General features: G+C 36.0%; 19 protein-coding genes, 5 long non-coding RNA genes and 1 pseudogene across 46 annotated transcripts; 16 read left to right on the forward strand and 9 right to left on the reverse strand.

Moving 5' to 3' along the window:
- Nucleotides 1-15,985: 15,985 nt before the first annotated feature.
- Nucleotides 15,986-20,170, reverse strand: LOC112273622 (COBRA-like protein 4). 6 transcript variants are annotated; one of them, XM_024502591.3, is made up of 8 exons: nt 20,059-20,170; nt 19,285-19,451; nt 18,634-18,781; nt 18,430-18,512; nt 17,848-18,307; nt 17,462-17,657; nt 16,974-17,257; nt 15,986-16,761 (listed from the first exon to the last, which is right to left on the reverse strand). In XM_024502591.3, the coding sequence occupies exons 3-8, from the start codon at nt 18,698-18,700 to the stop codon at nt 16,481-16,483; spliced, it is 1,371 nt and encodes a 456-aa protein (XP_024358359.1). In that variant the 5' UTR covers nt 18,701-18,781; nt 19,285-19,451; nt 20,059-20,170; the 3' UTR covers nt 15,986-16,480. The 6 variants fall into 6 exon arrangements, with proteins under 6 accessions (XP_024358359.1, XP_090101102.1, XP_024358358.1 ...); XM_090244976.1 differs by having other exon boundaries at nt 19,047-19,451; XM_024502590.3 differs by lacking the exon at nt 20,059-20,170 and adding an exon at nt 19,652-19,792.
- Nucleotides 20,171-28,418: 8,248 nt separating this feature from the next.
- LOC112273312 (dolichyl-diphosphooligosaccharide--protein glycosyltransferase subunit 1A) lies at nt 28,419-31,032 on the forward strand. Its single transcript, XM_024501935.3, has 2 exons — nt 28,419-28,633; nt 28,974-31,032. The coding sequence occupies exons 1-2, from the start codon at nt 28,535-28,537 to the stop codon at nt 30,753-30,755; spliced, it is 1,881 nt and encodes a 626-aa protein (XP_024357703.1). The 5' UTR covers nt 28,419-28,534; the 3' UTR covers nt 30,756-31,032.
- Nucleotides 31,033-32,616: 1,584 nt separating this feature from the next.
- LOC112273311 (xanthine dehydrogenase 1) lies at nt 32,617-38,843 on the reverse strand. Of its 2 annotated transcripts, none has more exons than XM_024501933.3 (9): nt 38,417-38,843; nt 37,931-38,151; nt 37,574-37,673; nt 35,703-37,380; nt 34,781-35,587; nt 34,143-34,649; nt 33,749-34,045; nt 33,207-33,617; nt 32,617-33,078 (listed from the first exon to the last, which is right to left on the reverse strand). In XM_024501933.3, the coding sequence occupies exons 2-9, from the start codon at nt 38,076-38,078 to the stop codon at nt 32,836-32,838; spliced, it is 4,191 nt and encodes a 1,396-aa protein (XP_024357701.1). In that variant the 5' UTR covers nt 38,079-38,151; nt 38,417-38,843; the 3' UTR covers nt 32,617-32,835. The 2 variants fall into 2 exon arrangements, with proteins under 2 accessions (XP_024357701.1, XP_090101095.1); XM_090244969.1 differs by having other exon boundaries at nt 37,931-38,289.
- A 21,276-nt stretch (nt 38,844-60,119) lies between these two features.
- On the forward strand, nt 60,120-62,864 carry LOC112273070 (mogroside I-E synthase). Its single transcript, XM_024501421.3, has 5 exons — nt 60,120-61,009; nt 61,186-61,449; nt 61,561-61,876; nt 61,981-62,170; nt 62,337-62,864. The coding sequence occupies exons 1-5, from the start codon at nt 60,506-60,508 to the stop codon at nt 62,692-62,694; spliced, it is 1,632 nt and encodes a 543-aa protein (XP_024357189.1). The 5' UTR covers nt 60,120-60,505; the 3' UTR covers nt 62,695-62,864.
- A 145-nt stretch (nt 62,865-63,009) lies between these two features.
- LOC112273071 (sugar transport protein 7-like) lies at nt 63,010-66,457 on the forward strand (annotated as a pseudogene). Its single transcript, XR_016498854.1, has 2 exons — nt 63,010-64,391; nt 64,638-66,457. The product of XR_016498854.1 is annotated as a sugar transport protein 7-like (transcript).
- A 1,222-nt stretch (nt 66,458-67,679) lies between these two features.
- Nucleotides 67,680-70,099, forward strand: LOC112273133 (putative plastid-lipid-associated protein 2, chloroplastic). 2 transcript variants are annotated; one of them, XM_024501578.3, is made up of 5 exons: nt 67,680-68,290; nt 68,521-68,589; nt 68,769-69,113; nt 69,203-69,398; nt 69,521-70,099. In XM_024501578.3, the coding sequence occupies exons 1-5, from the start codon at nt 68,058-68,060 to the stop codon at nt 69,866-69,868; spliced, it is 1,191 nt and encodes a 396-aa protein (XP_024357346.1). In that variant the 5' UTR covers nt 67,680-68,057; the 3' UTR covers nt 69,869-70,099. The 2 variants fall into 2 exon arrangements, with proteins under 2 accessions (XP_024357346.1, XP_024357347.1); XM_024501579.3 differs by lacking the exon at nt 68,521-68,589 and having other exon boundaries at nt 67,681-68,290.
- Nucleotides 70,100-78,430: 8,331 nt separating this feature from the next.
- On the reverse strand, nt 78,431-82,790 carry LOC112273404 (uncharacterized). 2 transcript variants are annotated; one of them, XM_073529527.2, is made up of 7 exons: nt 82,188-82,790; nt 81,540-81,877; nt 79,890-81,358; nt 79,513-79,746; nt 79,154-79,294; nt 78,940-79,016; nt 78,431-78,814 (listed from the first exon to the last, which is right to left on the reverse strand). In XM_073529527.2, the coding sequence occupies exons 1-6, from the start codon at nt 82,247-82,249 to the stop codon at nt 78,948-78,950; spliced, it is 2,313 nt and encodes a 770-aa protein (XP_073385628.1). In that variant the 5' UTR covers nt 82,250-82,790; the 3' UTR covers nt 78,431-78,814; nt 78,940-78,947. The 2 variants fall into 2 exon arrangements, with proteins under 2 accessions (XP_073385628.1, XP_024357901.1); XM_024502133.3 differs by having other exon boundaries at nt 81,540-81,855; nt 82,188-82,788.
- Nucleotides 82,791-82,947: 157 nt separating this feature from the next.
- Nucleotides 82,948-88,504, forward strand: LOC141044623 (uncharacterized). 2 transcript variants are annotated; one of them, XR_016498806.1, is made up of 4 exons: nt 82,948-84,149; nt 84,461-84,583; nt 84,834-84,897; nt 85,031-88,504. It is a non-coding gene; the product is annotated as an uncharacterized LOC141044623 (long non-coding RNA). The 2 variants fall into 2 exon arrangements; XR_016498805.1 differs by having other exon boundaries at nt 84,834-88,504.
- Nucleotides 88,505-106,077: 17,573 nt separating this feature from the next.
- On the forward strand, nt 106,078-116,402 carry LOC112273254 (regulator of nonsense transcripts 1 homolog). The gene is made up of 25 exons (XM_024501764.3): nt 106,078-106,887; nt 107,782-108,033; nt 108,337-108,507; nt 108,708-108,758; nt 109,127-109,219; nt 109,383-109,478; nt 109,587-109,637; nt 109,810-109,928; nt 110,111-110,219; nt 110,538-110,660; nt 110,815-110,886; nt 110,982-111,053; nt 111,188-111,254; nt 111,417-111,559; nt 111,730-111,801; nt 111,921-112,049; nt 112,233-112,388; nt 112,569-112,682; nt 112,913-113,011; nt 113,127-113,204; nt 113,383-113,517; nt 113,730-113,958; nt 114,078-114,718; nt 114,856-114,969; nt 115,105-116,402. Exons 1-25 carry the CDS (start codon nt 106,213-106,215, stop codon nt 115,192-115,194), a joined length of 3,951 nt encoding a protein of 1,316 aa, XP_024357532.1. The 5' UTR covers nt 106,078-106,212; the 3' UTR covers nt 115,195-116,402.
- Nucleotides 116,403-121,696: 5,294 nt separating this feature from the next.
- Nucleotides 121,697-123,540, reverse strand: LOC112273072 (FHA domain-containing protein FHA2). The gene has a single exon (XM_024501422.3). The coding sequence runs from the start codon at nt 123,114-123,116 to the stop codon at nt 122,181-122,183; it is 936 nt and encodes a 311-aa protein (XP_024357190.1). The 5' UTR covers nt 123,117-123,540; the 3' UTR covers nt 121,697-122,180.
- A 15,716-nt stretch (nt 123,541-139,256) lies between these two features.
- LOC112273046 (uncharacterized) lies at nt 139,257-140,826 on the forward strand. Of its 2 annotated transcripts, none has more exons than XM_073529169.2 (2): nt 139,257-139,449; nt 139,928-140,826. In XM_073529169.2, the coding sequence occupies exon 2, from the start codon at nt 139,962-139,964 to the stop codon at nt 140,352-140,354; it is 393 nt and encodes a 130-aa protein (XP_073385270.1). In that variant the 5' UTR covers nt 139,257-139,449; nt 139,928-139,961; the 3' UTR covers nt 140,355-140,826. The 2 variants fall into 2 exon arrangements, with proteins under 2 accessions (XP_073385270.1, XP_073385271.1); XM_073529170.2 differs by having other exon boundaries at nt 139,257-139,347.
- A 3,980-nt stretch (nt 140,827-144,806) lies between these two features.
- Nucleotides 144,807-149,541, forward strand: LOC112273476 (coatomer subunit delta-1). Its single transcript, XM_024502324.2, has 11 exons — nt 144,807-145,123; nt 145,305-145,344; nt 145,996-146,219; nt 146,473-146,715; nt 147,002-147,170; nt 147,299-147,597; nt 147,740-147,923; nt 148,251-148,404; nt 148,526-148,588; nt 148,704-148,800; nt 148,917-149,541. Exons 1-11 carry the CDS (start codon nt 145,121-145,123, stop codon nt 149,004-149,006), a joined length of 1,566 nt encoding a protein of 521 aa, XP_024358092.1. The 5' UTR covers nt 144,807-145,120; the 3' UTR covers nt 149,007-149,541.
- A 14,819-nt stretch (nt 149,542-164,360) lies between these two features.
- Nucleotides 164,361-168,831, forward strand: LOC112273518 (uncharacterized). The gene is made up of 8 exons (XM_024502411.3): nt 164,361-164,965; nt 166,044-166,188; nt 166,649-166,817; nt 166,960-167,230; nt 167,403-167,668; nt 167,870-168,079; nt 168,220-168,328; nt 168,576-168,831. Exons 1-8 carry the CDS (start codon nt 164,815-164,817, stop codon nt 168,638-168,640), a joined length of 1,386 nt encoding a protein of 461 aa, XP_024358179.1. The 5' UTR covers nt 164,361-164,814; the 3' UTR covers nt 168,641-168,831.
- A 7,462-nt stretch (nt 168,832-176,293) lies between these two features.
- Nucleotides 176,294-179,264, reverse strand: LOC112273642 (uncharacterized). 5 transcript variants are annotated; one of them, XM_073529592.2, is made up of 4 exons: nt 179,156-179,264; nt 177,497-178,980; nt 176,741-177,192; nt 176,294-176,573 (listed from the first exon to the last, which is right to left on the reverse strand). In XM_073529592.2, exons 2-4 carry the CDS (start codon nt 178,379-178,381, stop codon nt 176,537-176,539), a joined length of 1,374 nt encoding a protein of 457 aa, XP_073385693.1. In that variant the 5' UTR covers nt 178,382-178,980; nt 179,156-179,264; the 3' UTR covers nt 176,294-176,536. The 5 variants fall into 5 exon arrangements, with proteins under 5 accessions (XP_073385693.1, XP_073385696.1, XP_073385695.1 ...); XM_073529595.2 differs by having other exon boundaries at nt 177,497-177,624; nt 177,784-179,248; XM_073529594.2 differs by having other exon boundaries at nt 177,497-178,364; nt 179,156-179,239.
- Nucleotides 179,265-201,843: 22,579 nt separating this feature from the next.
- LOC141044567 (uncharacterized) lies at nt 201,844-203,169 on the reverse strand. The gene is made up of 2 exons (XR_012216166.2): nt 202,825-203,169; nt 201,844-202,619 (listed from the first exon to the last, which is right to left on the reverse strand). It is a non-coding gene; the product is annotated as an uncharacterized LOC141044567 (long non-coding RNA).
- A 67-nt stretch (nt 203,170-203,236) lies between these two features.
- Nucleotides 203,237-205,293, forward strand: LOC141044568 (uncharacterized). The gene is made up of 3 exons (XR_012216168.2): nt 203,237-203,605; nt 203,781-203,836; nt 204,285-205,293. It is a non-coding gene; the product is annotated as an uncharacterized LOC141044568 (long non-coding RNA).
- Nucleotides 205,294-205,940: 647 nt separating this feature from the next.
- LOC112273331 (uncharacterized) lies at nt 205,941-213,168 on the forward strand. Of its 3 annotated transcripts, none has more exons than XM_024501972.3 (6): nt 205,941-207,184; nt 207,322-210,944; nt 211,279-211,429; nt 211,804-211,866; nt 212,077-212,172; nt 212,712-213,168. In XM_024501972.3, exons 1-6 carry the CDS (start codon nt 207,179-207,181, stop codon nt 212,760-212,762), a joined length of 3,990 nt encoding a protein of 1,329 aa, XP_024357740.1. In that variant the 5' UTR covers nt 205,941-207,178; the 3' UTR covers nt 212,763-213,168. The 3 variants fall into 3 exon arrangements, with proteins under 3 accessions (XP_024357740.1, XP_073385583.1, XP_024357741.1); XM_073529482.2 differs by having other exon boundaries at nt 205,941-206,481; nt 207,185-210,944; XM_024501973.3 differs by having other exon boundaries at nt 205,941-206,481.
- Nucleotides 213,169-213,495: 327 nt separating this feature from the next.
- Nucleotides 213,496-214,044, reverse strand: LOC149987297 (uncharacterized). Its single transcript, XR_016498844.1, has 2 exons — nt 213,914-214,044; nt 213,496-213,599 (listed from the first exon to the last, which is right to left on the reverse strand). It is a non-coding gene; the product is annotated as an uncharacterized LOC149987297 (long non-coding RNA).
- A 4,691-nt stretch (nt 214,045-218,735) lies between these two features.
- On the forward strand, nt 218,736-221,474 carry LOC112273419 (U-box domain-containing protein 1). The gene has a single exon (XM_024502176.3). The coding sequence runs from the start codon at nt 219,199-219,201 to the stop codon at nt 221,296-221,298; it is 2,100 nt and encodes a 699-aa protein (XP_024357944.1). The 5' UTR covers nt 218,736-219,198; the 3' UTR covers nt 221,299-221,474.
- Nucleotides 221,475-227,237: 5,763 nt separating this feature from the next.
- Nucleotides 227,238-231,309, forward strand: LOC112273627 (uncharacterized). Of its 2 annotated transcripts, none has more exons than XM_024502597.3 (9): nt 227,238-227,723; nt 228,233-228,328; nt 228,672-228,737; nt 228,894-228,960; nt 229,135-229,235; nt 229,485-229,529; nt 229,876-230,376; nt 230,512-230,614; nt 230,885-231,309. In XM_024502597.3, the coding sequence occupies exons 1-9, from the start codon at nt 227,661-227,663 to the stop codon at nt 230,965-230,967; spliced, it is 1,125 nt and encodes a 374-aa protein (XP_024358365.1). In that variant the 5' UTR covers nt 227,238-227,660; the 3' UTR covers nt 230,968-231,309. The 2 variants fall into 2 exon arrangements, with proteins under 2 accessions (XP_024358365.1, XP_090101608.1); XM_090245482.1 differs by having other exon boundaries at nt 227,251-227,723; nt 229,876-229,983.
- Nucleotides 231,310-233,110: 1,801 nt separating this feature from the next.
- LOC112273626 (26S proteasome non-ATPase regulatory subunit 1 homolog A) lies at nt 233,111-236,964 on the reverse strand. Its single transcript, XM_024502596.3, has one exon. The coding sequence runs from the start codon at nt 236,641-236,643 to the stop codon at nt 233,545-233,547; it is 3,099 nt and encodes a 1,032-aa protein (XP_024358364.1). The 5' UTR covers nt 236,644-236,964; the 3' UTR covers nt 233,111-233,544.
- A 1,823-nt stretch (nt 236,965-238,787) lies between these two features.
- On the reverse strand, nt 238,788-247,753 carry LOC112273452 (ATPase family AAA domain-containing protein At1g05910). Of its 3 annotated transcripts, none has more exons than XM_024502263.3 (16): nt 247,299-247,753; nt 246,961-247,014; nt 246,346-246,462; nt 245,552-245,795; nt 245,084-245,305; nt 244,264-244,527; nt 243,829-244,144; nt 243,218-243,685; nt 242,560-242,908; nt 242,205-242,393; nt 241,636-241,775; nt 241,163-241,408; nt 240,763-240,949; nt 240,492-240,557; nt 239,996-240,236; nt 238,788-239,826 (listed from the first exon to the last, which is right to left on the reverse strand). In XM_024502263.3, exons 1-16 carry the CDS (start codon nt 247,542-247,544, stop codon nt 239,324-239,326), a joined length of 3,852 nt encoding a protein of 1,283 aa, XP_024358031.1. In that variant the 5' UTR covers nt 247,545-247,753; the 3' UTR covers nt 238,788-239,323. The 3 variants fall into 3 exon arrangements, with proteins under 3 accessions (XP_024358031.1, XP_024358034.1, XP_024358032.1); XM_024502266.3 differs by having other exon boundaries at nt 246,961-247,088; nt 247,299-247,647; XM_024502264.3 differs by lacking the exon at nt 246,961-247,014 and having other exon boundaries at nt 247,299-247,705.
- Nucleotides 247,754-249,173: 1,420 nt separating this feature from the next.
- On the forward strand, nt 249,174-252,723 carry LOC112273172 (uncharacterized). 2 transcript variants are annotated; one of them, XR_002966936.3, is made up of 3 exons: nt 249,174-249,392; nt 249,654-250,478; nt 250,757-252,723. It is a non-coding gene; the product is annotated as an uncharacterized LOC112273172 (long non-coding RNA). The 2 variants fall into 2 exon arrangements; XR_016499020.1 differs by having other exon boundaries at nt 249,182-249,392; nt 249,654-249,769.
- Nucleotides 252,724-253,258: 535 nt separating this feature from the next.
- On the forward strand, nt 253,259-258,026 carry LOC112273014 (gamma-tubulin complex component 3). Its single transcript, XM_024501315.3, has 5 exons — nt 253,259-254,817; nt 254,972-255,821; nt 255,947-256,303; nt 256,503-257,273; nt 257,453-258,026. The coding sequence occupies exons 1-5, from the start codon at nt 254,400-254,402 to the stop codon at nt 257,793-257,795; spliced, it is 2,739 nt and encodes a 912-aa protein (XP_024357083.1). The 5' UTR covers nt 253,259-254,399; the 3' UTR covers nt 257,796-258,026.
- A 2,286-nt stretch (nt 258,027-260,312) lies between these two features.
- LOC112273015 (2-oxoglutarate and iron-dependent oxygenase domain-containing protein ICU11) lies at nt 260,313-263,973 on the forward strand. 2 transcript variants are annotated; one of them, XM_024501316.3, is made up of 8 exons: nt 260,313-261,011; nt 261,565-261,606; nt 261,719-261,895; nt 262,172-262,322; nt 262,441-262,527; nt 262,807-262,931; nt 263,085-263,203; nt 263,389-263,973. In XM_024501316.3, the coding sequence occupies exons 1-8, from the start codon at nt 260,673-260,675 to the stop codon at nt 263,510-263,512; spliced, it is 1,164 nt and encodes a 387-aa protein (XP_024357084.1). In that variant the 5' UTR covers nt 260,313-260,672; the 3' UTR covers nt 263,513-263,973. The 2 variants fall into 2 exon arrangements, with proteins under 2 accessions (XP_024357084.1, XP_024357085.1); XM_024501317.3 differs by having other exon boundaries at nt 263,085-263,169.
- The last annotated feature ends 24,385 nt before the right edge of the window (nt 263,974-288,358 follow it).

Below are 288,358 nucleotides of genomic sequence, written 5' to 3' on the forward strand. Positions count from 1 at the left end.
GAGGCCTTCATAACTTCCTTTGAATAAAACATTTGAAACACCATCAGGAGTTATTCCTACCTCTAGTAAAATCATCAAACATCGAGAGTCCTTTCCAAGGTCGTGATATCAAATGTGTTGTATCTCGCCATCTATTCGAGGAAGAACATGTCGTTCTTGAAGATCTTCATTTCAATTACATCATCTTGAAGGTTGTGATAATCATAATGTCTCATCCGACAGGTCAGCAAATGAAGGCTCTTGAGTCGAATCCGCTGGTTGTTGGTTTTCCATTTTTTGAGTGTCACAACTACAAAGAAGCTACAAATAAGGATTGAAAGTAGAATTTTATCTTTCCTAGATTTTATTTCTTTTATAAGAAAGGTTTTCATCTTGATTTTGATGGATGTCGTCAATGAAAAGCTTCCATCACTTTTGCTACATTTGCAAGATTCTTTACTGGCTCCCATGTATATTTACTAATATCATATCTATGCCAATGGACAAGATATTTTAATTTATTTCAGCGCCGCCTTGAATCTAAAACTTCTTCCACTTCAAACTCTTCATTAATGTCTACTTCTATAGGAGGAGGTGGAGCTTGTCTTTTTCTTGATATGTCCACTATCTTGTATGATTCAATAAGAGACACGTAGAATATTGGATGGATTTTTATTAACTCCAGTAGATGTAAACGATATGCAACTAGATTGATTTGTGCAAAAATAAAAAATGGTTCAAGCCTTCGATAGTCCAATTTGTCACAAGGACAAGTGGTCTTGATATTGCGATGAAGTAACCATACCTTATCATTCATGTGGAATGGTGGTTGTTCCTTTTGATAGACATCCGTATTGACTTTTTGTTATTCTTGAGTTTCTTTTAACTGCGCCTTCATCATTGCATGTACCTCTGACAAATAAATTGCCAAATCTTTCGCAGCAGGATTATCAACTTTTAAAAAGTTAAAAGTATGAAGTCATAGATGATAACCATAATTAACAAAAAAAAAGGTGTTTGTTTTGTAGAAGAATGTACTGTGTTATTATAAGCAACTCTACCAATGGCAAAAGAGTTGTCCAATCATTTTACTAATAGTTAATGATACATCTTAAATACTGCTCCAAAAATTGATTAACACCCTCTGTTTGTCCATCAGTTTCAGAATGGAATGTCGAAGATAGTTTTATATCCACTTTTAGAATCTTGAAAAGAGTTCGCCAAAATCTTGATACAAATTGAGTTCCCTATTTGATACAAAGATTAAAAGATCCATGATGAAATCCATAGAAATAGAAGATCATGGTTGTTCTGGAATGAGTAATGGCTGAAGAAGTCCGTAAGGTCGATGACGAGGAGTTTTTAATCTTGAGCAAAGATCACAAGATTATACAAAATCTTTGATTGCTTTCTACATTTGTGGCCACCAAAAGTCCGTGGATATTAATTCCAAAGTTTTATTGTACCCAAAATGTCCTGTTGCTGAAAAGTCATGACGAGCTTGAAGAACACATAATTGAGATTCACCTTCTGGAACATATAGGCATTCCTCAAAATATAGTAGATTCTTCTTGAATTCAAACTTGGAAGTATTATGAGACTTTGAAGGATTTTTCTTCATATCACGAATAAGAGGATCAAAAGACATACTTAACTGAACTTGCTTAATAAAAGTTGAATCAACAGTTAGTGTTGATTTCATTGCTCGAAGATGAAGATGCTATGGCTTCAAGAGAATTATTTGTTGTTGATCAAAAGCAGCATCTCCTTCTTTTGGTGCAAGATAAGATCATCTAGAGAGTACATCTGACAAACCTTGTTGTTTTCCTAATCCATAAGTGATCTTGAATTCGAATCTTGACAAAGACATATTTCAATGGGCTTAGCAACGATTCAAAATACGTGCTGACATAAAATATTTAAGGTTCTTGTGATCCGTATATCTTGTAATTGGGCTAGAAGGACCTTCTAGATAATGGCACCATTCTTAAAACGAATCGACCATTTCAAGAAGTTCTTTGACGTGGATCTCGTAGTTGATCTCGGCTGCTGAAAATTTTTTGGAATGAAAAGCTATTAGGTGAAGTTTATTATTTGTTTCCATTTGTGACAATACGACACCCAAAGCAAATTTTGATGTGTCTGTTTCCATAAAAAATGGCTTAGAAAAAGCGACGCAATACAAGATTGATGCAAAAACAAAGGCTGTCTTCAAAGCTTCGAATGCTACTTCTTCTTCTTGATTCCATTGAAGTTTATCTTTGTAAGTCAAACGTGTAAGTGGAGCTTCAACTTGAGAGAAGTCTTTGATGAAGATCCGATAATAGTTGGCAAATCCCAAAAAACATTGGACATCTCTTACCGTTTTTGGAATCTTACAATCCATAATAGTTTGAACTTTCTTAGGATCTATGATAAGTCTATCATTTGAAATGATGTATCCTAAGAAGTCGACTTGTGTAGTATGAAATACATACTTTTCTATCTTGGCATAGAGTCCTGCATCTCTTAGTTTTTGTAATACTTGGCGAACATGAAGTTCATATTCTTCTGGGTTCTTAGAATAGATTAAGATATCATCTAGATAACTGATAACAAAATCATCTAAAAATCTTGAAAGACATCATTCAATAGATGTTGAAATGCTACTAGTGCATTTGTAAGTCCAAAAAGCATGACGTTGTATTCCAAATGTCCATACCTTATTCGAAACGCAGTCTTCTATTCATCTCTTACTTTGATGCTTACCAAATTGTATGCTCCCCGTAGATCTATTTTTGTATAGATCTTAGTTTGATTCAACTTATCAAGAAGTCTAGATATCAAAGGTAGTGGATATCTATTTTTTATAGTGATTTTGTTGAGTTCTTAATAATCAACACATATTTGCAATGATCCATCTTTTTTCTTCACAAATAAAATTCGAGCTCTTGCTGGAGATTTGGAATGGTGTATGAAGTTCTTAGCCAAATTCTCTTCAATATACTCCTTGAGTTCATCCAACTCATTTTGAGATAAATTGTAGATTGGTCCAAATGATGGTTGTGCTCTTTCTTGAAAGTCAATTGAACAATCATAGGAACGATGTTCTAGAAGAGTATCCACATTCTTTTTCTCAAATATATCTTAAAAATCTTGATATTGGCTTCAAATGCCACTTGAAGTCTTTCCACCAATAGAAACAGGTGTGGCATAAATGACACAAGGTGATCCTTCTTCTGCAACATGTAAGAAAGTACTTGCACCCACAAATATAGGTTTAATTATACTAGACTTATGACTTTCTACTTGATTAACTATACTCTTAGTTATACTTTTAGAAAAATCAAGACTACGAGAAGTTTAATCTATTTTAGGGTTATATTTTTCTAGCCATGATAAACCTAAAATGACTCGATTAGAGAGAGATCTAATGATATTAAATATTATAAAGCTACTATGACCATTAGTTGCTATTTTTTTAGGAAGGATTTTATGAGTAACATCTCTTGAAGACAACAGACGACCATCTATGACTTCTACATGAACATGTTTAGTTTTCTTTACTAAAAACATACTATAACTTTTAGCAAATTTTTCATCTAAGAAACATGTTGAGGCTCTTGAATCTAGTAAGGCAGAGGCTTTGAGATGTTTAGGTCCTAGAATAATATTTATCGAAAAACATAGAGAGGATTCTGAGGAGAGGATAGGACCTTCACTAGGCATTGTACAAGGTTCCAACCGCATGGTCTCTATTGTAGTTGGACAAATTCATTTTTCGACATACTATCTTCTTTGATCACCGTACTCCTCATTTTATGGTTGCGTCATTTTTTTGGACAATATTGAGCATTGTGCTTAGGTTCTCCATAATATAAGCACAATCCTTCTTGACGATGACAAGTCTTTTCTTGCTTAGTAAGAAGTTTGAAACGTACTGCATCAATTTGCATATCCTCTCTTTTCGAATGTATGTATTAAAGAGTTGTTGGTGTTGCCATTGAATTATAATAACATTGAGGTTTACTTATATGATTCTTAGATCGGAATTCAAAAAGGCGATTGTCGCACTTCACAACAAAGTCAATTGCTTGAATCAATGTTTGAGGATCAGGTAAGTTGAGCATTAATTTTTTTAACTCATATTGTAATCAGTAGAGAAATTGGCTAATAAGTGCAGCATCATTTCACTTAATATCAGTTGCAAGTTATCAAAATTGTAAAGCATACAACGTTACTTATCAATCACATTGTCATAAAATATGGATCTTATTAGTTGCAATACGAATTGCATTATGTTTTACATACATGGATTGAAACTTCGCCAGAAAAGCCTCTAGATTATCCAATATTGGATCTCGTCATTGTCATGATGTAACACGGATAACAAGTGAAAGGGTGAAAAAAAAAATATCATGTTTGAGGATCTCACTTCAAAAATATTGTAGCAAATTATCTTGGAAAAATAAATATTAGTCAAAAGGTAGAAAAATTAAAGGTGCTAATGTAGCCTTTTTACAAATTATGCTTCTATTTACTTTTGTAGGCCATAAATAAGATAAAATAAGGTAGATTAGAAAAATAAAGGATATATGCATATGTAGGGAGGAGTTAGGAGTGCAAATTAGTAAAAATTACCTCAAAGAGATGAAAGTTGATACCCGAAGAGGACCAGTTATGAACCTGGGTCGAAATCAGATCCAAAGGTACAAAACCATGCTCTAATGGCGATTCAAGGACTCTTTGGCAGATCAGAGAGTGGGGTTTGATAGAAGATTGGATAGGGTTTCTATAGGTGTTGGTTTTGGATGATTTGGATCTGTATTGACTTTTTAATAGCTTTGCAAAATCAAGGTTTGTTTCGGATGACTTGGGTTTTATGAAATAAAAAAGAGATTACGTTTTGGATGATTTCAAGAGTTTTTTAATAGATCTATAAGTGAAATTTTTTTTGTTTATGGTTATAGTTGTGTTTAATATGTGTTGTAAATTTGAGCTTGATCTAACGGTTGAATTGAGGGATATTGAGGTTTAAGTGGGTCATGGTCTCAAAAAGTAGAATTTTAGGTCCAGTGCGGGTTTTCGAGATTTCTTGCAATCTATTGATTGAATTGGAGTGAAACTTACGTGAGAGGATATAAGACTTGTTTTTCTGTGCGTATAAGAATTTTAAGATCAATCAAAAGGTGAAAAAGAGAGATATTAGCTCTAGAAGATTGGCATTAAGATTGGAGAAGGAGGCCGACCAATATCCAAGCACATTTTTGAGAATATCGTCAATTTCGTAACTTCGATTCTTATCAAATTTTTTGTACGTATTTTTAACTTATTCTTCTAGAAGTATGCAAAATTTTAATTAAGATCAATGGTTTATTCATTAGTTATTGATGTTTAAATCTGTTGTAGGAATTATTAAGGTTTGGTTTAGGGTTTGGTTAGGATTTGGTTTGAGGTTTAGGATTTGGATTAGGGTTTGATTTAGGATTTAGGGTTTGGATTAGGGATTGGTTTAGGATTTAGTATTTGGATTAGGATTTGATTAGGAATTAAGGTTTGATTAGGATTTGATTTAAGGTTTAAGATTTGATTTAGGATTTAGGGTTTGGATTAGGATTTGATTTAGGGTTTAGGATTTGGATAGGGTTTGGTTTAGAATTTAGGGTTTGGATTAGGATTTGATTAGGAATTAAGGTTTAATTAGGATTTGATTTAGGGTTTAAGATTTGATTTAGGATTTAGGATTTGGATTAGGATTTGGTTTAGGGTTTAGGATTTGGATAGGGTTTGGTTTAGGATTTAGGGTTTGGATTAAGATTTGGTTTAGGGTTTGGATTAGGATTTGCTTAGGAATTAAGGTTTGATTAGGATTTGATTTAGGATTTAGGATTTATTTAGGATTTGATTAAGGTTGGATTAAGATTAAGATTTGGTTAGAATTTAAGGTTCTATTAGATTTTTGTTGGGGTTTGACTAAGTTTTCTTTAATATTCTTTTATATTTCTTTAGGATTTCTTTGTGTTTCTTTTATAACTTCAATAAAATTTGATTGAGCTTGCTTAATGTTTGATTATGATTGTTCACGTTTAATTATAAATTCTCTATAATCCTATTTGGATTGTTAGGACCTTTTGTTGCAATTTTCTTTTATCTTCCACAGCCAAGTGCTCGGTGCATTCTTAAGAAAGACTTCACGTAATACGACATTGTTCGAAAAAAGATGAAAACTATGATAGTATTGAACCTGAAAGAAGCATATCAATGAATCGAACTTGCGATCCTGGAGTTGGATAGCTTTGGGGTTGAAGTTCAATCAGAAGTTGCACTTGATTGATAAATCCTCGAAACTTGGATCTGATGCCATCAAACTTCTCGGGTAGAGCAATTCTTCGTTCTCTAACATTAGAAGGGTGTTCCACCATAGGAGAAGGGACATGATTTGGTGTAGATGTTGAAGCAGCTTCAATCATTTCTATATCTTCACTTCTTACCAATCTTATTGCTCCTTGTGGTGGTAAATTGAGTTGATGCATCGCAAGTATTAATTCCCTCAATTGCTCTTATATTTATATCATTGCACTCTTCATTTTAGCAAGTTCTGCCATGATAACACTTAGAAAAGAGAAGATGTCTAATATCGCTTAAGTCAAATAAAAGAGAGAACTTGAGAACAAAGAAAATACTAAGGACAATATCAATTTAGAAGAGGGTAATCCACAACTTCTAATATGTTTGTGTCTTATCAAGAAAAAAAGGTAATCCACTCTTAATTAAGAATAGACAAAGCTCTGATACTATAAGTGTACTCTTCTCAATCTATCAAAGATAAGAACATGATAAAGACAAATAAACAAGTAAGACTTCTCTCATAAAAAGATGAAAAAATAGAAATAACTTGATATATATATATATATATATATATATATATATATTTTGGCGCCACTGTTGGAGAGTGATAATAGCTTTGAGTGTTAGGAATTAATTACCAAACATGTAAGAAAATTGGCAATGGAAGATGATTTCAGTAGTATTTGAAGCAAGATTATGATTAATAAGAACAAGAGCATTGCACCGAGGAAAATAAATCAGTTGAGAGAAAGACAAAGAAGAGTGCAAGGAAGAAACTTGCTTAGAGAGGAGCAAGAATGTAATCTTAAAAGGAAACATCGACAGAATTAGATTAAACCATGGTTGCAAGCTTGTCGGTGCATCCAAATATATCAAGAACTGGACAGACTATTAATTCTGCAGTCGTATGTACCATTAAAAAAACTGCCAAGAACACTTGCAAGAAATTTTGTTAACATTCCAGTGGAAATCTTGAGGCTGTTAACTAAAAGAGAAGGAAGCGTAGAAGAACTTGGTACTCCATTGGGTATTTTTTCAGTAGGGGGTACCACTGAAACAAGCAATAGTGGCTCTTTAGATTGACACAAATTGGTCGCCAATAAAGATAACTATATTATATTTCAAAATCCAACATTTTTACCTGCAATTCAACCAATAAAACTAATTGCAGAAAATAACAGTAAATCAAGGAGCACTGAGAGCTTGAAAATTAGAATAAGAAAAAGCAGAGATTATTTTAAAATGGAGTTTAGCGGAACAAGAAATTCAATGGCGTCATGAGGACCAGCCGTTCCGATTGCAGTACAAATGGATGTAGTAGGCAATCGTACGACTAGTGTCGTGCCACTACCTACTTTTTGGAGATTTTCGGGTGTGGATCCCAATCAATATTTGTCTCAGTTTCTTACAGCATGTGTAGCTAATAATGGCAGAAGTGAAGATATTTGATTGCGATGGTTGCCAGCAACCTTAAAAGACACGGCATTTGAATGGTACAACTGCCAACCAGTGTGTCAATTTTTGAATTGGGAAGCATTAAAGAATGCATTTTTATCTCATTTTTGGCCAATTGGTTTTGAAGATCGCCTTCGAGAGAGATTAATGAATAGCAAAATGATCTTAAGGGAGGCGGTGGAATCGTACTATGGCCGAGTGGTTGATATACTTAGTAAGTGGCCGAATCACCAAATATTAGAGGCATTTATCTTATCTATATTAATCAATGGTTTGCACCCATGAGAGCTAAAAATGTTTGTAAAGGAAGCTCAACCCATTACGGTGGCTACGTCCCTTAATAGAGCCAAGGTTTGGAAGAAATGCCATTATGATCAGTTTTTAATTGTGGGAGCCATGATGATTCCAGTTCAAGGTAGATATCAATGATTCTTGGAATGAATCAGTGGGTAGTTATCCACGGATGTTAGAAACAGGGGCCAATTCCAATACGAATATTCAGGGGCCAGTTAATGTCACCCCATTGCAAGCTATACCACCGAACATGACAACAGCATATGCTCCATATTTTTCATATCAACAATAAGCATTAAGTATGGCAGAGATACCAATAATGCCAGCCCTAAAAGATTCCAATGAAATCTTGTTATTGAATTTGATGAAGAAAATGGAGGAAATAGTCGTCAATATAGCCAAAGATAACGAGAAGAGGCAAAAGCCTACTAATACTAGGACCAAGGTAGACTTTATTGTCACTATTTATAAATGATTTATAATTGATGAATTGGTGTTTATCATCTATTAGGTGATAGGTGGCACTAGTATCAATGAGTCATTGTGAATCTTTGATAATTCGAGCCTTAAGTAATTTCTTTAAGAAAAAAACATGTATGATATAAATATAGGCATAAAAAATAGTAGGTAGTTTTTCTACTTGTTCTTACTTCTATGCATGTTTGTTCTTGTTGTTGTTATGATTTATTTTTGTTGAATTTGTAGCAACTCGTATTTTATTTTTAAAACAATCAAAACTCTAATGTCCTATTTTCTTGCAATGTAGACAAGGAATTATAGGTTTATTTTGAAGTTTTGAAAGCTTATGGTCTTTTGAAGTGGATTTATAAAATTGCTATTTCTTCTTTCTTTTGCATCCTACAAAGAAAGCATATAAATCAGAAGAACCTTTTATGGTTATTTTTTCTTATAAGAAAAATCAAATAAGTTTAGAGAGTGTTATTGTCCTTGTTGTGCAAAGAATTTGTATCACAATGTTATATTCAGATGGCATGGACCTCATGAAAGTAAAGAGATTTATTTGAAGAGAGATGATAATTCCTACAAAATTAAATTATTGAAGTAGATTTTTGAAGTTGTATATATATTGAGTTACCGATTCTCTAAGTTTCATCTTTTGGATGATGAATTTTTCTTATAGATAGACTTAAGCAACTATGTCACTAGCAGAGTATGTATTTTCAAGGACTAGCTATGCTTCATTGGCTATCTTGGATGCTTCAACATAAGAAAAAATTAATTCTTTTATACAATTCCAAACTGTTTTTAAAGCAACATGAACCTTTCTTTTCTATATAAAGATTTTAATTTGATTTATTGGTAGTAAAATTGATGTTGCATTCACTTCTTAAATTGGTGTTGGTTGTATTTTTTTTTTAAACTACATTATATAAGTTTTCTATTTTAAACTTCATTTGAATCTTTTTCTTCCAAATAGAGTACTATAAGCTATCAAACTTAGGCCACTTTTTGGTAGCAAGGCTACTTAAAGCCATGTTTCTTTGAAGATAAAAAAAGAAGATTTGTTGATGCTTCAACTTTCTATTTAGAACGTCTTCTATAAAGCCTCTTTTTTATCTTTGATTTTAGTATTTACTTAAGTTTTTATCATGAAACTTTTCTAAAGCTTTCCTCTAATACTATATTAGAAGTAAGTAAATTGAAAATTCTGATAGATAAAATATAAATTTCTTATTATTTTAAAATATGTGTACATCGATTTTTATCTTATTAAGGAAGGAGCAACTTATTAGGTTGTGTCTCCTTAATAGGATGCAATATTTTAGTCAATTTTTTTGTTATGTTTGATTACTTGTGTGATTTTTTCCAACATGACTTTCATGTTTGTAATATACATACTTCTTTATTTCTTCATATTGATAATTTGTTGATTTCAATTCAAAGCTATATAGAACTAGTTCAAAAATAATACAGTCAGACATAGTTTCAAAAGGTGATTTGATCATGTGTATAAATTTTTTCTTCTTTCAATAAAATTGTGTATAAGTTTGTACTAATATGGTATTAGAGTTAAAGAGAGGTTGTTGATCTGAGAGAATTTTGGAGTAAACACTACTCCTCTTCAAAGATTATTCATGCTTTATAGTAATGTTATAAGAAACAACTATAATCCTAGTTGGAAAAAAAGAGAAGATCCAAGTTATGTGAGAAAGAGAAGGAATGCTTAGAAATCTAGAGAAAGGGATTTCTATTGAATTGAATATTAATCTTGAGAAACAATATAAAAGAGAAATGGCTTTAATTGCAGTGAACAAAAGTATCTCTATAAGAAAAGTAAATAAATTGTTACAAAAGAAGAATTATAGTAGAAAAATGAGAGGTCTTTTGAGGAAGATGAAAATATAGAAGATTACAAAAAATAAGATAGTACTACTACAGTTTCTAGCTATAATTGGAACTCAAAGATAAAAGAATAAAATTAAGTTAGTCGATAATAAAAAAATTGACTTTTGATGCCATTTTAAGCTTAGTTAAATATGACATAATATATGATATTGCAAAATTTGACAATCTTACAAATGCATGAGAAGTTGAGATATAATTTTGAATCTAGTGATTCTTCAAAGACTCTTTTTATTTCTGCTCAAATTCACTATCTATAAAAATAAAAGAAGACGCCTCCATAAACGAGTATATCTAACATACAAAAGAACTTAGAATATAAATATATATATATATATATATATATATATATATATGAGTAGAATGGAAGAATAAGTATTAGATAGGATTATGTTTCAAATCATGAAACAAGGTTTATAAAGGAGCTTTGAAAGTGCGGTCACAACCTTTTGTAATATGGATGTTATTCTTACATTTAATAGGCTTTGTGTAAAGTTAAAAATTGAGGCTTATAATATCAAATAGAGATCTCAATATTTGGAAGAAGAAGAAGAAATTGAAGCCTTGTTTGAAGGACTTAAAAAAAATGAAAATTCATAAGAAAGAACATTCAAAGGATAAGGGCAAAGATCTTGAGGCCGTGGATTAGGAACAAATCAAGTAAGTTCAAAGCACTAATTTGTTTTACTAATTTTTTTTATTATTGCTATGATAAGCATGGTTACATTGTAAGAAATTACTCTAATAGTAATTTTAGAGTCCAAAACAATATCTATATTTTACAGCAAGTCTACGATAAATAAAACAAAAAGCTAGATGATCTTAAAGCTTTTTTGGAAGAAATTACAAAACCAATAGATGAGTAAAACTGGTTTTTTGATTTTGGAGCATCAACACACATGATAAAAAAAGAATGACATAAAAATAAAAATGAATATTTATTTTGGTCAAATTAAGGGCATAAGAAGGAAATAATATTATATTTAGAATAAAGATTCATCTATTGTACAAACTCAAGATAGAAAAAATATCTTTTCTAAAAGTTCTATATATCTTGTTTATTTATCAAATGCTTAATCACAATTAGAGCATTAATAAATAAAAGAGAAATTGTGATCTTTGCAAAATATGAGTATTGATTGCTTGACTATATATATATATATATATATATATATATATATATATATAAATTTAGGAGTATATGGTCTAATTTTTAGATTATATTAGTTTACATTTTAACACAAAGATAATATTATAATTATAAGTAAAAGAACTAGATTGTGGCATGAGCAATTTAGTCATTTTTATTTTAGAAGTTTGATTTATTTGTCAAAGGCTAAAATAATAACAAGATTACTACTTACTTATAATTATCATGAGATATGTGAAAATTGTTTACTTTGTATACGATCTAAAGAAAGATTTTTAATAGAATTCTTTTCAAGAACAGAGAAAATTCTTAAGTTCATTCATAGTAATCTTATGGAATTTTTTTTATATCTTTTTAGGTAGATCAAGGTTTATTATGTTATTAATTAAGGTTTATTATGTTATTAATTGAGGTTTATTATGTTATTAATTAAGGTTTACTATGTAATTGATTAATTATTTTTTAAGAAAAAATTGTCTTATTCTTAAAAATAAAATCAGAGGCATTTCTAAGATTTAAGATCTTCAAAGAGAGAGAAATAATGCAAAATGTTAAGATATAGGGAAAAAATAAAGATAGAGTTTTTCTCAAAAAAGTTTTCAAAATATTTTGAAGCAATTAGAATCAAAAATTAAAAAAAAAAAAAAAAAAAAAAAAAAAAAACTACTTAGGCAAGTATATTTCAACAAAATAGAATAATGTATATATATATATATCTATATATATATATATATATATATATATTATAAAAAATTATAATTAGTCTCATATATGCATGCATTGCACTCAAATATTTGTGGATTGAGCTTGCAAATACAGCAACTTACTTAATTAACAAAAAATCAACATATGAAAATAAATGAATTATACCAAAATAGAAGTTTTTAAGTAAACAACCAGATGTAATCTTCTTTAGAACATGATGTTGTTTATCTTTCTTGTACATTTTAAAAATTGAAAAGAGTCGTTAAGATAACAAAACTACCAAAGGCCTATTTGGAGGCTATGACTCAAAAACAAAAGGTTATGAGGTGTAATTACTAGACAAGAAAAAAATTGTGATTAGCTAAGACATTACTTTTGATGAAGACAAAGTTGGTCTTTAACATATTATAAAATTGGAAGCAATTGATAGTAAAGGAATTATTCTGATTTCAAAAGTTTGATAGATAAAATACAAAATATCATGCATGACTAGAAAGCTTGTCACTTAAAAAAAGTCCACATAATAACTTTATGCAACAAACAATAGAAAGTCAAGAACAAGTGGAACAACTTAAAGAATGAAAAGAGAAAAATTAGCCTTACATGGTTGATCAATCTTTGGCAAAGTTTAGATGTTCTAAATAACAAAGACTTCTTATACTAAAACTTAAGGATTTTTATTCATACTTGGTCAAGATAGATAATAATAAGCTACCAAGCTTTATTAAAGCTAGTAAGTGCAAGGATTAATTGAAGCTATATAGTAGGAGATAAATTTAATCAATAAAAATAAGACCTACAAATATGTAGACTTGCCATAAAGAAAGGTTGTTATAATAGCCAAGTGAATATATTGAACCAAAAAGAACTCATTAGAAAACATACAAAAATTAAAGATTAGAATAGTAGCACAAAGATTTGTAGAAATGTTAAGAATTTATTTTTATAATAAATTTGTTCCTGTGGCTCACAAGTCAATAATTAAAACTATGTTACTTTAGCAACAAATTAAAGCTAAAAGATATTATAAGTAGATATAAAAAATTAATTTTTAAATATTTTTTTAAGCTAAAATTTTCATGCAAATACCTCAAGGTTTTTAAACCTTTAAAAATAGAAAAAAATTTATATATTAAAAAGAGAGCTTTATTTTTTTTCAAGCTACTTAAGTTCCATATTAAATAATAGATAAATGTCTAAAGGACTTAAACTTTTAAAAAAGTAAGAATAATTTGAATATGTATCTCCTTATACAAGATGGATAAGATGTGATTATATTCGTTTATATTCACAACCTACTAATTACAAAATATAATCTTAATAAGATTGCATGAATTAAAAAAGAATTGATGAAATTATTTTAAATGATTCATCTAGGATTAATATAACTCTATCTAGGAGTAAAGATATTACAAGCAAAAAAAAGATATTGGTTACATCAAAACTAGTACATATTCCAAATTTTTAAGAGATTTCAAATATAATATTGTATTTATATTAAAAATTCAATATGTTCAAGATTGATATTAAAAAAAACTATGGATTTTTCATATAATAAAAAAATATTACATCAAAAGATGGTTGGATGCTTAATATAGGCAAAAAATAAAATATTTGGTATTTTATTTGTTATTGGAAATATTACCATATTTTGTGTAAAATCTCAAGAAATATATTTGAAGATTGTAAACACTTTAATTCTCACATCTTAAAAAATTTAGATCATTTTATCGTTGCTTTTGGATTTGAACTATTCCTATTCTTTTAATATTTTTTTTAATGATTATCCTTATTCTTGCAAGTTTTCAAAGTTAAATTTAATGTTGAGATCTAGATTAATGTTACATGTTAATTACTTTGTTGAAATTGATCACTTTGTCAAAATTGATTACTATGTCAAAATTGATTACTTTGTCAAAATTGATTACTTTGTCAAAATTGATTACTTTGTAGAAGTCAAATACTTTATTGATGTTAAAATACTTTATTAAGATCAATTATTCTATCAAGGTCACTTATTATGTTGAAGACAAGAACTCTTCTTTAACAATTTAATTTAAAACTTATCTAAATTATTTTATTTTGATTCTTCTCATACTAAGTTTTTTCTTAATTTTTTTATACAAGAAATGTAGTGTTTTTTAATAATTATTTTTAGTAATTATTTTTTAGAAAACAATTATTAAGAATTTAGATTTTTAGATAATAATCTTAGATTAACAAGGTATACAACATGTCTTCTAAAAGAAACAATAAACCTTGGTTTATGTATCAAGTTGGTTAATAATCTGGTACTACATGCAATAACCAATTTATCAATAATAATAAATAAATAAATAAATAAATCTAGTATTACATTGCTTTATTTGAGAAACTCAAGATGTAAGTCATTGTGAGGTACACTTTATTCTAATTGTATCTTTGCAAGTTGACTTAATTACTGAGCCTCTCAATCAAATATGAAAGAAAAAATTGATATCACAACACTACCTTTCTTTGATATTTAATCTTTTGGAAATCTTTGAGCTTCCTCTAGGATTTAATTTTTTTTGTAGATAGCACTTTTATTTTACAAAACTTGTTTTGCACAATCATGCCAACATGTATAAATTCTTATATTCCTACCTATATAGACTGCGTAATACTTACTTGAAGTAGATAATGCAAAAGTAAAAAGAAAAAATATCATTCTTGAAGTTTTAGATTTTCAAAAATTAGGGGTTGTTGAAATCTCAATTGAAAATAACATCTCTTCTTTTTATAAAATTGTAATGAGCTTTACTATAAATCTTGCCAAAATAAAAATTAGTTTTTAAAATTAAATTAAGTTAGGATTTATATATATATATATATATATATATATATATATAAATATATTCATTGACAAACTTATAAAGAAGTATTTTATAATAATATTTTATAATCATATATTACCTAATAAATCAATAATAAAATATTTCTAGCAAACTATATAAAATAACATATTAAGTAATGGTTTTAATATTAAATAAATGAAATTTAATTAGAAAACAATTAAATTAAATTATCTTAATATTGAATAAAAATTAAGTATTTTATTATTAGAAATTATTTATTTCATTATTAGCTCACAATTTCTTTATTTTTGTTCTACGATAAAGATCTTAAAGATCTCTCATGTATTAACACGTTAAAACGTTTCTTCAGAAACATAATTGCTTCCAACACGAGCGGCTTTGTACAGTTGTTTCGAAGGATTTAGGCCATTTATGAGGTTGGCCAACATAATCAATGGACACAAGAGCACAGTTCTTACAGACGTCATTCTATTTACAGCTTGCAATCCTAAATTTGAACAGCCTGTATAACACAAAAACATTTTGTGTATCTAACACACGTGCATATAACATCTTTGTGCACATTAACATAATAAACGTTAAAAAATAGAGCTGAGCAGCTGTACATCTGATTAAACCTGTTTTCTAACAAAGGAAGACATTCTCACACAGATAGTTATATATAGTGGATCTTTTGAATGTGTACTTATTATGAACCACAGAAGCATTATGGAATGATAAGATTAGATTTAACAAACAGATGTGACGAGTTCTAAAAGCCAGATGCGTGAGCGCCTCCTTAGGCATGACGAACACACACTCACTACATTGACGCCAGTCAGATACAGTGAGGGACCCAACAGCGGGAGTGGGTGCATTCAGCTCGAAAGCAACATTCTGCAAGCAACTCTTCTTCAAAAAATTGAGTTTGTCAAGTTTGATCACGATAATGAGAAAAGCGAAAAGGAAGGGGAAAACAAAACAAAACTGGACGTGATGCACTCCACACGCCCTATGGGCAGTGGATTTACAGGAGATGACTAGAAACAAACACTGCTCTGAGATTGTCCACAAACCAGACTAAACCCAAAAAGGTCGGCACTGCCTCGTCAAGACCTGCACTTCTACTTCTCTCTATCTCCTAAAATTTCTAATTCCAAAGTAAAATGTAACCCAAGGGAGTCGAAGCTTTTATGCGTCCTTATTGGTTGAAATGCGCCTTTGTCTCATCCAGCGCAAGTCTATTGATGGATATATGTGGCAAATGAGGGCTTAATTCGGGTGGACGCACTGATCAGTCTTGATCAGTAGCTCGACTATCCCAAAGGTGGTGCCCACTCCACCAGAACTCAGTCCCAATGACCAGCAAAGTTTGCAACTGGGAACATGTCTAAATGAGCAAGGCTACTGCGAACAAGACTAGAAGAGCAATGGTTGTGGTTGCTGCCCTTAAAGTTGAGCTGCTACTTGGTAAAGTCGGGTAATGATCTGCATGTGGAAGTACGCAGTGGTCGCCGTTGAACAGGACATGGCTAGGGAACCCCCAACCGTTGGCTAGTGTGAAAGCCGAATCTTTCCGAAACAAGATTTCGGATTGCACATTCCCACTTGGTCCAGCTTGCATGAGCATGTCATTGTAATACTTGACTCCCCAAAAGATGGCCGTGTCGTCTGCCGAAGGTGACAACCAACAGAGCATCAGTAATCTTGGAGCACTTTGTGATAAGGAAATCTGACTATCTCTTTCCTTGTCGTTTCTCAGTACTTGTCCTATTTTCCGTCGGCAGGGAATAGGAAATGAACTCTTCTAAGCCCAGTCTTATCTCCTGCTCAGAACTATGAAATCTTTTCGTTCTTCCACAGAGTGAATCACATGTACTTACTTGTAGGTCCGTACGCTGTCAGCGGTTTGTAGCTGAAGCTGAAAGATTCGGTGAAGTTTTTGAAATTGGGATGTCGAGCCACCAGATTCCAGAGCGTGTAATTCCTAGAAATGTCACGGTTCGTGATAGTGATCTTCACCCTCCAGTATTCCTGATAGTTGAGCTTAATATGCCAGTGGATCTTGACTGGACACATATCATTTGTGCAATAAAGCATATCTGGTTGTTGCTGAAGGTTGTTGTTCTTCGTGCTATTGAGTGTCAGAGGAAGGTGTGGGTCAAATCTGGTATTAACAAAAAAAAAAAAAAAAAAAAAAAAAACATTTCAGTATGAACGGCCGCCAACTAGCGTACAACTTCGTGATCGAAATGCAAGGTCATCAGTAAATGCTCATCTTTCACATTCTGGATATCGAACCTTGCTTGCTTTCAATTGCAATTTGTCTCCTGAGACACCTAGACAGACGAGAACTGAGTCAGAAACAAACCGATTTATGCACCGCTGATTATTGGTATCCGCTCCATTGGTGGTGATAATCGGCGTTGTGTTGTTCGTAGGACAGTCACAAGCGCACTTCTCACATGGCACAATTGTTTCATTGTAAAAGGCTGAGAAAGACACACAGCAAGTTGCTGCTTTGTGCGCCAATTGCTCAGTATACGAACATTTCACCGTCCAGGTCACTGTTGACATTCAAGTAGCTGCTTTGTAAGCGATGACTTTTGTATCACTAGTTGTTGTATCCAATCAAGCAAGTGGTTCTAACAATTCAAACAACTGTTTGCGTGATATAGCTCATGACACAGATTTTTTTTATCGGTGCTCGGAACTGTGCTTTGGAAACAATCATGTTGAAATGCTTGAGGTACTTACTGAAGGCTTCCGTAATTCGTCTTCCACTGGGAGACAAGAATTTAGTCTTGGGCACAACTTTGGCACTGCTGCAAGTATATCCTGGGCCTGGGGTCATAATAGTGAAGTTTTGCGGTAACTTGATTGTGGTGTTTTTATTACCAGTATTGCCAACAATGACCTGGAATGATGCGACCGAGGTTTTGGGATCTTGCATGTAGGACGACAACACACCCCCTCTACAGCAATTCGCAGTTTGCTGGTTGTACGGAACGCCGGGAAGTAGGTCAATCACCTCTGGGGTTCTTTTGCAGCAATGGGGCAAATTTCCAGTGAACTTTGAGCAATCACCTTGCTCTCTTGTCTCAGCACCAACCATGTTCCATATTACCTCTTTCTTGGTGGCCCATGTCCATCCCATTATCCAGCCAGGAGCCTGGATATGCCGATACAGCTGCCAGTTGGACATGGTCACGATAGCCTGCATCGTGTCCTCGTCAAGTAAGTCAAAAGATATCTTACTGTAGAGCAAATCAAACACCATTGAACTTTGAAGCAAGGAAAGAAAGGTACAAGGAGAGGCTGGAGATTGTGAGGTTATACCCGGTACCCGTCTCCTGTCCACTCAACAACATCCCATTTGATGGTGATGTTTCCCTCAGGATCAATTGGATCATATCCTGCATCTGCAACAGTTGAAAGATAGATGTTATTACAACATACGAACTCCGAAAATACGCTCACAATACGCGACAGATTCGAAGGAAGAAGCCAGATGCTACCGTAGAATGCAAACAAGATGCTCACCGGCATGTTGGAGGGTCGCGAGGAAGACGAAAGCCACTGCTAAGCAGTGTGCTTTCGAAATCATCATTTCCCTCGGCGACAGAACCGGCAGAAGCGCTCGATGGCAAGAATGACGTCAGAATGCAAGAGTTTGATTATCCAGATAAACCTACCATGGCCAATTGCATTTTGTCAGATTGCCTACAAGCTTTGATTATCAACATCTCGTTGGGGTGTATAAGGTCCGACGCACCGACAACATACCAAGTGAAAATTACAATTCTAATCCCTTATTATTAGTGAAGATGATACTTGACTGTCCACTCTCCTTTCTCACTGCTGAGATCAGAAAACAGTAGGATTGTCAAAACCAGGGCATTGCCATTATTACAGCAATACTTGATGCGTGTAACAAGCATCATGTCCAAAACAACCTGAGGCATCAAATGGGTCCTCCAAGTGCCGGTAAAACAGATCAAACGAAACAGTTTTGGGGCAGTCACTTGACGGCGAAATGCTTTTGAAATAGGGAAACTTAATCATCACACATCCTCTCAGCGTCAGGATGTACTGGCTGCCTTCAGGCGAAGCACAGCATCATGGAGCGGCACACCTACGAATCATTCTCTAAAAGCTGGTTTTCTGCAGAAACTTTGATACTGCCTAGCTTACCACTACAAGTATCGCTTAGCACTGATCGGCAGCCATCCTCCTGGGACGTGGAGGTCTTCACCAGTTCTTATAAAAAGCTAAGTGTGAAGTTATTTTTCCATGGAGAGGATGATGCCACTCTAACAAAACTTCAAGTGATGGCCACCACCATAGAACGCCTTATTCACCTGCACGAAGAAAATCAACCATCCCTCATTAGAGACATAAATGGCTATCCTGTACGGACCACAGCCATAGAAATGGGATAGCCTTCTGCATATCCCTGAGAAGCCCAACTCCGAGAGGCAGCAAAACTGAGGAACCACCTGCTGATGCGCGCAGGCGGCGAAATGCAACACTGCACTCGTGCCGACTTCGCACTAGCTACCTTCCGTCTGGAGACACGGTTGGGTGTGTCCGGGTCACAAAAACGGGCGAATCCAGCTCTGTATCGATCCCAAATGCGGTCACCCAATATGACGGTTTCACCACCAGCGGACCAAAACCTCCTGACAGCACACAACGGTCCCTCAGTGACGACTCCCCATTCCGAATCGCAGCAGCTAGCGGTTTCCAACGCTCCACCAGTAACCCACACCAACAATGGTCGTTGCAATGCTTCTCCTCGCCTCGAGATACCGCCTCTCGTACTCCTTCTTTCACCTCCTAATGCAGCGTAACATGCAGCAGGGGAGAAGTACTCAATAGCTCACAGAGCTGTGAGAGAACAAACAGCTGGTCGAGAGAAACAGAGAGGCGAAGGAAGGAAAGAAGGCAAGGAAGTTCTGGCATCACCGTTTGCCACCCTAGGCCTCCACGCTGCTCCCCTTGAGACTCCTTGAAGCTCCTGATGCTGCAGCTTTCCAACAATCAATGCTGACAAAGTACATCACCCCCTCTTGAATAATATCATGTAGGTCATTGTAGACTGTTCAATCAAATGCATCTTCACTTATTGTTCTCATACAGATACATTCGTGGCCCTATGAGAGAAAAAAATATATATCATTCAGTCCCCAGAAAGGAGACTTCTTTACCTTCTTTTTTATTCTGTTTTTGTTGTTGTTGTTGTTTTAAAACAAACAGCCCTTTTGCAACTGTAAGGAAGCGTATGTTTCAGCACCCAATCTGTCTAGGCCTCGTGGATGCTATGAACAGAACACACCTAACTTATAAACTATGCCATCAAGGGAGGCCATGTAGCATATCAGTACAGGATTAGTCAGCAAAAATATCAATGCTGTACCAGGCTGTGAGCTGTGAGTACAATGGTATATATCTGTCCCTCTCTAGGAGTGTCTCCAGCCATACAAATTGCTGTTGCTCCTCCTTTGCTGCAAAATCAGACGGAGATTATTCTACCAAAACTATACAGCAGACTTTTGGTCAGAATATACAACCTGTTTGTGGGTTACTAAGGGCGATCTAAATCATACCACCATTGCCCTGATTTCCTACAACGCATTGCAAAATACAGGAAAATTTCATATATTTAAATTTGAAAAAATAAACTGAATTAATGCACCTTCCTGATATCACGAACGAAACCAGATGATTCTCTAGTATCCTGATTTAATTCCACTGAGTGCCTGGATTTGTCAGGATCTTTCAAAGGTCTCTGGATCTCAGTAAACTTTAAGTTCTTATTTTTCTATTGCAAAAAGGTTGGCATGGGATTTGTGGGTGGTTGTGAGCTGCTCAGGAGAAGCAATCTCTCTCACTCTCATCAAAAAGCGTTGCAATTATAAACCAAGGTAGGCAGTGTGGGATCCAGGCATGAACAATAATTTTGTTCCAACTTCTTTCATCCAGAATTTTCCTGCTGGGTTACAGAATGTTGTTGGAGAGGAGGGTGTAGTGGTAGAAGACTAGTTGTAGCAGCAGTTGTAGAGTAGTATTCACCCAAAGGCTTTGAAGGGGAGTAGAGGTTTGATGTGGGTCCCATTCCATTCCATTCGACTCTAGTGGCTTTTTCCCCGTCTGCTATTTTTTTTCCTTTCTTATGGAGGGCTTTCAACTTGTTCTGACAGCCTTCAATTATGCAGGGCCCACAATGAGTGAGAAGCTCGTACCGCATGACTTTGATGGCAGTGCCCAAGCCCAAGTCCGAGCCTTACATTTCCCTGCCTCCGTGCCCTGCATAATTGAATGTGGGGTTTGGACAGGCCTGTAAACTATCTCGCAGTCACTGCCCCTACACTAACCCTCTTTCGTATGTTTGTTTTTAAAACAAGAAAAAAACTAACTAAAGCATTAAAATAAAACTAGTACCCATTTAGTTTCGAAGTCTAGTATAAAGCTGCGGTTCTCAAAATGACCAACACAACTAATTATGTGACGCGTTATAATCGTGCACATCATCGTTACTTGTGAATGTGAGAATGATGTCTATTAACGTAACAACACAGAGACGTTGATGCATCGATAGAATGAACATGAAATGCCCGACTTTACTTGAGAAAAAGCGCTAAACTGCTAGCGGAAGCAAGATTGTGATGAAGTGACAATGTGTGTGAGTGTGTTGGCTAGGCTCACTGCAAAGTGCTTTTGTTGGAAAGCGTAGGTCGTCTTCTCCCTCCACAACATTCGCAGCTAGGTTAAAGAGGCGAGTCTATGAATGTGGAATATTCTACCACGAACAACATGTTTGTGACAGCAATCTCTCGCCGGAAATTGCCAAGGCGTCCACATCGACGGTAAGCTCCGATGTACCGGCCGAATAGTTACCCCTCATGGCTGAGTTCTGGCAGCTTCTACATTCAAGATCTTAGACTTACATCCCGATGGATGCAGCTTTCGAGGAGCTTGGCTTTTCTTCAAAACCCACCTCTTCTCACAGTTTCTCACAGTTTCTCACAGTTTCCTATGATGACTATAGTCGCAACAAACAACCCATAATGCGATTTCTACACTAGTCGGGAGGATTAATGTCTCACTCAACGGAAGAGGCCCTCCAGATAAAAAAGACTTCAGATAAAATATGTGACAATAGAAGTCTTTCGGTGTCGTTGGACGAACAACCGTCTTATTCGTTCGTTGTATTGAGAGAAATTGTATGACGGATAGGAACGTTCTAAGTATATTTGTGTGCGAAGGCAGGGAATCTTCGCTGATAATGGTTTCGTTCAACGGAAACTGGGATTTAGGAGCACAGACCGTCTCGGTTCGTCGAATTTCGAGGAATTGTGGATTCTGCATGACGCGTTGAGGGAAGTGATTCTGAGTTGTAGTTCATAGACTTTACGGCACCGATCGAGCTCATGAAATTGAGCTCCGACGGTTTTTACATATTTCACGAGTTAGAAGAAGGCTTGGTCACGAGGAGGTACCGATTGCAATGGTTGAGAGCTCTTGATGTTCTATCGAATTACGATTTTTGGTACACGCCTGAGTACTAAAAACAAGTATTCTGGATGATGGAGGGACAGGCGCGCGGATAGCGTACTGCCATTGTCAGGTCTCTGGAGAATCTGCACCTTCCTGTTCTTGAAATGATCGCGAATACAAAATCTCAGCTGCCAGACGTTGAAAGTTGGATGCGAGTGGAGGTCAAACACTCTGCGCGCAAGGCGACTGCACATTAGAGAACAATGCTCATGAACACCATGTGTTCATAGAGACTTAATCTGACAAGGTTGGGATCAGCGTTATCTGCGGGGAAAGGGGACCAATCTAGGTGTTAATTATATGCAGTTCTAGTCTCGTTCTTGCATTGTCATTGAATCCCTCTAGCGAAACCACGCATTTTTTGAGGAAGAGTTTCTACTTGCGACACTCAAGGTGCTCAACGCTATTTAATGCTCTCCATTTATATTAACAACTAGAAGATCGATGAGTGCCAATTTGTACACCTGGCCAGATTGCTGAGCAAATGCTATCAAAAGATCTACACAGCTGCAGGCATCTCTGAGTTTCATTTCAACACAGCTTCTTCAGATTACCACGAGAGATCAAACTCGAAAGGCCTACATGCTCGAACTGGCACATCCATTGCCATCTTTGCAGAAGCCCTCCTCACAGTAAGGCTCTGCAATCTTCGCCGTTTCCTGAGCACCTGTTCAAGAAATGCATGTGTTTCTGCAAAGATCGGGAACAAATATGCAATCAAAAACCCGAAAGAGATCGTCGTCATTACTTGGTTACAAATCCAGACACAGAGTTGAGGCAAAAGTGCACACACAGTTGATGCACGGTTTGATCCGAAAGTCTCTTTACTCCATGAACTATTTCACATCCATACTCATGACGATCAATTGACGTTCACCATGTGCCGAGACCTGATTGTGGACCAAACTGCAAGTCTTTTACCTACGACAACCCTTCGATAATCTCCACTTTGTTTGCAGGTAACCATACAAGTCCAGAAGTCTGTGTAGGATTGTCAGTTACCGAACAAACGCAAAAGACGGTGCTGTAGTTGCACAGGGAATGCGATCAACCTGTTGTGGTGCTTTTCAAGTTGAAAATCGATGCATGTTCGGAGACCAAGGTCTGTCTTCGAACAATGTGTGGGAATAGAGAAATACTTCTCAGTCGTAGGTAAGCATGCTATTCGTGCTCTTTACAAACAGCATATTATGTTGGAGAGATTAGAAAACAGTATGGTCCTTTGAATATCTTCATTAGTGGGTTTTATAAGAGGGTTTCAAACATGGCCTTTTCAGGTGATATTTTACCCTTGATGCAAGTTCAGAGTATCCAGTGATATTTTGAAATATTACTTGATATTTCACCAAATCACTTGATATTTCATCAAATCACCCACCTTGCAAGGCGGGTGATTTCGAAATCAAAACATCAAAAGATAGGGGGGTCAAATATCAAAAACCGCATCAATCACCTCAACTCTTTGACTCCATACTAGGGAGCAATAAAGTTTGAATCAGGGAGTTAATAAAGTTTGAATAGTGATGTTTTGGATTTGATATTTCTAGTGGTCCTAGAAATATCAAATATTGTATCCCAATTGTTTGGTTTTGCAAAGTGCCATGCTTGAAACCCTCTATTAATTCCCATAACAACTCAAAATACATTTATAGTATATGTGTTGCAAAATTGCAAGGTAGGTCTTGCCAAGTAGCTATGGAGGGTTGATATTATGTAAGTAACTTAGATTTATGTACCAATAGAACAAGATCTGTGGCATTTGTTTGTGTTAGGCTTTTAATTACAATAAACCCTTTGCATAACTCAATTAGATTATTTAAATGATTCAGGAATTGCATCCATTTTAAAGTTAATTAAGCAATTCTTAACCTTTACTTCTTCATGTTTAAGCAACCAAACAAAGTATGTGGTATGTTTAATGTTAATTTGATATGAATGTTTATAAAATTGTGGATTCTTTATAGTAAGGACTTCATTTAATATTGTGTATTTTTTGTGATATACAAGTATAACACATATTTATTCGTTAATACACATCCCTGAATGATAACTTGCACATTAGTATTCAACAAGGATTTTTTTTATATAATTAACACATCAATTAATATAAATTTAATAACATATTTTGCTAATTAACATGTGCAAATCAAATAACTTGAAACATTAAATTTCAAAGAAGAGATGTTAAAAAAATTATAATTATTTTTTATTCTGAAATAATATTACTATTGTGATTTTAAAAAAAATCGTCATATGAATTTGAATTGATTTTTTTTTATTTTTAAAAATTACATTCTTTGGAACAATAAATATGAGTTTGAATATTTTTAATTTGAATTATGGCCATATCAAAGCTTCCAATGCAATGCAACAATCGACATAATAGTATTAATTTAAATTACAAAATAAATATAAAAATACTAATGAATTAATATAAAAATATAGATAGTCAAATCAGTCATAATATTAATATATATATATATATATATATACACACACACACACACACACACATATATATATATATATATATATATATATACTTACATACATACATACATACATGTTTATACATCTATTTAGTACAAAAAGGTGTAAATTATATCAGAAATAATCATCTCTTATATGATTTATTTTTGCAATCTATAAAATATATATTTTTTGATTTTTTTGATAAACTATGTATATATATATATATATATATATATATATACATATATATAAACTAAATTTACAAGATTAAAGAAGAAATTAATTTCTATTATTGTGATAAATATTCGAATTAAAAATAGAAAGTGATATAATCATAGGTTACTATAAGAAAGTTTTGAAAATAAACTTGTTTTGATAAAATATTTTCTAACAATTATTTCCTGATTTTATATAATATTTTACTGTGGTATATTTATAAAAAAAAACTATAAGTTAAAAATACAATACAAAAGTGAGAATATTTAACTTAGGACAACATTTACTTGGTCATTTTTACTTAGAGACTAAGAAAAAATGAAACTCCACTTTTAAAGAATTATTATTATTATTATTATTATATAATTTTATTTTTTACTAAATTTAAAAGATTTATATTGATAGATATACTTTTAATAAAATCTAAGGAAAAAAATCTAAGGTATTAATAATACCTTATGGAATTTACAAAAATGACTTGCCCATGTATTTATAATTCTTAATATTTTGTGTACAATTTTGTGTACACAATACATATATTTCTTTTTCTCTCTCTTTCTTCTTTACGTCTAAATTTTAAATTATATAAAATATTTGTTTATTAATAAATTTCATGGTGAGTTTAAAATTCTCCAAAAGTCTTAATTTTGCTATGTTTTAGAATAAATATTTTAGAAAGATTATATGCTTTTGCACATAATTTAAAACATAGCAAAAGCACATAATCTTTCACAATGAAACAATTTGTCCTAATGACTTTCACCTTGTGTTTAAACACCAGAGAAGTTTCTTCTGCTTGCTTTTGCTTGCTCGCTCGCTGCTTCTCCTGTTGTGTGTGTGTGTGTGTGTGTGTGTTGAGATTACTTGCATGTGTTGTTGTTTTGTATGGATTATTTGCATGTGTTGTTGTTGTTTTGTATGGATTATTTGCATGTGTTGTTGTTGTTGTTGTGTGTTGAGATTACAAGCATGTGTCATTGTTGTTGATGCGTAAGTGTTAGCGTTACTTGCATGCGCTTACAAAAGCCTTGAGCAAGCTTTTCTCATGCTGAGGTTGGACTGTGCAGCGCTAAACACCTTCGTTGTTTCTGTTCACTGGGTTGTGGGATGGTGTGCTGCTATTTGACAAGTGCAAGCTCAGCTGGGTTCCCTTTCTGGTGCTGTAGACGCATTCTGAAGGCCCACACAATGTTTTCGCGCACATTTCAAGTTGTGGGGGGCTATGGTTTTTCTAGGGTTTTGGAATGTCTATTCTAACAATGGCGCATTCGGAGTCCAGTATTCGCATCCAATAGATCCGATTCTTTCTCCTGGTGCAAGAGCCTTCATTTGCTGGAGTTGTCTGAGGTTTGAGCAACGTCATACTGGCATTCTTCTGTTGTCCTTTGCTGCTTCTTTATTTTGATTTTGATGTTTGCAACTTGGTTTTGGTTTTGCAATTTTTGAAACAGTTGGGGCTTAAAACATGTTAAGGTCAATCCGTTCGTGGAAAACTCTGTTCGATTTATTGTATCACAATCATTCCCTCATGTGTCATTGTTCTTGAGAATTTTACTAAATCCCATAAGAGAGGCTAAAGGAAATACTCACGAGCACTCTATATTAGCATGAAGTTTGTGATTTTGCATATTACATTGTGCCAATGTTTTTTTTTGCGTTTGACGCGAAAATTCTCGGTGAATTTTCTAGTATGGTGGATGTTGCTGATTGTTTGCTGTTCATCTCATTACGGGTGAGATAATGTATGTATATTTTTCTAATTTTATTTTCTGGCATCCAGTGGTCAATGCTCGTTGTGATGTACTAAACAAAAAAAAATTAAATGGAGGATTCCATGCGAAGGAGCACTAGGGTTTATCCTGGACGTCGCAAAATCCAACCTGTTGCGTTGATGAAACGACCAAGTCGGTGCTTATCTCCTGCTCTTTAGTCATCAATAGTATCAGTGTTTATAAGTTAACGTCGAGTTTTCTTTGCTCAAATCTGTTCCTGATGGAGGACCCAAAACCAGAAAGCATTGAACCTTGGATCCTACAAAGCATTCTAACTTCTTAAATAATCAAAGCTTCAAGGACATTCAAGGATTATGAGAGTAGGTCTATAATTCAACAATGATATGGATTTCTTAAGCTGCGTTTTCAAGCAAAGCTAGAACTTCTGCCTGAAGCTTCACTGGAAACTTGTTTCACGACACTTTTCTTCGTATCGAGAGACATGCATTGAGTTTAAAACTCTCAGCCCAAAACGATACATATCCCTGGTATGCAAAAAAATTCAAGGAAATACACATTTTTAACTAAACAAAGTTGCTCCAAGTAAGGTCTTCTTGAGGCTGAGTTAAAGTTCAGCAAAGAGGGGCCGTTCTGGTGACATACATATTGCCATCTCCTTTACAAACGTCGTAGTGTAGAAGCACGACTACCTGTATGATAAATTCTGTTTATATTCGCCAAAGAAAACCCAGTTTTCACATTCTACCAACCGCCCATCAGATATTCTCTCTGTAGGAAGCTTTGCACCCTACATCTTCATGACGGCATACGATCGATTCACGCTAGCTTGCGAACTCCTTCAACCCTTCAATCAACAAACACCCCACATTGTACGAACCTCCTGTAATTACTATAACAAACACGTTACTAAGGAAATTTCTACACATGCATCAAGAGCACAGCGGCAGCAGCGATGGGAGGCAAAGTCCATTAGAAGCCACTTCATCGAGATAGCACTTCATGACGCTTGTTCATCGTGTGCAGAGGGAGATCTACAACTGGGTCCTGGCGGTTGCGCAACGAGGATAAAATGTATGAATCGCGCTACAAGGGCCAGATAAACATGCGTCGCAAAACCAAACTCCTCCAGTTCGGCCTAGGTGGAGCAGCACCCATCGATATATCATTCATCTATTTTCCAGGCTTTAACATCCACAACTGCACCACATGTACCAGCGTTTTCATTCATTCACTGCCTGTTTTCTTCCGCTGTAGCAACGTGAGACTTGACCCTACTGCCGAGTCTGCTGCGTTCAGGGAGGCCTGGTTTCCTCAACCCTCTGGAAGCTCACACTTGGAGTTTTGCTTTGGAGCTCTCTCGGTGGTGGTGCGTCTTTCTTCGGTCCCCTTTGGTCCTCGTGCTTGCGGATGTAGCTGCAGGCCGCTCGCGAAGGGGGTCGTCGCCGTTACTGCCGCTGCTCGCCATGGCTCGAGCCATGGCTCTGTCTCTCCTGCTTCTCGTCGCCTGCTTCAACCTCGCTTCTGCTGCCGACAGTCTCACTGTTGTCCGAGCTGATCGTAAGGTGCGCTTCGTTTGGTACTAGTCCCTCAATGTGGGGATGTTTTACTCTCTGAGTATGGATCTGGGGATTTTTAGGGGTGTTGGTTGGAGAGATCGGGTGTCTTTGGTGGTGGTAGAGGGAGCTCGTGTTGTGTCGTCGCTGACGATCTTTAGGGCGATTTAGGGTTGTGGTATTGTATTCGGATTTTGTTTTAGGGTTTTTTGGGGGTATGTTTGCAGCACCAGCGGGTTTAGTGATCGGTGAACTATTTTTTTGTCTCAATGTTGAGTTGTAACCATCGATTGGTATTGACGTGGGTGAGTGTATTGGTGGGGGTGATATTTTGTGTTGGGGTTTGCAGGTTGATCTGTTGACGCAGGTTGTTAGAGTCTCTACTGCATGGAAGGTGCAGAACAATGGAGCAGAGCCGGTGAGAGAAGTGAAGTTGGCATTGACTTCAGAGCAGGCGGAGAGAGTGGCGTTTATGGAGGTTGTTATCAAGGAAACAAAGGGTAAAGGAAAGAATGCCGCTGTTGGTCTTTTATTACCGGTGATTCGTTACTCTCAAGAAGGTTCCGTGATTGTCTACACCCTTGCTTTGCCTAGGGAAATCAAGGAAGGAGAAATTGCGACTTTCGAGAGCTACGTGGCTCTCACACACCAATTGAAGCCTTTCCCTGAAGAGATTACACAGTCCGACTCTCAGCTTGTGAAGTATCATGATACGGCATACATCCTGTCACCGTACCCTGTCAAGGTGCAAACAACCATGTTTAAACTTTCTAGTTCCAGACTCGAGTCCTTTACTAAGGTGAATCCAACTAAAGTAGCCGACACAGAGGTTCGTTATGGACCATACGAGGACGTAGAAGCTTTGGAAAGGAAGCCGATCACCCTTCATTTTGAGAATAACCAGCCTTTTGCAGTGGTGGAGGAGCTGGTGAGGGAAATTGAAATCTCACATTGGGGTAATGTTTACATCACGGAGAATTACAACAAGCTTGCTCACCAGGGAGCTCGTCTTAAAGGTGGCTTCTCCAGGTTCGAGTATCAGGCGAGACCTGGTGCGAGTGGGGTATCAGCCTTCCGGCACCTACTTGCTAAGCTTCCTGTGCACGCCAATTCTGTGTACTATCGGGATGAGATTGGCAACATTTCGACGTCTCATTTGAGATCTGACTTTCGAAGGACGGAGCTGGAGCTCGAACCTCGATATCCTCTTTTCGGTGGCTGGAAAGTCCCCTTCACACTGGGATACAGCGTTCCTCTCCAAGATTTGGTGTTCAAGGCTGCTGATGGTTCTCGGTACCTTAACATCAGCTTTGGCAGCCCATTTGGCAACATTGTGGTAGACAAGCTGATTCTCAAGGTTGTACTCCCGGAAGGATCGTATGACGTTTCTGCAACCGTTCCTTTCCCAGAAGGATCGTTTGAGCAGAGGCAAGAGAAGAAGTTCTCGTACTTGGACACGGTCGGAAGGACAGTCCATGTGATCGTGAAGAAAAACTCTGTTATGGAGCATCAATTCAAGAATGTTCTGGTTCATTATAGGTTTAATCCATTGGGCATGCTGGTCGAGCCTCTGATGCTGGTGCTGGCTTTCTTTGCGTTTTTTGCCTCCTGCATTGCTTACACCCACTTTGACTTCACCTTGTCCAAGTCAACTTCGGCGTATTTAGCCCAGGTACAGCGCGACCAGGTTATCGATGTAATTTCAAAGCTGCAGAAGGTGTTGGGGATTCGCCAGACAGCAGAAGAGCGCCTGGAGGCATCGTTGAAGGACGTTCTACGCACAGGGGACATTACTGCTTGTAAAGCTGACCGTAAGAACGCAGATGCGGTCTGGAAGAGTACGTCCAAAGATCTTAAGGCACTCTTGGATACCCTCCAGTCAACCATGAAGACTGTACCTGGCAAGCCTTCCACGACGAAACCTTCCGTTATTGTGACTAAGGTGGAAACCTTGTTGCTGAAAGAGAAGGAGATGGTTGAGAAGTTGCAGCAGAAGCAAACGTTTATTGTGGATGCTTACGAGCGGAAATTGAGTGGTAAAGAAATCGATGCCCGCATCGCTCCTGTCCAGGAAAAGTTGGAAAGCCTGAGGCAGGAAGTGTCTAATCTGCGCTCTTCATTAGAGGACTAGCGTGATAGATCTTTGCGTAGCAGAGGGACCCCTTTTGATGATGTTGGAAAACAGGAGGTCAAGAGTGGCTGTAGCACTTTCCGGGACTGAAAAAAAAAAAGCTTCTTGAGCTACCCTGTTGAACGAGGTTTAGTTAGCAAGGACCGATTAGGTTAAGACATCAAATAGTAAAGTCGAGCAGTGCCACTGAAATACACTGAAATATGGAGTCTTGTAACTCAGCTCTCTGTTCCTGGCTCTTACTTATAAAATATGTAAATGCTGGCTTTTGCTGCTCCTTCTTGGATGACTAAATGTGGAATGCTTTACACCCAATGTTCGAACAACTACAGTACACCCTTGGAATATGGAACTCTTTTGATAAATGTACTGGTTTCACTGTTTTGACATTTAGTTTTACTTTCATCGAACTTGTTGCGAAGTTGGTGCCGCGCCATCAGTGTATCTGCGGACTATCGTCTTGGGAACGAAGTGCTCTGGTAACTTGAAATTGCCCCAAGCAGTTGCAGGTATCATCACCTTCACACAGACGAGCATAAAACTTAAAAAGTTAGGCGAAGTAGTTGCGACATCCCGTTTTAGCTTCCCTGCCAGGATAGATTTCAGGTCTGAACGTCACCATCAAATCTGGCAGGGTGGGATTATTGATTGTCTCAAGGCCAGCAGTTACAATCATCTCCGCATGTCTAATGATCAGAAGTCTTTCCTTTCTCACTGCGTACTTTTCAGTCATTCATTGTTACTACAAATCCTTCGTCACTAGTACATACAGCCACCAAGATCTGGCCCTGAATGTAACATTTAAATCTGGGCATGCTGCGCATGAGTTCAATTTAATCTCTCCCCTCTGCTTCAGTAGGTGACATGCAGGACTCTAACCAACACTCGCGATATTACTTAGACAGACAGAATATATATAGATAAAAGTAAATAATTGAAAAAAAAGTATACTTTTTTATTTAGCGTTGACAAAAAAAAAGTTACTAACATGTAATCATGATGATATTTCTTAATATTTATTAAATATATTAAAAATTTATACAAATTTTATTTTTTAAAAAATTATATTATATATATAAATAATAAAATTATATATTTATTACTTGTATATCCGCGTTCTTCCTCATCTGCGAATACAATTCCAGATTCAAGTGTGAATACTCTAGGTACGCTGTTGAATGACATGCGTCATCTACTGAATCTGCGTTTCGCTCCTTTGAGCAGCTGTGTCTGATGGTCTTGCTTGCAAATTTCGCGGGCGAGATTGACGAGCTTAAATATTCTTTCACATCCTTTTCATGGGTTTTCGGAAGCAGAATCGATTTTCAAGGACACGAATTGGCTATTCATTCGGTGTGAATAATTTTCTGCAGCTGCCAGGTGATCTCTACCTCTATCTGCATACTATTATTGAAGAGGTGTGTCATTACCATCCTCTCTACATTCTTTGCCAACTAGTGTTCAATGGTGATGGTTATGCTCAGAATGGATGACATTCATGATTGGATAACATTTGGGTAACAATAAGGTTACCAATTCTATCAAATTCAGATCACTGAAGAAACCAATCATTCATGATTCAAAAAAAGGACGAATGGAATCTGCAGTCAGGATTCTATCACAGCTTTACTTAAAGACCTAATTTGCAACATTCGATCCCTAACTTCAACTCTCGGCAATAAAATGGAAACATTTCTAGATACATGTGAAGCAAATACCGCATTGTGATAATCCAATGGTACCGTTCAACCATTCATCAGTAGAGAAGATCTCAGCGATTAACATGATTGCTTCCAAAACCTTAAACACCCACAAATACACACACAAACACACAAATACAGCACAACTTCGGAGTAGAGGGTTCCAAAAAACAAAACCAATCATATATTCAATTTAGCATCCAGCACCACAATGCAGGGTGTGGTTTGTTTTCTTTTTTCTTCCCGTTCTCAAAAGGAAGTAGATCTCCTGACAAGCATTAATTTACATGAAAGGGACGGTTGCTCATCCTGGTTTCGTGATCTACAGTGGGGGTGCCATGAGGGCTATGAATTCTCCGGGTGCTTGGTTTTTCCAAGCATTACACGCTGAGCTTCGGTCGAATGTCTGGTCCAGCGAAGGGCTTCGTGAACTCATCAGCACACGCCATGCGGATCCGCTCGGGCGTGGCCGGTGTGTCCAGCACAAACCATCCATTGTGCCCACTGTCTTTCCTTGCTGCCTTGATAGCGTCCTTGATAGCAAACAGGGCAGACGTTGCTAGGAATAGAGGTGGCTCGCCTACAGCCTTGGAAGAATGAATCGCCTTAGAATTCGGCGCATCCTAAACAGATTTGTACAGCAGGAAAAAGAATTCAGTACCCTTTTCTATCCAGAATCCCCAGATCCTAAAATTGGCTTACGAACGCAAATTAGACTTTAAAAAAAATCTGAAAAAGTGTGATCTTTTACCTTCAAGAGGGAAACCCTGAAGTCGATAGGAATGTCGTTCACGGTAGGCAGTTTATATGTGCCAGGACCTTGCGTGAAGAGATGACCTGGTCTAACCCAAGGATGAGCAGAGTCACCCCATTTGAGCTCCTCCAAGATTGCCCACCCGAGGCCTTGCACATAACCCCCTTCCACTTGGCCGATGTCGATTGCGGGATTTAGAGAATGTCCCAAGTCCATGACGATATCTACTCGTGGCAAGTGGAAATCTCCTGTTAGGGTATCGATTTCAGCCACAGCGAAAGCTGCTCCAAATGTGAAATAGCTGAAGGGCCTTCCCTTGCCGGTGTCCCAGTCCATACCAATGTCGGGTGTGATGTAGAATCCGTGTGCTGATAGATCGATCCGCTCCAAATAGCACGCTGTCACCAACTGCAAGACGGACATAATTCAAACACGACGATCAATTGCATTATTTTTTTGCATTCAAACTGAACCCACTGATTTATAATGATTAAAGTTCATAATGTCCCGAGAAGGAAAATAGAGCTGCGAAACCATACCTCGGCAAACGAGGAATAGTTGTTCTTAGAACTCAGCTCGCTCATACGGGCCGTGATCTGCTTGCAAGCATCAAGCACAGCTCCTCCATACATGTCCGCACTTGCGGAAGCAGCAGTAGGGGAGGAATTCGGAACCTTATCTGTGGCAGTTTCGGATACAAATACATCCTTCAGAGGGATACCAAACTCAGACGCTGCAATTTGAGCCATCTTTGTGTGAAGTCCCTGGCCCATTTCCACACCTCCGTGTGTGACCAGCACCGTTCCGTCAGTGTAAACTTGCACAAGAGCTCCAGCCTACATCCAGAATATCACAGAGTTAAGGAATGCGATGTGAGAGAATTGATCGACAAGAAGTTTCAAGGTTGGCTGAAGAGGATCATTAAGGAGTTACCTGATTGAGGAACTTCGTCGTGAATGAAATACCGAACTTCGTAGGCACCATGGCCAAGCCCCGCTTCTTCCAGCGATGTTGCGCGTTGAAACTTTCTACTTCTGCTAGTCGCTTCTCAAACTCGCAAGATTTCTTCAACTCCGCCCACGCATGCCGATGCCGTGAGGCTTCCAGTATTTGCCCATAGTGCAACTCATCCCCATCTTGTTGAAAATTGAGTTCCCGTATTTCTTCAGGACGCCGTCCCACTTCACTGGCAATTCGTTCGATCCAATTCTCAACAATGAGCATGCCTTGTGGACCTCCAAAGCCTCGAAACGCGGTGTTGCTGGATTGGTTGGTGAAGCAAACCCTCCCTCGCACTCGCATGTCCTTGATGCTGTACACATTGTCGGAGTGGAACATCGCCCTCTCCAGAACCGAACCTGAAAGATCCAAAGAATTACCGCCATTGTTGTATATGTCGACATCAAGAGCCAAAATCTTGCCCTCCTTCGTGAACACAACCTGCATTTGCAACATCGAGAACAAAACACATCAGCACCTAATCCACCACGGCCAAACCTTGCTAAATTGAAGAAGCCACCTAACACAAAATTGTATACCACAGAATGAACCGTGGATACAGTATCTCTAACCTTGTATTTTCCCATAAAAGCATGCCGTTGGCCAGTAATCGCCATGTCCGTGTCTCTGTCGAGAGTGATCCTCACTGGTCTTTGCAACAAGTAGGCTGGAACTGAAGCAGCCGCAGCTATGAAGGCAGACCGTGTCTCCTTGCCTCCAAATCCACCGCCTATGCGCTTCAACTTACACACCACCTTGTGCTGAGGAATGCCGAGAACGTGAGCGACATATCTCTGATGTTTCTGAGGGGCTTGGGTTGAGGAAAGTAGGTGAACTTCATTGCCAGCATCGGTTGTCCAAACAAGAGTGCTGTTAGGCTCCAAGTAGAAATGCTCTTGACCTCCCATGCGCACTTCGCCTTCGACTGCAAGAACATCATCAGAGCCTCTTGCATTTTCAAAGAACGCATCGACATTTCCCATTTCTAGAACACGCTCTGATCCAGGATGGAACTTCTGAGCAGCCACAGCAGCATCCAAATCCAACAGAGTTGGCAGGTCTTCGTAAACAATCTTGATTTTCCGAGCTGCGTCTTTTGCGTTTTCGTGAGTGTCCGCAACGACTATGCCTATCACCTGGCCCACACAAGTCACAGTCGTCGTCGCAAACAGCTCTTCGTCATGAACTATGGCGCCAATGTCATTAGCCCCAGGTAGGTCTTTGGCTGAGAAAAAACCTTCAAACCCTGCTTGGTTCTCCGCCTCGGAGGCATCAATTGATACGATCCGTGCGTGAGGGCGGGTGCTCAAGACTAACGCAGCGTGCAGGCCGTTTGGTGGCATGGCTATGTCATCGACATATTCCGCCTCCCCTGTCACCTGAATCACAAACATTTACCATCAATTCTACTCTAACATTTCTAGGTGCAACTCCTAAAATAAGAAACGAAGACGCTTAAAAGATAGAGCCAAAACCCGAAACATCGAAACTTACCTGGAGGTTTGCAGACTGGTGCTGGAAAGGCAAGCCCACTGCAGTTCCATTTGGTAAAGTCTGGAAAACTTGAATGCCATGGGAAGGCTCCCGTTCATACGGAGTCACCGCCGACCTGTAACTCTCCGGAAGCCCATGGCTGAAATTTGCGTGTGCCTCCAGCTTATAATTTGTGAACAAGAAGAACTTGAAGAAGAAGCTGGAGATTAACGAACGCCGAAATTGAACCATCCCACCTGGTGCGTTATCAGCCATGTGAATTTCCTGTTCAAGGAGACCAAGGGCCTGGTCTAGAGTCTCACGGCTCCATGGCTTTCCTCTCAGGAACTCCTGCGTCCTCTTCGCAACTGCAACCATAGCGGCCACTCCACCATACGCCAGACACGAGTCTTGAACAATCCAAGCTCCATCAGACTCGGCAAGGCTGACACGAATTCCTGCATTGACAAGAGCGATATCGTCGTCCCGGCGATGTGCTTGCTTAAATTCTTTCACATATTCAAATGGCCGTGTGAATGGCATAAAAACACTGATGAGGATTTCATTTTCTTTCAAATCGACTTTGCGGTAACCAAGGAAGAAATCCTTAGCAGGAACTTGTCGTGGAGAAGCACCGTATCCAGCTACAGTGAAGATTGTCCCAGTAGCGATCCATAAGGGGTTCAAATCCGAAATTGGACTAGCAGTGACGATGTTCCCGCCTATGGAAGAGACGTTCCTAATTTGAGCACCAGCAAACCACCGGAGCTGCTCGATGATAGCCTTGCAACCCGATGTCTCGTCCTCATTCCGCGTTTTCACAATCTCGGAGAAAGTCTCGAAGATGTTGGTAAGCGTCACAGATGAGCCAATCTCCACGCCACTATCAATAACCTTAATAGTGGAAAGTTCCGGCACATGTGTAGTCGCAATCAGAACAGGATACTGTAGATTTTTGAACCGAACCTCAATGCCAACCTCCGTGTTGCCACCGACCATCTTGGCACTGGGATACTCCTTTTTCAAGGCTAGCAAATGCGACAACGAAGTTGGACGATACCATTTCAAGCCCAGTCTACCACGTAGAACAAGGGGTTGAGGTTTTCTTTCCTTCAGCTTCGACGGAAAGATTGGCTCCGCTCGTGGCACTTCAACGTTATCCTTCACACCTGTGTTGTTCTCCAAAACCGTTCCGTTGCTCTCTCTTTCTTGCTTCTCCTCCGTCAACGATTTATGGTCGGTGGCGGCACCGTTTCCTAATTCACCCTTGGAAGGCGTTTTCCCACAATCACAAGGCTTCCCTGTGGATGGGCAAACAAACTCACTGCCGGTACTCTTGTTTGTGGGTACACCGCCAGCAGCTGCAATCGCCTCGTTCGTGTACAGGGAAGTCTCTGATTTGGCAAAGACACGAAAGGCGTCGAGAATAGGACGGTAACCGGTGCATCTGCAGAGATTTCCTGCCAAACACTCCTCGATCTCGGCTTGCGTTGGCTTGTCCTTCTTCGTTCGGAGAAGAGAGTACATAGACATGACAAATCCGGGCGTGCAGAAACCGCACTGGGAGCCGTGTGCACTTGCAAGGGCTTCCTGCACTGGATGCAATCCCAACCGACGGTTTCCGATGCCTTCCACAGTGATCACATGCATCCCTTCCACGGAATAGATGGGCGCCAAACATGCATTGATTGCGCGATTCCTATGATACATCACAGGTACATCAGTCGTGTTTCAGGATAAAGTTTTCAAAACATGGAGCTGAACGGACATGACAAGAAATTCCGAAGACGATGGCATGAATCAATGTAACTGCAGCGACCACACTGACAGCCTCGGGAATTGGATTACACCAAGATGTTAGAGCTGTGATTCGTATGGTTAAGGAGCCTTACACAATGGATCCAGTGCTGGTATCGTAATGCGACAGCATTACAGTGCATGCACCACACCCACCCTCGCCGCAACCAAGCTTGGTTCCCGTGAGACCAATTCCTGGGCAAAAACCCATACAACTGTAAGAAACTAATTCATCCTCAAAATTAAACGCAGCGGCAATTCGTCTATCACGGACGGTTAGAAGCTACACTACAATTTTCCTCGGTTCATCGAATAAGAGCACATTAATGTTGACTAATTTCGGTTTCAGACAATTGAAGGTCGAATTTTAGGTCCCCAAATGGACAAGCCACAATTTCAAACAGGAACCAAAGGGGAGCATCAATTCACGGAAGAGGAGACAAGACAAGTACCTCGAAGGTATTCGAGAAGAGTTTGGTGGGCGATATTCGGCGGCAAAACATAACGCTTTCCATTAACATACAAAAGGATGTCCTCCTCTTTAGCATATTCTACGGGAGCCACAGCAACTCCAAGGCTGGGTGCGTCTAGAGACCCCATCCTCGCTCAACACACTTACAATTACATCCACGCCACGCACTTCCTAAATCCCTCTGCTGATCGCAGCTTCTGTCTGTCTCCAAATCAGGCCCTCGTCAGCTCCAGAACCTCAATTCAGCCCCGAATTCACAATCCCAAATCCTAATCACCGCCAATACAACTTCCACTGCGACGCACGAGTCCACTCCTTAATCTCCTAAAAACTCCCACCCTGCCAAACCCTCAAAATTCAACGACCCAATCTCCACGTCCCAGCACCAAACTAACGATCAACAACACACAGCACAAAACAACAACAACAACAACAACAACAAATAAACGGCCCCACTTGTACTCACTCGAGCCACGAAAATCTACGCCCACGAGGTATGCACAATTTCTCCGTCTCTCGCGTTGCCTAAGATATACCACAAGGCCGAGTGCTATGAGCGAGTAGTGATCCGCTCGATGCAGCACCTAGAATAGAATCCCGGGAACAACCGCAGACGAGCGAATTGAGGCGGTCAGTAGGAGATGATTTCCGAACCCAGCTTCTTCTTCGTCTTCCCCGATCCGATGCCCTCTCAATATTCCCTTCGGATGATCGATCGCCCACAGTTGAGCGTGGGGTCGCCCCTGACAACACTACCCCACTGTGTACTAACGTTACTGTCCTCTATCCCACTGCGAATCCTGGTCATGCAGATGCTAAAATTCAATCCTATCTCTGCTTCACGCTCATCCGCTTCGCTTTCCTCGGCTCGGCTTGCCCTGTCGAAGCAGTCTTCCGGATCGTATCAATCGCCTGGCACGATGAATTCGCCGCTTCGTTCCCATCGCGGCACCACGTGCCGCGGCAAATCCAAACGTGCCTCGCGTTCAGTGCCTGGCGCGGCCCAACGTTGATGAATGAAACCTTGAGGATGAAAAACTGATTTTTTTCCCGTTCGTCCGATGTTCTATGCGTTCGAAAGCCACCTCGGCGGGAAGCGGATGACGTGGCGTTTAGTATTTGGAATCGGCATACGTGGCTTGCCATTTTGTGTTGGCTTTTCATTGCGTTTTGTTGAAGTTGTAAATTTAAAAAAGAATAATTAATAACCCTGTAAAAAGGTATGATTGTCAATAAACAAACGATTAATTATTACAAATGTCATTAAATATAGGGGAGGATGAGTGGGTTGATTTAGTAAAAACTTGGGTCTATTTAACATTCCCCTAAATAAATAAATAAATAAATATATATATATATATATATATATATATTAATTTGCCAAACATAATATTATTTTTAAAAAATGGTGTTTGTTTTATTTATATGTAATTAAAGTAATAATAAACATATTGTATATCGAGCATTGTATACTAATGTATGGGATTTATTTTGGAGAAATTTTTACTTGTATATTGATTAAACATATTTATTTGTGTATTAAATTTTTTTTAATACAAAAACCTGTAAAATATATACGTTGTATGTTTTTAGTATTTCATGAACTAGAGTTCAATCTTGCATGTAATGTAACAATCATACTGAATCTTTATGCACATTATTCAATTTGAATTCATTGTAATGTCAGTTGGAATTCATTCAACTCTTATATAAAATGAATAACAATATCAACTATCTATAAATGAAAACCATCAAATATTTATTTTTATATTTATTAAAAAATACAAAAAATCGTGTAAAATATTAATAGACTTATTCAATAGATTCTTTCATATTTGTATATACTTAACCTTCTAAGTGTAAATTCAGTTAAAAGAAAATAAAATATAAAACCTAAAGAATATTATTTACAAGAAGTTCATTGTATGAATCAATGATGATAAGAGAAAAGAAATATTAATATTATAATTGATTTTTGAAGCGTTAAGCTTTATTAGTTCTAATTTTTTTTTAACCATATATTACTATGGAAAGTTAAATAGCTTTTGGAGGAAAAATATTATGCATATCGAACACAGAAATATGAGTTTACACAATAACATGCAAGAAGGAATATATGTCCATGTATACCGGGTACAATATAACTAGATGCTATGATATTTCTAATTTATGTAAGTCCTACATCAGTTAAAAAATTTACTAGTTGATTTGTTAGTCCTTTTTTCTTTCTATTTGGTATAACTTTATTACTTTGTTTCAGCTTCAGAGTAAATATTTAAAATTATTGTATATATATTTTAATTTCTTTTAAAAAGAAATCACTATTTTAGAATACACAATCACTATAATTATGAGTCCAATGAAATCAAGAGTTTCAGTCACAGAATTGTTTATGTTCTTTTTGGCTTGATATATATATACATATATATATCAAGTAGAATTTAAATTCGTAGTTTTATATTTTTTGTAATAAAATAATGATACATATATATATATATATATATATATACATTTTTAACCACCCTAAAACTTATGAAACTATATCTTATACAATGGTTATTTATATCAAATAAACAAGTAATCTTTCAAATTAAATTAAAGTAATTATTAAAAGGCTAATTTGCTTCTACTCTAATACAATAAGTATAGGATGGATTAAATTATGAGGTAGAGACATGTTGAACATACAACTGTAAAACATGATTGTATTAATATATAATGTAATTTAATATTTATTTTTATAACACATGAGAAAAACTATTCATTTATGAAGAGGTTAGTATAATTCTCACTCTTAATATGTTATAAATAACTAATATACTAAATATTCTATTTTATTTTTTTGGAAAAGAAAAGACCATTCTTTTCAGTTGACAACAATCAATATATTTTTTTATTTACAAAATCAAAGAACAATTTGTTTTATTGTAACCCTTAATATATGTTGTTTTATGACATAAATAGTACTATGATTTGTCAATCTCATCACCTTTATCTAGTTTAACATAATTTTTATCTCTTTATCCATTTTCAAGTTTGTATAACTATTCATTAATCAAATTTATACAATTAAAGATACTATTATTTGATTTTTGCAATTTTTTTTAGAAAGAGCAATAAACAACTCAGTTACACTTATTTCATTTGCTCTTGCAGCAGAGAAGATCTTGCTAGAAATGTAGATCAACATTTGATGAATAGCTAGTTGATAAATCTGATAAATTGTTGATAATATTGAACTCTCATCCCTTTCTTCATATAGAATAACTATGAAAAATATTTAATTGTTGTATTGATTATTCACACAAAGCTATTTATTTCAATACAAAAGCAGTAGAGTAACGCTTTTCCTTTAACTGAAGTAAACATCTTTTTTTTGTGACAAAGAGAAAGAATACTGTGAATGCAACCTTAGTGAAAAGATGAAACAAGGATGTAAGTATTGAAGATCAGCAAGTTCTTACTTAGTTACTACCATATAAAGATTAATCATAATAAATTGTTAATAGTCAAAAGACACCAAAGGATTAAAAGAAGTTACTATGGCGGCGGCTAGGGTTTTAAGGTGGCGGCTAGGTTAAGATGAATCTAGATCTAGATCTAGATTGAAAGGATGAAGGTGACTTTGGATGAAGTCTATGTACTTGGGATGTAAACTCCACCTATAAATAAAGGGTGTTGGAAGTAAGAGATATCTTTCTCCATACTTCTTTTAGAGTACAATCCTTGCTGATGCTAAGTGTTTGTAGCTTTTAGACTTCTTTTCTTCAATAGATTATGGGCCCACTCACATTTGCTTGAGTGTTTTTTGAAGTTCTTTGAAGTGGTTTTGTAAGTGTGGAGTAGATCAAGTTGTTATTGTTGATATTAGGTTTTAGAAGAACCTAACTTTTAGATTAAGATCTAGATCTAGATCTTGGTTTGTTCTTACTTGTGCTTAAGAGTATTTTGGTGTTGGTGTTTTGTTTCTTCACCTAAAGAAAAAGTTTGCATTGTGCTATTGCTGAGATAGATCCTTGGTGATCTAACTCTATAATTTCATATCCTAAAGCTGCTGATTGTCCTTAAAAGGCGTCTTATGGTGTATAGAGGTGATTTGTGAGCATTAGAGAGATATTAGAGTGGCAAATCAGATTTGAGACACTTAGATAAGTCATCAAACTTGTGAGAAGTCTTAGAAGTGAAGTTGAGAGTGTTTTTGAGAGTAAAAACACTAATTTATTCACAAAGAAGGATTTTGTGATTCTAAGGCAGCAAAATCTTTTTGCTGATTTTGATAGCATTATGACTTCTTCTTACAATCCTTTTTGATACAACTCTTCCTTAGACATGGCTTCAAGTGAGGGTGAAGGATTGAGAGTTATTGAGAAGTTTAGAGGTGAGAATTTCTACCATTGGAAGGTAAAAATGGAGCTTTTGTTGGCATCTTTGGATCTTTGGGATATTGTAGATGAAAGTGAAGAGGCTCTAAGAAAAGATGCTGGTATGAAGGAGAAGAAGGAGTTCAAACATCGTGAAAAGAAGGCTTTTGGATTGATTGCAACCAATATGGATGAAGCCAACTTCTCCCACATTATCTCTTGTAAAGGACCAGCGGAAGCATAGAAGACTCTTTGCAACATCTATGAGAGCAAGAACTTATCCAACATCATCTATACAAGGAGGAAGTTCTTCACTTGCAAGATGGAAGAAGGTGAAGACCTTATGGCTCATGTCAATAAGGTAAAGGCTCTTGCAAACCAACTAGCAATTGTTGACAAGCCTTTAGAAGAAAGTGATATTGTCGTGACCTTGCTAATGAATCTTCCCAAATCCTACAACTACCTTATTATAGCATTGGAGTCCATCAAGCTAAAAGAGCTTACAATGGACTATGTGATGACAAGACTTTTCCATGAAGTAACCAATAAGAAAGAAAATGAGCCCCAAAGTGAAGATTCAATACTCTACTCACGTCAACGCAAGGACAACTATCTAAATCAGCAAGATAATGTCAAATCTTGCTTCATTTGTGCCAAAGTAGGCCATTTTGCTCGAAATTACTACAAAGGCAAAAAGATAGAGAAGGAGAATGCAAATAGTATATAAGATGAATTTAGAGAATAAGATTATGCATTCATGGCAAGAAATGGGATCTCTATGGTTGCCATGTTAAGATGGATTGTGGATTCAGGTTATTCCAAGCATATGACATCTTATAAGTATTCATTAGACACTTATGAGGCTATTCCAATATCAAACAAGGTGTTGGCGGATAGTAGTACATGTGAAGCCATTGGAATTGGCTCTATTATGGTGGAGGTGGTTGTGAATGGACAAACCAATAGGATCAAATTCAAAAACGTCCTTCATGTGCCTAAAATGAAGCAAAACCTACTTTCACTGAGTAAACTTGTAATGGAAGGTTTTAAAGTTCAATTTGACATGAATGGATGTTTTGTAAGAATATTGAACGGAGACAAGGTCTTTAAAGGCTTGAAATAGGAAAATTTGTACTACCTCATTTATAAGAAGGTGAATGGAGTAGAGGTAGCCGCATTTGCTTAGTTTACATCAAACTAAGACAAGTTGAATATATGGCATTGTCACCTTGGCCATTTGAATGTGAAGAGTATGAGAGAGCTCAAGACTATAGTAAGTGGCTTAGATCTTTGCAATAGAAGCCAAAATGTAAAATAACTTGCATGTGAACGATGGATACAAGGCAAACAACAAAGGGCCTCATTTCCAAGGAGTGTAGCAACACGTGCTACCAAGTTGCTAGAGATTATCCATTCGGATGTATGTGGACCTATGAAGAACATAAGTATTGGAGGATCAAGGTAATTTTTCACTTTCATTGATGATTATTCAAGAAAGATTTGAATCTACATTTTTAAAGCCAAGAGTAAATACTTTTGGAGGTTTGAGGAGTTTAAAGTACTTGTTGAGAAACAAAATGAATGCAAGATCAAGGTACTTCGTACGGATAATGGAGGTGAGTGCATGTCTAAGTAATTTGATGTTTATTTGAAGAATGAAGGAATTGCTAGAAAAACCACAACTCCATATACTCCACAACAAAATGGTCTTGCTGAAAGGACAAATCAAACCATTGTAGAGGTGGCAAGGAGTATGCTTCATGCTCAAAACCTTGGCTATGAGTTTTGGGTAGAAGTTGTGGTGAATGCAATGTATACAAAATATAGGTGTCCAACAAGTGATCTTGCATCAATGACACCACAAGAAGCTTGAAGTGGGAGACAACCTTGCATTTTTCATATGAGAACCTTTGATTGCATTGCATATGCAAAAACACCAGATTGTATGAGGTCCAAACTTGATGCAAAAGGTATAAAGTCTGTGTTTCTTGGTTATTGTGAAGGTACTAAGACATATAGGCTAATGTGCTTGAAAACTAAGAAAATCATCAAAAGTCGTGATGTTGAATTTTTGGAGCACAAGAACGCTTGTGAGCACTTGGAGATGTGTCCAAATGAGAGTAATGGTGTGTTTGTGGATACATCTTTGAATTCAGTAGAGAAACAAAAAGATGAAGATAATGAAGATAAAAAGCCAAAGAAGGTTGAAAAGATGAAGGCTCTTATAATTGATAGGACCAGCAATGAAAGAAATGAAGATATTGAAGATTAGGATGATGATAATGATGAAGAGTAGCAACCATTAACTGAGAAATGACAAGATTTAAGAATTGGAAAAGAACAAGAAGTGCAACAAGGTGAATATTTTTCTAGAAGTCAAAGGAGATATCATTTGAGAAAAAGAAGGCAACATGAAGAATGGTGGAAGAATCACATCTTTCTTCAAGTAAGTGAAGAACATACAAATCTTGCTCTTCTTGCTGATCTATTAACTTTGTATGATGCTATAAAGTATGAAGATGCAATCAAGTGGGAGAAGGCTATGGAAGAAGAATATCAATCTCTTATGGACAATGATATATAGGAATTGACACCTCTTCCAACAAATCAATCTAGTGTTGGTTGTAAGTGGGTGTTTAGGACTAAAAGAGATGCAATGGATGTAGTGGTAAGGCACAATGCAAGATTAGTTGCCAAAGGATACTCACAAGTTGTTGGAATTGATTTCAATGAGACTTATGCACCCATTACCAAATTCACCACCATTAGGACCATTGTAGCAATTGAGGCAGCAATAGATTTGGAAATACACCAAATGGATGTGAAGATGGCCTCTTTGAATGGAGAATTGCAAGAAGACATCTACATGGATTAACCTCAAGGATTTGTACAATAAGACAAAGAACAACTTGTGTGCAAATTGAAGAAATCCTTGTATGGATTGAAACAATCACCAAAGGCATGGTACCAACAAATTGGCATCTTCTTTGTCAATGAAGAATTTGTGAGGAGTGAGGCTGATCATTCACTGTATGTGATACAATCTAGAGAGTTCTTGCTGATTGCAATCCTTTATGTTGATAATTTGATCATCTTGGCTAATAATATGAAAAAGATGGATTTGATGAAAGCCAAATTAGAAAAAGAATATGCAATGAGTGATTTGGAAGACTTGCAATACTCCTTGGGAGTGGAATTTGTAAGAGATCGTGGTAACAAGACCATTACAATGAGCCAAACTAAGTACATTGAAGAAGTGTTGAAATGATTCAACATGGAGGAGTGCAAGCCCATTTGAACACCCTTGGAGGCAAATTTGAAGTTGATGAAGGTCATGGATGAGGAGTTTACACAAGTTGAAGGTGAGATACAAAGTTATCCAAACAAGGTAGTAGTAGGCTCATTCATATATGCAATGGTAGCCACAAGAGTGGATCTTGCATATGCGGTGAGTGTTGTAAGCCAACACATGTCTAAGGCTGGACCAATGCATTGGACAATAGTAAAGAGGATGTTGAGGTACTTAAAAGGTACAAAAGACTTCAAATTGTGCCTTGGTGGTAAGAACATTGATTTGCAAGGCTATTATAATGCGGATTGGGCTGGAGATGCAAATGATAGAAGATCCACAATGGGATATGTCTTCTTTATTGGAGTAGGAGCCATTTCATGGAATTGTAAGAGACAACCTACCATTGCAAGATCAATGATGGAGGTAGAGTACATGACAGTAAGTCATTGTGCAATGGAGGCATGTTGGATAAGGCAACTCTTAGAAGACATTGGACTAGTGCAATTAGAAATAACTCTAATTAAGTATGACAATCAATGATGTCTTGTATTTGTTAAGAATCCAAAATACCACTCAAGGACAAAGTACATTGATATTCAACATCATTTCATATGAGAAAATATTGAAGATGGAATAATAGGTATGAAGTATTGTTCTACAAATGACATGCTGGCTGATGTGCTTACAAAGGCATTAGTGAACGATAGTGTCAAGGACAAAGACTCGATGAGGAAAAATATACACCAAAAGGCTATCTCGATATAATAAGTCAAAATATAAACAAGTAGGTATATTAAAAGGAAACTGGAATGGCTATTGCCACAAGACAAGAAACTAAAGACTCTTGAACCTGGACTAGAAGCAAGAAAGGAGTTGACAAGAGTGAAGAAGCCTTCACTCTTGTCTCTATATATACTATCTAACTAGGGGCTACGTGGCGACGTTCTATAGGACCTCCAATATGTGTTGACTTTGTAGGACACATGCCTTGACTTACAAGGCAAGTTTTTCTACGTGTGGGCCACATAGTTAGCTTGATCTTCAAGCTAACAACATGTGTGGTACATGGCCAACTTGTTGACCACGTTTCTAATCCAAAAAGTCAATTAAAGACACCTATGAAGTCAAAGCAGCGTCTAGGAAGTTTCTAGGAAGCTTTTATATTAAATATTATATAATTAACTTACTTTTATTTACTTTTACTTACTTCTACCTATTTCTATATGTAATTATTAGCTTACATGATTATGGCCGTGACATTACCCCCCCTTCTAGAGACGAGTTCCACGACGAGCGGTCATCATATGTTGAAGAAATCTATGATGCCACGAATTATATTCGCCACATACTCTGATCTCTGTTCTCTTCGAAGATGATTGATAGGGCCTCTCAACCATCGGTAGTGTCCCATATCAGGGCGGGAAGACCACCCAGTTATTTGATCATTATTGAGGCCTTCATAACTTCCTTCGAATAGAATATTTGGAACACGATCAGGAGTTGTTCCTACCTCTAGCAAAATCACCAAACATCGGGAGTCCCTTCCCAAATCGTGATACCAAACGCATTGTATCTCACCATCTGTTCGAGGAAGAACATGTTGTTCTTGAAGATCTTCATCTCGATTGCGTCGTCTTGAAGGTTGTGACAATCGTAATGTCTCGTCCGGCAGGTCAGCAAACGAAGGTTCTTGAGTTGAATCTGCTGGTTGTTGGCTCTCCATCTAATTAGCGTCACAAATGCAAAGAAGTTACAAACAAGGATAGGAAATTGAATGTTATCTTGCCTCAATCTTGTCTCTTTTATAAGAGAGATTTTCATCTTGGTTTTGATGGATGTCGTTGATGAAAAACTTTGACTTTAGTTGATGCATTTGCTAGATTCCTGGATGGCTCCCATGTGCGTTCACTAATATCATATCCGCGCCAATGAACAAGATATTCCAGCTTATTTCGGCGCCGCCTTGAATCTAATATCTCTTCCACCTCAAATTCTTCATTATTATCTACTTCTATAGGAGGCGGTGGCATTTGTCTTCTTCCTTGTATATCCACTGTCTTATATGGTTCAAGAAGAGATACGTGGAATACAGGATGGATCTTCATTGACTCTGGTAGATGTAACCGATATGCAACTAGGTTGATCTGTTCAGAAGCAGAAAAGGGGCCAAGCCTACGATAGTCCAACTTGTCACAAGGTCGAGTAGTCTTGATATTGCGACGAAGTAGCCATACCTTATCACCGACGTTGATCTGTGGTTGCTCCTTACGATATAGATCTGCGTTTATCTTTTATCGTTCTTGAGCTTCCTTCAATTGTGTCTTCATTATTGCATGTAACTCTGACAACCGATTTGCCATATCTTCTGCTGCAGGATTATCAACTTTTGAAAAATCAAAAGTATCAAGTCGTGGATGATAGCCATAATTGGCAAAGAAAGGTGTTTGTTGCATGGAAGAATGTACCGTATTATTATAAGCAAACTCTGCCAATGGCAGAAGGGTTGTCCAATCATCTTGTTGGTAGTTGATAGTACACCTTAAATATTGCTCCAAGACTTGGTTTACGCGCTCTGTTTGTCCATCAGTTTGAAGATGAAAAGCCGAAGATAGTTTTATGTCCACTTTTAAAATCTTGAAAAGGGTCCTCCAAAATCTTGACACAAATTGAGTTCCCCTATCCGATATGATATCTTTAGGTAATCCATGATAGCGATAGATATTATCAATGAAAAGCTTAGCTGTTTCTTCACCTGTGATAGATTTTGTACATGGCACAAAATGTGCCATCTTGGTGAAACGATCTACTATCACAAATATAGAATCATAAGATCTTGAGCTTGGAAGATCTGTGATGAAATCCATAGAAACAGAAGACCATGGTTGTTCTGGTATAGGTAATGGCTGAAGAAGTCCGTAAGGTCGATGACGAGGAATTTTTGATCTTGAACAAATATCACATGATTGTACAAAGTCTTTGACTGACTTCCACATTTGTGGCCACCAAAAATCTCTTGATATGAGTTCCAAAGTCTTATTATATCCAAAGTGCCCTGCTGCTGGAAATTCATGACGTGCTTGAAGAACACGTAAACGTGCTTCTCCTTCTGGAACATATAGGCGTCCTTCAAAATATAATAGATTATTCTTGAACTCAAACTTAGAAGGATCATGAGACTTGGAAGAATTATTCTCGATATCATAAACAAGAGGGTCTGAGGACATACTGGACTGGATTTGCTTGAGAAAAGTTGAATCAACAGTCAATGTTGATTTCATTGCTCGGAGATGAAATTGCTCCGGTTTCAAGAGGACCGTTCTTTGTTGCTCAAAAGCTGCATCTCCTTCTTTTGGTGCAAAATAAGAACGTCTAGATAGGGCATTGGATAAACCTTGTTGTTTTCCTGGCCGATAAGTGATAATGAACTCGAATCTTGACAAAGACATACTCCAACGAGCTTGACGACGATTCAACACGCGTGCTGATAAGAAATACTCGAGGTTCTTGTGATCTGTATACACAGTGACTGGATTAGAAGTGCCTTCTAGATAATGACACCATTCTTGAAAGGAATCCACGATCGCAAGAAGTTCTTTATCGTGGATCTCATAATTGATCTCGGCTGCTGAGAATTTTCTTGAATGAAAAGCTATCGGATGGAGTTTGTCATCTGTTCCCATTTGTGATAAAACTGCACCCAAGGCAAAATCTGATGCATCTGTTTCCATAAAAAATGCCTTGGAAAAGTCAACATGATATAAGACTGGTGCAGAGACAAACGATGTCTTTAAGGCTTCAAATGCTGCTTCCGCTTCTTGATTCCATTGAAATTTATCTTTACTAGTCAAGCGTGTAAGTGGAGCTGCAACTCGTGAGAAATCTTTGATGAAGATCCGATAGTAATTGGCAAATCCCAAGAAACATTGAACATCTCTTACTGTCCTTGGAATCTTCCAATCCACGATTGTTTGGACTTTCTTAGAATCCATCATGAGACCATCATTTGAAATGATGTATCCTAAAAAGTCAACTTGAGTAGTGTGAAATACACACTTTTCCATCTTGGCGTACAATCCTGCATCTCTAAGTTTTTGTAATACTTGACGAACATGTATTTCATGTTCTTCGACGTTCTTGGAATAGATCAGGATATCGTCTAGATAGCAGACGACAAAATTGTCTAAGAATTCACGAAATACATCATTCATGAGATGTTGAAAAGCAGCTGGTGCATTCGTGAGTCCAAAGGGCATGACATTATATTCGAAATATCCATACCTGGTTCGAAACGCAGTCTTCCATTCATCTCCTTCTTTGATCCGTACTAGATTATATGCTCCTCTTAGATCTATTTTTGTATAGATCTTAGCTTGATTCAACTGGTCAAGGAGTCTTGATATCAAAGGTAATGGATACCTGTTCTTGATTGTGATCTTGTTGAGTCCTCGATAATCAACACACATTCGTAAAGATCCATCTTTTTTCTTTACGAATAGAATTGGAGCTCCTGCTGGAGATTTTGAATGGCGTATGAAATTCTTCGCTAAATTCTCGTCAATATATGTCTTGAGTTCAGCCATCTCATCTTGCGATAAACTGTAAATTGGTCCAAATGGTGGCTGAGTTCCTTCCTTGAGGTCGATTGAACAATCATATGGACGATGCTCAAGAAGAATATCTGCATTCTTTTTCTCAAAAACGTCTTGATACTCCTGATATTGACTTGGAATGCCACTTGAAGTCTTTACGTTTTCAGAAATAGATGCAACATAAATAGCAAAAGTTGATCCTTCTTTTGCTGCGTGTATAAATGCTTTTGCACCTATCAGTACGGGTTTTACTGTACTAGACTTATAATTTTTTACTTGGTTCGTAGAACTATTAATAACGCTTTTGGAAAAGTCAAGTTTACGCGAATTCCAATCTATTCGAGGGTTATATTTTTCTAGCCAGGATAAACCTAAAATAACTGGATTGGACGGGGATTTAATTATGTTAAAAGCTATGTAGCTATCATGACCGTCTACTGTTACTTTTATAGGATGAGTTTCATGAGTGACATCTCCAGAAGACAAGGGACGACCATCTATGACTTCTACATGTACTGGTTTAGGTTTCTGTACAAAAGGTATTTTACGACTTTTAACAAATTGTTCATCTAAAAAACATGCTGAGGCTCCCGAATCTAATAAAGCAGAGGCTTTGTAATTCTTAGGTCTTAAATATAAGTCTATTATAAAACAAGGAGAGGGTTCTGAGGAGAGGATAGGACCTTCATTAGGAATTGTACAAGGTTCCAGTTGCACGGTCCCTATTGTAGCTGGACGAATCCGTTTTCCGACATGTTGTCTTCTTTGACCGTCGTACCCCTCATTTTATAGTTGCGTCGTTTCTTTGGACAATGTTGAGCAGTGTGCTTAGGTTCTCCGCAATATAAACATAATCCTTCTTGACGACGATGAATCTTTTCTTGCTCAGTTAGAGGTTTAAAACGTACCGCGTCAATTTGCATGTCTTCTACTTCCGAATGTACGTTTGGCAAAGATGTTGATGTTGCCATTGAGTAATAACTTTGAGGTTCCCGTGAATGATTCTCAGATCGAAATTCAAAAAGTCGATTATCACATTTTACCGCAAAATCAATTGCTTGACTCAAAGTTTGAGGATCAGGTAAGTTGAGCATCAATTTCTTTACTTCGTATTGCAATCCATAAAGAAATTGACTGATGAGTGCAGCATCATCCCACTTGATGTCAATTACAAGTTGTCGAAATTGTAAAGCATATACTGTTACTGAGCGATTTCCTTGTCGCAGAATTCGGATCTTATTTGTTGCAACACGAGTTGCATCGTGTTCACCATACATAGATCGAAACTCCGCCAAAAAAGCTTCCAAATTGTCCAATATTGGATTTCGTTGTTCAAGAAAAGATGAAAACCACGATAATGCAGAACCAGAAAGTAGAGTGCCAATAAACCTGACTTGTGATCCTGGAGTTGGATAGCTTTGCGGTTGAAGTTCAATTGCCAATTGTACTTGATTGATGAACCCTCGAAACTTTGATCTCGTACCATCAAATTTCTCGGGTAAGGCAATTTTTGGTTCTCTAGTGCTTACAGGGTGTTGTACAATTGGAGAAGGAACGTGATTTGTTGTAGATGTTGAAGCAGCTCCGATCATCTCTATATCTCCACTTTCTTCTATTCTTGTTCTTTCCTGTGTTGGTGAATTGAGTTGATGCATCGCAAGCATTAACTCCCTCATTTGTTCTTGCATTTGTGCCATTGCACTCTTCATTTCAACAAGCTCTGCCATAATGACACTAAGAAGAAAAATTTGTTTGATATTGCTCAAGACAAAAGAAAAGAAAGACTTGATAACAAAGAAGATACTAAGAACAATATCACTTTAGAAGTGGGTAATCCGCAAACTTCTAATACGCTTATGTCTTGTCAAGAGAAAGGGGTAATCCACTCTTACTCAAGAAAAAACAAAGCTCTGATATTGTAAGTGTACTCTTGTCAATCTGTCAAGGACAAAGACTCGATGAGGAAAAATATACACCAAAAGGCTATCTCGATATAATAAGTCAAAATATAAACAAGTAGGTATATTAAAAGGAAACTGGAATGGCTATTGCCACAAGACAAGAAACTAAAGACTCTTGAACCTGGACTAGAAGCAAGAAAGGAGTTGACAAGAGTGAAGAAGCCTTCACTCTTGTCTCTATATATACTATCTAACTAGGGGCTACGTGGTGACGTTCTATAGGACCTCCAATATGTGTTGACTTTGTAGGACACATGCCTTGACTTACAAGGCAAGTTTTTCTACGTGTGGCCCACATAGTTAGCTTGATCTTCAAGCTAACAACATGTGTGGCACATGGCCAACTTGTTGACCACGTTTCTAATCCAAAAAGTCAATTAAAGACACCTATGAAGTCAAAGCAGCGTCTAGGAAGTTTCTAGGAAGCTTCTATATTAAATATTATATAATTAACTTACTTTTATTTACTTTTACTTACTTCTACCTATTTCTATATGTAATTATTAGCTTACATGATTATGGCCGTGACAGATAGACATCATAACTTGATTCTGAGATTAGGATTAAAAGCCTTTTGAAAATTAGCAAAGTGAGAGTGTTGAAGATCAACAAGTTCTTATTTAGTTACCACCATATAAAGATTAAGCATAGAAAGTTTCTAATAGTCAAAAAGTACCAAAGAATTAAAAGAAGTTACTATGGTAGCCGCTAGGATTTTAAGGTGGCGGCTAAATTAAAATGAATCTAGATCTAGATCTAGATTGAAAGGATGAAGGTGATTTTGGATGAAGTCTATGTACTTGGGATGTAAATTCCACCTATAAGTAAAAAGTGTTGGAAGTAAGAAATATCTTTCTCTACACTTCTCTTAGAGTATAATTCTTGTTGATTCTAAGTGTTTGTAGCTTTTAGACTTTTTTTCTTCAATAATAAGAACACAACTCTCGGTTCAAGAAAAAAAAAATTGCTCTTGATAATCCAAACAAGTAGTTAATCAAATACATATAAACGGCAATGGCTTAATCAAGAAAGAATAATGAAATACCATCCCGAAGCACCATGGCAGGGTAATGTGTCAAAGCAGAGCTAATCTTCTTGGTCTAGGCTGTAGGTTCATCTCCAAGCCCTCCCAAATCTTGGCAAGGCTCAAGTGAGCTCTTAGCGCATCTGGACTGGTCTTTGATGACTCTCGATTCTCATCTACAGACTAATCCCAGTCGACAACCACAATTCTCCGCGGCAACAGATTCCTTCAAGCATTCCAATATATAGTGGATTTTCTTGAGCACTCAGCGACAAGCACACGTCTCTCAAGCAGACTACTACTTAATCTCACTTTAATCGCCATTTAATCACAAGCAATTTTCTATCAATTTGACACTCTTCCATGGACTCAAAACATCAACAAACTAAACTTCGACACTACAAAATTACAACTATCGCTTCATATTGTCCGTTTGAATGGCACCCACACAATGTGGCTACCATAAAATCTATTTCACACTACCAGATAATGGCCAAAATGAGGAAGACTCATAGGCCAATAAGTTTGTACCAACTAGGCTACTTTACCAACTAGGCTATCTAATCATGTCAATTGGCCTGTTCAACATGTTCACACTAGAATGTGGTTTTTCTTGACTTTTGGTCCGTGTTGGCATGGAGGTGGCTTAGTTGGCGCATGTGATGTAGCATTCATAGATAGAGGCTTTTACTTTTACTTCTATTTTATATTTTTCCTTCTTTTCTTGAGTATGCAGTTATAGTTCTAATTAAACTTTCTAAATATATACAATTTTAGGATTTGCATGCATATGAATATTGATTGCATATGGTTGTACTTTGATTCAAATTCATAGTTATGTTTGGGATATACTTTGAACAATGTTATTTTGAATGCCTTGTTCCAATTTAATGTCCAAGGATTCACTTTTCACTACAACCTCCTCTTCTTTCACTAGCTCACCTTACATATTGGAATTCAAACTGATTTATTTATTGGTTTATGTGGGTTTATTTTTACTTTTTCCTAAAATAAAAAAATAGTATTGTATGTTTAGAACAGTTATTCTTTACAGCCTTCTCTCCAATACTTTCTCATCCATTTCATTATGTACTTCAGAGTTCTTCTAAGATGATGACTATAAGATATTTTATTAATAAAATATGTAAATAAAAATATATAATTTTATTTATTGATAGTAAGTCATTTTACAATTACCTTTTATTACTTCCAATACCATTGTTCTTGAGACTTCTTTACAATAAAAAAAATCACACTTTAGTTAATTGATTCACACTATAGAAATAAATATGTTTACATCATTGTTAGATGTTTCTCCAGAAATAAAACTTAAATAATATCATGGAAAACATATGATTTTTAAGAAATAAACCATTGTGTTGTCTCATTAACTTTTGTTTTAACACGTTTATAAACTGGACTGTAGTTTACAGCCCTACTAAACCATTGTGTTGTCTCATTAACTTTTGTTTTAACACGTTTATAAACTGGACTGTAGTTTACAGCCCTACTAAACCATTTGCTGCTCTACCCCTTTTTCTGACCACTGTTCACAAAACACAACACAAAGGATCAACGGAGAAAACTAGACCCAAAACTAAGAGTGAGAACAATGTTACAGATAAACTGAAGTGGAAGGAGCTGCAAAGCTGTGGAAGCAAAGCAAAAGAAGCGGAACAATTCCTTCTGGATTGCTTGCTCCCTTTTGTGGGCTCTTTCAGGTGGCTGTGGGTGTTATAGTACCAAGTGATTGAAGCATGTGTTTTCGAAGAGTCCGTTGCAACCCTTGGCCCTCAAAGGGGATCCGCCTCTCACCATGTGTCGCTCTAGATCTGAGCGAAGCGTGTTTTCATACTCCAAAACCTGGACCCATTGCAATCTGCCTCTGACAACAAGAGTTTCGAATGCTTCCCTTTCACCCTCTCATCACTGTTCTGGAACCCACTTCACCCCATGGTGCAGGCTTGTCATGGTATCCATTTGTGTCGGTCCTGTCCGTCTGATTGATCCTGTCACCGGTTGCTGTTGTGAGATTCATCCCGGATCTGATGAGCTCGCGAACTGATGATCCATGCCATGTCGCCGCGGTTTCTGCTCAGCAGCGACTTAACCTCGGTTGCTCTTTCGTTTCCGGAGATTGATTCGGCGAGCAGATTGCATTACATGGTGCGGGTCAAACTTCTCCGATCTTCTCACTTGATTTGTTGACAGAACTCTAATGTGATGGAGCTGAATTTTAATCAGCTGCGAGAGTGCGATGCACCCTGATCGACTGTGGCGAGAGTGAGAGGAACGTAAGAAGAAAGTTATCCTTCGATCAGTACGGTGAGATTCAAAATGCCGAACGATATGACGGACTACCGAACGATGTTTGCGAGCAAGAACAGAAACCACTGTCGAGAGAAAAGGGAGTACTGTGGCTTGTCGTCACAAAGCACGCAGCAAGGTGGCACGGCGGATATGTACTCCATGCGACACAACTCTAGATGCGTGTGCCTGTGCCCCACGCGGCCCTTGTTCAGCTCGCTATGGCCTCTGTATAACCAACCCGACGCCGTGTGGCCCAAGTGGCATCACCACCGCCTCTTGGCCCTATCAGGAAACTACAACCCCTTGGAGCGACTGTGGAAATCTTTCGAGCTTTTGGAATACAAGCCAGCGACGAAGACGTGGGTAATAGTCACGAGGATGCCGGACAAGTTCGTGAGCGCCATGTTCCAGGTGAAGTCCTTCGACGCGATCTTCGCTGCGTCGCACCAGAGCCGAATTTTCATCAAGAGGGTGGGCGATGGACACATCAACGGCGCAGTGTATGACCTCGACAACGACACCTGGGGCACTCAGTGGATCGTGCCGATTGATGCCATGGCTTGGTTCCGGGGAATCTACCCCATTCAGGAGCTGTGTGTGCCGTGCGAGAAGTATATGACCCAGTGTCACACTTGTCTGGCACCGGAGAAGCGAACCGGGAAGAGGATCTACATCCCACCAGCCTAGTGTGAGTACGATCTGATCGACCGCACCAGATTAATCTCAGAAACCAAAACTGGACCTGCACCGATGACCTCAAACCTTGCGATTCGTCCCAGTTATGGATCTGGAGGAAGCCAAATCTAACGCTATAATCCACATGATTTGGAACAATGATAAGACTTTGGGCACGTTTTCTTCTATATTTAGCAGCATGGGAATAGCGGGTCTGAAAGCAAGTCCCCATTTTGCAGATGGCGTCGTGTTGAAGAGAACTAGAGACTGCCGTTTTGAATAGCAATACGTGTTCGAGGAGTGCAAGTTTGTGGGGAAATACTAAACTTGCAGATAGGGACCTTCTTGTTTGAGACCATCTCAATTCTCCATTGCCATGGATTTCTACAATTCTGACAATTGTCACGTGCAATAGCTGTTATTAAAGCTAAAAACACAAGAGTACTTGTTGTATCGGTTACGATTTAAATGCCAGTTTTGTTTACGTGGCTTTGTCTATTATTTTCTGTGTGTGTGTGTGCATCTGCATATATGTATATTTAGATTAAAGTTTTAGGTGTTTCAGTATATTAATGTTATTTTTACTTTTTCTTCCCTTCACTGTCCCGAATGTACAGTAATCATAATTTTGGCTCTTCATTTTTTTAATATGTTTTTTTAATATTTCAAAATTTAAATACTTTGGTGTAAAATGATAGTACTTTTAATAAAATTCTTTTTTCTTTTGGTGTATTTATGATTCACATAGTTTCTGCACACAGATGTGTTTGCAGAAAAACTGTGTATGACAGTTACTGATTGCTTCTAATTTTATAATCAACTGTATAAGAACATGGTTAAGGAGTTAGAAACATTAATTTTGTTCCACCACTTGAATTTATCTGGAATATTTTGAGAATATTGCTTGCTGTGAATTATTTGAATTTTATTTATTTCACTAAATTTCATTTGGTCAAATTATCTAAAAATTTACCGAATTAACTAATATTTAATGCATTTCAGAGAACTCTAATTCATGTGAACATTATTGTCTATGTTTAAAGCCTAATCATTTTAAAGTATTAAGAGACTTAATTTTTTGAATAAGAGCATGGATAATGTTTCCAAAAAATTTCAACATTGAAATAAAAGGAAAGAGGTGTTAAAATATAAATAAATAATATATATATATATATATATATATATATAGTATCATAATAATTTTAGACTTTAAATTGAATGTAAAATTCTTATTTCATTTTATAATTTTTTATACAAGACTATGAATCTTTTTCTATTGTTTATTACTCCAAAAAAATAGATGATACATTTCTATAGCTTACGTATATGTTTAAATACTATAAGTATCTAAGCATGCTTAAACTACTTGATTTACAAATAAAAACATTATTGAAAAATTATTCATTCTTTTATTCATATATAAACATTTATTGATAATAGGTATTTATATTTATATTTTTACTAAAAAATTGATCGAGTATCTAATTATTTATTGTAAGTATAAAAATTAAAATAATACCGAATATTATCAATGATATTTCAACAATATATATCTGAAATTTGATTTTTTTTTTTTCATCAAATTTAAAGATGGGTTTATAATAGATCTTCTTATAAACTTCTTCATTTACATTTTTTAACTTCATTTATTTTTTATATAATTGAATTAGATTCCAATGCATTGATTTGACAAAAAAAAGAAAAGTAACAAACTACTATCTAGGAGATTTTATTTAATCTATGCTTATAGATGAGATAAAATACTATATTGGTAATTCAATATTTTGTGAATACTTCAATTAAGTATTGAGTTACTCTTGCCAAGAAAAGTAGAGCAACTAAAAACACAAAGGAAGTTAAGAAAAAAAACATATTAAGGTTGAGATATAAAATAGTCTCTATGCAAGGTAATCTTAAATATAAGATATTATATTTGAGTTTAAAGTCAAGTTTAGTTTCTTTTCCATATAATATAATTATTGAGCTTTTTGTACTTCCTTTATCAATATAAAAGTCATATTAGAAATATATTTGATTAAGAATTTGGATAATCTATTTTATATTTTTTTATCATATATATCTATATATATATATATATATATATATATTATAATTATCAATTTTGTGTTTTTAATTCTAGTGTCATTACTATAATCTAATATTTGTTATCTTAAATTTATATAACACTAGTCAATTAGAATTTGGTTTTGCAATTATAATTCTATTTAGTTCTTGTGATTTGATATTTATTGTCTTGAATCTAAACAACAATAATTGAATAGAAGTTGATATTCCACAATCTCATATTAGATTCATTAGAGCTATATATACAATAGTAACACTTGATTAAGAAATTTTGTGCCATTGTTTTTTTACTTTTATGTGAGATTTATGGATGGTGCAATGATAGTGGATAACATTTTGGTCTTGGTGGATGTTACTCTAATGCCTACATGTTTATATTAAATAAGAATTTGTTTAATTTTTTTTTGTGAATATTAATATGAAAAAGTGTATTTCATAAGTGATTAGGTCAATATATTAATTTATGTGCATAGATTGATAAAGTTGATTAGTACAATTTTATATTTTTTAAACATGGCTTAATTTCTTAAATGTATTATAGAGTTTTTGTGCTCTTTTAAAAGAATTATTTATAATTTTTTATTTATTATTATAAAAAGATATTTTATTATTAATATATAAAGTATGATTTTTATTATTTATAAGATTGTTATATGAGAATTTGTGCAATAGGATTGTTGCAACATGCAATAGATTGTTGCAACAACGTATACATAAGCATAGTTGGGAATATCTAAAATTTTAATCATCAAAGAAATAGCTACCAATATCCAAAAATTGTTGTCATTGCACTAAAAGGTTCTACATGGATTGATAATTAATGGTACTAGTATAAACTTTGATGCTATTTGAAGCTTTGCATCTACAAAGTACTTGAAGAAATCATAAATCTTTGTACACCATGACAAATTTGCACTTGCTTAGGAACACAACAAAACGTGGGTCTAGAAGTAAAAGATTTGTTATAATTTGGTGATTGAATAGTGTTTCTATCACCACAAGTTGCTTTAACTTTAATTCATGCTCACATGCTCATTGCTTGTATGAATATGGATGAGATCCAATTTTAAAGAAGGTGTTGTTTAAGTACAACAAGACTTTCTTAGTGATCGACCCTCATTGCTCCATCTCTTATTCTAAGTTGTTGTTATGTTGAGTAAATTCATTGGACTTGTAATGACATTCTTATCACAAGCTTAATAATGAAGCAACAAAAATATTTATTTGGTTTTATATTTTTCTAGGTATTACCTTTTTGGAATAAGAAGTAAGATAGAAGAACTAGTAAGTGTTGCAATTGATATTGAGAAGATTGTGGGACAAAATCTAAACTTGTGTTGGAAGCAATGCCAAGGATGTAGGACATGTTACACAAGTTTAGACTAGAAGACCATGAGACACCTCAAACAAGTATTATATATAAAGTTAATTTAAAATAATTCAAATACAATATTGAAAAACTGCTTATTGTGTAACATCATTGTAACTTGTATTAATATATATATGTAGATATATATATACTCCAAAATCTCAATAACAATATCATGATTTAGAAGCATAGAATTGCATCAGTACAATAAAACTTATTCTGTAAAGAACAAATCCTTTGATAGAATACATAACCTTAGATAACAATATTTAAAACATTTGCAGAATCAGAATTAGGAAAACACTTGAAGAATCACAATTCCATACACTTGTTGTTAGATATCAATCTAGTTAGGTGAAATATTTGTCCTACAAATCTAAGTTGACATCAGGCAGTCTGAAGAATGAGAAACACAGTTTCAAAGCCAACGTTTCAACGGCGACGTCAGCTTTTCCGTCACCCCTGCGACATGTTTTCGTGGTCAAGGGGTTTTAACGCGGCGGAGTCGAGCCATCATCTCGAGTCCTGTAGTACTGAAGCTGGAGGAGAGAGCCAGGCTTTTGCGATTCGCGATACTGATTTTCAACTCCGATTGCAACCGCATTGTGGCGTCATCAGTCTAAACCAGAAAAAGGGCAATTACTAGTTTCGTGGTTGCTGCACGTTCCGTGTCTAGCACGCTGCAGTGCAGGACCTCAGGACATTTTTCCCAGGTCGAGGATATATAGAGCGCACACTTGCAATCGAGGTATTGGTCGAGTTGGTGGAAATGATTCGTCTCGCCATTCCTTGACAAGGAATAACTTCAGCTTCAGTGTAAGTTAACTGGGTGCATCTTGCTCGTTTGTTAGACTCGCGAGATTTGGTGGACGACTGAAGTCGACGGACCATGGAGTCATCGATTGTCGACTGGACTGGTGTGCCGCATGTCGTTTTGATACCGTGGTTCGGAGCTGGGCATACCATCCCGTTCTTGGAAATTGCTCGACGATTGGCAGCTGAGGGAATCGTCATTACCTTAGTGACCACAGACAGGCATGTCGTAGAGGTGCGGAGTTTAGTCGGATCGATGGATTTGACTTCTCAAGGATTACCTCTGAGGCTTCTAGGGTTGAGGGACAACATGGCGCATCTCTCCCATTATGAGTGGATGGAAAAGGAGAGGGAGGACCCCGAGGCGCAGCTCAATGTGGTGAAGCTCTTGCAAGAGCTCATCGTCGATGTTGGGTCACCAGATTCAATGAAACTGCGAAATGTGCAACCTGCAGCTCCTCCCGTCTGTGTCTTGCACGACTTGTTTGTTCCATGGGCTCAACTTGCGGCGGAAAATCTTAAGATTGAAAAGCATATGTTCTATTCATCCTCAGCAAGTGCAATGTCATGTGCATTACAAGTAAGCTTTGTTCTGTGCCGTCTCTTCTCCAGATTAAAAATGTTGAAATGTTCAATGTTACTGGCTTGAATTTGTCACTATAGAAGCAATTTCCAACTGCCAGTTAAGCAATTGAGGCTGCGAGATTTTAGACTTTAGATCTGTGGTGATTATGTTTGTCGTGCACCTGTTTGCAGACGCGCCGCCTATATCAAGAAGGGCGTATACCAATCACTCGAGAAATGCGCAACATGGTTTTCACAGATATTCCTGGTCTCCCACCAATTCCCGCATTAGATCTATTTAGCTCGTTTATGGATCCCGTCATGTACAAATGGATGAGTCGTCATTACTTCGCGTGTCAAAACGCAGACGTGGTTCTGATCAACACTTACTATGACCTAGAGAAACCCGTACTTGATGCCTTGCGCAATGAAGTCATTGCAGCTCCAGATGCACAGGTATTCAGTCCAACCGATGACCTTATGTGCGGTGGACACATTCTCGTTTCTGATTGTTTCGTTTGCTGAAAGAGCCTCAAAAATGTGTTCTGAGGAACACCAGGTGTGCAGATTAAATTTATCTACGACATAGGGCCGTTGCTTCCAGAGTCTTATGTCAGGAGGGACAGAGATGATGACATTCTGCAGCAAGGTTCGGAGGAGACGGATCCATGTATCTTGTGGCTGAACACGCGACCTCCTTCTTCAGTTATCTACGTTTCCTTTGGAAGTATGCAAACCAATTCACCTCCACAGCTGCTGGAAATGGCTCTGGGATTAGAAGCAAGTGGCAGCTCTTTTCTGTGGCTAGTTCGGCCTCCGGACTCACCCGGAATGACAGCAGCTTTGGGAGGTCCATGCTCCATCACAGAGTTCCTTCCATCGGGTAATTCTCTAAATCTCTCGATTGTTTTCATAGAAGAGCAGTGCCAACATCTCACTACTGAATCACAGAAATTGGTCTTACTCTCCTGTGGTGTGGGGTTACAGGGTTTGAGGACCACGTGAAAGAAAGAGGAATGTGCTACTCTGGATGGGCGCAGCAGATGCGGATTCTGAAGCATCCGGCGATAGGAGGATTCTTTAGTCACTGTGGATGGAATTCTACTCTTGAGGCTGTATGCGCTGGAGTTCCGATACTGGGATGGCCGTTCAAAGCAGAGCAACACCTCAACTGCAGGTTAGTCTTCCATGTCACAACGAAACCATTGGTATTTTGCGGACATGCTAACTTGTTATTAATGTGCTTCTGCATCAAAAATTGTAGAATTGGATTGTGCATCCTTTGAGAATGTTAGCAAAAGTCGCAATCTCGCATGTTGTGCCTAAACTTGGACGATTTCCAGAATCTTAGTGGACACGCTGAGAGTAGCCATTGAGGTGGAGGGAAACCCCCACACGAAGGAAGAGCTCGAAAGTGAGAAGGTAAGGCTGGATCGATTTGTCTCGAAAGAGGAGATTGAGAAGAAGGTAAGGAATCTAATGCAAGAGGAGAAAGGGCAATTAATTCGAGAAAACATGCAGAGACTTAGAATCAAGTCTCGTGAAGTGCTGTCACAAGGAGGCTGCTCACGACAAAGTTTTGAAGCTTATCTTCGTCTCCTTCGCGGAAAAAGAGACAATTTCTTAGCAAGTCGGCCTAACCAGCAACTTCATCGAGTTCATTTGAATACTCCGTGTACAGCTAATAGACAATTTCGATAGCTTTAGAAATCGAAGGTAATCAGTAATGTGCGCAAATTGAGTTTACATGGCTCATTCAATGGCTGTTGTCCAAATTCTTTTGTACAAGTTGCCAGCGCTTCACACTTGAAAGCGCAGCATTATCATCACATGGACTGAATTTAGACTGTTTCCAGCCACCCTTATCAGAATTGAAGGAACCATCACAGGGAAAAGCAAACCAAAGCAAGTTCGGAATTCCATTTCATAAGGTGGACCACAACAAATTCTCCCGATTTTAAGCTATAACCTTAAGATTCTCCTACTCAGTCAGCACAAGTTACCAGGATTGCGTCTCTTGAAATTCATGAAACACAGTATGAATAATGAAAACGTAAATATATTCATGGTTGAACCCTTCTGAGTAGATGAAAAAACTTCCTCAACATTAATTTCCTTCGACATGCGGTTCTCATGAGGATGGCTGGAATCAGCAACTCTAAATACGCAATTTCGACCCTCATGCTCCTGTCGCTCTCATGAGAACCTCATGTCGAATTCGTCGAATTTGCAGAGTTAACCTGTAGCTCAGAGCAGCACCTTTATAAACGATCTATAATTATTAAATCTCAAATCATATAGCATTTTTATAAATTGTATTAACGGTAGTACAATAGCGTTTCTTTGGATCTTCGTGCTTGTTTGACTAGAAAAAAAACTTACAATGTGTTGGTATGTAAGAAAAGAACCTAAAATATTTTCGAGTTTTTATATTGTGATATGGAGTCATACAATTTAAAACCAATCAAATAATTTTTACGAACGCTTCATAGTTTGAGCATTCTAATTATCTACAAATGCGGATAGTAAGATGTGACCGCAGCAGAAAGTTAGATGGGGTGCAGCTTAAAAGTCCAGGATCAATTTTCTTTTTATTGCCGGATGAGACGAGAACTACTGTTCTATTGTACTACCGCAGAGCGGATAACAGGGACCGACTGATTGGATGGGGCCATGTGATCCTAAACTGAGTTGGAACTGATTCAGCACAGCGAGGTGTTAGGACGCGAAGAAGCTGCGATCTTTGCAGCGCTGACAATGATCGACTGCGGTAGGATTTTAATGTTTCGTGCGTGAATTTCTTTTTGAATGAGCTGGAGCGCCGAGTGAAACTCGAAACCACCTGCTTGTACACCAAGCGGCGCAAGCAGACAGCGAGGTTTCTGGGATTCGTACCTGTGAATCCCACTAGCGAGGCCAAGCACTAGCTCATGTTCCGTAGGCAGATTCCTCACTATAAGATCCTAGGATTTGTTTCCAGAAAGCCACCAGTACTTCAGTGGTCCACTGCTCTTGAGCACACTCCAGACTTACTCCGAACGTCAGTTGCCCACCTGCAGCGAAGGGGCTTCTCTTTGGCGGAGCCTTCTCTGCCGACCTGTAGTTTCTCATTGCATTGGCTCTCTACACTTCAGGAGTCCATCTCTTGAGTACGTGAACTTGTTGTAAGCCGGAGCTTTAGATTTTGGATCCAGGTGATAGATTCCAGTCCACCAGCTGAAGGTAATTCAGCAGCTTGAAGGGATAGTGCTGAGTCGAGATGGCGGGCGGCGGCGTGGTGAGTAGTGGTGGCTCGAAAGGGGCACAGTATGAGGGAAAGACCACAGTGTATGTTATTCAGGCCCGCATCGTTGCAGCCAGAGGCGGTCTCCTTTTCGAATATGACATCGGAATCTCAGGTATGAGTTTAGTATACAGAATTAGAATATAGCGCTGCGTGCATTGTTGAGGTTTGCGATGGTATGCTTCGAAATCAATACACTGCAAATTTGGCGCTCAAGGCCATTGTTGTCATTGGGCTTCGGATAGCTGGAAAGGAAATGAGCTCATATGGAATTCGTATTCATATTAACCAGGCTGTCGTCGTCTCCTTGACATTGTAAATCTGTAAGAGACTCGCTGACGGCCATAATTTATTTTCGCAGGGGGTGTCACTGCCATGGACGACTTCCTAATAAAGTTTTTCCCCCACGTCTACCACAATAAGCACTCACGCGAGTTGCACGAGAGCCATTACTGCAAGTATGACGACTCCGGTTTGCAGCTCTACACTTCGTCGTTATACCTTGCTGGACTGGTGGCGACATTCTTAGCCTCTTTCGCTACACGCTTGGGAGGACGGAAGTTGAGTATGTTCTTGGCCGGTATAGCTTTCTTGGTAGGATAAAAACTAGATCACTCTGATTCCTTCACAGAATTCAACGTCATCCAAGGCATTAAAATGATGAACAATAACGAGCATGTTTGAATTTTGCAGTCTGCTCCTTTGTCCGAGATGACGCCTGCTAGGCTTAGAGGAGCTCTCAACATAATGTTCCAGCTTGCAGCGACCGTCGGAATCCTCACTGCAAACCTCATCAAATACGGTCTGACAAAATGCACCCCAACAGATGGCGCGTGTACTTGGGCTGGCTGCTGTCCCTGCGACCCTTCTCACTCTCGGAGGCATCTTTTGCCCTGAAACTCCAAACAGCTTGATCGAGCGCGGCAAGCGCGAGCAGGGACGCCAAATCCTCACCAAAATTCGTGCCACACAAAGTCAATGCCGAGTACGAGGATATGGTGGAGGCCTCTGAGATCGCTCAGAGGGTGGAGCACCCGATGCCCAACATCCTGCAGAAGAGGAACCGATCTCAGCTGGTGATGGCCATTGCCATTCCATTCTTTCAGCAAGTGACAGGTATCATGTTCTACACTCCGGTGCTCTTCAACACCATTGGGTTCGGTCAGGACGCGTCCCTGTACTCAGCCGTCACTACTGGCGCCGTCAACGTAGTAGCCACTTTCGTCTCGCTCGGAGTAGTCGACCGATGGGGCTGTCGCGTGCTGTTCTTGGAGGGAGGAGTTCAGATGACCATCAGTCAGGTCATAATCGCCATCATCCTGGCACTCAAGTTCGAAGGCACTACCGAGCTTCCCGAGGGTGAGGCCGTGGGCTTTGTCATCCTCATCTGCATCTACGTCTCTACGTTCGCCTGGTCGTGGGGCCCTCTCAGGTGGTTGGTGCCCAGTGAGATCTTCCCCATCGAGACTCGCTCCGCTGAAATGTCTATCACTGTCGGTGTCAACCTCATCTAGACCTTCATCATCGCTCAGATCTTCCTCACCATCCTGTGCCACTTCGAGCACGGCATCTTCCTCTTCTTCGCCGGGTGGGTGGTGATCATGACCATCTTCATTGTCCTCGACTTGCCTGAGACTAAGAGATTGCCTATTGAGGAGATGATCGACGTGTGGCGCCGACACTGGTTGTGGAAGTGCATCATGCCCAACGACCCCCCCATCCACGATGAGAAGCCCAAGATGACCCAATAGAGTTTTTGAAGTGTTTAGGTTTTTTAATCGCATATTCGCATTCTGTCAAAGTTTAAGCATGGATAGCCTCGAACAGAGAAAAAGGTAAATTTTCGAGGGCAAAAGGTACACGATTGATGCAACAAACCAGTTTTCAGACTATTGCTTTAACCGAGACAGTCAATTTGCAATTGACTGAGCAGCAAGAATGTGGTATGAATGGTGATCGATCTCCACCTGGGATGTCTGCCACCATCTGCCACCTCCATTGCCGCAGCCTTCGAAGTTAGGGCGGTAGTTTGTGAGAGGCTATCTATATTCCAGTTATGAAGTGTTAAGTAGCTTGGTCTTGCAGCAGGATTGTTGTCTCGTTCAGAGTCAATATCTGTAAACTATGTCGTAATCTGTACTCGCGGTTCAAGCATTTAAATAAAAGAAGTTTCTGCTCTGATGCAACAGTTAAGTTGAAACTGAAGCAATGTGTAATGCGTACTTTGTTAACAGATATGGGTTGAAATATGGTGTGTTGATATCTGGTGGCACAGAGCTCTGATTGATGTTGCATGTCTTAAGTGATGACATGCAGCGGAAGTATTAGGTCTGGCGCAGAATTTGTAATTTGGTAGAAGGATTTGAAAGACCCTGCTACTTCGTTAAGTTCCAACTGCTTTAATATGGTTCACAAATATTTGAATTTATTTAGAAATCAATTTTGAGAACGATCAGTGTGATCCGTAATCAGAAAGGAACTCTTCCTTCACTTGTCTGTACTGATAAACAGAACATTAAACACAGCATTGTTTTGATACGCACCAAACTTCAGTTCCAGCACACTGGCACCAGCTCCAGATAGGGAGATATTTCCCCATCCAATGCTTCCTACTGCAAGTCGGTCTATTTGAAGCAGATGACCTGATTGACAACTGTTGGATTCCATCTAAAATTACAGCCATCCACAATTGGAATCGGTTGCCAATAGGCCTCCCAGATCACAGAGGGCTTAAGGTTAGTTAATGGATCGAGGTCATTTATGAGTGAACCTTACAACAATCTTGTCCCACGTATCCTCACTATCATCGGCCAGGCTGAGGTAAGTAGCTGGCTCCCACGGGAAGTCCGAACTGCTGTTTGTTGTGAACCTGGACGTGGCATCCTGAGGAAGCTGTATGCAGAATATCAGAGAATGGTCTCTGCCCAGCCACGTCTAAGAGCACTTCAATATGCTTCCGATTTATATAGCAATCGGCTTCAATCATGGAGACCTAATCATTAACTAAATTACAATCAGGAACGGCCAATCTTTCTTAAAGAATCACGTTGGAAGGATAGCCTCCGATAATCAGATAGCAAAGTATAGTGGATCCAACCGGAGGAAGTATTCTATGAGTAACCTAAACAACGTCAAATATCGCATCATACCCATATTCCAATATTGTTCAGCAGATCGTGGATTTGGGTTCAATGAAGAGGTTGCATTATCGAATACAGCTTTGACGTTTGACTTGCTAAACCATCCTGTGACCAACCCAAACAACCCTGCGTACAATCACTTTGTAGCTAATTTAGTCTATAGCAGCACACCATTGAGTACATACGCTCTGTTCAACGCAGCACCACCAATCTGCAACTAACGCCTTCATGAAAATCGTACCATTGCCTTGGAAAAGATCATATTAAGAAGACTTGGCAGTCTGTAGCTTACTGCTCTTGCAAACAGTTCACACGAACAAGTGAGGCCATGAGAAGTATTCAAGCTTGGAGAAAAATTACGTTGGAGCATAAGAAGAGAATCTGAGTTTGCTTGCGTCCACTGAATGAAGTGCTTCGCAACGGTCGCTGCTGAGGGCATATATTCATTGCAGGTTTTGTTTTCCGAATGCGGCATTAAACCCTGCAGTTTGCTGGATGAGTCAGAGTTTGACACGTGACTAGAGTAAGTCTTCTTAATATGATAGAGTTTGCTGGATGAGTCAGAGTTTGACGCGGTTTCCAAGGTTTGAGATCGGAGCGGAAAACCTCTCCACCCGTGTCAATCGTGTACTATCGTGACGATGGGTTCTTTGGCAACTGGCTCGGTGAGTGTTTTGGCTTTGCAAAAAGCGAAACAGTCTTCCCGATATGTGGAAATGCAGACTGCAGTTTCAGCAGGTGTGACGATAGTGAGAAATTCCAAGTTTGGCATCAACCTCCCACGCTTGACAGCAAACGGGTTATCACCCTCTACCTCACTTAGAATGTCCAGGAGGAGACGATCCCCTGCCGTCTACTCGAAGGACAAGGAAGAGTACGTGTTTTGATCCATTTTTGGAATACATTTATTCAAATGTTGAACTGTTCACTGAAAAAAAGAACTTCACACCATCGCTATAGAAATTTAGAAAAAAGAAAATGTTGATTGTTGATCTTATAGTAAATTGTATGTTGAGTAAAATGAGTTTTCGCTAGGAACATGAGCCTCATGATACAAGATCATAGTGCGCTGTGGTAACTTCCACACACACCGATGGCATGTAGGAAAGATGAGTACTTCCAGAATGTCTTGAACCTTCTGTGGGAGCAATTTTCACGACCCGAGAAAGTACGGTGGGTGCGAACTAAACTAAATTAACGAGAAAGTTCGTATCACGTCCAAATGTAGAAGCTCAGAATTGGAAGTTAGAGTATAGCTGAACTTTGCTCTGCGAAAGGCTACAACAATCTGCACAAAACGATGTATTTGATGCGGATGCTTATCAATGTTTCTGACTTGGAGGCAAGTGCAGTAAAGTCGAACGTGAGGATACAACTGAACCCCCTGCCAGTGACGACAACCAAGATGCTGATGACAAGAACGATGAGGAACAAAAAAGCTTCGACGCTGGGGACGAGGAGGAGGGTCATCAAAACGAAGAGCACGGAGAGGAGATAGTGGCAGACCACGACAACCATCAACGGGATGACTTGAAAAAGAGTCTAGCGAACGCGGTGTACGGTACCAATTGGGGGATGAATGCCACTCGAGAGACGCATGCTGCAATTGCCGACATCATCACGCAGCTGGAGGCAGTCAATCCAACCCCGGCACCAACAGAAAATCTCGAAACCATTAATGGAAAATGGATCATGGCGTATGTACCATTTACGACACACTTTCCCCTGATGTGATTTTTCAGCATGTTGAGAGCTCATAACATGGTTAAACCATCCCTACCCGCAGGTACACGTCGGTAGAGGAGTTTCTTCCTTTTATCGCTGCAAAATACCTACCATTGGTGAACATCACCGAGATCGCTCAAGACATCGACGCAGACTCCCTTACTATAGATAACACCGTCTCTTTCACGGGCCCTTACATGAAGACAACGTTCACCAAGTGCGCTTCATTCGATGTGCGCAGTCCAAAGCGTCTCCAGGTACTCAGTTCATTCCTATCCCTCACACCGCACCGACTACACCGACATCGCTGCTGGAAGCAGTCGCCCACAAAACAACTGTGGGATACATATCAACTTGATCGAGGTGGGTGTTTCTGCAGATGATGTATGAGGAGAGCTTCATCGCCACGTCCCAGGTAGACGAGGAGGTTGTCGACAACGGCCCCGAGATGACGGATTTCATGGGTCACAAGATCAATCTCCGGGGCTTAAAATCCCTGCTGCAGCCGATCGAAGACGTGACCAAGCAGGTGACGAAACAAGCCGCGTCGCATCCACCGCTCCGGATCCCATACCCAGCGAACACCGTGCAAAGCTGGCAGGTGATCACGTACGTCGACGATTGCGTGCGCATTGCGCGCGTCGCGGGTGGCGGCGTCTTCGCACTCGTCAAGCCAGGATCTGCCATCGCCGAGCTCCTCGCATCGACAACTCCGCCGCACCTTTGAAACCAACGCTCATCGTCCGAACTCCAACGATTATAGTTTGAGATAAACGCTTATTATTGCCTAATAAACACTTACTATGTTTCTTAAACCACGTGTAGCATTCATACTGTGGAGGTTCCGTTGGAGCTCTATAGACTTGGGGTACCTATAATCTCACAAAATTAAACAAGCTTGAATTGGAATAACTGTGAGATTTTCAATAGAGTATTGCCTATTAGATTTTTGAAGGTATTGTTTTGGTCACAAGTGCTTTCGAAGTTGAATTGGGTTTTGAATGTTTTCATGAAGTATTCTGGGGTCATAGAGGTCTCAGTAGATTTCATATTTTGTGGCCATTAATAATACATGGTTATTGTAAGTCTTGAATGTAAAGCTATATGTGGATTTAATTATGTGATTAAATAAGATTCTTTTGGAAGTATATCAATCTCAAAGTCACTTTGACAATAACTCTATAGTAATTAGTATAGGTTTATGTAATCATAACAAAAATTAAAAAATACACAGTTTAGTCAACATTTTTCTTCATTAAAAATAAAATTTGTGACTTTATGGTCATGATTTTCTTTTGTAACTATATATATATACTCTTTCAAATATAAAGTTATTTATTTTATTTAATACTACAAATTTATATAAATAATATTAAAACATAAAAAGATAACTAAATATTCTAACATATACAACCACATAATTGGTTATCTAAATATTACTGAAAAATATTATCAATTTAATTAAAATATATAATTCTCTAACTATTTTAAATAAAAATATTAATAAAATAGAATAGAAATGCTAGATCTATATTTAATCAGTTATTTTTTATTAAATAATAGACATTATCATTAACTAGGATTGATTAGGAATTCAAACTATTTTTTTTAATGTACAGACAATAGTAAAGAATGGTTTTAACTATTCTTTATAATTATTTAAATATTATATTATTTATATGGTTTGCATATGACAACGTTGGTGTCACTTGTAGGCTTTTTGCAACATGTTTTCTTACAATGCACAATTTCCTACAATTACCACACTTGTGAGTTTGCTTGACCATCTCAAAGATGTTTTTATCCCGTTGAGTCAAATTCAAGGTGTGAAAAGGTGTGAAATGACAAGGAAGTAGTAGATGAGGGAAGGCAAGGTCATGGATTACAAGACCATGTAGTAAATTTGGATATAAATAGTAAAAAATGTAGGTGGAAATAACAACATCCTTATATGAATATATTATTTATACATCTGCTAAAAAAATTCTTAATTGATATTTTTACGTGTTGATACATGATATGGATATGTGCAATTAAAAATCCAACCTAACTATTTAAATTTAAAATAAGAATCTTAAAAATAAAACTTAAAGCTACTTAATTCTACTTTAAAATGAGAATTATGATAAGATAATTGATAATTATATTACATAAATAAAATAAAATAACTTAATTATACATAACATGTTAAATAAAGAATTAATACCAAATACAAAAAACTAATTTAAAATTAGATATTTAAAATAATTTATTTTAGGATATAATTAAAGACCTACATTTTAATTAAATAAAAAAGAATGGTTTTACTACTTAGAGATGAAATATTGTTCATGATTCATAGAATTCATTAACTGCATTCAAAGAAAGTAGAAATGGAATTTGTAGCAAATGCCATTAAATAAAATTTAAATTTTGTGACTATTGAATCACTAAAAAATATTGCAACTTCTTATAAAATTCGTCTTTTAGAAAAAACCAATAATATCATAGACATTTATAATTTTAAATATTTTTTAAGTATAAAATGTAAGAAATAGAACAGATTATAATAAAGTTATACTTTTTTATTACGAAATTATTTTTAAAAAATATTTTAAAAAATCTTTAAAAAACATAAATATAAAAAAATTAATAAAATATCCAACTAAAAGTAGAAAAAATATTTTTTATTTTATTTTTAAAATAATAATATTATTAAAAAATATATTTATTTATATATATTAATTTAAAATAAAAAATAATAGATAAAATATACATTTTATTTCTAATTGTGTTTTTAAATTATATTAAAAAAAATTATACATATAATAAATTAATTTAATTGATTGCAAGATATTTCAAATTTTATCTATATATATATATATATATATATATACATACATACATAATATTTATATAGTTTTTAAGGGTAATTATATAGTTTTTTTCTATATAAAATCTAAGTCTAAAATACATATAGTAAAATTCTAATTTTTTATTTATTTGATAAGACGTTTATGTATCAACTTTAAAAAGAATAATTTAATACAAAGATTAGAGGTTTAATTAGAAATGTCAAAGCATTCTATTACGATGTATTTTTTTGTATATATATGAAATAATCTTAAGTTGATTCTAGAAGTTGTACTTTATGATTATTAGAAGAAATTTAACCCAAGCAAAGGTCTTCTCTTTTGCATGTTGAAACACTTGCTACTAGTAAAATTTAGTACTACTAAATACTTTTTTTATATCTTTTTCGAAACTTTTTTGCTCTTCATTTGCAACACACCTTCTTCTTCCAACTCCAATATGCTCTCTTTCTCATTCTCTTTGTTCCAACTCTGACATGCTCTCATGTCTACCTTTGTTGCTTACCAACTATGATTTGATAAAAACTCTCTAGATGCTAAATTAGTTTTAGAATAAAAAAATTATTGCATATATGGTAGTGGATTATGAGTCAAAGTAACTCTATTCCTAATAAATTATCGCTCTCAAGCTCAAATAGTATGAAACTCTACCAACCAAGCTCTTGATTAAGGATAAGTAAGGTAAACAAAGATGTGGTGATTGCAAAGAACAACATGTTATAGGATAAGACAGCAAAGTTGGAAAGGATTGCCATATGGAAAGCATAAGAAATTATTTCTTAACTTCAAGGTTTAGTACTTGAATAGCACAAAGTGTACCAAGAAAAATTTGAAACTTAAGGCCAATTATTTATTAAATATTTTGACCAAGAGTACATTATTTATTATATGGTGACTAAAAAAATTAATGATATTTTACTTCCATTCAGTGAATTGATGTCTTTGTATGATATTGATTTTTTGATTTATATGAATGTAATATTACTACCCTTATTTGCATGTGTATAACAATAATAACATCTTTGATGCTTTAAAGGCATATATCTTCTTAGCATGATATAAAGTATATATCTATAAGTTTGAAAGAAAAAAAATTATTAATGTTGATAAGAAAACACATTTCAAAATGCTTCATCATATTGAATTTTGATTCAAGTCAATTGCTTAATCAATTAATATATATATATATATATATATATAATCTTTATAATGTAGTAAAATAATAATCACTTATTTCTATCATCTCAATCATCAATCATTAAAATAAATAATATTACAAATAATCAATTAAAAAACTTACAATTGCATGTGCAAAGTCTTTTAGATAGCCTTGGATCCAAGTTGAGAACTTGATAGTAGAACAGCCAACATATTGTCATTGTATCAATTCTTGTATAAGAGTAATCTAAAAACTTAATAATTTGAGCCTTAGCACTTTAAACACCATCTCCTTTGAAGGTCAGCAATGAGCCCACATCAAGTCTCTTAAATATCCAATGTCCAAAGATATCTTTGTGGTTACATGCAATGGCCGTTTGTATAATATTCTTTGGCTTCATATTTCTCCTTCTAATCCAACCTAAATACATGTTTTGTTGAAGTTTCTATGCATAAATCTATATTCAAGTTGCATGAACTTTTCTTGATAATCCTAACAATAACTTATAAGCATATAGAAACAACATCCATCATACTTTCTTTCTTTCCTATACAATAATCACAATAATAAGTGATTGCTTAAATATTCACTAATAATTACTTTAAAATTAATATATTGATATTCTTTGCAAAAAATCATATTATTTGGAACAACAAAAACCTTGTAGTTTCACATCTACCTTCTACTATGAAAAAAAAAAGTTTATTGTGTATAATTGTGCTACAAATCAAACTAAAATTGTGTCTCTTTTCTACCAAGTTTTCAAAAAAATATTATATTACAACACAAATCAATTATGGTAGAGTATGGCTGAAAATAGGGCAACCAAAATGAAGAGCTACTTGATCAAAATTGGGTGCAAAAAAAAAATAAAAAGAAAAAAAAGTCACCATCTGAGATCCACTCTTTTCATATAATTATGTATTAATCCAACTAGGAACAAACACCAAAAAGATATGTATTTAAAATAGATGTAACTATGTGCTTAAACTATGTTAATCATTCTAAGCTTAATAGTCAACATAATTAGAGAATATTAGCTTTTAATGAGTACAAAAAATCTTCTTTTTAATAAAGGATTGTTCAATGTTCATATGAATTCCAAAAATTATGAAGCAAGTGGCCATGGATAGGATTTGGATTGGCTAATTAGCTTATACTAACTACACATATTTCATATCCTATAAGAAGTAGGTATAGAGAAAAAATAATCCAAACAATACACATCTACCTTATAGTATATTATAATCAAATGACAAAGTTGCAAATTTGAACCTTGAAACTCCTCAACTCAAATTTGTAGATCAAGTTGAGCAAAATACAAGAATACTAACAATATGGCTGAAAATAGGGCAACCAAAATAAAGAACTACTTGATCAATTTCAGAGAAGATAGATATTAAAGCTAATTTAGACCAAAAAATATCTACCCTAGTATGAGTCAATACGTATCTAAGGATCTTACTAATATTTCAGCTTGAATGTGGGCTTATCCAATGTGAACCATCTAGAGTTTTACTTACAAATCCACACAACAAGAACATCTCTAATGAGAAATAAACCCCTATTGTTCATATTCACAAAAACTTGCACAAATTAGAATTGACTTCACAAATTCCTCCGCTTCAAAAGAATCATACCAAATATCAAAATACCTAGTTCCACCTCTTCTAAGAACAAGCTTTAATGTCCAAGCTTGCCCCCACGGGCCATGATAAGAATAAGCATCTATGGTAAGAAGAAGAAAGATGGTACAATTAATGTTAATGGGTATGAAATTATATCAAGATTGTTACTTAACAACTATATTTTAAATCAAATTGATGATTATTTTAATATATTAAAAGATGCATAATATTATTTATTTATTTATAGTTATTTAGTTTATATTCTAAAAAAATTACAGAGACATACATAAAAAATAAATTAAAATAAATTAATGATATAAAAAAATATGAATTGTATGAATTTTTTGTATTGTCATTTGAGTTTTACCAGACAACATAAATATTTTCAAGGTTTAGAATTATCTTTGTAAGACAAGAAATTATTCAATAAAGCAAATAAACAAAATATAAATATCTACATTAACCAATTTGAAGGTTTTTTTAATTTAAAACTATGAAATTTCATGCGAATCTCTTTGAGGAATAACTAAATCTTAATACAGACATAACAAACATGAATAAACAAAGCTTTAAATAATGTGTATTTTAAAACATATGATAACATGCAGGGACATCAAATTTTAAAAAATATTAGAAACAAGAATAGAATAAAACCAATCACAGCATAGATGCAACCAACCAACTTAAATTTTAATCATAAATTCAATTTATTTTTTAAAATATTCAGTGATAAAGATTTGTATTAAAAATTTGTAACACAAACATCAACAAGTGGTGGCTATAAGTGGTTTCAAATCCTGCGTCGGAATGAACAGAAACAGCACGAAGATGGATGAATGAACTTATGGATGGATGCCGATTGGAATGTGTGACCGCCACCACCACCTGTAGATAGAGTTTGGAAGGAATGCCCACGGGAACCCATACCCGTCCCAGCTGCCAATCCGACGTGGCCTGTCGAGTTCAACGAGTGGCCACGGACACTTTAGAGACACACACACGTGACCGTGACGTCTAGCGCTCTGAATCCAGCGACGACGGGTCCTGGCCGACGGAATTCACTTTTGTGCTTTTGTGCAAATTTTGCAATTGCCCTTGGCGGTGGACAACCAATCTGCTTTGCTGTTGGGTATTTAGTCTGATTGCGGACTTCGCCGTTTCATTTGGTGGGTCTCAAATCGCTGCGTGGGTTTGGGGTTGTTTTAGGGATTTTGTAGGAATTCGGAAGGATGGAGATATTGTGAATGAGCTCGTGCGCGGGGGATAGCGGTGGGATCGTGTCAGTTGTAAGTGGAGAAGGATTAAGTTGTTGTTGTTGTGGTGGTGGTGGTGGGTTTGGTGGACATGGGTGTGCTTCCGAGTGTTGTTGGTGCGTCGTGCAGTCGCGGCGCAGGGATGCTTTCTTTGCATTCTGCAGTGAGAGGGGAGGATTGGAACAGGAAGTGTGTGGTGAGCGTGTGGCAGAGGAAAGGTAGTGCTTCATGTAACAGTAATCAAGGATTGAGGAGGATATGGAGGGATGGTTGTGTGAGGAGGAACCTGCGTGTGTGTAGCAATAGCAATGGCAATGGAGAGAATGAATTGCGCAATGGTGATGTTAGTGGCGACGCTGAGAAGGAGAGTGAAGAGGAGAGGATTGGAAAGGAGGAGGAGAAAGATAGCAATAGCGCAAGCAATTCAGGTCGCGTGGTTGTGGAAGTTTCTCCCGCTGTGCTGAAGCAGATGGAAAGGGTTGCTAAGAAGTCAGCTTTGGAACAGAATAATGGGCTCAGCGTGACAGGCATGATGGACATGCTGGAAGATGCCATCAAGTCTGGTGCTGATCAGGTGCGCGGCAAGGATTCGAATGGCGGGTTGAGTCTGATTGAGCAGAATTTAAAGAAGCGGCGAGAAATGTTCAAAGCGCAAGGGCAATTGGATGGCGCTGACAGTGAAAAACCTCCCATCTCGCTCTCCTTTGACGTGGACGCCCGAAATGACGAGAACCGCTTCGACGGCGCGTACTTTGCTCGTCTTGAGGAGCTGGGGGAGGAAACCCTAGAGATGAACACATTAGACGACTTCTACCCTGCTTTCGTCATTCTCATTACAGATGCGTTGTTAGAGCTCGGAGATTTGATGAAAATGCTGGGTGACGGAGAATTTTTCTCCACGCAAGCTATGTTGCGGGCTTCCCGTATTCCAGTGCAGAAGACAGCGTCTGCTTTGAAAGGGTTCCCGGAGGACAGCCAGCTTCGAACATCGCTTGAGAATATTTTGGTTAATGTTCAAGCTTTGTCCTTCTACATATCCTCTTTGTTTGCTGGTCCGGATGGAGTAATTTTGAATCCTGATGAAAGCTTGGCCACCGAAGCAGATTTGTTATACAATATGTATTATAAGTACAAGCACAAGGAGACCTTAACCGTGCCCCTTGATGAGAAGGAGCTCGTCGAGCAGGTTTTGAGTCAACACGGCTTTACTACAGTAGCGAAGGCAGTGCGATGTCGGCAGGGGCTTATCTTCTCCGGCAATTGGTCCAAAACCCCAGCTCTTGCACGTCTGGAGATGCAGAAAACTTTGGATGCAAAATTTGAGGGACTTGTAGCAATTATTCTAGATAAAGTACCGGGGACGACGGAGAATGGCGTCATTATTGCGCACAGATACGAGCTTCTATCATTTACTTTGGCAGAGAAGGGGGACTTTGTGCTTGCGGGCACTCTTCTGTTTGGAGTCTTGGTTGGAAGCTTGCAATTTGATCCTGCAGATGTGGGCATCGATCAAGTATACTTGCAGGGATGGATTGTCGCACTCGGATTGTTTGCGGTGATTGCCGGGGGATGGTTGGCGAGGAAGGCAGTGGCTACGTTGTACAAAGTATCCCACATGGTTAGGTTACCATTCTCATTGCCAGTTCCACATCAGGGTGCTTTTGGAACAGCTGTGTATTACAAGGGATGTTTGCCAGATCGCACTTCCCTGTTGGATCTGTCATTGTCTTCTGCTTTCGCCTCCTTGGCAATCTCTGGAGCTCTCATGGGCGCTAGTTATACTTCCTGGGCATCATCAAATTCATCAGGAGTGGTTGGTTTTGATGGGTTGTTATTGGTGCCGGAGCATTTGTTCTCGTATTCTCAGCTTTTCTCATGGCTAATTCACAATCTGTCGGTTGCGACTATTTCTGGCGAATTTGGAGAGGATTTGAATTTGGTCCTCAACCCTTTAGCATTAGCTGGCGTGCTCGGTCTTCATTCCACAGCCTTGGGATTGCTTCCTGTGGGTATCTTCGACGGCGGCCGCATTGTGACTGGAATTTTCGGTAGAGATGCCCAGCATATAGTGACGACAGTCACATTTATTCTGGTGGCTGTAGCGTTGGCAGTGAAGGAGCCGTGGTTGGCGTTTGCATGGATTGTCAGTACAACTCCAGTTTTGATTGACGATTGGTTCCAGATTGATGAAGCTACACAACCGAGTCTACTACGGAAGGTTGTTGGTCTGGGCATGGTGTTGGGCGCTGTCGGTGCATTTGTACCTACATTAGTATAGGTGTGTAGAGTTAAGTAGGGGAGTTAAATCACGCAATTGGGAGCACTTTTCTACACTTCGTACGAAGTTAGCAATTTGAGAGAAAATGTGCATATCCAACAGGTCAAATGCGATGGACATAATTAACCAGAGAATTGAGTAAATCAATCCCCAACCTCGGGATTGGAGGTTTTCATATGAATTGCTCATTAAATGTGGAGATGGAACAATGCACATGTCATAGCATAGTCCAACATTGCCCACAGATGATCACTGCAACAATACCTACCATCATTTCGAAACTTCAGTTTCTACTTGATGCTGTGAACAACTCGGCCATCAACTTTACTTTAAATTCGGTGTTGTTGGATGTATTTCTAACGAATCGGAACCGTATCAAATAAACTAGGTACTATGTACATATGTACTCTCCTTGCCTGGGGACATAAACTACTGCTGCCGGTTACTTTTCACCTAATTTCCTCTACATTCCTTGCGCAAAACTGGGTTCTGAAATTCATCACCTGCAATGGGGATCAGGTTGAAATATTGTTTATACTCACAATACTTCACGCAATCCTCCACGGTGCAAGATCTAATCAGAGCCATTCAGAAAAAAGAAATACTGTCAATGTGAAGTGCACGATACCTTAAAGTTCAGAATGTCATGTTCCAGCATTTGTGTGTTCGTGTATCCGAATCCTTCAACGCTTCAATCTGCCTAACCTGTAAAAATTGTATGTTCACGAGTGACTAGTGAGTCATTGCACAGTAGCAGGAAAGCGTTGTTTGATTGATACGATGCAGGACTGAACTCGTCAGAGAATAGAGTTCTTGAGGCTGTGGGTTGATGGGCAGTTTACCCTCTCTTTCACGGTAGCCCGTAGTTTCCGCCAACTCATTTCTTCGGGACGAACTTGACCTGTGCCCGCTTTAGCGATGCCTTGCACATTCTCATTGGACGAATTCATGGAGAGGTCTCTCAAAACTTCATATTTATTACCCTGCAGCAAGTGGAGACGGACATTATCAGAGGGTATTGTGTATCATGAACGATAATATGAGTCACATTAGAGGACTGTAGTAAGCCTGTATACATAGTTAGAACGACGAATCTTCATCCATTAAATCCACCCAAAGAGGAATTTACCATTTGAATCCATTCAAAAAGAATTGAAAATGTGAGAAGTAGCGTCTCGACTAGCACTCCTAACGAGCCTACCTTCTTTTTCTCCCTACCGAGACCGATTATCTTTCTTGAAACCTCGCTCTGATTTTCCTTGTCCGATACTCCCGATATTGATTCGCCTGGGGTGCGGACTTTCTTAGCACCCGGTGCGTCGCCCTTGGACACGATATCCAAGTCCTCACAGACAATGAATTCCTTTTCTGAGTCCATCATGGGCTTTGGCGTTAATCTTGGCTTCTTCGCACTGGGCAAATCCCTGTCGACTACCTGTGCAGGATACGGGAAAAAGGGGCAAAGTGAGACAAAATTCCGAAATTTTCTTCAAATTGCTACGTTGACGGAAGCACACTGTTGGAAATTAAACAATAGACCATCTTTTCCAGTGGGAAGGAATGAAATTCACATCGTACCGTCTTTGCAATAAGCGCCTTCGTAGTAGGGGTTTTGAATCCATCAACCGCGGAAGGATCCTCCATGATTGAAGAGCACTTGGGTTCCCAATAGCCTTCTCGCACTTTCCTCTCAGCGTCGGAACTCCAAGTTGCCAGTTTTTCCAGTATGGAGGTGGCTTTCGCCAGAGTGGAGTCTATTTTGTTTCGGATTTTCGTTAACGGAGTTACTGTCTCCCCGAAATTTGAGGTGGAATTGGTCTGCATTGTTGTCATTGGAGTTGCAGGAATCTGGGCACTACGCTCAGGGCCTGACATGGGCATATCTGTAACTGCAGCAACTACGCCCTTCATTGCTGCGACAGTGGGAAAAAACTTATCCTCTTCCTTATCGAACAGCTCATGAGAGAATCTCTGGACTTCATCAGATATAAATATATCAGAATCACTCTGCACTCTATTCAAGCAGGTCCGAAGCTCACCATGGCTACGGCCCGATACTTTCATTCTCCTCTCACAACGGCTTGCTGCAAGGTCGAAACCATCTAAATCGGGTCCCAGATCGTGACCCTGAAGAAGATGACGCTCCGGGTGCTCCTCTAATACTTCCACGCTACTATTCAAACCGCCACTTGCACCCTCACGAATGCAGGGGAGAAGCGGACGATCGTGTACTGGTGTAGTACTGTTATGTAGAAGTTCGGGTGAAAGTAATGAAGCGTTGAAACTACTACGCTCTGATGGTACCCATCGAGTGGCACAATTCGAGATCCCAACCGGTTCCGAGTCGATTAGCGAGTCAGCAAACCCCTCACAATTATTTTCAGAATTTCGGCATAATCCAAAGAGCTCTTTGTGCCGAGCCATGTCCTTGAATTCGAATCCTGTTTTTTGAGGACTCAGGGGGGTAATTTCCTGTCTCGGGGCCGGAGATATAACTTGCTCCTCTTCCACGGTTACACTCCTTAGAGATCCAAACAGTTCTTTGTGAAGGGCTGGATTCTTAAATTCAATTTCAGCGTAGGAGACTTCAATGGTCTCTGTGTCGGGTTCAGGTTGGGGCTCTGGTCCCCCCGGTACACTTTTGTTTATCTCGGCCTCGTCAGCGAAAGCCACCCTCTTGTCCCTTGATGGTTGCTTCGCTCCACCAGCCAATTTAGGCAACGGGAGTGTGGCCTCTTCTTCGTGCGAGGATATCCTAGAACTGAGCCTAGACTTCATTTTCATGGCTCTTCTACTGGTGGAGTTCAACGGCGTAATTTCGGGTACTTGAGACTCTGAAGATTTAGGCGTAGAAGGAAAATCAGAGAAAGAGACAGCTGGAAGAGCATCTCGGCTCCTTCTAATCTTAATGGCTGCTGCCTCTGTCGATCGCTTCCTCGGCGTGGATGCCCGTGCCTTGGGACTGCTCGCTGCCGTTATTGATTTCCCGAATTTGCCATGGGTGGCTGCAGGCGCTGCTTTTCCGAGTCTTTCCTGAAATGCGGCAGCTGCAAATCCACCCCAATATTGAAGCTAGTGCAGGATCTATGCGGTTAATGTGTGTCCGCTAGTCTTCTGAGGTGAGCCAAAGTCACTCACCCACGTAACCTAAGATAATCCAATTGAATATGAGGAAAAAAAACAATAGTAATTATAGTAACTATAATAATAAATAAGTCACAATAGTACCTCGTGTGAAAGCAGGGACAACTGTGATCTTTGATTTCTCCTCGACTAGAGTCTGCAGAGGTCTTTCAGATCTCTTAATTCCTCGCTTTAAGGGCGTTGTAGTGGATCGGAGAAATTTGGCTTCGATTTTGTCATCCGTAAGTACTGTCTCAGCGATCTTCACAGGCGAGATCTTTGACTTGCCATTCAAAGCGAACGACGCCAATGATGCCTCGGGCAATCCTGTTTTTTTCTCCACTTTAAACTTCATAGGAGTACTCTTTGAAACTCCTAGAGAGCTTGTGCCTGATGACGCTTTGGATTTCCCATTCTCAGCCTGCCGATTCAAAACCAACGCACTGCCGCTCTCAACATCGACACACTCAAAAGGTCAACCAAAAGTGACTGTAGGAAACAGCCAATTGACAGATGAAATGTGATCCATTCTCCTAGGGAATGATCAAGTTCTAAAAATTCTAGCCATGGATCTCCGAATACATCAAGGTTTCTGGTTTCGAATACAGAATTTTGGTTGAAACGAAACATACTTCCATTCGCCTCAACAGTTAACAGACCCTTCATAATCATCGGTAATGAGATCTCTAGTGGCATTCTACCACGAATTCAAATCACAAACACACCCAACCCAAGGAATATATCTAAACTTACAAGTATACACGCGGAGAGAGCGTCCGCCATGGAGACATTGGTCTTGTTCGCAGGGACACCATACTGCTTGCACAGCACTTGAAGCTCACGACGGGGCAGGCTGTAGAGTCGCAGCGTTGCCTCCGCTTTAAGCCTTCTAAACGATGACATGTCTTATCAGAGACCGAGAGGTCAATCAGGATACAAAACACCCACTCTCTCCAACCCAAGCCAATTTGTCCGCTTCCAACATCCACACTGCTCCTCACTCAAAATTCCAAGACTCTCACCAAATTCTCACCACTCTCTCCACACATCACAAATCGGAATTCACACACCCTGCTCAAACCTCCACCGAAACTCATCACCAACCAAACCTGCTCACGCAAACAACTACCACGAACGAAATACTACAACATTGCGCAATCCCGAAACCATCACCAAGAAACCGCATCGACACGACGTCTGAAGTGTGAGGGCGCAGATCCGCGAACGATATAAGGCAAATTCTACGTCGGAGCTTCAGAAAGAGTGCGAAAAATAAGCGGAAATGCGACAAAAACAAGATCGGAAGGTAACGGTCAGGTACAATAACGAAATTCAGACAGTCAGCGGCCAGAGGCGAATTGGCAAGTGATCGCATCCGTGGAAACAGAGGCAGGGACTGACTCCGTGTGCATCGCCGACGCGGACCCCCGAGAGCAGAAACCAAGGCGACGAGGCGCGAGGCGAGGCGCGAGGCTGCGGATTTGAATCACGGATGAATGAATGTGTTCATGACTTATGGATGTACAGCGACTAGATTTGGACGTGCGTGTGGCCATTGCCACACACCGTGGATGATTCCGCCCCATCTCCGTCCATGTAGATGAATGTCATCCTCTGTACTGTTTATCGTTCGCTGTTTATCATCCGTTTTGGCTTTGCCATTTAAACTGGGAATTTGAATATTAAGGGGGGTTCTTTAAAGGTCTTTGACGTTATTTTTTATTCGTTATAAGTATATTATTAAAAAAAAAGTTCTAATTCTTCATTGTGTTCACATTACTTTACTCATAAAGTTATTGGGTTGTTTAGGGTTTTGTGAGTTTGTTAACTTGAATGATGGTAAGATTGATTTTTTTTTTCAAATTCTTTTCATGGCCTTCCCTATTTTTCAATGTCCATGCAAACCATACATAGTGTGTTGATTTAGGAGGGTGAAAAATGAGGTAACAATTTTTTAGCATCTACTTGTGGTATTGTTAATTTTTATTTTCTTCCATTTTAGGCTCTTTCTTTTTCTTACATTTTTTAAATTATTTTATTAATATTTTCATTGAAAAAAAAGAGAAAATTCTGCAGATCAAGTACCAATAATAAGAAATAGTTATCCAAGATATGCATATCACCCAAATTCATTCCATTTGCACGCTCCTGAAGAATGCCCAAAATGAATACATAAATAAACATGAATCAATGAAATTTGATTATTCAATATGTTATGAGATTCTAAAAGACGTCGGAATATTTGAGTACAAGTCTCAAAAATAAAATTTAAAAAGCAAACTTATTTTAGATAGTTTAATCAATAAATAGTCCATGACATTTTTATACCTGCATTTAATGATTCACAAGTTGAATTGTTTTTCAAGTTGGCTAATATTTCTATCTTGAATAAAAACATATTCTCATGGTGTGAATTGACAATTAAAAATTTATTGATGATGTGTTCATGATAAATAATATTTTCATGCAATTTAATCAACCTTAAGAAGATGAGCATCTATTAATTTTTGTTCAATTCAACATTCTTCATTAAATCAATCAATAAACTCTTGCTCAAGATGTTCATAATGAAAGTGATGGTTATAAATGAAGAGTCAATGATTTTAGGTTTATTCCTCCTAATTCGTTTCATAAAGTAATTGTTTTTATATGTTTGATAGATCACCGTGAATATATCTCCACAACAGAAGTAACAATCTTATGGATTTTTAATTTGTGAGATTTTTGAAACTGAATCTTGGTTTGATATGACTCAAAATCACAATCATGCAGTTTATGTTATTTTGTGGAAATTTCCATTTTACACTTTAATTTTTTTTTAATAGATAAGTAGTTGATTTTGTAACATTTTGAAGTGCATCCACATGACATCAGGTTCTACATTTAAATAATAAATAAATAAATTCAACTGTGATGATCTAAACCATTAATTTAAAACAATTCAAATCCTTATATATATATATATATATATATATATAATCATTGTTATTATTATCATCTTTTGATGTGGGGCAATAAGGGAACAGAATAAAGACAAGGCGAACATATTTCCAATCTTCCAAAATTCAAATCTTAGTGTATTTAAGTTATATATATGCCACATTTCTTTAATTTCACACAATACTGGTATATTTAAATGATGTTTTTAGGTAATTTATTCTGAACTATGTTTTCATGTTTAAAACGTGTTACAAAAAATGTCATTTTATACAAATAATGTAAATTTTAAATACACTTTTTGCATTATGATTCCATATTGGTTATTGGCTATACATATGATACAACTAAGTTTATTTATTATATGGGTTTTATTTGGATTAATATAATCATCAGAAAATCAAACATTGAGATAAATAAACTCATTGCTATTGTTTTAATCGCTTTTACTGCTATTCTAAGGTTTTTTATTTACCACAAGAAGATTTCCTTTCAAGTAAAAGCAAATCTTTATCAGCTTAAATAGGTAAGTCATAGAAGTGAATCATAACATTATTTAATTATTATTATGCAACTTCGAATTTGGGTTTTCTGTATTGAGGTGCACACTATTGTACTTGTATTAAACATCATTCTAATTTCAGTGCTAACTTCTACAGTACCCAATAATTTAAGAAAAAGAAAACTTCATCTTATCTCTTTGCGTAGTATTTCAAAATCATTTTATTATTATTATTTTTAAAAATTTCTACGTGGGGAGTTACAAATAAAGACCAGTTAAAATTTTGAATGAGTCGTTACAAATTCGTAATGAAACTACATTTAATGTGCAAAAACTAAAGAAAAAATAAATTTGAAAAACAGAAGAAATATTATCAATTAAATTTACAACACAATAATCAAGTTCATTGTTAGACAAACGCTTTGTAACTTTTTATGTTTTTTTAACTGTGGATTGTAAAGTCTTTGGTTAGAAAAGCCCATAAATATAAATCATTCTTCATAATGTGGCAACTAGAATTTGGAAGAAATTTTTATGGAGAAAAATACTTAAAAGCAAAAAACTATAGACTCAATTTAAAAGATAAAAACTCTATTGCTTGGATTTTTTCATGTTAATCAAATTTGATAAAAATTAATTGGATATAATATACAATAAAAAATCTAAAATCCTATTTTAAGTCTGAAAATATTTTTTGCAATCTTAGTAAAATTTTGAGCTAAGAATGTAGAAGACAAAATGAAAGTAACACGAACAAAACAATTTAGCTCCAATGAATATCAAATATGTATTTAAAAAATTTGAAAGTATTTGATTTTTTTGAAGGTTGCCTAAAGCTTTCAACTTTTCTTTTAAGTTATAAAGCCCATGTTGCTTCAATCCTTTTGGTGGACATATATATATATATATATATATATATATATATGCACAATTAAGACTTTTGAAAGCAAAATTTACACTGTTGGGTTTTATTAACATTCGAACTTTTTTGGATCTATTAATAATTTTCACTGGAGGTGTTTTTGATTAACATGAATGACTTTGAGTTAAACATTGAAATCAAAATAATTGCTCCTGAAAATAAGGTCATGATATCATTCCAAAAGATATAAATTATTCCTGTTCAGTTGTGGTGCAAAGAGAAATTGGCTTTAGTTTTAAATTAAAATTAAAATATTAAATATTAAATTTTTATAAAGGAACTTGGATTATTTTATTTTGTTATTATTGTTGTTATTTTTGTTATTTTTTTATTATTATTCTTTATAAAAATAATAATGTATTCAGAAAGTTTAATGTCAAATTTATTGTGGTTTATTGATACTTTTTTCTTCTGGTAATTATTAATGTTCTTGAAGAACAGCTTCATCTAAGAATAGTAATATAACATTACTTAACTCATCATAGTGCTATACATTATATATAAAAAACCTAAAAATGTTACATTTAAAATAGGTCAAATTTTTCTGAAAAACGAAAACAAAACAAAACAAATTGCATACTTTGATACATGAGACTTAAGTTTTAGAATTATATTCACTAAAAAAAGATGGATTAAACAATTTGAATGCAAACACTGATTTTGCAAATTATGTTATAAGTTTTGAAAAACATGTATGATCAATGGTTGTGCGAACTTGCCATGATTTTGTTTCTCTTAAAATATTTTTAGCTTAATAGGAAAAATGTTATTGATCTTAAATAAAACATGCATAACCAAAAACATGCACAACTTTGTATTATTTTATTCATTCATATAATACACACATAAGAACAAATCCATACCAACATAGAACTATTTTATGTCTTTTATTAGTTTATATGTTTTTGAAATTTTGTATCAATTTTGGAGAATCAATCTAATTAGAGAATTGTTTAAATTTTTATCAATAAATGACTTATTTATTTTAATTGTCAAAAGAAATATGAGTAAGACATCTAAGACCAAATTTGGATAAAAATGAAGTATAATTATAATTACTATTTATATATTAAGATTGCTCAAGGAAACAAATGGTGGCTCTCGTTCAATGCATGTTTCTATCTTTGTTTTCATCAAAAGACTTCACATTATATGGAATTCATAGGCCTTTAACGAAATTGAGATATTGATTAATTTTATATTTTGGAATGCTAAATTACTATTTTTAGATGTTAATGCATTCTATTGATATGTTTTGTATACCGCCTCTTAGATTTCGGGCATTCTTTTGCATTCTTCTTCTCAAGTGATGAGTGAATGGAAGAGCACGTGGTGGTAGTTATGCGTTGCAGGTACATAGAGAGTTCTATACAATAGTATTGAGATGTTGCATCTGACTAGTTAGTTGGTTGGATGTCATCATGTGTGATCATGTAGCAAAGCACTAAAGCAAATGGTCATAGTGTGTTGCTAGATGGTTCAAAGCTAGGTCAAAAAAAGATCCATCACAATTCCTCACTTTGAATGCTTAATGATCCTAAAACTAGTGTTGCTAAGAATAGGAAATGATTGTGGTTGGACTTAAAGAGTTAATATTTCATGAGCATAGATTTTTTAGATAAAAATTCGTTAAATTTTAGGTAAGAGCAATACTTATTTATATATTGATTTTTACTGAATTTAAAGGTGCAAGAATATTATAAGGAATTACCATTGCAAATTGCATCTTTTCTTGCTTCATGATTACTAATGGCATGTATATTTTTGAATTTAGAAAAACAAAATTGCATCGTGAATTGCCACTAATGAAAAGATAAATTGGCAAACAATGTAAGCTATGTGTTTCCTTTGAATTGATGTGATTTAAATTAAATTGATTCAATTTGCTTCAAATTGATGTGCTTTGAATTGATGTAATCAATGGCATGAACAACAAGAATGTACATGGCATGCCAATGCTGTAGTGAGTAAATTATTTGAATATACTTAATTTAAGTCATAACAAGTTATATACAATGGTACTATTGATGTGCTAGCATGGTAGGAGTCTTGATTTGTTCAACTAAATATTTTGAATACATGTATTGAATTATAAGCATATGAACAATATTTTGAATTATAAGTATTATTGAATTATATTTTTGTATGTTTCTAGAGTTAATGAGTTTCTATCCATCGCCTTTGTCAATGACAGATCCATGATAAAGAAGCAGTGGATGTGGAGTCTACAATAGTATTAAATACTTTGTTGTTAATGCCATGAATTAGCAAGAGCTAAATTCCACAACATGGTTTGGATTCTATTCATACATCTAATCTCAATGATTGGTGTTTGAAGTTTTCAACTTTGTAGTTGCCTCTATTCTGATCAATATTTAATCTTTTCTTCTCAAGTAGCATGATTTGGTGTTATTATATTATAATTGTAGCAATTGTAATAGCTAGGATGGAGAATCAAGTTTCTACTTTGTATATATATCCAACTACTTCAAATCTTTTCTATCAAAAATTATATACAATACGACATGAAAAGTTTGACAAATTAGAAAGAGTAAAAAAAAATCTCACATACTTTACCTCTATCTACAAAGCAATAAAAAACACATTTGGTAATGCAATGGAAGCCAATAGTATATAAAAACAAAGTTGAATGAGTTTTATTACAAAAACAATTCTTTCACTTTATTATGATTAATGTTGAGTTTCATTATAGGTTAGATATTTTAGACCGTCTTGCTCGAAAAGAAGAAAATGAATTCATTTGCAATGTCCATATAACAATAAAAGTTTATTTACTCGAGCCACATCAAATTTATTTTTATTTATATTAAAATTATACTTTATAAATGACAAGTTACTAGTAATAGAAAGGTAAATTAAATTACAAAGCCTATTGGGAGGAAAATTCAAACAATTTAATACTTTGAAGTATAAGCATGAACACTAAAAAGAAGAAATTACAATTTTTTGCAAGCCTTCTGTAAAAGAATCTTAAATAAAAGAATTTTTTGCTTGACTTTTTTGATTCTATACAGCATGCATTTCACATCCTTTCACTATCATCTATCTCTTTTCAATAACAAAAGTGAGGATATCATTGTTAAATATGTATTTATATAAGAATTTTATAAAAATAAAGTTATTTTATTATTTTATAGTTTTATATGAATGATTTTTTTTATCTTTATAGTTATATTTATAGTTTTTTTTAGTTTTCATATTATATTTCATACTACATCTTCATTATAAATAAAATTCTTGAGCAATAAAGTTTTATTGGAATTTTAGAAGTATTGTCAATTACAATAAGAATTGTTGTACAAAAATTAAATTATAGGGATTTCATTTCTTCTTCTTATATGAGATTTTTTTATATTCAACTTTATATATATATATATATATATATATATATATATATAGTATATAAATAAAAAATAAATAATGATATATTTTTTAATAAATATGATTTAGTATATAAAGAATTAGACAATTGTTATTATTTTTATTCATTTTAATTTACAAAATATAATATTTTGAAAACATTGAGTTTTTATTGTAACAAGTAGTTTTAAAAATATATGTAATTATAATTAGTAAGCATGTATAGATATAAAATATTTTTTGTTAAAGCACTGTGGCATTATAATTTGACTAATTAAGGTATACGCGCTCATTTTTATTTTACAAGTATTATGTAATTTTAGTTGAATAACAAGGCTTTATTGGAATTTTATGGAGGTATAATTTAGACGTGTATAAGCTTACTCCAATTGTCTTGTGGAACTTGTGCCATTGTGAACGATCCAATTTTAATAATGAATCAAAAAACAATTACTCAATGACAGTGTTGGGAATATGAAAGAGTACAAAGAGAACTCAAAACAATTAGAAGTGCTAAAGCCACATGTGTCATTGTGAATAGTCCAACTTTAACTATGAATTAGATAGCAATTGTTCAACAACAATAGGAAATGTGAAAGAACACAAAGACAAGCTGAAATAATTACAAGTTCTAAGGCCATACATAATTTAAAGAAGATGAATGTTTTGTGTCTTCATTGTAATGCATTGCATTGATTTAATGAAAATTTAGTTAGGTTACAAAAGAAGTTGCTATTATTTGGACAATGTTATTATTAAAGAAAAGTTTTCCTACCATCTCTATCTTCTTTGATATTATTTTTGAGATGCTTATTTGAAGATCATAATGAAAGAGTAAGAGAGTTCCAAGAAACTATCCATTAGTATAATACTGCACATGTGTTTATAATATTAGGTACAAATATTGATGAATTTATACTTTAAAGAAATGCTCCATATAGTTTTAGAATAAATAGAAAGTTGTGCCATTTAGCATGAACATTGTTATTTCTCAAGGACATGAATCTCGAAGAAAGAGAATCTTCAATACACTCTTCTATCACTGAAGAGAACTAGAAAGTCACTCAAAAGGTGATGTAATATTAACTAGAATGACTATTATTAGAAACAAGAAGACTAGAAAGTCTTGAAACAAGACTAAGACTAGAAAGGCATTTACAAGAGTGAAGAGGGCTTTATTCTTACTTCCATATATACTATCTAACTAAGTGCTACGTGACAATGTTCTATAGGACCTCCAATATGTGTTGACTTTGCTAGCCACATGTCTTATCTTGCAAGGCAAGTTATCTATGTATGCACCATGTAGTTGGCTTGTTCCTCAAGCTATTACACAGAGATAACTTGTTCCACAAGCTATCCATATATGATTAGCTTTTTGGCCAAGTTTCTAACCTACGAACACATCTAAAGTCAAAATCGCATCTATGAAGCTTCTAGGAAGCTATTCTAGAAGACTTTATGAAATTATTCTATATTTACCTACTTCTACTTAATCATATAAATAACTATTGAGATAAATGTATATATCCATGACATTACCTCCTCTTTCCCCCTCTTCTAGAGACGAGTTCTACGAGGAGTGATCTTTATATGTTGAAGAAGTCTCAGATGCGACGAATTGTATTTGCTATATACTCTGATCTTTGCTCTCTTCAAAGATGGTTGATAGGTCCTCTCAACCATCTATATAGTCCCATATGAAGGCGAGAAGACCACCATGTTATTTGATCATTCTTAAGGCCTTTATAACTTCCTTCAAATAAAACATTTAGAACACCATCAAGAGTTGTTCCTACCTCTAATAAAATCACTAAACATCAGAATTCTCTTCCAAGGTCGTGATACCAAATACGTTTTATCTCGCCATCTATTCGAGGAAGAACATGTCATTCTTGAGGATCTTCATCTCGATTCCGTTGTCGTGTTGTAACACGAGTATACAGTGAAAATAAAAAGAAAGGGGAATTTTATTAATATTCAGTTACCTCGAATATTGGGAGCATCAACCAACTCCAGTACAAATACTGAGTGGTCAGGTTCAGTCACTCCGTTACAGTCAGCCGGGGCATACTGAAATGCTCCATTCGATTCCAATAACGGGAGTCAGCAGGAAGAGAAGGACCAATTCACACGACGGGTTCGAGGAGCCAATTGGATCCAATTTCGATAATCCAATCCGGGTCCTCTTATCCAATATGAGACTTGAATTGGCCGGTCAATCTAATGCAGTCTAATTACGGGAAATCCAGGTCTTACTACGGTTCTTAGCCAATCTGACGCGAGGACCAATTTGACCCAATTACGGGAACATCCAGGTTACTACGGGCATCTTTCCCAATATAGGACCTGAATTGGTCGAGCGACTCAATGTGGTCCCGATTATGGGGTTCGATTCTGTTTCAGGCTGTCCTGTTCTCTGTGCCGTTTCAGGGAACATTGTTTTCGGTAAATGGATTTCTTAAAGGTAAAAACGGAGGAGAAAGCTTGACGGCGAGAGCCAATTTCGGATCCAAGCTTGAGGTGGGAGCCAATTTCGGATCTAAGACGGAAGATTGAAGAAATTCAGAGGATAAGGTTAGGGGGGGATATAGTTTTGAGGGGGGAAGGTTTTTTTTCGGGGGAATCGGGGAGAGCGAGTTTTCAAGCTTTTGCAAGGTGACTAGTTCGGTTTTTCATTGGAGGTTTTCGGAAGATCAGGGGAATTAGAGAGAGGAGCTTCATGCTTCGGGTCGGGGAAGGAAAGACATAGAATTTGGATTTTTCTTCTTCGTAGAGTTTTGGGACGACTGAGGCAATCGCTGCTGAAGTCAGTGTTGTAATGGTGAATCGGGATTTTTAAATGAAGTGGGTTTGAATACTCTTGACTGTTTTGTAAAATCGAGTTACGTCTGTGATTGAAGGATTAAAGGGGTGTCTATAGGATTGAGTATGTGGAGTGAATGAAATTTATTGGGTTAATCTAACAGGACAGTCAGTGGATACAAGATCGTAAGTACAAAGGGGTATTGAAGATTAATAGTTTGGGTTGTTCGAGGTTCTCTGTAACGTCTAGAGACCTACCGGCTGGGGCAAATAAAGGACTTTGACAAGCAGTCGAAGGGCATCAGTAAAGATATACGATGTATTCTTGCACTCGTTTATATGGGTATGGAAGAAATTATACGAGGAATGCGAAATCTTCAAATCAAATTGGCAAGACTTGAAGAGAATACTTCTATAAACAATTCGAAGAATGTTTCAAAACAAGGATATGTACAAAGATGCATTTGGTGTGATGATGCTTCACACACTAGAAAAGATTGCAATGAATTTAATAATATGATACGGCAGGGAATTATTTGCTGGAAAGATGGGAAGATAGCATTGAAAGATAGGGAGGATCTTCTTCAAACCAATTTTGGCAAGGGAGGAATGAGAGCATTGGTTCAAGATTACTTAAAAGAGCATGAAACAGTAGTACGAGAAAGTGCAAGTTATGGTGCTAGAGTAGCTGATGAAATTGGTGGAAGTACGGAAACTAGTGAGTTTTGGACTTCTGCCGTTTCTACAATGCAAGAAGGGAAATTACCTCGAGAAGCGTTATTGAGAACTACAGCTACAATACGAGGAAGAACAGGTTGGGAGGATCCTGTTGAGTCTCTTTCAGTTCATGCATATATTGCTAAGAGCCAACATGAAGCTTTGATGGAAGAAAAAAGACGAGGAAATTTTGATGATACTAGAAAAGAAAATTCTTTTAAGAGGCAAACTCGAGGAGACAAGGCTCGGAAGGCAGCTTCACAAGATTTACCTGTAAAGGATACCTCAGCATCATTGGGAGAAAAAACAACGGAGACAAAAGATAAGGGCAAATCAATTGCTTATAAGCTACTTTCTGATATTGAAGCGGCAACAAATTTGAAAGGGGTGTTGGAAGAACGTATATTAAATGCTAAGGTGAAATTCACATTGAAAGAAGTCTTGGGAATTGCAAAGAAGGAGTTTCATGATGTTATCATTGACAGCATTAAGCGAAAGAGGCAATTAATGAGCGAAACTGGAATGAGTCATGCTATTGATGCAAGAATATGTAGAGATGAAGAAGAGGTTGATATTGGTTACAAGCAACCAACAAATGAAAAGAATGGGTATAATCAGCGAGTACGTTTCAAAGATTCTAGTCACAAGGAAATGGAAACTTTGAGCCATTATACTCGAAAGCATTGGACAAGGGCAACTACTGAGGTATTGGTGAAGGTAGGAGATATAGAAGAACCAATAGTTGCTTTGGTGGACCATGGTTCTGAAATAAATCTCATGTCTAAAGATCTTTATAAGAAGCAAAAATAGCCAATTGATATGGAACATGGATGGGCAATACGAGCAGCTAATAACACACGAGGCGAATTATATGGAGCTTGTCCAGATGTCAAAATTCGGATTGGAGATGTTGCGACGGAGCAACATTTCTTCGTTCAAGATACAACGTCTTATCCGTTGATTTTAGGACAACCTTATATCACGGCAACACGGATGGAAACAAAAGTACTTGACGATGGTTCTGCTTATGCAAGGGTACAGAGCGAAGATGGGAGGAAAGCTGTACAATTTTAATAGTACCTCCTAACCATGAACGGAATCGAGATAGGTTGAGGGAGAAAGAATTGCCAAAGACTGTTGAAGGATTTAAGGATTTTGGGGAGGTACCACTGTAAAGCGAGATTATGGAGGTACAAAAGAGGAGGTACTCTCGCGAGATGAAGGTGCCTTTGATGCGAGTTTTATTGGTATATTGGAGAATGGAAATATTATGTATAAGAAAGTTGATGATTTTAAAAGAAAAGAAAGAAAAAGATTATATGATATTGAAGGACAGTTACGCAAGATAGGTACATTGCAAGATGATGAGAGGATTTTGGGTGTTTATGAAGAAAATGGGCTGGAAGATTCATTGGAATTGATTACATCTATTGGGTTAGGGGATAATGATAAGATTGTTGAGATTCATTCGAGAGAGGTTTATACCATGCTTGAATCTTTTCAAGCACCAGAAGTCACAGTAGAGACGAGATATAAAACGGCAGATAAGAAGGTAAAGCCTGTTGCCGGACCATTACCAGAGGATTCTAAAGAACAAATGGGAGAAGCATCAAAAGAAGCAAGTTTAAGAGATCCAATGAGTATTGGACATCAGTTTACTGAAGAGACTTTTGAAGAATTGAAGATTGGTTCTGATGGTTCTTTATTGCCGGAGGAAATTACTTGCTTCAAAAAGATGTTGGCTAAACAAGGTAGATCGTTTGCCTTCGAATCTCATGAAATTGGGTATGTGGATCCAAATATTATAACACCTATGGTTATCTTCACTGTACCGCATGTACCTTGGAATCTAAGACCGATTCCAGTACCGAGGGCACATTTACCTAAATTGGTGGAACTATTGAAAATATAAAGATGAAAATATTAGAACCTTCATTTGCGCCGTATTCTAGTCGATGGTTTACGGTACCTAAGAAGAATGGGTCACTACGGTTTATTCAAGATATGCAGCCGGTGAATGCTGTAACTGTCAGGAATGCAGGAATTGGACCTATTGTGGATGAATTTGCTGAGGCGTTTGCTGGAAGGGCGATCTATTCAATGGGTGATTTGTATTGAGGTTATGATCAATTTCAACTTACCGAAGGAAGTAGAGATATGACAACGATGAGGACACCGCTTGGATTGGTTAGAATGTGCACTCTTCCTCAAGGCGCGACCAACTCGGTTGCGCATATGATGAATGGGATGAATAAGGTATTGAGAGATTTTATTCCGGAAAAGACTATGCCTTTTCTGGATGATGTTCCTATAAAAGGGTGCAGAGAAGGAGACAAGGATGAAACTTTAGATACGAGGGGGTGTCGCATATATGTTGTTGATCATATACAAGATTGTGAAAAGATTTTAACTCGGTTTGGAGAAGTTCATCTTACATTATCGGGTATGAAGTCCGTATTTGGAGTGCGAGAGGTTGTAATTGTTGGACATTTATGCGGATCTTACGGAAGAAAACCAGATCCGACTAAAGTTGATGCAATTGGAAGGATGAAAGAGGATTGTGGTTCTTTAACAAAGGTTCGCAGGTTTTTGGGTGCATGTGTATTTTATCGAATCTGGATCCCTCATTTTGCTCACATAGCGGATCCATTATATGAACTGTTACGCAAGGGTTATCGATTTGAATGGGAAGAAAGGCATATTCAGGCAATGCAAAGATTGAAGAAATTATTGATGTCACCTCCAATATTGAGGAAGGTTGATTATAAGTGTAATAGACCAGTGATTCTTACTGTAGACGCTAGTCCAATTACCGTTGGATGGGCGGTGGGTCAAGATGATTCGAATGGGAGTAGATTTGCAGTTCGATTTGGGGCTAAAGTTTTAAGTATTCGTCAGCGTGCATATTCGCAAGTGAAAAGAGAACTTTGGGGAGTCGTTTCGGCTATGAAAGCTGAAAAGGACTATTTGATTGGGACAGTAGTAGTAATTGAAACAGATTGCTTGCCATTGCTTGGAATGATTATTAATTGTTCAACGCCAGATATTGCAATGTTGAGATGGATTGCTTATATTAAGTCACTAAATCCAGAATTTAAGCATATCATTGGAAAGGGCAATTTAGTAGCAGACATGCTATCTCGAGCAAGATACGAGAGGGAGGACGAAATGGTTGAAGACATTGATGATGTCGGATTGAAATTCTATTCAATATCAAATCTCAACAACGAAGACAAGCTATTTCTTGAAGAATCTTATGAAGGAGAATTATTGGATATTGGTCATTATTTGAATACCTTGTCTAAGCAGGGGAATTGGTCTACAGAAAAATTCAAATAAATAAGAAAAAAAGCATATGGATTTTTACTTCGAGATGGATTCTTATGGAAGAGATCGAAGAAAGGAATTGGGATGCCACAACGAGTGATAGGCAAAAGGGAAGAAAAACTAAAATTATTAAAGGAGTTTCATGATAGTTTATGGGTAGGGCATAGAGGAATCTGGGCTACTTTTGCTAAACTCAAGGAACGATATTGGTGGAAAAATATGTATCGAGATGTGCTCTCATTTGTAGAGTCATGTGAAATCTGTCAATCGTATTCTAATATCCGACATCGAGATGGTCTTCATCCTACGTATCCTCTGGCTATTCATTTTAAATGAGTTGTTGATTTGGTTATTATGCCGGTTGGGTTATGGCAGATGAGATATTTGGTTTTAGCTCGTGAAGATTTATCAAATCTAGTAGAAGGAAGAGCATTGAGGACAAAATCTACAGAGGGGATTTGTAGGTTTTTGCTCGAAGATGTCATTTGCCGTTACGGGTGCGTAGGAAAAATCACTGCAGATCGTGGAGAATTAAATGCACAAGAAGCTCGTAAGTTCTTTGAAAAATGTGGAGTTAAACTATCACTGACTACTGCTTATAATCCGGAAGGGAATGCAAAAAGCGAACGCGGTCACCCGCCGATTGTGAAAGCATTGGTTAAAGCTTGTAATGGGAAAGTTAAACAGTGGCCACGGCTTTTGTCATTTGCATTATGGGCTCATCGAACAACACATAGTTCGGTGACAGGATATATGCCAGTAGAACTTATGACAGGTCAAAAACCAATTATGTCGATTGAAGAAAAGGTACTTACTTGGAGTATGCTACCATGGGAAGATGGATTGATAAGAGAAGAACTTCTTGCTATTAGGATTCGACAATTGGAGCAAAGAACGGAAGATGTCCAGATAGCATTGGAAAGGTTAAAAAGAGCAAGGTTACAAAACAAGGCACGATTCGATAAGCAACATCGATTGAGACCAAAAGCAATCGAGGAAGGTGACTGGGTACTTGTTTATGACAATAGTCTGGATAATCAACATAGTACTTTGCGGAAATTTTCAAAACGTTGGTTTGGACCATATGTTATAACAACTGTTCATGATAATGCGACTTATTCATTACGGGAGTTAGATGGTACAAAATTAAAAATACCAATTGCAGGGAAGCGAGTAAAAATATTTAAATGAAGACACGCAGAGATGAATATGGAAGACCTTAAAGAAGGTATAGAGATTCCGCAGCAAGAAGATGAAAGTGATATGGATAATGAAGGTGACGAAGACGAACTGGACAAAGACGTAGGGGATATATTCTGAATCAAATAGCAATTGGGTAAATTGGTACATACCGGAGGATGCACAGGTTCAGAGGGGGTGGATGTCGTGTTGTAACACGAGTATACAGTGAAAATAAAAAGAAAGGGGAATTTTATTAATATTCAGTTACCTCAAATATTGGGAGCATCAACCAACTCCAGTACAAATACTGAGTGGTCAGGTTCAGTCACTCCGTTACAGTCAGCCGGGGCATACTGAAATGCTCCATTCGATTCGAATAACGGGAGTCAGCAGGAAGAGAAGGACCAATTCACACGACGGGTTCGAGCAGCCAATTGGATCCAATTTCGATAATCCAATCCGGGTCCTCTTATCCAATATGAGACCTGAATTGGCCGGTCAACCCAATGCAGTCTAATTATGGGAAATCCAGGTCTTACTACGGGTCTTAGCCAATCTGACGCGAGGACCAATTTGACCCAATTACGTGAACATCCAGGTTACTACGGGCATCTTTCCCATTATAGGACCTGAATTGGTCGGGCGACTCAATGTGGTCCCGATTATGGAGTTCGATTCTGTTTCAGGCTGTCCTGTTCTCTGTGCCGTTTCAGGGAACATTGTTTTCGGTAAATGGATTTCTTAAAGGTAAAAACGGAGGAGAAAGCTTGACGGCGAGAGCCAATTTCGGATCCAAGCTTGAGGTGGGAGCCAATTCCGGATCTAAGACGGAAGATTGAAGAAATTCAGAGGATAAGGTTAGGGGGGGATATAGTTTTGAGGGGGGAAGGTTTTTTTTCGGGGGAATCGGGGGGAGCGAGTTTTCAAGCTTTTGCAAGGTAACTAGTTCAGTTTTTCATTGGAGGTTTTTGGAAGATCAGGGGAATTAGAGAGAGGAGCTTCATGCTTCGGGTCGGGGAAGGAAAGACATAGAATTTGGATTTTTCTTCTTCGTAGAGTTTTGGACGACTGAGGCAATCGCTGCTGAAGTCAGTGTTGTAATGGTGAATCGGGATTTTTAAATGAAGTGGGTTTGAATACTCTTGACTGTTTTGTAAAATCGAGTTACGTCTATGATTGAAGGATTAAAGGGGTGTCTATAGGATTGAGTATGCGGAGTGAATGAAATTTATTGGGTTAATCTAACAGGACAGTCAGTGGATACAAGATCGTAAGTATAAAGGGGTATTGAAGATTAATAGTTTGGGTTGTTCGGGGTTCTCTGTAACGTCTAGAGACCTACCAGCTGGGGCAAAAAAAGGACTTCGACAAGCAGTCGAAGGGCATCAGTAAAGATTTAAGGTGTATTCTTGCAGTCGTTTATATTCCAGCAGTAAAAACTGATAGACTGCTTGACTATCGGCGAATCTCCATACTACCTTCTACAGCCAGACGCCAGGCACGTTCTTGAGCAGGAAAGCACGTAATACGACACCGTCGTCTTGAAGGTTGTGACAATCACAATGTCTCGTCTAGTAAGTCCGCAAATAGAAGCTCTTGAGTTGAATCTACTAGTTGTTGGTATTCCATCTCATCACAAATACACAAAAGCTACAATGAAAGATAGAAGATAGAATATAATTTTCCTTTCATCTTGTTTCTTTTATAACAAAGGTTTGTTATTTTTCATCTCAGTTTTGATGGATGTCGTTTATGAAAGACTTCAACTTTCTTTGTAGCATTTGCAAGATTTTTTGATGGCTCCTATGTCCGTTCACTAATATCATATCCGTACTAATGAACAAGATATTCCAACCTATTTTGGCGCTACCTTGAATCTAAGACTTCTTCTACCTCAAATTCTTGGTTATTATCTACTTCTATTGGAAGAGGTGGCATTTATCTTCTTCCCAAGATATTTACTATTTTTAATGGCTCCAAAAGAGACACGTGAAATTCAGGGTAGATCTTCAGACTCTAGTAGATGTAATCGATAGGTAACAAAATTGATTTATTCACAAATGAGAAAAGTGTCCGAGCCTACGATACTCTAATTTATCACAAGAACAAGTAGTCTTGACATTACGACAAAGTAACCATATCTAGTTGTCCATATTATATTGTGGTTGCTCCTTACGATAGGCATCTTTGTTGGTCTTTTGTCATTCTTGAGCTTCCTTTAATTGTATCTTCATTGTTGTATGTAGCTCTAACAAGCAATTTGCTAAATCTTCTACCACAAGATTATCAACTTTTGAAAAGTCAAAATTATCAAGATGTGGATGATAACCATAATTGGCAGAGAAAGGTGTTTGTTGAGTGGAAGAATGTATCGAATTATTATATGTAAACTTTGCCAATGGTAAAAGAGTTGTTCAATCATCTTGATGATAGTTGATGGTATATTTCAAATATTGCTCCAAAACTTGATTTACCCATTCTATTTGTCCATCAGTTTAAGGATGAAAAGCTGAAGAAAGTTTTATATCCACTTTTAGAATCTTGAATAGAATTCTTTAAAATCTTGATACAAATTGAGTCCCCCTATCTGATATAATATCCTTTGGCAATCCATGATAGAGATAGATATTGTTAATGAAAAGCTTAGCTTTTTCTTCACCTATGATAGATTTTGTATATGATACAAAATGTGCCATCTTGGTAAAACGATCTACTATCACAAATATAGAGTCATAAGAACCTGAGATTAGAAGATCCATGATGAAATCCATAGAAACAGAAGACCATGGTTGTTCTGGAATAGGTAACGGCTGAAGAAGTCCGTAAGGTCGATGACAAGGAGTTTTTGATCTTGAGCAAATATCACAAGATTGTACAAAATCTTTGAGTGCCTTCCACATTTGCGGCCACCAAAAATCCCTGGATATTAGTTCCAAAGTTTTATTATATCCAAAGTGTCATGTTGTTAGAAAGTCATGACGAGCTTGAAGAATACGTAATCAAGCTTCACCTTCTGGAACATATAGGTGTCTTTCGAAATATAATAGATTATTCTTAAATTCAAACTTGGAAGTATCATGGGACTTAGAAGAAGTATCCTTAATATCCTGAACAAGAAGATCAGAGGACATACTTGATTGAATTTGCTTCACAAATATTGAATCAACAATCAATGTTGATTTCATAGCTCGAAGATGAAAATCCTCGGGCTTCAAGAAAATTGATCTTTATTGATCAAAAGATGCATCTCTTTCTTTTGGTTCAAGACAAGAACATCTAGAAAAAGCATCCGATAGACCTTGTTGTTTTTTGGATCGAAAAGTGATCTTGAATTGAATCTAGATAAAGACATGCTCCAACGGGCTTCACGACGATTCAAGACACGTGTTGACATGAAGTACTTGAGGTTCTTATGGTCTATATACATGGTAACTAGACTTGAGGTGCCTTCTAGATAATGACGCCATTCTTCAAATGAATCCAAAATTGCAAGGAGCTCTTTATCATAGATCTCATAATTAATCTTCACTGCTAAAAATTTCCTCGAATAGAAAGCTATTGGATGGAGTTTGTCATTTGTTGCCATTTGTGACAATATGACATCTATAGCAAAATTTGACGCGTCTGTTTCCATAAAAAATGACTTGGAGAAGTCAACAGAATATAAGATTGGTGCAAAAATAAATTTCTTCTTTAAAGCATGAAATGATGCTTCTGCTTCTTTATTCCACTTAAGTTTGTCTTTACAAGTCAAATGTATAAGTGGAGCTGCAACTTGAAAAAAATTCTTGATGAAGATTCGATAGTAATTAGCAAAGCCCAAAAAGCATTGCACATCTCGTAGTATTCTTGGAATCTTCTATGCTATGATAGTTTGAACCTTCTTGGGATCCATCATAAGGCCTTCATTGGAAATGATGTACCCTAAAAAGCCAACTTCGGTAGTGTAGAATACACATTTTTCTAACTTGGCATATAATCTTGCATCTCTAAGTTTCTATAACTCATGACAAACATAAAGCTCATGTTCTTCTATGTTTTTAGAGTAGATTAGAATGTCGTCTAAATAGCAAACAATAAAATCATCTAAAAATTTACAAAAAATATCATTCATAAGATGTTGAAAAGTGGCCGGTGCATTCGTAAATCCAAAAGGCATGACGTTATATTCAAAATGTCCATACCTAGTTTGAAAAGCAATCTTCCATTTATCTCCTTTTTTGATACGAACTAAGTTGTATGCTCCTCATATATCTATTTTGGTATAGATCTATGCTTGATTGAGTTGGTCAAGAAGTCTTAAAATCAAAGGCAAAGGCTATCTATTTTTGATGGTGATCCTCTTGAATCCTCGATAATCTACACACATTTGTAGAGATCTGTCTTTCTTCTTCACAAATAAGATAAGAGCTCCGATTGGAGTTTTAAAATGGCGTATGAAGTTCTTTGCCAAATTCTCATCAATGTACTCCTTTAACACAGCCAACTCATTCTGCGATGAGCTATAGATTGGTCCAAATGGTGGTTGAGCTTCTTCTTACAGATCAATTGAACAATCATAAGATCGATGCTCGGGGAGAATATTTACATTATCCTTTTCAAAAACATCTTGGAATTCTTGATATTGATTAGGAATACTACTCGATGTTGTTTCACCATTAGAAATGGATGTAGCATATATAGCAAAAGATGATTCTTTTTATGTAGCATACATGAAAGCATTTGCACCTACTAGCAAAGATTTGGACATATTGAACTTACATACTTCTACTTTACTAATGCAATCTTGGATTATACTATCAAGAAAGTTAAGGTTACAAGAAAACTAATCTATTTGAGGGTTATATTTTTTAGCCATGATAATCTTAAAATAACCGAATTAGAAGGAGATTTTATTATATTAAATACTACTATGTTGTTATGATCTTTAATTGCTACATCTAAAGGAATAGTTTTATGGACAACATTTCCAGAAGACAATGAACAATCATCTACGATTTCTACATGTATGGATTTAACTTTCTTTAATAAAGGTATTTTTTTTGATTTTTGGCAAAATCTTCATCTAAAAAACATACTGAGCTCTTGAATCTAACAAGGCAAAGACTTTGTGATTATTAGTTCCTAAATATACTTCTATTATAAAACAAGGTGATAGGCCTGAGGAGAGGATATGACCTTTATTAGATGTTGCACATGATTCTAGCCGCACGGTCCCTATTGTAGCTAGAGAAACTTGTTTTCTAACACATTATCTTCTTTGGTAATTGTGCTCCTCATTTTGTAATTACATTGCTTTTTTGGACAATGTTGAATAGTGTGCTTAGCTTCTCTACAATATAAACACAATCCCTCTTGGCAATGTCGAGTCTTTTCTTGCTTCGTGAGAGATTTAAAATGTATCATATCAATTTATAATGGATGCGGCTTTGATGAATATGTTTCAAAAAACTTGTGAGTTACTGCCATTACTTGATTTGATCCTCTCCAACTAAATCTTTGTTCTTGATACCTTTCAAATAAATAATTATCGCATGTAATGGCTTGAGTAATAAATTGTTTCAAAGATTCTACTTTTGTCATTGTTAATAACAAATCTTTGATACTATCCTTCAATCCATATCAAAATTGGTTGATAAGTACTTTGTCATTCCAGTCCATGTTGCAAACAAGGTTTTGGAATTTAGCAACATACATAGTGGCTGATCGTGATCCTTACCGTAAAGATAAAAGCTTAGTCTCTGCTACTCATTCTTGATGACTTTCTCCAAATTTGGCCATAAACACTTCTAGGAATGAATTCAAATTATAAAGGAGTTGTGAATCTTTTTCTATTAAAGATGTAAATTAAAAGAGAGCACTTTGTGATAGTAGTGCACCTATGAATCCAACTTGGATAAATCCATCTGTATATTGGAAAGGATACAACCTTAGATAAAGCTTGAATTGTTGCAAAAATCCTCAAAATTTTGATCTGGTTCCATCAAACTTCATAGGCATACTTATCATTGTCCCTCTCATACTTGTAGAAGCAAAACTCCTTAGATTTTATTGTGACGTTGATCTACTTGCTTCTTTCAACTGCACAACTTTCTGTTATAGACTCTGAACTTCTTCCATAGGCATAGGCATAGTACTTCCATGATTCATGTTGAAAATACGTGAGATTTCTATTCTTAGAGTGGTGATAAGCTCATGAAGATCTGCTACAGTTGCAAATCTATTCTCACTTCCATTGAGAGTAGCATCCATAATCTTTCCTTCCATAGACAACTCAAACAAATTCATAAGTTAAATTAGAAGAGGGTAATCCGCAACCTCTAAAAACAAATCCCACAAAGAGAGGTTATCCACTTTCTTTAAGAAAAAGATCAGTGTTAGAAAACAAGATTTTTTATTTAAAGGTGGATAGTCTACAAGCTTCAAAATATAATAATAGAAGTGGAGTAATCCACTCACTTCTAGAACAAGATACAAAAAATATGTTAGCACTCTTGTCAAACTATCAAGGACATGAATCTCGAAAGTAGAAAATCATCAATAAACTCTTCTATCACTGAAGAGAACTAGAAAGTCACTCAAAACGTGATGTAATATTAACTAGAATGGCTATTATCAAAAAAAAGAAAACTAGAAAGTCTTGAAACAAGACTAAGACTAGAAAGGCATTGATAAGAGTGAAGAAGGCTTCATTCTTGCTTCCATATATACTATCTAATTAAGTGCTACGTGGCGATGTCCTATAGGACCTCCAACATGTGTTGACTTTGCTAACCACATGTCTTATCTTGCAACGCAAGTTATCTATGTATGCGCCATGTAATTGGTTTGTTCCTCAAGCTATTACACAGAGATAACTTGTTCCACAAGCTATCCATATATGATTAGCTTTTTGGCCAAGTTTCTAACCTACGAACACATCTAAAGTCAAAACCGCGTCTATAAAGCTTTTAGGAAGCTTTTTTAGAAGACTATGAAATTATTCTATATTTACCTACTTCTACTTAATTATATAGGTAACTATTGAGGTAAATATATATGTCCGTGATAAGAAATTGAGTTCTTGAAGTAAGAATTTTTAGAAGAAAATTTGCTAGAAACTTAGTGTTTCTTCCACGGATTTCATTAACTTCTATAATAAAAGTACTTTCATTTATTGTAAAGAAGAAATAATTTCCAATCCATCTCACATGTGCAATAACAATAAATAAATTTCAAGGATAATCGATGAAGCATATTACTTTGAATCTACAATAACCTATTTTTTCCCATAGTCAATTTTATAACACTCTCTCGATGCACTTCCTCCCATTCTATTAAGGTTCTTCTTTCTAGAAATGACAATTTAAATTCTATATTAAATATTATTTTTTTAGAAGTTTTAATTAAATAAATATCTATTTTATATTTGAATTAACTTATTTTATGAAATATAATACATCTTTAAATAACTTAACATATTTTAATGATTTTTTAATACTTTTTTATATTTTCACAAGTAATTCCTTGAACTAAATTAACTACTTTTATTGTATATTAATTGTGACAATGGCATGGGTTTTCTTATCCTATTTCATACTTGAAAGCTCCATTATGTATTTTATTTCTTTCTTTTTGTATTGTATTGTATTTGGATTTGAAAACTATTCTTCGGCTCATATTTGAGTCACACTTTTTGTGACAACAACATGGATTTATTTAGTTAACAATTAACATTGTTGTGTTGATAGACTTTTTAAGTAACATTTTTTTAAGTTAAAAAATAACATTTGGTAGTTTTGATTGATGAAACATTTATTTAGATTATGTATTTAAGTGTCTTTTCAAACTAAATAATTATAATATTTTTTGAGCATTAATTTAGTTTTGTGTCCATTATCATTGAGTGAAGTACAAAAAAAGTTTCTTTTTTCTTGCCCAGTATCACCTACATATTGAACCCCAAACCCTAAATCAAAAGAAAATCCACAACCCCCAATCAAAAAACAAGCGCCAGCACGATGGCATCAATCTTTGTAAAGCTTTTTGGGCTTCCCCAAGGTCAACTTAAAGATCCAATGTTACAATTTCTCGACGCCTACAATGGAAAGTATATTGTAGAAGACGTGCACAGGATGTGCGTAGCGTTTAAAACATCAGAAGAGAACACCTATGTCTACTTCTTCCCAACAATACCTACAGACTACAAGCTGATATCTTCGTTGACAACTATTACTCCCAATGGCTCCAGCGTCGTATTCTCAACCAACGAATCTTGTATTGTTGAAGAGGCAGTGTTCTGCTTTCCCTGTGATGATGCTGATGATGCTGTACAATATCTTGGTCTAAGCTGTAACAAGAGCAAGCACTACAGCACAAAAAAAGAAAAAAACGAAAGTAAAAGTAAGACCGAGACGATGAAATACCGACGATAAAACCAAGAACGAACGTCGTCATTCATCACTTAAATCATCCAAGAGGACACGAGAAGGCGTATAGGGGCAGAGGCAACAAACAGCAGGCGGGGAACTTTGACCCCGCAACGGATGGCGTTCCCAACAATCGTTCCGAACACTCGTTCACGGAACGGGATCACAGCAGTGAGGGAAATGACTGGCTGGGTGCCACACTGCTCTGTTCCCACGAGCAGCAGCAGCACGCGTGGACCCAGATCCATCCCAGAGCGCGGTGTGAATAGGCCCCCAGAGGAGGTCGGGCAATGGAAGAGGCCTCTTCTTTTCTTTTTCTTTCTCTCTTGCTCTCTCTCACCTGCTCTGGAAGGAAGGGTAGGGGAAGGAAGTCACAACAAGCTCAAGGGAGAGAGAGAAGGAGAGAAGGGAGAGAGAGAGGGAGAGGAGGGGGGGTTGAGAGTTCGACGAAGGGGGTTGGTGTTCCATTAGCATCCATAACATATTTTACTTGTTGGCTCTCGATAGTAGTAGTAGTCGAGGGAGAGAGGGGGAGAGAGAGCTCCACAGCCAAATCTCCATGAGCTCCAAACCCTAGAGGAGCGCCTCTCCAACGCCATGGCCGGCCAGCAGCAGCAGGCGTCGTCGTTGTTCGAGGCGGCTCTGCAGCAACAACAACAACACCAACAACAACAGCATCATCATCAGCACCAGATACACCAGCAGCACATGCAGCAATTGCAACAGCAACACGCGGATGCGTACACGTTTTTGGAATTGAACACGCAGGGGGATGACTACGAGTTCCCTGGGTTTACGGCGGAGTCCCTGAGTAGCCAAGGACCGCCCCGGGGAAGCGTGGGATTAGGAGGAGGAGGAGTAGGAGGAGGAGGGTTAGGAGGAGTCGGTGTGAGGGCGGAGACGGCGGGTGAGGATTTGGTCGGGGGGCTCGGGAGTCCAATTAGTGTAGGCGATGGAAGGGATTTGGTTAGCGGGAGTGCAGGGGACTTGATCGGATTGAGTGGATTGGGAGGTGGCGAGGACGGGAAGATTGGAGGCGGGCATGTGAGTGGCGTGGCTGGTTTGACCTCAGGGATTAGTGAGCTGAATTTTGAAGACCCAGGGGATGAGGATAGCCTCGACTACTCGAAGCGACACCTGCCGGAGCACGCGTGCAAGTACTGTGGGATTCATAATCCGGCCTGCATCATGCGCTGCAACGTGCCTACGTGCCGGAAGTGGTTTTGCAACTCTCGGGGCAATACGTCTGGGTCGCATATCGTGAATCATCTGGTGATTTTTTTGGGACCTTTCGTGGTGTTAAATTCTGCGGAGTGGTGGTTGTGCATCGAGTTAGGGTTTAGCTTCACGACGTGAGATATATGGTTTCTAGTTCTGTTTCTTTTGTATCTAGGAGAGGGTTATGGATGGTTGACATGTGAATGAAATTTCGGATGTTAGGTTATTATTATTTTTTTTTTTCCCAAGAATTTGTCAACTGAGGATTTATTCGGGGGGTAGGTGTTTGGTTATGGACATGTTATTTGGGCACGGTTTTGAAGTCCTATTGTAGAATGTTGTGGAGTTTTCATTACGATTGGCCATGGGAGAGAATTGTATATGTTTTTCTAAGATTCATTATTGCCTTATTTGCACTTAATCATAGATAATTATCCATGATTTTCAAGCTCGATGTATTTAGGGTTAGGAGGTGGTTACTGTTGTTGTAAAGATGAGGGACGTGGAGGTTCTGGTCCAAGATGTATGCGTTTGGCACTGGGATTGAAACATATATTTGTGCCCGTACATAATATTTTCAGGCAAGCGATTTCACGTGAAAACGAGGAAACATTACGTGGGATTTGTCATTGTAGTTCTGAACGCCTGGCTATGGACAGTATGAAATGTGGGCGTGATAGTATTTGAGATAAGCGTTGCTTTCATTACAGATGTCTTAACGTCAGAGTCGTTTATTACGGGCATTATTTCGAGATTCAGTCCTGTGAGGGGTATGTCGTTACGCCAAAGTCTCTATCATCACGTCTGTGTGATTTTGGGAGTACCTTTTTGAATGCTCGAGAGTATTGTTCAACACATCAGCACATTTGGACCGGATATCGCATTTAGGGAAGTTTTAGTAGTCGACATGTAAGGAAATTGACTTTTTCTGTCAACTTTTGTTTTCAGGTCCGCTCCAAACACAAAGAAGTTTGCTTGCACAGGGATAGTCCGTTGGGAGAAACGATCCTGGAATGTTATAATTGCGGGTGCCGCAATGTTTTCTTGTTAGGATTTATCCCTGCGAAGTCCGAAAGCGTTGTGGTACTTCTTTGCCGAGAGCCCTGTTTGAGCGTAAATGGCTTGAAGGATATGAACTGGGATCTCAGCCAATGGCTGCCACTCATCAATGACCGTTGTTTCCTGGATTGGTTAGTCAAGGTATGATTCCTGGGAGTTTATAGTTTCAATGTTTGAAGCTCTATACTATTGCTTTCTCTTTTTGTACTTAAATATCTAGGGCATATGGTTCTGATAAGTGTTTAGTGCAAAAGAGTTTTGATTCTCATTCTTCTCTCGCAATTATTTTCTTCTCTGACGATTCCATGGAGACTATCAAAGTGGGATGGTGGGAGACTCGCAGTTTGTGGAAGTGCTCTGATTTCGCTCATGTGCCTTCTGAAACTTTCCCACTTTCAGGCTGTCATTTTTAGTCTGTATTTTAAGCAAACGTATTGCCAACAGGTTCCATCAGAGCAAGAACAGTTGAGAGCACGACAAATCAGCGCTCAGCAAATTAACAAGGTGGAAGAACTTTGGAAGACAAATCCTGATGCTACTCTAGAAGATCTTGAGAAGCCTGGTGTCGATGATGAACCTCAACCTGTGGCATTGAAGTACGAAGATGCTTATCAGGTTAGCGGATGGTTCGTTTTGTTTCGCTCAATTCCCATTGTAACGTGAAATTCATTTACTGTTAGCATTTAGTGAATCAGAAATGTAAGGGTTTATGTGTTGTGCCTGTTTCTTTACGTATGGAAAGTATATTATCAGTTCTTCTAATTGAAAACTTTTTTGATTTTTGATTTTTGATTTTTTCCAATTTTCTTGAGCAGTATCAAAATGTTTTTGGTCCACTCGTGAAGCTGGAGGCCGACTACGATAAGGTACGGCTAGTATCCTTCAAATCAAATTTTGGCTCGTCTCATGTTCATGGAAGATTTCATATGATCTTGGGTTCCATTGCTAGTTACTATCTTATTGGTAGATTTTGCACTACATGCAAATCTTTGTAACATCTCTAGCTGTCATAAAAAAGGTTGGAAAAATCTAGCTCGACATTGGAAGTATTCTATCCAGGAATCAATATTTATCAGCGATTTGATGTACCTGCTTTAGATCCCGACGGACAGGACATTGAGGCCAGTTAAGCTTAGCGTTATTGATTCTGACGTCTAATACTTCTGTAGTTGGCCGAAAGCGAATTGCTGTCCTTCCCCTTTCTAAAACGGAAGCTTTCATGTATGGGTTGCAGATGATGAAAGAGTCTCAAAGCAAAGACAACATCACAGTGCGGTGGGATGTAGGTCTCAACAAGAAGAGAATTGCCTATTTTGTCTTCCCCAAGGTTTGTATCGTAATTTACCCAAGAAGTTTACCTTCGTAGTCACTTTTTAATTAATCACTTAATTAATTAATTAATTAACAATATTATTGTTTTGAACTATTGTCATCATGTTAATTGTTCTGCCATCGAACTCAAGTGGCATTGGTTATGGTGAATTATGTAGGAGGATAATGAACTGCGGTTGGTTCCTGGAGATGAATTGCGTCTACGTTATCCTGGTGATGGAACACATTCAGGATGGCAATCCGTGGGCCATGTGGTATGCTACATTGTGGAGCCTTGTGGAGTTTGAATAATCTGCATACTATTGCGCTGCATTATTTTAATGTTTTTGATATTCGTTCTTATTCTTATTTGCTTTTTGCAGATCAAACTCACGGCTCAAGAGGAGGTGGCTCTTGAGTTGCGCGCTAACCAGGTAGAGCTGCATTTGTTCTAATACATGTTTAGCCATGTGTGTTCATGTTAATGAGGACGATTGTCAATGTGCATTGGCTCCCATCTGCATTAGTATGTTTACCCTAAGTGTTTTTTCAGTAAATTGATGAACTCTATGCACTAACTGAGCGGATGTTAACTGGTCATTGCAGGGCGTACCTATTGACGTGAATCATAACTTCAGTGTTGATTTTGTATGGAAAAGTACGAGTTTTGATCGGATGCAGGTGGCGATGAAGACATTCGCTGTTGATGAGACAAGTGTTAGTGGGTAAGCATTGTTAAGGCTCGTGATGAAGATTTTTCGGTTTCGTGAGTGCAATGTAAATATGCTCTATGTTGGTTAGCATTTCCTCAACCCTGTTCCAACTCTGAGTAATTTTTTGAAACTTGAATCAGGAGTTTCCCTTTTATGTCTATTTAATGTATTCATTTATTATTCTCTCTCCACAGATATATCTATCATCGTCTACTTGGACATGAAGTTGAAATGCAAACTGTTCGGAACACGCTGCCTCGGCGATTTGGAGCTCCAGGATTACCGGAACTTAATGCCTCACAGGTTTGACTGAATCACTTTATTTCTGTAAAACAGTTTTTTTTTATGTAGATGCAACCCATGTTTCAGATTTGCATTAATCATAATGGAGTGGCTTTTTTGTAACTAATAGCTACATTTAAACACCTATTATCCCTTACTCATTTGATCTGTCTCAAAAGACTTTGTAACATGACATAGGTTTAGTCTCTACAGCACATCTCAATGGCCAGTACAACCTTGTATTTAACGATGGAGGGTCACAGGAGTACTATTCTAAGTGTGATTGATTGTGGTGGCTTTAGTTATTATTAAATATTGGATGACTTTGATGGTGAACAGGTGTATGCTGTGAAAAGCGTGTTACAAAAGCCGGTTAGTTTGATTCAGGGTCCCCCAGGCACTGGAAAGACAGTGACATCAGCGGCCATTGTATATCACTTAGCGAAACAGGGTCAAGGACAGGTGATTTCTATAATAATGAAAGTTTACCGTTCTTCACGACTAGTCACGTGTTCAAACTAGGGAAGATGTTTCAATTTTTTGTTTGTCACCTTTATTTTTTTGTTTGTTTTTTTCAGGAGTAGTATGTCTTATCTATGTGGTTTGTACTATACAGGTTCTGGTTTGTGCTCCCAGTAATGTTGCTGTGGATCAACTTGCAGAAAAGATTAGTGCAACAGGTCTCAAGGTAATTGTTATTTTTCTTTTTCTTTTTTTCTCTACAAATTCACTTGAAAGAATGGTTGATTTACCTTGTGAACTTATATGCTCATATTTTTCCAGGTTGTAAGATTATGCGCAAAGTCGAGAGAGGCTGTTAGCTCTCCTGTGGAGCATCTAACACTTCATTACCAAGTAATATATTCAGCTCACCTTTCTTGGCTTTTATAAATTGCTTGATGTTTTTTGGGTTTTAGGTTTGTTAACGATGATTCTATTTTCTAAGTTCGTGTAGGTTAACTTTTGACGTGATTTGGACGGTTACATAGGTACGGCACTTGGACACCACGGACAAAAGTGAACTACACAAATTGCAGCTTTTGAAGGATGAACTTGGTAATTACATTTCATTTTTCTGAGTCGAGATGTTTTAACTTATTTAACTTCATATGTTTTGAATTTTTGATTTACGTGTAGTATACTTCTGTGGTTTTGTGACTTTTGTCAATTTAACTGGATCTGTAGCAAACTAATCACTAAACTGTTTCTATTGTGCAGGTGAATTGTCGAGTTCAGATGAGAAGAAATACAAATCTTTGAAGCGGGCAACTGAAAGAGAGATCTCGCAAAGTGCTGATGTGATTTGTTGCACGTGTGTGGGAGCGGGTGATCCCCGTCTTGCAAACTTTCGTTTCCGTCAGGTGTGCATTCCATCTTTTTTTAATGTATTAATAATGAAGTGCCTTAGACGTACGTAAACTGATTTCCTTTTCAAATTTTAAAGGTGCAGGGGTTTGCAGAAGGTTTTGTTACACATTAATACAGCTGCTTACTGCTTTTTGAAATTAGACTTTCCATTTATCTGTTGCAGGTTTTAGTAGACGAATCGACACAGGCAACGGAGCCTGAGTGCCTGATTCCGCTCGTGCTTGGAGCTAAGCAAGTGAGTTTATCCCGCACTTCTTCTTGTTCTCCCTGTGGCGGTTGATGTTTGAGATACACGAACCGTGAACCTGTAGCCTTTCTAACTCTCAATTGCCGATCGTGATCGGATGCTTGCAGTTGGTTCTGGTTGGAGATCATTGTCAGCTAGGCCCTGTTATCATGTGCAAGAAAGCTGCCCGTGCTGGGCTTGCTCAATCTCTGTTTGAGCGCCTTGTTCTACTTGGAGTGAAGCCTATCCGTCTACAGGTGATTCTTTTTGTGTGGTTGCTTGAACTCAGGTTTTATTTTCGTGACAGATTTTCCGAAAATGTCTTTCTGATAGGCCTCAGGAAAGTAGCACATTTGGGTAACATAGTCGAATTTGAATAAGTTGATTGATGTATTTTCATATTAACGTCCCAGAGCTTATTGATGGCTCTGCTTTTACAGGTCCAATATCGGATGCATCCAAGTTTATCCGAGTTTCCATCTAACAGTTTTTATGAAGGAACTCTTCAAAATGGAGTCACTACAAGCGACAGGCTGCTGTCTCAAATCGATTTTCCCTGGCCTGTTCCTAACAGACCCATGTTTTTTTATGTTCAGGTAATTAGACAAAACATGGTTTTGTTTAGTCAAGATGTAGCATACTGGTTTTTGTTATTATTACTTGCTTAATACTTTGTTAACCTTATGGTATCTTTAGTTGTGTTTCATTTTCTGCTCTCTGATCATTCCGGGACCCGAAGCTTAGTAATACTTATAAATGTTGTTGTTGCTATCCAGATGGGGCAAGAAGAGATTAGTGCAAGTGGTACTTCATACCTGAACAGAGGAGAAGCTGGGAACGTCGAGAAGATTGTTACTACCTTCTTGAAGAGCGGAGTAGTCCCAGCTCAGGTTTATTATTACTTGACACTGTATAATCAACTGTTAAATTGGTTTTCGTGGCAGTCTGTGGCGATTAAACTTCTAAAATTTTGTGCTTATGAACTGATTTGTATTGCGTTATAGAGGAGGGTTTGTCGATCTTGTTGTGTAGGAGCCTTTTGATATTTGGTAAATGGTGTTTGATATTTAACCTGTGAGTTTCCTACAAATGTGTATCTTAACTTTTCATGATTGAACAGATTGGTGTGATCACCCCTTATGAAGGGCAGCGTGCATACATTGTTAACAATATGGCTAGGAATGGCTCTTTGCGTCAACAGTTATACAAGGAGATAGAGGTATGTTCCTTGGGAAATATTCTGTCGTGATAATTATGTGCTTTTTAGTATCTACGTTGTTTTCCACAATATGAATTAATGATGAAGTAAATGATGATGTGTCCGTGGTTTTCAGGTTGCAAGTGTAGACTCCTTCCAGGGTCGAGAGAAGGATTTCATCATTGTTTCTTGCGTCAGGAGTAATGAACATCAGGTAAGACTAGTTATTCAGCAGGTTGTGACAACTGTATGTTTCATGCTAGGTAAGCAAGTCATGCTCAGTATTTTGTGTACCTTACTGATTCCTGACATCCTGAGCATATGAGCTTGACTTGTTCTTACTTTGATTGGTACTATTATAAGCTGAGATATTTTGTGCAATGGTGTTTCAGGGGATTGGTTTTCTCAATGATCCTCGAAGATTGAATGTTGCTCTAACACGAGCTCGTTTTGGAATTGTGATTTTGGGCAATCCCAAAGTTCTTAGTAAGCAGCCTTTATGGAATACTCTGTTGACTCATTACAAGGTAAGGATTTGTCATGTTCAAACTCTCCTTGTTCGTTTGTTTTTTTAGTTCTTTGTTCATACGTGTGCGCGACGACGACGAGTCATAGTCAATACAGTGCTGCATTTATGAATTAGACTAGAGTGGAAATATTTTGTTTAATTTCAGTAGGATCTTCAAGGTATGAATACTAGTTCAAATCTGATTCGATATTGGTTTCTTTTTGATACCAGGAGCATGAAGTGTTGGTGGAAGGTTCATTGAATAACTTGAAGCAGAGCATGGTTCAGTTCCAGAAGCCTAAGAAGGTCTACAATGACCGTCGTGTGTACCCTGGAGGAGGTGCACCTGCCTTGGGTCCTGGAGAGGGTTTTGTTCCGGCTGCCACTACAAGTGCAGCAACTGGGGCCGCTGCGAACGATCGCCGAAATGGACGAGCTCGGGCGGTAGATGGGCGCAATGGTGAATATTTACTACTCCAGTTGCTCAAGCTACTGTTACAAATATGTATGTGTGACATTTTTAACTTGTCCGAGTTTAAATGCTTCATGGAACTCTTACTATCTGGTTCATTTATGCAGGAAGTGGATATATGCCTTTTGGTCCATTGAGCAATGGTGCCCAGAAGGGAGGTGTTTCTTCCCAAGCCGGTCTAACACCATCTCGGGGAGTACCACTTACAGGATTTCCAAGCACACCTCTTACTCAACCTTATGCAATTCCTTCGCGAGGTGGCATGCATGGTCCAATCGGAGCAGTGCCGCAGGTCCCACAAGCAGGTAGTCGTGGTTTTGGGGCAGGTAGAGGCAGCACCAGCGGTCCTATTGGTGGTCATTTGTCGCAGCACCAAACTCCACAGCAGCAGGGCGCACTTGGGGGAGCCTTCCAATTTGGTGGGCTCGACAGTCCTGCTACTCAGGCCTCTGCCGGTGGTCCAATGACGCAACAGGGAATCATGACCCAGATGCAAACTCAAACCCTGAGTCAGAATTTGCGGGATGGATTCGGTCTTGGAGGCATGTCTCAGGATTTTTTTGGAGAGGATTTCAAGTCTCAAGGATCACATGTTGGATATGCTGGACACGAATTTGCAACACAAGGAGCTTTTGGTATGGATTACTCCACACAAGCCAATCAAGGTGGATATGCCGGGAATTTTAACACTCAAAACTCACAACCAGGCTACTCACATCAGTCCATTGGAAACGAATTTATTTCACAGGTGAGTAGTGGAAAAGTTGAGTTGAATAAGAATCCTTTGTAACTGGCATGTAAAATGCTTGACGGGTCGGTATTATCTATTATAGTAAATCATCCAAGCTTGTCTAGCTTACATTTGCAATTGGTCATGTTCTGCAGGACTTTTTTGGTCATGCGACAGATGGATTATTTACTCAAGGAGGTTTCAATGACCGCACGCAGGACCTTCCATCTACCCAAAATCATTATGGACTTGGGGGTCTTCAATCTCAGGTAGATGTAGTTTGTTGTCTTTCTACCCGTAATGAATTAAATTTCTATTTACATTATGACCTTGTTCCTCCATGACATCACAAACTTGCGACGACTGGTACTTGGGATTTCTAAATATTTATTTTTGTATTGCAGGGAAGAATGTTCACTCAGCCCTTCACACAGTATGCTCAACCTCCTAATTCTCAACAGCAGCAGGGTGCTCAGCGCCGGTTCAATGGCTAGCACGAGGGAGCAGGAGATTGCATGTTTCCCATGGTCTACAGCACCCTCGAAATTAAGGATGTAGAGAGCCTATCATGAGCGCATCTTATAGCCTTACCTTGGCTGTCTCTATCTTGGATGTGTTCTTTGATCATAGACCTACATGAATGCGTGCAGGAAAGAGAGCAAAAGTTGTTTGCAGGTCATCGCAAAAGGTCATTGTTGACTGGCTGGAATTTTTTGAAGATGAAGGGGATATGAAGAAACAGAGATATTTCTATTGGTGGATTCGAAGTGGTGGATCTGGGTGAGTCTCAGCACCCAGTCCAGTTCTGTTGGAACAATGTGGTTCTGAACTCAGTACATCTAAGCAAGGCGTACAAGTAAAAGCAGTTCGGGTGACTCGTGATAGAATGTTAATGAGTTGGGATGTAGGCCTTGGACCTGGTATCTGCAATTCACAATGTTTTATCCTGTTCCCCGTCATGTGGGTGCAAAATTGTTACTCCTCTTGGGAAAACTACATCGATGTCCTGGGCGACAAGTATCCACCTGAACTGGCATGACTGGAACCACTAGAGTTCGCCGAAGTGTGCATATATCGTACTCTATCAGGCTTCCTTGAAACATGACAATCGGAGGTTCGTGGGAGTATGTAATGGTGCCTATCAAATTGCGGAGGATCGACGATTATATATTATGCATGGTTGGTTCATTGTGCACAACCATGTATGATGAGTGTAATGTCCTACATATTGCAAGGTGCCAACAGTCCAATGATCTTCTGAACAACATGATAAGCTCAGTAAATGACTTGGAAGAGTTGGGTGAAGAAGGAGCCATTCAGGTTGAAGTGCGGCAAGTGTGCATACTTTGTGTGAATAAAGATAGTTTTTCCAAGGCGCTACGTTCTTGAGGCAGTTGGAGCTTGCTTTGTGAGATGGGCTATGTGGCTTAGGAGGTTCATGCAAGTGTTTTGCCCAAGAGATCTTTTGACGATGTGTCTACAACCACATTCGAGTTTGGGCTAGTGATAGTTTTGGTTTTTTTGGAGAGTGTCTATGTAAATGTCCACATTCAGAGATACATTTGACTCTTGTTCCTCATGTATGTGGTATAGTTGTGGATCCAGATGTTTTAGTCTGGAGCATCCTGGTGATCCCTTATTGTCTATATTTGCAAGACGTACTTGCACGTTTTTTCAATACAGGGATTGATTTTAGCAGCTTTATCATGTGCACAAACCGATCTAAATGTGTTCATTCGGGTTTTTTCATTGTTGAGGGTTTGGTTGTGTAATTTGCAAGCTTTGCATATTTATTTTGTACTAATCTCTGGATCAAAGGGTCATAACCAGGCCACTTAATAGGGCAAATTAACAATGAGTCCTGTTTCCCCTATATTGAAACACAAATGGGAGAAGATTGAATACTGTAAGGTGTAATTGATTTATTGCTAGAATGAATCCTTCAGTTGAATTTATGCAAGCCCCATCAGCTTTGAGTTTAGCCTTGAGCTTGTTTCAACCCATTTCCTAATGGTTTCAATAATAATAATAATAATAATAATAAAAACCCCCTATTTGTCTTGTATTAAAATCAGTTGACAATCCTATATTAAGCTAATATACTTAAAAGTGGCTTGGTCATAACTAATGTTTTATGCAGCTCTTGTAGAAGTGTCCACTATATCCAAGTCTGTCCAAACACATAGTTTATACTTGCACCTCTTGCAAAATACTTTATTTGAAACCTTGGTCATATTTAAAGAAATGTGAAGGTGTGATTGGTCAAATTATAATGTACCCATTTCTACTAAAAATACATATGTTTCAAGTATTATTCATAGCCAAACTATTTTTTTAACCTTCTACAAAAGAATTTATTTTACAATCATGTAAAACACACTACTTATTCTTTGTTAAATCTCATGACTATATTTTTCATCCATTTGAAACAAAACACTTTTGATCATTATTCCAACTAAATTTATTTTAATATTTACCAACTTTAGAGACTACATTGCAATTGCATTCATTACAATACCATCTTAAAAACTTTTGTAGTTGGTGTAAATACTAGTGGTCTTTAAATTCATATTTAGATAATTAAGTAGTGAATAAAGTTTAAGTAGAGTAAGTATAAACTTATCCAACCTACACAACAACAAGTTTCAATCTTCAAAAGTATGTGTAAATTTTGTTGTAGTTTTTAAAAGCAAAAATTGATTGATTGATGCATTGCCATGCACCTCTTATAACTTATATATTGGTGGAATAACAAAAATTATAAGTATAGTTATGAATTTAAATTAATATAAATAAAATCTTTTTTAAATATAATTAAACTTACATAGTTAATACATATAGATATGATTAAGTAAAAACTCACTCAAAAATGATATAATATTGAACAAGAATGGCTATTGCCAAAAACAAGAAGACTAGAAAGTTTCGAAACAAGACTAAGGACTAGAAAGGCATTGACAAGAGTGAAGAAGGCTTCATTCTTGCTTCCATATATACTCTTAACTAGGAGCTATGTGGCAATGTCCTATAGGACCTCCAAAACGTGTTGACTTTGCAAGACATATCTTAACTTGCAATGCAAGTTTTCTATATGTGTCACATAGTTAATACAAATAAGGAAAGAAACAATCAAAATAATAACATTTGAATAGCAATTTATTTTGAAAATCAATAATTATTCAAATAATTTACAACATCTATGATTTGAATTATTTTATTAATATAAATTTATTTTAAACACGTATTATTAATTTGGTTTATATATTTGAATATAAAGACAATATTATAATATAATTAGCTTTAAAATCTAAGCTTTTAAGATGCAAAAGATATATTATAATATTTCAATTATATTTACTTATATGATTTTAAGATAATAATTATTAAAATAGTTTATATAGAATCATATAAAAAAAAGAAAATAAACAATTTTAGTTTCTATTACTTAGATTTATTTTATTAAAAGACAAATATATATATTAAATAAAAAAATAAGAATATATTTAATTATAATATATTTTTAATAATTTTAAAGATAATTTATTATTTTTAATAATTTATAGAAAAAATAATAAAATGATTCAAAGTATATAATTATTTATATTTTAAACATAACATTACCATCTAAGCATGTCTATTCTTCATATTGACTTAATTAAGTTAATAAATCTTTGAGATTTGATTGTAAATCTTCATGAGTCTCTAATATTGTTTTTTTTAAAAGTTTTAAGAGTTGATTTAACCTTATAGAACCTTATAAATAATTACAATTTAATGTTGAATGATCCTCTTCAATTAACATTTGTATGTATTTGCCTAACATGTTGAAGAACTTCTACATCATGAAGATAAAAAAAAATGTTCATCTTATTGTTGGACTTTCTAAGCTAAGATGTTTGAAGTTGTAATATTATTTTAATATAAAAAAATAATGTAATAGTAACATATCTTGTCAATTTTTTATTCTTAGATTTTCTCTTTACATAAATTACTTGGACTTTTGTAAGATCTATTTAATGTGGCTAATATCCAAATTCTATTTTTCTAACTATTTTTTAAGAGAAAAAAAAAAACTTTAATTTAATTTTTAAAAAAAAGAATTGGATTTTTAGAAGATTTCATATATATTTAACTATAAAATAATAGATGATTTGAATAGTCTTCTAATTTCTTTAAAATATCAATAGAATATTACTATGGAGCATGTTGACTAATCCAACCTAGACATAATTATCTTCTTGAAATTTGTTGGAGAAATATATAGTAACTACTTCTAATGAATTATTTGGTATATCTTTGAGAATAATTCATAAGATTCTATTGTTTATAAGAGATTTAAAATTTTCTAATAAATATTTGATGGAACGATAATAAATATGCACATACCACCAATTCTTTAAGAATTAGGGTTGTTTATATAATTGGATGCAACTTGAAGAATTACAAAACTAAGATTAGTCCAAACAACATTTTTTAGTTTTTGAGCCTTTTTTCTATACAGTTTGTGCTTCGTCAAGAATAGAAGTATTGTTTAATATTCAAGTTCATCAAATAACTTTGTTAGAATAGAAATATAAATATTGTTATCTTGATTAATATCTATGGAGATAAAGGAGTCTAATTTAATCTGTTTGTACCACCTCAAACTTGTCTTTGGTGAAATGTAGAATATCTAGGATATAAAGCTTTCTATACTTAGAGTCTATATAAAAATGTACTATTTTCTTGATTTTTTTTTGTGAACTACTTAAAATAAAGATTAAAAAAAAAATCAAAAAAATTAGCTCTAATTGAATATTCTATTCTACAAAAATCATCTTTTGTGATGAATATTTTTTTCTAGTTTATCTCTATAATATTCAATGGGATAGTAAAATATAGAAGACTATTCAAATCATCTTTTGTTTTATAAGTATTTGTTGATTAATCAAATAATGTTATATGATTGAATATGTACTTACTTTATAAAAAGATAAATATTTTTTATCTATTTATGGCATAAATTTTATCTATTTTATAAAGTTAGTCAAAGAAAATTAAGATAATACTTTTAAGATTCTTTAAAAATTCATAAAGCTAATATTTTATTCTTGACATCATAAAAGAAATGTGGATTTGAATAGAAGTCTCATTAGTTTCATTGCTAGACATATAACTTATATAAATGAGTAGATATTAGCCTTGAGATTTTCATGTTTCAATTGAGATAATAAAAAGTTGGTCCTTTTCTTTACCTCTTGAAAGACCAATGAAGGAATAGAAAAGATAATACATTCAAATGTGCTTATAATTATTTTTTATACTTATGGCATAACTAAAATATAGACTTCTATACACAAAATTAGGTAGCTTACATTTAATTAACAAAGTTAGGCAAGAAAAAAAGAAAAAAAGAATATTAATTTAATTTGTTCATTTTTATTTATTTTACAAATACATTATTTTAGCTCTAAGTTTTTGTGCATCAAAGAAAATTTCTCTTCGTATTATCTTCAAAAGATATCTTGCATAACTACAAATATCAAAAAGATTATTACAAAATTCATCTCTACATGCATTAAAAAAAGATTAAAATTATTCTTTTTCTACATAATAATACTTCAAACAATGCAACGCTCTATCTCTACAAATTGACGGCACAATGAAGAAATATTTTTTTATTAATAAAATTAATAAATTTGTATAAATAAAAAATATAAATACACTGGAATCACATGCTCATCATTTGATCTCTTTGGGAAATTAAAATAGATACAAATGAGCATTGATTCATAACAAAAAATAAGATTGTGCTTTAAAGTAGTTGTAAAAATCAATAAATAATATAAATTTATTGCAATTGCATAATGATGTATGCTATCTATGTATATATTTTATTTTATGATAGTTTTCCAAAATTTAAACAAGGATTCTTTTATGATTTTGTAAAACATAAGGATCCAAATATTTGAACTTTTAAGTAATATTTATTCAAAGTCATTTTAATTTTTTGTAAAATCTGATGAATCATACTATTTTATTAATTAAAAATTTATGAAGTATATATGTATATGTATACACACACACACATACATTTGATAACCATAAATGATTACAAACAAAAGACATTGACTAATTAAAACAAAATATGAGAGAACATATACAATTCATGTGGAGTAGTAATCTTTACAATCTTTTCAAATGAATATTGAAAATGATTCATTTTAAGTTTTTGTTAGTAAAAGATTTGAAAAATAAATATGCAATTTATAGATGTAAAAACAGTTATGTGGATAAAAGCAAATTTTAAATTTAAGAGCTATATTATGTTAAAAGGATGTAATAATCAGACAAAAAACTATTGACAAGTATACTGATGTGAAACTTCAAAAATTTCGAAACAATTGTATTGAGCTTTAAAAATGTACCATGAAAAAAAAAAAATGAATAAATAAAATCGTCAGTAATTCTATATTATGTGCAGTATATCATAATGTAAATTCCATATTTTATTTTATTTTTAAAAATTCTATTCTGTAAGATGAGAGCCGAGGAGATGCTTGCGCACACGTCATTCGACTCCTGTAATTGATTAGACTTGAATATGAGTTCGTGGTGTGTTCGTAGTGAAAAAAAAATTAAATTACATTTCAAGTCTTGATTCATTGTTAAAGTTTAAACCTCAAATATTGTTTTGTACACATGGATACTTTTGATTATGTTTTACTGAATATGTGGGTACAAATCAAGGTCATAGACAGCTACATTTGATTATAGTCAGTCAATAACATACGCCCCATACTCTTTGTCAGCATTTTCTGAAGCAGGAAAAGAACACAGGGAGCACAGTGTTTGTATGCCGTGACGACCACTAGTAATCAAAAGTAACACGCTGCACCTCCTCTATCAACAAAATGCAGTGTCTTCTCAGTGCTAAATGAAACACCCCATATCCCCAAACCAGCTACGAAATATCCCGAGCTCACATTACAGCAGGAAACATGAAGAAACGAAGAATCGAAGAATATAGAAATGTTGTATTCTGTTAACATGGCCAGTAACGTCACAAGTATACAGACTGAAGAGGTCCTGGCCTACTGAGATAACTGGCTATTGTCTTTCCTTGCAGAAAAAAATGAACAACCAACGATTTCTCTGCATAAGCTTACTGCCGAAGTCTAACTATTGGTGTAGCACACGGGATGCATATCATGAAAAAGCATACCACGTACTGCTGAGTACATGGGTTGATGGTGCCCAGGTTCTCATGATCTGATAGCACATCTCCTCGATTGTTGTTTTTGGCAGATTGCATCGGTATGAAATCAACCCATGAACGGCAGCACCAAGTGCAAAGCGCTACAAGTAACCTAGTTCATGGGAGTTACAACCTTCATAATTTCACTTAAGTAGCAATTTACTTTACAGTGAAGAGGTGAGGCAGAGGGGATCACAGCGATGAAAGAAATTCTGCTATGTCATCGCAACAAATAGAAATCGATTACTGCTCCTCGATATAGAGTGAAACATATTCAACCCTAATTCCTCCTTTCAGCTTGGTGTTGATGACGAAGTATCGAGGATACTGCTTCAACAGGCTCACAAGTCCCGACCAGGCCTTGGTGTTTCCTTTGCCATCCCTGTCTTGTCCATCTCCATCCAAGCCCATAATTTGCATAAATTGGGGTGACAGTTGCCTGCGCTGGAAATGGTCTAAGATGTCGGCGTGCAATTTGGATACTGCCATCCACTCGCCGGGATGATACTGGCTCTGTAGCTTCTCTAGGATGATTTTCACCACTTCCGTCCCTTCGAACTGTTCGTGTACCACGTCGGGCTCATCTTCGTCATACCTGTTCCCCTCCCGTCCCTTTGTGCCGGTGCCGACAAGAGGAGGAGGCACCACCTCCTTAGGCACCATCCCAGTCTGTTGTTGCCCCCAGGTGCCTCCACCAACCGGCCCATTCTTGTTCCGCCCTCTTACCTTCCTCACAAGACCGGACGAGCCCAGAACCAACGCAGCCGAGGCCGCTCTGCCACCACCCGCAGCCCGTTTTCTAGAGTTCGGAGGGCTGGACACAGTAGCCACAGAACGCACGATCTTCTTCGCAGGAAGGAGAAAATAGAACCGCTTCTCCCCGATCTGCAGCAGGTCCTGCGAGTCCAACTTTACGGGCACATTGCCTGGATGGTGTAGCACACCCTCCACATAACACCCGTTTTTTCCCAACACCTCCAGCACAAACCGCTGCCGCTCAAAATCATAAAAAATCCTCGCATGCTGCCGGGATATGTTCATCCCCCCTCCCAACCCCACCAAGTCCACATCCACGGCCGACTTCTTACTGTTCCTTCCCAACACAATTGAATACGTCTGCATGTAATACTCGAAATCCTCCCCCTGCAACTTCGCGAACCCCGCTTCCGTCTCCCCCATCTTCCTTCCTTCCTCCTCACTCACTCACTCTCTTCCCTGTCTCTCTCCTCCTCACCTCTGCATCCGCTGCAACCCTAAATTTCCCACAACTCCCCCTCACACACAAATTCAAACCGAGCTCTCTCGTTGACCTCTCCCGACATCAAACTCACCATCGAAAAGGCCGCGATTGTAACCGCAAAAACTTTACCCCCATCAACGTCCTTCCTCTCCGAAGCATCAACAAACACAAAAACCTACCATTCTATCTCTCGCTATCTCTCTCTCTCCCTCTCACCCACTCGCTAACGCAGAGTCCGCCAGTGCGGCGACGTGACACACAAGGCCAAACCGACGGGCCGGGCCTGTGAAGGTCCGTCGCCTTGGAGGCTGCGTGACGCGAGAAGCTGGCCTGACGAAGCTGGCTGCTGCACCTCGCGGGACGACAACGCTTCCAGTCAAGGGGACATGCCTTACCCCCCCCCCTGTTCCAAGCTGGCCTCTGTAGTCCACGTCATCATGCTTCGTCTCCCCTTGGACGATTCCGCTTCTCCACGCTGGCAATGCGTTCCACGTCAGCATAGCTTCACCTCGGGCTTCGCGGATCCCACTTCTCCACTTCCCCCTCTCTTTTGGTCACCCCCCCCCCCCACTTTCTTTCTTTCCTTTTTTTTTTTTTCGTAAGTGTGTGTAGATTCTACTTACTTGAAAAAATCTGGACGATGTTCATCTGATCTATACTGTAACTGTATTCTGGAGTGCCGCCAACTTAAGCTCCGTCATTTACTGCTTAGTTTCAACTTCATCCAAGTTATCTTTAATGTGTTTGTAATAATATCGAGGAGTTCTTTTGTTGCTGTATGCATTATTTGGTAGGACTCATGGCACTTTTGTGTATGAGTGGCCAATCCAATAACTCATCCATGTACAAAAAATTGCTAGCCACAAAGCTTGAATATGGGTCAAGTCACTTTCTGATGTTTTCGACTTCTATCTTTATCAAATTTTAAACCAATGATAGTATTTTATGCAAAAAGAAACCTATGATGGCTCCATGTTTACCTCTTATTACTCTTCATAATATATATATATATATATATATATATACATATATTAAGTATAAATAGATAAAATAGATCTTGATAGATTCTTCAATTAGAATATATAAGTTTTTAAAAAAAAACATTTATTTTTAAGATATCTTACAAGATAATATAGACATAATATTCTTAATTAATTATTATGACATATATTCTTTTTATTATTAAAATGGTAAAAATATATATATTATATTTAGACTTAGTAAGACACTACTTTTTATCTATAATCCTAAATTAATATACAAGTTTTCTTAATTTTATAAATAAACTAGATTCTACTTCTATTCTATCATGGATACCATTAAAGACATGAATCATAATAGAAACTTGAGGAGACAATATATTCTTGTATCAATGAAAGATAGAAAGTAGACATATAAGAAATAGATACAAGATAGAAAGAAACTTAAATGGCTATTGCCAAACACAAAGAACCTAGAAAGCCTTCAACTAAGACTAGAATACAAAAAAAGTACTGACTTTACATGTCTATGGGCTTTATTTTATAATTAATTATTATCCACCATCTAATACATCTATGTTATACCATAGAAAGATCAAATTTTAAGGTTATTGCTAGTAGTAGCAGACTAGATAGATCAAGAGCCTGTATAGCTCTACAATTACAAATCTTAAGAGACATGATAATAAAAATATATATATATATATATATATATATATATATAAATCATGTATTTTATTAAATTTAAAGATCTACATTATTTCAAAACCTACCGTCTTATTGATATGGACAACTATGGCATACATGCCTTTTAAATAAAAGATATTTAAAAATAAGATAATTTATTTTGTGAGTATATTATAGCAACTTCTTTGATGTCATTCTTGTTGTTTGAAGAAATGAGATAAGAATAGGCAATGAATGCTTTCAACAACAACACCAATTTTATGGTACTACATATCATGAAGTCTTTTTAAAATCTTCACAAATACTTAGTATACTTGAAATCAAAATACAAAGTTGATAATAACTTCTATAAAATTCACATTATTGATAAGTTTTTTGGTATGAAAAAAATAAAGAATAAAAAATAAATGCAATGCAATACAATACACATGAATAAGTATCTAATAGAGTTGAAAGAAATAATGGACTTCTTAGAAGATATCAACAATCTTCTTTTGGAAGCAATTATAGTTAATTGTAAAATGAATAATCTTCTAAAAAAGTATAATATTATCAAGCATATGACACTAGAGGATAAGTTATCATCATATACAAAACTTAAAATATGATTGTTGAGTGAAGAGATGTTACAAAAAGTATAGAAGAATGTAGAAAAAGACACTAATTCATTTTTGACCTTTAAAAGCAATATAAGACGTCTCCATACATAAAAAAAAATCATAAAATATTAGTAGTAGATTTGGATATCAAAATAACAAGATCCAGAATCAAGGCAAGTTGAATACAAAGAATAAATGTATTATCAATATTATAATAACAATACACATTCCTATTCTAGTTGATATCATATGGGACGAATTCCATACTAAGGTGGCAACAACCAAGTTGACAACCAATCTCAAAGTTATACTTGAAACAAACAAAAAATAAGCATCCTAAAAGACATAGTATTAAAGCAATAATGAAGAAACTCAAAGCATTAGAGCTCTAATTACAATATGAGCACTAAAATAAATTATTTGGCAGCCATGGTTCCAACAACAAAGTATATTTTGAAGAAGAAAAAAATACTTGATTCATTAGAATTAGACAAAAAAGACACTTTGAAACACAAACCATCAACAACTCAAGTAATCAATATTTGCTTTGCTAAACTTAACTCAATAAAAATTGATAAGATTGTGGTATCTTGGTTCTTAGATTTGGGGGTCTCACACCATGTCTCTTGAAAAAAAATAATCTTTTCATTATAATAGCAAAATAGTGGTACTAAGGTAACTTTAAAAAGAGGATACAGTCATAATATACATGGTATGAAAGGAGTGATAATTTAATTTTCTTTTAGTGAAATACATACCATTAGCCATATTTTATATTTTCTGGATATTCAAAAAAATCCTTTTGTTGATTGGCTTCTTTGCAAAAAAAAACTTTGTTTTAAGATTCATATAATATAAATGTTTAGTTTGTGATGGTTTAGAAAAAACCATTAAAAAGGCACAATGGAAAAATTATAATAACTTGTATAAATTACAAGGCACTACTATTATAAATTAATCAAAAGTTCTCTTATGTGCTAAAATTTATTATAATATATTAATTCTTTGGCATCAATACTTAGGCCACTTCCATTATCAAGTCATGTTCTAAATGGTTGAAAATAAAGTTGTTATAAGTCTCTCCAACATTGTAATATCTGATGCTCCAGATAAGATATGTATCAAAAGAAAAAAAAAAACTAGAGCTAGGATTTTGAAGAAATATATTAAACCGTCTTTTGATAAATTAGAATTAGTTCATATATATATATATATATATATATATATATATATAGATAATAAGATCTTTTTAAGTAAAGTCATAAAAAAGAATAAGATATTTTCTTATACTAGTAGATGATTTCTTGAAATATTCATATATTTTTTCTCCAAAAAGAGCAAGTATATTATGAAGTTTTGGAACTTTCATCAATTTGTTGAAAGATAGACTAAAAAAAAGTAAAAATACTTTGGTATGACTATGGTACACAATTTCTTTCTACAAAGTTTAAGACATATTGTGAGAATTATGACATTAATAGAAAATTATTCCAAGTTTGTAGACCATACTAAAATAGTGTTGCAAAAAGTCAAAATTGAGTTCTTCAAGATATTTTTTCATATCTATTATTTGACTAAAATTTACTAAAATTTCTTTGAATCAAAGTTGTTTAAACAACTTGTCTACTTTTAAACTATAGATCCTTAAAACAACACTCAAATAAAATTCTATTAAAAATATTCATAAATACCAAATCTAAAATTTTTAAACTTCATATCTTTGATACTTCAATGTTTACTACAAATACCTCTTTAAGCATTATTAAACTCAATCTCTGTTCCAAAAAATGCATCTACTTAAGTTTTAATTTGTACTCTAAAGCTTTTAATATTAACAACAAGAATTTGATGAAAGAAAATAAATAAGTAAGACTCTATCAAAGAAATATAAAAAAATAGAAATAAAAAAGTTTGTATATTAAAAAAAAAAAAAAAAAAAAAAAAAAAAACTATTGCTTTTAAACAAGGAAATTAGAGAGTCTTGAAATTAGACTAGAAGCAAGAAAGGAGTTGACAAGAGTGAAGAAGGCTTCACTCTTACTTCTATATATACTATCTATCTAGGATCTAAATAGCAACATTCTATAGGACCTCCAAAAACATATTGACTTTGTATAACATGTAACTTAACTTGCAAGATAAGTTTTCTACATGGATGCCACATAGTTAGCTTATTCCACAAGCTACCAATACATGTGGTATGTGGTTAGCTTGTTGACTAAGTTTCTAACTTATCAATCAACTACAAACATATTTAAAGTCAAATCTACATCTGAGAATTTTTTAAGAAGCTTTTCTAAAAGGTATTATGAAATTAATTTATTTTTACCTACTTCTACTTATTCATATTATTTAGGTTACAATTATAGTAGATAAATATCCATGAAATTTAGATGCTAGAATCCAAAAAAATACTAAATTATCATTTCTAAAGATGCTTGATTCTTGGAGGATTCATTGCCATCAAATTTGAGCTCACCACTAGATTCAATTAATTTAACCTAAATATCTTGTATTCTCTAAGACTTTCTACTAATCAAAAATTTATTATTATTATAAGAAATTTTTGCCACAATGTTTGACATTATTATACTACAAATAGGAGAACTCAATTACCTCACTAAAACCATATGTGATATTGGATTTGTGATTTTTCTACTAACTTGGTTCATACATCAATATCAAAAAAATTATTTTACTATTGGTCTTTTTATCTTAGTCTATCTACATTTCTATTCTAATTATGATTTTTGATATTTCAAAGCAAGAAATTTACCATTTAAGGATACATTGATGCCGATTATGTTGGCAACTTGGATATACAAACTTCTATAATTATTTTTTTAATATTCTTAGAAATTTTTTTAATTTTATGATATAGTACAAAGTAAAATATTATATTATGTTATTCATGTGAAGCAGAATATTATAATTTTATAAAAATAACTTATGAAGTTATATAGATTTGACATCTAATATAGGAACTTATAAAAATTTGGTATAATCATTAGAATTCTATAAAGATATCCATAAATCTAATATTTTATAATATAAAAAAATAAAAAAATAAAAAATAAAATACTTTAAAGTTGATATATACTTTATTTGCCAAAAAATAGAAGATGATATAATCAAAGTAGAATTCAAAGATTCTATTAAAAAATCAGTTAATATTTTGACAAAAATCTTTAAAAAATAAAATTTGAAAGTCGTCAGAGCTTACTAAATTTTAAAATTATTTCTAAAGTTTCAATATACAAACCATGCTCTCAATCTTAGATCTTGTCTATTAGATAAGTATGTACTTTTTTCTTTGTTCTAAAATTCTTGTACCAAGTGCCATTATATCTTTTTACTTCTATTTTCCAAGCTAACCAAGATATATAAATGTTGACATGTCATCCAACATAAACGGCATAGCAATAGCTTACTGCCATTGCTTTGGAAGATCTATAAGATAAACCAACTCGTATAAGTATTGCTTCTAACTTAAGTATGATATAATATCTTTCACCTCCTACATATAATGATTCTTATAGAAGTTCACAATCCTTAAGAATTTGACATTGTATAATTTGAATAAATTCTATCAAAATGAACTAAGTTTTCTTTAGCATTGATCTTAGTATTAGCAATAATAGTTATGTATTTTGGATAAATATAAAAATTTATTAGCTAAATTAAATATTATCATATATTAATAGTATTTAATGTAATATCTTTATTAATATATAGTTTAATTATTCCACCTTTCATTTTATTTATGTAAATACTATAATTTATAAAATCCATTACTTTGGAAAAAAAGAGATGTTTAATAATTGTTCTTGTTAAAATTTTATTTGTAGTACTTTTATTTAGTTCATTTCCACTACGACCACCTATACTACTATTTATTTATGTATTGTCTCTTTGTTAATTGATTTTTTTTTCTTTCTTCTAATCTCAAAGCAATATCTTCATAAAAATATAATACGAGGAGCATAAAATAGGGTTTTCAAATAAGTAATACTTATAAAAAATTTATAGTTTCTTTGAAGTGTAATCGATTACTATAGTAGAGAGAATATGCTTTAAAAAAACATTGGACTTTTGGCTATTACTAATTGCTCAACTAAGTCTAAAGATAAAATAATAGATCAAGTTTATATATAAAATTGTTTCCACAGGAGCAATTACATCAATAGATAAGTTCTAAGTACAAAAGATCACCAAAAATGTGATAAAAATACTATAAAACCTTGTATATCCTTGAGGTGAATTTTTTCCAAACTTCTACACCTCATATCTCACAATCGGACCATCCAAACTTCTACACCTCATATCTCACAATCGGACCATCCAAACAAACCAAAATTTTACATGAAGTGTTGATATACTTTTAACAACTACTACAACAAATTTTAATTGCTAATTCATAACGGATCTTGAGATGTTGTCAAAACCCTAATAATAGCTTCAAACCCTTGCTTGTATATACATGTGTATAATTTTCTTCATATCTCACAAACTAAGAATTTAAATACCATAAAATTTTAATATATTTATTTTTAATCTAATAACACATATTTTTGGAAATTTTGAACCAAAAATTCGTCCAAAAACTCAAGATATGGCTCCAACCATTACTATCAAGAAAACAATTCACTTACTACCTTTGAATTATATATATTATCTTCAATGCTCTATAACTCCTTCATAAAAACTCTAAATACAAAAATTCTTTCACAAAAGATGTAGGTCATAAAATCACCCTTGCTGCCGCACCTCTCTATCTCCAAAATCTATCATAAAACTCTTTGTATCTTCAAAAGCGCAATAATATGTCTTAAAAAGACACCTTAATTTCAAACAACTATAACCTTATCATCCTAACTCCAAATTTTCTAAAATTTGCATACAAATTGTAGTCTAAATCTCATACCTTACAACTCTTACATTTGATTTTTATATACTTCTCCTAATTTACCAAAATTCTTGTTCTGGTCTCAGATAGCCTATTGAATGTCAATTGGACATGGCTTTTAATTAATAAGAATAAAGATCTTTACATTTTACCTTCATTCATCCATATCTTGCTTTCATCCCTCCAAATAAGTCTCTTAGAGGTTTGAATCTTCATCTTTGAGCTCCAACCTTCTCCTTAAAATTTATATTAAATATCTAAATCTTATATAATTTAAATACTATAATCAATATATTGTTAGAGACATAGTCTTTAGAACCTTCTAGAAACAAGTCTCAGGAACCTTCTAGAAGCTTCCTACTTTGTAGAAGTTACTTGAGAAGTTTTCTAAATAGGAGTATATATTGGAATCGAGGCTGAAGAGTTCTTCAATCTCGACAATACATCTCTTGGAGCTCTACTTCACCTCTCTGGTGTTGTTCTTGTATTCATCTGATTAATCTAATTCTTGTCAGTTCTTCTTGAACTTCTTGTTAGATCTCAAGCTTGTATTTCTGTGTTCGTGACAGTTTGTCGAGACTCAACTCACCTCAGATATCATAGCTAGTTTCTTCCTCCTTAGAGTGTAGATTACCCCTCTGCTTGAAGGTGTACTAGCATTTTAGAGGTTGCAGATTACCCTCTTCTAAACTTATACTTTTTTTGTTACAATATTGAAGGCTTATTCTTCTTGGAGAGAGTGGCTTATCCCTTTTCTTGAAACTCTTAAAGCATTTTAGAGGTTGCGGAGTACCCTCCTCTAAACCAATATTATCTTTTTATAGAGTCATTTCTGTCCTTTTCTTAGAATGGCCGGAGGCCGAGACATTAGTATGACAAAAAGTTCGGAGTCCAAGTTGGATGCTATCATGAATGCCCTTGCTACGTTATTGCAAAGAACTGCAGAGATTGAAGGAGTCGTGGCAAGGCTTCATAATGATGGAGCATCTGGGATGGCACAATCTAGGTTGCACCAGCCTCAAACTTCTGCACTTGGAGAAGCAACTTTGCCTCAGATTCGACAAGCACTATTGGTTCTGCAACATAAAGAGCCCCGAGTTAGTCTTCCGGATAAGTTCGATGGTACGCGTTCTAAGTTTCGAGGATTTGTCAATCAAATCAAGTTGATAACAGTTTTACATCCTGAATGCTATCCAACAGAGGAGTCACGTGTTGGACTTGTTGGAACCTTACTTACAGGGCAAGCTCTATCATGGTTTGCTCCTTTGTTTGAGAAACGATCGTCCATACTAAACAATTTTGAAACCTTTTTGGAGGCATTTGCAGAAGTATTTGGTAAACACGACAAGGTTTGATGGGCTACAACAAAGATCCAATCACTACGACAAGGGATGCGCTCTACATCAGTCTATGCATTGGATTTGAGGCAATTAGCATGCGACATCAATTGGGACGAAGAAGCATTGATGAGTCAATTCTATCGGAGTTTAAGGGATGATGTGAAGGATTTTTTATTAACTCTTCATGATCCATGAATGCTCAACAAAACTATTAGCCAAGCTATGAAGTGTGATAATCGCCTATTCCAACATCGCCAAGATCAACGCTCAAGACAACATACGGTTTCCCACGCCCCAACTATATCGGCAAGCACCATGAATTTACATTCAGAGGTAGAAGATATGCAAATTGATGTGGTACGTGTCAAATCCCTTACTCTAGAAGAAAAAAAGCAGCGTATGGAAGAAGGTCTATGCTTATATTGCGGTGAACAAGGCCACAAAGTTGGAAACTACCCCAAGAAGCAAAATCAATGCATTGTCAGGACCAGGGGCACGTTCATTCAGGAAAACGAGGATGCCCAGCCACAATAGGAACCATACGGCTGGACAGTGAAATAGCGCAACAACAACCAGGTTCCTTTCTTTCCGCTCAACCTGCCCTTTGTTTTACAATCCCTTTGTTTATTGGCCCTCAAAAACTGAGAACTTTAGCATTATTAGATTCAGGAGCATCTGCTTGTTTCTTAGACGAGAATTTGAGAAGCGTCATAAGATCCCTTTAGTACAAAAATTCAAACTTGTTCACGTTGAGGTCATAGATAGACGACCTTTATTGTCTGGTAGTGTCACCCATGAATCAGAACCTATAGAAGTGACGTTTAAGGGCCATATTAGTCATATTATTTTCAATATTATTAGAACCCCATCAAATCCTCCTATTCTTGGTCTTTCTTAGTTGAAAAAACATAACCCATCTATAGATTGGAAGTTGCGGAAGATGACCTTTCCCACAAAACCACCCAAGAGCAAGCTTAGTAGAAAACCCCGAATAGAGAAATCCTTATTTATTGGAGCAAGAGCGTTTATAAGATCGTCCAAGGAAGGCACACTGTTTGTCATTTATACCGCTCCAACTACCGGGGAGAAGATCTTGACAACAAGTATACCTGAGCAATATAAAGATTTTAAAGACATGTTTCAAAAGAAGAATGCCGACATGCTACCGAAACACCGACCATATAATTGCGCCATAGACTTGCAGGAAGGAACACAACCGCCTTTTGGTCCAATCTACAATCTATCGCAGACGGAGTTGGCGGAGTTGCGGAAGTACATCGACAAGAATCTAGCCAAGAACTTCATCCGTCATTCAAAATCGTCAGTTGGAGCACCCATCTCATTTGTGAAGAAGAAAAATGACTCGTTGCGGATGTGCGTGGACTATCGAGGCCTCAACAAAATAACAAAGAAGAATCGTTACCCGTTATCCTTAATTTGTGGTCTCTTAGAACAACTTGGACGTGCAAGGATCTTTACAAAAATTGATCTAAGGAGAGCTTACAACCTCATATAAATCAAGGAAGGAGATGAGTGGAAGACAATGTTTCGTACAAGGTATGGCCATTTTGAGTATAATGTCATGCCCTTTGGTCTTACCAATGCTCCAGCAGTCTTCCAACATATGATGAATGATATTTTTCGAGAGCACCTTGACGATTTTGTTGTCATCTACTCGGATGATATTTTGATATTCTTTAAAAACGAAGAAGAGTATGAAAAGCACGTTCGTTTGGTCTTGGAGAAACTATGCGAGCGAGGACTATATGCCAAGTTGGAGAAGTATTTATTTCACCAAATGGAGATGGAGTTTTTGAGGTTCGTTGCGACTACGGAAGGCTTGAAGATGGACCCCAAGAAGATGGAAGCAATCATGTCCTGGGAGGTTCCGAAGACAATTAGAGATGTACAATGCTTTCTTGGTTTTGCTAACTTCTATCGGATCTTCATGAAGAATTACTCTCAAGTTGCTGCTCCTCTCACTCGGTTGACATGCAAGGATAAGCTGAAATGGGGACCTCTAGTGGAGAAGGCGTTTCAAGACCTGAAGACGGCATTTACTACAACTCCAATCTTGGTACATCCAGACTTTACAAAGGCCTTCTATTTAGAAATTGATGCTTCGGATTTTACTTTGGGAGTTGTACTTTCACAAATGGGAGAAGACAAGAAGCTCCATTCGGTTGCATTCTATTCTCGAAAGTTCTCTGCTGCTGAAATCAATTATGAAATCCACGATAAGGAACTTTTTGCTATAGTGGATTCTTTCTAAGAATGGCATCACTTTCTTGAAGGAGCAGCACACCCAGTGACCGTAAACACGGATCATAAGAATTTGGAGTATTTCATATCGACTCGAGTTCTAAATTGATATTAAGCTTGATGGAGTATGTTGCTATCTAGGTTTGATTTTGTTATCACTTATTGACTTGGAAAGTAGCAAGGACTATCCGATACCTTATCGAGGAGATCGTATCTTATAACAAAGGCTGGAGAAGCAGCGTTTGATCAACAAGGTACGATGTTGTTGAAGCCAGAGCAATTTCGGCTTTGCGCTACTATTGTGCCAATTGATGCTGACTTCTTGAACCAAGTATGTGCCGTGACCATTGAAGATTCAGTAGCCATTGATATCAAGCAGCATGCCAATGACGACAAGTTCAAGGTAGAGGGTGATCTTTTATACTTTAAAGAGCGATTGTATATTCCAAAAGTACCAACACGACTCCGAGTTCTTCAATCTCGCCACAATTTTTCAGTAGCGGGATATTTTGGATTCAACAAGACCTTGGAGCTTACTTCTCGAGATTTCTGGTGGTCCAAAATGTAGAAGGATGTGAAAGATTATGTCCTCTCCTGTGACATTTGTTCAAGATCCAAGAATCTTTGGCATCGCCCTTATGGACTTCTACATCCATTGCCGATTCTACGTCGAGCATGGTCTTTAGTTTCTATGGACTTCATCATGGACCTGCCATCATTGAGTTCATTTGACAGCATCTTTGTCATGGTAGATCGGCTTACAAAGATGGCGCACTTTGTCCCTTGCAAGAAGACATCGTCTAGTGAAGTCACAGCAAGGCTCTTTCTCGATAATGTATATTGATATCATGGACTATCTGATGATATCATATCATATCGAGGAACCCAATTCGTATCAAAGTTTTAGAGATCTCTCTTTGAGATACTGAAAGTGGATATCAAGCTTTCTTCGGCTTTTCATCCTCAAACTGACGGCCAAATGGAACGGGTGAACTAAGTCTTGGAACAATACTTACAATGCAGCAACAACTATCTGCAAGACGATTGCATCGCATATCTGTCGCTAGCCGAGTTTGCATATAACAACACCCTCCATGCATCGACTCAATACACACCATTCTTTTCCAACTATGGGTATCATCCGAAGCTTCATTTATTGAGTCCGTCAACAAATAACAATCCAGCAGCTTAAGGATTTGTGAAGTAACTATCAAAGCTTCAAACTACGTTGAAGCTTTAATTACAATCTGCTCAAGAATCCTACAAGGTGTTTGCAGATAGATTTCGGAATCAAGCACCTACTTTCAAAATTGGAGATAAAGCATGGCTTCTTCGACGGAATATCAAGATGAAGCGACCATATGATAAGTTGGACTATCGAAGATTGGGACCATTTATCATCCAGAAGCAAATCAATCCAGTGGCGTACCCTTTGGAATTACGAGTTTCTATGAAGGTACATCCAGTCTTTCATGTTTCTCTGTTGGAGCCTTATCGAGAGTCGTCTTTTTCTGGAAGAGTGCAATGTCCACCACCTAGTATTGAAATCGAGAACCATAAGGAATACGAGGTCAAAAAGGTACTGGATTCATGGCGAAGGTGGGGCAAGTTGGAGTATCTTGTTCATTGGTGCAACTATGACATTAATAAACGAACGTGGGAACCAGCTGAAAATCTAGCCAATGCACCGCAAAAGGTATAGGAGTTTCATCAACAACGTCCTCATAAACCTAAGCTGCTTCGACGATAGCTTCCTTCTGAAGCTTGTTCACCCAAGAATATAAGAAAGAGAGAGAGCACCACCAAATTTCGTAGTTGATGTAGTTATTTTCTCCAAGATAAAGTAGAATTTTTTCAATAGCCATAGTTTGGTCTTCTGATATGGATAGCCAAGAAATAGATACTATGCCAGTCAGATTATCTCAACCGACTAGCTCACGAAGGCGACCCCGAGATAAAGAACCACCTATACCACGACGACGACGGAGGATATCGAGTAACCGATCACTGGTGATTGTATTTAAGTTCGAGCCTGCTTACCATGGTGAGCCTGAAGGCGTGTTTGCAGGACAATTTCACAATGAGGATACGAAAGTTCATACTTGGTCAGAAGTCAAAGGCGTGGGCCACTACCATTGGCTTCAAGGGCCGATGAACCACTTGCCTCGTGAACAACAGTTGGATTTTATAGCAGACGTTATGCGACAGATCTTCATTTTCTTGCATTGGTACTGATTAACAACAACATTGCTTCTCAGAGACCTCGAAGCTAAAGGAGAGGGTGATGTTAGGGACATAGTCTTTAGAACCTTCTAAAAATAAGTTTCTAGAACCTTCTAGAAACAAGTCTCTGGAACCTTCTAGAAGCTTCGTAGTTGATGGAAGTTGCTTGAGAAGCTTCCTAGTTGGTAGAAGATGTTAGGGACGTAGTCCTTAGAACCTTTTAGAGACAAGTTTCTAGAATCTTCTAGAAGCAAGTCTCTAGAACCTTCTAGAAGCTTTCTTATTGGTGGAAGTTACTTGAGAAGTTTCGTAAATAGGAGTATATATTGGAATCGAGGCTGAAGAGTTCTTCAGTCTCGACAATACATCTCTTAGAGCTCTAGCTCACCTCTCTAGTGTTGTTCTTGTATTCATCTGATTAATCTAGTTCTTGCCAGTTCTTCTTGAACTTCTTGTTAGATCTCGAGCATGTATTTTTGTGTCCGTGACATATATGTAAACCTTAAAAAATTATTTTCTTACATCAACTCTCTTTAAATTAAACTAATAACCATTTTAATGCATATCAGCACTTATAAATAAATTATATATTTAAGTTAATTTTTACATACTATAAAAAATTACAATACAACATTGTATAAGTAATAGTCATAATAGAAGATCATTAAGAAACTTCTTTGCATCATACAATTCATTTCATTGCTTTGTGATATTTTTGCTAAACCGCAAATATAACAAGGCTACTAATGTATTGATAGGCAACCATTGCGTGCATATTATCATCACTTACTATACTATCAATTGTTTAAATTTTCATTTTTTGCTATGTTTGGTTTAATTGATGCTGCAATGTGTGACATACTTGACTCTACCATATTGCCAGTCTTTTTATTTGTTATTGTTATTGATGTTGTTATTGTTATTCTTTTTAACAAGGATCAATAGAGGCATCTAATTGAAGCTTACTATCATGTGTGATTTACGGCTATGATATTCTTATGGATTATATATTATGTATTATATCTATTTTACAAGAGCCTTTATAAAGGAGAAGAAATATAATGTCAATTTGAATAAAAAACTCACTACTACATTTTTGGATCCAAGTCTCATGATTAAATTTATAATTGTAATATCCATTTTGATAGAAATTCTTAACAAGAAGAAGGTCACTATACAATTTTGTAGTATTTATTTTCTCAAGATAAAACTTTATAGGAATGATGGAACTATAGCAAATATAGTACTCTTAATTATGTGCTAAAATAGAAAAGAATATGTACTTTTGTATTTATAAAAAAAAATTGTATTAATTATTTATAGACTTTAATTATTTATAAATCCTAAATTCTAAACCAAATATGTTGTCTACAACTATTCACAAAAAAATTTCTAAATGAAAATCCACCAACAAATTGTCTATAAGCTAGATAAAGATCAATCAAACTTTTTTTCTTTTTTTTTTCTTTGTGAATTTAGTTATATACCGTCATTAGTTGATGTGTGATTTGTTTGAAATAACAATCTACAATAGTTGAAGACAATGATTTTTTATTAGCAAAATAAGAAAATGTGAATTGTAAATCCATCAAAAATGATTTAATGTAGCTAAATGACTTTGACAATTATTCAACTTGTTAAATGGATTTTTTCTAGTATATATTTATATATATATTTATATTAAAATCCTTCTTTATATGGTCTTTGTTAAGTATTAAATTCAAATATAATTTTTATATTATATAATTTTAATTTCTAATTATTTTCACGTATAATTGCAAAAAAAATAAAGTCTTCAAAAAATACATTTTACAAATCAATTTGAATGATCATCAAGTGATTATTAAAATTGATGATTACATTACAATCAAATCCCATTGGCATTTAATAAACCTCTAAATTCTCTTATTTTAATGTACATCAACCTTTGAATATTGATTCAGTTGTCTGATTGCATACTTGATTTGACCACTATATTTTCTTTCTAACTTTATTACTGAACCTTTTTCTTCTCAATCTTTCAAAATTCTATCAAGATTTTGAAGAAAGTTGAAATGTAAAAAATAGATTAAGAATCAAGATTTCTAGCACTCATCACTTACATTTATAGAATTGTATTGATTTTTACAACTATTTGTTAAACTTTTGTAAAATAATTAACTGCAAGGATTAATTTTTTAAAGGCATAATTCACATTCTATTACTAATAAAAAAATAACTTTGATTATTAATGTTTAAATGGATTTTAAATTATTATTATTATTATTATTATTATTTTTCATAAAAAATTTAATTAAATTTTCCTTAAAGTTTACAATATAGTTGAAGTTCTAATGTGAACTTCACAATTCAAGAATTTTTACTTTTCACTGATCTTCTATCATGCCATATCCTGCTCTTAAATTAAAAAATGACCGATTATTATTTTTTTATCATAGAAAAATCTCTACGCATGTGTTTCATTACTTACTTCCTTCAAAATATTCATATTATCAACTAAAACTTTTAGATAGATTTTTATTTGACAAAACAAGATGTACAATATCCTTCAAACTTTACAACTCAACATAAGTAAACGTGTTCAAAAATTAAAATTTTAGAACTAAAGAAACCTCGTCTTCTTAAATGGAAATAAAAATATTTTAATATTTTTTATTCTATTATTGCATTTTAAAATGCAACAACATAGAACTACAGAATTCTAAGAACAAAGAAAAGTGACGAGCCCAGAGCCAGTGCACGTTCGGGAACGAACGTGCCACGAATGGGAAAGGAAGGCGGAAATATATCATCCAATGGATGATCACATTGTCGGTGTGAACAGAAGCCGGAAGCCGGGTATCAGCGGGAGTGGGCTAAGCAGCTGTCCCAACGCTGACCTTTTTTGCACGTCGCGCGCACTATCCTGCGCGTCTCATCTTGAATAGTCGCATTTGCATCCACCGAAACTGTGTCAACTGTGCCCATCTCTGGAGCTTCACATCGACACGTTTTTTGCAAAATTTGGTGTTCTGTAGCCCTGGATCTCCCTGGCCGACGCTATAGAATTCGGAGACAATCCAGAAGTGGCGAGTCTTCAACGCTTAATCGGCTTGTCCACAGCAATTTTCTCCAGTGGGTTGCTTGATTTACTCGGCGATGCTCTTCTGCGAGGCTTTGTGACTGCTTGTAAGGTGAATGTGCATCACATTCTAACGCTCTGTTCTTAAGAGCTCTTTTGGACGCGTTACTGGGAATGTGTTGCAAATCTCGCAACGACTCTTTAGTTTCTGAACGTAAGATGATTCCTTCGATTTCTTGTTTATTTATTTTTTCTTTTCCAATCAGTTCGAGGAAAGGTGATGTGAACTGGGCAAAAATGCTAGTTTAGGGTTACCTTTGGGACTTTTACATATATGGGAAAGTTTTTTCTTGTCATTTTTGTCTTGCAGCAGAGGATTAATTGCGTTTCGTTGCTACATCCCAAGGATGTAATTCATAGAGAGTCTCTTAACACATGGTTACGTTCAAAGCAGCGTTGATCGTTCAGTTTCTTTTCTTTAAGTTTTTTAACCTTCACTGGGAACATCGGCTCTTGCTGCTTAGAATCTCCTTTTGCGAATGGCATTGATAAAAATATTTCTACTTGTTGCACTTGAGGATTCTGTAACATCGTCACTCTTTTTGTTGCCCTTTCTATCTGCCGTTGTTGAAGTTTCACATGTGGATTGTCTTTCTCATTATTAAATGTCCTCGTCTCACTTTTCGTTTCAGATTTGAGCCACATACACAATCTTCATCATAAGAAATGGAGTTCGACATCACAGACGATGCAAAGCCGAGATTTCAACTTCTATCAGGGCTCTTAGAACCCGACGTCGAGGAACTAGAACTGAACAAAGTACTGATAGGTGCCTGTTCAAGCGTTGGGATTCTTTTCCTAGCTATCTCGTGGTTCCAAGCCGGAATGCTTCGATTTATATGCCTTTGGCTAGCTGCCTCTTTCATTGCTGGCCCTTTTGCACCTCTGTCATTAACAGGTGGAAACTGTAGAGTGGGCGATGGACAAGCATTCTCTGATCCCAACCTACAGGTAGAGCCATCCATAAAGCCAGAGAAGAGAACGAAAGATTCAAATAGAAGATCTGATGCAACTATTGGGAAAAGACTTCTGAAAACAGACCCTGATGTAAATGCATAAGCCAGCACTTCTGATGCTCCACAGCTGAGCAATGTGGAAGTAAGCTGATGCATTGTTTTCAGAGTTTCAAGTCAAAGCAAGGGCTAGAATAGCGCGCTAATCAGTACACTCTCAGTCGTCAGGCATGTCATTCTTCTTCCATAATAATACTGATTCTACCTTCTTAGGTGTTCAACAATACAGAATAGTTTGTGAGCACCATCAGAGATGGAGGTGAGTAGTTATTCACCACACAGATCAGGGATCTGTCTTTACCTGTGATGAGAGATAGCAGGACTGGTGCTGCTTGCTGAGCATGATCAGTTATGTGTTTGGTCTTACTATTTCCTGCATTGAAACTGTGCAACTGGAGCCTCTCCTCGCACAGAATTGAAGCAGCAGCAAGCCTGTTGGGTTTCCTGAGGACTCAATATCAATCACTAAAGAATGGATTGTCCAGATGAGAAAAAAATTAAAATTATTTCTTCGAAAACATTGCAATCAACAAACACTAGAATCATGTCACAGAATGTCCATGTTTTAATTGCTTCTGTTTATTTTCTTAATGGCATTACCAGTGTCTATGAATTGTACAAAAAAGATTGACATAGCATTCTCATGCACATGTTTGAAAGGTTGAGGTAAAATTAAGTATGAACTATCAGATGTGTCATCAGTGAAAATAATTCTTGGTTGAATAATTAATGAATGTTAAATATGGATGGATATTAATTAAGGATGTAAGAAGATGATTTAATGTCATTGCAAAACAGTCGAAACTGAACTGTGATTAACTTAATATTTTGTTCCTAATTTTTGAGTTAATAATTATTTCTACTCTGTCATGTACATTTTTGGAATTCTCAATTACTTATTTTTTATTATTTATAATGTATATTTGTAAAATTTGGAAATTTATTCAATGCAAAAGTAAATATATAAAATATTAAACTGTTAAATGCACAAAATTTTAGTTGATGGTTTATAATTCTTTTGCATTTTTTATAATTTAAATATGCCAATTATGTGGCTGATTAATGACAATACAACAACTGGTAATTATACAACTCAATGTTACATGCAAATTTGTAATAAGGCTTATCTTTTTGTCAAAATCTTTTTTACAAATGCTTATATAGTTTGAAATGCAATAATTGTTGTGGAACAAAAGAAAAAATAATTATGTATATATATATATATATGAAAATAATAAAGCGATCCACTCTATCTTAAGCATTATTGCACCCTTGGAGCCTCCATTCCTATTCTCAATTATTCTCCATTCCCAACAATTGCTAAGGACAAGGGTGGGGGGCTAGGAACATTGAGAATGGGGGCGACAGTTGGAAACATGGGAATGAGGGAATGGCTGAGAACGAGGCACATGGATTTAGTAAAAATTTGGATCACTTTATTATTTTATATATATATATATATATATATATAACAATTTTTGTTTTATTTTTTTGGCTAACTCTATATGGGTTGATTGATAGTTCTTTCATACAAGATGTTAGATTGATAGCAATTACATACATGATATGCATAAATTTATAATTCAAAAAGTTTTACAAGTTATAAATGAGATATCTCATTTAATTTACAACTTTATTAGATAGAAATTTTATAAATTATTGGAGATTTTATAATTTAAGTGGAATCATATAATTTTATAGTTTTTAGATGATTCAAACAATAAAGGAATTTGTGGATTAATAAACAATGTAAGGCTTGTATTGTAGCAATGGATGAATTTTTTGTTTGTATCTTTTTATTTATTTTATGCAACAATTACTAATAGCTCTAAAATATCAATATAAAAATTATTATTGCATGTAAATATTACTAAATTAAAATATGACTAAACTTATAATATAGAAGAAAGAAGTAAAAATTTCTATATGTGGTGGTGGTAGAAAAAAGAACAAGAAGCCACTAGTTTTACTATATCATGCTTATTTATCACACTCCAGCCAAAATAAATTACTACTAGTTCATCATTATCACACAACATATAATACTCTACTTTGACCTCTTTTTCTTACATCTTTACTTTCTACAACAAAGTAAAAAAATATTATTTGTGATTGATAGAAAATTCTTTTGCAAGCAAATTCTTTGATGGAGTATTTATCCATGATGACAAGCCAAAAGAATAAGCAATTGAGTACTAGTATGTATTAATCAACTTATAATAGAAAGAATCTAAAAGAATGATACATGATAATTAAAAAATTATACTATAAAACTATAAGGTGATAAATCATACCTCTTCTAAGCTTTGCAAGACAATTGAATGTATATATTGGTCTGCTACTGAAAGAAAACTTCTATATTAATACACCAACATTAGAGATTTAGACATTGAACAACCATATACTTGTGATTGATATTAATAAGTAAATAATACTTCTTTTAGAAAATTAATATACTGAAATCAATCAAAGATGATGATTTAAACTAAATCAAAGACACATGGCATTAATCTTTGCATACAAGCTATGGCTTTCTATAAAAATAACTATACAAACATTATATCAAAGTTTTAGCAACACTATAATATATCTCAATACATCACAAACAAAAACCAAAAGAAAAAAGTATAAAACATAAGATAACAAGGCAAAAAAGAAAACATAAGATAACTTGGCTATGTAGTCTATTGTAGAGAAATCTTAATAACCAACTAAATTTTAAAAAAATTAGATGCTACCAACATGCCCATCAATCATGTTACTAGGGCTAACAACATCTCATCTACCTTGAATCTATAGTCAAGTCAATTTCATTACATTTAATTTAAGTATTATCCAAAAACAAATACCTAAACAACTTAATGGATCTTCGATGTGTCTCTAATTGACAAGAATTGATATCATAAGAAAAAGAATATTGAAAGCTAATAAAATAAAGTCCTTCATAAAACACACACTTGAGCTATATCTTGCTTCTTAAGTTGATGTATTGTATTATCATTTATACTATATATGTACCAAAATATTGCAATGATGAGAGCAAGTTGAGACCAAAAATGTGATATTGAAGAACATTGGTTTGAGCTAAGGTGAATTATATGTGTGGTATAAAGAAGTACAAAGACTTAGTTGTAATAATGAACAATGAACAACAAAAAATACTAAACCATAGATTGACTATCATTTATACTAGGATTGAAATGCGACAAAATATACAAATAAAAACATAAAATATGTAAAGAATTCACTAACTATGTTATGACCCTTGACATCTTTCTTTTTGTAAATATTAATTTAATCTCTGCAGTAGTAAAGCATACTTAAGAGACCAAAGGCAAAAATAAGAACCATTATAAAAACAAAGGCAGTGGCTACATCTTCAAAATAATCCATTAATTCTATTGTGATTATTAATTAAACTTTGCATAGAATTTAAATATAAATAAAATTAGGATTAAGTTTCTAAGATTATTATATGTATCAACTCAAAGTTATTAATCCATCTAAGTTGAAGCTATCAATCTATCTAAACAAAATACATCAACATATATTTATTTTAATTTCTAAATGCACAAACAAATGATTTCTATTCTTTTTGGTCCTAAATATATCTATTTGTGGCAAAGAATCAACACTTAAATAATAAATTAGTTTACTTAATTCTTCACTTAAATTATATATATATTAATAAAAAAACAAGGTTATAGATTCATAACATAGAACAACTTCTATTCCAAAAAATATTATTAAGTAAGCTAAGAATATTAGTTATGAGATATAAATTAAGAATGGTATATATATAAAATTACTAATTTATTAATGCTATACTATTACAACTATTATATATTGATAAAATATATAATCAATAATCAAGTAGTTGTATGTATTGTATATTAATTTAATAAATTATGAATATATATATATATATATATATTCACACCAAGTTATGTTTGACCTTTAAAATTAATAAATATTGACTTGAAATAATTTGATATGGTTTGATTCAATCCACAAAAATACTTTTCTTTGAATAGAACATTGTACTAATCCAAAACAAAGTGTAAGGATGTGATAGATTTTTTAATTTTCTAAAGTTTCCATAATTTTTTTTAACATATGTAATTTATATGAACTATGTATATAACAATCCTTCAATATTTTAAATGAGATTAAAAAAAGAAAATTGGTTTCATGGTAATTTTGATTATACAAAAAACACATAAGTGTTTATACTGAATGATCTTTTTCAAATATGTCTTTATCATTTCGAATTTTAATTTTAGTAATTATGTGTGTATATTTATATACTTATATTATACATTATATGCATATATATATGCTTTGGCAAACTCAATCAAAGCCTTGCTGGTAGAAGCATCGTGGCAATGATGTCACAGAGCGGGCGCGGGCGCGCGGATGCAGCCCATCAACCCGGCCCGCACCCGCGGAATGCCCCTCCAAGTCAGGGAGCTCACAAGTCCCTTTTGTTGCCTGAGACTCGTTTGCTCGCACGCTCGTCGCCCTAGTGCTCCGTTGCTTGCCCTTCGTTTCACCCACGCTGTCTCAGATCTTGTGCATTTGCTCCACGGATCTGAGGTACGGCTGTTCTCAGCCTCGTCACCCCGATATTTGCGTATTTTTAAGACCGTTTCGACGGTTTTTGGTGCAGTTTCCTGTTCGATAGAAGAGGGAGGGAGTTGTTGCGGAGAAATGCGGGAGTGTCGATAGCCAGCGGACAGGGGGGGTGGGATTGTTACCGATTGAGCTTGTCCCGAAGGCGATTGCATTTGGTCTTGTTTGAAGCCGGGCACAATGGTAGGCCTCGTCTGCATTTCCGCCATATCGTTTGTTCGTTTGTTTATTTATTTGTTGTGTGTGTGTGTGTGGACGAATGGGGGGATCGATTTGATCGGTTGTGTGAAGGAGGGTTTGAGAGTGACCTACCTCTCTGTGCGTGTATCTGCGCTAAAAAGTGAGAGTGTCTTGCTTGCGGCAGGTGGTGCTGGCAGCGTCTATCATCAGCAAGTCCGGGAAAGGTATGGCGTAATGCATTAGTAGGATTTTTCCGTGGTCTTTAGTCTCTAGTCTTACAGTCACACATTACGGGTACGGCATCGTGGACCTGAAGATGTGCCTAGTACACTATTGTTGTGCGCAATCGCGTGGTATTAGTCGGGATAGTTGTGTTCGAGGCAAACAAAACGGGGGATTATTTAGGGTTTTCTGATGTATGGAGAATGGTCTTCCCTAGTGGAGGTTCTAGAATTTTGTCAGGATTTTGTGGATTCGTCATCGCCAATGAGAAGAATCTACATTAATATGAATGGAGACGTTGCTGTGTAGATCCCGATCTTGCACTTGGTTTAGTGTGGCAGTGTTCTAGTTGGATATATAGCGGCTTGGGATATAATATTCGTTTAGAAGCATAGCTTATGGCAGCTGCATTTGTTTTGTTTTGTTTTTTTTTTTTTTTTGGTTTTTGTTTTTTGTTTTTGAGGTCTGCGCTTTATTTGTTATTAGGATTCGACACTTGTTTCTGACACTCAGTTGGAATGAGCTTTCTTGCAGTATATCTAGCTTCCTTTGTTCGGAAAGTTGTATCTTTATGTATGGCCAGTGGTGTTGTGGGATTGTCGCAGAATCTACTGTACAGCTAAAATCTTGAATATTTGGGTACTATTTTGCAGCTTTGGTTTCTCGGCAGTATGTGGACATGTCCAGGATTCGAATTGAGGGATTGCTCGCCACCTTCCCCAAGCTTGTTGGTATCGGAAAGCAGCATACATATGTTGAGACAGACAATGTTCGTTATGTCTATCAGCCAATGGAGTCATTGTTCCTTCTTCTGGTGACCAACAAGCAGAGCAACATTTTAGAAGATCGGGACACGTTACAACTCCTCTCCAAGCTTGTATCCTCTTCCAGTTCATATTTTGTTGTAGTGCAACCATCATATATATTTACAATACTTAGCAGTCATTGCGCATGTTGCCACGGATTATGTGCTTTATTTTGTCATCTCTTAGCTATGTCATCATTGTCGGCCAAGTTCTCAATTCAGCCTCGTACTGTTGATGATATTCTCTATTCCTAATTGAAGTACGTATCCGCATGGCCGGGTTTTTTCGTGAGTATTTTATATGACACTCCTTGACTTACATCAGGTACCTGAATACGTTCCATCCCTTGACGAGGAGAGTATCTGCAGGATGGCCTTTGAACTTATATTTGCCTTCGATGAAGTGATTTCTTTAGGTCATAAAGAAAATGTTACTATCGCGCAAGTCAAGCAGTATGTGGAGATGGAGAGTCATGAAGAAAGGATGCACAAGCGTATTATGGAGAGTAAAATCAACGACACGAAAGATCTCATGAAGCGCAAGGCAAACGAAATCGAGAAGAACAGGGTATACTACACTGTGATAGCATTTGAGATTTTAATTCATTAGAGAGGCCCTTTTCATACATGCTTTTTCCTAAGACACTGAGTGATGGAAACTTGAATTCATGTAGTTAAGCTGGTGTCAACCATGTTCGTTAGTTACTCTTGTACTAGCCTTCAGTACCTAGGTTTTAGGCTAGTGGAAGTGCTTTTGAAAATCTTCTAGAAGTCTTGTCACGATGGTGTTGATTTTGCATTGTAGTATATTGCTAGTCCTGATTCATGTCATCCTAATTTTACATGAAATGTAGATCGAGAAAGGCAGAGGTGACAAAGGAAACTATGTTTCATCCATGCCTTCAATGGGTTCAAGGTTTGACAACGGTTTTAGCGACACAAACTCTTCAATGGGTGGAGGCGCAAGAAGTAATTTATCCGGCTTTGTGCCAGGCCTTGACACTGATGTTTTCAAACCTCCAGGTCTGTTCACTTATAAACGCCGTTCTCTTCACGACCCGCTGTTCCTGCTTGGTTATTTACTAGTAAATACTTGATGGCCATTTAAACGTTTGATGTATGCGACTAAAATCTACATCCTGCTGTTTCAGCCCGAGTTATCTCTTCCTCAGCTCCTTCAAAAGGGGGCATGCAATTGGGCAAGTCAACCAAAACCAATCAGTTCCTAGAGTCTCTCAAAGCGGAGGGTGAGGTTATTGTTGAGGACATTGCACCTGGACCACTCAGATCAGCAGCTGCTGTACCCATCAGTTCAGATCCTATCATGATTGGCGTGGAGGAGAAGCTTGTGGTTGTTTTAAGGAAGGATGGGGGTCTTGAGAATTTGGAAGTACAGGGTAACATGTCTCTTGTAGTTCAAAAGGAAGAAGATGCTTACATTCGGGTCCAGGTACTTAATGCCATCATATTTTGTCCGTGTTGTTAGGAAACACGTTTTGAATGTCTTTGTGTTGTTTACTCCAGCTCTACAGCTTTCGTTTTTATACGGACCAAGTAACTTACAGTTTTTCTGCTGACCATTTTCTCAACAGGTTGAGTCAAGCGCAAACTCAAATTTCAATTTCAAGACCCATCCAAATATTGACAAAAACCTTTACTCTGAGAGGAACGTTCTGGGTCTTAAGGATCCTAGTAGGCCATTTCCCACAGGCAATCCTCTGGGTATCTTGAAGTGGCGTATGCAAAGCAAGCAGGAGTCGATGGTTCCTCTGAGCAGTAAGCAGTTGTTGCATCTTACATTCTTCAACTATGTATGAAAACTTATTATTATATTAGTTTGCACATGTCAGAATGTTGGTTTCGAGTCCATGAGTTTGTTCATTGCAATGGAATTTTCCATGTGTCTAGGTCTCTGTCCAGGTCTTTGTCCAGGTCTGTATCTATGGATTTTAACTACGTTTGTGGCTGTAATTTCTCTGCATTCTTGGTTGTATTTTATGGTACAGGGAAGTATTTACTCACAGTGCTCATTTTATGCATGAAATGGAGTTAGTAATAAAATTGCTGACTTCCTAATCATAAAATTGCTTTTCTTTTGTACAGTTAACTGCTGGCCATCCCTATCCGGTGGAGAGTCGTATGTCAACATCGAATATGAAGCTTCTAGGGCTTTTGAGCTTCAGAATGTTGTGATACATATCCCATTGCCAGCAATTCGTGATGTTCCTACTGTTAACCAAGTGGATGGTGAATGGAGGTCAGTGAATTTAGTTGCGAACCAAGTGAACCTTATGTCCTCTTGTACCGATGCACTTACTTTTTCGTGTTTCTTTCAATGCAATTCCTGATCCGTACTGCATGCTGCTGTGATCCCCCAGGTTTGATTCCAGGAATTCTGTATTGGAGTGGAACATTACGCTGATCGATAATTCTAACAGAAGGTATTAATGAGCTAGTATTGCAATCGCTTGGTGTTGGAAAATTCTCCTTTTAACGACTTAGATTTCTAGATTCTCATTTTTTGACAAGTGACGTCACCTGGTCTCCTTGGTGCAGTGGATCGATGGAGTTTGTTGTACCTGCAGCAGATCCAAATTCGTTCTTTCCTATAGATGTCAAGTTTACAGCAAACAAGACCTTCTGCGATTTAAAGGTGCCTTTTTCGCACCAAATATGTGTGGTATTAGAGTTGCAGGGCACAATATCTTTTCTGTGACACTTTTTCAATTGTAAATGAAATGGTTGCTCACTGGCCGGTGTGTTTGGCAGGTTGGATCCGTGATTCAAACTCAGAATGGTAACACTGTCAAGTTTGGAAAACGGACGCAATTGGTAGTGGACAGCTACCAAGTTGTATAAATTCACTCGAACTTTTCATATGAGTTCCATAATAGGTAGTTTGTTCGAGGCTACAAAAGGGAGAATCGCTCTCCCTTCCTATTCTATGATTATCATAGGTGCACCACATCAAGTTGTTGGGAAAACACTAGTCTCTTTCCCATACTTCATTGAAGGGTGACTGAAATATGTTTTTGCCTACGCCTTTTAGTTAGCTGCCTTTAGGGGTGCACATGCACTAGTTACTGAGAGGACGGTAGTAAAGATCATCTTTGGCCAGGCTGAACCAGTCGTATTAGGGACCCAGTTGCATGTTTAGTCTTGGCTAGAAGATCAGGGTGGCAAATCAGTAGAATTCCCATTTCTCTCCACAATAGTTGTTCCAGCTGAAGATTAGGTAACCTCTCTTTTTGAGACACCTGGTGTCTGGAAACTGGGCCACTCATCAGACGAGCCTGGCTTTTGGCGGTTTTTTGGACCACATTAGTTGGGTCTGAAATAGCTAACATTCGTTTAATGCAAATAAGGGCCTTTTACAGGGATCTATTTTTTGCTACGGTGTTGCAGAAGCTCAAAGTTGAAATGCAGTCTTTCTTGTTATCATGCTAAAGTTCGAGGATGTTCGGTGTATTGGACAATCGCTGTCATGAGCTGTTGTTTAAGTCAGTGGTTGACTGAAGTTTTTCTGCGCAAGAGTCTAGTACAAGCGTATAATTTAGTGCATTGTCCCTCAAAAGTTGATTGTTGTGTGAAAATAGTGTTTAAGAGATATTTGAGACATTCGTTGTTGAATATCAATTCACATTTTGTACTCAGGCCAACATGGCTTGGGGAGTTCGGGTGAATTCATTCCAATCTAGGCATTGAGGGTATAATTTTTGGAATAAATTTTCATCCAATTCCAAGGTTTTTCGTAGGACGCACGTCATAAAATTTTAAATTTGCAAGCTTTTCCTGGTGTGGTCAGGAATGTAGACCCTAGGGCCCAAGCATGGGATAAAGCATGGGATGAAATCTTGATGTGTTCATGAATGTAGTCTAAGAGATTCATCAATATGGTGGGAGTGGAATGAGCAAAGGATGTCTTAGACTCTACTTGTTGGCAAAATATGATTCATTAGTAATAAAATTATAATATATTTTGCTAGATTCTAATAAAAGCTTCTAATTTAGTGCATTATTCTTCAAAAGCATTAAGTTTTAAACTTTAATTTCTTATTGTAAAAGTGATGTTACAAGGATTTAACAAACACCAGTGTTGGATACTAATTTATAATTTTTTTTTAATCTAACATATTTTGAGGAACTCAGGCAAATCTACCCTTAGACTAGGCATTATATAGATGAGTTTTGAGATAAGTATTTATCTAGTTTAATAACAAAAGGATTCTTGACTAGAAATTTAGACATCACTTCATACAGCCAATGGTCTGGGCTTTAATATTGCAAGCATTTGTTGGTCCGAAATTTTTCAGTTTGGATCACATTCCTATAAGCAAGTTGGTCAAATTCAATAATCAATTCTAAAAAGTCTCTAGATGGCTTTATCTTTAATTAATATCAATTTACAACACAACTCAATACAATTAACTTTTTCCAAAATGAATAAGTTGAAAACTAAACTTTGGTTGTAAAGAATTATGTACTAACTAATATAATGAGTTGGATTGAAATAACATCACTTTGATTAATACAAAAAAATAAAAGAAGAAAAATAATGTTAAAATCAAATTTATACCAAATGGTCTAAACATGATGTATAATTTTAATAAGATAGCTAAAACAACAAATCAAATGAGAGTCCATTCAACTCAAGTTTGTTGTACACTTATACTATTCATATTTGATTATGGAAACTAACTATATTTTGCTTTAGTCGCTATTTTATTATTTTGTCATAATCAAATTTAACTCAAGTATTTGATTATTAAGTGATCTTAATTTTGTTAGTTGGATTTGATTATTAAGTAGATCAAATATTTCTAACCTACCTTAGACAACTACTTGGATCTTACTAATTTCAATTTTTCTTACTATCCAAATCTTATTGATTTAGATCCAATGGTGAGTAAATCTCTCTAATTAATATTGTTTCCATCTTTAATGAAGTCTACTTCTAAGAGGTCAACCTTAGTTGCAAATCTTTAGATTGGAAAAGAAGATTTGTAGATTGATGTCTTTAGTACACAAATTTGATTTTTTTTTTTTTTTTTGTCAATAATATTTTCTTTGACATTTTTATTGGTTAAAAGTCCTTGTAGTTGGGATATTGGTCATGGGTCATGGAAGGAGGCATAGATCCTTGTTGGAAGGATAGATAGGATTCTAAACTCTACTTAATTTGGAGTCCTTTGAATGATAGCTTAAGAGATTTAATCTCCAAAGTTAAATCCAAAAAATTAGGTAATTTTTTCTTTAATCATGGTAATGTTTAGATATTGGTTTTATTAGAAAGTGTTTATTTGAATTAAGATTTTTATTAAAGTCCCTCCCCTTTTTTTAAGACATTATATTTAGTGATAGCTTGATATGCATGTATTTTTTATTTTTTAATTTTTTTAAAGTTTTGATATGCCTCATAATAAATGATAAATTTTTAGACCATATCATCATTGTGATGTCAAATGTCTTGCATGTATTTAAAAATATTTTCAATTGTGTATTTAAATCTAATTACTTCTCTTCAAACAAAGATTTAATATTTGAGGTTATACTTAAAGATAAATTATGGTTAATTGTGGTTATTTTTTATAATTTTATAATTACTCTAATTAATTCTAAGATAAGAGTTATAGATTCAGATGCATTGTTTAATTGGAGCATTGTTGTCTAGTTGATGCTTGTGTTATTGCCATGTATCTTAAAAATTTTGATTTTTTTAATATAGGACCAAATAGGTGGTGTAGTTGTAGGCAATGTTATAAACAATGTTTACATCATTCAATTAGTACATTATATTGTGCTAAACTAATACACATTAATTTATCAAGTGATTTATTTGTTTTGGTTTAGAGACAAAAGGTTTAAGATTGATCCATGTTGGTGTCAATTGCAACTTACATCAATTGAAGTGTGGAAGCTTAAATTAATTAGTTTGAAGACAATATCTAATATTTATTAAAATATAAAGCCAAATAGACTATTATTAAATTATAGTAGCATTGGTATAAAAATAGAATTAGAAATATTAGTTATTGAAAGATTGGTGTCACAATTTGCAAAAGGCTTTATTACTCTTTGCAAATTGCATCTATGACGCTTCTAAAATATTATGAAAATTATCTACTTTTAACTACTTCTACCTATTCATATTATTTAGGTAATTATTGGCATAAATATGTATATCCATGACATATTAGAGGCACAAGCACTTGTTATTTGAGGTGGAATTATAGTATAGCTAGCATAAAAAGAAATTTGTGAGGTTTTAGTTATTAATGTGAGGGCATTGGAGCTAAGAAATTTATTGGAGATAGGAACATTCTTGCATGGTTGTTAGAATTGATAGAAATTGGAGAAGATTGAAATACTATTTTAAAAACGGTAAATTAAATGGTATTTGATAAAGTATAAAATAGTGCTATAAGATCTTTTGAGTTGGAAGTGTGTAGAAAAATTTAGATGGTGTTAGGATAATATTAAAGCTAAGGGTGGATGCTCAAGGCATGGTTGTAATATTGCTAGAACTAAAGATGTTTTTTTTCATAATTATAGATATTGGCATAAAGTTGTTTGATTTGAATTTTAAAATTTCTTTATATAATATTTTTAAAAATATTTTATTAAAAAATAGAATCAATATAAATATATTGACAAGCATTTGGTTAGAATAAAGAATTATCTTGTTTATATGTAGAAGAGAAAGGAGGGAGGTTTGGAGATGGTATGATTCATTAGCAAGGTAGAATTGAGGCATATGCTTTAAGCCATTGATGAGCTAATTGTCATTTTTTATCTTAAAGATTAAAACTTGTGTTGGTATTTACTTAGAATAGCATATTTAATAATTAGAACTTACTTTTTAGATTATTTGGACAAAAGTGTGTGTAAAATAGAAAAAAAGTGTTTTTTAATTGTTAACATTTACACTTGTTATTTATTTGGTGATTTGGTTTAAAAAGAATGATATTAAGCCAAAAAAATATCTCACCATCTTTATTATATAAAATAGTGTCTATAGTTTGTTTATCCTAAGTAGGCTAGAGAATTTTATTGAAGGAATACTAAATTAAAATAAAGATATTTTAAAATCTAATGTATGTACAAACAAGAAATATTGTTTAAAGTATGAATTTTTTTCTTTTGAGTTGTTTAAACCATGAATGCTACAATTGAATAGAGTAGGTTAAATAAACTTTTATTAAAGTCAAACAAAAAACTAAATTGTAGTTGATATAGTATAGGCCATGCTTAAAATGGAATAATTTAAAAAATACTTTGTTAAAACTTTCGTCTTTTAGTAAATCTTATGTGATATTCAATGAAACATTGGTTTTTAGTTGATATTCATCATAATTGTAAAAAACTGCTTAATTGACTTTGCTTGCAAGTTGATAGAATTTGTAGCCAGCAAAAATAATTTAATTAAAAAATATTTAATCAAAAATATTTTTGATCTAATAAAGAATACTTGATAGTTTTAAAATTATTTTAGTTTGAAATATTTTTAAAATAATTTTATAAAATAAAATTTGAATTAATGCTAATCTAAATAAAACATAATTGATTAACTTGGTCTAAGAATTAAGTTAAGAAGGAGAAGAGAAAAAAATAGAAAAAGTTGTAATGGCTGAAAAGACTAGACTTAGCATAAAGAATTTAAAATCCTTTAATACTGACCATAGATTTATTTAGACATCTCATTTTGAACCTTATTTTAAGAAGGATCTAAGATATTGGTTGACAATATAAGATAAAAACAAAAACACTTTCTTTCCTATAAAATAAGAAGTATTAACAAAAAAGAAGTAATTTGTTGGATGGAGAGTAATAATTGCAATAAGATAGAATCAAATAAAAGTCTTAAGATAAATTCTAAATACATAAAGAAACAATATTATTTGAGATTATTTTAAATAAAATACCAATTTGTCATTAGCTACAAAAATCACCAAAACAAAAACTTTATACTTAAAAATTAAGTCAATTTTAATAAAATAGTACTTAGTATTAAGTTCAAAAAATAAAAGAGAATTTTTTCTATCTTAGGTAGCCTTCATACTTTCAAGGCTCCTATTTAATGTAGGTATCTATTCTTATAATATAATTTTTTTGTAATCTTTAACTTAAATCCTAAATCCTAAATCTTGTCATTGTTTTATCAAATTTAGTTATGTCTTTATTTTGATTATTTTGAATTATTTAATTCTTTTAAAATCTAAATATGACCAAATCTATATAAGTTGTATTTTAACAAATAATTTTTTTGTAATTATTTCTAATTAATAATATTTTATTATTAATTTTTCTAATAACATAACAATCTTAGATAACTATTGTATATAAAAAAAATTCAATGAAGTACATTTAGTTTTTCATCTAAGTTGTAAAAAATAAATAAGCTCTAATGTATTAATGTAACAAGCTCTTATAGATTCATACTTGGCATGGTCCACCTAAAGTGTGAGGAGATTGAATAAGCAAGCATAATATATGTGCCAAAGTTGAATCTCTTTTGTAAACTTAGTACAATATGTCAAAGTATTAGTCTCTTTATTATCAATTGGAGTAGTAAGAATCTGCACAAATTATGAGATAGTCATAACAATAGAGAAAGAAGAAAGATAAAAGATAAAGTATAGAAAAATTATAGAAAGTATAAAAGCAAAAAAAAGAAATTTTTTGACTTGAAGCTACTAAAACGAATCTCATTTATCAAGTAAGGATAAAGAAGACAAGAAAATATAGAGATTGAATATTAATTATTAAAAAAATAGATCGTAGTATATTTATGGTATTTGTAGCAAGAAGTAAATTATGTTGTCCTAAGAATGAGCAACTTTTAAAGTAAGCACCATCTCTAAATGCATAAAAAGTGTTGAAATTATTATTGTTGCAGCAAATATGAGCTTATCAACCACAATATCATTGTCAATATTCGATATTATAAAAGATGTATCTAAAATATAATAAGACTTAAGTTTATTAATGTTGTCAATTATATGATTTAGATCAATGTTTTTAATGGAAACTAGAAAGATAATATTACTTGGAAATATATATTAAATTCAAAATCTATTATACCATTTGGATTGAAGTTTGCTGAGAGAATATATATATATATATATATATATATATATCCTTAAAAAATTATGATATATAATTTTTTATCAAATTATAGTAGCTTGGATTTGGGAAGAACATCTTAGTAACATGATTCTATTTTTAAATACCAAAATATTTTTAGGAATATATGTATTTTTATTTAATAATTCTAAATTATTAAAACAAGTTACTAAGGTGCAATGGAAAATATTCATGTGAGATATGGTAGATTGTATGGTAGGAAGTAAATATTAGGTTGGCATTAACAAAATAAGGTTTTATATTAGTTCAAATGTAGTATAGCATGTCAAAATCTTTGAAGTTATATTGTATGTAAAGAAGGTTGTAAAAAAATATTAATTATATTTGGTAGATTTTTTAATGATTATTTTTTGGAAAATAAAAATGAAAATTTTATTTGTGGATTTTACTTAATTAATATCTTGTATTTATTATAAAATTAAATTTTTGTGCCAAAAAATAAAATTGACCACCATAATTAAAATGACTATTTTGACAAAATAACTATCTATGTTACTTACAATATATAAGTAGCATACGTAATGCATACAAATAGATTTATATAAAATAAAAATTATTTTTTTGGCAATTTTGACATAAAAAGTGTTTTCTTCTACCAATAGATTACATAGTCACTTGCAACCAAATAATATTAGTATCTTGTTTGAAATATTTTTGATAATGATCCAATAAAGTCCAAATTTTATTTTAAAAAATAGTTTAATAGAAGAATAGTAAGAAGTTTGGCAAAGAGTGCTTTATTATGGATTCCTAATCATTAATAGTTATTATAAAATATAAAATATGTATAAATATAAGTATACATTATCAGATACTAATATATAATAGTAATTTTTTTTATAAATTTATTTTTTGGAAAAAGTGACCACTTCAAAGGCTTGTATAGAGAGCAAAAATTGTGATATGGCATTAAGCAAAGAAATAAAAATAGATAAAAAAATAAAAAAACTTATCAAAATATTTATTATTTTTTAAAAAAAATAAAAAAGATATTTTATTGTAACAAAAATAATATTTCTTGATTTACAATACATTTTTGTTCTTTGTGTAGCATATGAAGTATAAATATTCAAATAAAAAGATAATCAAAGATTAAATATAGCTAGTTGGATTCTAAAAAAAATAGATTTAAAATAGAAAAATTATTTTTCAAATTAAATAGATATATATCTTTGAAATATATGCAAGATAGATCATTGATAGCACCATGAATTTTTTTAAGTTTATAAATGATACAACAATCAAAATCCGAAAAAAAATAGTTATTATACTTATAATGTAGAAACTTAAAGTTCATTTATTAAGTACATAAATATCATATAGTTGACATAAAAGATAAAATGATTTCTAAAGAAATAATGCCAAAATTATATATAGCATATACTATTGCTAATATTTTATTTTAGTCGTTATATGATTTTTTTTGTTTTGTAGATGATAAAATGAATGAAGCATAAGGAATAGATTGATCATAATTGCTAGTAGATTTTGGGCCAATATAACACTAATGACTTTGTCTAAGGTATCCATATAGATATAAAATTTTATATCCTAGTGAACATACATGAAAATAAGAGTGTTTGTATATTTTTATTTAATAGTATTAATATTATTTTAGAGATTTTCTATCTATTTGAAAAGAATTTTATTTTGAATAAAGTGAGTAATTGATGCCATGGCTTTTGTATAACTGCAAATGTAGGCAATACCAATAAAAACTTAGATAACTTTGATAGTTATTGGTAGCAGCATAAAGGCATACATTTTTTGTGAATCTTGGAACTTATTATCTTTAGAAATGACATAGCCAAGGATAAGTTTGGAATGGATTAAAAACCTACACTTATCTGAGTTGAGATTTAATTTAAATTTTTAATCATATAAAAAATAGATCTCTATTATTTTAGGATATGAATTTGCAAAGCTATAAGCATTGAAGTTATCTAGAAATAATCACAAATATTTTTCTAACTATGCTTTTAATATCTAATTAATCTCACATGAATATGTAACAAGAGAGTAGCAATTTATTTAGATGGCTATATTAAGATAGAAAATTGATATAAGTCTAAAGTTTATCATATTTTCTTAGGAATAGAAATAATAGAAGAAAGATAATATGTTAAGTTAATTAATGGAAATTTTTTGATACCAAAAGTGGTAATCAATATCTTTATAGATAATCTTTATGTAATTAAGATAAATGTAGTATTGGACTTAGTAGAAAGGATTAATAGAAGGATTGAGGTCTATTTGATATTAGCTAATTCAAAGAATATATTAAAGAAATCTTTGTGAGATCATATAAATATATCCATATATTAATAAAATATATCCATATATTAATAAAATAAGAATTAAGAAGCAATAGTATCTTAAAAGATGAATTTTAAATTTAAACACTGTAATAAAATTAAATAGGTAGATTTTAGCTTCTTTGATTTGATTCAATCTAATGATTTTAAGGTTAAAGAGGCACTTATATACTAGTATTTTTTTCACAAAGATTTATTCTTGAAGACAAGAAATTATTACTTTAATTGACTAGAATCAATACGTTGAGCAAATTGATTATATTAAAAGAATATAAGTTATTTGTTGCTATTGGTATTGCTTCTTTCTTTTTGCTAAAGCCTTCTGCCATATTATAGCAAAAAAGAACTTTTGAAGTAATAGCATTGAATTCAAATTGGTAATTTATGGCAAAAATGTAATTAATAGGCCAATTGAAAAGATGATATAGACATCTTTTAGCTAAATTTGGCTTTAAAAATATCTAATGGTCAAATATCACATCACTTTTTTTAATAACTATGATAGTGGCTTTGTATAAAATTTTATAAATAAAAAATAAGGATTATAAAGCAAACTTAATAAGATTATTTTGAATGTTGATTTTAAAAGATTTGAATAGATAATGATTTTGTGAGAGCTTTGTAAAGTTAGAATTTATTTAGTGATTCTATTTTTTTAGAATAAAAAAATATTACATTTTGATAAATTACATCAATTTTTTGGTAAATCTAAAATAAAAATTTTGAAAATTTGAAATTTAAAAAAAGCTTTTTTAGATAGAACTTTGTAGGTTTGTGAGCATAGTTGTATTAAATATTTATTATAATATTAAGCTTAATTAAATAATTAAATCAAAGATAATTTTAATTTAAGTTGATTTAGATCTAAAAAATTGGATTGTGAAGATTAGTGAGGATTTCTATAATTTTGAGCAATTTGCCAATTAGACTAAAATTATTTTTTTGATCTTATATTTGATTTAATTTTTAATATTTATTCAAAATTTTAGTGCAAATAAATGGTGCAAAAGAGACCTATTGATGCTAAAAGATTGCCATTAAGTTTAAAGAAGGAAGATGGCAAATACTCAAGTGGATTAAAAGCTATTTCTTCCAATTTGTAAATTTAATTTTCTTCAAAATTTTTGTGTTTATTATTAATTAGTAGATTGAAAAGTTTAAATTTTTAAAGTAAGATTAATAGTTAAATTAATAACTTTTGAGGTTTTAAATTTGCTATAGAATTTATTAATAATTTAATAAAGATTCATTAAGAGTTACTTAAATTTTGATTTGGATTTGATTCAAATATTTTAGGATTTATTATTACAAATATACATATTTATTCTAATAATTACGTAGATATTATGAATAAATAAAAATAAATCAATTTGATAATATCTTATAAAAAAGCTTCTTAGAAGCTCCATAGATGCAACTTCACCTCTATACATGTTTATAGGTGATTGGTAGATTAAAAACTTAGCCAAAAAATTAGCCACATGTCACATATGTTGATAGCTTATAGTATAAGCTAATAATGTGGCACTCATATTAGAAACTTGCCTTACAAGTTAGGACATATTGTCATGTAGGAAATATGACTATATGGTGAAAAATAAAAATATGGATGTTGTTATAGAAGAGCCTAATAGAAGGATATAATAGAAAAATAAGGATAAACAGTAGGAAAGTAATAAAAGGTTTAGTCTTAATATTGCATTTTAGAAAAGAAACTTCTATTTGCTTTGAAGGGACATAAATGCCTCAAATCAAAGTATATGAGGTAAGTAATTAATATAGACATATTTAGAAGGAAGTTATCAATAGGTCTATATAAAAATTACCTCAAATTATCAAATATTGATACTCAAAGAAGACCGGTTGTCAACTTGGATCAAAATCAAACAGTGAGAGACAAAATTGGACACCTATAGCAACTTCAAGGTTCTTTGGGAGATCAAAGAGTGGAATTTGAGAGAAAACTTGCAAAGAAATTTTTAAACTTTGATTTTATGTCAATTTAGCTAATACTTAATTTTTGGGAGCTTTTCAAAGTTAGAAATATTCTTAGTTGGATTAGATATTAAAAAATAAAATTATGTTTACAAAATTGAGAATTTCTTAAATTTTGTGGTGTATATATAGATGAATTTTGAATAGTGTGTTGGTGTTCAAGTTGTTAATGTGTGTGAAAATTTTGAAGTCAATCGAATGGTTAAATCAAAGTGTGTGAATGTTCTTGCAAGTTGAGGTCTCAGAAATTAGAATTTGAGGGTCAATGAATATTTTTAAGATCTTTACCAATTTTTTAATTGGATTGAAATGAAATTTTTTTGTATAGAGATTAGACTTGATTTTCCATAGTTTAAGTGTATTTTTGAGGCAATTCAATGATTCAAGAAGGAGATATTAGAAGTTTAAAATTTAGATTGGAGTAGGAGGGTCGCCAACACTTGAGTGGAATTTAGGTTTGATCCTCTATTTGGTAAGTTCGATCTTTTTCAAATTTTGTGTACTTTTTGCCAACTTAGTTGTTGAAAAGTGTGTAAAATCTTAAGCAAGATCAATGGTATAATCGATAGATATTAAGGTTTTAAACTACCCTAGGATTTGGTTAATTTGATTAGGATTTGGTTTAGGATTTAGGAATTGGTTAGGATTTAGGATTTATTTAGGATTTAGTTAGGATTTGACTTAGGATTTAAGTAAAGACTACTAGGATTTTAACTAGAATTAAATTAAGATTTGGTTGGAATTTATTTAAGATATATTTTAGATTTTATTTTAATACTTCTTTTGAATTTTTTAAAGATTTCTTCATGCTTCTTTTGTAATTTATTTGAGGTTTCTTTAGATTTAATTAAAGCTTGATTAGCATTTTTAAGATTTAATTGTAGTTATTTAGGATTCTATTAGAATTAAAATCTTGTTGTTGCAATATTTCTTCTACCTTCCATAGCCAAAAGCTTGGTATATTTTCAAGTAAGGCATCACATAATACAACAATGTATCTTATAAATTGGACATATATTGGAGGTGCTATAAAACATCACTATGTAGCTTCTAGTTAGATAGTATATATGGAGGCAAGACTGAAGCCCTCTTCACTCTTATCAATTCTTTTCTAGTTGTTAGTCTTATTTCAAGACTTTCTAGTCTTCTTGTCTTTACTAATTGCCATTCTAGTTCAACATATTATCAACTTTGAGTAATTTTTAAGTTTTTTTAAGTGACATAAGAGTGTATTGAGATTTTTTTTTTGTGAGATTCACATCCTTGACATTTATTTAGATTTGAATAAGAATTAACTAGGATTTTATTATGTTTTATTTAAATTTTCATTAGGATTCAATTAAAATTTATTTGATATTTCTTTATGATTTAGTTAGGATTTTTTTATAATATTTTAAAAATATTTCTTTCATATTATTTTATGATTTTTTAGCAATGATAAGGATTTAATTAAGATTTAATTAGGATTTTTAAAGATTGTTCAAGGTTTTTTTAAAGGTGATTAAAATGTGATAAGTTTTTTTTTAGAATTTTTTAAGGTTGATAAGTTGTACTTGGCATAATTAGAAGCTTAAAAAGTTGTTTAATATTGCCAAAAAAGTGTTTATAAATACTTTATGCATTGTTTATGGATTTTAAATCTAACCTCAAGGTAAGATGATATTCTTCTATATTTAGATACATGATTCATTTCTAAGCTAATTTGTACATAATACAATAATGGCAATAAAAAGACTTAATAGCAATAAACTCATATCAAAATAAATAAGTTGAAAGTAAAACTTTGGTTGTAAGAATAATATGCCAACTAATATTATGAGCCAAATTAATAAAAAAAATATATAATAAGTAAAAAAAAAAGTGAGGTAATAAAAAATCAAAATCAAAATTAAGTTTATACCAAATAGTTCATACAATTCAATAGAATAGCTAAAATACCAAATCCAAAAGAAAAAAGAAAAAAAAAAATCCTTCAACTCAAGTATATTATAAACTTACATTATTCTTAATTGATCATGGGGGCTACTTTAATATTTTATTTTGATCTTATTTAACTTGAGTATTTTGTTCTTAAGTGGACCAAGTATTTTTGGTCTATCTTATATTTTACAGTAAAGATCGTAATTCTTTTAAGGAGGTTTAGTTCTTAGATAGGTTGGATATTTTCAAGCTGCCTTGAGGTACTATTTTGATTGTATTGGTCTTAATTTTTCTTTCTATTTGAATCTTATTGGTTTGGGCCTAATATTGAGGTAACTAGGCTAGTTAACAATGACAAAGTCTTGATACAATTTTCTAAAAAATGTTCAAATAAAAATAAAATTTATAGCCATGAATCTTCATAATTTAAGTTTAAGTAATTATCATAAGTTATTTCAAATACTCTAGTAATATTTACAGCCACCATTTATAAATAGTAATATTAACAGATAAAAGTAACATAAGATTAAATTCTCCTAATCAACACTTTGAATAGCTTCAACCTTAATTCTACATCTTAAGAGAATCATTTCTTTAATATTCAAAGGGAGTATTAGCCACTCCAACTAATTACATTTAAATAAATATTTATATATTTTTGAACTTAAAACATTGAAAAAATGATACAATAAATAAAAAATAAATTAACTAACCAAGAAAGTTGGATGACAATGTTTTTTTGGCATGCCCATAATGACCTAAGATTTATTTAAATCAATTCAATAACCTTGATACAGAATATATATTTACATACACACACACACAAAAAAAAGTTTATCATGTGATTCATCCTATGGAGATTGGTTAATAAACTTAGCCCAAGCCAAAAGTGTTCATTCTTTGTGTCCCCATGAAAAAAAATTAATGCCCTTGGCAGCAAAAGTTCATGTTTTTCCAAACAAACATTCACCCTGCCCCAAGAGTATCCATTAGCTTGATGGTCAAAATACCATATTTCAACTGGAAAACAATGTCCACTTGGACACAAAATTCGAAGAAAATGTAAGAATGCAAGTCTGGTCAGGGTACTACCAAAGAGTACTATCTTTTGGCACCTATATCTTTGAGATAATGGCATGGTTATCAATAATTAATACTAGCCAATTGAGAAACTGCTTTCGAAACAAAATGGTCTGTGGAGGTAGAATATGGCTGAGCAGCATTGTACACTGTTCTAACTCAATGTGTGAACTCAATACTGTTTTAACTCAACATGTGACGAGAAATGGGTGTAATGGTTGTGTCAGATAAGAGAATGGCTGTACTGGTATTGGACCAAACATAAGCCAGGTTGGCAACGTGATTTCTCGCTCTTATCAGTAACAATTTCATAGATAAGTTTATCACCCTCTTTCAAACTGACTGGGGTTCCTGTACTAACCTGTATCTTGTATTGGAGGAGAAAATAAATATAAAAACATAGGTAAAAAAGAAAGAAAGTATGATGGTGGGAGACAATGTGGACACCGACAATCAGAAAAGAAATAAAAAACAAATCAAAACAAACCAAAACAATGTCGTGGATGTATGAAAAACCGAGTGAGTGTTGTTCAGAAATCAGACGTCAGAACTGGTTGCCCCCTCTAGATGGAGGAAAATAAATGAAAACACGTGTTGGAGTTTAAATAGCAACTATTTCAGTTCATCTCACTCATCTGCGTAGATTTGTTTCAAACGTGCACTTACCACGCGGTAACACTGTTGGAGGCTTCTAGTAAAATTTCGAACTCACGCGGGCTTTGTCACAGTGCTCATAAGATAATTAACCAATTGCTACAGGCTTAGCATTAGCGACCAGCTTCAGGGAATTCGATCCCACGGCACGATCGACATATCGGAGGAGTTTCTTGTCTTCGATGTTTGCGAACCACCTCAACGTCCTAACTCCGTGATTTTAATATGATTATAATAGCACATTCAATGTTCTTTTTTCCATTTTTAATTTTTACATTAATTTTTGGATAAATAGTATAGTCTTCTCATACTTGAATTGGGGGTCACGGTCCACGTCAAAGGCTTGAACCTTGGTGTGGTAACTGAGAAGGTCAATGATGCTGAAAAGGTTTTTGGGTATTAGTTCTATATTCATTATTTGGATTTACACACCAACCCATGTCTCCACAAGAACCAAGAGTGTTGAGAAGTAGACGACTAATTTTCCATCTGAGTCCGTTTCAGGGGTCCACGTAGGACAATTGTCCACGCAAGCAAGAAGCCTACGTGGACCGGGGGAGTAAAGGTGCCCAATCATTGCCAGCAAAACCAGGAAAATAATTGAGTTTCTGAGCGATTTGGCTGCCAGGTAGACTTCTCTTTCAGTCGTGGGCACAGACTGAGTTTTTTTGGAGTATGCAACTGACCCCTCTGAAGAAAGCAAGAAATATGTATTAAAAAACAGTACAAGTGGATCAAGGATGAACAGAGACCCAAGTCAAATTCCTGAGAGAGGATTATGTTGCTGACTGGACATGCTGCAGTAAACATTTTTCCTATTGTAGAAGAAAGAGTGTAGCAGGTCCATACGAAGGTCAGTACCTGCATGAGACCCCTGAACAGAACGCCATTGGGCCGTAATAGCAATCTCCTGGCATAAAAGCCTCGCTCGGATAAAGTCACTTTTAGTTCGGGTGATTCTACCCCTCCTGCCAGGTGCTGCGGATTTCAAGGTCTCAGCGTCGCAATGTGAACAGGGTTCGCGGCTCTGTGGGCCCTCGTCTCGCACAGCCACAGGTGACTGCGTAACATCCTGGTTTCTAACAGGGGTTTGCGAGAGCTTGGCACCGTTGTCGACAGTCGGAGTCGAGAGCAATCTCTGCTTCATTGCCTCTGTCGAGCACGAACCGGATCTGTGCCCTGCCATCGTCGAATATTCGTCTACCGGCTGTGGTTTTTTAAGACTGGATTTGCTCGATTTGGTGACCTGCGGCATTCGCTATACGTGTTGCAGTGCCCTGGTTGTCGTCGCAGGGACGGAGTCGGGGAGGTGGAGCAGATCCGAGGTTGAGAGGTTCGTGTGGGTGTGAAGATTGATGTGGAGGTTTCGGACGTGAGATTCGATAGCCGTAGGCGGGTGGCATTGTGTTTGAGAGCTTAGTTTGGAAGGAGAGCAGGAGAGACGAGTCAGATCTTGCGGACATTGAAGCGAGGAGGAGAGTGCGTGACTGCATGTGGAGCTGGAGGTGAGTGTGTAGGTGCAAAGGAGGTTTTACGGGAGTGGCGCGTATCGTTTCGCCATGGAGTTCTACTTCTATGCAGTGTTTGCAGTCCAGGCGATGGTCTTGGTTGCCTTGGAATTCGGAAAGTCGGGAAAGGACCAGATAACGACATCCCCTGCTTTCAATGCATTCAAGAACAACTATCTGGTGGTCTACTCGCTCATGATGGGTAAGAAAAATGCTCGATCATGCCGTCTCGGTCTCCCTGTCTCACCTAATTCTTTTTCTGCTAAGGAGTTCCTGCTTCATTTTTCATTAGCAATTGGATTTTGGTGCTTTGTGTCCTCTCACGTGAAATCTCAAAAATGTAGTAAAATTTTGTGTTGGGCGCTGAAGCCGAAGTTCCTTTCTAGATATTGCATCTTTCTTAAGAATATGTTTTTATTGAAACTTGCCATGTGAGGCATTGATCTAGTGCTTGCTTTTCTATTTTCGTGGTGTTGGGATGGAAATAGTTTCAGCCGACGCTTGCACAGCGTCTTGATCACCTGTTTTCTTGGAAAAGTTCATTATCTTTGTGGTGCTGTTACATTTCATTGACCTAAATGTTGCTTGCAATGTACGATAGGAGATTTTGGTCATGCAATAAGTCCTTCCGCACTGCTTACCAATTTCTTGGCTCTGTTTTGGGGCTAATAGTTGATGCCTATCATGGAACTCGTGCCCGTACTCGTGTGAGGGTTTGTATCATTTACCTTTCAGAATGTGAGTATCATGGATTTCGCCACTGAATGGACGGCGTGACTTCTGGCAGTGGCTTTCATGTACACCTCCAGCATTTTAAAATTTACCTGATTGGAATTTATCCGCATCATTTTGAGACTGAATCAATTGTGCCCTTCAGATATTGCCTTTATAGAGAATTTAGCACTCCTGTCCGATTTCTACATCTTCGGTTTTCTTGTATATTTCTTCTGTTAATGAACTTGTTGTTCCAATTTTTACTCTGACTAAGTCGTATTTACGTAATGGTCGGTCTGCGTTGACATTGCAGAATTCAACCAGCATTTTTTGTTGTTGTTGTTGTTGTTGCCAGTTTAGTCTTAATGTTTGAAGCACCTTCACTTCTCTTTTTCTTTGAATGCTTGTGATTTAGCTAGGGCAGCGAAAATCTAAGCGTGATTCTCCGTCTTTCCCTGTCGTTTCGTTTCACGTGTTCAAGAGGGACCCAAAGTAAGTATTTGGATTATTTGCTCAAAGCTCATAGATCGTTATTTATGCATTGAAAACTTTATTCATGTGTGCAGCGGGAGACTGGCTGCAAGGACCATATGTGTACGCTCTTTACGTCTTCTATGGATATGACAAAGGTGACATTGGCAAGCTGTTTATTGCTGGATTTGGTTCCTCAATGCTTTTTGGAACCATTGTGGGATCACTTGCGGATAGATAGTAAGTATTTATTTTACCTTCGCCTTTTCATCAGGGAAAAATATTTCAATCTTTTAAAAAAATGAATCAGGTATTTATTCAACGTACTTAATCTTCACCTTGAGGAGATATTCTAGGATGAGTACCGTATATTTAGGCCTATAATTTAGAGCTTGTTTACTTACTTATCCACCTAGGATCAGCGCACTTTTGCATTTGCATGTGGCTGTTACCATATGAATTCATGGCTAGATTTTATTTTATTTTATTTTATTTTATTTTTTAGTTCTATTTATTTACATTTAACGAGTCTAAAAATTCTCTGTGCAGGGTATGGTTTATTTGTTCCTGTTTAGTATTATGAATATAGATCAAGAATGCAGCATGATTAGTATTGTCGAATGTAAGAGAAGCTAAGCTTATGTTCTATATCGTTATCTTGGCGGTCTCTGCTGATATGCATTGAATGTGTCTTTTGTAGTGGACGCAAGAGGATGAGTGTCATCTACTGTATTACATACATGCTGAGCTGTTTCACGAAGCATTCTCCACAGTACAGAGTGTTGATGTTGGGTCGAGTATTGGGAGGCATCGCTACCTCATTGCTTTTCTCATCGTTTGAGTCATGGCTCGTGGCTGAGCATTTTAAGGTTATCTCATTTCTCTATGAGAAATTTCCGATTTTCGTGTAACATTCGAGTAGATGCTTTGTGGCTTTACTTTCAGATTTATTGAGAATAAATTCAGTGATCCACCCTCCGCTAATAGCGTCTCTTGCGTGACATTAAACAGAGAGGATTTGAGGCGCAGTGGTTATCATTGACTTTCTCCAAAGCTATCTTTTTGGGCAATGGTCTGATCGCGATCATTGCTGGACTTGTGGCCAACACTCTGGCTGGAACCTTCAACTTAGGTCCGGTTTCTCCTTTCGACGCTGCAGCGTGTGTGTTGGCAGTTGGCATGGGCATAATCATGTTGACTTGGCCTGAAAATTATGGCGATCAGGCAGAGGGCAAAAACATCATTGATCAATTTACTAAAGCTGCTGCAGCAATTGCTTCTGGTAAGATCAAATGTCTTGACGAATCTGAGCGTAATTCTTCGTCTTCCACAAGTACTTAAACACATATGGTTTGTATCTTAATGCTTTAGATTTCTATTTCTCCTGGACGCTTGTGTGCAGTGATTGTAATATTGTGAGAATTGGGATCTTACTTGTAAATGTTGCTATGCAGATGAAAAGATTGCTCTTTTGGGTGCTATCCAATCCTTGTTCGAAGGTTCCATGTATACATTTGTTTTCCTCTGGACACCAGCATTGAGTCCTTATGATCAGAAGATTCCATTCGGCTTCATCTTCGCTACCTTTATGCTTGCTTCTATGCTAGGAAGCTCCTTAGCATCTCGGCTGATGTCACGTCCGAATTTGAGGGTTGAGAGCTACATGCAGGTTGTGTTCGCCGTGGCTTCAGGCTCCCTTTGCCTTCCGGTCATCATTCAAGTGAGTCCTCATCAGCAGACATTACATGTGTTCTTCAGTTTTTTTGAAGAGCCTTTGTTTTTGGAATTGTTTTTATTGATTCAGGACATATAAACTGCAAATTTGAATGTTTGTGCATGTCACTTTAGTAGTGGTAATAAGATCAATCACGAAAGTCCAAGTGGCGTCATCTAACATTGGTGGGGAACATGGCAATGACAGTTTTTCCTACCTGATGAACGATCGGAGTCCATGACTGTTGGCGGGCGGATGAATCTGCTCGGTTTTTGTGTTTTTGAGATGTGTGTGGGAATCTTCTGGCCGTCCATCATGAAGATGAGATCTCAGTATATTCCGGAGGACTCCAGAAGCACCATCATGAACTACTTCCGAATTCCTCTCAACATTTTCGTGTGTATTGTTCTGTATAATGTAAGCAACACTGTCTGCGACCGCTTTTTTTTTTGCATTCTGCTTTCCTTTGTATGAACAAGAATTAATTTCATTTTGTGAACTTATCGTGCTTATATTATTTGCAATGTCAAACTCATCACTTTTCCCATTTGTTCCAGGTGAGCGCTTTCCCCATCAGTGTGATGTTCGGGATGTGTGCTATATTTTTAGGCATGGCAGGAGTGTTGCAGCGGCGGCTCAGGGTTGTATCTGAAAAGCACTGGAATAGTACGTGTCATTTCCCTCAACTTCAATGTGTAGTATCTTCGATGTAGTTTTTGCCAGTTTTGCACGAGATTGCGGGGCAGTGGCAGGGTCGTTCATCCGCAATCGCATTGTTATCCCTTGTTATCCACTATGTAGGTTTTTGAACTGTGTTAGGTGTTGGTGGATATGTTCGAACTAATCCCTCGAGCATTTTTACGTTCTGTTTGGCGTTTCAGTAATTGATTGGACCTCTTTTATGTTTCTTCAGGGAATTCGGACGTCTCCGCTGAAGAGAAGTTGCGTGATACTGAAGCAGAGCCCCTCAATATTTGAAGCGGACATAATACCTGAGTGGTATTGTAGAAGTACAATTTCTTTTGTTTTCTTTTTTCTTCTTTGTAGCAGCTGTAAGCCAGCTTTGTGTTAACAACTGGGTGTGGGAAGTAGAAATGTAGAATGACATTTTGCTGCTTTAAGCCCCATCTGTATTGAACTTAATTCATTTCAGGACATTTCAAATCGTATCTGTCAATCTACAAGATACTCAAGCTTATGTCTAATCGTTCCTATGTATTGCAGCTCATTAGAAAATCTAGTCTATCAATCACAACCGCAACCACCCAATTGGGAATTTCTAAGGGTGGCATTCCGATATGAATATCAGCCAAGTTTCATTTTGAAATTTCTAACTTTTTCCTTTGCTCGATTGTATGGTTGTGCTTTTGGAATTTCTCATTTGATGCATGATTTTTTCAGCATTTGGAAACGTCTTCCAAATGCTTCCTCCGGAAAGTTTTATTCCAAACTTGTTGCCTTATGATCATATTAAGGCATACCACCACCAATGTATGGATGAGTCCAACAATTTTACTTGAACATTGTTACATTAGTTGCAGCCAACTGTGGCAAGTTACAAAAAAAATACATGCTCTCTTATTGCACTAGTGGAATAGAATATATCAGGTTTAGGATTCAAGATGGCACAAGAAATTCTGCACCAACCAATGGTTTCATATAGACCTATCATTGACTTCTAAAACTATGATTGTGACATTTTACATCTTGTAGCAATTTGCAAGTTGATCCTACTATTGAAACATAATTTACATAAATTGATTGAATGAGATTATATCCATAATTTGCTAATTTTTCTTTATTGAAGAACAAACATTATAAAGTCATAACACTTAGCATCAGTAAGATTGCACACGAAGAGTATAGAGTAAGATATCTCTCACTTCAAACACTTGTTACTTATAGGTGGTGGTTGTTGCCTTAATGGACAACTTCCATCCTTTGATGAATATATCCATCCAACATTCTATCGAGACTATCTAATATTATCTTATCTACTATAAAAATATATTTTTAGTATATTCTATATATTCTTAAGATCCTTGGTCCTTTCATCTATTTTTATCTTTTGACCTTTTTACCTACAAAGAGCCAATCCTTTAATCAATAGTAACTTATTTAAGCTAATATCTTCTACAAGATGACTTATTCTACTTTTATTTTTACTTATTTATTTTAACACTCCTACTTTGCTATTCGTCAAAGGCTTTCAATCCTAATGTCTTTGTTAATATATGATGTCTATCCTTTATTATTACTTTTTTCAACAAATTAGCAAACATGTCTTCTATTGCACAATACTTCATATCAATCACTCTCATTTCAATCTTTTCTCTTATGAAGTAGTATTGAATGTCAATGTACTTGGTCCTCGAATGATGCTTTGGATTCTTTATAAATGTAAGACATCCTTGATTGTGACACTCCATTAGAGTTGCTTTCATTTGCAATATTCCAATGTCTTCCAAAAGTTGCCTTAACCATATTGCTTCCATTGTACCATGGCTTGTTGCCATGTACTCTATCTCCATTCTTCATCTTATAATTATTGGTTATCTCTTACAATTCTACAAAATAGCTCCTACTCCAACAAAGAACACATATCTTATTGTTGATCTTTTATCATTTGCATCTCCAACCCAATCCGCATCATAATAACCATACAAATTAATGCTATCACCTCCAACGCACAATTTGAAATATAAATTTCCTTTTAAATATCTCATGATCTTTTTGATGGTTGCCTAATGGATTGATCTGGCATTTGACATGTGTTGGCTCTCAACATTCACTGTATATGCAAGATCCACCTTTGTGCCAATTATTGCATACATAAGTAAATCCACTACTGCTTTATATGGAACACCTTGTATTTCACCTTCAACTTCAGTAAATTCTTCATCCGTGAACTTCATCAACTTCAAATTGGTCTCCAAAGGTGTTCAAATAGGCTTACATTCTTCCATGTTGAATTGTTTCAATACTTCTTTAATGTACTTACTTTGGCTCATTGTAATGGTCTTTTTAGCATGATTTCTAACAAACTCCACTTCTAAACAATATTAAAGCTCTTCCAAATCACTCATCTCATGCTCTTTTTCTAACTTTGCCTTCAATCAATCTATTATCTTCATAATATTCATTAAAATGATCAAATGATCAACTTAGAAGATGAAGATTAATATGAACTCATTTGATTGCATTACATATAAAGAATGATCAGATTTACTCCTTAAAAATCTTTCTTTCACAAAGAATATGTCAATGCATTGGTACCATGCCTTTAGAAATTGCTTGACTCTATACAAGGCTTTCTTCAACTTACAAACAAGATGTTGTTTGCCTTCTTCTACAAATCCTTGAAGTTGCTCCATGTAAATATCTTCTTTTAGATTTTCATTCAAGAAAATCGTCTTCACATCCATTTGATGCATCTTTAAGTCCATTGCTACTCCAATTGCAACAATGGTTCTGATGGTAGTGAATTTGGCCATAGAAGCAAATGTCTCATTGAAATCAACACTAATAACTTGTAAGTAGCCTTTGGCAACCAATCTAAATTTATATCTCACAATATTACCTATTGTATCCTTTTTGGCTCTAAACACCCGCTTACAACTGATTAAAGATTGATTTGGTAGAAGTTAAGTCAATTTCCATATTTCATTTTCTATGAGTGATTTGTACTCTTTTTTTATGGTATTTTTCCACTTCATAACATATGTGGATTTCATTGCATTACACAAACTTAATAGATTAGCAAAGAATGTAACATTAATATGTTCTTCACTTATTTGAAGAAAGATATTCTTCCACCAAATACCAAGTTGTTTTCTATCTTTCAAAGGATATCTCCTTTCACTTGATGAAGCTTCATCTTCTTTTATTCTAAGGTTTCTTGTAAGCTTCTTCTCTCTAAAAACTTGCTTCTTCACATTCAAAGATTGGTACTCTTCATCATCATGATCATCATCTTCAACATCTTCATTGTCTTCATTGCTAGTTTTAGCAATTATAGGCATACTATGATCTACCTTCTTTGGCTCTTCATCTTGATTTGAATTTCCACCATCATTAATGTCATCATCTTCTTTTTCTTTCTTTGTTGAAATTCAAGATGTGTCTACAAACAAACCATTACTCCCATTTAGATACATCTCCAAGTGCTTAGAAGCATTCTTATACTCCAAAAATTCAACATCACGACTCTTGAAGATCTTTTTGGTTTCTAAATACATAAGCTTATATGCCTTCGTATCTTAACAATATCCAACAAATACAAATTTTGTATCTTTTGCATCAACTTTGAATCTCATACAATTTGGTACCTTTGTATAAGCAATGCATCCAAAAATCTTCATATATGAAACACAAAGTTTCTTACAACTTCAAGCTTCTTGTAGAGTCATTGATATGAGTGCATTTATTGGGCATTTATTCCCTGTATATAGTATATTTACTACTACTTCCATTCAATAATCATATCGAAGATTTTGTGCATGAAGCATACTCCATATTATTTCTACAATGGTGTGATTTATTCTTTCAGCAACTCCATTTTGTTGTGGAATATAGGAAGTAGAAGATTGTCTTATAATACCTTGAATCTTCAAGAATTCATCAAAAAAATTTGATATGTATTCACTTCCATTATCTATGTACAACACTTTAAGTTTGTACTCACATTCTTTTTTTAGAAAAGCCTTAAACTCCTTAAATCTTAAAAAATATTTATTCTTAGCTTTAAAGATATAAATCCATATTTTTCTTAAAAAATCATCAATAAATATGACAAAGTACCTTACTCCTCCAATTAATGGTATCTTTATTGATTTACAAACATCAGATTGTAAAATCTCCAACAATTTGGTAGCATGTATTGCAATTCTTTTTAGAAATAAAGCCTTTTGTTATTTACCTTGTATACATCCTTCACAAGCAAGTGTCAAGGCATTGTAGTTGAATTGACCAAGATCCAAGCCACTTACCATAGAATAGAATTCCTTCATACTTTTGACATTCAAATGATCACGTCCTTAATTCCAAATTTTAAATTTTTCTTAATCTTGTGGAAAATCAACAAATACTGCCACTTCTACTCCATTCACCTTTTTATAATTGATGAAGTAAAGATTGCCATCTCTAAGGCTTTTAGCAACATGTTGTCCATCCAATGTCTTTACATAACATCCATTCTTATCAAATTGAATCTTATAACCATGTAATACAAGTTTACTCACCAAAAGAAGGTTTTTTTTCATCTTTGGCATATGTAAGACTTCTTTTAATATGATTCTCTTGATTTGGTCATTCATAACAATTTTTACAATAATGGATCCGATTCCAATGACTTCTACCATGCTATTGTTTCTCAACCAAACTTTGGTTTTTCTAAAAATTCTTTATAAATATCAAATGAATACTTATATAGTGTCATGTACTTAGTAGTATTCAAATTTATAATCCACTTAGACATAGTAGCCATAAAAGCTCTTTCAATTGCTATGAAAGCATAGTCATTTCCATCAAAGTTATCACAAGCATTCTTTGCATTCTTCATATTTCCTTCATTAGTTTTGTAGTAATTCCTAATAAAGTGATCTAATTTTCTATAAATATAGTAGTTTCTCATGTTTTTTTTAGAATTATCACGTTGGTGAAAATAGCTACCTTTACCTTGTCTTGAAAATAGAGTCAAATCATCACTTTGAAGTTTTTTTTTTTTTTTTTTTTTTTTTTTTGTCTTGATTACTTCATGAGCAAGCCTTGATATGACATAATTGATGATAAGTTCTTTCATGTTCATAGACTCGAATGCCACAATAAGGTAGTTATAGGACTCAATGTCGTGGTAGAAAGAATTTGCTTTAAGAAATTGCATGGCTTCTCGTTGTTACTAAATGCTCAATCAAGCCTCTAAATAAAGAAAATACCAAGTCTATATATAAAATTGTCCCTATAGGCACAATTATATCAATACATATGCCTTAAGTACCAAAGATCACCAAAAATATGATAAAAATATTATAAAAAACTTGTATATCTTTAAGATAATTTTTTTTCAAAATCCAATAGCTCAAATCTCATGATCGGACCATCCAAAAAAATCCAAATTTTACATAAAGTACTGATATACTTTTCACAACTATCACAAAAAATTTCAACCATAAATTCATTACGGATCTTGAGATATCACGAAAATTCTAATAGTAGCTTCAAATCCTTGCTTACATACATCCATGTGCAAATTTCTTCATATCTCGCAAACTAAATATTTAAATACCATAAAATTTTGATATATGGCTTCTTAACTTAATAACACACACTTCTAAAAATATTTAGTCAAAAATTCTTCAGAAAACTTAAGATATGGCTCCAACCATTACTATCAATAAAATGACTCACTTATTGCCTTTCAATTACATATGTTGTCTTCAATACTCTATAACTTCTTCATATAAACTCCAAAGATAGAAGTTCTTTTACAAACAATATAGATCTTGAAATCAATCTTGTGGCTGCTCCTCTCGATCTCTTAAATCTATTATAAAATTCTTTGTATCTTCAAAATAGCAACAATATGTCTTAAAAAGACACCTTAACTTCAAACGGCTATAACTTCATCACCTTAACTCCAAATCCTCTAAACTTTGTATACAAATTTGTAGCCCAAATCCTAAATCATACTACTCTTGATTATCAAATTTTCTTTTTAAAGTTGCCAAAATCCTTGTTACGGTCATAGACAACCTATTGAATGCCTATTAGACAAGGCCTTTGATCAAAAGGAATAAAAATCTTTATTTTTAGACTTCATCCATCCATACCTTACTTTCATCCCTTCAAATAAGCTTCTTAGAGATTTAGATCTTCATCTTTGACCTCCAATTTTTTTCTTAAATTTTATATTGAATATTTAAATCTTATATATTTTAAACACTATAATTAATATAGATAAACTTCAAAATAAATTTTCTTACATCAATTCTCTTTAAATTAACTTATTAACCACTCTAAAGCACATTAATACTTATAAATATATCATCTATTTTAGTTAAATTTCAACTTATTATAAATAATTACAATACGACATCAAGAAGGCTTATCAACAATGACAACATAATGTCTTTATCATCAATTGGCTTCTCAATAACTGCTAGTTGATTTGCAAGTACTTTTATCTTGTTGACATGAGCTATGAGATCATCTCTCTCTTCCGTCTTTACCTTTAAGAACTTCTTCCTTGTCCAATAAATATTAGCAAGATTTCTACTCTCCTAGATGTCACAAAGAGTCTTCTAGTCTTTTATTGGTTCATTACAAGCAATTACATGTGAAAAGTTGGCATCATCCAAATTTTATGTAATGATGCCAAAAGCCTTCTTTTTATAATGTTTGTACTCCTTTTTTACCTTGGCATCAACATCATCACTTTGAGGCTCTTCACTTTCATCCATAATGTCCCAAAGGTCCAATAAAGCCAACAAAAGTTCTATTTTTTTCTTCCAATGGTAGAAATTGTCACCCCTAAACTTCTCAATCATTTTCAAACTCTTACTTTTATTTGAAGCCATGTCTAAAAAAGCAGTGTATCAAAGAAAAGGAAGAAAAGTGAAGAAATAGCTCTCAAAATCAATAAAAATGTGTTGTTGCTTTAAAAAATCTAAAATAACCTCTTTGTGAATAAACAAGTGATTTCATTCTTTAATCACTTTCAACTTCACTTATAAGACTTCTCACAAGTCTTATGCTCTATCTTAACCTCTTATATAAGCTTTATTATTCCTCAATCATCCCTCTTCATTCATAAAATACTTCTAACCTCATAAAACACTTCTTATCACTATAAGAGGATCTCAATGAAAGTTTATCACATAAAATCACAATATTAGATCACAAATGATGTAAATCAGCAAAGAAATACAATACTAATATTTTAAATCATTATTCTAAAATATCTAACAACCTCTAAAATTATCAATGCACTTAATAACAAGTAAGATCAAAATTACATCAACAACTAGATATAATAATGGAGTTAAATGATATCAAACCTTAATATCAACAACAACCAAAAGATCTAATCCTCACAACAAATAAGACTTCAAAGAACTTCAAAACTCACAACTACATGTGAGTGGGCTCAAAACTTATTGAAGTGCAAGTACTATAAAGCCACAACACTTAGCATCAGCAAAGTTGCACACAAAGAGAGTATGGAATAAAATATCTCACTTCCAACACCCATTACTTATAGGTGGTGACTACTACCTTAATAAACAACTTCTATCCTTTGATGAATATATCCATCCAACATTCTAGCAAGACTATCTATTGTTATTTTATCTATTAGAAGAATATGCTTTTAGCATATTTTGTATACTCTTAAAATCCTTAGTCCTTTCATCTACTTTATCTGCTCCCACAATGCAATTCAGATGAAAGATGAACACCTTGTTATATAACATACATGGAGTGTCATGGATGTGAAGAAAAAGAAGACTTCAGGTTGTCTATCCACCTACAAAATAAGCCGTGAAGGTTAAAGACACTTTCCTAAATATTTAGAAACTCATCTTGCTAAGATTTGAATTTTGTAATTAAACAAATTTCACATGGAAAAAGTGCTAATCAGTAGAAAGTGAGCAGCCCAGACAGATTGAGTATTCTGCTCAGTAAGCATATTTATTCCAAACCTCACGGCTCTGTATTTTCAAGTCCCTCAAAGAAAATATGCTACCTCACTATTGAATCCACATAAAACTAGATACCAAGTTCATGTGGAAAATAAGTCATCGCTATAGGTTCTCACCAGCCAAAACCACTGAGCAACTACTGCCCTCAACACTATGGCCGGGCCTCTGTCGCCAGATATCATGGTCCTAGACAACGGACTCCTTTGCTACAACTCCTGCAGCATGATTCAATACATTGTTCAATCACGAAGATACCCTCTTACAACTTCTCATAACTAAATGATTTCAGGCAGGAAGGTATCTGACAGAACACTTGCGGACACATGCAGACTGCTCATGGTAGATGGCACAGATTCGATGAACACCTGACGGTCATATTTACCTACGCGAGACTGAACGAATGTAGAAGAACAACCGTTTGTAACGTCTACTGCACCGAAACCAGCTCATGATAAGCAGCATCAGACAAAACAACAGGTAATATTGCAAGGAGGCTTCGGTATCAGGTGTTCTCAAGCCCTCCGACACGGTATCCATCCCATGCCAAACTCGCCCAAGCTTCTTCAGCTCTCCGCTCCCGTTGTAGAGATATTCGAATTGCTTCAAAGGCCTTAAACTACTGGATTCAGATATATCCCATGAAGTAGCTGCAATTGTACTGGGCATGCTCGAAAGAGTTTTTGGGAGATTCACTAGAAGTGCGAAAAAAATAGTTGACCACTTTGCAAGCACCTCCTCCAGTTGATTGTAGGATACAGGATTAAACATGCGAAAACAGTCTTCATCTGGAGTCTTTTCATCTCCAAAAATCTCCAATGTAAGTGCAATCGGTACCTTCAAATGTCAAAGACGAACATTACGATGAGATCGAGAGACAAGACTCACTAGAAAATCCTTAAGATGATATGCTATACGAGCTGAAACCATGCTGAAGAGTGATCTGAAACTGTAGTCAACGTTATACTTCAAATCATGCCATACGGTGTAGAAATCATACTCGATGAGACACGCTAGCTACTACATTCCAACCAGCATAATACCACAATGAAGTAAAACCACAACATGTGGATCCACTTATGCAATTTTTAACAAAGCAGCAAATACCAGAACACTGGATAGAACACAAATAAATTCTCACTTTCGCGACGTCATAAATGTAGTCTGTGGCAGTGCCGTGCGAGAGATACCCAACGAAGGCGCCACCTGATCCAACCGCACAGCGCCCTTGACAATGTTGTTCATTGAGTACCTGAAGCAAATTCCTCACTGCAACTCCTCCACTGTCGTTAGGAACCATTTTCTTGTGGTCGTAAGGCATGAATAAAGCTTCCATGCCTGAATGTACGTTCACCCACACCTGAGGAGCAAATTCCTTGACAAGCTGATGCAAAATCCGTGTTTCGGGCTCGCTAAATGGTGCAGTACCTGGATACTCTTCATTTGGGTTATAATCCTTTTCTTTCTTTCCCCAGTCCACTTTCCAGTTCCGGTTTGTGTCCACTCCTCTGCCATTCTTCCTCTCACACAGGTCCCCTGCCTCCACTTTCACCCGCCCATTAACGTTCTCCATTGGTATAATCTTCATCACCGTATGAGGTAGAATATGCGCAAGTCGTGTCCGGTTGTCCACCGTCAAGTTGTGTTCACCTCCCAGCATGCTCAACAACCTCAATGCCAATTCAGATGTTACTAGCTCGCGAGCGTGTTCACCAAAATTTAGCAAGATTCGCAGCTTTTCATCTAATTTGCCATCGAATCCTCCCGGTGATACTGATACCACGGACATTTTTGTAGAGTACCCGTCTACTGTGGCTTCCATCATATCCCGACGCATAATGCCAGGATGGCGGTCCACCAATGCGTCGACTTCGCCTAACAGCTCATCCATCCGATGGTAGATCTGGTAGTCGGGCATTGTAATATTCGCTCTCGTATATGTAGGATTACTCTCTAATTTTCCTTGACACATTTTGCACGTCAGTGCAACAATAGCCAGCAGGAATAGGCTGCACATGCACGTCATTTTGGCACAGTTGCGGGGAATGTTGCAGCTCAGTTTTTTGAGACGACGCTAACAATAGCCATGACTAACTCCAGTAGGGGCAGGAGGGGGAGAAACAAAAAAAATACAAAAATACAAAAATGCATTAAGTCATGAAGTTAAAATTGCAACTGATTTTATCAAACGGTTTCTTCAATCAGACAACTATCAATAAAAACCTTACAGAAATCATACAGAGAACTCACGCCTTCGCTCTTACGATTCCCTAGGTCAAGGTCAAATGAAGTGAAGGATGAGCGTCCAAATCAAACCGAATTATGCATCTGCTGTGACATTCTCAAGAAGAGGACAGCAAATACCCTACCGACAACCGCCGGTTGCATACCGGTGCAAACCATAATTTATTTAACATCAAGAACCGCCGCAAAAGAATATCACGACGTCGCACTTGCATTGCTACTCGAAAACAGTAGAACCTAGAAGCATCTCTGTAGAGACAGAATATCAAAATAAAATTCAGCGATCATCGCATCCAAATTGCAAAAGAAAAAAGAAAAAAGAAAAAAAATGAAACTTCCACGATAAGCCGGCGGCTCTCCACGACGCCGCTAACAACTCCACTGAAACGACCACAATCTGATTTAATACACAAAAAAAAAAAAACGATTCCCCGGGGAGCACAAAAACGAGTTAAAGCAGACAGGCTGGTCAGGGGTCAGAAACCGGGCGCAAAGGATCCCACGCTCACTCCATGGCACCACACTCTCTCTCTGTGAATCAAGGTTCGTAATCTACCTAGACAAACTCCATAGCCACCTGACTCCAGCACGACGCTGCGCGCGCCTCGCGCGAAAGACTCAAAAATCAGTCTTCGTGAGGATGAGGATTCAAAAACGAACGCAAAAAAGAACACAGAAAGGGAACTGACGCATTCACACTGCCGAAGTTGAGGCATAAGATTAACACTGGCTTCTTAAGTGCGTTAGGCTTCGCAAGTGCCATTCTTCACCTAAACACGAGGGAATTCGATCTTTTATTTTTATTATTTTCTTCAATCCCACAAATGGCTGTAGATCCAAATCTAAAAAAAATTATTAAAAAGATTTTTTTTTTTGTATAATAATTATTGAAGAGTATAAGAAAAAATGAAATAAATAAATAAATAATTCATTTCGAATTTTGGGAAGTTAAAACGTTTAGATATAAAGGTAAAATAAAATCCATGATTGGTGATTTATACTACATGAATGAACATCTAATTTATGAAGAAAATAAAGATGTATAAATATCATGTGGTGACTCTATAAGATGTATTTAAGCTGCAAAATGAGAAAATACTATTAGACTATTTAATTGTATTAAAATGTATAATTGAAATTCAAAAAGAATTACAAATCAATTTAAACTAACTCGTAGTGTTTTAGAAATAAAATTTAAAAAATTATACTAATGCATTGATGAGAGTTAAATAAAAACTTCATCTACTATTTATTATTAGTAACAAAAGTATTTTTTTTCAAGAAAAAAGATGGATAATTAAAAGCATAAATTAATTATTAAAAAATAATACTAGTACATGTATTTTTTTAATTATATATTTTTGATAAAATATAATAAAATATAATATAAATAGGATTTAGTATAAATTTATTATATGCTAATGTCAAAAACATATATTACAAATATTATATGCAAAATCTACAACAAAGAATTATTGGCACTAATTAATTATTTAAATAATGGTACTATTAATTTTAAAATATTCAGCATACAATAAGTTTAAAAGCCATGTATATATATAACTTATACTTAGAATATCTTATAAATATACAAGTTATAAATCAATAACAAATAATATGGAATATAATAATATTTTATTTTAGTTTTATAATTATAGCTTTTGTAGCATTTTTTATGTTAATTGATTTTTTGCCAATGATATTTGATATCAAGTAGAAAGATATGGTATTGAATCAATATAAAATAAATAAATAAATAAATAAATAAATAATCTATAAATCTATAAATCTGATAAATTTATATTTAAATTTAACTTCACCATCAACTTTTGATAGTACATGTATAAAAGAAGAAATTTATGACCTTTAAAATAAAAGAAAATTAAAAAATAAAGAGAAAGGCCATATAAATATTTTAAATCTAAGTAATATTAAATATTTTTCTTCAAATTAATATATGTATTTTTAAAGTTTTACATTTTTGGTTTATTATATTTTTTTTTGAATTTTTTGTAGCAAAATGTTTTAATTTTATAAATGCATCATAAGTATTTGTTAGAATATTTTTAGAAGATAAAACTTAAAGATTATTAAAACAAATGTTTAAGAATCTTAAGTATAAAACTTTGCCTAAAAAAGTTGTTGTCGTTTTAACAAAGCATATGCTTTACTGAAGCAAAATTCATATATAATACAAAAATTACAAAAAGTTTTAAACTTTAATAAGAAATCATTAAAAAATAAACATACACTTAGAATATAAAAGATTAGAACTATTTAGAATTAACTGCCTATTAATTTTTTTAATATTGACATATGCCATTAATATTAAAAATATATAAAATTAATAGACATCAAATAATTATTTTTTATTTGAAAAGTCATCAACAACTAATTATTGGATTCTTGTTTTTTAGTTTTATTTCTAAAATAATATTATTATCCAATTACACCTCTAATCTAATCACAATTTATATTAATAAAAAGAGTCTTAAGTATTATATGTCAACACAATAATTACCAAGTCTATTGGAGTATGTATTGTCAAAATATGAATCTAAAAAAAATATATATCATATTTTTTCAAATATACCATATATTCTAATTTCTATTTTTGTTTTTTTAAATCTTAGATTTTTTCTATTTTCAAACTTTTACTTATTATTTAATTTAATAAGAAGTGGTGGTAGATACTTTTATGCTAATATATTAATTTTAATAAAAATTTAATAAGAATTATATAGAATATATGATGAATATTTATTGATTGTGGTAATCAAAATTAATAATTAAATTTTTTAATTTTTTAAGAATAATAAACAAATAAAGTCTTTAATAATAAAATTTAATACAAGATTAATTAGTCTTCATATTACAATAAGGCAAACATATAATATTATCATCTTTGAATAAAGATTTTTTTTATTAATATATTTGTATCAATATTTTGTGACTCTTGAATCATTTTTTAGCTATATTTTTAAGATTAAATAAATCTTTATTGATTGACTTGCCATATCTTTTATTTATAGATTTTTAACTTTTAAAAAGAAAAATATATCAGTTTTTCTTAATCATAATCATAATTGATAAAATAAATTAAAAATAGGCTAAAAATACCTTTATAATACATATATTTATATATACTTAGAAAAATATTTAAATGATCCATTCATCTATTAAATCAACATAGTTCATCATATCTATCATTAAAAAAATATACCATCTTTAAAAAATATTATAATCATCATGGCCCTCATCTCCAACTTCCATATTCTTAACTCCCATTTCTTTCAATCCAAATGTTCGTCATCTTGATTCTCTCTCTTTCACCACCCTCCTCTTTCTATTTCTTTCTTATTATTTCCAGCTCTTATTTCATCCTCCCTTATTTTATTTTATTTTCTACAATAAGATGGGTTGATTTAATAAATAAGCAAATCATATTAATATTTTCTAATATTTATTCTTATATTTATATATATGTAATTTTTTATATCAATTTTTTTAAATGGCAAGAAAATTATCTAATTACTTTGATATTTTTGATGGTAAACTATAAAAAAAAAATTACATCTAATTTATGTATTTTATTTATTAATTTATTTAAAAATAAAAAATAAAAATAAAAATAAAATCTTATAATTTCCATTGATTATTTTATTTTTCTATTCAATCTACTATGTGGCCTTGCAATCTGCATACTAATTCTTTGTGACACTAAATTTTATAATCCTTTGCAAATCCTTATCATCATAATCAGCAAGTGCCAAAACTTGGAACTTATAAATTTTATCACTTAAGACACTCATATTGGTGATTCTTTAAAAATTTAAATGTTTTTTGATGTTCAAGACACTCATATGTTGTAATCTTTTACAAATTCAAATATTATCTAAAAATAGAGATATCTTGAGCAAGAAAGTTTTTTAGTTATTTGACATCAACCCTATGGTTTGTTTCATGCACAACTTACAATTCTTGTCAAGAATCTTAAACTCCTTCTAAACTCCCTAATCCTCTTGCAATTCTCAATCTTTATGCAAGTTCCAAACTTCTTTCTCAACCCTCTAATCTTACTGATATTTGCTTCCCACAATGCCAATGTCACTTATGAAGATCTTATAACATGTTTTCTTATAATGCTTGTTGGCTTTACAATTACCATACTTATTATAAGGTTGACCAATTCAAAGGTACTTTTGTCTTACCAAGTTGAAGTCGATGTATTATAAGGCAATCATAATCAGCAAGTTAAGAGTCCAAAAAAGTAATTGGATGTGTATGAAATAATACAGTAATGGATTTATAAATGATTTAATAATAAACTTGAAACCCAAAATAATAAAAGTTGTACAATTTGTATAGAAGTACTTACAAGTTGTTTACTTCATTAGACAAAATTAAAAAAGAAAAAAAACTTTGATAAGGACAAGAAAGATTAGCTAATAAAGATATTAGTATTAAATTATATCATTGAGCAAAATTAAGAAATTATTACATTTAGGTTGTAAAAAGCCTCATATAACTAGAAAGCTTTCAATTGTAATTAGCAAAAATAAGTTTTTTTTTAGTTTACATAAGGCAAATATCAAAATCTTATCAACAATCAATTTAAGTCACTTATGTCAAAGGTCATGGGATACTTTTGAAGACTCAACAATAAAGATTGTCTTTAATTCTTTAATTTGATATGTCACTACTATTGCAATATTTATATGAATTGCTAGTAAGTCACTAATTAATATGGTTATGAATTATTTTAACATTGAATATATGCCTTTGACATATAAATTTTTTATATTACCTAAATAGAAACTTCATTTGTCTATGTACACACAAATCATTCTTTGTGCTCATGCCACATATCTATGATATATTTGATTGTAGAATGTACTTTTTTAGCATATTTTGTTATTGTTAAGGTGATATGTATGGCATCCTACCTTTCATTGAACTTTTTAGATATCATTGCCACAACTATGTAATTCCAATCTAATAGAAAGAATTTACATTCTTTAATAGAGTCAAAGTGATTTTTACATCTTATCACTAGATTTTTATTTATGTTTTATTTATATAATAGATTTTTGGATTTAAAAATATTATTCTTAAGGCTTCCATTATATCCAATTTTTGATTGATCATCATTAATATCAATAAATCAATACTCACAAATAAATCAATATTATATTCAAGTGTCAATTTTTAATCATCAATATTCTTTCATAAAACAAATGCAAAGCATAAGAAAATTTTTGTATTCATAGGTATCATACTAATAATTTTAAATAGAAATATTTTTAAAAAATTATTTTATAGGTATAATCTAATAATAGTACTATCTAAAATTTTCATATTGAATTAATAGACCATGAATTAGCAAAGAACAAATGAATGGCTGTCATTATCAAATTTAATAATATTCTTAAATATCTCATCACGTTGTTGTGTGGTATGATTTGTAATTTGGAAATACATGGGATATCTAGTTGTAGAGAATTTAATTTTAACTTATTGGCTAAGCTCTAATAAGTGATATATTCTACTTTTAATTTATATTAATATTCTTAGCTTCCAAAACCTCTTCACTTTATATAAAATATCCAAATTGTAGAAAAATCCCTCAAAACATATTTTTCCTACAAAAGATTTCTTCTTCTTGAATTTTAGAAATTCATATCTTTTGTTCCAATTATTCAATTTTTTTAAAATTTTTATATAATATAGCTATTATCCTTAAGCTTTACTACAAAAAAGATAAACTATAAAATCACTACCAATCTTCTAACATCTTAGAAATCCTAGTAGATCCTCTAAATCCTAACTTACAAGCACCTGAGCTTTATTTTCTTTATATCTCAAAAATCCAAAACTCAAATGCTACAAAATTTAAGCACAAAGTTTATTAACATGGCTATATACATTCTTGGAAATTTTGAGCCAAACTCTTGTCAAAGTACTCAAGATATAGCTCAAAATACAACCACTAGTAATTGGGTCACTCACTACCCTTAGATTTGCAAATGTTGATTTCAACCTCCAATATTTCCTCTATTCTAACTTAGAATCCATCAAAAATTATATCAAAAGTGTAGCCAAAAATAAGTTTTTTTCAATCTCAATTGCCGATCTTTTATTACTTTCAATACATGAATATTATGTCCAAAAGAGTGACAATAGGTACAAAATCAACACCTTAACTTTGAATGCCTATATCATTTTCATATAAACTTCAAATCATACAAAATTTGTACCAAAATTATAGTTAAAAACCTAAATTTAATGACTTAAGCCTCCAAAGCTTGAATGGCTCCAAAAGAATAATCCTAATTTCTAATAAGTCCTTAGCTAACCTCCTTGAAGCCCATTTGACATGATTTTTTGTCACGGACACAGAAATACAGACTTGAGATCTAACAAGAAGTTCAAGAAGAACTAGCAAGAATTAGATTAATCAGATGAAAACAACACTAGGGAGGTGAGCTAGAGCTCCAAGAGATGTGTTGTCGAGACTGAAGAACTCTTCAGCCTCGATTCCAATATATACTTCTATTTAGGAAGCTTCTCAAGTAACTTCTACCAACTAAGAAGCTTCAAGAAGGTTCCAGAGACTTGCTTCTAGAAGGTTCTAGAAACTTGTCTCTAGAAGATTCTAAGGATTATGTCCCTAACATCACCTCCTCCTTTAGCTTCGAGGTCTCTGAGAAGCAATGTTGTTGATCAGTACCAACGCAAAAAAATAAAGATCTGTCGCATAACATCTCCTATGAACTCCAACTGATATTCACGAGGCAAGTGGTTCATCGGCCCTTGAAGCCAATGGTAGTGGCCCACTCCTTCAACTTTTGCCAAGCATGAACTTCCGTGTCCTCATTGTGAAATTGTTCTGCAAACACGCCTTCAAGCTCACCATCGTAAGCAGGCTCGAACTCAAATACAATCACCAGTGATCGATTACTTGGTATCCTCCGTCGTCATCGTGGTATAGGCGGTTCTTCATCTCGGGGTCGCCTTCGTGAGCTAGTCGGTTGAGATAATCTGACTGGCATAGTATCTATCTCTTGGCTATCCATATCAGAAGACCAAACTATGGCTACTGAAAAAATTCTATTTTATCTTGGAGATAATAACTACATCAACTATGAATTTTGGTAGTGCTCTCCCCCTTTCTTATATTCTTGGGTGAGCAAGCTTCAAAAAAAAGCTATCATCAAACTGGCTTAGGTTTATGAGGATGTTGTTGATGAAACTCTTGTACCTTTTGCGGCGCATTAGCAAGATTTTTAGGTGGCTCCCACGTTCGCTCATTAATGTCATATGTGCACCAATGAACAAAATATTCCAACTTGCCCCACCTTCGCCGTGAATCCAGTATCTTTTCAACCTAGTATTCCTCGTGGTTTCTGATCTCAATATTAGGAGGCAGACATTGTACTCTTCCAGGAAAAGATGACTCTCGATAAGACTCTAACAGAGAAACATGAAAGACTGGATATACCTTCATAGAAGCCGGTAATTCCAGATCGTACGCCACTAGATTGATTTGCTTCTGGATGATAAATGGTCCCAATCTTTGATAGTCTAACTTATGACATGGTCGCTTGGTCTTGATATTTCGTCGAAGAAGCCATGCCTTATCTCCAAATTTGAAAGTAGGTACTTGATTCCGAAATCTATCTGCAGATGCCTTATAGGATTCTTGAGCGGATTGTAACTGAAGCTTCAACGTATTTTGAAGCTCTGATAGTTTTTTCGCAAATCCTTCAGCTACTGGATTGTTATTTGTGGACGAACTCAATAAATCAAGCTTTGGATGATATCTATAGTTGGAAAAGAATAGTGTGTATTGAATTGATGCATGGAGGGTGTTGTTATATGCAAACTCGATGAACGATACATATGCGGTCCAATCGTCTTGCTGATAGTTGATGCTGCATCGTAAGTATTGTTCTAAGATTGGGTTCATCTGTTCCGATTGGCCATCAGTTTGAGGATGAAAAGCCAAAGAAAGCTTGATATCCATCTTCACTATCTCAAAGAGAGATCTCCAAAACTTTGATACGAACTGGGTTCCTCAATCTGATACTATATCATTTGATAGTCCATGATATCGATACACAGTATCGAGAAAGAGCCTTGCTGTGACTTCACTGGATGATGTCTTCTTGCAAGGAACAAAGTGCGCCATCTTTGTAAGCCGATCTACCACAACAAAGATGCTGTCAAATGAATTCGATGATGGAAGGTCCATGATGAAGTCCATGGAAACTGAAGACCATGGTCGACGTGGAATCGATAATGGCTGTAGGAGTCCATAAGGGCAATGTCGAGGATTCTTAGATGTTGAACAGATAACGCAGGAGAAGACAAAATCTATCACATCCTTCCACATTTGGGGCCACCAAAAATCTCGAGAAATAAGCTCCAAGATCTTGTTGAATCCAAAATGTCCCGCAACTAGGAAATCGTGGCGAGATTGAAGAACTCAGAGTCGTGTTGTTCTTTTGGGATATACAACCACTCCTCAAAGTATAAAAGATCTTCCTCCACCTTGAATTTTTTGTCATAGGCACGTTGCTTGATATCAATGGCTACTGAATCTTTAATGGTCGCGACACGTACCTGATTCAAGAAGTCAGCATCAATTGGCACAATAGTAGCGCAAAGCCAAAATTGCTCTGACTTCAACAACGTCGTACATTGTTGATCAAACGCTACTTCTCCAGCCTTTGGTATAAGATATAATCTCCTCGATAAGGCATCGGATAGTTCTTGCTGCTTTCTAGGTCGATAAGTGATAACAAAATCGAACCTAAATAGCAACATACTCTACCAAGCTTGACGTCGATTTAGAACTCGAGCCGACATGAAATACTCCAAATTCTTGTGATTCATGTATACAGTCACTAGATGTGTAGCTCCTTCAAGAAAATGATACCATTCTTGGAAAAAATCCATTATAGCAAGAAGTTTCTTATCGTGGATCTCATAATTGATTTCAACAGCAAAGAACTTTCGAGAATAGAATGCAACCGGATGGAGCTTCTTGTCTTCTCCCATTTGTGAAAGTACAGCTCTCAAAGCAAAATCCAAAGCATCAGTTTCTAAATAGAAGGCCTTTGTAAAGTCTGGATGTACCAAGATTGGAGCCGTAGTAAATGCCATTTTCAGGTCTTGAAATGTCTTCTCTGCTAGAGGTCCCCATTCCAACTTATCCTTGCATGTCAACCGAGTGAGAGGAGCAGTAACTTGAGAGTAATTCTTCATGAAGATCCGATAGAAGTTAGCAAAACCAAAAAAACATTGTACGTCTCTCACTGTCTTTAGAACTTCCTAGGACACTATTGCTTCCACCTTCTTGGGGTCCATCTTCAAGCCTTCCATAGTCACAACAAATCCCAAAAATTCCGTCTCCATTTGGTGAAATAAACACTTCTCTAACTTGGCATATAGTCCTGACTAGCGTAGTTTCTCCAAGACCAAATGAACATGCTTTTCATGCTCTTCCTCGTTTTTGGAGAATATCATAATATCATCCAAGTAGATGACAACAAAATAGTCAAGGTACTCCCAAAAAATGTCATTCATCATATGTTGGAAGACCGTTGGAGCATTGGTAAGACCAAAGGGTATGACATTATACTCAAAATGGCCATACCTTGTACGAAACGCTGTCTTCCACTCATCTCCTTCCTTGATTTGTACGAGGTTGTAAGCTCCCCTTAGATCAATTTTTGTAAAAAACCTTGCATGTCCAAGTTGTTCTAAGAGACCAGAAATCAAGAGTAACGGGTAATGATTCTTCTTTGTTATCTTGTTGAGGCCTCGATAGTCTACGCTCATCCGCAATGAGCCATCTTTCTTCTTCACAAATAAGATGGGTGCTCCAGTTGACGATTTTGAATGACGGATGAAGTTCTTGGCTAGATTCTTGTCGATGTACTTCCGCAACTCCGCCAACTCCATCTGCAATAGATTGTAGATTGGGCCAAAAGGCGGTTGTGCTCCTTCCTATAAGTCTATGGCGCAATCATATGGTCTGTGTTCCGATAGCATGTCGGCATTTTTCTTTTGAAACACGTCTTTAAAATCTTTATATTGCTCTGGTATACTTGTTGTCGAGATCTTCTCCCTGGTAGTTGGAGCCGCATAAATGACAAACGGTGTGCCTTCTTTAGACGATCTTAGAAACGCTCTTGCTCCTATGAATAAAGATTTCTCTATTCGGAATTTTCTACCATGCTTGCTCTTGGGTGGTTTTGTGAACAAGGTCATCTTTTGCAACCTCCAATCTATGGATGGGTTATGCTTTTCGAACTATGAAAGACTAAGAATATAAGATTTGATGGAATTCTAAAAATATTGAAAATAATATGACTACTATGGCCCTTAAACGTCACTTCTATAGGTTCTAATTCATGGGTGACACTACCAAATAATAAAAGTCGCCCATCTATGACCTCAACGTGAACAGGTTTGGATTTTTGTACTAAAGAGATCTTATGACGCTTTGTAAATTTTTTGTCTAAGAAACAAGCAAATGCTCTTGAATCTAATAATGATAAGGTTCTCAATTTTTAAGGGCCAATAAACAAAGGGATTATAAAACAAAGAGCAGGTTGAGCGGAAAGAAAGGAACCTAGTTTTTGTTGTGATATTTCACTGTCCTGCGGCATGGTTCCTATTGTGGCTGGGCATCCTCGTTTTCCTGAACAAATGTGCCCTGGTCCTAACAATGCATCGATTTTGCTACTTGGGGCAGTTTTCAACTTTGTGGTCTTCTTCATTGTAATACAAGCATAGACCTTTCTCTATACGTCACTTTTTTTCTTCTAGAGTAAGGGATTTGATATGTATCGCATCAATTTGCATGTCTTCTACTTCTGAATGTGAATTCACGCTGCTTGCCGACATAGTTGGGATGTGGCAAACCATATGTTGACTTGAGCATTCGTCTTGGCAATGTTGGAATAGGCGGTTCTAATACTTCACAGCTTAGCTAATAGTTTCATTGAGCGTTCGCGCATCAGGAAGAGTTAACAGCAAATCCTTCACATCGTCCCTTAAATCCCAATAGAATTGACTCATCAATATTTCTTCGTCTCAATTGATGTCGCATGCTAATTGCTTGAAGTCTGATGCATAGACTGATGTAGAGCGCATCCCTTGTCGTAGTGACCGGATCTTTGTTGTAGTCCATCAAACCTTGTCGTGTTCACTAAATGCTTCCGCAAATGCCTCCAAAAAGGTTTCAAAATTGTTTAGTATGGACGATCATTTCTCAAATAAAGGAGTAAACCATGATAGAACTTGCCCTGTAATTAAGGTTCTAATAAGCACAATACGTGACTCCTCCGTTGGATAGCGTTCGGGCTGTAAAATTGTTATCAACTTGATTTGATTGACAAATCCTCGAAACTTGGAATGCGTATCATAGAACTTGTCCGGAAGGATAACTTGCGGCTCCTTATGTTATAAAACCAGCGGTGCTTGTTGAACCTGAGGGAAAGTTGTTTCTCCAAAAGTAGAATTTTGAGGCTGGTGCAATCTAGATTGTGCCATCCCAGATGCTCCATCATTATGAAGCCTTGCCACGACTCCTTCAATCTCTACAATTCTTTGCGATAATGTAGCGAGGACATTCATGATAGCATCCAACTTGGATTTTGAACTTTCTGTCATACTAATGTCTTGGCCTCCGGCCATTCTAAGAGAAGGACAGAAATGACTCTATAAAAAGACAATATTGGTTTAGAGGACGGTACTCCGCAACCTATAAAATGCCTAAAGAGCTTCAAGAAAAGGGGTAATCCACTCTCTCCAAGAAGAATAAGACTCCAATATTGTAACAAAAGAAGTATCAGTTTAGAGGAGGGTAATCCGCAACCTCTAAAATGCTCGTACATCTTCAAGCAGAGGGGTAATCCACACTCTAACGAGGAAGAAACTAGCTCTGATATCTGAGGTGAGTTCATTTTCGACAAACTGTCACGGACACAAAAATATAAACTCGAGATCTAACAAAAAGTTCAAGAAGAATGTCACGGACATACATATAATTACCTATATGAATAGATAAAAGTATGTAAAAGTAGATAAAAGTAGGTTAATTGTGTAATATCTTCTAGAAAAGCTTCTTAGAAGCTTCATAGACGCTGCTTTGACTTTATAGGAGTCTATAGTTGACTTTTAGGTTAGAAACTTGGTCAACAAGTTAGCCATGTGCCACACATGTTGGAAGCTTAAAGAACAAGCTAACTACGTGGTCCATCCATAGAAAACTTGCCTTGCAAGCAAAGGCATGTGGCCTAGAAAGTCAACATATATTAGAGGTCTTATAGAACATCGCCACGTGGCTTCTAGTTAGATAGTATATATAGAGGCAAGAGTGAAGCCCTCTTCACTCTTGTCAACTCCTTTCTTGCTTCTAGTCTAGTTTCAAGGGTCTCTAGTTTTCTTGTATTTTGGCAATAGCCATTCCAGTTTCTTTCTTAATATACATATTTCTATTTTGTCCTATTTCTTTTTGAGAAAAGTATCACTTACTCTTTAGCTTTCATCGAGTTCTTGTCCTTGACAGATTGACAAGAGTACACTTACAATATCAGAGCTTTGTCTTTTCTTGATTAAGAGTGGATTACCCCTTTTTCTTGATAAGACATAAGCGCATTAGAAGTTGCGGATTACCCTCTTTTAAACTGATATTGTTCTTAGTATTTTCTTTGTTATCAATTCCTCTCTTCTATTTTGAGCGTTATTAGACATCTTCTCTTTTCTAAATGCTACTATGGCAGAGCTTGTTGAAATGAAGAGTGCAATGGCACAGATGCAAGAACAATTGAGGGAGTTAATGCTTGCGATGCGTCAACTCAATTTACCACCACAAGGAGCAACAAGAATGGTAGGAAGTGAAGATATAGAGATGATTGGGGCTGCTTCAACATCTGCACCAAACCATGTCCCTTCTCCCAGAATGGAACACCCTTCGAGTGTTAGAGAACCGAGAGTTGCCTTGCCCGAGAAGTTTGATGGTACCAGATCCAAGTTTCGAGGATTCATCAATCAGGTCCAACTAGTGATTGAACTTCAACCCTAGAGCTATCCAACTCCAGGGTCACAAGTTAGATTCATTGGTACACTTCTTTCAGGTTCAGCATTGTCATGGTTTTCATCTTTTCTTGAACGACGAGATCCAATATTGGATAATCTGGAGGCTTTTTTGGCGGAGTTTCGATCCATGTTTGGAGAACATGATGCAATTCGTGTTGCAACCAACAAGATCCGTATTTTGTGATAAGGCAATCGATCAGTAACATTATATGCTTCGCAATTTCGACAACTTGCAACTGATATCAAGTGGGATGATGCCGCACTTGTGAGTCAATTTCTCTACGGATTATAATATGAGGTAAAGAAATTGATGCTTAATTTACCTGATCCTCAAACATTGAGTCAAGCAATTGACTTTGCTGTGAAGTGCGACAATCGACTTTTTGAATTTCGATCCGAGAGTCGCACAAGTGGGCCTCAACGTTACTACAATTCAATGGCAACACCGACGTCTCCTCAACACATACCTTCAGAAGTAGAGGATATGTAAATTGATGCGGTACGTTTCAAACCTCTTACTGAGCAAGAAAAGTCTCGTCGTCGACAAGAAGGATTGTGCTTATATTGTGGAGAACCTAAGCACACTGCTCAACATTGTCCAAAGAAGCGACGCAACTACAAAATGAGGAGTACGGCTGTCAAAGAAGACAGTATGTCGGAAAACGAGTACGTCCAGCTACAATAGGGACCGTGCGGCTGGAATCTTGTACAACTTCTAATGAAGGTCCTATCCTCTCCTCAGAACCATCTCCTTGTTTTATAATAGATGTGCGTTTAGGACCTAATAATTACAAAGCCTCTGCCTTGGTAGATTCAGGAGCCTCATCTTGTTTTTTAGATGAAGAATTTGCTAGATGTCATAGAATATCATTAATACAAAAAACTAAACCTGTACACGTAGAAGTCATAGATGGTCGTCCGTTGTCTTCTGGAGATGTAACTCACGAAACACTTCCTGTAGATGTAGTAATAAATGGTCATAGTAGTTGCATAATTTTTAATATAATTAGATCTCCCTCTAATCCAGTAATTTTAGGCTTATCATGGTTAGAAAAGTATAATCCTCGAATAGATTGGATTTCTCGTAAACTTGATTTTCCTCAGAGTATTAGTAACAGTTCTATTAATCAAGTAAAAAACCATGAGTCTAGTATAGTAAAACCCGCACTTATGGGTGCAAAAGCATTTATACACGCAGCAAAAGAAGGATCAACTTTTGCTATTTATGCTGCACCTATTTCTGAAAGCGTAAAGACTTCAAGTGGCATTCCAAGTCAATATCAGGATTATCAAGACGTTTTTGAGAAAAAGAATGCAGATATTCTTCCTGAGGATCGCCCATACGATTGTTCAATCGATCTCAAGGAAGGAACTCTGCCACCATTTGGACCAATTTACAGTTTATCGCAAGATGAGTTGGCTGAACTCAAGACATATATTGACGAGAATTTAGCAAAGAATTTCATACGCCATTCAAAATCTCCAGCAGGAGCTCCAATTTTATTCGTAAAGAAAAAAGATGGATCTTTACGAATGTGTGTTGACTATCGAGGACTCAACAAGATCACAATCAAGAATAGGTATCCATTACCTTTAATATCAGGACTCCTTGACCAGTTAAATCAAGCTAAGATCTATACAAAAATAGATCTAAGAGGAGCATATAATCTAGTACGGATCAAAGAAGGAGATGAATGGAAGACTGCGTTTCGAACCAGGTACGGGCATTTTGAATATAATGTCATGCCTTTTGGACTCACGAATGCACCAGCTGCTTTTCAACATCTCATGAATGATGTATTTCGTGAATTCTTAGACAATTTTGTCGTCTGCTACCTAGACGATATCCTGATTTATTCTAAGAATGTTGAAGAACATGAAATACATGTTCGTCAAGTATTACAAAAACTCAGAGATGCAGGATTGTACGCCAAGATGGAAAAGTGTGTATTTCACACTACTCAAGTTGACTTTTTAGGATACATCATTTCAAATGATGGTCTTATGATGGATTCTAAGAAAGTCCAAACAATCATGGATTGGAAGATTCCAAAGACTGTAAGAGATGTCCAATGTTTCTTGGGATTTGCCAATTACTATCGGATCTTCATCAAAGATTTCTCACGAGTTGCAGATCCACTTACACGCTTGACTAGTAAAGATAAATTCCAATGGAATCAAGAAGCGGAAGCAGCATTTGAAGCCTTGAAGACATCGTTTGTCTCTGCACCAGTCTTATATCGTGTTGACTTTTCCAAGGTATTTTTTATGGAAACAGACGCATCGGATTTTGCCTTGGGTGCAGTTTTATCACAAATGGGAACAGATGACAAACTTCATCCGATAGCTTTTCATTCAAGAAAATTCTCAGCAACCGAGATCAATTATGAGATCCACGATAAAGAACTTCTTGCAATCGTGGATTCCTTTCAAGAATGGCGTCATTATCTAGAAGGTGCTTCTAGTCCAGTCACTGTGTATACAGATCACAAGAACCTCGAGTATTTCATGTCAGCACGCGTGTTGAATCGTCGTCAAGCTCGTTGGAGTATGTCTTTGTCAAGATTCGACTTCATTATCACTTATCGGCCAGGAAAACAACAAGGTTTGTCCGATGCCCTGTCTAGACGTTCTTATTTTGCACCAAAAGAAGGAGATGCAGCTTTTGAGCAACAAAGAACGGTCCTCTTGAAACCGGAGCAATTTCATCTTCGAGCAGTGAAATCAACATTGACTGTTGATTCAACTTTTCTCAAGCAAATCCAGTCCAGTATGTCCTCAGACCCTCTTGTTCATGATATCGAGAATAATTCTTCCAAGTCTCATGATTCTTCTAAGTTCGAGTTCAAGAATAATCTATTATATTTTGAAGGACGCCTATATGTTCCAGAAGGAAAAGCACGTTTGCGTGTTCTTCAAGCACGTCATGACTTTCCAGCAGCAGGGCACTTTGGATATAATAAGACTCTGGAACTCATATCAAGAGATTTTTGGTGGCCACAAATGTGGAAGTCAGTCAAAGACTTTATACAATCATGTGATATTTGTTCAAGATCAAAAATTCCTCGACATCGACCTTACGGACTTCTTCAGCCATTACCTATACCAGAACAACCATGGTCTTCTGTTTCTATGGATTTCATCACAGATCTTCCAAACTCAAGATCTTATGATTCTATATTTGTGATAGTAGATCGTTTCACCAAGATGGCACATTTTATGCCATGTACAAAATCTATCACAAGTGAAGAAACAGCTAAGCTTTTCATTGATAATATCTATCGCTATCATGGATTACCTAAAGATATCATATCGGATAGGGGAACTCAATTTGTGTCGAGATTCTGGAGGACTCTTTTCAAGATTTTAAAAGTGGACATAAAGCTATCTTCAGCTTTCCATCCTCAAACTGATGGACAAACAGAGCGCGTAAACCAAGTCTTGGAACAGTATTTAAGGTGTACCATCAACTACCAACAAGATGATTGGACAAACCTTCTGCCATTGGCAGAGTTTGCTTATAATAATACGGTACATTCCTCCACGCAACAAACACCTTTCTTTGCCAATTATGGCTATCATCCACGACTTGATACTTTTGATTTTTCAAAAGTTGATAATCCTGCAGCAGAAGATATGGCAAATCGGTTGTCAGAGTTACATGCAATAATGAAGGCGCAGTTGAAGAAAGCTCAAGAATGACAAAAGATAAATGCAGATGTATATCGTAAAGAGCAACCACAACTCAACGTTGGTGATAAGGTATGGCTACTTCGTCGCAATATCAAGACCACTCGACCTTGTGACAAATTGGACTATCGTAGGCTTGGCCCCTTTTCTGTTTCTGAACAGATCAACCCAGTTGCATATCGGTTACATCTACCGGAGTCAATGAAGATCCATCCTGTATTCCACGTATCTCTTCTTGAACCATATAAGACAGTGGATATACAAGGAAGAAGACAAATGCCACCGCCTCCTATAGAAGTAGATAATAATGAAGAATTTGAGGTGGAAGAGATATTAGATTCAAGGCGGCGCCGAAATAAGCTGGAATATCTTGTTCATTGGCGCGGATATGATATTAGTGAACGCACATGGGAGCCATCCAGGAATCTAGCAAATGCATCAACTAAAGTCAAAGTTTTTCATCAACGACATCCATCAAAACCAAGATGAAAATCTCTCTTATAAAAGAGACAAGATTGAGGCAAGATAACATTCAATTTCCTATCCTTGTTTGTAACTTCTTTGCATTTGTGACGCTAATTAGATGGAGAGCCAACAACCAGCAGATTCAACTCAAGAACCTTCGTTTGCTGACTTACCGGATGAGACATTGCGATTGTCACAACCTTCAAGACGACGCAACCGAGATGAAGACCCTCAAGAACGACATGTTCTTCCTCGAATAGATGGTGAGATACAACGCGTTTGGTATCACGACCTTGGAAGAGATTCTCGATGTTTGGTGATATTATTGGAGATAGGAACGACTCCTGATGGTGTTTCAAATGTATTATTTGAAGGAAGTTATGAAGGCCTCAACAGTGATCAAATAACAGGGTGGTCTTCTCGCCCTGGAATGGGACACTATCGATGGCTAAGAGGACCCATCAACTATCTTCGAAGAGAACAAAGATCAGAGTATGTAGCAAATACAATTCGCCGCATATTAGATTTTCTCAATATATAATCACCGCTCCTCGTGGAACTCGTCCCTAGTAGGGGGGGTAATGTCACGGACATACATATAATTACCTATATGAATAGATAAAAGTATGTAAAAGTAGATAAAAGTAGGTTAATTGTGTAATATCTTCTAGAAAAGCTTCTTAGAAGCTTCATAGACGCTGCTTTGACTTTATAGGAGTCTATAGTTGACTTTTAGGTTAGAAACTTGGTCAACAAGTTAGCCATGTGCCACACATGTTGGAAGCTTAAAGAACAAGCTAACTACGTGGTCCATCCATAGAAAACTTACCTTGCAAGCAAAGGCATGTGGCCTAGAAAGTCAACATATATTAGAGGTCTTATAGAACATCGCCACGTGGCTTCTAGTTAGATAGTATATATAGAGGCAAGAGTGAAGCCCTCTTCATTCTTGTCAACTCCTTTCTTGCTTCTAGTCTAGTTTCAAGGATCTCTAGTTTTCTTGTATTTTGGCAATAGCCATTCCAGTTTCTTTCTTAATATACATATTTCTATTTTGTCCTATTTCTTTTTGAGAAAAGTCTCACTTACTCTTTAGCTTTCATCGAGTTCTTGTCCTTGACAAAGAATTGGCAAGAACTAGATTAATCAGATGAATACAAGAACAACACTAGAGAGGTGAGCTAGAGCTCCAAGAGATGTCTTTTCGAGACTGAAGAACTCTTCAGCCTCGATTCTAATATATACTCCTATTTAGGAAGCTTCTCAAGCAACTTCTACCAACTAAGAAGCTTCTAGAAGGTTCCAGAGACTTGCTTCTAGAAGGTTCTAGAAACTTGTCTCTAGATGGTTCTATAGACTATGTCCCTAACAGTTGTGACTCTTTTTATATCCTTGATACATAAAGATAAACTAAAGTGGAGCAAAGATACTAAAGCATCTTTTGAAGCTTTAAAGGCAATATTTATTTTTGCACCAATTTCATATTGCATTGATTTTTTTAAGATATTCTTCATAAAAATAGATGCATAAGATTTTATTATAGGTATTGTTTTGTCACAAATAGGAGTAGATGACAAGCTCCACCCAATAGTTTTTTATTCCAAGAAATTTTTAGTATCCAAGATGAACTATGAGATCTACAATAAAAAGCTTCTTGCACTTATCGATTCATTTCAAAAATAGTGTCACTATCTAAAAGGCACTTCTATTCTACTCACCATATATACAGATCACAAGAACCTCAAGTACTTCATATTAGTACGTATTTTGAATTGTTACCAAGCTTGTTGGAGTATGTTTTTTTCAAAATTTGATTTCAAGCTTATTTATTCACTTTAAAAATAATAAGGTTTATCAGATATCCTCTCTAGACATTTTTATCTTACACCAAAAGAAAAAAATGCAGCTTATGATCAACAAAGCATGATTTTCTTCAAGCTAGAGTATTTTCATCTTTAAGTAATAAAATTAACATTAACTATTGATTCAACTTTTGTCAAGCAAATTCAATCAAGTATGTCCTTTGATCTTCTTGTTCATGATATCAAGAATAATTCTCTTAAGTCTTATAATACTTCTAGATTTAAATTCAAAAATAATCTAATATATTTTGAGGAAAAATTATATATTCAAGAAGATAAAGCATAATTACATGTTTTTTAAGTAAGTCATGACTTTCTAACAACCAAATATTTTTGTTACAATAAGATTTTAGAGCTAATATTTAGATCTTTTTAGTGGCCTTAAATATAAAAGATAGTTAAAGACTTTTTACAACCATGTAATATTTGTTCAAGTTCTAAAACTCCTTGTCATCAACCTTATAGACTTCTTTAGCCATTACTTATTCTAGAATAACCATAGTTTTCTGCTTCTATGGATTTTATTATGGATATTTTAGTTTCAGATTTGTATGATTTTATATTTGTGATAGTAGATTATTTTATTAAGATAATATATTTTGTACTATGTACAAAATCAATTATAAATAAAAAAATAGCTAAGATTTTTCTTGACAATGTCTATTACTATCATAGATTGTTTAAGGATATTATATTAAATAAATAGACTCAATTTGTATCAAGATTTTAAAAAACCTTTTTTTAAGATTCTAAAAGTGGATATAAAGCTTTTTTTTGCTTTTCATCTTAAAATTGATAGGCAAATAAAATAAGTGAATTAAATTTTAGAATAATATTTGAGGTATACCATCAATCATCATTAAGATGATTGGATAATTATTTTACCATTAATAGAATTTATATATAATAATTCAATATATTTTTTAATAAATATATTTTTTTAGTAATTATGGTTATCATCCATGACTTGATACTTTTGACTTTTCAAAACTTAATAATCTTATGGTAGAAGATTTGATAAATTATTTGTTAAAGCTACATATAATAATGAAGGCATAGTTAAAAGAAGCTCAAGAATGACAAAAGAATGACAAAAGAACAATGCTCAAGAACGACAAAAGAACAACAAAAAAAAATATATTGAAGAATAATAAAAGAACAATATGGATGTTTATTATAAGAAATAATCACATTTAATTGTATGTGACTACTTCATAACAATATTAAGACTATTCATCCTTGTGACAAGTTGAACTATTACAGGCTTGGATCTTTTTCTATTTGTAAAAAAATGAATCATGTTGTTTATTGATTATATCTATCAAAGTTTATAAAGATCCATTATATATTCTATATGTTTCTTCTTGAGCCACATAAGATAATGAATGTCTCAAGAAGAAAATAAATACCACCTCCACTTATAAAAATAAATAATAATCAAGAATTCGAGATGGAAGAAGTATTATTTTCAAAGCGACACCAAAATATATTAAAATATCTTATTCATTGGCAAAGATATGATATTAATGAATGCACATGGGAGCCGATAAAAAAATTTACAAATGCAGCAAAGAAAATTGAAACTTTTTATCAATGACATCAATCAAAATCAAGATGAAGAATAGTAAGACATGTGAAAGTTAATCATTTCTCCTCATAGAATTCATTCTTAGAAAAAGTAGTAATGTCACAAACATACATATTTACTCTAATAAATACCTATTGGATTAAGTAGAAGTAAATAAAAATAAATCAAATTCATAATATCTCTTAAAAAAACTTTGCAAAAGCTTCATAGATGCCACTTTCACTTTATTTATGTTTGTAGTTAATTGATAGGCTAGTAACTTAATCAAAAAATTAACCATATAGCACATATGTTGATAGCGTATAAAGTAAGCTAACTATTGAATAATTTAAAGATATTTTAGAATAAATAAAGATTAAAGAATTCTATAGGACTAATAATATAAAATCTTTCTTTAAAAAAATACTATAATATTAATTAAATACTTAAAATATTATTTTATAATTTTGACTATTAAGATTATTTTTAAATAAGCTCTAAATTTTTAATATCTAATATATATCTTATTTTTAAAAGTATAGTATGCTTAATGTGCTCGTAATTATATTTGATCTTAAACATGTAGTTGTTGTGGTTTTAAAAGAATAATTAATATTTATCATATATAGCATCTTTTTCTTATAGTACAAGGTAAGAACATCTTGAAAAGGCATATGACACATTTTATTATTTTTAAGACACAAATTATAATAAAGACATTATTTAATATACTTAGCAATAATTAAGTCACATTCTTAGATAAAATACTCAAGGTTCTTATCGTCAATAAAAAATAATGATACAAAATGGTTATATCTAATTTAAAATAAAATACTCTATTTGTCCTTTTTTTTAATATATATTAAATAATGAGTTCTTTATAATATAATTTAGTAAAAATATTAGTTTCATTTAGTTGGCCAAAAAGCCTTTATATTAAAGATAAAGAATAAAAATTCTCAATGGTTAATTTTTTGAGTCTTTAATAATTTATATTCTAAAGAATCTTTTATCTTCTTTACAAAAATAATTTATAGATTTGTAGTAGAGTTTTAATGTTAAATAAAAAAATATATAAGATTTCTGTCGATTTATTCTTTTAGAACTATAAGTTTATTATACAACAAGTTGTAAATTGGTCCAAAATATAATTGAACTTCTTAAAGGTTGATAGTAAAATCATGAAGTATATGTTTTTATAATATATTAGCATTTTTCTTCTATATTATTTTTTAATATTTTTATATTATTTTAAGATTGTATTGCAATCTGTATTTGAATAAGGACTTGGTATTGCATAAATGAAATATAGATAATCTAACTCATGCATATAAAAGTTTTAACTTTTTATAATTCATTTTTTATATATATTTGCTTAAATAAGATAAGAAGAAATTCAAGACTATACAATACTTACTATATTTAAAGATTTTATAGACATGATCTTTATTATTAGCATAAATTTCTTTCTAATATTATAAGAAATTTAAAATATCTAATATCAAATTTGTACATCTTTTAAATTTGATTGTATTTTTTAATTCATAGAAGTATTTGAAAGAAAAGTATAAAAGTATTAAGGTACTAATATATAACTTTTAGATTGCAACTCAAAAAAATAATTTTTACAATATATATATATATATATATATATATATTGCTACAAGACTATCAAATCTATAAGCAAGTACAATTCAAAATAATAATTATTTAACTCAATTAGGTATTATTTAGAATATGTAATAAATATTATTTATAAAACTTTATAAATTTATTAATTTAATTAAATAAAAATTATTATAATTAAACTTAAATTTTAAAATTTTAAAAAATTACTACAAAATTTAATTCGGATTTTTTTTGTCAAAAAAATTAATTAAGAAAAAAAAAGTTATTTATTATAAACAAACCTGATGATTTTAGTATAAGTAAGAAATACACATTATCAATAATTTTAGATTAATACTTCAAAAATTTGTAACTTTTTAATAATATTTTATCAAAGTATTTATTATCATTCAACACATGAAAGATTAAGCATCAAATAATAATATTGCTTAAATATTTATATCAAAGATGACTTGAGCATTTTAATTACAATAAAACCGTCCATAAAATGATCATGTCCCTTATTAATAACATTAATTTTATTTGTAAATACATGTTTATATATATATATATATATAATTATGTGTATATATATATATATATATATACACAGAATTGAGTCAGATCAAATAATATTATTTTGTACATAAATTTGGTATGTTTTCTATGTTCTATAAAAATAAAATAAAAATAAACAACTATCTTTTAAATGATTAATCTTTCTTGCAGAAATATTACATAAAATTATGTTACACAACATTGTTATAATAACATTATTTGTTTTATTCTATAACATGCAACATTTAACGGTTTTAAATTATGACTAATTTACATGTAGGGTGATGTAGATCAAACTCTTTTGTATTAGCACCTAAATAAATCTATAAGCAACGATTTATAAGTTGGTGCACATATTTAAACTCCACAATTCACAATAAATACTTTGTAACTGTATTTGGTGTTAATGCGTAATTTTTAAGAAATATGATATGTGATGTATGTTGGTGCAAATATAACATATTTCTTCTACAGAAACCTACACACACATTCAAACCTACTCACAACATTTTAATGCTTTCTTGTAGAACTCCAAAATGTTACTGTTTGTTTGTTTGTTTGTTTGTTTTTATATTGATACATGCGTTATGCGTCACCCATTCTTTTATCTGTCGAAACAAAGCAAGTCCAACTTTGTCAACTAAAAGTCAAATACCTTGTATGGGCTTCGACCACATGGTTGTCTTCGTCCTCTTCATCGTCGTCGTGATGCTCGTGCTCGCCCGCCACTGTGACCTAGAAGTCATTCGGAACACCACAGCACAGTCACAGCGTCTGTCAGATCGCGCGGTGTCGTTGGTGTGTGCATTAGAACAAAAACAAACAAACGAAGAAAGAAGAAGAAGAAAGAAAGAGGAGGGAGAAGAAGAAGTAGATTAGAAAAGAAAAAAAAAAAAAAACAAATGAGAAGGGCGGGGAGGGCGGGGCTTTCCAATCTGGTCTGGAGCAGTTCCCGAGTGAGATCGGCACCAGTCCTGCTGCACCTGCTCCTCCACCTGCGTCCTCATCACATCTGAGAATGGAAGCTACATCAATCCACTCTCTGTTGTCTGTAAGACATCAACGACTGCCATTTCCTTCGTCTTTTGTCGTTTTTCTGTTGTCTTGTGTTCCACGGTCGCCGTCGTCGTCATCGCCATCATCATCGCTGTCGGTGTCTACATCAAAGCTCTGCAAGCGTTTAGCACACTTCTAGGGCGTTTCTGTGTCTGCTTGCCCCACTCAACTCACTCACAGGTCTTCACAAAAAAAAAAAACAAAATAGAAATTTATCATTATCGCAGACGTATTTCTAGTTCATATTTATACTTGCATCGAAAAACAAACAAAACAAACAGTGCTGTAATGGTGAATTTCGCATACCTCATTGCAATCAATAAAACTGAAAACCTCCAAGTATTTGTTAAGTCATTCTTCAAGCGTTCCGATCTTTGAACAACGAGTTGTGCTAACAGAGTCAACAACACCGTGGTAGAGGAATAAATGTAAACAATGAGGAGAAGGACTAACATTTTCATGCTTCAGCGGATATCCGTATTTTCTCTATTAAAATTATTGTTCTAAAGACAAGTTTAAGGTCATTTGTGGAGCCGTATTCACCGGAAAGTGAGAGTGCATGTGACAATATTTTTGTATAATTATGTAGAAAAGCGAAAGGAAAAAAGCGAAAAAAGGGAAGGACTTCTATCAACACGATTGAGCATTAATAAGAGGGACTGCGATTGCAGTGAACAAAATTTGTATTGGAAGGGAACGAAGTAGGGGAACAAGGTGGGACTGTCAGTTGCATCATTAGGGGAACCAGTAATACGTCCAGGGTTGCTTAATGGGCACTTTCTGGTTCCCATGCAACTGACCGAGTTCCCATCCCAAGAGGACCAGGAGGACTGACGTAGTGGGCTCAATAACAGATCCATTCCCCCTGCATTCACATCCCTGGGAGGGTTTTCCCGTCTGTTACAAGTAATCTGCGTCACTGAAATCATCCAACTCTGAGATTGCTCCAGAGTTTGTACTTATGATTAGGGTTTTGAGATCTAGTTGAACTCTTTTAATAATATATTTATGATCGAATATCTCATCTATTATATAAAATGGTTTAAGACATCGATTGCAGTGCTCGACAACATTCATTTCTACTAGTGTATGTTTATAAATTATATATATATATATATATATACATAGAATCCAAAGAAATCTAGGTTCAAAGCATGCAATTTTGTGATTTTCAATGTGCTTTGCATTGCACTCCTTTGGAATGTATTATATATATATATATATCTTGGTTTAGACACAAGCAATCTATTAAGATTTTGCAGAAGAATTTTATCACAAGGATTTCCAAGAAATTCCATCTGAACATTCACCATTGAGTGTAAGATTTTTGTCAGTTGTTTTTGTTTATTTAATTTTATAATCTGAAATATATGATTTTTTTTTTATATATAGATCTTTTGTTTTCATTCAAATAACCACAAGTACATCCTTGAGTAGAACTAAAACGGGTGCAAGTGTCTATGTATATGCATATATATATATATATATAAATACATCTACTTCTTAAGGTACTAAGCAACTAGTTTTTGAGCTGTCAATAAGAAGTCAATCTTTCCCCTGTTTTCCATGCAAATAAAAACAAATACCGAACATTCTGTAAAATTAACGAGTTGACAATGAATTAACAACAAAACAAAACAAACAAGATAAAGAAGAAGAAGACCATGTTTCAATCACAGAAATAGAAAATTGTTGCGTGCAAACCCTTTCTCGGGACTTTCCTGGGGCACGAAACCTAAATTAACTTACGATATGTATTGGAATAGTTTGCTAGGTAGAACGAGGCATGAATGGGCTATAAAAACAAAGAGGTTTCTGTAGCAAAACACGAGGCATGAATAGAGGAATGAAGTGGAAACAAAAACCCTAATGATAGAAATTGAGGAGAGGCACCTCTGGCCGTTAGGAGTCTTGGGAAAAGGACATAAGAAAAGAGAGGTGCCAGCTTGGCAGGCTGTAAATGGTGCAACCCCTCCACATTCTCGCCTGGAAATGCTGCTGGAATCGAATTGCGAATCAGTTGGGAGCTAAATTTAGAAACTGTTCACGAATTTAGGGTTTGGAGACCCGGGCAAGGGGGGGAGCCGGGTGGATTTTACCCGGCATTCCATTTGCTCAACCCCTTTAGCAATGCCCTCTTGTGCCGGGTCATATCTAAATCCCGCTACTTCACACATATGGCCCTGTTCACACATAAGTTCCACTGTTCACCATGGTCAAACCCAGTTGACCAACGCAAGCCCATTGCGTTGTCATGTTCTAATCTGTTCGTAAAAAGCTACTATTTTTAAAAAAAAACGCACGCAAAAAAGTAAAAAGTAAAAAGTTGGTTCATTCTGTGGTAAAGACATCTTGAAAACATTTATTTCTTACTAGTGAGTTTTGAATGAATAACTACTCTGAGCTGGTTGAGTATTATACTATTACCCTTTGTAAGTTTATAAAGATCTGTATTGGATTTGATTCCTTACAAATAGATAGGCGTGGGTTTTGTTTTGAAATGTGCACTTGCATGATTTTTATTGTGTGATGATTGGTCTTTAATGGTCTACATGTATAGGAAACAAAAGAGTTCATTGGAAGGTAGATCTAGTTATTTTGAAACAATTTCAAGAGATTTCATGTTTCCCCAAATGTGAGGCCACTTTTTTCTTGCATTGTATTATGTGCATGTATTCTTCTCCTTTCTTTGAAGCCACATGTTGAATGTGGTTGTTGTGACTGGAATATGACTTGATACCTGCACATTTGGTAATGTATTTGAGCAAAAACCTCCATTAGTTACAAACAAAAAAAATGGGTACTCAAAATACTGAAGATACTTAAATTTTTCAAATAAAAAAACATATATTTTTTTTATATTGCAAGGCACAATGTTCTATCACCAATAATTCACCTCCCTCCCCCCAATGTTCGGTGGGATTTTGTTCCTACAGTGAAAATAAAAGAGAGAGCGAGGAAGGTAAATAAGGGTAGGAATGAGAGTAACAAACAATGAGACGAATTACACCACACTGATGAATGAAGAGCAGAAAATGAAGAGATTAACATGGATGATTATATTACATGAAACACAAGGGTAGTGGGTCCACATAAGAATTATACCAACAACACCAAATCATTCGGCATGCATTTGTCATTCTCAATTTCGACTTTATTAAGCCCTATGACCGCTTGCTTGTGCATAGGGAGCACACTACCGTGTTGATTTGAAATAGGGGACAGTTGTGATTTGAAATGTTGGGAAATAACAAAAAGCAAATAAGAATTGAAATGTTATCACCTTTGCATGCGTGTACACAAGCAGAAGAGACAACATACAGTCGACTCTGTCGACGGAGATGGGTGCCCGAGGACCCGAATCCCGCTGCCGCGGCAATGCACGACGGTTCCTTTTAGAGACAAACTCTTCTTCTTCCTCCACCGAGGCACGCTCCCCGAGCGACTCCAGAAGCCTCATGATGAGCGCCGATCATCTGTGCATTCAGGATTCGTCTTTTGGTTGCCTCTGTACAATAGATTTGTCAGCGTTGAGGAGCGCCTCATGTGTTCGTGATGATTACAGGGATTAACTTTCACATTTTATTTTATTTTTTAGTGTGAAAATTCCCCTTTAGGCGAGTGGTCCGTGTTTTCTGGGGTTGTATTCGTTGCTTGTATTCGCAACTGTATTGTCAGACAGGGTCTGGTAAGGAGCTTGATTCGTGTAAACAGAATGTGGTGGAACAGGATGGGTAGAATGATGAGAGATGAAGAAGTGAGAACTTCAGAAGAAACGGTGTCGTGGCTTATATTTCGTATAAGCGCTAGGGATGAGCAGTAGCTAGGCTGTCGCGACTACGTTGGACAGTGTGTTGGGCAATCGAGAGCTTGTATTGGAAAAGAGCTAAAGTTGTTTCAAGTTTGGTAGTTGTCTGCAGTCTAGTAGACTTCAATTTGAGAGAAAGCGCGTACTTCGAGGAGGTAAGAGGCTACCCTCTGTTTTGCCGTCATTTCGTTGACCGCGACGTCGTTGCATTTGGGATGGCGTTTTTGGGTTTTTCTGGACGCGGGGTTCGACAGTGAGGAAAATTTGTTGCACTTGTTCGAATGGGAGTTATTGTGACGGATTGGTGCCCTTGGCTATTCTGTCGTGGAGCTCCTATCGCACTAGATTGTTACAGTTGGAAGGTGGGATGAGTTTTAGTCGATTTGCGACGACGTGCCTAGATTTGACTTCGTAGCCTTTCACCTTCCTGGCGACAAGTGGGCCTTGCAATGTTCTTCCATGTATGTGTTCTATTTGTAAGCACCCCCGCGTGAAAGTTAAGTTAGACGATGTCTAATAGTTGAGCCGCACCACATTTTTTGACTGCGTTGCTTGTGATCGTCTATAAAAGTTTCTAAAGCCTTGAAGTGCGAACTCGAATGTGACGATCGTCATATTTGCAAAAACTTCCCGGCACAGCAAAGCAAGTTATTTTGCTGTTCTTCTCTAGTCCGTTGAAAAGGCTATCGGTTGTGTTTCTACTGGCGAGAGTTCTGCAATGAACCATAAGGACGGCGTTCTCCTCCTTAGTTCTTCATGCCATTTTATTAGCATCTTGTTCTTTTAGTTGACCTTCTCGATAGTGGAAGATAAGCGAGTCTCAGTCGCTGGATTATTAATGCGAAGCATCCTATGCAGGTATGGAGCAGTAATTTGGAATAGCTAGAACTTGCCATTTACTGCCTTCAGGGGTGTTAGACTTAGGGCTGCTTTTATGCGCATGGTTTTCAGTGTTGACTACATGGAGTTGATTGTCATTTTCCGGCCTCCGGCAGGATGTCACAGGCTCTAGGAGTCTTCTTTCGTTGTTGATGGCGGAACCGGAGATCTCCGTGAAATGCTCTGGAGAGGCCGTGGATGCATCGAGCGTCTTGGTGAGTCAAGAGCAAAGAGATATTCTGTGCCAGAACTCGAGCGTTGCATTTTCAAGCTCAGAGGAACTAGGGGAGTCGAATAGGGCATATGAAATCAGAGAGAAGGAACTGTTAGGATCTAGGTTCAGCGATAGTAACAATGAAAAGATCCGTGGAAATAAACATCACAACAAGGTGACAGACAAGGCTTCAGAGAACGGGAATTTCAACTCTTTCCCAGAGGATACGAAGAGTGACACTGTACAGGACCTAAGGATTGGTGGTTGGGGAAACCGAGGACAGCATTCGAATGAAGCCTTGCAAGATCATTACAATGAATTAGTTCCATCCACAAGCCTTGACAAGCCTGAAAATCTTGAGAATGTCTTCGGGCAAGTTGCTGAACGATTGGTTACGACTACATCATCGGGGGAGAGAAAGGATGTCGATCAAATAGTGTCAAGTTTCCTCTTGAAGCAGTTGAGGAGCTTAGCTGCAAAAGAAAGAGATTTAGAAGCCAGGTTGAGCCAAGAGGCAATTGAACATGTCGTAGAGAAAGTGGAGGGTGAGGTTGAACTTGAACATGTAATCAACGAAATGTGGTTCAGTATGCGTGCTGACGAGGAAGAACGGGAAATGGAACGAAGGGAGAGGGATTTTGAGATGGAAAGACGTGAGGTACAGCTTGAAGATGAAGTCGGAATATTGCAGGGGAAGGTTCGTCGTCTGGAAGATGAGCTACGGCTCAGTCATACTGAGAAGGGCTTTGCTCTGCTGAAAAAACAGGATGAGATGGATGATGTGATCCAGAGAATGCTTGGGGAAAAAGAAAGGCTGGACGCTGCAGCAGTTGGAGATAGTTCTGCACCAAATGGATCGGAGCTGGTGACTGCCTCTCCAAATCAGCGTCCCGGAGCTAGTCCACAGAAGGCTGTCTTTCTTGCCTTTGAGGATATGCTTAAGGAGACTGATGAACGGGCTAAGCAAGATCGACACGCCATTGAATCGACTCTGCACGCGAAAGCGGATTTGGAGAATATTTTTCAGCACGAACAAAGGAGGTCGCTCGAGAAAGAACGACAACTGGAAAGCAGGTTGCTTGCAATGGAGAAGGAGGTAAGCAGGGTCTCGGGTGTACTGAGAGAAGCTGAGTTGGCCTTATCGGTTGAGCAAGCTAGGCGGAGAGAAGCACATTTGGAAGTAGAACACGTGCTTGGAACGTGGAAGGAGGAAAAAAAGATTAGAGGGGAATACGAGGAGAAGGCGAAGAGGCTGTTGTCCTTTCTGATGAGCATTAAGGATAAGTTAACTTCTGGCGAGGATGGTGAGGATGATGCCAAGAGCAGGCTAGCATCTGTTTCGAAGGACGTGGACAAGGAACTGCAAAGGATGAGTTCCAAAAGATTCAGTACGAAAAGGTCTAAGCTACTTGAAAGCGAGCAGTCCTCAAGGTGGAAGATGCAGCGCGATGCTGCAATAGCAGAGAGAGATAACCTAGAAGAGAAGCTTAATTTGCACTTGAGAAGGGCAAGGGATAGAGAATCAGAGATTGAAGCAATGTGGATGGAGAGAGAGAAAAACTTAGTTACAAAATGTAGTCATCTGGAGGCTGCCATTCTTCAATGGGAATCGAGGTATAAGAAGAGAGACATTGAAGCGATGCAAGAGAGGAGACTCTCGGAAATAGAGCTGGAGGCACATCGCAAGAAGTGGACTGATGAGCTTACTGGTTGGGAAGCGTTCGTCCTGCAGCGGGAGCAATGGGTTGAGGAGCAGGTTACGAAGTGGACTTCTTTACTTGATGCCAAAGACCAAGAATTAGGTTCTCTCAAAAAGGAACTAGAACAAGTGGAGACTTCACTAAAAAATGCCAAACATGAGTTAGAGAATTTGCCTCAACACGTTCATGATCATCAAAAACAGATGCTAGAGAATTCTTCTCAGACCAATATATCATGTGAGAGTTGTAAATCAGGAAGAAGTTTAGAAGAAAGTGAAGGGGATAACTACCAGAGTATTGAGAAGTTTGTTCACGAGATTGATGCGCCGGAGGATGTGGACGATGCCAAACCAGACCTTGGGACAGACATTGTGGAGGATTTTAAACTTGAAAAGGAGGAACTTGAGAAAAAATTGTCTAGTACCTTATCGCTGATGGAAGAGTTGCAGAATGATTTTCAGAAAAAAATGGAGCAGTTTGAAGCAGAGAAAAAGGCTCTGGAGGTTGAATTATCATCCAAGACTTCTGAAGTAGAGGATTTGGTATCTCAGCTCAACTCAAGAGATCGTCAAATGGAGGCTATCATGCAGAAGTTTAGGGATGAAGTAGTGAGCATAGATAGAGAAGTTGAGAAGGAGCGGAAGGAAAGAGAAGAAGTGATGGAAATGCATTTTGTGGGAAAACGCCGCCTTGTTGCAGAGATTCGTGAGAAAGAAGAAAGTTGGCAAAATGATCTGGAGGCAATCACGCAAGAGTTGCTTGAATCGAGGGAGTGGGCCAAGAAGAAAGAAGAGGATATTGTTGTCTTAAAGAATGATTTGGAAGCACTTGATGAGCAGAAGAGGACTGAGGAACAGAGATTGACCAAAAGGATACATTCTTTGTTAGATGAAAAAGATGGCTTGACGGCTGCACTTGAGCGAGAACAGAAGGCTCGGGAATTTTCCGAGACTGAATATCAGAAACTGGAAGAAGAGCATGTCATTCTTCTTGAGGAATTGAACGCTCAGCGGCAGAGGAGTTTGACAGAGCCAAAGTTGGGGGATGCTATCTGCTGGGGTAATGCTGATCTTCAAGCAGCTGTAGATCGGGTGTCCAATGTGGACAAACAAATTGCAGAAGCCATGACTGCGATTGAGAGCCTAAGAGAAGAGCTGGACACCAAGGAAAAGCAACTTGTACAGGCTAAGATTGACAAAGAAGCCGAATGGGAGAAACGTCGAGTTGCTCTGACTCAAGAGCATAAAGACATGTTAGATATGCGGGAACACCAATGGCAGCAGAGATGGATGCGTAGGGAGCAAGAGCTCCTTTCTACGAATGAGGAGATACTTCAACAACTGGTCGATCAACGCGGAGAAAATTCTGTAACGCAAGGAATCCTAAGAGAACTAGAATGGTCAATTAAGCATGGCGACATGGATATCAAAGCTAAAGTAGTTGACATACCTAAGAAGGAAGGAATGGTTAAGGTACACACATCGCACTTGGAAGAGGTAGACCAGTATATTCTGGATCTTCAAACGAAATTGGAGGAATCGGAAAAGAAACGAAAAAGTGCTGAGATTGCTGCATCCGTCCGAGAGTTAAAAAGAGCAGCTAGCCTTGATGTAGCTCTCATCCAAGGAGACAGGGATGAGAGGCTGTTGCCGAACATTGTCAGACATGATGGACATCTCGCGTCCCATCTTTCTTTAGAAAATGGAAATGAGGGCTTGCGAATACGCACTAGATCTTCCACTGGAGAGAGAAGTGGGCGAAGTAGTTTCTCTAGTATCAGGGAGATGCAGCCTAACTCTTCTTGGGAGCTTGAAAATTCTAGCAGGTATGTTCCTCCATGAGTCTGTAAATGTGTTTTACTGTCTTGATGCATTTGATTTAACGAAAAGCAGAGTATAAAACAGAAGTTGAATCTGCTGGGACGGGTTTCGTGTCTCTGAACTAGTAGTTGGATGGGTTGATTACTTTCCGCTTTATGACTCATAGATTTGTGCCTTCCTTTTAACCTCTGCAATTATTTTTATAGTTTCCCCACCCCTACACAAGAATGGTGTCTGCCACCTCTTCTTGTATGTTGGGTTAGTATGTAGACGCATGTACGTATGTGTGTCTCTACTTCTCTAGTTGTTTTTAACAACGATGGTTTTGATGAGGTGCAGTATCGGGCGTCATGGTGGCAACGTTAGCTCTAGTACTTGGCATGGTCAGCCTCGAGATGACTACCCCTTCTCGATTTTGCCCCCGGTATCACCTGGACGACGGCAGCAAAAGTGGATGGTCGATGCTGCTTGGTTGGAGAATGTTCGCAAGGTACTCTTAAAACTAAGAAAACAATTCAAACAACCTGCGGTGGGATCTTGTTCAGCAGAGACTTTCGGAGCTGTTCCTAGTATCGAAGTCCTGCTATCCCTGTTCTCTTGTCATGGCAGTTTGCGTATAGATTTTTCTTTTGTGTAGTGGTCGTCATGATAATTTAACTGAAAAGTTTAGATGTATGTATTAGCTTAAATGATAAGGGAAGGCTGCAAACGGTTGAATAGCGCTATTGAAGCTAATTTATTACTGAGGAGGAATTCACCTTAACACAGTGAATAGCTCTGATTTTGTTAAGAGTAACGACTGAATTTCCAATTTTAAGAGTGAATACTTAACTCACACTGATTGAAGTTGGTGTTTTGTATCAGGAGCAAACTTTCTTAAGGCATCAACTCGAGATAGAACGGCAACGGGCTTGTTCACTTAGTCAGGTAGGCATCACGTATCTACATGTGTAGGAATGCCTTGTGTTCCTTACTTGACAGACTGTGACTTATTTGTAAGGAAATGCGAAGCTTGTCTACTTGTTAGCCTAGTTGAAAGATCGCATCGGAATTATGGGAGCACGGCTGAGTTGCAATTTTATGAAAGCGATAAAAAAAAACTCCATGGTCAGGTTGAAAAATCCTCTGTGTTGGCAGGTTGAGTCGGAGAACAAGTTGATGGAGGCAGCAGTTGTTCGGGCTGTGGAGGAGAAGCATGAGATCGAATCTCAAGTCCTGGGTTTACAACAAGAGGTACACTGTTCTCGATATAATTATCTTTTACTCTCCCCGTCTGCATGCGCATTTGTTAAGAATTCTTCCGAGAAAAGCATCTTTCAAGCATTAGTTTTCTATTCCCAAAACTTCCAAAGGTAAGTCGAAGGATATTTCAATGGTCTGAAATATTACTTCGCAGTCCTTGTTGAGAAAACCTATCCCACTGGGTGTTTGAACAATAACACGCAATCCTGAATACTGGTCTTGTAAAGTTTTTAGAAAAGTCGAAAAGAGGAAATGAATCTGTAATAATGTCACAGGCATGAAGTGTTGCTGAGCTTTGGTGATGTTGTGAATGTATCTTGTATTCATTCTGCTTACGGAACAATATTTTATGAAGTGAAATGGAGCTTGTAATGGCTACATTTATTTCTGACGCTCTTTCTTAGCTTTAAGATTTGCAATATTTACCTTGTGATCTAAGTTTTACTGTTTGCAGTTATCTTTCCCCTTTACTCCGCGATGGCCCACCCAGCTAAGTTGTGGAATACTTACTCAGTAGTTGTGGGGAACAGGTTGTTTTATTGCAGAAGATGCTGGCTGCGAGGTCCGGGACGTCTCGTTGATTATATCCAAAGTTTGAAATGTACCATGTCAGATGATTAGCTGCAACTTTTGTACAACATTTTCACAGATATGGAGGACGAATCACATTCAACCCGTGGGGCTTATGTTTGCTCACAATTGTGATGAAGGTGAACTAGTCACACTGAAAGTTGACTCTTGTAATTTACAAGCATGTCTGATTTTGTATCATACATGCACACTGACACCTAGAAATTGGCGAAGTACCCGCAGCTGCCTCTCTTTTTTCTTAGACTAACTCTGTGAACCTGAAGAGATTATTTTGGTCACCATGATGTGGCCACTGTACTTGCCCATCAAAGCAGTGAACTTACAGATTGATATTTTAACCTCTTGTACCATGTATCTATCACTTATGAAATTTTCTCGCAGAGAGGAAACCTTTAACTCGTTGTGTATTTCAGATGCTTGTTACATGTTTGCCACTGAGTTACATAGAGTATCTGTGGGGGAAGATTAGCGAAATGCCGCGAGTATGTGGAAGTTTGCCCTTAGCACGTTCAGTTAGGCAGAGGAATAGGTTCTGCACTAACGTGGTGTTTGTGTCAACGTTTAACAGTTTGTAAGGGCTTTCGTAGATCTATTTTCAGGTTGTAGCTGGGATCCTCACAAGTCCAAACAAAATTATGAGACTCCCTGCCCCTAGTTCCATACAGACCGAAGTTGAATGATAGAAAAAAGGAAGTGAGAACAGGAACTAGCAGCAGCTGGAAGTAACTATAACGTGCTGAATTTCTGTACTTAATTGTCATGGATTTGAATTTTCGCTCTTACCACCATCTTAGTTGTTCCACTTCTCATCCAACCTTCCCAGTTGCCTGATTAGAACATTAATCCCAATTTAGAAGTTTCAAGTTTAATATCTAAGGAAGGTCCCACAACTGTGTGCTAGATGCGGTTCAGTGAAATTAGACTTATGGCTATGCAGTTCCGCTGATTGACAACTGATTGTTCCAATTTATCTTTTGGATGTGTGACTCATAAAGCATACCGATGAGTTTCATTCTCAAGCTTTGGAGTCCCAAAAGAAAAGGAGCATATTTGATGAGTTTCTACTGTTAGAGATTCAGTATTTCCTAAACCAGTAGATTACAAGTGGAAGTGAAAAAGTTTGGAATGCGAAGGAACATACCAGGTTTCGGCAACTTTCTGAAGCCGCCTCAGCAGGTGGTTGGGAACGAACGCAACCTCTGGCCGCCTTTCAGGGGACAAACTAACGAAGTTATTCCCACGAACCAGCTCACCTGAGAAAGCTGAGAACATTCATGCGGGACGCCGTGGATGTTTCTGTTGTTCCAAGCACCACCCACTTCATGCGACTTTGAAATGGCTGCCACAGCTTCAAGTGGGGCAGGCTAGTTTCAAGCTTCCGGAGACCAAGTCGCCAGGGTCCATGCCTTGCAAGCCGGCAAGGTGGAGGTCCGACAGTGAACTGGCCGGCTGGTCCAGAGGCGAAAAGTGTTTTCCTAACTTGGTTATTCCCCTCGCGCTCCTTTCGAATGGCGTACACGATTCACACCGATCCTACGGTGATAACTCTCCCACCTGCCCATGCAAGTTCCGGGGGGATCCACCCACACCCTCGTCACATCCAACCAACGCCCTCGCACTTGCAGTGCGGTTCCCACGCAAATTCCCGAGTTCGATCCATCGTGAATCACTGCTGCCTCGGACCACATGACGCGTTCGTCAGCTGCGAAAACTCCGCCATTTCGCATTCTCTTCATGATCGCACACTGCTGAGGAAGTGATTGTCGCAGGGGGGGGGGGGGGGTTATGGAGCGTGGTGCCAGCTCCACAACCTGGGTGGCCAATCTGCGTGGGACCCAGTTGTACAAAGGAGGTTAACTAGTCGTGCCTGCTCCGAAGTTCGCGTCTACACCGTGGGATCTGACGACTGTTGTTTCTTCACGAAATGGCATCGGAGAGTCTATCCTCGTCAGCGTCTGCCTCGGTAATCCCCAAACAGATGCTTTTCAACATTTCAGTATAATCCTTGATTATAAACATATTGACGATTTTGCTTTCGCAATATCTTCAATGTCGAAATTCAGCAAAACCTGCACAGTGAGCATTACTGTAGAAAGTATGAATATAAAATGATTAATAATTTTGTAGATTTTTTGGGAAATTGAGTATGCATGCAGCCGTAATATCAAACACAAAATATAGTGGAATAAAAGCAACGAAGAATGTAGTGATAAGATCAAAAAAAGAGAAAAATGAGTATGTTAAACTGTGAGTAAGATGAAATGGTCGGTTAACGCTGAAAACGTGTCTAATACCAATTTGTTAAAAATCGTCCATGCTCGAACATGGAGGTCCAGCCAGACCAGGAGAGATTTGCTAAACATAGTCCACTTATCCAGAATCTCCACCACCAACTTGGCTCCAGCGTTCGCTTAGGTGTTTCTACTCGATACAGCATTACATGAGCGTATTTCATACGGTATTTATGTTCGGCTCCTGCAGCCGAGCGGCGACAAAGCGCCCACGACGACATCGCCTCGGTGGTGCCGCCGTTCCACCCTCCACAAAATCAGATTTTGCTCTCACGTTGGTGCGATCGGAGGTGATAGCAGATCACACCTTCGACAACACCTCTCTCCGAACGAATTAATCCAAACAGGATCCCTCAGACGGGAATTGGGGAAAAAAATTAAATAATTCCACAAATTTCTTTGTCGTTTCAGCATTACCACAAAAACCCATAAATATGACAGCACAATTTTCGTCGTGACTTCACTTTAATGTAGCTCCGCTGTGGTGTCGAGAAAGTTCGAATTCACCCACGTTCCGCAACCAAGCTCAACTAAGCTCTGTTTCTCCACTAGGAAAAGTAATAATATTAATATTAATAATAAGCGGTTCAGGAAGCACTTCGGCGCAAGTGATTGGCTTGAGATTTTAGTTTTAATGTTCTGATCCACGACTAAAAGCCTTATCGGAATGGCCACGAAAGCCCCAATGTTACGCAAATCGGCCCTTGTGTAGTTGGCAGCGCCAAGATGGGCTCGCCAAGGCAAGAGATTTCCAGCGATTGGGAATCACCGCGATTCAGTGGTCCCAAGGGGCCGCACACCGACCCCCGATCCAACTTTTGTGAACAGAAAAAAAAAAACCAAAATAAAAGTGGACCCCGTTCACACCGCACGAGAGAGACAGAGAGCTGCTGACGCAGGCAGGGTAGGGAGCACGTTCCAATGCCTCGCTGTCTGGGACCCACTTTGGCACCATCCACGTCGCCACCAACCACCTACTGTTCCAGGGGTTCGACCACTCGCCACCCTCCACTTGTGCGCCCTCCACTCTAATCTCAATGCTGCTCCCTATTCACACGCGCGATTTTGAGGCTTGCTGGGGCCTGTTGTCCACGTCAAAAGGTGGTCTTTTGGCGACTTCGAATGGGATGTCGTGGAAGTCCACGTCAGGAGTTCCCGGGAACTCGTCACGGGGATTTCCTTGGATAGTCTAGTCCACGTCACGACTTAATTTTTGAAAACTTTGGTTGAAAACAACAGTTGACTCTAGTTGTATACATACATTCTTCTTATTGAAGATGATATTTACAAGTATCAACATGATACAAAACATGATATTTACAAGTATTAACATGATACAAAACATGATATTTACAAGTATTAACATGATACAAAACATGATATTTACAAGTATTAACATGATACAAAACATGATATTTACAAGTATAATCAAGTTACATGAAAACACATAAACATGATATGAATAGGGGAATGTTAAATAGACCCAAGTCTTTACTAAATCGACCCACCCATCCTAACCATCATGGAAGAAGAAAGAAAAAAATTAAATTAAATTAAAGAAATTAAAAAAAATCTAGATTTTTTTCTCCACTATTGGATTTGCAACCAATAAAAACCAAACCAGCTTTATCATGATTACCATATTCTTCATCAAAGGTGGGTCTATTTAGTAAAAGCATGTGTCTATTTAATATTCTTCTATAAATATGATATTTACTAGTATAAAAATGTTGAATACATTTGCCAAACGAAATCCGTGCCCTTATACAACTATCTTTGGCATTGCCATCTATTCATTCCCTTGTTTATCCATGTTTGGTTAATGAGAAGGCTTCTTTATGACTTTTATCTTATACCTAAGTTGTTTTATATAATAGATGATATTTACAAGTAAACATATGTTGCATATATAACATCTCCTTTCTATATCTTGGTGAAAAATGATGAGTGTCATTCTAATAATACAAAGATGAATGATCTTTACACCCCATGTTGTTTTGAGATTTGTGTTTAAAAGTCTTTGAAGTTGCTCAAATTTTATTTTATGTTATTTTTTGTATTTTTTATATATAAATATGAAAATTTAATGAATAAATGATTTTGTGCATGACAATCTAGTTGAATAAATATCCACAACTTAAAATCATTGCAATGAAGAAGAGAAAACAAAGATATTATTCCATGAACATGGCATGCTTTGCCAAGGCACTGTAAACAAAAATATCATTTTTGTATCCTCATTTTCAATTATTTGTTGACGTAAGTTTTTATACTTTTTACCAAAATCGTAAATTCTCAAGTGCGTTCAAAAAAAAAAACAGAAACAAAATTTTTAAAAATAGATTTGTTTTCACCAGTTCAAATTTCAACCAAATAAAGATTAAAAAAGACAAATTAATTTCACTTTTACAATTACTAAACATTGTAACCAAAGAAAATTTTAATGAAAAAAAAAACTAAAATTTATTAAATTTAGTGTCTTACATTGATCACACTATTAAATGTAAAATATACTATTAATTTTAATTTAACAGTTGTTAAAAAAAAACTATTGGGTTATTATTTTCAGAAAACCTGGGTAGTAAAATTAATCATCACTTTTTATAATATATATATATATATATATATATATATGTAATTTTAATCACATATTTTTATTAGTTCAAAAAGCAATATTATTGTTTTGAGATTTGAACACTTTTTTGGTACAGTAAAACCATGTGTGAATATTTATTCTATTATTAGATTGCATGTGCATATATATATATATATATATATATGTGTGTGTGTGTGTGTGTGTGTGTGTGTATACATGGTATATTTATTTTAGCATGCTTTCTAAATTCTAAAACGTTTATAAGACTTTAAATTTTGCAAATTTTTGCACAGTAAAAACATTTATGTCTGAAAAATAATGTACATTTAACTTTTCACATTAATATAAATTTAGAATCAGTAATCAAATAAAAACATAAATTTGTAATTATAATAGTAATGCATTATTTGCAATGGATTGTTGTTATAATTTTCAATTACTTCAAACATAAACAACCTTTTAAGATTTTTTGATGTCAAGTTATGCTTGTGATAGATTCCTCAAGTATTTCAACTTTGCGTTTACTTCTTTATGAATACCATACCATTGATTATCACAATGAGTACATACTTAATGTAAAATACTATTTGATATGTCAACAAAATACAATACTGAACATGTGTACATGTATAAATATTAAAGTACTATTTTTTTCACAACTGAATAAGCTTCTGTGTGTATATACATTCCATTTTTACCACAAACATATGTTAATCATTCAACAAAATAAGATAAGATCAATGTTCAAAAATTTACTCCATATTAAGCTATTTAAACAACAACATCATTTTGAAAATATGTCGAAGGACAAACCCATTGTTTTCTAATTTCAGGAAGTGTCCTACCCGTGAAGCTGCCCGGCCTAGATTCGGGCAGAAATCCTCAAGTCCGGGCAGATCCGGGCAATGAAGCTTCCGATGGCTTACGAGCGGAACGGGAACGGGTGAGAAATTCAAACCCGGCCCGCTCGATCTCAATGAAAATTCAATACGGTCATTTGATGCAGATACGTATACTATACCCGCAGGGGAATATGTATCCGTAAGTGCCGCATCTACAAACGTGTATTTGGCTGTCTTGGTCTTGCGCGGTGCATGTAGCTCGCCGAATTACGAGCTTTTTGGGGTGGGTCGCTAATCTGTCATCTTTCTATGTAGTGCTCAGAATTGGTCGAATTCCGGAAGTCAGCTTCGTGTCTGATCAGGACTTGGCTCGTAATTTCGCGTCGCAGACGAAGTTTGGGTGAGAACGGGTTGTGGGTTTTGTGTTTGTTTGTTTGTTTGTTTGTTTGTTTTTGTTTTGTTTTGTTTTGTTTTTTTTTCTGGGGTGTGGATTGGCTTTAGACTAGGGTTTCGTTACAGAGTCGAGGGAATTTTTCGTGGATCGGTGTTGGTGGGTTTCTCGTAGTGGTGGGTTTTTTCGTGTGTATTGTTTCAGGGTGTGTCTTGGTTGATAGTTATGATGTCGCTGAGGTCGTAGTACCTTGATGAATTGGGGAAGACGCAAGTAGTGGTGGAGGAAGAGTAGGATCACGAGAGTATGGCTCAAAGCTCACAGCGTGGAGCGGGGTTGCAACGGAGAGAGGGAGTAATGGCGGACATTTCGCCCCCACCTGCAAGCCTGTTGTCTAAGGCGCTTGTCAATTCGTTGGTGTCGTTGACGCAGCAGGTTGCTAGTTGCGACAGGCCCCAGGTTTGCCAGAAGCGGAATGCAGCAAATCTTGCACGCAGAATCAGGCTCTTGTCCCCATTGTTTGAGGAGATACGTGATACAAATCCGCCGATGCCTCCGTCTGCGCTAATCGCATTCCGGGACATCTACCATGTGATGACGAAGACGAAGGAGTTGTTGGATGATTGCCGGGAATCTAGTGTCTTCTTGTTGGTGTTTAGGAACAAATCTACTTCGGATAAGTTCCATGAAATTACGGGGGATTTGGCCTCTGCTCTAGAAATGCTACCGTTGGGTCTTCTTGAGATCTCTGACGAAGTCCGAGAACAGGTGGAGCTGGTTAAGATGCAGGTTCTTCGAGCAAAGCTTATCGTGGATGCAGCGGAGGGTGCTCTTGCGGAGGAGGTGATCGAGCTTTTAGCCCAATTCGAGAGAAAAGAGGAGCCTGACGCTACCCAACTTCAAAACCTGTTTGCGAGGTTGGAGTTAAAAAATGCGAGAGACTGCGAGAAGGAGGTTCAGCGGCTGGAGTCAGAATTGGATTCCGTTGATTACACTGACCAAACACTCGCTTCTGTGACTAATCTTATAGTATTTGTACGTTACGGGAAGTGTGTCCTGTATGGAGTGACGGAGATGGAAGATGGATCTATCGGACCACGACACTCATCTGGCGAGGGTGATGGTGAGGTTTCTTCGAGTGGAAGAAGTGATGCAGTCGTTAATCCTCCTGATGAGTTTCGCTGCCCCATCTCCCTCGACCTCATGCGCGATCCAGTAATTGTTGCCACTGGACAAACGTATGACCGCGTCTCAATTTCAAAGTGGATCGAGGCAGGTCACCCTACATGCCCAAAGAGTGGGCAAAAGCTTGGGCATGTGAATTTGATCCCTAACTATGCACTTCGGAGCCTAATCTCGCAATGGTGTGAAGATTACCATATTCCATTTGACAAGCCTGAGAATGGTTCTAAAGGCTTCGCAGGAAACAACCAGGGAGCGACCTCTAAGGCCGCCCTTGAAGCAACCAAAATGACGGCGTCTTTTTTGGTTGGGAAGCTGGCCACAGGTTCTCCCGAGGTACAAAAACAGGTTGCATACGAGTTGCGATTGCTTGCTAAATGTGGCACGGACAACAGAATGTGTATAGCGGAGGCAGGGGCAATCCCTTACCTTGTGACACTCCTTTCTTCAAAGGATCCGAAGGCACAAGAAAACGCTGTCACCGCGCTTCTTAACCTCTCAATTTATGACAACAACAAATCGTTGATAATCGTTGCCGGTGCTCTAGACCCCATCATAGAAGTTCTTAGATTCGGAGGAAGCATGGAATCGAGAGAAAATGCTGCGGCAACACTTTTCTCCTTGTCTGTGGTGGATGAGTACAAAATCGTTATTGGCAAGAGACCAGCTGCCATTCCTGCCCTGGTGGCGCTTCTTAGGGATGGTACGCCGAGGCGAGGGAAGAAAGATGCAGCCTCTGCCCTCTTTAACCTTGCTGTGTATCATGGCAACAAGTCCTCTATTGTAGAATCCGGCGCTGTCACTATCCTGGTTTCTCTCCTTGGTGAAGAAGAGAATGGCATCGCTGATGATGCATTGATGGTCTTAGCTCTCGTAGCAGGATCAACCGAGGGTCTTACAGCCATCGCAGAAGCGTCTGCGATTCCGATCTTAGTTAGGATGCTTAGGGTGGGCACTCCCAAGGGCAGAGAGAATGCAATTGCTGTTTTACTGGCGCTCTGCAGGAATGGGGGAGAACGAATCATTTCCGCCGTCATGCAGGTCAACACTGCGGTTCCTTCATTATATTCGCTGCTCACAATGGGCACTCCACGGGCGAAGCGCAAAGCAAGCTCCCTACTGAAGCTTCTTCATAAAAGGGAGCCGGTTGACCGTCATCATCCCCCGCAGAGTACCCACTTCTTATCTTCTAGTCATTTCAGGCAGGCAGCAACCAGGCAATAATCTGATTTGTTTGGCAAAATTAATTATCAGGAGATACAAAATTTGAGAGCGAAGAGTAATATCTTGGCCTTATCTTACAGCAGTATGTGTGCTGCCCTGTACGATATTAGCTCCTTGTACTTGCTACTTTTGGGGCTGTTGATGGAGCACATTCGCAAGGACGTTCGCTGACCAAACCCTCGTAAACTTTCAATTTTAATTTTTTTTTGTAGTCTGATGTCATGCATGTTTCGTTTGCTGTGGGGACTTACACTGTTATTTCAGGTCCCATTCTGAAACTCCGCATTGCAGTTCCAACCAAAATCAACATTCTCGGATATAGATATCCTTGTAGTTCTGATGCCTTGACAAAAAAAAAAAAAAAATCTATGAGTGAATACTTCTCCAACTTCTAAATTATTCATCCTAATTTACTGCATGTAGTAATCAATAACGCGTCCTTATTCTTTAGCACAAAATGAGCAATGCAGTCTCCAAATCAATCCGAAGAGTTCATTCGATCCATGACGTGGGTACTGTATCGACATCCAGTAGAAACAGTCTGATGAGACTTGGATCAGGATCGGGACAGTTCTATGAATCCCTCTGTCGCGTCGACAAGGCTAATACCACCATCGAGGGATTATTATCATTAGCAGCACCTCCAGCGCCTTCGTCTCATCACGGAAGGATCACAAAAGCATCGCCGCCGCTATGCAGATGCACCAGCAATGAATAAAACTGTTCAAGGCAGAAAAAACGGGATTCTCGTCTAGTGCGCCGTCGTAGCGGTGCAAAATTCTACAAACCTACAATAATGCTCCAGATGTAGTCGTCCACCTAGTCGACAAAGTAGGCGTAGAAACTCAAATCCTCGGGTCCCAACGTCCACTTGAGATTCAACGATGGTGAGAGGTCGTAAATTGAACCCTAATTTAGATCCTCCTCTTATACGAGATCGTGTAAGGATTTAACCCTAAAAATATTCTGGACTCACATTCAAGCGAATTGCAAATCTAAAAGTAGAATGTAGAATATTAATGTGTAGGATGAAGAGATGATAGACGTGTATGCAACATGTGGAATTGATTGTTTCAGTTGATAAATACATTGTAGGATTATATACATCTCCTATACAAAACAACTTGAGCATAAACCAATAGGATAAATTAGAGGAGACAAAAATCAATTCTAATTAGTTGCATATCTCATTATATATATATATATATATATATATAGATATATTTTTTAATATCAAAAGTGAAGCAAAAGTGAAGCAATAACTCAACTTTTGTCAATCAAAGATCAAAATCTACAAAATCTACATGTTGTTGGTGTAGATTGTCAAGAGTTGTACAAGATCACAATCATGGAGCTTGAAAGCACTACAACATGGAATAACATGGAATACTATAGAACAACATGCAACATGGAGTTTCATGTCATATGAAACTTCAAACAAAAAATCAATCAACTATATGTAGTTTACAATGTTTTTTTTTGTAGCCAATGGCATAGATTTCCACCAACATATATATATATTTAAGTATCAAAATTTAAGTTATTTATTATAAAAAAGTTCGTTAATTTATAATTTTATTTTACATATTGAAATATAGATTTTTATGCAAGATAATTTAATCTTTGAATCAATTTTGGAATTTTAGCATCTATTGATATTTTATTAATTGATGTTTTAATATAAATTCATATTTCAACATAACTCTATTGAAAATTATGAATATGATGACCTATTTCTTTGACAATTCTTAACTTGTAATTTAGTGTTTTGCAAGACAAATCAATAACCATCTTTATGAATGCAATAAAAGTATTAAAGTGTTTTTGCTAGCCAATATGAGATTTAATTGCAATAGTAGAAACAAAAAAATACACGACTTATTAGATATAAAAGAAATTGAACAAAAAGAAGTGAGGGATACAAAATACAATAAATCTTGATAAAAATTAAGCAAAATAAGGTTTTCAATTTCTTATCTTACTTACTTAGCAATTCAACCTATTATTTTATTTACTTATAATAATTGATGATCCAAATCAAGAATTTCAATATTAGCAATAAAAAACAACAATCTTCTCTAGATCCATGTCTACTTCATCAGACATTGAACAAACAATATACTCTTGCTTAAGAAAGTCCAAACCTTCTAAATTCTTATAATATTTTAAAAATTTGCGATACAGCAATGAGTTGATTGGCACAAATTTCAAAGAAGATAGCTACACTTCATTATAATTATGTTGATAAGAAGAAGTAGTGGCTAAAATAAGGTTTAAAAGTAACACAATATATGTATCATTAGAATATTATAATATTGCATTGATACAAAGTGACTTTAAGAGAAAAGTTTATTTTGGCACTAAAAGATAAAAGTAATAATAATCTACATCCACTCAACTTTCAATAAAATAATATTGATTACAAAAAAAATTTATTAATTAGACAAAAAAGTTGTTGTATTGATGTATTATTTCTAAGATTTTTTAATGGTATTTTTGGCAACAATAAACTTTATATTAACTACATCCATTTGTACTATTTTATTTTTGCTTCTATGTCTTTGAAAGATATATATAATTAAAGTCTAAAAAATATATATGAAGGTGTTTACATTTTTTAGGTGGAAGGTGTCAATTATCATATAAAAAATTTACTTTTGGATTGAAATAAACCTCTTATATCTAATTAATTTTATTTTCATAAGACCACTTTAAAAACTCATTAAATTAATAAAAGTAAATTATTCTTCATTTAGATAATCTTCTCTTAGATGATGTTTAAAAAAAATTATTTTTTGAATTCTTTTTTATAGCAATTTATAGATATAAATGCCCAAGTCTACAATGACAATTGCATTAAAATCTATATTAGAGAGAATCACATAAAAACATCTAAAGATAGAATGTCTTAATTACAAGTGAAATTATTTCTTTTTTTTTTAATATAAAAATGAATCAAATATATATATATATATATATATATATATACACACACTTTATTCTTTTTTCAATTTATTTATTTTTTTAATAATTAATAAAGTACATGATGTATATGGTCTTTTAATATATTACATTATATTTTTATATAAAAGATGTTTTTTATTTCTTATTTCTTTATGTATAAAGAATAACAATAAAATAAAATAAAATTAGAAGCAATATTGGAAGACCAAATAACACAAGTTCACCTTAATTTCAACATCTAATTGGTCTAAGTAATAATTTATAATGTTAATTTTTTTTTTCGATAGATCAAACAATTCTTAGACAAAAAACTATGCATATTTATGTTATGAAATCCTCTCCACATAATTTTTTCATCCTCACATCTGGATGAAAAATTAAAAGATTTATCTTCTCATGATATTTTTATTTTAGTAGAGATTTCAAAATTTTCAACTCAATTCTAACTTTATGCTATTATGAAAAATTAAATGGTTTACTAACCTTCTAAATATTTTAAACTAAATTTTCCATGTATAAAAGATTATATATATATATATATTAAATTTAGTATTCAAAATGATTTAAAAATTAGACTTCCAAAGGTAGGAAAATAATCACCTATATTACTACCAAAGAATGGTGAAAGATTTGTAGAAGTAGGAGAAAAAAAATTATTTTTCTATTGTTTTTTTCTTTGTCAAATATTTGAGTGCCAAATCCATGTTAGGATATGTTTTACAATGATTTTTGTGAAATTACTGTATAATATGAATACTTAAGACATAATCATGTAATTATTATTATTTGAAAATTTTGTTATAGAAAAAAAAAATATAGAAGTTTTCAACAAAGTTGAGTAATATTTGAAGGCTTGATGTAATCAAATATTAAGTATAAAAATATAAATTATAATCCATAATATTAACGGTTAAAAGTTGACCTTCCTAATTAATAAAATTTATTTTTCTTATTATTTCCACAAGAATAGATTTCTACATTCAGGTGTCATCTTGTAATCACCAAAATATTTTAGCTATTTTATTCTACGCATTTCCACCATATTGCCTAAAGCTTAGGTTGAAGCTCTTAAAATTATATTGTAGAAATTTCCATGCAATTTAAACAAGAAAAGGTGTCTTATTACAAAATCTATAATGCCATATGTGATTATTTCTAAAGTTATATTCAAAACCTAAAATAAATAGATTATCTTAATTTTTAAAATAAATTAAAAGCCTTCAAATATAGAACTTCTATTCAAACTACCACAAAGTCTATTTTAATGATTTAAAAAAAATATTATTTTAAATATTAATTCTATAAACATTAAATTTTTTTAAGAATAATTGAAATTTCAAGAAAAATTAAAATTTGTTAATTTCTATTATATGATTAATAAAATTTCACTTCAAAAAATGAATTAAATCATCTAAACAAATTTTTAATAAAGTAAAATAAATTTTAAAAATGAATGTTTATCATAAATAAAATAAAATAAAATAAAATAAAATTTAATCAAATAAAAAAATCACATAATCAAATTCTAATTCAAAAAATAAAATAAATTATCTAATATTTAAGTTTTTTGCATTATAATAAGTGATCAAGAATATTATGATAATTCTTAGAAACATAAAAAATTTAAAAATATTTATTCAAAAATTTAAAAGTAATCTTATAATAATTTTTAAATTTTAATTAAATTTATTTATTTTAAAAATAAAAACTTATATTAAATTTGAAGGCCCAAGATTTTATTATCATGAGTTTAGAATGAATTTGTTTTATTAACATAGATGCTTTTTATTTTGCTTTTATAATAAAATGTTAAAATAAGTCTTTGATATGTAATTAATGTGTAAATTATAAATTTTTACACCATGATAATTCATAATAAACAATATTTATACTATGTCTATAATATCCATCATAAAATAATGAGGTGAATTTTTTTATGTTGGATTAGATTCTATCAACGAAAAAAAAAATATAAACTTCAAAAATTTTAAAAACATAAAAATATAAAATTTATAATATTAAAAATAATTAAATAAATAATGGAAAATATGGCTTAGAGATGTGAATTCATCAATAATTTCTAATGATCATCATTCATTTTATTTGTTTATTAAACTGATAAGTTGCACAAAAAATGTATATGCAATAAAAAGGGGTGTCTACATAGCCGTTCCCTACATTAAAATTGATTGTATTTTATGACTTAAATTAAAAAATACTGTAGAATTAGATAGAATGCATAGTTTCAAATTCCATGAGCTTATTATGTCTCTCAATCAATTAAAACAAAAACAAGGTTTTTTGTTCACTCTATTTGTCTAATTCTACCCTATTTTCTTCCTCTCTTAAATCTCACAATTTTTAACCTCTTTCATTGTGTCACATTTTTATTACAAGTAAAGATATTCATCTTTAAATCTGTATAAAAAAACGATTTTTATAATAAAACTGTAGTCACAAAAAACTACATGCAATCAAGATACACAAGTATGTCATAGTAGACTTAAATCCAAAATTATTTTTTTTCCTTTATTTATTACCACATTTTAAGTTAATAATATATATGCTTTATAGATGCAAATTCTATTCCAATTCTTTTAATTGTCTTTGAACTTCAAAAAACATTTAAAGAACAAGTCTACATTTAAACATGTTGGAACAGACATTCTTCATTCCATCTTATTTCTTATTGTAGATCCTTTTTGTATTATCTTATAAAATAATATTAAATGATAATACACGATTTTTAAATTTTTTCAATAAAATAACCAAAAATTAAATACAAAAAAAAAAATAGTACTTATATTTATTGAACTTAAAATGCTAGAAAGCTCAAGCAAAACTTTGATTAGGGTTTGCGCATCCAAGACCGTGCCATCCCCTCCCTCCTACCTACCACGCGAAGCTTTTTGGCGGCGTCTCCGAAGCTTTAGCTTTCGAAAATGCCTTTTTTCGTTTTTCGTTTCGTTTTGTTTTTTGCCTGTTTTTATGCCTCCATTTTGTGTTGTTTGCATTTGTGGGCTCCTTCACTCTTCGCCGACGCCGCAAGTGATGTTTGACACGTCATTGCGTGAGACGAACCGAGATGAGGTTGTCTCTTAGCGCCTCAAAATCGTCGCATTAGTCGGGGATTTGCAAAAATGAGTAAGATGTAGTGTAGGCTAAGAAAGGAAAGTTTGCAGAAGTCGGCAAGAGGACGAAGACGAGGAGGAACAGGGTAGAGAGAGTGGAGACCTGCGGCGTGGAAGGGAAATCGGTTGAAGGTGCCAGGAATTTCACAACAACCCACTGAGGAACCAGATTGCAGTGCTTGCTTACCGGTCTCCGGTCGTCGAGGAATCGTGAGAGACATTGAAAAGGAATTGTGAGAGAAAGGAAAAGGCATATATCTGCGAGGGATGGAAGAGAACGTGGTCTTCCGATTCAACTTCGGGGGAGCCGTAACCACACCGCAGCCCGAGGTATGTGTTGCTGCGTCATCATGTTTTGTTACCTCTTTAATATATATATATATATATATATATATATATAAATATAAATATATTAGCATGTCTGGTCCATTGCTGTCGCGTCGATCAGCGATTTCTGTTGTTTTCTTTCTGTTTTTGCTTGTGGGTTGGTTAGCGTTGGAAGGCAGAAGTTTGTATGATATCTCTACACTCTCTGGGAGCAATGTATTTAGCACTTTTTTTCCTTTGAAGTGTGAGCTTCGTGTTAGAGGGAAATTGAAGCAATAGATGTAGTGTTTCTTATTTAATTTAATTTAATTTTATGTTTTGGTGAGCTCAATGGGCGGTTGTGAGTAGCTGGAGAGGTTTATCTTTCCGCAGAAGAATTGGATCATGAGAGGAGGGAGAGAGTTGATTTTGTGAAGTGTAGAGGGATGAACTGGGGGGGGGGGGGAGATAAAATGAGGGGCCCATGTATCTGCGCCTGCTTGCCAGGGTTGACGACATACTGTTTGCTCCAGACTCTCTTGAAGAACATCAATGCGGGTATTGGTACTGTTGCGGAGCAACCATCGCTACCCTCACCTACTCCACCGGAGGAGGTGTTCCCATCGGAGGTATGTAATTGTATGTCTCAATGGCCTTTGTTGTAATGAGTATCTTCACTTCGGGCGATACGGTTAGCAAGAGAACATCTTTCGGCTTCATAGAGCTGTGTAGTGTAGTAGTATGCATTGCTCGACTAAAATTTTTTTGGAGGTATAAAAATGTGAGAAAGGCGTTCTCTAGCTTGGTAGGCAATAGTGGGGCATGTAAGACTGCTGAACTAGTTTTTAGTGAAATGTATATAAAACGTGTGTGTTGAAGAGTAAGTGAATTCGGGTTACAGTACTGTTTGTGTGAATATATGAGAAGGCGAACTCTGCGAATGAGAATTGCACCCTTCATGATTGAGTGCAGGATGAGGAATCAGCGTCTTGCGTGATGGAGCCTGTTGTTTTACAGGGTGGTTTGACACTGCTCAAGGTATGAATATCTTAGCGACTTTGTTGATTTTGATTTTTTTATCCGACTCGTCGGTCATACACAGAGCGTCAAATTCTGTCCAACAGTTATCTTGAGAAATTGCAAATATGTGCACGTATCTCATGTTACGACACGTGGTGATGTCTTTGGTTGCAGGGTCGTGTGAACAGCCAGAGTGTTCTTAAGGTAGCTAACTCGGATTTGATTCCTGGTAAATATGAAGGTATTGACGAGTTGCCTCTGTAAATGTTACCGTTGTTAAATATGAAGTGTTTCAAATTCATTCTGGGGGTGCTGCCGGATGGTGGTATTGTAGATTATCAAGGGATTATCAAGAGCATTTATTGTGCTAGTCTTTACGAGCACGGGTTAATGAGTAATACATTGTTTGATATAGGAGGACTGAAACTTTGGGAATGCACCATCGATCTTGTTGAAATGCTACGGCGAGAAATTCAAGATGGACAGCTTTCGTTTCGTGGAAAGCGGGTGCTAGAGGTAATCTTCAGATATTTGAATGGAACGTCAGAGGTTTTAGTGCAATGCTTGCTACAAAGTGATGAGTGTAAAGAGTCCCAGGCTGGAGTTCAAAGAAGGAATTTTGTTGTGTTGTTTGTTTGTGCTTCAAATTTGTCAGAGCCTCCATTATTGGGCGCACGTTTGTTCCTGCTGAATCGTTGTGCATACATATTCCTACTGCATTTCGCATGTCAGTATTGATGCTACTATGGCTTGTTCTTTGTACAGCTTGGATGTGGACACGGCCTGCCCGGAATCTTTGCATGCTTAAAGGTAAGATAGAATATGTTACCAGTTAGGAAAACGAAGTTTTTCTTGCATTTGAGACTATTTATCACGTCCTTTCTAGCTTCCGACCTTTATTGGAAGTGAAAGCTTAGTGCGAATAATATGTGATTGACCTTGTGGTGGAATAAGACCTATTTTCTACGTCTATATCTTATGAATACCTTGCGATGGGATGAGAGGCTAAAGTATTGCTAGTCACCAACCTTTCATTTTTGATTCTACATCGGATAGGATTCTTTATGTAGTTGTTTACGACTGGAAGTTTCTGGTATGAAACCATTAGGCAATCGCCAGAGTTTAGTGCTGATTCCACACGTGTTACATGCAACAGGGTGCATCCAGTGTCCATTTCCAGGATTTCAACCCGGAAGTATTGAAGACTCTGACGATCAAAAACGTGCAAGCCAATCTAGAGCAAGCACGAGCGGGTCTTGTAAGGGTAAACTCTGTTAGTCCTGACGGAATTGCATCAAATAAGGGTTTAGTTGTAATGCCTGATATTCACTACTATGCTGGTGACTGGTCAGAGTTGCACGAACTTTTGTCCGTAGGGCGGTCTTGTTCCTCTGGTGACAGAGATAGTGGATCCCCCGATGTCAGAATGAATGCGAGTGACTTCTCTGAACCTAAACCTGAGAGTGATAGTAATGAGTTAAAGAGCATTAGTCACAATGGCTCCCGTAATCGCCCTGCCCGGAAGCTTTCTGGAAGCCGTGCTTGTGAAAGAGGACACACCAGTAGTGCTCAAGAATGTGGTTATGACATCATTCTGATGTCTGAGACTGTCTACTCTCTAGCATCGCTTCCCAAGCTTTATGAACTCATCAAAAAGGTGAGTTCTCGGCACTCATGAGTAATATATTGTCCCAGAGTCATGCCTGCTGCATTCAAAGCATAAGCTGTTAGCATTTATACTTTTTGCAAACTTGTCATTCCTTGTTGAACTGAAAATGATCTTCGTGTGCAGTGTATCTGTCCTCCGTATGGAGTCGTCTATGTGGCGGGTAAGAAACACTATTTTGGAGTTGGAGGTGGAACTCGACAATTTAAACATCTTGTTGAGGAAGACGGTGCGTATTTGAGGTTATAGTTTGTCGTTGTTTTATTTATTTATTTATTTTGTGTTTCCCGTCTGTAAATGGAGGAGCTATTCTTCATATTTATTCATCTCCTTATTCATTTATGCCAAACTCATCATCACTTAAACGTGGTAGCTTTTGCATTTACTATGTCAAATAAGTTGTTAGGTTACCTTTTGAAGTAGTCAGCACCTATTGTGATGGGTATGTGTAGTCGCATTTCTAACTGAAGTTTTGGTTTCCTTGTTATTATAATTGTAGGTATCATGGGAGCACATTTAGTAGCTGATTTTGCGGATGGATCTTCTAATGTTCGTGAAATCTGGAAGTTTTTTATGAAGTGATTGTACAGTCCCCTAAATGCTATGGTACACTTCAAGCATGTTACCGGCGATTGAAAGGCGGATCATTGTTAAAAATGTTAATTAATATTGTCGGGCGTCTCAGTGTGAGCTGTGAAGTTCATTGCCGTGAGTGGCGATAATTTTTGAAGCGATAGTTTCGGTGAATGTACAGTTTCTAAGGAGGTTGTGTTCCAGAAGGAAAATACTGCTGGGAAGGTACAATAGCCGCATTTTAGTTTGCCAGTCATGTTGAAGCCATCCTTATCCCAGAAATTGTAACTTTTCCTGTGTTTGGTAATCCATCGAGGTCTATCAGCCCGAGTTTGGGTGTCAACACTGAAAGCTGGTGTAAGGTCTAAACACTAAACGTCAACGTCGGAGTTCATTCCTTTGACGGCGTACCCATGTCAAATCATAGTAGGTATGAATTAAGGTCAAAATCCTTGCAATAGGTTTCATTAAAAAAAACTGTAAAATCTGACAAAAAGTCAACGAAGGACTTCAGAAAATTGTTTAGAAAGTGGTGCATGGAAATGGAGATTGTGCCCTCCAGTGCCCGCGTGAAAGAAGGTTCAAATATTGCGCTGAGCCATATATTCCTCCCTAGCTTTCTCTGATTATGGCACCTTTATCTTTTAAGAGTTGCTCTCGTGATCGCTGATTTTCAGTGAACCATTTTTATTTTCCCCCTGTGAACTTTTGCTCGTGTCGCACTGATTCCTCCAACCCTCATATTATGCCGCTATCCTCCACCTATCACCATGCTGCGCTCTTTTCCCATTGACTGGCTTTCCGTTAGTTCCTACTGGCTTGATACATCCAATCCCTCTCTATGCCAACTCTATTTGCTCAGGTCTTGTCATGTCCTTGTCTGGCATCAATTAACAATTCTCCACCTTCAAGTGGTTGAGGGACATGGCATCTTCAATTCGGATCTGAATTAGTGAGTTAATTTAAAAGGGATTTACGCTCATGTCATGCAAATTTACAGTTTTAAGGCTAATATCTATATTTTTGTTTACAACAGCAACATTTCATGATCCATGTGCAATTTCAATATGTAGAAGTTCTAGGATGCATCAAAGAGAGAATTCAACCTAATTGTAACGTTCTCCAAATTATGGGTCATGGGCTGATTGTGTCTCGAACTTTCCTCCATTTGGTGGAGGCTGTGGTTACAGATAGATAAGGATATATCAAATTTTGATACTAAAATAACAAATGTAACAAGAGTCATAACTTAGAATAAAAAACTAATGTTTTGTGGAGGTGTGTATATAGGGGTGTCCATGCAATAAAAAGAGGGTGAAAAACCTAGTGGTTCCCTAGTTTTTTCTTATTGCATTGTCAAAACTACATCAATAGAGTTATTTTTAAATGATTTTAAAAATGAACAATATTCAATACATATTTTAATATATGCATACATTATTATTTATATTTACCAGAAGTTCAATAATCATTTTCTAAATTTATTTTCTAGATTTTGATATTAACAACGTTTTGGTAATCTTCATGCAGATAAATCCAATCCCTAGTCATTTCTATGTCTAGGTAATTTCTTTTACAAGGAACTACATTTTATGAAACTGTCAATGGAGAAATTCTGTTGTGTTTATGGATTCTAAAAATTATTTCTTTAATCCTCATTCTACTGAACGTCAAGCCAAGAAAATGAGTTGTCTTCCACTTGTACATCTGACTTTTCTACATACAATAATTACTTCGTATTACGATAGCTAAAATCGCAATCCACTATAAAGCAGTAAATAAGTCTCGTCACGCAACAGATTTTATTCCCAGCACAAATCCTAAAATACAAAAACCCAGTCACTGAGCGACCAAACTCCATGATCTGCAAATCCATGCACGCAACTGACAGTATTCTACTAGGAAACCGAATGGAAATCAATCCAATCCTAGAATTGGCACGACTCAACTTCACCTCCAGACCGTGCAAGCATCACTATTCAGAAACTTAACTGCAGTATTGACGTTGCCAGCATCACTCACTACGCCACCCACAGGCTAAAAGTCACAAAATGTAATGAAACACATGGAAATCTATAAAACCCAATGCTAACTCTTCACAAAACCCGTGCAAAAATTGAAGAGTCGGGACCAACACCCAAAATCGCCGAGGTACTAGCAAAACATCCCGGTAAACCATAGAATACCATGAGCACTCGACATGAGGCGAGTACAGATACTTTACTACATCAAATCTGCACCCTAGAGAGACGACTTGCCACACATTCAGTTGACAAAAGAACATTACTGGTCACCTCGTCAGTGGACCTACGTATATCCAAGTCAACACACTACGGAGACTTCCTAGAGTAGAAAACTCTATTCCTTGATCTTCACGATAAACTCAAAAGAAAACTAGATCTTACAAGATGTTGAAATACTATGTTTTGATTACAACTGACATTAACAAAACAACCAGAGACAAAATCTGTGTGATTAGATCAGCAGAAAAAGAATATGCTGGTGTATAAACATTTGAAACACATTCTCTGTACGCATGCGCGAAAAGAGCGGACATGCATCAACTAGAGCGAAAACGTCTCATGTTCAAGGTACATACTCGAAGGGTTCAGGAGGAGGAGGTTCATTGTCGTCTACAGCCATGGGTGCAGCAGCAGCAGTAGCAGCTGCTGCTGCTGAAGCACCACCAGCGGACACTGGCGTGTCTGTTGATACCAACTCCACCGGTTCTGAGGGTGTCATATCTCTCAACATCACAAAACCCGAAGGAGCTCGCTTCAACTTTAGAGGTGCATATCTTGAGTCTTCTTTGAATTTGATATATTTTTCTTGTGCAGGCACAACACGTGCAGGGTTACTAAGCACTTCCGACGAGGGTTCTACAACTGCCTTTTTCTCCACTCCTCCTTCTATGTCCATTGCATTCTTATCTTTCATTGTAGAAGTGGACTCTTTGTCACCATCCCCTGACCCTTCAGCATTCGTAGAAGATGCAGTGGCACCACCTTCCTGGACAGGAGCTTTACCTGACTTATTCTCTGATTCTTTCTTTGCACCCCTGACTTTAGCCCGATTGGAAGTAGACAAGACAGCAGTCGGCAGCTTCACAGCAGAAGTAGCGGCAGGAGGAACCACTGAAGGAGGGTATCCAAACAAGGATGGCTTGGTATCTGAGATGAAGTCAAACTTGGGCATTCTAAGTTCTTCATTCAGACCGATGAAAGCAGTAGGGGCAAACGATAAACTGATGAAATAAATCAGCGGATACCAATACCAAAACTGGCTGAAGACAGCCATTCCCACAACAGCTGTAACACGATCATGTCCAGTTCGAGATTGCAGCATAATGGCAACGTTCCGACCTCCTGCATCTAAAATTCCTTGAGCAAGAATGGCTCCCATCTTACTCATTGTCTCCTCATGCTTATCATTTATAATTTTCTCAAGTAGTCTTCTGAAACTAGCCACACGAGGCTCCCGAGCCTCTGTTGTCTGTAGAAGAACCATTGCCATAGCTATAAGAGCTCCTTGACGAACGAAATCTACTGCATCAGATGTAAGAGGCTCCAGCAAGGAAATTGCTTCACTAGATCCTGAACCAGCGCACGAGATACCTACAGCCATTGCTGCCCCATATCTCACATGTGCGTTGTAAGACTCCGAGAGCAAGGACACGATTCGAGGGGTCTGCTCCGGCTCAGAACAGAGTACAAACCCTAATGCCAACACCGCAGTCCTCCTCACGTCGTCACTAACATCCGAGACTGCAAAGTGCAGCAGCCGTCGGATGGCACTGTTATTTGCAGTACCGCGATACGCCATGGCCAGAGCGTACATACCTCCATATCGCAATATCGGATCCTGGTCCCTAGTCATTTGCTCAATTAGAGTGTCTGCTTCCTCCTCACGACCGTATACAACCAGTGCAATACCGAGGGCCAGACCACGGATAATCTTCTCGTGCTGCGTGTCATGAGCATAAGCCAACATCTCAGCGGCCTTTTCACTGGCTGTACCAACCATCAATAGCCCCATGGCTATACCGGCTGCCTCTCCTGCTACAGCACTATCGGTATACAGGACATTTTTCACATCCTCGTAAATCTCCTCATCTGCAGTGCCAAGAGCAGCCAATCCCAACCCTAGACAAGCCCCGTGTTGAATGACCTCATTGCTAGTGTTCCGTAAGCTCTCCAAAAGAAACTGTTTGATGCCTTCACCATGATTGGCATGGATCAACCCAAGAGCATATAGGGCTCCTCCCTCAGAATATGGACTTCCACCGCCAGTTCCTCCATTCTGTGGTAAGTAAGGGGCCATCAAAGATCTTCCTTGTTGATGGTGACCCCGATGAATAACACCTAGCCCTGCTGTCGCACTGAACTTTGCCCAGTTTGTAGCTCTCTTCAGCCAGTCCAAATTCTCTCGTAAGAATGTATCCACTGTGGTACCCGCATGCATGAGGGCATTTGAGTAAATGGTTGCACTATGGCAAACACTGTTCCGCATCTCTACGGATTGTTTAATAGTCTTCAGTATCAAAAGGTCTGACCTATTATGACTGTAAAGGAACTGCAAAGTCAAGCTAATGGGGGTCTCTCCAGACAGGATACCCTTCAACTTAGCTAACCTCTCGGCATAAGGCGTTCTCGATTCCGCCTGCGCTGCCGGTGATGCTGCAGCAGCAGCAGCATCTGTGGCTACTTCTTCATCATGCCTCGCTAACAGTGGCTCCGTCAGGTCAGAATCCATTGCCGTAGGCCCGGCATCGGTCAATGCACTAATACCGTTCTCGTTACGACTTCCCTGATTCAATCTTCCATTTGTAGCAAGAATACCAGTTGTGCTTGCAGCGCTAGATGGTTCCGGCAGGAGATCCCTAACATTCAGAAGAAATTTCTGATACTCATTTTCAAATAAGTCAAACGCTACCTGGTATGCTAATAGTGCTTCGTTTTTATCCCCTTTCAAAAGTTTGTCCAAAATGTCAGCCACCTTACCTGGCTCATCCAAGAACATGAGGCACTGACATATACTCAAATAGTCCGGCTGTGGAAAATTTTGATAGCCTTTAACCAAAAGTCTCAAAACCTCATGTCGAAACTCACGCCTACTTACAAAAGTCTGCGACAAGCGAAGGCAATAAGACAGCATCGACGCAGCGTTTTCGCTCCTGTTAATCGCTTCCTCTAGCTTATCGAGTCGCCTACACTCTAGTGAAATACCGACAGCCTGCTGGAACTTCCCCTCCTGCATACACTTATCCAACATCCGCTCCACAATTGCCACCAACCGGGGATCCATTTCCGTCGTCTCCGAATCATTCGATTCCGCCAACTTCACGCTCAACGATATATACTCATTGACACATTTCGCGACTAGTGTCTGGACATACTCCGTGTCCTCCGTCACATCGAACAACGACCCGGCTCCCAACGCATACGTCAAGGAATCATTCAGTTCTCCCAGATAGTAGAACACCTTCGACGCGACGAGCGCGGCCATCTGACGCTCATGGAACGTCTCGTCTTCATACAACGACTCAATCGCGGAGATGTTGGTCGATATCTCTGGCCAGAAATTGTCCACCAACACGTTCAAGTTACGCAGAGCGTGCAATTTCAACGTCGGGTGCTGCTCTTGCAGCATGGCCAGCAGGCCGCTCGCTGACGCCACCACCGCCATGATCCCTCCTCCTCCTCCACCCTTCTCCTCCTCCTCCCTCAAGCTCTTCTAGATTAAACTTCTCCACTTCTCCACTTCTTCTCAATGCCGATGAGCACTTCACCTCCGCACCGACGCAACCCTAAACTCCACTCCACTGCACTCCACCTCGTCACGATCAACCCTGAACTCAAAGGCACCATGGGACGGGACGAAGCGATGAGTACTACTCGATCTCGGCAACGAAGGACCAAACCCTAACTCATTCATTGAGTTAGCTTTGCCTTTGCCTTCTCCCCTCTCTCGCTCTCTCTCCCTTTCCTTCGTGTTCCACTTCGTAACCCTAAAAATGTGGGAGTGAAACAAACCCATGAAACGAGGTTCGCTTACGGCTTCTCAATCGCGGAGATGTCAATTTCTTACATTTGTGCATAGGTATGCAAACAAATATATGTTTGTATATATATATATATATATATATGCTTTAAATGAGGTGAGGAAATCAAGAGCAATTATTGTATCAAATTTTGAAGCCATGTTCTTAAGTTGGGGATATTTTCCTATTTCTTGTTGTGTATTTGAAATTTGGTTAAATAAATGAGTTAGATTACTGCACTAAAAGAATAGTTTTTGTTATTAGTTGGATTTAAATAAATTTGAAAAAAATTAGTGTGTTTGATGTAGTTGTTTTTTCAAAATAAATGTATTTAATATCAAGTACTTAATTAATTAATTGATAGTAACTGAAAGGATGTTTTTTTAAAAAATAAAACTTTGAGTACTTTTTGGAAAGTTTTGTAGTTGTTGGACACTCTCATGATGCATGCATAATATATCTTACATTCCGAAGGTAGATTTTACAGTAGTTTTATATGTTGTACAACGATTAGTTGATTCATTAAATTAATATAATTATTTAGTTGGTTATGTATATATGTATGTATGTATGTATTATCCTTACACTACAATTAAAAAATACGAAATATAAAAATATCTTATTATTAATTATATATGTATACACACATCAAGTATATAATTTATATTAGTTATTTTCATTAGATTGATATTTTACAACCAAATTATCATATTGATATTATACTATATTCCCAATCAAACCATAAATTTTAATTTGAAAAGAATTAAAATACATAAATGTGTCATCTTAGATAAACAAATCTATATATATATATATATATATACTCATATATATGCACACACATAAAAATACTCACCAATATTTTTACTCACAAAAATTGCATGCAATATTAATAATTTGTAAAGTTATTTGATGATGATTGTATATATTTCTTGATAGCATATTTTATTGTACTTGAAAGAATAAAAGTATTCTTAAGTCCTTTGTCAAGATGTAAAATTCTTCCTTATAGAGTTGTTCACTTGTAATAGTCTTAAGACAAATAAATCTTAGCCAAATGACCACAATTGATAAGTATTTTTCTAGTATCTAATTTATATTCTTTACCAACATTTGCACATAATGTACATGAACTGTATTGTTGAAAAAACAAGAATGATTTGTTTACTTACAAGTTTTTGTCTTGGAACAGCCAAATACATCTCTATGAGTTTACACATTACCAGTTCGTAATCCTATTGATAGTGGTTTCTTTACCAATAATTCATATTCTTCAAGACATGTACATTTCTAGACATTTGTTCTATTGCTAATGACTGTATCTTACTGGAATGAAAGTTCTTTGTTATCTTGTTTTAAACCATTTTTGATAACTTGTAATCATGAATACAAGACAACCAACACAAGAGAAGACATTAAATTTTTCAAATTTGTAATCAAGAACTCAAGTTTTCATAAATTTAAAATTCATATGTATAGCTCGTACTAACCTAAAATGAAACTGTCAGATTTTAGTTTTAAATAGGATAAAATACGATCAATTATAATCCATAAGACAAATCTTCCGTTGAAAGTTGTTTTAGGATTAATCCCATCATTCCTGTGACAAAATATTTATGATTTGGCATTTTAGAGATTGTGTATGCAGGAATAAAAGGACATTTCACACTCATTGCATCGAATAACTAGTAGAATGAGACGAAGAGTAACGATTTTTCCCACAATTCAAAAATGAATCAACAATAGAAGGAACACTCGCACATTTCATCGACAGTCAAATACCCTATGATTTCCGTGAAATTGATTTTAAAATACTTAAAGGGAATTAAATTTTTAAGAAAAAGAAAAAGAAAAGAGCTTCTGGTCTATTACACCATGCTTGGATGCATAGATGACCTCTACATCTTCCTAGATTCTGTATTTAGACATCTCCCGGCTATTTACCTCCGTTCCAAACTCAACAGAGCCAGAAGACTTCGCCAATAACGCCTCTAAGAAATAGTAGGGTACTACTATGTTGTTCCCATACATTCCTCTTTAAGGAAAAATCCTCCATCCAATTCCAATCTTGATCATGGTGAGATTGTGAATTATATCTCAAATATCTGCTGAATGAGTTTACTCACTGTATAACAGCTCAGATGTTCACAGAATAGTTTTACCTGTGAACTTCTTTCTGAGGGATTGGATATATCTGCTACCACAACAATAGGATACCGAGCCGTCATTTAGAGAGTCCCTTGCAAAAGAATGAGCGGGGACTACATTGAACGTTTCCTGGATATATAAATATTGCAAGGTGGTTCCATTAACCATCACATGTTATCATGTCAAGTTTAATTCATCGGCCATGAATGCCTCCAAGGAAGCCAACCTTGAAGAACAAGAATCCCCATGACCATGCTGGAGCAGTCTGCAAATGTTGGCATGGAGCATTTCCAGTCGAAAGACTCCGAATCCCTTTGTCTGCGCCACAAGTTTTGCTTTCAAAGCATCAATTCTTGGCTTGAGAGACTTAAACATTTCTCCATCCTTATCATGTGGATCTTCACGGCCATCTTCGCCCTCAAGTGAGGGTTCATGAGACACCTTTCGTAGCTCCTCAGGAGGCTCTTGTCTGAGACTGTTCGTCTCCAATGAACGCTGATGAGAAGTGAGGTTGCCATTTCCATGCTGTTCATCAGTGGTCTCAGGTCTTACACCATCACATGTTTCAGGAGCCGGTGAGAACTGCCTATCAACAAGCATATCTTCGGCTTCAATTTGCACCTCTTCTAAAGGCTCGGGATTAACAGTTCCCTCGGAGCAGTTCCCATTTGTCCCTTCACCTGCGGTGAACCCAATAACAAAGATATGAAAATGTAAAGAGAGAAAATCGACAGCAGGTGAACATAGAGGTGAAATGCAAGTAAATAAACCTAGACTACCACATCTCATAAAGACCTCACGAATGGACCTAACACAACTTATGCAAGATATAACCGACACGCATCTTACCAAAGGGGAGCCCCTCGTTACTTCTTCGTGTGCGACGAACACCTCCGTCAGAATTCTTCAAAGCATCTACTTCTGGCTGAAATCCCCTCAGTCTAGCGCTGGCTCGAACGGCTGGAGGAGCAACGGTCGGAACCAACACGCCAGAGGGCACCCCAGGAAGCCGTGGAGGCCCTCCACGGGCAGCAATCTCATCACAAATCTTCACTAAGGCAGGGTCAATCGTAGACACCATGCCAAGCACCTGTTCGTAACAAGTAGCACACAGTTAATCCTGGAATTTAACTTTCAAGTGCAAATATTTAAAACTGTATAAAACAAGACTGCCTGAGATTGATAAGGAATCTAACTTGGCTATCCAACAGGGAAGTGAACGTCACGCCGCTTCCAAATGATACCCTCCAGAGAAAACAGAGAAAAACAGATAATACCCGAAAGTGGCAGTCATGTAGAATAATGAGTAAATAATAATATACGGATAGAAAGGATCGCATCATACCGCATCACGTAACGCACATGCCTTACTAACAATTCGACCTCCTTGATAATCATCCCCATTATACTCCTGCACAAAGTCGAGGCTTTTTAGTCAACGATTTAAGGACTACAAGAAACCAGCAACAGCAACTCCATCAGCATAAATATCCTTCCTGTATCCCAGGGCGATCTACAACATCCATCATGATACGACAAACAAACCCAAGGCTTCACACTGCATACAGTAAAGGTTCTAATTGCAATCAAACTACTATGAAACAAAAAGCACATACTTGAGCATTAGCTGGAATTAAGTCCACATCTGCCAAGAATGATTTCTTTGATAAGTAACATCCACTATCAACACGTTGCAACAGAGTAGCCACATCCATTGGATTGTGCACAATATTCCGATAGTCAGGAGCCTCGTCGTCCATAACTGGATAGTGGAAAATACTAAACCGTCTCTCACATAAAAGCCTGCATTGAAAATCAAATCCAATCCCAACCACAAATATTAATAAGTCAAAATCCACTTCAATTTCCAAGGTTGCTTTAAGAGGTGTGCAGTGCACGAATACTTGAATCACTAGTCCTGTACACAACATTCTGCCAAAGCAATCACGCATAACAAAAAACGCTACGTAAATGAATAGAAGGACGGAAGAAGAATTAGAAGAATGTGACATCTACCTGTTACAGATATCACGAAAGCACATCCGCAATCGCCTAAGATGATTTTCTTCCATTTCAGCCCGCTCACGTAATTCTGCCTCACTTGGCCCTTTTACCACCTTCGGCGCTTTCGGGAGCTCAGGAAGAACCTCTTTCTGCTTGTTTCGACTAACTGCTCTTCTCCTTGGAACTGACACTGCCGCATCAACGAGCTGTGAAAAGAACTTTGACCTCGCTTCTGTGCTGGGCAACTTCACCTCATAACTGCATCAAATCCAACAGAAGCATTATTAGAGTGTAATTCCTTAGATAACATGCACCACGAAAGAGGATAAAACTAGAATAAACTAATGAACAAATAATCACTGATAAGCTTGCATAAAGGAGATCCATAGCTATCACAGGCAATGCATATAAATTATCTTAGTTTGACCGATTGTAGGGATGATCAATTGTAGATTCTGTAACAGCAATCTTTTCGTCATGCTCACCAGTTGTGACCGAATAGGGCACGTATGTCCTCATCCAAATCCTTTCCACAAACACAGGCAGTTGCAAGAAATAGAACTGGAAGATCAGAAGGCAGGTCACCCAAGAGCATCTTCAATACTGCTCGCAGTTGATCATGAGCCTGTCAACGTCCAAGGAGGAATGTCAAAATGTACCTGTAAACCAGAACCCATAGAACTATTGACTCAAGCTTCAAGTCAGTAAGCCTATGTGAACCTACTCTAACGTACACTTCTGTTGGTACTCTCGAATGAAATCCAACAGAAGCTAATCTAAGAAACCAAAATAGACATCTGTTGAAATAATCCAATTCAACTGAACACTTGATTGAATAGAAATTCACGCTCAAAAAACTATATAAGAGATTCAGAAATATGGGATTTGTCCATCTCCTGTGCCCAACTGAGGCACAAAAAATCTACAAACAGTGAACTTACACGCATTGATACGCTGCCTTCAAGAGATAAGAAAAACCGAAAAAAGAAAAAAGAAAAAAACAACATTCGCACAAAGTAATACATACAATGCAAGTCGAAATAAACAAACGTACCGTGTCCCACCAAAGATGAAGCTGAGGCAAGTAAAGTATAGAGGGAGTGTTTCTTCGGGCTTCACCAAAGATATGAACCAATGCTTCTTCAGGGCTCTTTGCACTTGGGTCAGACAAAAGCGAGGGCAGCCCCAATGAATGAACTGGGAACCGCTCTAGCTCATGCAACACCGCTGGTCCAACATGGTCCTGCACCCACAGAGACAGGCAATTAATTCAGTGTGCCAGGTCTGAACTGAATAATCTACCAAGTTGAAGCCATATAAGAAGAGTGTATGTTTTAAATAGGATATAACTATTTAATCCAAATTCTGTAGAAACTGACAACGCATGTTGAGCAAGATTTGAAACGTACCAAGCCAGCTCCTTCCCTCCCACAAAGGAGAAACTTGGGCCTGTAAACTAAAGGAGCACTACATCCCAATCCAAATAAACGGGCTAGCTGTTCTGGACTTTCATCTTCTTCGCTATCTGATGGGTTACTGTTGGAAATGTCCCGGTTCATCACTGGAAAGATGTCCGATAGTCTCTTCATAATCGTTTGCAGATGTCCTTCCAAGCAGGGAGCGATCACGGGTGAGAAAGGCCTTGCATACGTTACCGCACCACGATGAGATGCAGGTGTGATAGCAGATACAGCTTCCAAGAAATGGCGTCTTTCCACCTCCACAGACTCCACATCAATCACAAACTGCTCATCACTCCTGAACAATACATAAAAATCTTATAATCAAAATGGTTGTTAAGACAATGCCTTTGATCCATTCACAAAATCCTCCTTACAGCCTTGAGAAAAAACAAAACAAAAAGTAGCAAAAAGTAGCAAAAAAATGTCAAAAACCAATGGAATCAACTCCTAAAATCATAAACTCAGACAAAAGATGTGAAAATATGATGGAAATTTCTAAGCAGGCATGATAAGCGTTGGGAATAACGAAGGCCTAGCAATAAAAATGGGTTACCCTGGAGAGATCAGCAATGCAAGTACTCAATAAGGAAGTTCTAGAATGTACTTGTAAACTTGAGGATATTTCCTTCGGAAGGCTCGAATTGCAGCTTCCGTACACAGAGCCTTCAAGTCTGCTCCACAGTATCCAACGCATGCAGCTGCAAGTTCTCTACGCAATTCCTCAGATGGTGGCTTTTGCCATTTTCTTGTATGAATATCCAGAATCTCTACTCGTGCCTCAAACGTAGGGTGATTCAAAATCAATTCTCTATCAAACCGTCCAGGTCGACGTAGTGCTCCGTCTATGGCATCTATCCTGTTAGTTGCACCAATCACCACCACTTGACCGCGGGAATCAAGTCCGTCCATAAGAGCTAACAGAGTTGAAACAATTGAATTGTGGATCTGCTCTTGTTTACTGGAACGTACAGGAGCCAAGCCATCTATTTCATCAAAAAAGATAATCGAGGGCTGGCATTTTTGCGCTTCCTCAAAAAGCATACGTAGCTGCCTCTCAGCCTCTCCTACCCACCTACAACCAAGATACAAGGGCAAACCAATCTAACATCAGTTCAGAGTGGCATAATAATCATTTAGTAGGTATAATGTGCTGTGACACAGATGGAGAACAAGAAAATGGCAGCTCAAAACAAGAAGTTGCATAGGATAATTTACTTGGAAAGCACATCGGCTCCTTTCCGCATGTAGAAATTAACTTTCTGTCCAGATCTGGATGCTGCACTTGCCATGGCCCGAGCAATGAGTGTCTTGCCTGTGCCTGGGGGACCCGAGAGAAGAACCCCTCGAGGTGGGGTAATATGATACTTAGCGAAAAAATCTGGATACAACAACGGGAAGAAGACCATCTCCTTCAGTTGGTCAATGTAGTGTGCCAATCCCCCAATCTGCTCAAATCCAACCGTCTCATCCACCTGCACTGGCTGAATGTCGGCTCCTCCTTTAGAGCTTGGACCGGCTGTTTGCGCTCCGCCTTTACCCAACATTCAACGTGACAAAGTTTGCTCGTTAAAAATTAGAAATTAGAAATTAAATAACAAACGCACGCACAAACACAACAAAAACAAGGAAAACAACAGATTATGTTAACACCTGGTGTAGTAGAGGCCCAGTGGCTGCCAGGTTGACTCCAGCCGCTAGCAGCCATACTCAAATTGTTCAGACCAGGTGCTTCCAGACCCGGAGGAAGCCACGGATGAGAGGTGCCTCGACCCATTCGTGACCAGGGAGCTGCACCTTGGTCCTGTTCATCCACGAGCAATGAATCATCTGAATCATCAGCTCTCATCGAACGACGTCGTTTGTGTACCCTGTTTCCTGACCGACGGCTTTCCCGGCCACGCTTTGTGCTGCTCCCTGTAATGAAAGGCCAAACCATCAGAAAAAGTATACGAAACTTCTGCGAAAAACTATGAAATATCCTTCTGTAGCCACTCCAATAAGGATGACGACTTCAGGGTACATTCCACAAAAGCATGCTGAGCCAGATAAGCTGTTCTTATACATGCAAATGAACGAGTCAGAACAAGTTTGTGATTGACACAATAAAGTATCAAATGTCCATCGAGGTAAGCGTTTTCGCTGATGTAGTAGGAAGAATGCAAAGATGTTGCAACTAAGAACCTGATAGACTGAGGTGATCATTCAACGGCTACCAGCACATAGACTCAAAAAAGCATTGGGCTAGATTTTGAAAAGATACATACTAGTTGAAAAGGATCACAAAATTGTTACACACCAACCATCAAATGATTCTAGAAACTACTGTCCAAAATCCAGTGAATCCAAAGAATTGTAAAATCCACATCATCGATATTGTACCCGGTACAGGGACCGCCGTCTAACAATGAACAGAAAACAAGATGCCTCCAAACTATTTCTTTAACAGCCTGAAATGCCATGGGGAACAAACCTCCATGGAACATTTTTCGGGGAGATTGTGCTCTTGCTGTCCTCTCTTCCTTTCGAGGAGAAAATCGCTGCACACCAGTGCGGTTTCGCAGGGCATAGCGACGACGACCTTCCCGCTCCTCAGTTTCTTCATCTTCCTCTCCCTCCTCTTCTTCCTCTTCTTGCTCCTCCTCTTCTTCCTCCTCTTCTTCTTCCTCTTCCTCTTCCTCCTCTTCTTCTTCACCTGCAACCAGAATGATACACCAAATCACAACACTTGATATAAAAGCTACTACACAAATTTTGAAGTAGCCAGCATGCAGGCATGATGCTGATTCTAACGCGTTTCGACCATTGGGTCCTTGACGAAGAACAACTCGCTTCCTATTATGCCAGATGGTCAGGAAATAATTCACACACTAGATCTGAGTGCTACGATCTCCAGCTTAATATCAAGGTAAGAATAGGTCCAGGAATTTGTGAATGTCACCTTTCGCTCCCATTTCTCTGTCAGATGAGTTCTGATCATCGTCTTCGTAATCTTGAGAAGAGAGCTCTAGCCTTGAGGGCCTTATTCCCTGTCGAGGTCTTAATCCCTCTCTTCTAGGTGCAGCAGCAGCATCCATATTTCTGGTCTCTGCGGGCTCAGGGCTCTCTTCTTCTTCCTCAGGGATAGCCTCTGACTTGGTGGAATGGGAGGAAATATGGGAAGAAGAATATCTGTGTTTCGACACCTGAGTGAAAATGAAATCGAAGAAAGAAACGATCAGCAGATGTGCTTGAAAGTTTAAGCCCTTGAATGTTCCCGAATTAGCGAATCCATAATTAAGTTGAAATCATTCTTCTTAAATGAACATCAGCATTCACTTCGATAGACGAATAGCAAAGCCACACAGGACAAACCTTAAAGCGGGTGGACGTTTCACTATCGAAGCAACTACACAACACACAGAACCTATCCTAAATCGATTTATGAAGAAAGGCTGGGCTGGACTGACACTAGGGCATATCAAACGAGGTGAAACAGAAAATTGGACAAGTTCTAGCTTGCACTGAAGACATAATACGTCACAACTGTTACAAAAATACACAACAACAGTCGAATTGGCTAATTTCAGTAACGAAAGAAATAAACAAAGAGATCCAAAGAGATTTTTAACATCATCGAACCGTTCTCAAACGAATCCCGAGAATGCAAATTATGAAAAAAAAAGTGCACCAGTAGATCCAATAAAACCTTAGTGGTGACAAACTAGTGATTCCAGGTTTGCGTGTGGTACATACCCGAGTTGATTGACTTCGATACAATTCATGCTCACTGTTATCAGAATCGTAATCAACATGGACTAGCACACGCCTTTTTCTTGTGGAGCGCCGCAGGTTTCCAGCGTCAGCAGCATGCTGCGAGATAGTAATTTTCAGATCAATCATACAGTACGACTTGGCCAATAAGACAGACACTGCAGCAGCACGTAAGCGCCATTTGAACGCCCGTCAGTATAAGAAGATCAGCTATGTTATGAGGGAACTAAAAAAGTGCTCTACTGAATACTCGCAAAGCCCTAGACGATAACATATCACAACAAGTGACAATTGACACCTAGGTTAATAGCAACTACTCAGATGAAGGAAGTTCCATAGCCATCCTAAAGCGCTCTAAGAGAAGGACAACCCAAACGAAATCACAGATCCTTCCGAAGCAACTTGAAGAGCCACAGCTTGATCCTACTTGCGAACCTATCACTTGCGTCGTGAATACGGATGTCATGTTCTCTGTGCTAGCCACAGCAAGTACTTCCGACTGGGAAAGAGATACTAAACCAACATGTAAGAGCTCTGCACAACAGTGGCAGGAGGACAAACACACCAAAATCAAGAATATCATGTAAAGATGCGGACCTGATTGGGAACACTGTCAGATGGCATCGAGGGATCGGCTTCAGTCTCCAACGTCTGACATGCGATCGATCCCAGAAGAAACAGTAGGCAATGAGAAACACAGCGCCCTCACGAATTCCCACTCTGCCCTATTTTACCGAATTAAGCGCAAAAAACAAAATGCTCACACAGTCATCAAACACTCGAGGAAGAGGCACTTCAAAGAAAGACAAGAAGCAAGCTCGGCCAGAGTAGACACACGAAAATCTGAGGAAAAATGAGCTCTCAGAAATAAAATCTCCAATCCAAACAACCATAAAAACAAAAATAACAAAAAAAGAAAGAAATAAACATCTCACCTTCGAAGGAGAAGCAGATTGCGAGGGCGGATTGCGACTGTTACTGTTCTCGTTGTGATTGTTCCTCCGATTGTTCTTCTTACTTTTATCGCTAATGCTCGTGCTCCGACGCAAAGCATTGGCTATCCGCATATTTGCCAAAGAGCTATGGCTCTTGCGTTTGGACTGTTTAGCATTGTGCAGAAATCGACGGTGCTTGGCGGAGGAAAGGCGTCCTGCCGGCCCATGGCCACGCGCTGCCTTCATAGAACCTCAGCCCTCCGTAAACCCTTACCCTTCCTCGCTCCACCTCCCTCAACACTTGACAACACACCATGTCCGAATTACACCTCTCTCACTCTCGCTCTCTCTCTCTCACTCACTCTCTCTCCCTCTCCGTTGCTCCTCTCACCACAGCATCGTCTCCTTCACTCCCACTCGCGAGCAAGGCAACTGGAGCTTCAAGTTATACATCCCTTGAACCGAAGACGCAACGACAACGATAACGACGACAGCTCGTGGCCTACTAGGGCTTCAACGTTACGGGCCTTCCTTCCCTTCCTTTTCTTCAAACGCTTTCGCTTCCTCCTCCATCATAGCCCCTACCCCCCGTCCCCCAGCATTTTAAATCTTTTCGCTCGCAATTACACCCCGCTCTCAGCGTACGCCGGTAAACTTGTGTCCTCCTCCCCGTCCCCCTCCTAGTCCTTCCCTTCCCTTCCCTCGTTTTCTTCTATACCTCACTATTATTTTTAGTGTGGATGTTTAAGACTGGAATTAGTGTTGGGTTGAGTCAGAAGTTGGTTGATGAGTCGACTTGTGCTCACCCTGGATCCCTTCAACTAACTATTTTTCTTCCCTTTCCCATGAAAACTCAAACCCCCTCTCCCCCCCCCCCCTCTATCAGCTTCTTGAAGCTTCCCCATCTCCATGCCTAGTCATCACACCTCCCATGCCTAGTCAGCAGCTCCTCCTCCCTCCTCCTCTTCCAGCACCTCCCCGTCTTTCATTTTTCATGGCCCAAAATCCCCTCTTTGTTTCCCCCTTTTTCCCCTTTTTCCCCTTTTTTGTTTTTTGGGTTTCACACAAAGTTAAGTTTTGTTTTGTTTCGTTAAATTAAGTTAGGTATTCTTTTTGACTTAGTCAAATTTTGTAGAAGCATGCACATTGCATTTTTTTTTTTCCATTAACTAATGCTAGGGTTAAATATTCCTAACATACTAACATGTTGTGAGTGTGGTGTTTTGAGTTAGGGTGTAATTTTCATGCTAAAATGAAAAGGTCAAAGTAAAACAAATAAATGTCATGCAATTGAGAAACTGCTGAAGGGTTAACCTAGCGGATTGATGATTATACTTCACATCAACCATTGCTCACACAAGTATTACACTCAAAAATTGTAATATTTGGTTATGAAACTTAAAATAATTGCAAAGAATGTTTTTATTATCAACATTGGCAGTGTGAAACAGAATATTGTGATTATTACTAAAATACTTGACATGCAATTCTTTGAACACAGCATTTGAATTATATTATATTTATCAATTTAGAAATGTTGTATTTAGAGAAAATCTTTTAGACAAAATACCCCTATGTGCACACTAAAATTACCAAATATATACAAAATTGGAGTGATGCAATGAGTTGAAATACTCAAACCATTTCATTTCAATATTGAATCAATCAAAAATAAAAAGTAACAATATATATATATATATATATATATATATATATGTGTGTGTGTGTGTGTGTGTGAATGAGTGCATTACTTTTATTGCAATTTTTTTTTTTCTCTTTTAAATTACATAAAAAATCATATTAATCTTTTTATTTGTTAACCGTAACTTGGTTGATTTTACAACAACTCAAATTCTCCCCGTTGATTATTTTGTTTTTCCAAGTGAGTGTTACCACAGACCATGTCGCACCAAATTCATCGGGCGTCCAAGTATCATCCATCCAATATCATCTACCCCTATCAATTAGTGCCGTCGTGCTACTTTTTAGGGCTTCCTCGATGATCAGTGCAATTTCGGATTCTTCAGTTTTATCGAGGTCAGTCAGTTCCTTATCGACATCACCAAGTCTTGCTTTGTCGCTGAGGATCATTCGGTATGTTTCTTTTTCTGTCGCAGCTCTCAATTAATCGGCGCCATACTCTGTCGTGAGTTTGTATTGAAGCTTTATTACGGACTTTCAAAGCTGCAGTCATTTTCTGCATGTTGTAGGATTGGTGCTGAGGATGTGTTGATTTTAAATATCGAAGCGGGTTGTAGTGAATTGGATTTGCAAAGGATGAGAGTTTTTAAGTTCGCGGTGTCGAGTTTCAGTCCTGGTGCGAACAATAATGAATGTATATTTGGCACCTGGCAGAGGTTTCGACCCTTGCTGAGAATAGCTGCTGGATCGATTGCTGATCTGATCCAGTGGTTGAATTAGTCAGAGATCGAGGAGGTGAGGGTGTTGGATCGGGGAAGGGGTCGAAGCATGTAAGTGAAGGCACTACCGGACACTTTGCAAACCTATGATGCGCGGATATTTAGTTTTCACATGTGTTTGAATACGAGGTGTAGTTCTGGGAGTGGATTTCGTCAAAAGGTTTGAAAAGCTCGACTTTTACCCATGAGGGTCTGATGTGATACCTCATGTCATACAGCATATCAGTTTTTACTCGGTACAGAACGATGTTTGCTCGTTACTATGCTTAATCAACTACATTCTCCAGTACATTACTTCACATGCCTTCCTTCTGGAAGATCTGATGTCAATCCTCCTTCTACCAAGTACTATTGAACTCTTGTCATGAGGTCTTCAACTTTTTAGTGCGAGTTAGTGAATCGCATTCTATTTTTAGGCATTTGAATTGAGCTGTCCAACAACTTTGTTGTACATATCTGTTGATGTTTACGCACGGAGCCTCAACGTCTTCAGCTATATGCTTGGTCTGATATTGTTAGCTGGCTGTGGCCGTGAGAGACTATTGCGCACGTCAGTTTAGTGATTCTAGTCGTTTTTCTTCTATTTGACTAGGCGTTAGACCGTCATAACAAGAAGGATGCAGGTAAAATCATGCTCATATCTGTGGCTCGAGTGTTTTTCTCTTTATTTTTATCATACCCAAGAATGTAGTTTCTCATTGCGTGTGATAATGGGCCGCGAAGAAGAAACATTCGAGGCACAGTTCGAGATTTGTCAAAGGTACTTGTTTTGCACACGAAGTCTTCCCAGACGTTCTGGAGATGCTAGTACTACTCAAGGGTATCATTATAGGGGACAAATATGTCTGAAGTGCAAACTCGTGTAGCATTTAATGCGAAGTCAGCTGGGATGAAGCGACGAAAAAAAAGAAAAAGAAAAATCATAAAAATCATAAAAATGCAAATAATACTAACAGTACGATAACTATGATGACGATGGTGATGATGCGAATGGTTCGTTTGGCAAGCTTATCCAATGCTGCGATGTGTGAAATGCAGATACGTTTCCGGAATGCGGAAGAAACCAACCTTGAGTTCGCAGAGAATGTAGAAGACACGCATTTGACAGTTATAGCCCTTCACGTATCAATGCAAATAAACACCTCCATAAAAGTAACTAATCAAGTGCGGCATTTGTTGATTGATAGAAAGATTATTCTCGTTATTTCGAAAGGTGGAAAATTAAGGAATTATTTGAAGCTTTCTCGAAGTTTTGTAAGAAAACTGAACACCAGTGTGGGTGTAAGGTTCGCTATCACCTGTTTGGCCTTTCTGAAGCTTCACAGAGCTAATTCTTCCTTGCTCAAATTTCAATTCATGTGGTTTACACATTTTGCATCCTGCTTTTACAACTCTGTCGTATAGTATGTTAGCACACCTTCTAAGCAAAGTTTCCAGTCATTTACACCAAATTCATATTAGTGGAGAGTCGAATGTCTGATCCTTGCATACTATCTTGTGAGATTGCATCTGAATCTGGTTCTGCAGAGTATCAGAGATGTAGTTTGGAGAACTTTTTACTGTATCCATTATCTTGCCAGTGTTGGCAAAACATGGGCAGAGAATTCAAAGCGTCAATCTTATTATATGATGTCCTAGCCATGTTGTGGGAATTGATTCGCCAGCATCTGAGCCGTAATTCGTTCCCTAGTTTACTTCTGGACATCTTAGTGTGAAACAGTTTGTTTAATTTTGTTGACTAATTTGGATGCTGGTATTGTATTTTTGCATTCGTCGCGTGCATTTAGTGAACATTGGAATCTTACGCCATTGTGGGTGCTCTGAATGCTTGAAACTTACAGGTGAAGGGCTGGTGAATGTTATTGACGTTTGCTGGGAAATTTAAGACCTTTAGCTTTAAGCGAGTGGCAAGTTTGAGATAGATCCTGTCAATAACTGGATTGTTTCTATAGAGATTCAATAAGCAAATATGACTGTAACATAGTTCGTTGCTTTTCTCAGTTTATCCTGTATTTTGAAGTTGGGAATTGTTTCGAATCAAATTAATTGCTTATATCTTTGGTTCACAACCCAAATTGTTCCTTGCTTTTCTAAGCAAAATTATTCCTTCTGTGGTAGATCTGCCTTTTAACACCAACGTCGTGGGAGGATGTTCTTTGTTACCAATAAATCTTTCTCAACATAATTAAAATTGAGTAAACGCTCGCCTGATTGATCCCAGTGGTGCTCATGTCGCAGAGAATTCATTACTTTTAAGTTGTAATTTGAGTACTCGACCACTGTTTCTATTTACATTATAGCTTTTCGTTTCTTTGCGTCTGAAACACATTTAGTTCTCTGACTTTTTTTGGAGATTAAATTTGTAACAACTTAAGTTATCTCTTATTGAAAGAGACTTGGCATCATTTGAACAGTATTGGACGAGGGATTGTCAGCAGTTGGCAAGTGCTCAAAATCAGCGGCTCTAAACTTGATACAGTTGGTTCTTCCAAAATTAATGATTTATCTAATAGGATTTAAAACTGAGGAGTTTATCTATGTGAGCAGTTCTTACCTTTTCCTGGTTGGGCGAAAATGTCATTTTAAACTTAAAGTAGTGATTCTGTCGCTGTTTTCAAAAGCATCTGAAAGTCGAATTGCACACATCAGGTTCTGGCAGAAGGAAAGGCTTCGCTATGGATGTGGGATCTTGTTCCAGTGCTGCGGCACGCGGAGGAGGCACTGCGGAAGTTATTCCCTAACTTGGAGGTCTTTCTGCGACACAATTGAGCATCTGTTACTATGATCACTATGACTCTAAGTCTGCAACCTTTCGAAATGACCAGAGAGCCCGTACTTTAATTCATCTGAGTTTATCTGTTTTCTGATATACAGTTGGTTGGACACACCCAATTCCTAATTAAGATGTCGATTTGAAATGAAACTGAGTTACAAAATGTAGTTTCTGATGCCGACTGAGGTGTAGCTCAAAATGTAACTTTTAACTCTGTTATGAGGAACTAAAACATATTGGAAGTTCCTGTTCATCATTGCTTGATTAAGTTATGAACTTCAAAGTCCCAATACACACATCGCCTAGTGTCCAATCGATATTGACTGACAAACCCTCTAACATTTATTGTTATTACTCTAATTATCTTTAGGTGCTTTAATAAATCTTAGCTTGATTCTGTCTGTCTCTTGACTCAAATTTCTCAGAAGCTGATGATTTTTGGATAAAAAACACCACATTAACACGAAGTTGAGGGCTAATTCGTGGTAGCCGAGGGTTTATTACACGTTTCATAAATCCATTTGAGTCACTCAAGAGTTTTGACCTCAACGAATAAGGGAGCCTATGACCGCTGTATGCGAGGTGATACACATCAACGACATACATGTATATATATATATATCTGCACATCATTCATTCATCGTCTGTTTTTCATTCATCTATTATGATGCATTCATTGATCCATTTATTTATTGACTGTTTTCATTCATCGATTGATTTATTCATTTGCCGATGCCGGTGCCGGCTTGGCGTTCACAATCAGCTGCATCAGATGCAAAGCTGCGCTTGTTTTGTTGCGTCTCCGAGAAATGGAGGGAAAGAGAAGCTTTCCGTCGCCATAGCCATTGTGTCTTTTGATCCCTTGCGGGAAATATCGCTTCGTTGTGGCGGTGTTTTTGTGTTCTCTCGACGGAGATCAACATATCTTCGTCTTGGTTAGGATTCCACTTATTTTATCCTCGAGGTTTCATTGTTGCTGAGAAAAGTAGAGGAGTTTCAGGAAATGATTTAGAATTTTCGTTTTGACGGTGAAGAGGAACAGGAGTTAGTTTTAATCAGCAACCGGCCTCAATGTGCCGAGCTTGGGATAAACGCCGGGTGTCGGTGGAATCGGAAAATGTTTGAGCGCGGCCGTAGAAGTATTCTTAGGGCAGCTGGGGTTTAGCTAGCATTTTGAATCAGGGTTGATGAAATGCGACGAAGGCGGCCGTGAAATGTGTAGCAGTCGGAAGAAGAAGAAGTTTTATTCGGGCACTTACAAATCTTGAATGCTCAATCTTTGGTTTAGGTCCGGGGTTATGCATTTCTTGGACTCAAGTATCATGTCCGCGCCTGTTTTTTGGAGTTCTACTGTAAGGAGAAGCCTCCTTTCGTCAAGTTCGAATTTAGTCTACATTTCGATCACCGCTATCGTGCACCCCGAGCTTGAGTGCAAGCAGACTCATCGCTCGGCGATAAGCCTTACCCAGAACTTGTCTTTTACATTCATGATGACAGGAAGCGGAGTGAAAATCTTCTCACTCGCTTGATTTCCAATTAGTTTGTTAGTCTACCTCCCCATTCATTCGATTTAAATAATATTCAGTGTGAGTGATGCAAGCAAAAGAATAAGGAGAGTAATGGGTTATTTTTACAACATTGTGTTGACGCGATTTTCGCTTCATCACCCTTGATTTTGCTATTGTCGTACTCAACCAGGCTTTAGCGTTGAAAACGGTGTGATTAGAAGCTGGTTTGTCAGCTGCATACATGAATTTGTCTGTGTAGAATCACTAAGTTCAGTCTATACGAATCTTCTCGAATCATTTCAAATGTAGAATTGGTATGGTTTGAGAAAAAAAATTATGTACTGACAGCGGGGGAATTTAGGTCATGTGTTATTTGTAAATTAGTGGAGAGAGGAAGGCCATGGAAGGAGACGTGATCTCCGATTTAGTGTGGCAGCTAGCGGTGCGCATCTTTCCAAGTGGTAGAAAAAATGCAGAAAATGGTGGTCATGGGCTGCATAAAAAGCAGGGTGATGCAACGCTGCACCGAGTGCATCAGTACGCAATGCGTATTATTGGAAGCAGAATTGCTCCGTCTCTCGCTAACGACGAAGCTGCAATGGCTGAAGCAATCAAGAAACAACTAGTTCAAGAAAATAGGTCTGCTGACGCCCTTAGTTTTGCAGACTTGCATAGGAGGCTATCATCTTACAGTGGGCCTGGTTGTATCGAGAATCGGTGGGCTTTACTGTACCTCCTTCGTGCAATTGCAGAAGACCAAAGAAGAGAGAGAGCGGAAACAAGGGGCTCCGCAATCCCGTACACGTCCACTCTCACAGGTAGACCTGTCCTCATCCAGTTCCACTTAGCTCGACCTGTTCGCGCTATATTAGCCTCGAGCTACTTTTCTTGTAATTCATTTGGCGAAACCTGACAATTTTCTAACAATGCGATTGTGAAAGAATCAGCAAAGCCTAACGTGTTGCGTTTCAGGGGCATCGGCTTATGGAGGCCTCCCTTCATTTCCGTCCAACAGTACGCATCCTAAGCTTCCAAATTATTCACCGGAGCCCGAGGTATCGCCTGGCAGGACTAGCTCCTCTAGGAATGGCACCCCTCAACCTCAAACTTGGTCACAATCCTCACGGGCACAATCACCAAGTTCTCCCAGTGGAGTTCTCATTTTGACAAAAGATGACGGAAACGCAAAGGCAGCTGCAATGAGAGAATACCTCGAGATTGTTCAATCAGAATCAGATGTTTCAGAATTAGCCATAGTGCGGGATGTCTTGTATGCATGCCAGGGAATTGATGGCCGTTATGTGAAGTTCAATAAAGATGTCGATGGGTACATGATTGACGAATCTATCAAGGTTCCTAAATCTACAAGAACTTTAGTTCGCCGGCTCTGTGAAGTAGGATGGTTATACCTGCGAGTCAAGAATCACATCTCTGAGAGCCTTGAGAATGGTCCATTGGAAGCCATAGGTACAGTGGGTCAAGCTTTTTGTGCTGCTCTTCAAGAAGAACTTGCAGACTTCTATAGATTGATGGCGGTCCTTGAGGGTCAGGTTCACCATCCTATACCCTTGATGGGAGGAGTTGACTCTGCCAATTCCGTTGGTAACTATTTATCCTTGAGAAGATTAGTTGTATGGCTTGGGGAGCCGTTGGTCAGAATGCGGTTGATGGCTGTGTTGGTGGATGACTGCAAGACATTGAGGGGCGGAGCCATGGCAGGGGCTATCCATATGCACGCTCAACATGGGGACCCATTGGTTCGTGCATTCTTAAGTCGTCTTCTTCGCCAAGTGTGCTCACCACTTTTTGAAATGGTTCGAAGGTACATGAGTTTTTGCGTTTGAAAACTGTATGATTCATTTGTGATTTGTTTGAGAATGTAATCACATTGCTTTAGCTAGTAGCGGAGATTTTGTTTCTCTAATTTCCATTTTGTAAATGCTTTAGGTGGGTACTTGAAGGGGAGATTGATGATTATTATGGAGAATTTTTTGTTTCGGCCAAGTCCGTGAAGGCAGAAGCACTGTGGCGGGAGGGTTATCAACTCCAGACCGCTATGCTTCCCTCTTTCATCCCTGAACCTCTCGCTCAACGTATTTTGAGAACAGGAAAATCCATCAACTTTCTTCGAGTTTGCTGTTCCGATCAAGGATGGGCACAAGCTGCTTCTGAAGCAGTCGCTGCTGCAGGAGCCTCTGCCAGCGGAGGTATCCTTGGTTACGGTGAGATTGAAGTGTTGGAGGCACTGGTTGCCGAAGCAGCGGGTCGGATTGATAAACATCTTATCCAAATTATGTACAAAAGGTAGTATGCTGCAGACTATGCTCGATTTCTGAGTAGTTTCTTTTCTTCGTTTCGGTTTAGTTCTTCACAATTCATCTTCGATTTTCTGGGTGCTAGTTTCCTATGTGATCTGCATGTCGCAACGCTGTTTGTCTTGGTTACCTTCTTGATAAGTATTCCTTGCCAAGTGTGACTCACTAAATTAAGCTTGGGTCAACAGATATCGATTTCCGGAACATTGCCTGGCGATCAAGAGGTATCTCCTTCTGGGGCAAGGTGACTTTATACAATGTTTGATGGATCTTGTGGGACCAGAACTTGCTCAACCAGCTAACACTTTAAGTTCTTTCAAGTTGTCGGGGACCTTAGAGAGCGCTGTACGGGCATCCAACGCTCAATACGATGATGGAGATGTACTCGATCGGCTCAGAGTTCGTATGATGCCGCACAATGGCGGGGACAGAGGATGGGATGTTTTCTCCCTCGAGTACAATGCTCGAGAACCTTTAACTACGCTATTCACGGAAGAAGTGATGGGCAAATACCTGAAAGTATTTAATTTTCTGTGGAGGCTAAAGCGTGTGGAGCATGCACTCTGTGCGACTTGGCAGACAATGAAGCCTAATTGCATGATTGCTCGGCTATGGTCCAACAAAGAAGGGGGGCAATCTCAGCTAACTGCAGTTCTAAAAAGGTGTCAGACCTTGCGAAATGAAATGAACCATTTTGTGACTAATCTTCAGTACTATATCATGTTTGAGGTTCTTGAGTACTCATGGTCCAACTTTCTTGAAGAGATGGAGGAGGCACATGATCTTGATGAGCTGATTGCTGCTCATGACAAGTATTTAAGCTCTATTTTGGAGAAGGCCCTGTTGGGTGAGCGCTCTCAGTTGCTTTGCAAGACCCTTTTCAGCCTCTTCGACCTCATTCTGCGGTTCCGTGGCTTAGCAGACAGGCTATACGAGAATGCACGCGAAGTTCACACCAGGTACGCTTCATCTATGCTCTTGGAGTTGAGTACTAATAAGTATTAGTGTAAATCTGTTTTGAAATATTTACTCTATATTGGAATGGCTGCCTAAGTTCACAAAGAATGGTTTTGTCTAGATTAGCTTTTTTGCTGTCATATAAGCACATGTTAACAGGTGTACTCAATTTCTTCGGCAGGGGGGAGTCATCATTGAGGTCAAAAGGGAAAAGTGATACTCTATCCAAATCCCGCCCTGGGCAGAGGAAGTTGTCCACTTCACAGCTTTCAGGTGACTTTTTACGAATTCTTGGTGAAGAAATGGATGGAGTTGCTGGGGAATACTCATCGCTCCTGGAAGGGTTTATTGCACAGTTGCCAGTTCAACAACATGTAGATCTGAAGTTTCTATCTTTCAGACTTGATTTTTCTGAGTTTTACACCCGTCAGCACATGGGCATGTCTTCCACTCCCATTCGGCTACATCGAACCCCTATCAGGATTCAGAAACCTTCGTTCGGCGCAGAACCTGCCTTGGTTTAAAGTAGGATGTACGTTGAAATTTGAGGCGGGATTGTAGATGGTCTTCATATGATATTACACATTCTCAAATTTTGCAAGGTTGTGATGGTTAGAATCTAGGAGGGGGTATTGCGGTCTGAAAGCAGGTGTGCTGGGCATGTCTCTAGCAAATTAGTAGGAAAATGTTGGAATTGTTTCAATGCTGGAGAAATATATTAAATCCTGGAACCTCTTGAAATGGCTCTACCTTCAGTAATGCCCACTTTTGTGTTATAACAGTTTTTGTCGTTTCTTTGTGCAAAGTTTCGACGCAAACATTCAAAACCTATCGGATTAGAATGCTATTTTACGGTTACAAAAAGTTCCCATCTTATTTTATATTACGCTATCTGACCAAGTCAGCTTGCGCACATGGTCCTGCACGTCGAGAGACGTGAGACACACACTTCCGCACTTCCGATGCAGCCTTTCAGTTCAACTGAACTGGAGATGATAGTACCTGTAGTCGACACCTGAGCTGTTCAGCAGTAATTGTGCACACCTAACTAAATCACGATACATAACCACTGCACACCAACGCAGGCATTCAACCACTGAGCCCCGCTGTCAAACAGGCCCTCGCAATGCTCTTGTTGCATTGCATAGTGACTCAGTCGCTACTTTCCACCATTAGAGATCAGTGAAAGGGATTCTTGGCTTCTGTGTGAGACATCTCTCTAACAGGTGCAGAGGATATTCAGACACCAAGTTGTAGGAAGGTGTTCGCAAAGCAATGCAGGCATGCGGTGTGAAAAAACCTGAGATCTTCAAGGACGTTTTATGTCGTGCTTATGGCCATCCGAAGAACCCACAATGCCAAATCGATGGTGCACTTGACGTTGTCTGTAATCAAATTCAAACCAGTCCAGTCTATTTCATTGGAACAACCGCAAGATTGATAGACTTCATGCAGAGGGAAAACAACCTCATGGAACAACATGCAATGCTCACGAAAATTGGATAACAACTCATGTGTCAATTCTACCATAATAACTAACTAACTAACTAACTAACTAACTAACTAAATAAATAAATAAACTTGAAAACATGATTTGTCTTGCAGAGACAGTTGATCCATACTATCAGACAAAAAAATTCAACAGCAAAAAAACTAAGAAGGTAAATAAAAACCTGGAGAAACAGATACTTAAATGGCTTCCACGTATCTCTACCAAGAAGTCCTTACAACTTATCTTCTAGAACTATATTTTTTCAGAGACCATCTTCACTTCGTTGGTGCCATGGTCTTGTAGTTTTAGGGAAGGTCCATGCTCAAGATAACCCTCCGTCATGGAGCAATTCGACGTGAGGCTCAAACTACCAGTCTTGTCGAGATCGAGCTTTGGTATACTAACCATCTTGCGGGACCTCTTCATGTTGCCACTGGAAATTGGTAAGAAGGATTTGGGTCAGCACTATGTTTTGCTTCAGCTTTATGAAACGGTGCTTGAAGTTATATCGTGAGACCCACCGCATGTTGTGTTGTATTGCGTACGGTTAACGTTCTTAGACTCGAGGATTGTGTGGGCCTGGGAGACAATGGTGACACCCTTTCCGCTGCTTCAATGCTCTGCAACTTGCCAGTACCGTGCTACTGTTCTGGGATGCCAAGAATATGTGAAGTGATACTGGGTCAAGATACCCAGAAAATTGTTGGGTGAGATTTTGGGTTTAGACTCCGAGATTGTGTGAGCTCCATTCTTTTACTTTCTCTCGACGAATTCCACTTCGCCTGGACCTCTTGTTTCCTCTTGAAACGCTTACAATCGACCTGCAAATGTGCAGTAACCCCAAGTCGATTTACTCTTGTTCTGTCCACGTAAGGTATCACGTTCAATTTCATCAAAAGCAACCGATGCATATTCGCATCGTTGCTTGAAGGAGGTACCTCACGGCCGAGGAAAAGCGTTCAGGAAGACACGATGGGCTGCACCAAAACCCCTTAATCAACGGCGGGGGTATGGTATTCGCTCTTGAAGACTAGTCCTGGGTTTCTAATCAGGACAATCAATGTGGGTCATTAGGTCTCGCTGAAAATAAAAATGACCTGCAGGCGCAAGAAAAGCGTAGGAGGAGGCAAGATACGTCACGGAGACCACGTATGGACGGAAAAAACTGAGAGACTGCACTGTCGACCGGACTCGACGCATCCTTTATTTATCATGCCAGGGACACATTGCTTGCTGCGTTCGACCTGTTGCCAAGACCAACTGTCGGCAATCTTTGGTGAAAATTGAACGCAGCGTGTCTAATCTCGATCAAACGAACTCGAAGCTTCGTGTTGTCTTGGAAATACGCAAAGTGGTGCCTATCTATTTATAGAGTACTGGGTGACTAGATTCTTCCTTACCTAGGTTAGTATCTCGTGCCTTGCTTCCAGTGGCAACAAAGATTTACCGTAAAGGGCAAAGTTGCGGAGACCAGTAACCAAGCGTAATTTCACTTCTTGTGCATGAACAGGGTATCATCCCGTCCTCGTCGGCCTCAGTATTCTCCTCTCTTTCTATCCACAGTTCTGATCAAGGTTGGCGCTGGAGTTGGTGAGATTTTGACGTTGACGTTCGGCCTCTCTTCGTTTACATTCTCGTATTGATCGAGATGCGCAGGATTTTAGTGACCCCTCTTGTGGAACATGCTGCATAATGTCAATGTTTTGGGGAAACTTTTTTTGGTGGGCGAGATAAGTTATCTCGAGGATTTTTGTGGGGTTAGAGAAGTGGTTGCATTGCGATGGAGTCGGAGTTTTAGTTGGTGGTGGTGAAAGGCGGGCGAGTGGAGTGTTGGAGTGGGTTGGATCATAGGGCGAGGATTTGGGTTTTTGGAGGTTTCCGTATGTGGTTGTTTTGAGAGGTTTTGAGGATGAAAGAACCAGCTCCAGCGACAGAGGATATAGTCCTGAGCAGCAGGAAGAGGTTGAAACCACCAGGTAGCAATAACGGGCAGCCGTCGAGACGACCGCGAGAGGAAGAATTGGGGAAAGACGGAGTGGTGACTATACCGCGTCTTTTGAAGACTCCTAACGTGAACCATAAGTCGGAAAATTATGACGATTTGGAGGACTTGGAATATCCGGCCGCATTGTACAGTAGCATGGAGCAGCATTTGCCGTCCGGCTTCTTGAACGTCTCACGCGAAAAGAAATTGGTGTTGTTGGATAGGATATTGTCTAAGTATCGTCCTAATGGAGAGCGTGCGAAGGTAATTCTGATATAGGGTTTGTACTTCCTAAATTTTTATTTTAAGTTATCTGGAAAGACCCGTTTCTTGTTGCTTTCAATGAGAGGCTGGCCGAATACTCCAGCTCAGATTACGAGAGAACAATATAGAGTTAACTGGATCGGAGTATGCGAAGCGAAAGCTTGATTCGGAGTACTTTTCCCTGAACTCTTTCAGCCTTCATATTCGGGCATGCGGTGCACAAGTAGCACTGGTTCCAGGGAGAAAAGGTCAGCGAAAGCGCTATTGAGGTGTTACTCAGGAGTTCCCTCTTCAGAATTTCAAGTCGCCTGTAACCCTAAGCATCGAACCACAGGCATATTCTTTTTCTTAGGGCTTGTTGTAGATATGGTTTATTTCGCATCTTCGGCGATGAGGCAGTCATGTTCATGAGAGAAAGAGGAGTTTATTGGAACAATTGCATCATTACGTATCTTTAAAAATACCGGGGAATTGGTCATGCCCATCTCGATGAGTTAATCTATCTTGTCTATTTGATGTTGGCGTTCATTATTTTGCTTGAATATGTTCGCAGAAACATCGGGAGTACAGAGAAAGAATAAGGCATAATTATCAGGTAAGCGCAGCATCTTCTGGATCGATGGTGTATCGACAGTGAAAATCAGCTGTGGCACTCAAAATTCTTACTTTCAGATGTGCATATACTAAAATATATTATGATACTGCAGCCACTACATTTTGAACTCTACACGCTTGATCCCGAGCGCTTTTTTGTGAACTCCTTCTTGGAAGCGGTGAAGGACGGGTCGGAGACTGCGCTGCGCCGCATTCTGACCGAGCACTCTTCAGGGGTTTTTACTTTCAGCATGTTGAAACCTTCTTTCTGCGTAAAAATGTTGGAGGAAGTATGTACCCATAACTTACGGTAGTTCCAATATTTGTGGTTGTACACATTTGAGGCGTTATTTTGCTTCTCAATTGCTCCTACACTCAGACATGTTTAATTTTCCTAGTTTGATTGTTTAGTTGTAGTAAACACGGAAAACAACTATTAAGTATTCATGGAAACTATCACGTAAATGAGCTGTTTACTTTGTGCCCATATTTCTTACTATGGTGTCCCCGATGAACACCAATTTAGGCAGTTTGTGAAGAGTTTTTCTGTGATGGATTTTGTCCAGGTAGAGCATTTTGAGAGATGGGCACAAGAAGCAAGAGTGAAGGTCATGCGTCCAAATACTATGAACAATTACGGAGCTGTTCTCGATGACATTGGAATGGAGTCCATGTTGAATCATCTAATGATCCGCTACCTGAAACCCATGGCTGCTGGTGCCTCCCTTACGCTTTTCAGCCTTTTCGAACCATGAAGTGTCTTATTAATTCTTTACACATTGTGAGTATTATCGTTGTATTTTTCTCACCGATTGTGAGATATCTTTTTTGGCAGTGTTGTTTCTCAATGTTGGTGGATGTTCTTTGGACACTCACCATGGTTTTGTTGTGGAGTATGCAATGGATCGCGATCTTGACCTTGGTGAGTTTGCGTAGGTCATTAACCTTTTAGTATATAGTATCTCTAGGAGGGTAGCGGCCTTTTGTTTCTGTTACGCCTCCATAAGAAGATTGAATCCTTAATTTTCGCATTATGAAGATAGCAGACGGAAGACACCTGCGTTTGTTGAGGACTGACTAACCTATTTTTTGTTTCTTCATAGCGAGTTGAGTTTTGAAACATTTTTCTGATGAGAATTTTGTCATACTTGAGATTTAGTTTAGATGGCTGAGTTTTATTAAAATCTGGTGGACAAAACAGGCTTTCATGTTGATGACTCTGAGGTGACACTAAATGTCTGCCTTGGCAAGGAGTTTGATGGAGGAGAGCTCTTCTTCCGTGGTGTTCGATGTGACAAACATGTGAATGGCGAGGCACGGCCTGAGGTACTGAGAAGCACGACCTTACTCTTTCTCCTGGTGCGGGCGAGTCATGATTTATCAATTGAATGCACTTCTTAGAATGCTGCACTTTTCTGGAAAAGTCATCAGGTAACTGCAACTTCTTTGATATCCACCAACTTTTCCAATGTTTGGCAGGAAGTATTGGAATACTCTCATGTACCTGGTCACGCCATCCTACATGCTGGTCGTCACCGACATGGTGCGAAGGCTATTACCTCTGGTCAGCGTACAAACCTGATTCTTTGGTGTCGCAGGTGAAGTCCTGTTTTCACTAAATCTACCGGTCATTTGTATCATGGATAGTACAATCAATGTCTAAGTACAATATCTATTTCAATGATTTTTGTTGTTTTCCTCCTTTGGCATTAGTTTCCTCGGCGAAGTTTTCTTTCGTTCCTTTTGTTTGTGATATTAAGGTTGTGTCACTCATTTCTGACAGCTCTGAGTTCCGGGAGTTAAAGAAGTACCAGCGTGATTTCTCTAGTTGGTGTGGAGAGTGCCTGTTGCGGAAGAAAGAAAGAGTTCGTCGACTTTCCAGTGCTAAACGGCAACTGGCATCTTGATCTCACCATTATTTTGCTGGGTACATGAAATCTTATGTCATAGTTTCTGTAAATTATGCCGGTAGCTGTGTGAGATCTTTAAATTACTTGCTCTTCTCAGAGGAGGTATCATAGTAGCAACTCTGCATAATCTAAAATAGTCTGTACAGTGATAAGTCTACTCGTCAGCCTCATACACTTGAACACCACGGCATAATTCCTTTCGAATAGCCATTTCTTCTCTCTTTTTGTACGAAATTGATTTACATCGTACAATTTCTAGCTTCTTTGCCAACAGTTGACAGTGGACACCAGTTATTTTTGTGTTCCAAATTGAATTGACGGTGAGATTTTCTTTAATTTTTACTTTATAAGTAGGCTTTCAACTACGGACGCAAATGTAAGTGACATAACGTGGAATTTGTTGGTCTTCATCCTTATATTACAATGACAACTAAACGATCCTCCGTTTGTTGCACAAATATTTTGGTTCCTGCTGCACTATACATCATTCTTCATGATCCATTAATTAACTCAAATGTAAGGTACTTCAAACTGTTGGAGCATTAGTGTTATTTTCCCTTTCTTTTGGAAGCAAAACACTTGAGGGATGGCATTATATTAATGTTATTTTTCCTTTCTTTTGGAAGCAAATCACTTGAAGGATGGTATTATTTGAGTACATGTATTTGAATTAGATGAGGATGCAGAATTAAATTGGATGCTGAAAATGTTATGATCTTTGATTTGTAAATGACAATCTTCAATTGTGTAGGCAGTGGCATTGGAATATGTAATGGGGCACACTTTTGGTGCAATTCTATTGTAAAGAAGACAATTATTTTCTTTCACAAATGATAAGATTTGCCTACACTTGGTAAGAATAGTGTTTATTTCTTGATGCATATTATGAAATGTTTTTCTTTTGTTGCATAATACATCAAATGAACTATGACAATGAGATTGAAGAAGTTATGATTCCTAATTTATATGACTCATGAAGTTCACTCAATGTGCTTTGGACTGGTGAGAAATAAAAAATACTTTTAAGTAAAGATTGAATAAATAAAATGATATATTGCATGTATAGAAGTTATAAATCTTAGATTGTAGATTATAATCAGTTGAAATTATCTTATGTTAAATTGAGAATCTTTAAGAAAGCTAAAAGCATTGCCATTGTTATTACTAATGGTGACACTAATATTTGTCTTGGTTGTCCTAGCTTCAAATAAAGTCCCACCTTGGCCTATTCAATAGTCTCAGTGAGGTCAACCTTGACAGAATAGAGAATTTTCTTGATAGCCTATAGTAGAAACTCCTTCTTTATGTCATAGTAGAAGCTTGGAGTAGAGTCTCAATGGAGCCATTGTGAGGTAGATAGGTGGTGCTGAGCATGGCTTCTAGCAACCATGAAGCGATGTGGTTCTTTTATTATGCAAGAAAGGACAAATTTAATAAGGGAGGAGAGGAAGGGAGGGGGGGGGGGGGTGGAGAGGGGAAGAGATAGGAAGGACTTCTTGGAAGGAAGAGGATTAGGAGTAGGATCTTCGGGGAGCCACTATTAAGCAAACATGTGGTATTAGAAGCTATTTTAGAAGATATTATGAAATTAATCTACTTTTATCTACTTCTACTTATTTATATTATCTAGGTAATAATTATAGTATATATATATATATATATATATATATATTATAATATATTTATATATTATAATATATTTATATATATATTTATATTATATTATATAAATATATTTATATATATATTTATATTATATTATATAAATATATTTATATATATATTTATATTATATTATATAAATATATTATATTATATTATATTATATATATATATATATATATATCCGTGATATTATCCCCCTTTCTAAGGACAAGTTCCACGAGGAGCAATAATCATATGTTGAGATTCAAAGATGCAACAAATTATATTTGTCATGTATTTTGATCTTTATTTCCTTCAAAAGTAATTGATAGGTCCTTTTATCCATTGCTAATGTCTTATTCCAACGCGGTGTCATATTACGTGCTTTCCTGCTCGAGAACGCGCCGGGCGTCTGGCTGTAGAAAGTAGTATGGAGATTCGTCGATAGTCAAGCAGTCTATCAGTTTTTGACTGCTGGAATATATACGACTGCAACAATGTACCGTAAATCTATACGGATGCTCTTCGACTGCTTGTCGAAGTCTTTTTTTTTTTTGCCCCAACCGATAGGTCTCTAGACGTTACAGAGAACCCCGAACAACCCAAACTGTTAATCTTCAATACCCCTTTGTACTTACGATCTTGTATCCACTGACTGTCCTGTTAGATTAACCCAATAAATTTCATTCACTCCGCATACTCAATCCTATAGACACCCCTTTAATCTTTCAATCACAGACGTAACTCGATTTTACAAAACAGTCAAGAGTATTCAAACCCACTTCATTTAAAAATCCCGATTCACCATTACAACACTGACTTCAGCAGCGATTGCCTCAGTCTTCCCAAAACTCTACGAAGAAGAAAAATCCAAATTCTATGTCTTTCCTTCCCCGACCCGAAGCATGAAGCTCCTCTCTCTAATTCCCTTGATCTTCAAAAACCTCCAATGAAACCGAACTGGTAACCTTGCAAAAGCTTTGAAAACTAGCTCCCCCCCGATTCTCCCCGAAAAGAAAAAAACCTTCCCCCTCAAAACTATATCCCCCCTAACCTTATCCTCTGAATTTCTTCAATCTTCCGTCTTAGATCCGGAATTGGCTCCCACCTCAAGCTTGGATCCGAAATTGGCTCTCGCCGTCAAGCTATCTCCTCCGTTTTTACCTTTAAGAGATCCATTTACCGTAAACAACATTCCCTGAAATGGCACAGAGAACAGGACAGCCTGAAACAGAATCGAACCCCGTAATCGGGACCACATTGAGTCGCCCGACCAATTCAGGTCTTATATTGGGAAAGATGCCCGTAGTAACCTGGATGTTCTGTAATTGGGTCAAATTGGTCCTCGCGTCAGATTGGCTAAGACCCGTAGTAAGACCTGGATTTCCCGTAATTAGACTGCATTGGGTTGACCGGCCAATTCAGGTCTCATATTGGATAAGAGGACCCGGATTGGATTATCGAAATTGGATCCAATTGGCTCCTCGAACCCGTCGTGTGAATTGGTCCTTCTCTTCCTGCTGACTCCCGTTATTGGAATCGAACGGAGCATTTCAGTATGCCCCGGCTGACTGTAACGGAGTGACTGAACCTGACCACTCAGTATTTGTACTGGAGTTGGTCGATGCTCCCAATATTCGAGGTAACTGAATATTAATAAAATTCCCCTTTCTTTTTTATTTTCACTGTATACTTGTGTTACAACACGACATCCACCCCCTCTGAACCTGTGCATCCTCCGGTATGCACCAATTTACCCAATTGCAGTTTGATCCAGAATATATCCCCTGCGTCTTTGTTCAGTTCGTCTTCGTCACCTTCATTATCCAAATCACTTTCATCTTCTTGCTACGGAATCTCTGTACCTTCATTAAGGTCTTCCATATTCATCTCTGCGTGTCTTCGTTTAAATATTTTTACTCGCTTCCCTACAATTGGTATTTTTAATTTTGTACCATCTAACTCCCGTAATGAGTAAGTCGCATTATTATGAACAGTTGTTACAACATATGGTCCAAACCAACGTTTTGAAAATTTCCGCAAAGTACTATGTTGATTATCCAGACTATTGTCATAAACAAGTACCCAGTCACCTTCCTCGATTGCTTTTGGTCTCAATCGATGTTGCTTATCGAATCGCGCCTTATTTTGTAACCTTGCTCTTTTTAACCTTTCCAATGCTATCTGGACATCTTCCGTTCTTTGCTCCAATTGTCGAATCCTAATAGCCAGAAGTTCTTCTCTTGTCAATCCATCTTCCCATGGTAGCATACTCCAAGTAAGTACCTTTTCTTCAATCGGCATAATTGGTATTTGACCTGTCATAAGTTCTACTGGCATATATCCTGTCACCGAACTATGTGTTGTTCGATCAGCCCATAATGCAAATGACAAAAGCCGTGGCCACTCTTTAACTTTCCCATTACAAGCTTTAACCAATGCTTTCACAATCGACGGGTGACCGCGTTCGCTTTTCACATTCCCTTCCGGATTATAAGCAGTAGTCAGTGATAGTTTAACTCCACATTTTTCAAAGAACTTACGAGCTTCTTGTGCATTTAATTCTCCACGATCTGCAGTGATTTTTCCTACGCACCAGTAACGGCAAATGACATCTTCAAGCAAAAACCTACAAATCCCCTTTGTAGATTTTGTCCTCAATGCTCTTCCTTCTACTAGATTTGATAAATCTTCACGAGCTAAAACCAAATATCTCATCTGCCATAACCCAACCGGCATAATAACCAAATCAACAACCAATTTAAAATGAATAGCCAGAGGATACGTAGGATGAAGACCATCTCGATGTCGGATATTAGAATACGATTGACAGATTTCACATGACTCTACAAATGAGAGCACATCTCGATACATATTTTTCCACCAATATCGTTCCTTGAGTTTAGCAAAAGTAGCCCAGATTCCTCTATGCCCTGCCCATAAACTATCATGAAACTCCTTTAATAATTTTAGTTTTTCTTCCCTTTTGCCTATCACTCATTGTGGCATCCCAATTCCTTTCTTCGGTCTCTTCCATAAGAATCCATCTCAAAGTAAAAATCCATATGCTTTTTTTCTTATTTGTTTGAATTTTTCTGTAGACCAATTCCCCTGCTTAGACAAGGTATTCAAATAATGACCAATATCCAATAATTCTCCTTCATAAGATTCTTCAAGAAATAGCTTGTCTTCTCTGTTGAGATTTGATACTGAATAGAATTTCAATCCGACATCATCAATGTCTTCAACCATTTCGTCCTCCCTCTCGTATCTTGCTCGAGATAGCATGTCTGCTACTAAATTGTCCTTTCCAGTGATATGCTTAAATTCTGGATTTAGTGACTTAATATAAGCAATCCATCTCAACATTGCAATATTTGGCATTGAACAGTTAATAATCATTCCAAGCAATGGCAAGCAATCTGTTTCAATTACTACTACTGCCCCAATCAGATAGTCCTTTTCAGCTTTCATAGCCGAAACGACTCCCCAAATTTTTCTTTTGACTTACGAATATGCACGCTGACGAATATTTAAAACTTTAGCCCCAAATCGAACTGCAAATCTACTCCCATTCGAATCATCTTGACCCATCGCCCATCCAACGGCAATTGGACTAGCGTCTATAGTAAGAATCACTGGTCTATTGCACTTATAATCAACCTTCCTCAATATTGGAGGTGACATCAATAATTTCTTCAATCTTTGCATTGCTTGAATATGCCTTTCTTCCCATTCAAATCGGTAACCCTTGCGTAACAGTTCATATAATGGATCCGCTATGTGAGCAAAATGAGGGATCCAGATTCGATAAAATACACATGCACCCAAAAACCTGCGAACCTCTGTTAAAGAACCACAATCCTCTTTCATCCTTCCAATTGCATCAACTTTAGTCGGATCTGGTTTTCTTCCGTAAGATCCGCATAAATGTCCAACAATTACAACCTCTCGCACTCCAAATACGGACTTCATACCCGATAATGTAAGATGAACTTCTCCAAGCCGAGTTAAAATCTTTTCACAATCTTGTATATGATCAACAACATATCTGTGACACCCCCTCGTATCTAAAGTTTCATCCTTGTCTCCTTCTCTGCACCCTTTTATAGGAACATCATCCAGAAAAGGCATAGTCTTTTTTGGAATAAAATCTCTCAATACCTTATTCATCCCATTCATCATATGCGCAACTGAGTTGGTCGTGCCTTGAAGAAGAGTGCACATTCTAACCAATCCAAGCGGTGTTCTCATCGTTGTCATATCTCTACTTCCTTCGGCAAGTTGAAATTGATCATAACCTGAATACAAATCACCCATTGAATAGATCGCCCTTCCAGCAAACGCCTCACCAAATTCATCCACAATAGGTCCAATTCCTGCATTCCTGACAGTTACAGCATTCACCGGTTGCATATCTTGAATAAACCGTAGTGACCCATTCTTCTTAGGTACCGTAAACCATCGACTAGAATACGGCACAAATGAAGGTTCTAATATTTTCATCTTTATCTTTTCTTTCAATAGTTCCACCAATTTAGGTAAATGTGCCCTCGATACTGGAATCGGTCTTAGATTCCAAGGTACATGCGGTACAGTGAAGATAACCATAGGTGTTATAATATTTGGATCCACACACCCAATTTCATGAGATTCGAAGGCAAACGATCTACCTTATTTAGCCAACATCTTTTTGAAGCAAGTAATTTCCTCTGGCAATAAAGAACCATTAGAACCAATCTTCAATTCTTCAAAAGTCTCTTCAGTAAACTGATGTTCAATACTCATTGGATCTCTTAAACTTGCTTCTTTTGATGCTTCTCCCATTTGTTCTTTAGAATCCTCTGGTAATGGTCCGGCAACAGGCTTTACCTTCTTATCTGCCGTTTTATATCTCGTCTCTACAGTGACTTCTGGTGCTTGAAAAGATTCAAGCATGGTATAAACCTCTCTCGAATGAATCTCAACAATCTTATCATTATCCCCTAATCCAATAGATGTAATCAATTCCAATGAATCTTCCAGTCCATTTTCTTCATAAACACCCAAAATCCTCTCATCATCTTGCAATGTACCTATCTTGCGTAACTATCCTTCAATATCATATAATCTTTTTCTTTCTTTTCTTTTAAAATCATCAACTTTCTTATGCATAATATTTCCATTCTCCAATATACCAATAAAACTCGCATCAAAGGCACCTTCATCTCGCAAGAGTACCTCCTCTTTTGTACCTCCATAATCTCGCTTTACAGTGGTACCTCCCCAAAATCCTTAAATCCTTCAACAATCTTTGGCAATGGTTTCTCCCTCAACCTATCTCGATTCCGTTCATGGTTAGGAGGTACTGTTAGAAATTGTACAGCTTTCCTCCCATCTTCGCTTCGTACCCTTGCATAAGCAGAACCATCGTCAAGTACTTTTGTTTCCATCCGTGTTGCTGTGATATAAGGTTGTCCTAAAATCAACGGATAAGACGTTGTATCTTGAACGAAGAAATGTTGCTCCGTCGCAACATCCCCAATCCGAATTTTGACATCTGGACAAGCTCCATATAATTCGCCTCGTGTGTTATTAGCTGCTCGTATTGCCCATCCATGTTCCATATCAATTGGCTATTTTTGCTTCTTATAAAGATCTTTAGACATGAGATTTATTTTAGAACCATGGTCCACCAAAGCAACTATTGGTTCTTCTATATCTCCTACCTTCACCAATACCTCAGTAGTTGCCCTTCCCCAATGCTTTCGAGTATAATGGCTCAAAGTTCTCATTTCCTTGTCACTAGAATCTTCGAAATGTACTCACTGATTATACCCATTCTTTTCATTTGTTGGTTGCTTGTAACCAATATCAACCTCTTCTTCATCTCTACATATTCTTGCATCAATAGCATGACTCATTCCAGTTTCGCTCATTAATTACCTCTTTCGCTTAATGCTGTCAATGATAACATCATGAAACTCCTTCTTTGCAATTCCCAAGACTTTTTTCAATGTGAATTCCACCTTAGCGTTTAATATACGTTCTTCCAACACCCCTTTCAAATTTGTTGACGCTTCAATATCAGAAAGTAGCTTATAAGCAATTGATTTGCCCTTATCTTTTGTCTCCGTTGTTTTTTCTCCCAATGATGGTGAGGTATCCTTTAAAGGCAATTCTTGTGAAGCTACCTCCCGAGCCTTCTCTCCTCGAGTTTGCCTCTTAAAAGAATTTCCTTCTCTAGTATCATCAAAATTTCCTCGTCTTTTTTCTTCCATCAAAGCTTCATGTTGGCTCTTAGCAATATATGCATGAACTGAAAGAGACTCAACAGGATCCTCCCAACCTGTTCTTCCTCGTATTGTAGCTGCAGTTCTCAATAACGCTTCTCGAGGTAATTTCCCTTCTTGCATTGTAGAAATGGCAGAAGCCCAAAACTCACTAGTTTCCGTACTTCCACCAATTTCATCATCTACTCTAGCACCATAACTTGCACTTTCTCGTACTACTGTTTCATGCTCTTTTAAGTAATCTTGAACCAATGCTCTCATTCCTCCCTTGCCAAAATTGGTTTGAAGAAGATCCTCCCTATCTTTCAATGCTATCTTCCCATCTTTCCAACAAATAATTCCCTGCCGTATCATATTATTAAATTCATTGCAATCTTTTCTAGTGTGTGAAGCATCATCACACCAAATGCATCTTTGTACATATCCTTGTTTTGAAACATTCTTCGAATTGTTTATAGAAGTATTCTCTTCAAGTCTTGCCAATTTGATTTGAAGATCTCGCATTCCTCGTATAATTTCTTCCATACTCATATATGCTTTCTTTGACAAGGATGTCGAAGGTTGAACTGTAGGCATTGTCGGTGGTGTTGTACGTACTGGAGCTTTGGGTGCTTGTACTGTTTTCGGAATATTGCTCCTATCCTTCCTCCTCTCTTTTTTTGTAAGCAATCCCACCGCATCTTCAACGTTCTTCCACTTCGTTGTCAATCCTTCATCTTCTTCTTTGTCTTCAAGAAGGGGTTCTAATTTCTCTTACAATTCTCCATCAGCAGCTTGAAGAAATAGATCAACTTTGTTCGGCTCCAATGTCAATTTTTCTACCTTCGATAATTGAGAGTACTGCCTCTCAAATTCCCTTAGTAGCTCTGTTGCTTGCAAATTCTTATTGGGCCGTTCAATCCATTCTAGAAACAGCTTCTTAGTAACGTGATCAGCATCTTCCAAGAAATATTCGTCTTTCAATGCATGTGAAAAATCCTCCCATGAATTCCCACAACGATCCGTAATCGATGTAATGTGGTCCCTTATCTCCGGTATTGTGGCAAGTCCAAATAGTGCAACCATTTTCTTCTCAGAAACCCGATTTAATTCCATTTCACGAACATAACATCTTAAATACCTTGAAATATTCCTCCCATCAAATTGATCAATTTTTATTGACCACTGCTTGCAATGCTTTGGTTGCCAAAGCTTCCTTTCGATCATTGCTTTGCTGTTGCTGCATTGACAATGAGAAGGCTTGAAACAAACTAGCAATAGATGGATCCATGTGCATACCTTGTCCTTTAGAAGACTCCCCACCAGAAACTTCTCCCAAAAATCCTTCAAAATTTTTATTTTCGTTTTCCATAAAAATAAAGATAAAATCAACCGAAATCCAATACCTTCCACCTCAAGCTTTCACGTCGGGTTCACCACTTATGTCATATTACGTGCTTTCCTGCTCGAGAACGCGCCGGGCGTCTGGCTGTAGAAAGTAGTATGGAGATTCGCCGATAGTCAAGCAGTCTATCAGTTTTTGACTGCTGGAATATATACGACTGCAACAATGTACCGTAAATCTATACGGATGCTCTTCGACTGCTTGTCGAAGTCTTTTTTTTTTTTGCCCCAACCGATAGGTCTCTAGACGTTACAGAGAACCCCGAACAACCCAAACTGTTAATCTTCAATACCCCTTTGTACTTACGATCTTGTATCCACTGACTGTCCTGTTAGATTAACCCAATAAATTTCATTCACTCCGCATACTCAATCCTATAGACACCCCTTTAATCTTTCAATCACAGACGTAACTCGATTTTACAAAACAGTCAAGAGTATTCAAACCCACTTCATTTAAAAATCCCGATTCACCATTACAACACTGACTTCAGCAGCGATTGCCTCAGTCTTCCCAAAACTCTACGAAGAAGAAAAATCCAAATTCTATGTCTTTCCTTCCCCGACCCGAAGCATGAAGCTCCTCTCTCTAATTCCCTTGATCTTCAAAAACCTCCAATGAAACCGAACTGGTAACCTTGCAAAAGCTTTGAAAACTAGCTCCCCCCTGATTCCCCCCGAAAAGAAAAAAACCTTCCCCCTCAAAACTATATCCCCCCTAACCTTATCCTCTGAATTTCTTCAATCTTCCGTCTTAGATCCGGAATTGGCTCCCACCTCAAGCTTGGATCCGAAATTGGCTCTCGCCGTCAAGCTTTCTCCTCCGTTTTTACCTTTAAGAGATCCATTTACCGTAAACAACGTTCCCTGAAATGGCACAGAGAACAGGACAGCCTGAAACAGAATCGAACCCCGTAATCGGGACCACATTGAGTCGCCCGACCAATTCAGGTCTTATATTGGGAAAGATGCCCGTAGTAACCTGGATGTTCTGTAATTGGGTCAAATTGGTCCTCGCGTCAGATTGGCTAAGACCCATAGTAAGACCTGGATTTCTCGTAATTAGAATGCATTGGGTTGACCGGCCAATTCAGGTCTCATATTGGATAAGAGGACCCGGATTGGATTATCGAAATTGGATCCAATTGGCTCCTCGAACCCGTCGTGTGAATTGGTCCTTCTCTTCCTGCTGACTCCCGTTATTGGAATCGAACGGAGCATTTCAGTATGCCCCGGCTGACTGTAACGGAGTGACTGAACCTGACCACTCAGTATTTGTACTGGAGTTGGTCGATGCTCCCAATATTCGAGGTAACTGAATATTAATAAAATTCTCCTTTCTTTTTATTTTCACTGTATACTCGTGTTACAACACGACAGCGGAAAGACCACCCTGTGATTTAATCATTGTTAAAACATTTGTAACTTCTTTTGAACAAAACATTTATAACACCATCAAAAATCATGCCTACCTTTAATAAAATCACCAAATATCAAGAGTATTTTCTTAGGTCATGATACCAAATGCATTGTATCTCGCCATCTATTCAAGGAAGCACATATCATTCTTGAAGGTCTTTATCCCTATTATATTATCTTGATGGTTGTGATAATTGTAATGTCTTGTCCAATAAGTCAACAAATGATGGCTCTTGAGTTAAATCCGTTGATTGTTGATTTTCCATCTCCTTAATGCTACAATTATATTGAAATTACAAACAAAGATAAAAGATAGAATGTAATATTTTTTGAATTATGTTTCTTTTATAGCAAAGGTTTGCTATCTTTCATCTTGGTTTTGATGGATGTCGTTGATGAAAAGCTTTGACCTTCTCTGCTCTATTTGTAAGATTTTTTTATTGACTTCTATGTACATTCACTAATATCATATTTGCGCTAATGGATAAGATATTCCAACTTATTTTGATGCCGCTTTGAGTCTAAAACTTTTTCTACTTCAAACTTCGCATTATTATCTACTTCTATAGGAGGAGATGAGACGTCTTTTTTTTGGTATGTTCACAGTCTTATATAGTTTAAGAAGAGACATGTGAAATATAGGATGAATATTCATTGACTTTGATAGATATGATCAATAAGTAAGTGACTTGATTTGTCCACAAATAAGAAAAGGTCCAAGCTTGACATAGTCTAATTTATCACAAGAATAAATAGTCTTGATATTATAACAAAGTAACCATACCTTGTCATCTATATTGAATTATGGTTGTTTGTTTTGATAGGCATCTACGGTGATCTTTTGTTGTTCTTGAGCTTCCTTTAATTGCACCTTCATTATTGCATGTAGCTCTGACATATGATTTTTTAAATCTTTTATTGCAAGATTATCAACTTTTGAAAAGTCAAAAGTATCAAGTTGTGAATGATAACCATAATTAACAAAGAAAGATGTTTATTGCATAGATGAATGCATTGTATTATTATAAGCTAATTCTATCAATGGCAAAAAGGTTGTTCAATTGTCTTATTGATAATTGACAATACATCTTAAGTATTACTCCAAAATTTGGTTTATACATTCTATTTGTTCATCAATTTGAGGATGAAAAGTCAAAAAAAGATTTTATGTCTACCTTTAGAATCTTAAAAAAGATTTTTTAAAAACTTGATATAAATTGAGTCCTCCTATCAAATATAATATCTTTTGGCAATCCATAATATCAATAGATATTGTTAAGAAAAAGCTTAATAGGTTCTTTACATGTAATAGATTTTGTACATGGTATAAAATGTGCCATTTTGGTAAAATAATCTACTATCACAAATATAGAATCACACAAACTTGAGATTGAAAGATTTGTAATAAAATCCATAGAAATAAAAGACTATGATTGTTTTGAAATAGGTAATGACTGAAGAAGTGTAAAGGTCTATGACAAGGAGTTTTTTTACCTTAAACAAATGTCACATGATTGAACTAAGTCTTCCACATTTGCAGCCACCAAAAATCTCTAGATATTAGTTCTAAAGTCTTCTTATATCCAAAATGTCATGTTGCGAGAAAATTGTGACATGCTTGAAGAATATGTAAACGTGCTTCTTCTAGAACATATAGGCATCTTTCAAAATAAAGTAAGTTATTCTTGAACTTAAACTTAAAAGTATAACAAGACTTAAAAGAAGTATTCTTGATATCATGAAAAAGAGGATCAAAGAACATACTTGTTTGAATTTGCTTAAAAATAATTGAATCAATAGTTAAGGTTGATTTCACTGCTCAAAGTTGAAATTATTTTGGCTTCAATAAAATTATTCTTTGCTAATCAAAAGCTTTATTTCCTACTTTTGGTACAAGATAAGAATGTATAGAAAGGATATTGGATAGATCTTGTTGTTTTTTTAGTTGATAAGTGATATTGAACTTGAATTTTTAAAAAGACATATTCCAATGAGCTTGGCTCCGATTCAAAACATGTGTTGATATGAAATAATTGAGATTCTTGAGATCCATATATAGAATGATTGGACTAGAGGTGTCTTCTAAATAATGATACCATTCTTGAAAAGAATCCATAATTACAAAAAGTTTTTTTTATCGTGGATCTCATAGTTAATCTCAATTGTTGAGAATTTTTTAAAATGAAAAGCTACTGGGTGGAATTTGTCATCTTCTCTTATTTGTGACAAAACAACACCTATAGCAAAATTTGATGCATTTATTTCCATAAAAAATACTTTAAAAAAGTTGATGTAATATAATATTGGTACAAAAATAAATACTAATTTCAAGGCTTCAAAAGATGCTTCAGCTTCTTTGCTTCAATTAAGTTTGTCTTTTCATGTAAGACATATTAGAAGAGTTGCAACTTGAGAAAAATTCTTGATGAAGATCTGATAGTAATTGGCAAAGCTCAAAAAGTATTATACATCTCTTAATACTTTTGAAATCTTCTAATAGTAGTTTGAATATTCTTCGGATCTATTATAGGTCCTTCATTGAAAATAATATATCCTAAGAAGTCAACTTGAGTAATATGGAATATATACTTTTTTAACTTGGCCTACAATCTTGCATCTATTAGTTTTTGTAATAGATGAAAAATATAAACTTTATCCTCTTTTATATTTTTAGAATAGATTAAAATGTTTTTTAAATAATAGACAACAAAATTATTTAGAAACTCACAAAAAATATTATTTATAAAATATTGAAGAGCAGTTGTGCATTTGTGAGTCGTAAAAGCATGACATTATATTCAAAGTATCCATACCTTGTTCAAAATGAAGTCTTCTATTTATTTTCTTCTTTAATATGGACTAAGTTGTATGATCCTTGTAGATCTATTTTTGTATAGATCTGTGATTGTTGTTTTACTTCTTCCGTAACTAACTACTTAGAATAAATCCGTATAGGTCGGTTCAAACACAAGAAAAGACTAATTTGTACAAAATTCACATATTAGGATTACTTAATTGGGAACTGATTAGCTAAAATCCATTCTTTTATAATCATAAACATCTACAAAATGTTACATTACAACCTACATTTTATTGATTTCCTTCCAATACAATCAAATATTGAAATTGATAATTCTAATTCTTGCAATTTCTTCTTTCATTTATTCTTCTTTTCTTCTATATTATAATAACAATATGTAAATTGTTGCATACTCTAAACAGTCAGCATACACCAATTCAACAGTCCAAACATTGAAAATTTTCATTGTCCTAGGTTTTAAAACTAATTTCTCTTTTTGATATTCTAAAACTGATTTGCCAATATTCAATTCTTCCACAAATAAAAACAACATGGATAGTACCAAGCTTACTCTAGCTCATGATTCTCACAATTTGATCTACTATACTTCCACTCTAACCATTTTATATCCAAAACATAGATTTTAATCAATATTTCTCACTTAATTACTTTTCTTGACTAAATCATCTATCTTACCTCTTGAATTGACTGTCCAATACATGATTAATCTATTTTATCTATATCTAACTAATGTCCTATAGAAACCAATTTCTATCCATTCTACATAGCTCCACTCCTCACTGTGTAGCATCCTTTCAAATACAATATTTACAATACGATGTGCCAAAACTCACTCTACTATTTCAATCAAGTTTTCACTCATTAGCTTATATTGTGTCTGTTGGTGATCTTCATCCACCTCAGTTTTTTGATACAATTCACTCTCTGTATTCTCTATTCTATCCAATTCTTTTTCCAATTGGGCCATTAAATCTTTATTACACATTTCGAATTTCCAAATTTGGGATTCCAATTGTAAGATCCTGGTCTCCCTACTCTCTAATTGCTTTTGTTGTTACTCCACCTGCTTCTTTAATACTTCTACTTCTAATTCTACTGGTGTAAGATTCCCGACCTACTCCCTATCAAATAAATCATTTCCTAATTTTCTCATAGCACCTTTCAAATTACTAATTTTTGTCTGTAATGTTTCTTTGTGCTGTGTCTATTGCTCAACCAATTTCCTACATTCTAGCTCTTATTCTACTACTTTTTCTAGCTCTAAGGTCCATTTCTCTCTCAATTTCTTTTGTTCATATTTACGAATTTTTAATGCTTTCATTACAATTTGTTTTTTTCTAGTCCATACTCAATCTACCGCCTTCTATTGCCTTTCTATTTGTAACTAGTTCTCATTTTTTTTTTTTTTTTTAATTTTTTTTTTTTTCTCTATTTTCTTCCACAGATTTTTCTTTCCATCCAATTGGCTAACCATCATCTGTAATTGAAAAATCAGTACCAATAACATCTCCTTTAAATCCATTTCTTAGTGCGTTGTCTCAATTTGATCTATCAATTGGTAAAGCTCTATTGAAATTGGTGCATCTTGCCTCGAATTGGTCCTATGGCAAACAATCTCTTTTCTTGACATCTCCACAATTAATTATTATAATTTTTGCATAGTACTACACTCACCACGTTTTGCTTGTCTTATACTTAGGCTCATTATAGATAGCACCACACTTCTCTCACACAGTTTAAGTGCATAGAATTTAGATAATGCTAGTAATACTATCTTTTTTTTTCCTAGTGTAGGTTGACTCATTATATACCCGATTGTTGCATACATATAATTAGAGCATAACATGGAAACACACTTTCTTTTCTTCCGCTTCAACTCCAATTCTGCATGAATCCTTGTTGCCAGGTATGCTTCCTAATTAAACAACATTCCTTCTATCATCCCAATTGTTATAAATAAAAGATTCTTTGATATGTAAGTAGTATGCCTATTCAACTTCAATTGCTTCTGCATAAATTACATCTATTTTTCAAGCTCTAGCATAATTGCTTTTGCTACCTTTCAGCCTTAATTCTTCTTAAATGCATGGTCTTTGATCTTGAAATAACTTCTCAGCTTAAAATTTGTAGATACTTCATCTTTTATCGAAATTTTATAAATCTAAAGATACAACATCTTCTGCAAGAAAATTGCATCTATCCCAATAATCCATCGAGACACCACACTCAAACCATCTTCTAGGTCGTAATTTTGCACATACTCTTTTAGTATATTTACATCAATTGGTAGCATATTTGCATCAATTGGTATCAAATTATTTGACCTCCGTAAGAATTCATACACATGCATATTTCTAAACTCCTCAAACATCATGGACACCAACAAATATTCAACCGGATTGACTCTATATTGGTTAAAATTATAATTTTTAATGGTGCTAAATTTGGCTGAGCCTTTATATTCTTTTGTTTGTCCTCCATGTCTGTACCTCTCTTTGCACTCTTGATTACCATGATACAAACTCTAGAAAGCTCAAATCACCAATGCTATTTTTCAGTACTTTAAAAAATATACAAAATTATAAAACAAAAAAAAAATAAAACGCAAAACCACAAAATGGACTTGAATTGGTGCCCTATTCTTATTCTTTTATCTAGTGGTGATAACAATGTGCTAACTATAACGTCCTTCCTTCTCTCTCTTCCAATCTTGCCTTACAATGATTACGGCCCTAGCTATCCTTTCAGCCATCTTTTTGTCCTAAAATATCTAGACCAACAAGTAATTCCATCATAATTCTATGTCGAATCACCTCTTCAATAATCAATTTAAATTCGTCCCAAGTTTTAAGTATAATATAGTTGTAATTGATTCTCATTAATTTGTGTGATAAATTGATGATCCAAAAAATCTTTCAATTGGACTAATCTATTAAAAAAACCTTCAACTACACAATATGGTCCATGCCATCTAATTTGAAACTTTTCCAAAAAATTGTAAAAATGACTCTCATAAAATAGTATTAAATCATTGGACATAAAACTTTTAGGTCTTAGTTTACTATTATAATAAATTTTTTATCTTTTTTGAATAGCTTCCATCATTAAAAGAGTAGTAGCCTTAATTTTATCTAATTTTTTTAATTGCATTAATCAGTATTACAAGGTCTTTTTATCACCTAGTTGTTCATCCCATACAATTTGTAAACTTTGAACTTCCAATTTGATTGGTAATATTACTTCTTACCCGTAAATCAATTAAAATGGTATAGAATTGATAATCACTTTATATGTTGTATAATATGTCCATAAAGCCACAAATAACTTGATATTCTAATTCGTGAATCCCTCAAAATAGTTTTAGTTAAAATCTTATATAAAATTCCATTAATCTTTTTAATTTACTTATTGCCTTGGAGATGATAAGGAATTATTTTTTGATATTTGATCTCATACTTAACTGTCAATGTAACAATTATAACATTAATGAAATGGGTTTTTTGACCACTTACCAATTTTTTTGGATACCCAAACCGAATAATGATATTTACATACAAAAATGTTGCGATGGTATTAGTATTGTCAGTTTTTGTGCTGATATAATCTATTGCAACTAAAATATATCTCTTTTGTCTAATTTGTGAAGCTAGTACAATGGATCCAACAAAATCAATATATCATTTTTTAAACAATATTTTTGCCAAAATTGGTACCAACGACATAGCAAGCTATATGACAAGATGACCAATTCTCTGACATGGGTCACAATGGTATACATATTGGTGTACATCAAAAAATATTGTGGACCACTAATATCCTACCATTAAAGCTTTATGAGCAGTTTTATCATCGACAAAATACTCAAATGATAGCTATCTAATATAATATATACTTCACTCTGAAATATATAATGTTGTAAAATTCCATCTTCTCTTTTTTTATACAATGCGTCACCAATCATCATATATGACACTTTTTTTAAGATTAAATATTTTTAAAGTTTTTCATTGTATGAAGGGAAAAATATTTAAGAAGTCAAATATTGAATCAATATACTACATTTAGGTGTGATCACATCAACAGCAAACAATTTTGGATCAGGTAGTATATCATTGATAGGATCATTATCCATTATATTGGATAAATAGGACATGTAGTCTGCATTGGCATGTTTCTTTCCTAGTCTGACATTGATAATGAAATTAAAATTTTAAAATAGTAACATCCATCCAACAATGCGACCACTCAATTGAAGTTTATTAATTATATATTTAACAGCAATATGATCCAAATGAAACACGAATGGATATCTAGGCAAATAATGCCAAATTTTTTGAACAGAATAAATCATTCTCAAAGCTTTCAATTGAGTCGTAGTATAATTTTGTTCCACAATAACTAATTGTCAACTAGCATAATATATTAGATGATCCAAAATCTTTTCATCTTTCTGACTTAAGATGGATCCAATAGCAACATTAGATGCATCAACATAAATATAAAATGATTTTTTCTAATAAGGTGCAATCAATACTGGTGCAGATACCAATTTTTGTTTCAATTCTTCAAACACAACTATACATTTTTTTGAGTCCAAATTGGACTAGATCCATTTGACGGTGGTTTTTTTAGAAAGATTAGTTAAAGATTGATATATGATTACAAATAAATAAATAAATCATTGATAATAATTGACATGGCCTATGAGATCACAAATACTTGATACTATTTTTGGCTTTGATAATGCCAATATATGCAAAACTTCATCCAAATCAATAGCAATACCAGTCCATGAGATAATGTATTCCAATAATTTATCAGACAGTATCCTAAATTGACATTTCTTCAAATTCAAAGAGATTCTATAATAGACTCAATGATCCAAATACTTGCCAAGATATTTCAAATGATTGACTTTTTTACTAAATGTATAAAAATCATCTAAAAATATCTCCATCAAATGTCATAAATGATCCTACAAAGCTTGCATCATCATCTTTTGAAATGTGGCTGGGACATTACATAATCCAAATGGCATAACTTTATAAGCAAAGGTTCCAGAGTCTATAATAAAAGTAGTCTTTAATTGATCTTTTTCAGTCATTTTAACTTGATTATAATCCAAAAATCCATCCAAAAAAGAATAACATTCATGCCCGGCTACCACATCCGAGATACTATCCATAAAAGGTAAAGAAAAATAGTCTTTTTTAGTAGCCATATTTAATTTTTAAAAATCTTGACATATTTCGATTTTTTCATTCTTTTTGGATACTATTATAATTGATGAAACCCATTCACTATATGGAATTAGATAAATAAAACCTACTTCAAGATTTTTTTTTTAATTCTTTCTATCATTAAAGAATATTTTGAATTAAGTCTATGTTGTTTTTGACAAATCGGTTGAGCATCCGCTTCTAAAATAATTTGATGCTCACAAACTTCAGTAGGAATGTCTTTCAAATCCACATATGAATATACAAAAATAGATTTATGACTTAAAAAGAAAGGCTTCTAATTTTCTAGCTCAATATCCATAATCCTATTGTATACCTTAATAATCTGTAATATGTGATTGATTCTCAAATTAATAGATTGGCACACAAGTTCTTCAACAATCTCTAATTTGATTTTCTTTTCTTATTCTGAGTCTTTCATATAATATGATAAATTGAAACTATCCATTTCTGATTCCAATGCACTAACTTCATTAATCGGGGGATTACACATCCAATTTGCAATAGCGTGATAGGAGTTTGTTATATCCTCGTGATATATTAAATATTCTCTAGGTCCTCTACATTGGTATATCACGCCCTACTTTTGCATGTGAATTGGATCATCACCAACTTATATTGTATTGATAACTTCATCATATTCCACATTAGATTGACCCTCATCGTCAGATGTCACCTCTGAAATCAAAAATTGAGATTCTCCATGATATTGAATTGGGTATATTTGTAACACAATCTTGTCTCTATCCTTCTCAATAATCAACGTTTCATGGTCCCAATCATTCTTAGCTTTGGCTTGATATAGCCACGATTGACCTAATAAGATTGGATAGGATAATGTAGAGTTCTATAGTTGAAAAAAAATATAATCAATTTTGTATATAATTCCAACAATAGTAGTGTCAATACTACAAAGAATATCCATGAGCTTTACTCGATTGTGATCATGTATTTTCAATACTAATGTCATAGATAATAACTGAGCTAAATCTAAATTCTCTATTATATTTACAATCATTAAATTCACACTAGAGCCTCCATCTACTTGAACTTTGGAAATAAGAACACTATTGATGGATACATCAATAGTCGATGTACCTAGATTGAAATTCAAATTAACTTTATAAATTTCTTTATTATGAGCCTTATGTCATATTAACAAAGAATTCAATATTAAATAATATCTCGGTACGATTGCTAATAATTAGTTTGTTGAAATGAAAGGTTTAATTGCATGCAAATCTTTCAAAATATCATACAGTTCCATATTGGTGGTGATTCTTAGGATTTTTTTTTTTTTTTTTTTTTTTTTTTTTTTTTTTTTTTTTTTTTCATGGATTTCAACTTAATCCCTTGAGATAATATATCTTTCTTTATGGAATTTGGAATTAGAATAGATGAATATACTTTTTCAAAATTTTTGTCTATAAGAAGATCTTTTAATGCATAAGACAACTCTTAGAACTTTGTAGATAATGGTATTGATTTAGATTGAACAAATACCTCAGTATTAAGAATATCATTGGATTGCTCAAAATGACCAAGTTCTATTATCGATAATATTCTTGGTATTAGTATTGAATTTGGACTTTTCATAATTAGTTTGAATTAATCCTTTGCAACTGATGCACCCAATTGTTGAATTAAATCTTTCCTTTTTTGCTAGTCCTTGATAAGTATTACATGAATGCATTCCACTCGATTTACCAAGGAATCTTATGGACCTTGATTATTATCCTCTATCTTACTATACAAATGGATTTGATGGTCTTAGCTATTAAAATTAAACAAAACATTACATTGTTGATATGTATGTCTCGATTGCTTATAATTTCCACATATTGAAGTATATTCATCACTGATTCTTGGATTGGTACATTCACAAGTATAATGTCCTATCTGCCTCCAGTAATAACATTGAAGTGGTCTTCTTCCAACTCCATGAGGAATATTGGGTGTTTCTACTGATATATATTAGCTGTGCCTATTTTAGGTTGGATAGATAAATGATCTCGGCTCTCCAGTTGGTACTGTAGAATGTAAAATTGATTTTTGAATGGATAGATATTAGAAATATCTTTACTAATTTTATATAATATCTTGAGAATTGGATCCATATTCTTGATTATACACAAAATTTTAAAAATTAGAGAAATTTCTATTTTATTTATTTGAACAATTTTTGCTCTAGCCAAACCTATTTCTGGTCTTGACTTGATTAACATCCCACGAAGTTGATTGAATCATGGTATGATTACTGAACTGTTGTTGCTTTTATAAATTCTAACAATTGGTGGTAGTATGCTTACTTCCACAAAATATATATTACACAATCATTTGAGGTGGTGAAGAACATTCCATTAACAAATGGCCTTGTCTTTTATAATTACTACACCAAATATTGGGACACATCTTAGTTGATTTATGCCTCTTCTTCTTATCCTTTACCAGATTAATAGCTAATTTATTTATCTTTTTTTATCAATGTTAACAACAAAGCCTCATTTAGATTCTTTGATATTAGTTTATTACTTAACTCTTTTATAGATACTAGTTTTTGATATGGAGAGTATGGGAAATACAAAACTATTGTTGTTGATAGTATAGTGTGGAATGGGACAACATTAACTATTCTTTGTAGATTGGCACTAAGATTTGCATTGTAATCAATCTTTCTTGAATAACTAGACACTGCTACATTCTAGGGTGGCATTTGATAACCTCCTTGAGATAGAAATATTATGGCTCCAGTGGTTAGAAATTGATCATAATAACATTCTTTCTATACTTTAACTCAATCAAGTGAAGAAGCAATATTAGCTAGCTGAGCTTCCTTCATAAACATCTTCAATTCTAGTGGATATAATCTATTAATCAATATAGACAAAACAAATAATTTTGATATTTAATTATTGAGCCATTTACAAAGGATATCTAATACTTGGCCATAATATAAATACACTACTTTTTTTGGTACCATTCTACTATTCATTAACCTTTCCCTTAGACACCCTTCAAATCCAATTGATGAAAAATGAGTTAAAAACGTATTTTTTAATACCTCCCAATCAAAAAACTAGCCTACAGGCTGCCGATTATACCATCCAAAGGCCATATCTTTTAGTATTGTTGATAGCCATTTCAACCAAATATCTTTAGTTCTCCTATTATAAGTGACACATGCAATTAATAATTGGACTAAATGTTGATCTGGATCGGTATTTGGCAATCTACTGAAAGTCGGTAATGAGGCTATACTAGTAGATTGCCACCGCCTCTATTATAATTGTAATTGGCACTATTATACCACTTGCCACCATTGGTGGTCTCAAAGTTTTTCCTAATTCCTTATAACAATGAATACTGTTTTCTCAAATTGATCTTTTTGGACTTCCAATCATCCTCAATTTACTATTAAGATCTACAGCTAATTTCTTAGATTGAATTGGTGGTGAAAATGTCGGATTTTAAAATATGCTAAATTTTCTTTCATTGATAATTAATCCATATTGATCTATAGAACTAGTTTTGCTTCATTCGGTTGTAATTGTTATTGGAAAAGTACCCAATGGAATGCCCAATTCTTTAGTTATTAGATTCAATGGAAAAACTAAACAACTACAAGAATTACTCGCAAGTGATTGTGGCAACTTCTACAATGGTATATAATATTGAAATATTGATGGTCTTATTGATGTAGGATATATTTGGATATATCGACAAGCTTGCAACTATGGCTTGATCCAACTCTATTGATGCTTCTTTATATAATGCCGTTCTTGCTTGTCCTGTAATAAATTTCTTGCTTGTATTCTTTCCTATCTTTTTTTTAATGGCCTTATTTTTTTCAAAGTGATGTTATCATTCTTATTAATCATATTCTTACATCATCTATACTTAGTCATTGAAGCATTCTCCATATAGAACTGAAATTATTAATTCCGCTCTACTTTCAAATTATCTCCAATAAATTGTACACTTCATACAACCTTAAGTTATATCCTATGATAGTTAATTCCTAATATTCCATACTATTGTCAATTCCCCAATAGTGGCACAAAAAATGTAGTTGTCATTTTATTTCTTCTACAACTAACTATCTAAAATAAATCTGTATGTATGGATTTGAATACGAGAAAAGACTAATTTGTACGAGATTTACATGTTAGGGTCATTGAATTAACTCGAGACTAACTAGCTAAAATCCATTCTTTTATAATCACAAATATCCACAAAATATTACATTGCAATCTACATTTTATTAATTCCCTTCCAATACAATCAAATATTGAAACTAGTAATCCTTTCTCTTGCAATTTCTTCTTTCATTCACTCTTCTTTTCTTCTATATTATGATAACAATATGTTAATTGTTGCATACTCTAAACAGTCAGTATACACTAATTCAATAGCCAAAACATTGAAAATTCTCACTATCCTAGGTTTTAAAATTAATTTCTCCTTTTAATATTCTAAAACACATCTACCAATTTTCAATTCTTCTACAAATAAAAACAATGTGGATAGCACCAATCTTATCCTAGCTCATAATTCTCACAGTTTGATCCACTATACTTCCATTTTAATCATTTTATATCCAAAAAAAAGATTTTAATCAATATTTCTTACTTAATCACTTTTCTCAAATAAATCATCTATCATACCTCTTAAATTGATTGTTTGATGGATGATTAATGTATTTTATCTATATCTAACCAACGTCCTATAAAAATCAATTTCTATCCATTCTACAAGATCTTAGTTTGATTTAATTGATTAAAAAGTCTAAATATTAAAGATAAAGGGTACCTATTTTTGATGGTAAACTTCTTGAGTCCTTAATAATCTATACACATTTGCAGGGATTTATCTTTTTTCTTCACAAATAAGATAGGAGCTCATGTAGGAGATTTCAAATAGTATATGAAATTCTTAGCTAAGTTCTTATTAATATATTTCTTGAGTTTAGCCAACTAATTTTGTAATAAATTATAGATTGGATCAAATCATCGCTGACTTCCTTCTTTAAGGTCAATTGAGCAATCATATAGACAATTTTCTAGGAAAATATCTGTATTTTTCTTTTCAAAAATATCTTGAAAATCTTCATATTGATTTGGAATGCCACTTGAAATTTTTTCATCATTAAAAATGGATGTGGCATAAATAACAAAAGGCAACCCTTCTTTTGTAGCATACAAGAAAGCTTTTGTACCTACGATTATGGATTTGGCTATATTTATCATGGACATACAATTGAAGAAGGTTTGACAAGGTTCTAGGAAATTTTAGAAGATTTTAAAATATTCTTATAGATTCTAGAAGGTTTTAAAAGATTTTAGTAGGTTCTAAAAAGGTTCCAAAAGGTTCTAATAGATTCTAAGAAAATTCTAAAAAATCATAAATCTTGGAAGATTGTAGAAGGCTTCAAATGATTTAAGAAGTTGCCAAAGAAAGATCTTAGGCTTGGTTTATTTCCAAGCCTCATGAAAACTTTTTAAGAAGCTTCGTAAGATCTAATATATATAGGAGTTAAAACTAAGGGGATCCTCAGTTTCAACAATTTACTTCTTGTGGTCTAGTCTAGACCTTCTTGCCTTGTATCTAATTATTATTCTATTGTTAAGCTAACTCTATTTTTTGGTCTTGAATCTTGATCTTATAAACGGTCTTTAATATTTTGTCAAGACTGCCATAAAATAATATTAGAAGTTTGGTCTTTCTTTTGACAAAAAGAAGATTATCTCTCTTTTTGGAAGTACTATAGCATTCTAGAGGTTGTAGATTATCCTCCTCGAGACTAATATTATTATTATTTTTTTTAATATTCTATGGTTTTTTTTCTTTATATCATAGATTAGGTTTTTTTCTTTGAATGCATGTATTTCTTTGATTTTCTATAGCAGAAGGTGGAAAAAACAATATGAAAAATTCTAAAGAAATCAAATTAGATTCTATTATTAATGCTCTTGAAGCATTGAGGATCAGGACATAGACTTTCTTAAAACAGAATGAAGAACTATATATGATCATACATAATGGTCAAAGAGACAGAGTGTCAAAG

This window comes from Physcomitrium patens, chromosome 20 (assembly GCF_059467195.1).
Source record: "Physcomitrium patens ecotype Gransden chromosome 20, ASM5946719v1, whole genome shotgun sequence".
Lineage (NCBI taxonomy): Eukaryota > Viridiplantae > Streptophyta > Bryopsida > Funariales > Funariaceae > Physcomitrium > Physcomitrium patens.

Coding starts and splice junctions, on each gene's coding strand:
- LOC112273072 (XM_024501422.3), bottom strand. CDS start 123,116: ATGGGGGAGACGGAAGCGGGGTTCGCGAAGTTGCAGGGGGAGGATTTC.
- LOC112273133 (XM_024501578.3), top strand. CDS start 68,058: ATGGGTTCTTTGGCAACTGGCTCGGTGAGTGTTTTGGCTTTGCAAAAA. Junction 68,291..68,520: donor TACTCGAAGGACAAGGAAGA/GTACGTGTTTTG, acceptor GATGGCATGTAG/GAAAGATGAGTACTTCCAGA. Junction 69,399..69,520: donor GCAGTCCAAAGCGTCTCCAG/GTACTCAGTTCA, acceptor GTGTTTCTGCAG/ATGATGTATGAGGAGAGCTT.
- LOC112273070 (XM_024501421.3), top strand. CDS start 60,506: ATGGAGTCATCGATTGTCGACTGGACTGGTGTGCCGCATGTCGTTTTG. Junction 61,450..61,560: donor TTGCAGCTCCAGATGCACAG/GTATTCAGTCCA, acceptor CCAGGTGTGCAG/ATTAAATTTATCTACGACAT. Junction 62,171..62,336: donor GAGCAACACCTCAACTGCAG/GTTAGTCTTCCA, acceptor GACGATTTCCAG/AATCTTAGTGGACACGCTGA.
- LOC112273452 (XM_024502263.3), bottom strand. CDS start 247,544: ATGAAGGCAGCGCGTGGCCATGGGCCGGCAGGACGCCTTTCCTCCGCC. Junction 245,796..246,345: donor ATCGAAGTCAATCAACTCGG/GTATGTACCACA, acceptor ATTTTCACTCAG/GTGTCGAAACACAGATATTC. Junction 244,528..245,083: donor CCGAAAAATGTTCCATGGAG/GTTTGTTCCCCA, acceptor CTTTCATTACAG/GGAGCAGCACAAAGCGTGGC.
- LOC112273419 (XM_024502176.3), top strand. CDS start 219,199: ATGGCTCAAAGCTCACAGCGTGGAGCGGGGTTGCAACGGAGAGAGGGA.
- LOC112273642 (XM_073529592.2), bottom strand. CDS start 178,381: ATGACGTGCATGTGCAGCCTATTCCTGCTGGCTATTGTTGCACTGACG. Junction 177,193..177,496: donor ACATTTATGACGTCGCGAAA/GTGAGAATTTAT, acceptor TGACATTTGAAG/GTACCGATTGCACTTACATT. Junction 176,574..176,740: donor ATTCGTTCAGTCTCGCGTAG/GTAAATATGACC, acceptor ATCATGCTGCAG/GAGTTGTAGCAAAGGAGTCC.
- LOC112273627 (XM_024502597.3), top strand. CDS start 227,661: ATGGAAGAGAACGTGGTCTTCCGATTCAACTTCGGGGGAGCCGTAACC. Junction 227,724..228,232: donor TAACCACACCGCAGCCCGAG/GTATGTGTTGCT, acceptor TGTTTGCTCCAG/ACTCTCTTGAAGAACATCAA. Junction 228,738..228,893: donor GTGGTTTGACACTGCTCAAG/GTATGAATATCT, acceptor CTTTGGTTGCAG/GGTCGTGTGAACAGCCAGAG.
- LOC112273622 (XM_024502591.3), bottom strand. CDS start 18,700: ATGATGATTTCGAAAGCACACTGCTTAGCAGTGGCTTTCGTCTTCCTC. Junction 18,308..18,429: donor GGACAGGAGACGGGTACCGG/GTATAACCTCAC, acceptor GACACGATGCAG/GCTATCGTGACCATGTCCAA. Junction 17,658..17,847: donor ACGAATTACGGAAGCCTTCA/GTAAGTACCTCA, acceptor GAATGTCAACAG/TGACCTGGACGGTGAAATGT.
- LOC112273046 (XM_073529169.2), top strand. CDS start 139,962: ATGGAGTTCGACATCACAGACGATGCAAAGCCGAGATTTCAACTTCTA.
- LOC112273331 (XM_024501972.3), top strand. Junction 210,945..211,278: donor GAGCTTGAAAATTCTAGCAG/GTATGTTCCTCC, acceptor GATGAGGTGCAG/TATCGGGCGTCATGGTGGCA. Junction 211,867..212,076: donor GGGCTTGTTCACTTAGTCAG/GTAGGCATCACG, acceptor CTGTGTTGGCAG/GTTGAGTCGGAGAACAAGTT.
- LOC112273312 (XM_024501935.3), top strand. CDS start 28,535: ATGGCTCGAGCCATGGCTCTGTCTCTCCTGCTTCTCGTCGCCTGCTTC. Junction 28,634..28,973: donor TTGTCCGAGCTGATCGTAAG/GTGCGCTTCGTT, acceptor TGGGGTTTGCAG/GTTGATCTGTTGACGCAGGT.
- LOC112273476 (XM_024502324.2), top strand. Junction 145,345..145,995: donor CATCAGCAAGTCCGGGAAAG/GTATGGCGTAAT, acceptor ACTATTTTGCAG/CTTTGGTTTCTCGGCAGTAT. Junction 148,801..148,916: donor AGACCTTCTGCGATTTAAAG/GTGCCTTTTTCG, acceptor TGTGTTTGGCAG/GTTGGATCCGTGATTCAAAC.
- LOC112273311 (XM_024501933.3), bottom strand. CDS start 38,078: ATGGGGTCTCTAGACGCACCCAGCCTTGGAGTTGCTGTGGCTCCCGTA. Junction 37,674..37,930: donor TCTTCTCGAATACCTTCGAG/GTACTTGTCTTG, acceptor GTTTTTGCCCAG/GAATTGGTCTCACGGGAACC. Junction 34,046..34,142: donor CGACGAAGTTCCTCAATCAG/GTAACTCCTTAA, acceptor TTCTGGATGTAG/GCTGGAGCTCTTGTGCAAGT.
- LOC112273626 (XM_024502596.3), bottom strand. CDS start 236,643: ATGGCGGTGGTGGCGTCAGCGAGCGGCCTGCTGGCCATGCTGCAAGAG.
- LOC112273015 (XM_024501316.3), top strand. CDS start 260,673: ATGAAAGAACCAGCTCCAGCGACAGAGGATATAGTCCTGAGCAGCAGG. Junction 261,607..261,718: donor GAATAAGGCATAATTATCAG/GTAAGCGCAGCA, acceptor ATGATACTGCAG/CCACTACATTTTGAACTCTA. Junction 262,528..262,806: donor GGATCGCGATCTTGACCTTG/GTGAGTTTGCGT, acceptor TGGACAAAACAG/GCTTTCATGTTGATGACTCT.
- LOC112273404 (XM_024502133.3), bottom strand. CDS start 82,337: ATGTCATCGTTTAGAAGGCTTAAAGCGGAGGCAACGCTGCGACTCTAC. Junction 81,856..82,187: donor CTCTCTCCGCGTGTATACTT/GTAAGTTTAGAT, acceptor TTGAATCGGCAG/GCTGAGAATGGGAAATCCAA. Junction 79,017..79,153: donor GGGCTACCGTGAAAGAGAGG/GTAAACTGCCCA, acceptor CAATTTTTACAG/GTTAGGCAGATTGAAGCGTT.
- LOC112273254 (XM_024501764.3), top strand. CDS start 106,213: ATGGCCGGCCAGCAGCAGCAGGCGTCGTCGTTGTTCGAGGCGGCTCTG. Junction 110,661..110,814: donor CGAAACAGGGTCAAGGACAG/GTGATTTCTATA, acceptor TGTACTATACAG/GTTCTGGTTTGTGCTCCCAG. Junction 111,255..111,416: donor GCTTTTGAAGGATGAACTTG/GTAATTACATTT, acceptor TCTATTGTGCAG/GTGAATTGTCGAGTTCAGAT.
- LOC112273518 (XM_024502411.3), top strand. CDS start 164,815: ATGGAGTTCTACTTCTATGCAGTGTTTGCAGTCCAGGCGATGGTCTTG. Junction 164,966..166,043: donor GGTCTACTCGCTCATGATGG/GTAAGAAAAATG, acceptor TCATGTGTGCAG/CGGGAGACTGGCTGCAAGGA. Junction 168,329..168,575: donor ATCTGAAAAGCACTGGAATA/GTACGTGTCATT, acceptor ATGTTTCTTCAG/GGAATTCGGACGTCTCCGCT.
- LOC112273014 (XM_024501315.3), top strand. CDS start 254,400: ATGGAAGGAGACGTGATCTCCGATTTAGTGTGGCAGCTAGCGGTGCGC. Junction 254,818..254,971: donor GTACACGTCCACTCTCACAG/GTAGACCTGTCC, acceptor GTTGCGTTTCAG/GGGCATCGGCTTATGGAGGC. Junction 257,274..257,452: donor GCACGCGAAGTTCACACCAG/GTACGCTTCATC, acceptor TTTCTTCGGCAG/GGGGGAGTCATCATTGAGGT.